At 39.0% G+C, this 288358-nt stretch overlaps 2 protein-coding genes across 2 annotated transcripts in view; both read right to left on the bottom strand.

Annotated features, from left to right (window-relative positions):
• The window catches only part of SH3GL2 (SH3 domain containing GRB2 like 2, endophilin A1), a gene marked incomplete at both ends in the record, with an annotated part of 107455 nt that extends 78090 nt beyond the window's left edge, over positions 1-29365 (bottom strand). Inside the window, one exon of the mRNA XM_081315747.1 lies at positions 29321-29365. Within this exon, the coding sequence (XP_081171873.1) occupies positions 29321-29365 (45 nt within the window). The remainder of the gene's footprint in view (positions 1-29320) is intronic.
• An 18317-nt stretch (positions 29366-47682) lies between these two features.
• On the bottom strand, positions 47683-245753 carry CNTLN (centlein; the record flags this gene model as incomplete). Its single annotated transcript, XM_081318884.1, has 26 exons — positions 47683-47784; positions 59658-59735; positions 61194-61391; positions 76778-76963; positions 78754-78891; positions 80179-80305; positions 81793-81890; positions 95340-95531; positions 116070-116290; positions 118512-118584; positions 119288-119450; positions 127585-128123; positions 130712-130803; positions 132652-132752; positions 141636-141761; positions 146310-146431; positions 159240-159365; positions 163103-163276; positions 174427-174621; positions 178982-179144; positions 181862-181995; positions 188511-188690; positions 189311-189445; positions 205353-205437; positions 229157-229245; positions 245649-245753. 26 exons carry the CDS (start codon positions 245751-245753, stop codon positions 47683-47685), a joined length of 3942 nt encoding a protein of 1313 aa, XP_081175010.1.
• Between the last annotated feature and the right edge of the window lie 42605 nt (positions 245754-288358).

Here is a 288358-nt window from a genome sequence, read left to right as displayed (position 1 = left end):
GCTTCCCCTGGGCAAAATCAAGCGGATAGATATTTTTCATTACCATCACTGACTTAGCAACATAATAAAACAGTAAAACACATGGGGTAGACATTGGAGCAGTAAGATTATACATACTCTGACATTCATCCAATCTTTTGTGCAAGAATCTGGTAATTTTTGGATTTTGATGGAATTTAAAAATGAGAACTAAATATCAACAACGTGTGCCTTTTAACGTATAGCAACAACCTTCTGAGAAGGTAGATAGAACTGTGCAATTCTGTGTGATGTCAAATGAATAAATAGACAAATGCCCCAAATGGTATCTTGTAAGATTTCCTTCCCCTTCATGGATTACTGCCTTGTCGTGGCGAAGGGGCTTGCGTAATTCAATGAAGCTATGAGCTATGCCGTGCAGGGCCACCCAAGACGGACAGGTCATAGCAGAGAGTTCTGACAAAACGTGATCCACTGGAGGAGGAAATGGCAACCCACTCCAGTATCTTTGCCATGAAAACCCTATGGACAGTACCAAAAGGCAAAACGATATGACGCTGGAAGATCAGCCCCTCAGGTCGGAAGGCGTCCAATATGCTACTGGGGAAGAGCAGAGGGCTAGTACTAGTAGCGCCAGAAAGAATGAAGCGACTGGGCCAAAGCCGAAAGGACGCTCAGCTGTGGATGTGTCTGGTGGTGAAAGGAAAGTCCGATGCTGTAAAGATTTTTTCTCCATAGGAACCTGGAATGTAAGATCCATGAATCAAGGAAAACTGGACGTGGTCAAACAAGAGATGACAAGACTGAACATTGACATCTTAGGTATCAGCGAACTAAAATTGACAGGAATGGGTGAATTTAATTCAGATGACCATCAGGTATACTACTGCGGGCAAGAATCCTTCAGAAGAAATGGAGTAGCCTTCATAGTCAATAAAAGAGTAGGAAAAGCAATACTGGGATACAATCCTCAAAATGACAGAATGATCTCAGTTCGAATCCAAGGCAAACCATTCAATATCACAGTAGTCCAAGTCTATGCCCCAACCACCAGTGCTGAAGAGGATGAAATTGACCAGTTCTATGAAGCACTACAGCACCTTATAGAACTAACACCAAAAAATGATGTTCTTATCATCATGGGGGATTGGAATGCTAAAGTAGGAAGCCAAAAGATAACTGGAATAACAGGCAAGTTTGGCCTTGGAGTGCAAAATGAAGCAGGGCACAGGCTGATAGAATTCTGTCAAGAGAATATGATGGTCATAGCAAACACTCTTTTCCAACAACCCAAGAGACGGCTCTACACATGGACATCACCAGATGGTCAACACAGAAATCAGATTGACTATATGCTCTGCAGCCAAAGATGGAGAAGCTCTATACAGTCAGTAAAAACAAGACCAGGAGCTGACTGTGGCTCAGACCATGAGCTTCTCCTTGCAAAGTTTAGGCTTAAACTGAAGAAAGTAGGGAAAAGCACTAGGCCACTCAGGTATGAATTAAATCATATCCCTGTTGAATATACAGTAGAGGTGACAAATAGATTTAAGGAATTAGATCTGATAGACAGAGTGCCTGAAGAACTATGGACAGAGGTTCGCGACATTGTACAAGAGGTAGCAACCAAAACCATCCCAAAGAAAAAGAAATGCAAGAAAGCAAAATGGCTGTCTGAGGAAGCTTTGCAAATAGCTGAGGAAAGGAGGGAAGCGAAAGGCAAGGGAGAAAAAGAAAGATACACCCAATTGAATGCAGAATTCCAGAGAATAGCTAGAAGAGATAAGAATGCCTTCTTAAATGAACAGTGCAAAGAAATAGAAGAAAACAATAGAATAGGGAGGACCAGAGATCTTTTCAAGAAAATTGGAGAAATGAAGGGAATGTTTAATGCAAAATTGGGCATGATAAAGGACCAAAATGGCAGGGACCTAACAGAGGCAGAAGAGATTAAGAAGAGGTGGCAAAATTACACAGAAGAACTATACAAGAATGAGCTTAACGTCCCTGATAATCACAATGAGGTGGTCACTGACCTCGAGCCAGACATCCTAGAATGTGAAGTGAAGTGGGCCTTAGAAAAGCTGAGCAACAACAAAGCTAGTGGAAGTGACAGTATTCCAGCTGAGCTATTCAAAATCTTAAAAGACAATGCAGTAAAAGTGCTACACTCAATTTGCCAGCAAATTTGGAAAACTCAACAATGGCCACAGGATTGGAAAAGATCAGTTTACATTCCAATTCCAAAGAAAGGCAGTGCCAAAGAATGTTCAAACTATCGCACCATTGCACTCATTTCTCATGCTAGTAAAGTCATGCTTAAAATCCTACAAGCTAGACTTCAGCAGTATGTGGATCGAGAACTACCAGAAGTGCAGGCAGGATTTCGAAGAGGCAGAGGAACTAGAGATCAAATTGCCAACATACGTTGGATCATGGAGAAAGCTAGGGAGTTCCAGAAAAACATCTACTTCTGCTTCATTGACTATGCTAAAGCCTTTGATTGTGTGGATCATAACAAACTGTGGCAAGTTCTTAAAGAGATGGGAGTACCAGACCATCTTATTTGTCTCTTGAGAAACCTATATGCGGGCCAAGAAGCAACAGTGAGAACTGGACACGGAACCACTGATTGGTTCAAAATTGGGAAAGGAGTCCGGCAAGGCTGTATACTGTCGCCCTGCCTATTTAACTTATATGCAGAGCACATCATGAGAAAGGCAGGGCTAGATGAATCAAAAGCTGGAATTAAGATTGCCGGAAGAAATATCAACAACCTAAGATACGCAGATGATACCACTCTAATGGCAGAAAGTGAAGAAGAACTAAAGAGCCTCTTGTTGCAGGTGAAGAAGGAGAGTGCAAAACTTGGGTTGAAACTTAACATTAAGAAAACCAAGATCATGGCATCTGGCCCTCTCAATTCCTGGCAAATAGATGGGGAAGAAATGGAGGTAGTGACAGATTTTATTTTACTGGGCTCCAAGATCACTGCAGATGGGGACTGTAGCCAAGAAATTAAAAGACGCTTGCTCCTGGGGAGGAAAGCCATGGCAAATCTAGACAGCACACTAAAAAGCAGAGACATCACCCTGTCAACAAAAGTGCGTATAGTCAAGGCTATGGTCTTCCCAGTTGCAATGTATGGCAGTGAAAGTTGGACCATAAGAAAGGCTGAGCGCCAAAGAATTGAGGCCTTTGAACTGTGGTGCTGGAGAAGACTCCTGCGAGTCCCTTGGACCGCAAGGCGATCAAACCGGTCAGTCCTAGAGGAGATCAATCCTGACTGCTCTTTAGAAGGCCAGATCCTGAAGCTAAAACTCAAGTACTTTGGCCACCTAATGAGAAGGAAGGACTCACTGGAGAAGAGCCTAATGCTGGGAAAGATCGAGGGCAATAGAAGAAGGGGACGACAGAGAATGAGGTGGCTGGATGGAGTCACTGAAGCAGTAGGCGTGAGCTTAAATGGACTCCAGAAGATGGTAGAGGACAGGAAGGCCTGGAGGAATGTTGTCCATAGGGTCGCGATGGGTCGGACACGACTTCGCAGCTAACAACAACAACAAGATTTCCTTACCTTGTAAGATATGAGTTAATTTTATTCTACTTTAATTTTGGAGATCAGTGGGCACTATTTAAGGAACTTGCACTAATGATTCCAACCTGGAGAGATGAAATGCAAAGGAAGTAATGAAGCTTTCCTAGACAACCCATTGCCATACAGGTGGGAGAAAAGGCCATAATAATTTCAGTGTCCCAAGAAGCTGATTAACACCCTGCAGGCAATTCATTTACATTGTTAAATAATACACCTTATACAGGCTAATCCTAGGGCAATGATGACAAACCTTTTAGAGACCGAGTGCCCAAACCGCAACCCAAAACCCACTTACATATCATCGGGTGCCGGGTGGGAGTGGCCCATTGGGTGGGAGTGGCCCATTGGGTGGGCGTGACTGCGGTGGTAACGGCAGACTGGGTGGGACTAAAGTTCTATCAATCAATTCCAACTTTGCGAGATCTTTTTTTCCCCGCGAGAAGTTGAAATTGATTGATTGAACTTTTTTTTTGCACACGCGATGGAGGCCTCAAGTGAAAAGGTTTTATAAAACCCAGCTGAAGACCTGGGGCTGGGGCGACAGTGCGCATGCCCACAGACAGGGCTCTGTGTGCCACCTGTGGCACGCATGCATAGGTTTGCCACTACGATCCTAGGGGACTGACAGTCCTTTCAGGTAGTCCAGACAGGAAACCACAACCCTGAATGTTACCACTGCTTTTATTACAAGGTTATAGTAACAGAATCTTGCAAGTCTGAAAGTGTGTCTCTCCTTCCCCATCTTCACTTTCTAGAGAGGGTCTCTTCTGAGAGACACTTTCTCCATCCCTGTTCCTTCTATTCTCCCAATTGTGGTTCATCATCCTGTCTCCCAAGGTTATTCTCACCGCCCATTACAACAGTTCATGACAACTTTCCACAAAAGCAGAATATAATCCATATAGCCACACGATATCACATAACCCATCATAGTGCCACAACATCCCACCAAATCTATATTTACATCTGTATTTACATTTGGTGAACTCACTTCTATCCTAAGCCAATGCCTGGATAAATCCATTATATTGCGAAGACTGAATTTACATCCTGCATTAAGCCAAAGCTAAATGAACCACATTATGACTTATGTGAACCCAGCCACTGCCACTGGACATGGAAGTAGCTAAAGGAAGCAGACGCCGTTGGATAGGCCTTTTTATTCTGGGATTGAGAACAAAATCTTGTAGTCAGCCAACATTTCATTTTTTATCCTAGAGACATTTTCCCTTCATTAAAACTCTGTAGCTCCTGTTTCTTCTTTGAAGCGGAGAAAAGTCATATATAGCTAAGAGCCAATATGTAACTCACCCTGCTGAAGAGAAAAACAATTAAGTAGATTAACATGACACCCTGTTATTCATGTTTCCATGAGTAACAAAAACTTCCCATTTATGTAAATGTGCAGAACACAAATTACGTTTAGAAATTTCAAAACTGGAACGTTCATATTTTTCATTTCTTAATAGATAAAAAGGAAATGTGAAGCAATATTGCGACTATTTTTCTGAAACAAAATAAACCTTTTCCCCAGTTAGGAAATGTGCAACTGGAATATTTCTTTAAAGAATCTCTCTTCTTAAATCTGGTTAAACAGAGCTATTGTCATATAAAAACCCAGTGTATGGGTTTATTCTCAAAGGAACATCTGAAATCCTTATTACGAAGGACTAGTGAGGAAGGACAAGACATGGTATTTTGTGACTGTGATTGCTTATCTGCAACCAAGAAGAAAGTTCTCCCCACTCATGGGCATCCATGCCTCTTTTTTCATAGGCAATGTTCTGTACCAGCCTGCTACCGGCCCTGCAGAAAAGGCAGGGACAACCCCTTTTACAAGAAGGCAAGAGGCTGGAATTACGCCTGCCAAATTTATTGCAACAAAAACAAACGGAACAAGACAAACCAAGAAACAGGAGCTTTAAGAAACAGGGACTATCCAAGCGGTTGCCTTCAGCAAACCAGCCCTCCCACACATTCCCCTTATATAGAGTTCAGGGTGTGGCTTCTCTCTGCCTCCTTCCGAGGAGCCCCATCACCTTCCTCTGTTTACTCCTAATTGACTGCCTCCTGCGTCGGGCGTCCTTGAACAGGGCCAGCTGTGGGTCATCTTCATCCACGCTGTCAGGCTCACACAGCTGGGTCTCCGTGGTGACCAAGTGGGAGGGGCCTGGCTGAGGGCTCTCATCAGCAAGATCTTCAACCCCCTCAGCAAGGTCTTCAACACCCCCCTCCTCCTCCTCTGAGTCATCCGACCCAACTGCTGAACCCACAGGCTGACCCTGAATCACAACAGGCAAAGAAGGCAAATATTGAAGGCAAAACCATTCATTCGAATGTTTGTTGCATCATAAACATGGCAAAGAAATATTTAGTTATATTACATGCACAGGCATTTGGGCCAATATTTTATTTATTTCTATCTTGCCTTTATTATTTTTATAAATAACTCAAGATAGATAACATACCTAATATTCCTTCCTCTTCCTATTTTTCTCAGAACAACTCTGTGAGATGGATTGAGCTGAGAGAATGACTGGCCCAAATTTAGCCAGCCGGCTTTCATGTCTAAGGTGGGATTAGAACTCATGGTCTCCCAGGTTCAAGCTTGGTGCCTTAACCACTAAACCAAACTGAATTGTGGTGTAAAGCATCAAATGTTTATCCATGTTAGATCCAGAGAAATTATATCTTATGGGATCCTATTAGTCAGGGGGGGAAATGTACAATGTTCCATGGTGGATTCATAATCATTAAATATGTACTATATTTATATCATGTCTGTGTATAAAACCCTAATGTATTTTTAAAAATAAATTAAAAATAGATTTTGGGCACATCTATTCAAATATCTGTTTTTCAAAAATTGATATAAAAGTCTTCAGAGTCATCCTTGTTAGTTTTTGGCCAATATCCTGTAAATAATGTCTGAAGCTGTGTTCTGTCTATCAATAGCATCCAGTGTTCTTACTACTTGAAGGAAGTGACTGCCTTCTTTTTCACTGGAAAACTTTAGAAGGGCAAATGATATTAACAAAATGGCAAATGTCAGCGTTTTGCAGTATCGTATTCACATATAATATTCACACACAAACTAATTAGCCAAAGGGATGCCAGAATATTTTTCTTGCCAAGAGTGAGAATAGCTTATTTTAATGAGCCATTTTCTTGTGTCTAACAGATCACATACAATGTCGTGGTTTTATTTATAGCCTGTGATATGTTGGGTTATTTTAATTATTCATACAAGGACAGACAGAAGGAAGTGCTTAGTGTTTGCTTCTAGTTCTGCGTTCTCACAAGGCAGCCCAACTGAAGTCTATGTTACAGTGAGAACTTCAGAACTTTAGTAAGAACTCTTCAGAGACATCATAATAAACAAATGGCCCATGTAGCAGTGCCAGCATGAGTGGAGGGGTGTGTGTGCACATACAAGTGCATGCACTTGCCAGCCATTCCCGCGGACTGGTGGCCAAGAGGCCACGGCCTAGTACCGGTCTGTGGCCCATAGGTTGGGGACCCCTGTCCTAGACTCAAGAGCGAAACAGAGATACACTCCTGCCTATCAACATCAGACACAAATTTCGGAAGCCCTAGATTAACTGAATGGAAGAAAAGCAATGCACTGGTGTAGAGGATCAGTGGCAATATGGAGGACCTATTGTCAAAGTTTCCACTTATTCATCGAGCTGATTGGGTGATTTGGAGCGAATCGTTGTCTCATCCCAACCTCCCTCACAAGAAGAGTAGTGGGCAAAACGAAAGGGAGACGCTCTTAATGTTGTTTAGAGCTTCCACAGGATATTGAGAGAACTTTGCTGCCCCTTTGCTAAAAAATCTGCTCTGGAGAGCTGCTCCAAAAAAGATCTGAACTTGGAGGGTTTATAATTATGCACCATTTGTTTTGTGCAACATTTGTGCCCTAGTTTTTTATACAACTTTATTGATTAGCCCTTGGGCCATATCAAAGTGCAAAGTTCCAGCACAAATTGTTACTAAAATTTGATAAAAGCAATTTAAAATGGAATTTGATAAAATACAATTTAAAATGGAATTAGAATAAAATACGATTTAAAATGAAATGGTAATAAAATACAATCTAAAATAAAATTGTAATAATGTACAATAATTTAAGATATAAAATATGATAAAATTATATTTCGAAGTCACCCTTGCAATCTACCCCAATTAGCCCCACATATGCAGATCTCAACTGGACCATTTTGTTTAGGTACTGTGCTACGTTAAATGTTATTTTCAAGTTCTGGCCGGACATAAGGTAAGTTGTTTTGATATGGGGATCCCAATGGGTCATTTGTTTGGTATATAGACCAAGATACCTATCTCTCACCCTCTTATACAGGCAACAGTCAAACAGGATGTGAGCCAGGTCTTCTACTTCTGCTGCTCCGCAAATGCAGAGACATTCATTATAGGGTATAGCATGAAATTGTGCCCTAGTTCTCCAGTTAAATTCAATGATATTTAAGAGAATGTTAAAACTTTTGTTGGAACAGTCCCACTTCACCTGCATAACTAGACTTTCCAGAGGTCACTGGATTTATCAAACGTAGCACATGATAACACTGTATCCAGTCAAAATTTTTTGTTCATATTCATCTGCAGAATTTCAATTTTTAACTATCCATGAAGGATTAGGGACAACAGCCCTTTCTATTTTGGCACAACTTCATTACTTAATTAACACTGCTGTGTTGTGTAAGCTTCAGCCTTATAATTGACTGTAGAGGTACACTTCCCAAACTTGTCAGATACACTCATTTGATATATTTTCTCTGACTCCAAGCCAGAAGGTTAATCTTGTATAATTCCCCTGCAAAGAAGCACATTCTGTTAAACAGAGGAAAGAGAAAGCAAAGACAGCTGAAAACTACAATTGCTGGAGGAAACAGAATTACTACTAGTAATTGTCAAATATAAAATCTGGAGGTGGAATGGGAAGAATGGTCTACATTGTCACTTGAACAGCTGAAAAAAATTACTATGCAACTTAAGATTAATTAATAGCTTCCATTTGGGACCATACATCCCTACTTCTTGGTGTTACAAATAAAGGTACCAAAGGTATTAAAATAAAGCTGCCTTCCTATGCTACCTACCTAGAGGTTATAGGAAATGAAGTCCAGCACAGTCACATAGTATCAAGTTGAAGAAGTTGGTAAGAGACAAGCCCACAGTACTCCAATTTTGAATGCTAAATGCCTGAAATGTATACGTTTGAAGAGGAATACTCAGAGACATCTTTCAGATTTTAGGAAGATTTTGAAGGAACAGAAGACAAGTCGATAACATGGCTAAGTCATATTTGTGCATACATTCAAAACTAAATATAAAACAGCAGGGAAAGGCTTAGCAACATTTAGGCACACTTACTACTTGGGTCCTTTTGAAACTTTATAAGTTGCCTTTAGATATATGAGCTGCTGAGAGAAGAGCTCCTGCATAAGTAACATTTTGGATATAAATCCAGTAGGCACACAGTTTGAAGAATACAACCATTTCCCAGATGCATTTTAGATATGCATATGTGACTTCCTTAATTTATGCTCTTAGTCTAACAAGCAGCAGAATCTATCTCATTTATCACAGCATGCAGCCCTTGCTTTCAATACAAATTCCATCTGTTTCGGCCAACCAACAAGTGTATACAGACAGAATCATTCCATATTGTCTTGCATTAGCAAGTAAGAGTAAGAGAAACATTATCTTCTGTAACTGTTTCCAAACTTCATTTTTAACATATTAGAGCCAGTTCAGTCTAGTGGTTAAGGCAATGGACTAGACCAGGGGATAGGCAACCTTGGCTCTTTTATGACTCGCGGACTTCAACTCCCAGAATTCCTGAGCCAGCCATGCTGAGGGGACAGGGAGAGGTTTCCATGCTGAGCCATGCTGGCTCAGGAATTCTGGGAGTTGAAGTCCACAAGTCATAAAAGAGCCAAGGTTGTCAACCCCTGGACTAGGAGCAGGAAGCTTCAGTTCTGAATTAACAGGGTGATTTTTGCAGTCAGACTGATTAGAAGGCAAAAAGCAAAGGAAAAACTATGCCGGCTGCTGTCCATGGTGCTGATCGACTCAGGCTGACGACAATTCTGCAACCTCATAGCATAGAATCACTTTTTTTTTTTGCTTCAGTGTCCGAAACTAAACAGCATACACTAAACTTGCCAAATTTATACGGACGCCCATCTCACACACATGATTCTGGGTGGTTTATGTACAGCCTTAATGCACACAATTGATAAGTATTCTATGTGCCTGTTACTGAACCGCACAATTACCATAGTGCGTGTTACATGGGGGGCGGGGGGGGGGAAATCAGGCTCTTTAGCAAACATAACCTGTTCAAGAATAACTTAATTTACTATGAAAACATTATGTGAAGGCACAGTTTTCTGGAGAAGGCTGGGAACAGCAAAAGAAAAAGATGAAGAGCAACAGCGAGATGGATAGTGGAACTACTGAAGGACCAGGGTTAGGGAGAGATCACCACAGAGAAAATCTATCTTTGTCACTGCTAAGAGCCAACAATGATTTGATGGCATTCATTCAATCAATCAATCAAAAAACATGGGTCAGAAAGTTTCTCTTAGATATTTGTATAAGAATGGATGCTAAATTAAGCATTGGAATAGCATTTTTTATTTCTTAATATAAATTCTTATATTACTTTACAGCTATTGTTTCATATTTGCTGGTTTTATCAGATTGTTGTACACTGCCCAGAATCACTTTTGGAAAAATGGATAGTTATACAAATTAAATAAATAAATAAATGCATACATACATACATACATACATACATAAAAAAATCTGTGGTGGTGAGGCTCTATATTCATGGCACTCCATTAAGGCAGTGGTTTGAAGCAAGATGGAAGGCTAACTGTGTGATCTCATTGTTAAAGTGTTAGTTTTAAAGGGCTTTTTTCATTTATTGGAAGTGTAAGCTGACATAGCATGGAGATCTAGAAGCTGGGGAGTTTTTAAAACGGACTTTTATGGCTAGGAAATGACACAATTTAACAAATGACAAGTGGCTCATTTGGGATTAGCAAGTGTGGTCATGTAGCATATCACTTTGTATTAAAGATAAAAAGTAGTAGATAGCAATAGCACTTAGACTTATATACTGCTTCAGAGTGCTTTACAGCCCTCTCTAAGCAGTTTACAAAGTCAGCATATTACCCTAACAATCTGGGTCCTCGTTTTACTGACCTTGGAAGGATGGAAGAGTGAGTCAAGACTGAGAGGGTGAGAATCACGCTGCTGGCAGTTGGCAAAATTAGCCTGCAATACTGCATTCTAACCACTGTGTCTTACTTAATCTCAGTTAGATGCAATGGAGAATTAAATGCTTCACCCGGGCAAAGCAACACTGGCCTAATCCTTTGTTTACCTGGATAAACTTGCCTATTTCACTGAGAAAAGCTCATGATTACCCTTGACTTTGCAGTCATCAAGTAATGAACATAAACCTGTGATCTAGTTAATATCCACTGCGATTGCACAATTATCTAATGTCTTGTGTAAAGTGTGGCATTTGAGACGGTGGTGCCTGCTTTAGCTTAGTCTATTGTATTGCATTTTGGTAGCTCTACTGCAGATATTAATACAGTTTCTATCATGCAACATTGATGATATACACTCCCAAAGGCTTTCCATTTTAAATATAAAAGTTTAAAATAATTACATTCAGTTTCTTCGGAGTTGCTTCAAGCTGTGTTTCCCTTAATCAAGCAGTGTGCATTGGATGAAAGCATCCATTTCCTGCCCTTCAGAAATCTACAGTATTCTAAAGACTGGTTCCACTGAAGTATGCACTTACTTATTTAGCAGCTGAATTGCTTAACTGGAATGACCTTCCCACTTTCAATCCTTTCAATCCAGCCTATGAATGCCTCCCAACATAGTGCATATGTTTCTCATTATTATACCCTGTACTTTTGGTTTTATTCTTGGATATTTTCCTATCTACTTCTCTCCTCTCAGTGTTCCTTATTTGATTTGCTTTTCTTCCAGGTAGTCCTTGACTTATAACTATTCATTTAACAATTGTCTGAAGTTACAACGGCATTGAAAAAAGTCGCTCACAACTGGCCCTCACATTTCTGAGTGTCGCAGCATCTCCACGGTCACAGGATCAAAAATTGGGCATTTGGCAACCAGCACGTATTTACAATGGCTGCAATATCCCAGGCTCTGTAATCACATCTGCACTTTCCCAGCTGGCTTCCAACCAGCAGTCAATAGGGGAAGCCAGATTCATTTAATGACCTTGTGATTCACTTAATCACTGCAGTGATTTGATTTAACAACTGTGGCAAAGAAGTTGTGTCTCACTTAATTATTTTCCTTAGCAACAGAAATTCCAGTTGCAATTGTGGTCATAGGTTGCGGACTGTATTTTCACAGCTCCATTCCCAAGGTTCCTGCATACTACAACCAGTGTCCTTTGGATCACTTCCGGATACTTAACCAATTGGTTCTTGATTTCCAGTTTCTGACTATTTTTTAATCTCAGGAGGTTTTGTTTAACCTTTTGTAATTTCAAAAGCAGCAGCTACATATCTTTGATTGGAAATTGATTTTTAAAGACTGAAACCAGAATGGAAGCAATTTCATGTCTGCTTAGAATAACTTCCTATTTATTAATGCTGCCTCAGTTCTAAATATAGAACAAAGGCGAACGCAACAGGGGTGGTAACAATGTGACAGATATGCATCATATTTGGAAACATTCATAAATTAGATGGAAAAGCCAAAATAGAGAGAGGGACAGAATTATGAATTGTTCCTTAATATTGCAAACAATTAACAGGCTGACTCTGAAAACTATTGCATTATGGTTCCCAGTAGTTCAACTCAGTTGGGAAAGTTATTCTGTTTCTGGAATAAATCCTCTTCATTGTAAAATATCACACCCAATGACATTGGGTCTGCAGGAATTGATCTAAGGTAGAATGGCTTAGTTGCACTTATTTCATCAAATGTGTCATTAAATGTGAACTTACTGGTGTTAATTAATTTGAAACAGTTGCCTCATCTAATAGATCTATTTGTTTATTTACTACTCAGAATAGACTGTTTCCAGTGTGTCAATTTGCAATCATTGTCACCATATTTACAATGTATTTTTCTACTTAAAAGAATAGCAAACGTACCATACCCATATATTTCGAAAACAGCCACAGAAGTTGAATGCACCTGAATTAACAACAAAATTGTAGGATAACTGTAAATTGTAGCATGGCAAGAAAATGTCAGAAAAAAAATCACACTGTGGTAGTTTTATCATAACATTCGCCCACAGCCTGATGCTTTTAATGAGAGGCAACTGCTGGTGTGCCAACCTGCCATTTAAGAAATTCAATATCATTATCAACTATCCATTTTAAATCAGGCTGCCTTCTTTGTCTGAGAATAATGTATTCATTATGCAGGCTGGAAGCACTCAATAAATAATCATACTCAGAGCTGCGGGAGCAGAGCGTGCGGCATCATTCTACCGCTTGTTAACTCTACAGGTCTGCAACAAAGAGAAACACAGGGAATGCGAGAGGCCCACAGGGAAGTTTTAATTGGATTCCAGCATTCAGAGTATGTCTCCAAACACATGGTGGGGAGGCTGGTGTTGGGGGAAGTTGCCCCAAAACAGCAGAGGAGAGAGCAAACAGCTTATCAAGAGAGGAAAAACAAATTCTCAGAGCCATATTTAGGACAAAATAAATGCAAGGGAAGGGACGCGGTGGCACAGTGGGTTAGGACACTGAGCTTGCCGATCAGGAGGTCGGCAGTTTGGCGGGTCGAATCCCGAGTGCCGCGTAACAGAGTGAGCACCTGTTACTCGTCCCAGCTTCTGCCAACCTAGCAGTTCGAAAGCACGTAAAAATGCAAGTAGAAAAATAGGGACCACTACGGTGGGAAGGTAACAGCGTTCCATGTGCCTTTGGCGTCTAGTCATGCTGGCCACATGACCACAGAGATGTCCTCGGACAAGCGCTGGCACTTCGGCTTTGAAACGGAGATGAGCACGAGTTGGAAATGACTAGCACGCATGTGTGGGGGAACCTTTACCTTTACCTAAATGCAAGGGAAAGTGTTGTATAGATAATGGCTGCCAACTCTAAAGGCAACGTGGTAATGTAAATCCCAAATATGGAAAAAGAATAACTGCACGTCTGTCAAACACAATTCATAGTTTCATGGGAAATTATGGAACAGCAATTTCCATATGTGACTTCTGCTCTGAAAAAAGCAAGCTGCTGAGGCATCTAACCCCACCCCACCCCGGCTGCAAGAAGCGGTTAAAACCCTATAGATTCAAGCATTACTCAAAAGGCAAGGATGCCCTTGAGTGAAGTTCTAAGCTACTTTATACTGGGCTCTGTTCTCCACAGTTTTTGCCATCCAAAGCCTATGTCTCTGACAGTAGACTGGAGGAACCCGAGAGCTTTAGAACTTGATTTGTAATCTGCTCCGGACTGAAGGGTGTCAATGTCTTCATTCAGGTTTGTCTTTTGTTTTTAGCAGGGCACGTAGTGTCTCAAGAGTCTGTGTGGTTGAAAACCTCAGTGAGAGGAACATCTATGGAGATTCTCAGTCATCCAATGTTATGGTTGTCCCAAAGGTGCTTTTTCAAAAGGCAACTGGACTCTGTCTTTTGCTTGAAGACCTTTCGCTTCTCCACCATTTAGTCCAGGGGTGTCAAACTCAATTTCATCGAGGGCCGCATCAGCATTGCGGTTGCCCACAAGGGGCCGGGTGGGTATGGCCAGGGTGGGCGTGGCCTACTGGGTGGGTGTGGCTAGAGTGCGTATGGCCTACTGGGTGGGCATGGCCAGCTCTACATCGTTCGCATCAACGGTGCCTATGGGGGCTTGGGGAGGAGTGGAACAGATCTGAGGGTCTCTGGCAGAAGGAGGGTCTCTAGGCCAGGGCCAAGGCAGTGGGACCCGTTCCCTCACTGTTTCCAGGATGGCTTCGTGGGCCACATGAAACCACTTCGCGGGCCGCATCCGGCCCCCGGGCCTTGTGTTTGATATGTCTGATTTAGTCTTAACTGAAGAAGCTTCTTGGATGAGAAGCTAAATGTCTTCAAGCAAAAAACAAAGTCCAGTTGCCTTTTGAAAAAAAAAACACCTTCAGGGAAAGGAACAAATGCTCTGAAATGTAAGGTAAAGGTAAAGGTTCCCCCGCACATGCATGCTAGTCGTTTCCGACTCTAGGGGCCGGTGCTCATCTCCGTTTCAAAGCCGAAGAGCCAGCGCTTGTCCGAGGACGTCTCTGTGGTCATGTGGCCAGCATGACTAGACGCCAAAGGCGCACGGAACGCTATTACCTTCCCACCGCAGTGGTCCCTATTTTTCTACTTGCATTTTTACGTGCTTTCGAACTGCTAGGTTGGCAGAAGCTGGGACGAGTAACAGGCGCTCACTCTGCTACACGGCGCTTGGGATTCGACCCGCCAAACTGCCAACCTTCAGATCGACAAGCTCAGCGTCCTAACCCACTGAGCCACTGCGTCCCTTTTGAAATGTAAGGTAGGCTGGCCCAAATCAGCCCAGTTTCATGAAGACCTCAAGAAAATGGAATTAAATGAATGGACTGAGCTTGGGTTGGGTATAATTATTTTTTTTCATACCGTTGATATGTAAAATAAAAACCAATCAATGTTGGCTTCTTTTAATTATAATAAGCATTACACTTTGCAATCGTTCTCATAAATTCCCTTTATTTAGCAGTGACTGATTACATGCCATCAAATCGTTTTCGACTCCTAGCGACCACATAGATTTTCTATTTATAAAATAGCAGAAGGACTATTTAGCAGGACTTACATAAACCCCTGACAACAGTCACAAAAATATGTAAAACTTTCTGGATACACCAAAGGGGTTTATACATTTTTAGATACTTGTGCACACCACAAATTATTCAACCCAACTTTAATCTAGATAGCATGCAGTGTGAACCTAATAGTATCCCTAAGATATACTGCATTTACCATAAAAGTCAAATTGCATAACAAGATATCCCTCTGAATAGCAATATACTTAACAGATAAATTAAAGGAATATTTGAAATTTCTTTTTGCTGAATAGCAATCTGAATAAACTGGCATCAAATGATAGTAACTAATCCCATAGCATATTTGTCATAGGAATCAGCTATGATAGAATCAGCTAAGATAGAAATGTACCAAGCTTTCATTAGTTTAACAATACTCTTTTAAGTAACCCACCACTGTAGCATACACAACAGTAAAGTTCAAATACGTATATATGTAAGCCTGCCTATAGCCATAAATAATGATTTAGAGGCCACCATATCAGCACAAGCTTAGAAATTCAAGAACAGATTGACAATACAGAATGACTCATCAGTTAATGCACACTCAAGTTAATCAGTATGGGTCCCATAATTCTAATTCATTAATGTTTTAATCCAACCACTCTCTAACTTTTGTACTGCAAGTAACAGTGTAAGAACTTATCTCTGCATGAAAACGTGTCAGTTCTTTAATGTGAATCCATAATGCACCCATGTTAAATATTTCAGTAACTCCCATGTTTGAAAGGGATAAACAAGGAGATTATTAGTCTGGATGCTTGGATTAGTTTCGTTACAAAGGAAATGTAAAATGCAACTTGTACCAAGACATATGTACAGTAGTCCTTAGAAGAAAAACTTTTACAAGCTCTGGCATATCCAGATTTCCCCTTTTCATCTTCTTAAGAATCATGCACTTAGCAAAATGCTCAAAAACCTGTTCAATTTCATAGTAAACTGGCTAGGGTTTCAGGCATTTGCTAGCATGTCAGATGGAGAAGCATTTGTGTCATACTTAAAGTTTAAACGCAGGATTGGCAGAGACTGAAAGGTTAAGAAGCTTTGTATTTTTGATTACAAACTGTAATCCTGTGAAAAATTAAAATATGTTTCCTCTAGGCAATTTTCACACAATATAATGACAAAAGTAGAAAAACTATAGCATGAAACAGACCCTATGAAAAGCTGATATGGAAGATAAAGCAATTGTTACTAGTTTGAACTCCCAAATCCAACAGATTATATTGTAATAGCAATGTGCACAGACACACATACAGATTCCAGAGTTGAATCAGGAATTTTCAACATCTTTCTACAAGATTATGCAGTTTCCCTGTCATTTTTTTTATTACATTTATATCCCGCCCTTGTCCGAAGACTCAGGGTGGCTTACAAGCTTAGCAGTAGCCTTCATTCTATGTATATGCCTGCTTATTAGGGCTTTCACCCCCCCCCCCAGCGGCATTATTACAAAGTCAGCTTATTGCCCCCAACAATCTGGGTCCTCATTTTACCTACCTCGGAAGGATGGAAGGCTGAGTCAACCTTGAGCCTGGTGGGACGCGAACCTGCGCTAATTGCAGGCAGCTGGTGTTACTTAAGGAGGCATTAGCCCACTGCTCCACCAATTTATACAGTGATGGACTCAGTTTTTCCAATATATATATATATTTTAAAAAGACATGCTTTTTATTTGTTTTAGCAACTATACTAAATAAGGAGGTGTCAGCTGGATCAACCCAATTAGCGTATTTCAGAGGGGTAATCAAAAGCATTTAAGGAATTCACAAATATAGACTCTTCTCCTCCACCAATTCCTACAATTCCAAGATTTGTCATTTGCTTTGAGTGATACTTAACAGCCATCCAACCATTAATAAATTAATCTCTGTTAATTAATTAGGAGATGAATTAATCCTTCTCAAACTATTTAAATGGACAGCTATCAAACCTAATTTCATGGCAATGAACGTCAGAGATAAACTATGCCTTAAGTGAAGAAATGTTTACTTTTAGCCGATTTGAAGCCCCCTGTATTTAATGAAAGATCAGTATTGTTGTTTATGTCCAATTCACTAATTTGCCAAAAGTTACAAAAAACATTAACAGGAATTGATGCTCCTGCATATGCTCATCTGGATAAAGGGAGGTTTGCAAGGCTCTGTCTTTTTCCTCTTATTTCCAGGCTCTCCAACAATATGAGTTTACTTGGAAATGAAACAGGGAACTATCAGAGAACTTGTGATAGATAGAAGCTGTTCACCAACAAGATGCCTGAATTCAACAAGATTTAAGGGGAAACATATTTTCGTATGGAACTTCATATTCTTACATAGTAGCAGGGAGCTCTTGATCAGGTTCAGGGGTCTAGTCTGGAATTGTGGAAATGAACCCATCTATCATTTAAAAACTAGTTAAATCTGACTCAGTGCTCAAACCTGGAATAAGGTTCACAGAACAGAGCTAAGTTCTTGCAGAATTAAGTCACCAGGAAACAAGGAAGTATATAACTTTTTTGCTTTCGTGGTATGAAGTGGAACTTGCATGCCATAGCCTTGAGTGGAAAAGTATGCCAAAACAGATAAAAGATTAGCTCAAGTTCCTTTAAAACCTGTCAGCAAAAATAATAATCTTGAATTTTATTCTTTACAATAGAATGCAGTGAAATCCAAGGTAAACTCCAACATGTACTTTTTTGAATTTCGTGACTCTAAAACCTAGGAGATTAGTAATGAATGATTACATGATTGATTTGCATCATCAACCAATAAGGTAAAGGTTCCCCCACACATGCGTGCTAGTCGTTTCCAACTCTAGGGGCCGGTGCTCATCTCCGTTTCAAAGCTGAAGAGCCAGCGCTTGTCTGAGGACGTCTCCGTGGTCATGTGGCTGACATGACTAGACGCCAAAGGCGCATGGAACGCTGTTACCTTCCCACTGTAGTGGTCCCTATTTTTCTACTTGCATTTTTACGTGCTTTCGAACTGCTAGGTTAGAAGAAGCTGGGACAAGTAACAGGCGCTCACTCTGTTATGTGGCACTCGGGATTCGACCCGCCAAACTGCCGACCTTCTGATCGACAAGCTCAGCGTCCTAATCCACTGAACCACCGCGTCCCTCATCAACCAATACAAAGTATTAAAATAAACCAAGATACTGTGTTGATGAAAAATCACACCAAAGCCAGAAATCCTGAAGATGAATAAGATGAAGCCAGAAATCCTGAAGATGAATAAGATGCAGGAAGAAAAATCAATATCAATGTTGCAGGGCTTTTTTGTCATAGAACGCTCAGAACGGAGTTCTGGCACCTTTTTTTGGATGGAACCTTGTAGGGTAGGCAAGGCGGGTTGTATGACATGTGTGAGTTCTGGCACTTTTTTTTTTACAAAAAAAGCACTGCATATATGGATAAATAAGTGGTGTATAAAAGACCTTTGTTAAAATTCTGTAGATTTTAATCCAGAGGAATTTTTAACAGAGGATCTGAAATTGCAAATGGATTGATGAACATAAGTAGAAACTTTTATAAGTCAATTTTCAGTGCTCAGTGGTATTAGCTGAAAAGTAGAAAGATGTCATGCTTTCATGTTTTATTATATGAATGCTTATCATTTAAAAATCCTTGACCTTGCCAGATGGTTGGTAACTATGGATATAAATCAAACTATGGATATAGATCAGGAACAGGCAATGTTTGAAGGATTTGGGTTCTCACTTTACCTAACCCTCCAGATGGCGGCAGGAGATACTCTGAAGCTTCTAATGATGACACCAGAAAGGGTTGACCCATTTTCCCCAGGTTTCTAGATGGTTATAAATGCAACCTCCATAAGGTAAACAATTTCATCCCAACCCTTAAAATCCTCAAAAAACCAAAACTACACCAATTTATGGTTTTGGGCTGCTGAATTTCAAGTCTGCATTTTGGAGGCTACTGGCTGTCACATATGGCCTCCAGACTGGCCACTCTTTGTCCAGGGCCACGAAGTTAATATTCATATTTAAACATTGCAATGTCAGAAAGATTTCCTTCCATCTTTTTTGCTAAAAAATAAAGGAGAATTATACAAAAAGAAAAAAAACACAGGCCCCTCCAAATAGACACAATCTTTGTGGTGCATCCAATTTGATCATCAAGATAAATGAGCAGTAGGAGTCCCCTGTTTACATGGTTTAGACGTAGATTGATTTTTCTGTTGAAATTCTGAAGTAAGCCATGTTAGTCTTAACATTTCCAAAGATGAATATTCTAACATGGACAATACTTTGAAAGAACTGATAGCTGAAAAATTACACAGAAGAATTATCCAGTAGGTGACAGATGGGAGATACCAACTAAGTGAAAAAGTCAAATAATCAGACAAACACTATAGTAATCGGCTAAACTGATGCATGTGTTCTTACTACACCATAAATGGACAGAACGTGACCTTCCATTGTTATGAAGACTGCAATTTTATCGTTCTTCACTACTGTCCATATTAGTTAGGTTTGATGCAAAGTCACCCTCAGTAGCCTTTATCACATGTCATAATGTTTAAGGACAACACTTTTAGTCTGTGCACTTTATCTTCAGGACCTTTGCAGAAATTTCACATTTTGTCCCATAATTTTCTTCAACCATCTTCACCATGTGACAAAAGCAGCTTCATTAACTTCAACACTTCACAGCTGTGTAAATCTCAAAACCTTTTCCTCTGGACTGTAACTTCAGCGCTTGCTAAATTGATTTACAAACCTTAAATCTTAACTGATTAGGAACTGAATTACCCTTATTCCCAGTAAGGATATTTTAAGCCTCTCTCAAAATTTAAGGGATTAATCTTAACCTGTGACTTGTTCCTTTATCAGCAGAAAAAGCAAAGCAAAAGGAGGAGGAAAACAGGGAGATCAGTAACACCTGTCAGCTTTTCAACTCAGCTACGTCCACATAGACTTGGAAAGCTTTTCAACTATGGGAATGAAAATATGCCATTTAAGAAACCAGGAACAAAAGTGGCACATATAAACCTGCATGGTACCTTTTTACTTACTATGAAATATTTATCAAGTGTTATCTCAGAAATTCTATCTAGTGAAATTTCATCTATTTCTTATAGCAATATAACCCCAAAAAGGATAGTTTCCCATTAGCCAACATAATACAGACAGTCCTCAACTTATGACCACAATTGAGCCTACAATTGTTGCTAAGCAAAATATTTGTTAAGTGAGTTTCGCCTCATTTTACAACCACTCTGGCCACAGTTGTTAAGTTAAATGACTGCAGTTGTTAAGTTAGTAACACGGTTGTTAAGTGAATCTGGCTTCTCCATTGATTTTACTTGTCAGAAGGTCGCAAAAAGTGGTGACATGACCCCGAGACACTGCAACCGTCATAACAAACCCATGTTGGCTTTTAGTAATGACTTTGTCTCTAGGTGCTCGCTGATTTGTTGTTTGCCATTTATTTATTTACTAACTTATTTGTAACATTGTCCACAGACTTCCTTCAGGTGTGTGTGTTTCTAGGTATTCAAGATTTTTGTTTTCGTTTCATAGTAATTTATGAAAGATAGTTTGTAGTCAAGTTTAAGCACAAGGAAAAAACCAACAATCTAAAAAGAGCCTTGGTGGAGCAGTAGGCTAATGCCTCCCTAAGTAACACCAGCTGCCTGCAATTAGTGCAGGTTCGCATCCCACCAGGCTCAAGGTTGACTCAGCCTTCCATCCTTCCGAGGTAGGTAAAATGAGGACCCAGATTGTTGGGGGCAATAAGCTGACTTTGTAATAATGCCGCTTGGGGGGGGGCGCGAAAGCCCTAATAAGCGGGCATATACATAGAATGAAGGCTATTGCTAAGCACATTGATTTGTGCTTCTTAGATTGTAAGCCGCCCTGAGTCTTCGGAGAAGGGCGGGATATAAATGGGATTAAAATAAAATAAAAAAAATAAATAAGGAGGAAAAAAGCTGCATTGATCTCCTTAGATGCAGATAAGTCTTTTGACAATGTGAACTGAGCTTTTCTGTTCAAGGTTTTGGAAGATACAAATTTTGGAGGAAACTTAGAAAATGGGTAAGATCGATTTACACTTCACAAAAAGAACAAATACTTTTAAATGGAGATCTAACAATATTCTGTGAGATACAAAGAAAACCCAAGAATGCCCATTGTCTCCTCTCTTTTTTTTTTTTATTGAAAAGTTTTAACATACAATTTTTCTTTAAAAACCCCCCTCCCCCTCCCTTCTCCCTCCCCCCCTACTTCTCCCCCCTCCCCCCCTCCCCCCCACTTCCCAGAGCTAAATACAAGGTATATATAAAAAAAAACAATCATAAACAACCACATACTAACAACTATAAACTCTAAAATCCATCACTCTCTAGCTTATATAGGATAAAACAAACCTTAGTAATATTAAATATATATAAAGAAACTAAAATAAAAAAAAAGAAAAAAAGAAAGAAGACTTATTCAAATGCTACATAAAACTTCTTAACCCTATACTTGTTCTGGATAAACTCAATCCATTTTCTCCATTCCATAATATAGCGTTCTTGCGAGTGATCTTTCAAATAAGCCGAAATCTTCGCCATCTCTGCCAGGTCGGAAACCTTTAAAGTCCATTCTTCTATGGTCGGCAGTTCCTCTTTTTCCAATACTGACCTATCAAAAGTCTTGCTGCCGTAATAAAATTCAACATCAACTTAGTGTCCACAACTGTAGCATCTGTAATTATTCCCAACAAAAAAAGTTGCGGACAAAACTTTATCCTCTGTTTAAAAATCTTCTGCATGTTCCACCAGACTTTTATCCAAAAAGCCCTAACCTTTTTACAAGTCCACCATATGTGAAAATATGTTGCGTCTTCATCACCACACCTCCAACATTTAGGCTGATAATTCGGATACATACTTGCAAGCTTTTTAGGATCTAGATGCCATCTATAAAACATTTTGTAAAAATTCTCTTAGATTTTGAGCTTGTGTAAATTTTACGTTCCTCACCCAAATCTTTTCCCACGTGTCCATTGTGATAACTTCCTGGATGTTTTGGGCCCATTTTATCATGCAATCCTTAACAAGTTCTGTTTCCGAATCAATCTCTATCAACGCAAGATATATCCGTTTAATATGTGCTGGTCCCTGATTTCTAATTTGCTTTATCAAATTTTCATCAGTCATTGTAAAACCATTTTTCTGATCTTCTTTCCACCTGGCCCGTAACTGAGTATATTGAAACCAGTTTTGAACAACCTTCTCTTCTCGCAAGAGGCTATATGATTTCAAACACCAGACATTTCTTTCCAAACTTAGGATCTCCTTGTACGTAGTCACATCATGTTTGAAACCAGCATGTATATTTTCTATTGCGTGTTTCGGAATTGCCCACAGTGGTATCTTGCAATCTAACTTATGTCTATACTTCTTCCAAACTCTCAGCAATGCCTGTCTTAAAATATGCACTCTAAACACATTGTCTACCTTCTTATCATACAACAAATATGCATGCCAGCCAAACAACAAATCATGGCCCTCAAGATTTAATAATCTCTCTTGTGTCAAATTAATCCAATCACTTATTCCTACTAATGCAGCAGCTTCATAATATAATTTAAAATTGGGCATTTTAAGCCCACCTCTCTCACGAGTATCCTGTATAATCTTAAGTTTAACTCGTGGCTTTTTCCCTGCCCACACAAATTTATTGATACCTCGCTGCCATTCCTCCAAATTAGAATCTTTCTTAAGAATCGGTATCATTTGAAATAAAAATAAAAATTTAGGCAGGACATTCATTTTCACTGCTGCAATCCGTCCCAACAAAGACAATTGCAATTTTTCCCAACTCTCCAATTCTTTTTGAATTTTCCCCCATAGTTTTTCATAATTATTTTTATATAACTTTGTATTAGAGGGTGACAAAAACACCCCCAAATATTTGACCCTTTTAGCAATCTCAAATCCAGTTAATCCTTCTAAAAGAGCCTTTTGCGATACTGTCATATTTTTGGCCAGAATTTTAGTTTTTTGTGCATTAACTTTAAATCCAGAAACCTTCCCATATTGCATTATTATCTCCATCAGGTCCACAACAGAGTTCTCTGGCTGAGTCACTGTAACAACCAGATCATCTGCGAATGCTCTCAATCTATAATCCTGATCTCTAATTTGTATCCCCTTAATTTTTCCCGAATTCCGTATTTTAACCAATAATATCTCTAATGTTAACACAAATAACAAGGGCGATAACGGACACCCTTGCCTTGTGCCCTTCTCAATATTACATGCTTCTGTCAAACTATTATTAACTATAATTCGGGCAGTTTGTTTTTGATATAATGCCCTAATCGGTTGCACAAAATTTTCCCCAAAATCCATTTTGTCTAAAACTTTCAACAAAAATTGCCAATTCAATTGATCAAAAGCTTTTTCAGCATCTAAAAAAATTAGCGCCGCAGAGATCTGGTTGTTCCTTTCCAAAAACTCTAACACATCAACTATATCCCATTGTCTCCTCTCTTATTTTGTTCCTTGAAATACTGAATAGAGATAAAAGATGAAATGATTGCAGGCATAAAGACTGAAAAAAAGAAACTTATAAGTTAAGGGCTGTGGCAGATGACTTGGTCAGATCCTTTAAAGGGAACTGAAACATTAGCAAGCAAATTAAATGAATTTGATCCATTAGCAGGTTTTAACATGAATAAATTGAAGACAAGAATGTTAACAAAAAATGTAAAAATAGAAGGTGGAACAGAACTGATGAATAAGATAAGATTTAAGATTGAGAAGATAACAGCTTGGTATCACTATGGCAAATATGAATTGTATGTTAATTGTACGATCTGTTAGATGGGAGAAAAATGACAATAGAAGGCATTTGGAGTAAGAAAGACATGATCTGAGATTTGGGTGGGATGGATATTTGTGGTATGATAAAAGTGAAGGGTGCTGCAGGTTTTAAAAAATCATTATATTAGATGTGCCATATTGAGAATGCGAAATAGGTGTAAGTGCAAGTTGTGCCTGAAATCACTTTTCTGTTTCCAAAGCACAAAGCACAAGAAGCATTTTGTAGGCAAGAAATAATAGGCAAACACAAATGACTTATTGAAATATTGAAAAGTTTTTCAAGGGGATGTAAAATGTAAAATAAACTCAAAGGAAGAGCTGGTGGCAGAGGAACATAGTGGTCATTGATTCTTATTTACAAGTATTAGAAAAATTTAAAATTAAAAGAAATTATGGTTTTAAACATTATAATACTTTCAAACATAATTTTGTACAAATGATGAATTGCTAAAATTTATAAACTTTTATCGAAATATGAAATGGAAGAATGTGAAAGAATGTATGGGCTAAAATTTTCGGTTATAAATATACAGAGGGAACAATAGGAAAATATGTGGCTGAAAGGACTATGTTATAATGAGGACCCAGATTGTTGGGGGCAATTAAGCTGACTTTGTAATAATGCCGCTTGGGGTGTGTGTGAAAGCCCTAATAAGCAGGCATATACATAGAATGAAGGCTACTGCTAAGCTTGTAAGCTGCCCTGAGTCTTCGGAGAAGGGCGGGATATAAATGGAATTAATAATAATAATAATAATAATCTTAAAGAGAATTTTTATAAAATGATGTAACCACAGAGTAAGAGCTAAATTTATGTTCATAATTATAACTGATAGATCCTCTGATATAGAGCGGAAACTACTTATTTGCATATTTTTTTCTTTCTTTTCTGTTTTGTCTTTACTTTTCCCCACTTTCCTGCACTTTTACCTTTGTGTTTCATTTCTTTTTTTTCCTCATATTAAGTTTGTATTACTTATCTTTTTAAAAAAATCTTCCATAAAAACTATATTAAAAAAGATAGAAAGTACCGACTTCTGAAAATTCTGGAAGCTTCTTTCCAAAGTATGCAGGAAAATAACTTTTAAGTTACATCAAAAGCTACTTCCCATCACAGAGCATTCAGTTTTCATCCTACCTAACATTGCTTACGTAACGGAGAGGACTTATAAAGCACCACCTCTGCAGTAAAATGCTGCAATGGAGCTATTTTCTGATCATGTCCTATATGTGTCCTGAACTGCTCATGTTCTGCTGGTGTCCTGAACCTCTTCAGTTGGAGGGCACCTAAGCTAAAATACTGCTGAAATTGAAAACAAGGGGAATTAGTAACCGAGTACTAAACCCTGGGATTATGTAACTCCTATTAGCAGAATAACAGAGTTGGCAGGGACCTTGGAGGTCTTCTAATCCAACTTCCTGCTCACGCAGGAAATCAAAAAGTACTACCCAATTATTTATCTGCCAATCATTATGAGTTTCTCATTGGGCCCCCAACTCTCTCGTTACACCATTCGTTTAAAAATTGTGGCACTTATGGCAATATTAATATTTGTCAAACGTATCAACACAAGGTATTTTTTAATACCAAAATTCTTGAAGAATGGGTAGTTTTTATCTTATGCAGCTGATGGAAGGTACAAGAAACATATATGGACCTTAGACTTGCCAGATTATGCTATTTCAGAGCCATAATCGACTGAAGGCGTGAACAAAGGACAAGGAATCACCAAACCCATCTGCTCAACTCAAGCTAGAAGCATTTCAAGGAAACTGAACCAATTTCGATGTAAATCAGAAGAAGAAAAAAGGCGTATAGGTTCAAAAAAATATATTTTAGCTAAGATTTCTGAGGATTTTGCATTTAGTTTTGCAAATTTTCTAAAAATATGTTCCTACTGTTCAAAATAATGATAAACACCTTGTTAAGTTTTCTTCAGAACAAGTATTTATGCTTACCTATTAAGGGCCGTAAGACTATAGACTACTCAGGATTGCTTTTTATTCACTGTATTTACAGCATGAATGTAATGGCACATACATGAAATGGAATCAGACGTGGTAAACTTTGTTAGGAGATATATCTTCTCTTCATATAAACCAAGCACATCAACTCACAGAATTTTTGTTACTGATGGAATTACAGGTGGTCCTCAACGTGCGACCATAATTGATCCCAAAATTTCTGTTTCTAGATGAGACATTTGTTAAGTGAGTTTTGCCCCATTTTATGACCTTTCTGGCCACATTTATTAAGGGAATCACTGCACTTGTTCAGTTAGTAACACAGTTGTTAAGTGAATCTGGTTTCCCCATTTATTTTGCTTGTCAGTTGCAAAAAGCGATCATGTGATCCCAGGACATTGCAACTGTCATAAATATGAGTCAGTTGCCAAGCGTCCAAATTTTGATCAGGTGACCTTGGGACTCCTTCAATGGTCGTGTAAAAATCACTCAAACGTCACTTTTTCCAGTGCCGTTGTAACTTCGTTTATTAAATGAACTGTTGTAAATCGAGGACTACCTGAATTATCTCCATACAGATTTGAATCAATAATTAACTGCACCAGAGTCACTGGATGACCACTCAAACATTCCTGCTTGATTCAGGATCTAATACTTCTATCAATGCTAATGACATTAATTCACTTAACTAAGGGAGAATTTTTCTTACCTTTTGAAATACAAAATTTGCAATAGCTTTCCTAACTAGTAGCAAAGTGTCAAAACATCGCTTCCCTCTTCTCAACAAATTAACAGCTTTCACTGAAGACTGATTAGATAGAAATGATAAAGCAAAATATTACAATTAGTGCATCATGCATGCATGTGGATGATTTTCATTCTCTTGTTACCTTCAGAACAAATCAGACAAATCAGAAGGCATAATTGAGGTTTAAGGCACCAACTTCAACTTTTAACACCACAAATGCCCTCCTGTTTCATCCCATAACCTAGTCATACCGTGGACGTCTCTCTTTGATGTATGAAATGAGTCTTGTGTGATCTTCAAACCAATAAAAAAATTCCAAAGAACATACTTTTAGAAATAGAAAATGTGTGAGTAGGACAGTTCCACTAAGTCAGCATAAGTCTATTTCTCCTGCTTATTGGATCAAAGAGTGCACGAGCATGAAGTTTTACAAACCATACAGGCACTAACCATCCTCTAAGATGATCTGTTAGAAGACACTTTAAACAGCTTTATGCTCTCTTTAATGGTTCACAAAAAAGTTGTGGTCTTTACGGTGGGTGCATAGAATTTAGGTCAAAGTTCCCACAATGATGGAATTTACTTAGCTTTCCTACCCTTGGTTTACATCTAAGTAAAGATCAAAAACATCAAAAACAAAGCAAGCTCTGCAGTTCTGCAAATCAATCAATGAGCCAATCCAGTGGAATTAGAATTCACATCTGTGTAACCCAAATCAATCAATGAGCCAATCCAGTGGAATTAGAATTCACATCTGTGTAACCTAAATATCACCGAACATAATCCCTAGATTTTTCTCTCCAAAAATGGCATACATGTGCTTGTCTGTGCGCATTATTTCATCTATTTTTAACCCACCACCAACCAGCGGCAGGTGCAGATCAATGGAGACAAGGTCAATTTTTAAGCACCTTTTCCTCCAAAAAAACCGAAAAGAATAAAGATTGTCCTCTACTCTCACAGACTAACTAATTTAACAGGCTCATCTTTCTCTGGGCAGCAACTGTTCTAGTTATCAAAACTGAGCTCATTGCCCATTATCCACCAAGCAAAAGTAAAATAAAAAAATCAAAACGTCTCCTGCGTGCCTTGAAGCTCCCAGCGCAAATATCACTCCTTGGCGATTTTAAGGTCTTTGAATTCAAAGATCCTGATAGATAGATAGATAGATAGATAGATAGATAGATAGATAGATAGATAGATAGATAGATAGATAGATAGATAGATAGATAGATAGATAGATAGATAGATAGATAGATAGATAGATAGATAGATATAGATAGATATATAGATATCTATATCTATATCTATCTATCTATCTATCTATCTATCTATCCCTGGACCTAATTTTAACTCAGCTCTTCCTCTACCCGAGGAGGCCAAGAGCCAGGCCTAGGGAGGATTCCTCCGCAGGATAAAGAGCTTTACATAAGCGGAGGCCCAGCGAGCCAAGCAGAAAGCAGCGGGAGCGCTAACCGGAGCCCGGCGCGTTGTCACCTCAGCTCGCTCGCCGGACTCCGCTCATCTTCCCTCCGCCAAAGGCTGCAACTGAGCGGAGGCGGGCGGGGGGGAGAAAGGGGGAGGCAGGAACAGGCATCTCCCGCGCTTTGCAGGGGCCAAACTGTCCCTCAGGTGGTGGGGAGAGAGAGAGAGAGAGAGAGAGAGAGAGGAGATCAGGGCTCAGCGCGTTCGGAAGACCATCAAAGCGGGTCAGACGGCCAGCTAGAGGGCGCGCGCTCTGCCATTTCGCCTCCCCGAGGGCGGGCGAGGGGAAGAAAGCGTCTCCAACGGGGAGCCCGCTCTGCGCTGCAGCTTCGGCGTCCCAAATTCTAGCCAAGGCGTGCTGTCGCTCTCTTTCTCTCTCCTCTGCTACCGCAATCCCCGGGGATGGGTTGGGGGCGAGGGAAGGGCGAGAACGGCACAACCTTTCCCGGAGCGCCCAGCCGAAGCGCGCAAAAGAGGCTGCACAAAATCGCGCGTCCCTTTCTCTCTCTCCACCCCCCCTCCCCCCCTCCGCCTTCCTAACCCGAGGCGACATCTGGCGGCTCTCGTCTCCCTTCGGAGGTGGGAAGAGAAGGGAAGGGAAGGGAAGAGGGGGGGAGGGAAAAAAAGAGGCCGATTGCAGCCCCCCCCCCGCTTCCACCCACCCACCTACCCATCCCCATCGGGCCCGGGCGCGGAAGGTAAAGCGCAGCGCCCCCTAGAGGCACCCCCACCCCCACCCCGCGGCTCTTGCTCCAGCCCGGGAAAGCTGATCGGCCGAGAAGAGTCAACACGCGTCCTTCCCCGTCCCCACGAGCCCGGAATCTCCTTCGAGAAGCTCCGGTTCCGACGCCCTACCTGCGTGGCTTTGTGGAACTGCTTCTTCAAGCCCGCCACGGACATGGTCGTTGCTGCTGCGGGGCAGGAGGAACGGCCGTGGGAGCTGCGGGCGGCCGGGCGGGGATGCTTCTTGCCCTCTCCTGGCTCTGCTCGCTCGCCCTGGCTGCCTCTCTCACCCTAACCCGCCCCCCCCCAACCACCACCTTCCCCGACGGGTTATCAGATGCCGGCTGCGGTGCAGAAACACCCTGACGTCAAACCGTGGGAACTCGTCCTCTTAAAGGGAAAGGCGCCCCACTTTCTTCAGCCCTTCTCCGCCAGGCTTTCCCGGTGGGAGAGGAGGAGGAGGAGGAGGAGGAGGAGGAGGGAAAAAAATGTCTTAGTAGGCGTCTTCTTCCTCCTCTCTCTTCCCCGCCCCCCCCCTCGCCCCGTGACTATGGGAGTTGTAGGTCGCTGGTATTTGGAGACCTCCACCCTGGAAGTAGACTTAGGCGAGCGAGCACCTTAGCCTTCCTTTATACGACGGATTGATGGAAGTGGTTGCCCAAGGCCAGAGGTAGGCAACTTTGGCTCTTTTATGACTCGGGGACTTCAACTCCCAGAATTCCTGAGCCAGCGTGAGCTGGCTCAGGAATTCTGGGAGTTGAAGTCCACGAGTCATAAAAGAGCCCAGGTTGCCTTACCACCTGCCCAAGGCCAAGGAAGGTTCGTTTCGGCCCCTGCTGCCCATCGCGGTTGTTTTTTTTTTTGGTGGTTCTTCGCAATCTTGGCTGGTCAGTTGTGAGATGGGGAAAACTTTGCTGTTCTGCACAGCCTCGCTTTGGCTTCCAAGTCGTTGGAAGTTTTTTTTTTCCCCGGAAGAAACCGAAGAGTTAAAAGAGCAGGACTCTGCGACATCCTCAAAGCTGGGGAATTGCGGCGTTGGTTTTGACAGGAGGGTGCGAATAGCAACGGCCGTGATTTTAGTGGGCTTGCAATAATAAATGCTATTTTTTAAAAAAAAACACATGCATCCTGTTTGGTAGCTAAAGGCTTAGTTCTTTCGGTGTTATAATAATAATAAACCTTTATTGTCAAAGTACAACATGTGTACATTGAGATTAGCTGAGCCTGCCCCCCCCCCTCTCTCCCCCCAACACACAGTGACAACAAACCCTCCATCCCACCACACTATGTGAACCAACTACACCACACACGGCCTCCCAAGTCAATTCTGCATAAGATTATGTCCCATTTAAAAGCCTAACAGCCCACGGATAAAAGCTATTTTTCAGCCTGTTGGTACGGCTGGCTATATTCCTATATCTCCTACCGGATGGTAGGAGAGTAAAGAGATACCGTCCAGGGTGTGAGTCATCCCTGAGAATCTTTCTCACTCTTCCAAGGCAACGAGCCCTGGCGATGTCATCCAGTGGTGTCAGGGGACAGCCCACAATGTCTTGTGCTGTGCTCACTACCCTCTGTAATACTTTCCTATCCGCGGCTGTCAGACCAGCATACCAAACCACAATACCATACGAGAGGACGCTCTCTATAGTAGACTGGTAAAAGAGGGTCATTAGCTTATGGACTGCTGATTTGTGGGTAGGCGGCTTTGTGCAAACCCAGCCAGCAAAATTGATCCGAATAGAACCCTATTGATGTTAAGCTACCATTAATATTTGGGACCCTCGAATGGGACACATTTTCACATATATTACCATAGGTTAGCTAGTCTGTGGTTTTCTCAAAAGCAATACAGTTTGAGTTATGGCCTATCCTGCAAACGTATCTTCCCAGGAGGACATATTAATCTTTCCTCCCTGCAATTCCTTCTCATCATCTTTAAACTAACAGGAGATAGTTGGAATCAGAATCAGGTTCATGAATGTCTGAGCATAAAAAATACTGGAGTTTCAATCATACCTTCACAGATACCATTGTGAACTTTTTAACCATACTTTGTTGGGTACCCCTAGTTAAAATGATCGAAAATAAAAAGCAACAGCTGAGCAGAAAATCAAATGACTAATAGACATTAGCAGAGATTTGTTGCATGTCTGGCATGGGCTACCTAGGACTCCTCTTTTCTCTACAACAACTCTCTGAAATAATTCGGGCTGAGAGAGAAGCAACTAGCCCAAAGACATTTAGCCAGCTTTCATGCCTAAGACAAGCCTAGAACACAGTATCTTAACCACTAGACAAAAGTGGTTCTCAGTTACTTTAAAAGGTAAAGGTTCCCCCGCACATGCTTGCTAGTCGATTCCGACTCTAGGGGCCGGTGCTCATCTCCGTTTCAAAGCCGAAGAGCCAGCACTTGTACGAGGACGTCTCCGCGGTCATGTGGCCAGCATGAATAGATGCCAAAGGTGCACGGAACACTGTTACCTTCCCACCGTAGTGGTCCCTATTTTTCTACTTGCATTTTTACGTGCTTTCGAACTGCTAGGTTGGCAGGAGCTGGGACGAGTAACAGGCGCTCGCTCTGTTATGCGGCACTCGGGATTCGACCCGCCAAACTGCCGACCTTCTGATCGACAAGCTTAGTGCCCTAACCCACTGAGCCACCGCATCCCTTCTTCAGTTACTTTAGGCATCCTCAAAACATATAATGCAAGGGTAAAATCTGCCACTTAATAAAGAGGCCATTGGTTGTATGCCCTGCTAACTTCTGGGCCAAAGTCGGGAACTTATTTTCAAGCAGCAGAGAGACTGATGTGTAAATGGAAGAAAAACAATTTAGGTCTTATATTATTAGGTCCATGGAGATTCTCAGTCATCCAGGTCATCATTATCTCAAAGGTGCTTTTTTCAAAAAGCAACTGGACTTTGGTTTTCCTTGAAGACGTTTCCCTTCTCATCCAAGAAGCTTCTTCAGATGCCTTTTCAAACAGCACCTTTGGGACTACCAAAATTAGGTATAACTTCATCTTGGGCATTCTCTTGAAAAAAGCTACATTGCTCAAGAATGGAGATTTTTTTTTTCCTTCTAGCCCTTCATGAAGCAATAGTTTGAAATTGTAAAAAGGGGTCTATGACTGATGACATCTGTGCCAGATGGGTTTTTATTACTTTGATGACATCAGTAATTAAAACTACTAATAAGATCTCATGATAATATGTACTACAACTATTTTTATATGCTCCCTGTGTTCCTGAGTTGGCAGAAGAGAAGACACTACAAACTGACTTTGATTTGGAAGAACTGGAGTGTGTAAACAGCAGTGATTTGAAAATACCTAAGAAGTGTAAAAGACCTGAAAATTTATTTACTTTCCTCCACCAGGTGTCCCGCTCGATTTCAAGGGCTATTAAACAACAAACGGTAAAGGAATTAACTCCTTTCCAGCCAAGTTACAATCAAAGTAGTTTTATCACAACTTACGTATGATCTTCCATGAATGGCTTCCAATCTCTTTTGATTGAACCTTTCCCCCCAAAGCATTTTTCCCTGACTAATCCTCGGGGCATTTTATCTTTATAATAATAAGCTCAACATCTTGGAATTAAATGTTTGGGCTGAGCAGATGCATCCTAAGAATGTTCCCAGATGGGCAGGAATGAAAGAACGAGGCAGAGTTAAGGCATCCACTGAGTTGAAGGCACCAGTTCCCTTTCCAACTTACTTCTCCATATTACTAACAGACTTTCAGGATAATCTTGAGTAGAATCTAGCACAAAATACCAAACTTACCCCAACTCTTTTTCAATAGTTGAAGAATACCTGTTTTCACTACCTGGTTTCCTTGTTACCTTCTGAGGGGAGACTTCGTGGTATCCGAAGCAGAACATCCACATTCAGTCACAGTTTTGTGCTATACAGTATTAACTTGTGAACTCTCAAGCTTCCTCTTTCTGCTATGTATTCAAGATGGATAGTGATTAATATTTATATATATTTATATGTAAGGGTGTGTGTGTGTATGTAGGTATGTGTATATATATATAATGTTTATATGTGTGTTATGTATGCGTACACTTTTGAGAGCAGGCAACAGAATTTCATTTTTAATGTGTGCCAGTGTGGCCACAGTAAAAAATGACAATAAAGGTTATCTCAGCTCAGCTCAGCTTAGTTCAGCTTATCTTAATAATTAATTAATTTGATTATCCATCATGTTTATATGTCCTGATCTTACTAATAAGGAAGAATCTGCCAATCATCCCAGATGGGGAAAACCCAAGTCATTGGAATCATCCAATTCCGTGGATGGACAAAAAGTAAAATTTCCTGTGCAGATGCTGTAACATTTCCTCTACTTTACTGCCATCATGTGTTACAGGGGAAAAAAAAGTCTTAAAAAGAATTCAGGTTGTTATAAATATATGCAGGTAGTCCTCAACTTACAACCACAACTGAGCCCAAAATTTCTGTTGCTAAGTGAGACATTTGTTAACTGACTTTTGTCCCACTTTACGACCTTTCTTGCCACAGTTGTTAAGTGAATCACTGCAGTTGTTAATAACATGGTTGCTAAGTGAATCTAGCTTCCCCACTGCTTGTCAGAAGGTTGCAGAAGTGATCAGATAACCCCAACATTGCAACCCTCATAAATATAGGTTAGTTGCCAAGTATCTGAATTTTAATCACATGATCCTGGGGATGCTGCAATGGTCATAAGTGTGAAAAATGATCATAAGTCATCTTTTTCAATGCTGCTGTTCCTTTGGTTACTAAATGAACCATTGTAAATTGACAACTACCTGTACTATTTTCTATTTGCTTTGTTGTTGTTTTTAAATGAACATTTGAATGTTAAGTATTGATTCTTTATGGCAGGGGTGTCAAACTGCCGGCCTGCGGGCCAGACGCATCACAACGAAACCGCGCCCACCCCATTGCCGGCAATGGGGAAAAAGCTCCGATACGTCGCACAACGTCACGTGACGTCGCGAGTTTGACATGTCTGCTTTATGGTGTTTGAACCACATTCACTGCAACAAGATGAAAGGGAATGTTTTAAATAGCTTTTTTTTCCTATCGCTTGATTTTACAGATACCGTACCAGGTCATCTTAAAAATCCCTGACGATAAAAACATAGGCAACACAAAAAGTAACTAAGACGTTACTAAAGAATAGGTTCCGAAACAGTGAGCCAAAGTTATGCCTTTATTTATATTCTATATTTCTCACTGCGGAACATTAGAGTCCCTTAAGGGTTGTTCTGTTAAGGGGATAATCTGTTGAGGGACTGCAAAAGGACAGAAGCAGGCAGTGTATGGGCACAACCTGTTTTTCGCTGATATAACTTTTTTTTCTATTACTAAAACCTATTTTCCACCCAAGAAGGAAGAGGTCTGAAGTGATCTCCTGCAAAAGGATGTTGATATTAAGCCAAAGGCCACCCTGCCTAGAGCCTTAGAGTTGTCATCATCATTCATTCATCATTCTAGCCATTGTCTCGTTTCCAACCAGTACAGTCCTGAGTTTTCTTTTGCCAATTGGGCCCTCAGCACTTGATGTCGTCGATCCATCATGTTTTAGGTCTCTTTCATGGACTCTTTTTATCAAGCGGGATCCATTCTTTGACTTCTTTGGTCCACCTGCCGTCTGTTCTTCTTGCTATGTGACCAGCCCATTTCCATTTTAATTCTTTCACTCTCTTGATGATATCGTATACTTTCATTTGTTCTCCAATCCATGTGCAGGTCTTTCTATCTTGTCTTGTGATGCCAAGCATGTATCTTTCCATGGCTCTTTGCACTACTGGTGGCTTTCGTATCAATCGTGAGGTTGGTGTCCATGTTTCACTAGCATATGTTAAAACAGGTAATACACACTGATCGAGCATGGTGCGACTTGTAATATATGTCATTGAACTCAACATGACTTACTGCACGGTGGGATTCAAATATGTGAACAACCGGTTCTCTGTGTGGATGCCACTTCCAAAAGTCCATTCTGGGCTTGGGCAACAAAAAATTAGCTACCAGTTCTGCCAAAGTGGTGCGAACTGGCTGAATCCCACCATTGCTCACTGCTAAGAATACATGTGGGATCACAGATGGTGGATTTGTTATTTATATAGACTTTGAGTTGAGGTTTTTTTTTTTCAAGTCACCACATGGCCACGAAGCTCACTGCATGATTTTGGCCAGAAACGCAGCCCAATCTGTCTTATTTTTACGATGATACCATAAAAGAGAAATCGATGGTAAGCTATGTTGAGAAAAGGTGGGGTATAAATACAACAAAAAAATATGTTTTACTATTTCACTACTCTCTATCTGGTTTCTCTTGGATTTAGTCTTTATCTTTAAAAAAATCCTTTCTTACAGCAAGAGCCACTTATATTAGGACAATTAGACATTGACAGAAATTGACAATAAATAATATTGGTGAAGTTATTGATGAATCGTATTTTGAGCAAAGCAGATACAGCTGCTGATCCCTTTGGTAGAAAATAATTTCCTAGCTGGAGATTAAGGGCCTATTAATTCTTACTCTTGCAACTGATCTAATGTGGTAATGGCCATGCAACTGATTATAAGAATTTTTTTTATGAAAGTCTCACCATTTTTTAAAACATAGTCTGCACTTGAAGATTCTCTCCCAGTTTGCACAGAAGCAGCCACTTCATTACTGAAACTCAGGCAAGAGACATCCCAGGCAATGTACATGATATTTTGGCCAATGAGTCGTGGTGGTGCAGTGGTTAGAATGCAGTATTGCAGGCTAATTCAGCTCACTGCCAGGAGTTCGATCCTGACCGGCTCAAGGTTGTTTTAGCCTTCCATCCTTCTGAGGTTGTTAAAATGAGGACCCAGATTGTTGGGGGCAATATGCTGACTCTCTACACCACTGAGAGAGGGCTGTAAAGCACTGTGAAGTGGTCTACAAGTCTTAAGTGCTATTGCTATTGCTATTTTTTACAATCCCCAGTAAACTCCATTAAAGCTTCAACTTCACTATCAACACTTGTATAATTATAAGCATTGCCTACACACATAGAGAAACACCTATATTTTTCTTATTTTCCAGATGTAGAATGTGAAACACCTCCAGTCTGTTCTCCAAGCATCTGGTCAAAGACAAGCAACTTTTATCCATCTTCCCTTTCTTACATTTTGCCCACAACAAACCTCATTCCAACCTCTCAATCATTCTAGGGCAATATTTAGACTAAGATCTCTGAGTTAGCTTGCAAACTGTCAATGTAAACTATTGAATACCAAGTGATTATTTGATTGCTCTATACAGCACAGCCTGCAGAGTATTTAATACATTTGGTGGGTAGGTTATTATAGACTTCTTGAAAGCAGAAGCTTGATTATAATTTTGGTGTAGAGTTCTGACTGATTCGCTATGATGGAAGCCTCCCTTTATACTGATATGTGATATAGTTAATTATTAAAACAGAATATTATTTACGGAAAATGTATAGTACTTTTGAAACAAGATGCTGAATTCAAATCTTGCCTATGAAATTTGTTGACATGGAACAATTGATCTTGAAATTTAGCAAGCAAAAATACTTTTCTCCTCTCTATTAAAATCTTCAATAAGGAAAAATAGCCAACACTTGAAATGATAGATTGCAACAGAAAATGAAGATATGAGGCCACACTATCTGTTCATCTATCCTCAATGAATGATCAGCAAAGAAAGATTTTATAGTAGAAGCAGAAATCTTACCAAGGGTTATTTAATCCATGTGTAAGTTTTCAGCCAATGGTATTGCATTGTTATCCAATACTCTTTGATTAGATTACATTTTCTTCAGCCTCCAAAGGGAGTTGATCTGAATTCTGAGACATTCCAGAATTTTCTGGGGACAGTCCTCAGCACTGAATCTGGAGGTCCAATTGTCCAATTAGCATTGAGTAATTAGTCAAGCTGGTTGTTCAAATTGCTGATCCTCTATTGATTAGTAGGTATGCTTTTATTCCATCGCCTTTGACTCTTCGTGACCTTATGGACCACAGCATCCCAGCCCTCCCCCTTTCTTCCACTGTCTCCCGGAGTTTGCCCAAATTTATCTTCATTCCATTGATGACACTATCTAACCATCTCATCGTCTGCCATCCCCCTCTCCTTTGGCCTTCAAACTTTCCCAACATCAGGGCCTTTTTCAGTGAGTCTTTTCTTCTCGTTTAGTGGCCAAAGTATTTGAGCATCAACTTCAGTGTCTGTCCCTCCAAATAATGCAGAAGAGAGTGGATGGGAACAGCAGACCACTGATGAGAACATTCCATGCCAACTGCTTCTAAAGCTGCAGGATTCTCTCTCTAATAAAATCAGCGGACTTATCAGTAGTCAAGATTCCTGCCTCAGCCAACACTGAAAGAAGACAAATGGAAAAGGTCACTAGTGGCTTTAAAGATCCAGGAAGACTTTAAATGGATGCCCTTCATAAAGAAGGAGGATATTGTTCTGTCCCAGCCTACGTATGTCCTTGTTACTTCACAAGGCAACCCCTCTTTTAACAGTAGACTGGAAAAATAAACCCTTTTTTATTTGAGTTACAGACCTTGCCCACAAACAAAATGGAGCACGAGCCAAAACAGGAAATAACTCACTGGTAAAATAAACAGTCCATCATCTCTTGACATAGAGGTTCTTTGCAAACGGTTGCCTCCAGCAACCAGCCCTGCCCACAGATTCCCTTTTTGTTACGCAGCCCCCAAGGCGTGGCTTCTCATTGTTTTCTCCTTCTCCCCTGGAGTCGCCCCATTGTCTCCCTCTGATTTACTCATCTGACCTGTCTATGTTTCTGAGCGTCTCTGAGGTCTTCCAGCTATGCTTCCTCTGAGTCTGACTCAGCCTCCCAGCCCAGCTGGTTTCAGCTTGACTACGAGCAGAGGGGCCAAGTTCTTCCTCACTTTGTAAGTCTGGTAACTCATCAGAGCCTTCCTCTGACTCTGATGGCTCCCCAGGCCCCTCCTCCTCCTCCTCCTCCTCTGATTCCCTGGACTCAGCTGCTGGGATCACAGGCTGGCACGGAATCACAACAGATATATCAAGTAGAAACACAAGATTCTTAGTTAGAATACCTTAATTAGCAAGACAAGAAAATTATTATTTTTCCCCAAATGCAGATTTACAGTATAAAGCAGCTCCAAATGTGTGCAGGCTTTGATACAACATATGTGTACACTATTCTATTTTTAACCCTACCTACTGTATGTCCTAATTCAAGAAATCAGTTTGACGAGTAGAAACTGGGACACCCATGAGTTTTAGTTCTGCCTTAGGCCACAAAGCCAGCAGGGTGACTTTGGGCCAGTCACTTTCTTTTGGCCCTAGAAAGGAGCCAATGGCAAACTACCTCTGAAACCTTGCCAGGAAAACTGCAGGGAGTTGCCAGAAGTGAACACCTACTCAAAACCATACACAAAGTCTTAATTCTAGAGTTGAGGGAAGACGTGGCAAAAATTACAGCAAGTTTTCTTTTCTCTTTCTCAAGATCATCCGCCCTGAGTCCCTAGGGAGAAGGGCGGTATATAAATTAAATAAAACATAAATAAAACATAAACATCCACTTAACTTTTCTGGCTTAAAATTAATAGCCTATCTTCAACAACCACTTGCTGTCTATTTCCTTTCCAATGCCAACTATTCCAAACTTCCATTCCAGTTTGTCCCTTAGAATTCTGTCTAATATTTTAACGACTTCCCTGTGGATGCCTGGTCATCCCCAAAGCCTTGCCTTTTTGTCATGTGAGACCACGTTTCTTATGAGAATCTAGAATCTAGAATCTAAGATCTACTCTCAACTTCCTGTTAATGGCAAAGCCAGAACGCACTATGTCGAAGCAGGAAAACTTGGCTATGGGATAACCTAGCAGGCACCACAGGAATGTCACCAAAGGGGGGGGGATGCAGCTTGCAAAGGGCTTTGCTTCTAATGACAAAATATCTTCAACATTGACAGAGGCGTAGCAAGGCGTATGAGACTTTTCAGTGGCCCAAAACAGTGACCATTCCTGAAGATGCTTTGGAATGGAGGAAGTCAAATCATGCATTCCTTCTTCAAGTTTCATTCTTTTTGACATCAAGTGCAGACCAAGGAAGCACATACTCTGAACTTTTAAGTTGAGTTGAAAAGTTTGGGAATATCTTTTATCACAGGTTTTCTCCCCCCCCCCATTTTACCCTTCCATCCATGTTTCTGCTTTTACTGCATCTTGGAAATAAGCACACTATTGCATACCAAGCCTAATGGGGGGGGGGGAAACACCCCATCAATTCTAGTTACAGAAAGTTTGCTTTCTTTTGTGCCTCGTCAGCATTTTTCTGCTGAAACAAATGTATGGTGAATTCGTAGCAGTATCCAGGATCAAGAGTAAGCATTATGAAACTGTGCAGAACTACATAGGTGGGGTATATGAAAAACCTTATCACTTTTTCAGTATGTACAAATAATTTCTAATTAAAGTCCGCCCTCTGGTGGGATAGGGAAAAACTGGCAAATATTGGTTAAAAATAAACCTCCACAATACTGGTACAAATACGAAAGTGAATAGATTTTATTCTAAGATCTTTATTTCAAGATTTTAAGGGGGGAGATGTGATGCAATTTAATATCATATTCACTTTGACTCGCTCCTTTCATTAGCAAAAATGGTCTTAGTTGAAATGACAACTGTTCCTTTGTACATCTCTTCACAGGCTACAATGCTTGCATGGAGAACTAGTTAAGTAACAGAATATATATATCACATTTACAAGGGACCTAGTAAACCACAGAGGCAGTCCCCAAAAAGTCTGATTGGAAATAAAATTGCCCATATGAACAGCCATTTGAGGATGTGGCTATAAAATGTGGCTCTATTATTTCATCAAGGTTTTATTTTGACTTAGAATGGGCAAGGAAACTGAATAAGAAGGAAAAAGTGTACCACTGAGAAAGGCTCAAGTAAAAACAAAAACTATTTCTGCCTAGAAAATCTTATCATTCACTCCGTTCCCAAAGGTATGCTGGGGCCCTACCCTGTTGTTTTTCCAAAAGGCCTTAAAAATGTGACTTTGTCAGCAGGCCTGGAGGGACCACAAATGGAGATGAAGCTGATCAAGTGGCTGATTAGATTGTGTTGTTGCTGCCCTGGGAGTTGGGTGTGTGTTTTTTTTAATAGTTTGTTTTGCATGGTGGATTTTAAAAATCTTAATAATGCATAAATAAAAATAAACTTATGAATTATTTGGAAGTGGACCCACAAATAGTCCTCAACGTATGATCACAACTGTGCCCAATATTTCGCTTCCTAAGCAAGACAGTTGTTAAGTGAACTTTGTCCCACTTTATGACCTTCCCTACCACAGTTGTTAAGTGAATCACTGCAGTTGCTAAGTTAGTAACGTGGTCGTTAAGTGAATCTGGCTTTCCCATTGACTTTGGCTTGTCAGGAGCTCGCAAAAGGTGATCACGTGACCCTGGGACACTACAACCATCATAATTATGAGCCAGTTGTCACGCATCCAAATTTTGATCATGTGACCACAAGAAATGGTCATAAACATTCATAAGTCACTTTTTTCAATGTTGTTGTATCACAAAATGAGCTGTTGTGAATCTAGGACTAGAGACGTCACCCTGCCCACAAAAGTGTGTATAGTCAAGGCTATGGTCTTCCCAGCTGCAATGTATGGCTGTGAAAGTTGGACCATAAGAAAGACTGAGCGCCAAAGAATTGAGGCCTTTGAACTATGATGCTGGAGAAGACTCCTGCGAGTCCCTTGGACTGCAAGGCATTCAAACCGGTCAGTCCTAGAGGAGATCAACCCTGACTGCTCTTTAGAAGGCCAGATCCTGAAGTTGAAACTCAAATACTTTGGCCACCTAATGAGAAGGAAGGACTCACTGGAGAAGAGCCTAATGCTGGGAAAGATTGAGGGCAATAGAAGAAGGGGACGACAGAGAATGAGGTGGCTGGATGGAGTCACTGAAGCAGTAGGCGTGATTCTAAATGGACTCCAGAAGATGGTAGAGGACAGGAAGGCCTGGAGGAACATTGCCCATGGGGTCATGATGGGTCGGACACGACTTCGCAACTAACAACAACAAACAAATCTAGGACTACCTGTGCTATCAGGAATTAACTCTGGTATATGCCCTGCACAAGAAAAAATGGGAGGTTAGTGAGAATTGCGCTGATTTTTACAAAATGTACCATGGGGACAATAGAAGAGATGGGACACTTCTACTGTATTTTGATTCAACCTCTTATTACCTTGATATTCTTACAGTGGTATCAAGCTCTTTTCAGATTATCTTATTTTGAAGCACTTTAGTTCCTGTAATACTAGAAAACCAGAATAATAATTTACAACTGTCACTGTTGGAAAGCTGTTCACTTTAATCACGTCTGAGTTGGATATAGTGGAAAATCTTCCCAAAATTTGTTTTTCTGTACTTTCCCTCCTTATTAAAACTGTTGTTAAATGAGAAACATTAGCAAAATAAATGGTTTATCTTAAAACTGGTTTGCAAAGATAATTACTGTAGTACAGTACCATACAGATAAACCCCAATTTACAACTCTTTATTCAGCAACGGGTTGAAGTTGCAATGGCTCTGAATGTACATTTTATTATTTATGTAATAGCAGATTTCGTACCACAAGGTGGCGCATAAAGCTCATTTAATGGGAGAATATGGACCGCACTAGTGAATGCTCCTATTGTCCATATATTTGAAAATTTATAGTCCAACTCCTTGGCCTAGGAAGATGGCCAATGCTACATTGAGAAAATATTCAGAAACAGATGGTACATATCTACTGACTATTCCAAATCTGCTCCAACTCCTAGAGGTTTTATTTATAGTTTTAATTGTCAGAAATAAAGAACAAACAGGAAAAGACATGCTTGCTGATTCAGATAGAGTTATCTTTGCATAGCTATAGCAGTGTGCAAAGAGCCAGTTTGATCTAATGCAGGGTTTTCCAATCTTGGCAATTTTAAGATGTGTGGATTTCAACTCCCAGAATTCGCCAGCCAGAAGTCCACATGTCTTAAAGTCGCCAAGATTGGGAAACCCTAGTCTAGTGGTTAGGATGCTGGAATAGGAATTAGAAGACCTAAATTCCAGTTCTGCTTGGTATGAAAACCAAGTGGGCGACTGTGGGCTAGTCAGTTCCTCTGAGCTGTGGGGAGTCAAAACTAACACACACACACACACACACACAAATATAGATAGCTGTAAGTACAAGAGTAAGATTTATATTCTACATCTTGGAAGAGCCCATTTTGCCAGTCATGAAAAAGAGAGAATAGGAGCCTAAATTCACTTTGTTCTTCTTTCATTCTTTCTGTACAGCAATGTCATATGTTTAAATGCAGCATTCTGCAAGGTCTATAAATGGCTGTCGGGCAGGCAAGATGGCTGTTTGGCAGCACCATCAAAGTCCTGGCCCTTTTCTTAACGCAATGTGATCACATAGGTGCACAAAAAGATATTGCTTCAAGTGTACTGCTGTGACATCCACCCTGATTTTTTTTAAACTTTCTGCCACCACTGGAAACTGTACTCTCTGCTAGCAGTACAGTTCTCTGCCTGTAGGCCTCCACATCCTAGTCCCCTGTATCTGTTATCATTGGCCATACTGGTTAGGACTGCCAAGAGTTTGACAACATCTCAAAATCCCCAAGCCCTCTACCTCAACTCTATCTCATCACCTGGATGGGTTTTTCTGCAGGACACAGAGCACCAAAGGGAAGGATAAGAAACAATGGTTGGAAGCTGATCAAGGAGAGAAGCAACCTGGAATTAAGAAGAAACTTCCTGACAGTGAGGACAATCAACCAGTGGAACAGTTTGCCCCCAGAAATCGTGGGCACTCCATCACTGGAGGTTTTTAAGAAGAGACTGGACAATTATCTGACTGAGATGGTATAGGACCTCCTGCTTGAGCAGGGGGATGGACTAGAAGACCTCCAAGGTCCCTTCCAGCTTCTATTCTATTCTATTCTATTCTATTCTATTCTATTCTATTCTATTCTATTCTATTCTATTCTATTCTATTCTATTCTATTCTATTCTATTCTATTCTATTCTATTCTATTCTATTCTATTCTATTCTATCCTATCTTTGGTCCAGTGGAGAACATATTAACAGAAGGCTTTAATTTGTTGTTATATAAAGAAATTTGATGTAAATGAATCCTCATTACTTCTTTCTTTGGCTGGCATCTTTTTAAAATTTCACAAGGCTACTGCTGCACACAGAACTCTAGAGAGAAAAGTATCAAAGGACACGCAGTTCAGTTGGATAATTGGTCTGATCAACCATGCCAGAATTGGCGTAAAAGCAGTTTATACCTTTTCAAAAAGTTGTGGAATCTTCATTCTTGACGATATTTGAAGGTTGGAAGTTTTTTTTAAAGATGAATGATATCACTGGTATCCTGTTTAAAGTTTGGGAAAAACAGAACATATCAACTATATAGAAAATCACTACTCAGATGCACCATTTAAATTATTCTTGAGACTACAGTTTTTTTTCCGTGAAACTAAGGTTTTTGAAGCTGTGTTGCTGTACATAACTAGCCTTTCATCAAACAGCCTACTAAATTGTAATCTATCTTTGGATTACCTGGAGGACTCAACCCAGTCACTGTGGTTTAGAAGTTGTGAAAACCCAGTCAATTATGGCATATTCAATAAGCCATGGTTAAGTAGACCATCACTTAGGATAACGTATGAATCTAGATAAAGTCTTTTGCTGCAATTCTCATGAATGTATGCTATTTTGGGTTCAATAGCTAAGTTTGAGCAGATACCTACAACTCATCACCAACAATACTTCTGGTTCATTTGGGCTGTACTAGGGATTTTCATTGTATATTTTTTCTTATCTAGTGGCTTTTTTGACATGATGATAATCATGGCAGAGTGGCCCAACAGGTAAGAATTGTGTATAAATTTTTTTTAGTGCAAACAGCAAAATTTAGAGGCTAGCAGGTTGTCTAAAGATAACACAAGATGTAGTGTAGTCTGATATACTTCAAAAATCTAGATTGACAAAATCTAGAAATCTATATCTGAATTCTAAGAGCCAATGCATATGTTCAGCACTCAAAACGTGTTTTGTATGCACATTTCCCCCAACAAAATAAGATTCAGAAATTGGGTCACATAACTTTGTTGTAATTCAGAACTATCCCATTTAAAAAATAATAATTAAACTTTTAAAGATTCTACCAAGAAACTGAATCAGCTATTTTAGTACACATTATGGTTGGCTTGGAAGTATGTATTAATCAAACAAGAATCTTAAAGCTGTGTAGATATTCAGACAGTCTATCTAGACAAGATTATTTTTTTGGCAAGAAAAACAAAGTAGAGCATCATATTGTTACAGAAATTTTAATCCAGGCTAATCTAGAGTTCTCCAGATGTAGTGGACAAGACAAAGAATTTCTGGAGTTGAGCTGGATTCTTGTTGTCTCTCAAGACACAACCATGCCCTTTTCTTATACAGAAACTGAATGTGCTTTTCTCTAACATGACTTTTGACTTCCCCACAGCCCTGTGATTCCCTAGTGTTAGCCAAAAGCAGTTTTTTTTTATCATGGGATCGCTGTCTGTTGTGACTATGTGGGAAGTCAGCAGGGAAGGTTGCAAATCATGATCTCACAAACGTGGGACACAACTGTTGTATTAGCAAGTTGCCAACCACCCAAGCTTGTCATCATGTGGTTGTGGAGTTGCTGGGACAGCTACAAACTTTAATGATCAATTGTAACCACCACTCATTCAATGCCCTTGTGACTTTGAATGGTTGCTGAACAGGTGGTTGTTAGTCAAGGACTACATGTCCTTGTTGATGAACAACTGTGCACAGTTTGTATGTGTTATTAAGTTCTGGTTGGACAACAATGGCAGATGTAGACCTGTGGGAGATCTGTCCTCCCAGATTTCAGGTTCTGTATCATCCATGAGACCAAGATCAGGGAGATGGGATAGCTCCAGTAATTTATGAGACTCCATCAGTTGGAGTAGCTTGTAAGTTCGTGCCTTCCAGGGTGACCATGGACTTGTTGTAAGTAATCACAGCTCCAACATACATGATCAGGTACACTTTGGATCTGTACTTAACTTTGGAGCAGATGAGATATGAAACATATTAATATTTATCTTTACTATGGTCAATATTCTTAATCAAACTGCACATCACACATGTACTGTAGATTTTTGCACAGCGAATCAACCACTTAAGACTGATTAATCCAAAATATCTGGATGAATTCTAGAGGACAGTTGACTTCTGGACTAAGGAAACAACTAGATACTGAACAAAATTGCTCTTGCGAGACCTTTCCCAATCATTCGTTCTAAGCAGCTCCATGGTTCACCAAGGATGTAAGGGAGATGAAACAATCACAAAGGAATTAGTAGGATCAGGCACTAGTATAACTTGTTTGAGCCTATACAGTGATAGTCTGAGTAGCAACCTGTCAATTCTTCTCTTTATTGTACCTGCCAATCAATACTGGTGGCTCTACTCAAGGAACACTAAGAGGGATATTTTGCCCAAAAACATGCCAGATGAATTTGCTGGTGTTTTTCTGGATAAAGTTGCTTGTAACTACTGAGGTACAATAGATTTTAGACAAAGACAGCAATGATAAGCAAGGCAGGGCCTTGAACCCCATCTATGTGTTTGACCCAGACCTTTCCAAGACACAGTATTAACAGTATTGAAGTGTGTGAGCTATTGTTTCAATGGTTCCTGGCTTACATTGAGAAAGGCGTTCATTATATGGAATTCTTACAGGGCTAAGGTTTGCTGGCATTATGGGGTCCAGGATCAGAGCTCTTTGGAATTTTCTGGAAGAGGAAATAGTGCACTGAAGACAACTCCATGAAATGTCACAAAGGTATTTTTTTTTGTCCACCCAAGTTTTCTATTTCAAGGTAAAGAAGACAGATTTGTAATGTCTAAATAGCATTTTCTCTTTTTTCTCCCTGTTTAGTTTCTTTTTTCCTTCATCTGACACACTTTCCTTTTCTCTGCTTCCCTTCCCAATGCATCCTCAGCCCATCTCCAATGTGTGTTCTGCTGGTAGATGAGAGAGGAGAATGGTTGTGTACTTATAGGTTTCTAGGAGAGAGAATAATTTTTGAGTGTGAGCAAGACTACTCGGTATACAGGGGTCAATTATTTTTATAAATACATAATTGATTTGAATCAGTAATTATTAACATTATCACCCCAAAATTTGTGGAAATATGAATAGTTTTGGAAGATGTGTGTGTGTACCTGTCCAAATGTTGAAGTGTGTCAGTTGGACATATTTATTGGGTAGAAGAGAATCTCTCAAACTGGTTTCAGTTGGATTTGGCAACATCTACCTTTCGGCAATCTCTTAATCCTGAAATCTTTCATGCCTACTCTAGGCAAGTTTTTATTGTCATCTTTGATTACTTTTCCTAAAGCAAAGGTAGAGGAGGGAAGTGAACAAAAGCTACAGAAAATGATATAGGTAGTCCTCAACTTATAATCATTCATTTAATGACTGTTCGAATTTGCAATAGCACTGAAAGAAGTGACTTATGGCCAGTTTTCACATGACCATTGCAGCTTCCCCATTGTCACATGATCAAAATTCAGGCACTTGGCAACTGGCATGTATTTATGACTGTTCCAGAGTCATGTGATTACCATCTGTAACCTTCTCAACCAGCTTTCAACAAGCAATCCAGATTCGCTAAACAACTACATGATCCACTTAACAAATGCAATGGTTCATTTAACAACAGTGGCAAACAAGGTTATAAACTAGGGCAAAACTCACTTAACAACTGCCTTGTTTAGCAATGGAAATTTTAGGCTCAATTGTGGTCATAAGTCAAGGACTACCTGTAATGTGTTCCTAACAGCCTATACTATTATTTTATAGGTGTACATAAAAATGACCTCAAAATAAGTTATTTGGAGAATATGTTTCAAAAATACAATTAAATACTTCATTATTTTGTAGTTGAAAAACATAGCCCATATCTGTTGAATAGATCTTAATATTTCTCCAACTATCATTGCTGATATTAACATCACATTTTTCTTTTTTAGTAAAAATACATTTTGAATAAAAAACAAATTAGCGATTACTGATGATCAGGATTTTAAAAATGATACCAGATTAAAATGAATGATGTCAGAATGTTTGTACTGATAATTACAAACCTATATTTATGAATGGGTATACAATACACAAAGAACAGTTTTTAAAAATCCTACTGAGAGTAGTTTTGTATCTTGTCAGACGAACTTGCCAGTTTATTTTGTTCTGTGAATCTATTTTGATTATCTGAATTAGTCTACATAAGGGAAGCAAATCCAGATGCTATTGAATATGATAGATCGTCTATTTTTGTGCACCAATCCCATGAACAGGATCCCAGGGCAAAAGAAAGCCCTCTTCTTTTTTTAAAAGTCAGTTTATTAGCTCTTCCTAAGCTGCTCGTTTCATCAGAGAACTGTATTCTTCTGCCAGCTTCTTTTGTTCATTTAGTTTTTCCAGCACGGCTTCCATTAAATACGAAGCAAAAGGAAACTAGAAGGGAATCAGAGTAAGAAAAATGATTAGTGAAGCCTATACACACACACGCGCACACAAACACACAAACACACACACACATATATATGTGCCAGCTAAAAAACATTTACTAAGTACCTTGAAGCCATTAGATTTCACTTAGTCCTGACAATGGCACTCGTGCCCAGGACAGTGTTTCCCTAAAATGGATCCTTCTGATTCGTGTGTGTAACTGTTCGTTTATCATAAAAATGATAAAAGAGCAGAATAAAATGAAAAAAGATAAACGCCTTATTGAACCATTCATGGTTTACTGACCATGTTAATGATGTAATCTGCAAGACCAGCAGCTCTGTCATTTATCTTCAATCAGCTGATCAATATGAAGTTACAGTAATCTCTAGGGCACTTATAAGTAGAGGCAGCACTACAGGCTGACGGCTCTCGGGAGGGGCAGAGACAATGCTATCAATACAGTTCCAAGCGCTGGGGGCAAAGGCTTTCAGAGGCATCCAGTGAAACTTGTGACTCAAGGCAGAAAATAACGTCCGAGAGATCAAGGCACAATTAAGAGTATTCTAATCAAAACTCCCCCCCCCTCTCTTTTTTAGGAGTGACGAAAATGGAAGAAGACATATGACAAGATCGCTCCCAAACCAGAGATAGAAATATTGGAGGGGAGGTATCTCCACCCTGGCTTTATTTTATTTGAAATTCATGTTCAAGTTAGAGGAAAAATATGATTCGTGAAGGGTTTGTGGCAGAAATAAAAGATTTAACTATGAGACAAGTGACTAGTCTTCGCCTCGCTTCGGTAAATGATCCCTCTATGAACAGCCTGCAAACAGGTCCTCTAAAATTTGTACTACGTTGGCCCAACAATGACTGTAAAGGGCAGAAAACCGACCGGCAATTTCTCAAATGGTCCCTGACCTACGTTTGAGAGAACGTAAAACTGTAACCATAGCAGACAAAAGGAGGGGGGGGGCAAACACATTTTTTCCGCCTGCAGGTTGTGATATGGAAATCTCAAATGTTGTGTGCAGAGGTAACAAGAAGCTGCTTAGCTTGCACATTAAGCAATAATGGAAAATCAATCAGTTGAAAAAATTGGTTGGGCGGAGAGAAATGCAAGACCTTTTGTATAACAGGAATTTGGAATAAACAAGTAACTCGAGATATGCAAGGAGACGGGAGACTGCACAGGGCCCTTTGCTGATACCGCCATCCCAGTATGGCACTGGCAGCAAAGTTTTGCTAACAAGCTACCTTTGCTAACTAGCTAGTAAATCCAGAGAAGGCGTCTGAATGAGAGATGTCTGACTCCTGCTGAGGGGCAAATGGTAGCCATGTTGGATTTTTCTGATTGCATCATTTGATGTCATCTTGACCAAATCACAATGAAGCCACGAGGCACATGTGTCTGTATTTACACTCTGTAATATCACAGTGTTGTCTTGGTATTCCGTATAAGAAAACATAGATATGTAGGGAAATTTGTATTTCTGTGTTATGCCTGGGCTTGGAAAAAATAAATCTGATTTTTCCCCCCTTCTGTATTCTATAGCACTGCTGTAAACTTTAATATAAAAGCCATTGAGTTGGGGGAGCGGTGTTCTGTGTCAAAATCATGCAAATATATTTCTGTTGGAGTTTTTTTAAAACCAACATTTAACTTCTGTTTTGTGATTCTTTTTACTTCCAGGGGGTTGTTTTGTAACGACTTGCCAAATTAAAAATGCACTAGTGAAGCCCCAGAGTTGGGTTTTCTGTCCTAACAAAATCAATTTGATGGAATTTAAATCTCTGTAGGTGTCTTCTGTTAAACTGGAAGAAAAAAAGCCTTGGGTTTAGGGATGGTTTCTGATTTTGATCAACTTTATAATATTCAAGCACAGCTAACTTCAGCAATGCAAGAAAAAAAAACTTATTTTTGCCCTGTATAGTTTTCATATCCAAACATAAAAAAGCCTTATCATAAGGTCAGGTGTTTTAAAAACACTCTTATTTATTTAAAATGCAAAATGTTCTTCTGCATTCAGTCCCCATTCTCTATTCCTCCTTCAGGCTCTGTTTTCTGAAATCTCTCAAACTTGTTTTGCGCTATGTAGGCCTCCATTTATTTTGATAAATCTATTATTTTTAGTGTTTTCTCTTAGATGAATGTATTATTCCACCACTGTCTCGGGCTTGTGATCATTCTATACTTTGCTTGCTGTTCATCACGTTCTAAGGCTGCTTTGTCACTGTAAAATGATTTTTAAAGAGCTGTTTCTATCTTAATCATTCAGTGCAATCAAGGATAACAGGCATTTGAAATGTTGCAGACATCTTATACATTTATCAGCTTCTCTTCTTATATAGTTCACTTTATAGACATACATTTTGCATGGCAACCTTGCAGTCTTCATCTTCCAGTGAAGCCTGTCACATTTTTATTAATAGTCGAGTAATATATTGCCATTTTTCTTCTTTCTTCTGAACACGGTGCCCACTGAATATCTTTGGTTGTCGTGGCTGAGGACTGTTTAAATTGGAATCCGTCTCGAGCATATCCAATTGGGAAAATCTACCCAGACAAACTAAAGTTCGTTGTTCAAATGTTCTCCTTTTCAACACTCATCGGGAGTGTTCCAAGTTGAACCAAACTTGCATTCTGCATGCAGCATGAAAGCATGGGAGCTTGAACATTTCTCGGTTCTCTTTTTTTGCACACGAAATGCATAAATATATGCAGGGTGATAGGCCTTTTTAACTACACCCTCTCCTTTTAAATCCTAAAATAAAACGGTAGAAGCAACAATTTGATGACAAAATTTTTGCCAGCTTGGCTGTACAGATGGAAGGCCAGGAAAAAGCAATAACAGGATAAGTTTTGTTATCGAAGCTTCTCTTTCCAATTAACAAGCACCGTTCATATTTATGTACTTGACAGCAAAACTCAACCAGCCACTAAAGAGACATTCTCTTTGCACTTAGCATGCAACCTGAAAGATCAACAGCAACAAAACCATGCCCAATCACAAGTCAAAGTTCAACAAACAAAATACAATACAACCTTCACATTTTACAATCTGAAACTCATCGGCGCTAGTAGAAACACACGTGCAATTCATGCGATAGCTATCCACATGCAAAATAAAGTATAACAGAAAAAAAGAACAACATACGCAATCCAATCCAGGAAATCCTAACTTCCTCACAACAACCATACCGATGGCAGCAACAAAAGTTATCAGGTATAGGGTGAAGCACAAACAATCTCCGTTTGTTCTAATTTTGGGACTGGCTAATTTAAAGTAACTCTGGATACAGATGCAGCTCCTGCCTCATCCTATAAAATCTGGACTTAAGAACATCATCTGTCTTTGAGCATATTCTTAACAATTGCTACTCCCTCTCCTTATTTTCTCCACCAGCATGACCCCTATCATATTATTACTGCTCTGCAAAACAAAAACCCAGATCCAAACATATTTTTTTAAAAAAGCAAATCAAACACAGGAGTCCAGATTCAAAATAATGCTATTGAAACTGGGTTTTTTTTTCAGAACTCAGAGAAAACTCCCAGAACATAGCTCTTTTCTTTCAAGCACAAAGCATGTTTTATATCTTTATTGGTATCGTTATTGGAATCTGAATTTTAAAAAATACCCTTGTTCCTTAAACTATTGAAATCTGCAGTAGGTACATTTCATTTATTTAAATATTACGCTATAAAATGAAATATTTTAACTAAACAATAACATTTTATCAGCTGAAATATTTGAGAGGTCTTTATAAGCAGTAGTTCTGTGGAATGCACAATTCACATGACATCCTAGTTTCTACCAAAGCAAATGATATGTAAGTGCTATATTCTGATTTGAATGTAAGCAAAAATTAATTGCATGGTGAAATGCTATAAGGCAGTGGTGGCGAACCTATGGCACGCGTGCCAGAGGCGGCACTCAGAGCCCTCTTTGTGGGCACACGTGCCATGGCCCGGAGATGGCAGCCGGCCCTCTTCAACCAGCCGTCCGAGGTCCCATGTGGCCAGATGCATCCCGGCACGGCTGGTTTCCCTCCCCCCGTCCCATCCCTCCTGGCCTCGCATGCTGTCCTTTTCCCAGGCACGACCCACTGCATCACCTCCTCAGTTGTCGGCCATCTGTCCAGCTCAGAGGTGGCTTGTCTGAACTGCTGGCAGTGGGCTACGGAGCCCCAGAGTGCGCCGGTCGAGGAGCCGGCAGGCTGTGGCTGCTGACGAACACCGTCGGCCCCATATGCTCGTTGGCCTCTTTGTGCGGGGGCCGATGGCGTCAGGCAGCAGCTGCCCCTGCCTCACCTTGCCCTGCGACAATGGCACCCCCGCCCTGCCTCGCCTGGCCTCACCCTGCAGGACGAGCCTCCTGACCACTGCCCCTCCTGCCAGAGACCTCCTGGATCTCCCCCAACCCTGCCTGGCCCCCACAGGCCTCCCTCCCCATGAGCAACATCGAGGTGACCACGGCCACCTTGGCCACACCCACCCAGTCTGCCATGACCACCACAGCCACGCCCACCCAGTGGACCACGCCCAGATGGCACCCAGCAATAAATAAGTGGGTTTGGGTTTGCAGTTTCGCCATCACTGCTATAAGGCTTTGATTTTGAAAAAGCACTGAGATGTAACAATTGAACACCTATTTATACAGCTATATGTTTAGGGTTCAAAATAAATGTTAAATATTTTAAATTTTAAATAATATCCATAAAAATAAATTTGCCTGCAGGCTTACTATTAAATGACTTGCACCATGAAACCGATGGGAAGGGGAAGGGAAAAGCTGGTCAGAATCGGAAGACCAAGTGCCAGATGCCAAACCAAAGGCTTGGCTTATAGGCAGCTGTCTGAATGAAGTGACAGTTTGACAACTATGGAGGATCAAGTGGTTATTCGTTTTAAAAACTGTATTCAAGGCTCTTCAAGAAAACAATACAAGGGCTTCTCATGTTAGGAAAGAAAAATATAACAAGATACACAAATAAGTGGCAGAAGAAAGGCATGTCCGGTTTCAGTCTTCCTTTAATAAGATGTTAAGCCGGGGAATAAAAGAAGGGGGAAGTTTTCAATGAAGAGGATAACGCCTACTGCAGATTTTCTTCAGAGAAGGATGGCTGCTGGTTGTTCTGTATTTGGAAATCTGAGATCATTCAGGACAGCAACTGCAGAAGGATGCACTTTCCAATACTTCCTTGAAACACAGAGCAGAGGGAACAGAGCAGGAAGGGAAGGCCTCTCTCTGGTTCTTGCATTTTCCTACCCCTTGCCTTGCAGCTTGACCAGATATCAAGATATGTGACAGATTAATTGGACTGATGACAAGTTGTTTTAAGTCCGTCAAAGATTAGTCTTCAGAGTTTTCCATTTGAATTAAAATCTAAAAGTCAGTAAATATTCCTTTCCTATACTCCGGGTATGGCCATATGGTTTCATGTGAATTTACGTGGTGAGCAATTTGTCACTGCTCTCTGCTTTACACTCAGGTCCTGTTTATTCAGCTAATTTTTTGTGTCATGATGTATAATCCCTTTTCATCAGCCATAGGGATGTATAGATCAGATTACATTACAGTACATTACAAGCCCAAAGCTATGAAAAACAGTTTTACTCAAGTCTGTGACAGCTTTGAAGTTAATGGTGCTTGCATTATGTAATAGATCCTTCACGATCTACCTATCATGGTGGTTTTAAACTTCCTTTAATGTAAGGATGCTGGAAGCTTTCCTCTCTGGAGTTCACAAGAGCAAGACCTCTTGAGAAAAGACACAGACATCAGAAAGGCAACTACTGATGTTTTGCTAGCAAATCTTTTCAGTGACAGCAAAGTCCACTAGGAGATTATTACCGGTAAATCTCCCCTGGCAACTAGAGTGAGATGCAAATAGAAATCAAGCCAAGGGCTAACTATAAGCTCTGCCCAGAGAATTGTGAAAGTCTCTGTCCACCATGTTTCTACTAATTGGAGCTGGCCTTAAGGAGGCAATAGAAAAAATATACAACAATCTTCCAATTGTATGGGTAGCAGCTGAAAGGGAATTCTAGTACAGGGTTAAACTAAGGGACAATTCTTCAGATGGCTGGTCTGCACCTCTGTCTAGCTGCAGTAATTAGCAAAACTGAGCAATTATTTTAACCGTAAAAGAATTTCACAGCCAAAGCCTTTTAATTAGGATCGACATTATTGGGAGGCATTGTGTGGCCAATGTGAAATAGTCAAGAAACACCCACAAATATTAGTAATTTAGATATAAAATAGGACTGAAACATTACAAAAAGAGTATAGAGTGGGTTTTCTCCCAAACCTCATCCATGAGTGAAACCTCAACATAGTTTCACTCAATTTATTTATAAAGGTACGGTACATAAAAAAAAACCTAAGTAAGGAGATGTGTTTAGCTGGTACGGATAACTAGCTTAGTAAAATAAATATATATGTACAGTATTTTGTTGCCTATAAATTTCTAAGGCTGTGTGTCATAGCACAGATCTTCCAATTTTAGAGTTGTGTGTTTCTTTCATTTAGAATTGTTTGCTTCATGTTAGGCCATCATATTCATCAAATTGGTTTTTCTTGCAAAGTACATGAATACTGTCACACAGTCCCAGATTGATGGCAATCGCTGCCATTGCCTTACTCTTTTTCCTATTTATGTGCTTTTATCCTCTTTGGTCACTGCGAGCAAATTTAAATATGGTAACCATTTTGCTGCAGCATTCATGGTCCAGCTAATTCCATTTTATTAATGGATAATGTATGATATGATTGCTCTGTAACGTAATTGAAAGGTCTAGTTATATGTAATAATCACTTATCCAGACAGAACGTTCAGTTCCAAACAAATGCACACTCAGGGCGCCTCCACTGTCTGAGAGGCCTTGTTCCTAGAAGGAGGAACAAGGAAGAAACCAGCCTGATCTCGTTTTTTATTATTGTGATGGGGTTTTAAAAAAAATTATTTATAAAAATGGCGTGGAAGTTGTTTGTTTCTCAGAGGCTACCTGCTTCAATTCCCACCCTTAAGTTGTCAAAACAGACTACAACAAAAAAGGGACAAACATTTTTTTGATTCCAACTTTCTGGTTAAGATGCTGTGTCACCAGATCCCTTTTATGGAAGACCAGGTGGTTGATGGACCTTGACTGTTTACCCTATTCTCAAGAAAGCATGTTTTACCTATTCCCTGCCAGACCGATACCGTAATCATTAGATGAAACTCTTTTACTCCTTTCCTCCTCGCTCCAAATCCTTTTTCTCTTGAACATAATACTCCCGAGAACCTTGTTATTCATCTTTATGACTTGTTCTGGAAATCTCTTTGCGGTGTGTCTGAACAGCAAGCTTAAAAACCACACAAAACATATATATCGATATTGGTATATCTGTTCAGCAATTATCAAATATATTTGCTTCCCAACATATTATTATTATTATTAACAACCGCAATAGGTGGTGAGTTTAATCCCCTTCAGTATCAACAGTACAGAAAATTCAAGTGGAAAGGGAATGTACACCTGAGGTGTGGCTTGTTTTATTATTATCCTCCGGGGGAATCTTTAAATGACAATAAAGAACAACTAGTGTTCACACGAAACTGCTCCCTCCCAAATTCTAACGTAGCACGGAAACGGTGCGTGTCAGCAATAAAAATAAAATGTCTATGACATTTTAAATGTTATCATACTGTCACAGTGGAATAAAATTAGCTTGAAAAATGATCTAAAGGGACGTGATGCGGTTCGTTTATGTACAACAGCAACAGCAGCAGTTTCCCTGTGTTCATAAAGGTTTCTCCATTAAATTTACCTCCAGTCAATAATTAGGAGTCCACAAATAAACCTAGGCAATTAAATCGATACTGTTGGGCAATTATGTTCCAGAGGCCAGGCTTGATGTCACAAGAAGACACTATATCAAACTTCAGAATTAAGTGATCTCATGTACTTTGCTGCAAGGCATTTTGTAAGGAAAAAAGGAAATGGTGGTGGGGGAACAGAGAGGAAGGCCAGCATATCACAAAGCTGATGCAAACGTGTAAATGTTTTGAATAGGTTGTTTTAAAACATAAAGAGAGGCTCTGATTTTTTTCAGCTTCTTAGCTAGTGCGTAGTCCCCACAGAAGTCCTTACTCAGACAGCACTAGCCAGGAACGTAAAATGATTCTGGCTCTCCAGAAAAATGGGCTGATGCATACTGTGAAGCCTCTCAACGTATCATGTCGCCCTTGTTTTCATAAATATAAAAAAAATCCATCTCCCTCAGATTCCTCTTCATGCCATTTTATTCTTATCCAGGGCTGCTTCTTAGGAAATACTTTTCTTTACGTACAGAACTGAACTGTTTTTACTTTCCTTTGGCAAGCCACGATAAGGGCGATTTAAAGGGCTGTAAAACGAAATAAAATGTGAACAGTATTTATTTGCAAAGATTAAAAGCCTAAACAAAGTTAGAAGTCGTCCTTAAAACTCCAAAATCTCTCCAAAATTCGCATTTGTGATTATGGGAAATAAAATCAAATACAATCAAAAACTTAACACACACTTGCTTTGTGGTAAGCTCTGCTGAATTAAGTTGGACAATCTAAATGTTTGACCATCTAAATGTTTTTGCTATGATGGGAAGTTCAACATAATTTGATGGAGAGTGCCCCTTATATCAGAACAAATCCAGATGCCTCATGCTCAAGTACTGGTGCAAATGTAATTCTGGATAATTAAGAACCTTGGCTAAAAGGCAAAGCAAATAAAATGAGAGCATCCTCCTACATATCCCTTTTCTTTCTTATATCATTTCCAAAGCATGGAAACCAGATCACAAGAAATAATTCTCTGCTTTACTCTGAGCTAGTCAGATTCCACTTGAAATGTTGTGACTGGTTCCAGGCACCACAATTCAAAAATGGCCATGCCATAATAGAGCAAGTTCAGAGGGCAGCTACCAAGACGGTGAAGATCTGGAAACCACCCCCTATGGGGGATTCACAGCTAAGGATTTAGCTTTCAAAAACATGGGCTGAGAAGGTAAAACAATCTTCAAATATCTGAAAGGTTGTCACATAGGAGAGGATGTGGATTTTTCTTCTATTGCTCCAGAACAAACAGATTGAAACTGCAAGGAAGTAGAATCATAGTAAACAAGAGGAGGAACTTCCCAACTATATAAATAAAAATATTACCTGACAAAGAGGTAATTTCTCCATTGGAGGTTTCAAAACATAGGGTAAGAAGTAATCCTTCAAAGATATTCTACTTGAGCAGGAGATTGGAGTAGATCATCTTTCCAATGTTAAGGTTCTAATTAAAGATCACTACATCAGCATCAATGTTACCCTTAATAAGTTCTGTCTTGGACCCCAAATCTTATTTAGCATTAGCCATTGTAAACACTGGTGACAACTGAGTAGTAATACAGAGGAAAGTTAGAGCACTGTGACAAATCTGTATGCTAACCAAGTAAGGAGAAGTATTTGCTCCTGACACATTTGCTCCAAATGTATTTGCTCCAAGCATTTGCTCCAAATCTCGACCACAATTCAGAGTAATCAGGTTTACGTGTGAATCAACTATAGAATGCAATTGTACAATTGTTATTTCCAGTTGAAGTCACATTAACAAAATTTGTTGACACTTCTTAAGCAAAAAATATTTTGATACGCTGTAACGTAAGAGTCAACTCTAAAATTTTCAACTAAGTAAACACGTGTTCTATCCTCATCTGGCTGAGTAAAAACAGGTTTTCTGCTAATCGCCACTGGTTATTCATAATTCCTCAGCAGAAACGACGTTGATGCTATCAGCGCACGAAGTATCAGGATGTTTGTTTGTCATGCGCATATTTTAAAAGCACTTGCCTTCCAAAGCCGACCGCCCCATTAACAAAATGAAAATGAAAAAACGCATTACAGTCAACAGAAGTTTGAAAATCCAGTTTATGTGTGTTGTCAGCCATCTTGAAACAAAAGCTGCCTCGCTACGACTAGAAAAGCAGGCTCTCACCTGCCAATAAGCTGCCCTTGATCACTTACAAGAGGGGTGCCTCCCAGCAGACTGTGTGTGTATTAAAAAAAAAGACTTGAAAGAGAAGAAAAAGTATCACACAGGTCACAGCGGCGGTCTCCCTGGACCCCTCAGGGATTTCAACTAGTCTCAGCCTTGTCATCCTCTATGCAGCTTTCCACTCTGCCCAGAAAATGTCGATAGGAAAATGTTTGAGGGGCCTCTGGTGGAAATTTTTTCATTCTTTCTGCATTGACAGGATGCCAAATCAATATTTACTTCCCACTAACAAGCTGCTTGAGGTCTCAGTAGAAAATATTGTAGAGAATGCGGGAAGACATGGTAATAAACAGCTGTCTGGCTGTGAGGAAAACATGAATTGACTGGAAACAAGTCCATAGTAAAAGGTCACTGAAACTCATGAACTCCTCAGGTGTCCATATCAACTACTAACTTTAAAGGCACATAATAAAAAAAAATATCTCTTTTTCCAAAGACGGATGAGAGGATGGATCCTTTTCTCTCCACCAAGGATACAGATGAGCTCAATAATTTAATTAATACATTTGCCAAGATGTATGCCTGTATCCCTCGATGTTTTAGTTTCTATCTGTAAAGTCAGCTCAAACAAATATAGTGCTAACCTGTCCTCCATCTCACTCAAAACCTCTCAGACTATCAGAAAAAAAATGCTTACAAAATAGACTTGAATTTGGAGTATTTTTTAAATTGAAAAACAAAACAAACAAACAAGAAAAAAGCATTTTAATAATTTGAATAAAGATAATTTACAAATTAGTTTAAACAAGTCTGATACTCATTCATCAAATTTGTACCTGCACTTCTCATATTAGTGTGAATTCTTTCGAGGGCTCCAAAACTTTTTTTAACTCATTCTCTTTTTCCCTAGCTTTAGGATGGCTAGCCAATGGATCTTGGGTTGCACCTGATGGGTGTTACTGTTTTTCCAGTTCCTCTCCACTTCAGTTCCTTTGCCTTCCTGGATAAGGAAGGCAAGACGCCCTCGTGGCAAGTATTCTTCTGATTCGCAAACAAGGGGTGATTGAAGAGAAAACTAATGGCTTTTGAGTAGTGCTGTTGGCTTACCCAGGCCATGTCTTTCCCAGACATTTTTTTATTGGAAAATGGCAAACCCATGTCAGAGATTATAGCCTTATTATGGTTTCTGAGCTCCTAGCAAAAGTGGGCACCTGCCAGATGAAATGGAAAATGTTTTCAACTAGGCATCCATCTTTGGAAATGTTTCCTAAACAGATAGGAGCTTCTTCCATCAGAAAATAGTACATCTCTCAAAAGATACTTGCAGTTAACACCCATGTCCTGTGACAATTTTCCATTTCTTAACAAAATGAGAACCTACCAATAGGGAAAGGAGCAGAATGAGAAACTCTCGAACGCCTTGGGCCTGGCCACCATTAAATTCTCTGTTACAAGAGCTCAGGATCTCTTCAACCAACATGAGTCCAACATGAGTGATGATGTCGTTCAGAGTATTCCCCCACCCAAGTAGCTTAATTACAGTGGAGAAAATTATCCCTTCCAACTTTCAAACTGAACAAATGGGCCATCACTGTCATTAATCACAGCCATTTTTATTTTTATTTTTTGACCAAGAGGGAGATAGAGCTTCTTTCATTAAATAATAGGCCTCAGGAGGTTATTTAAGTGAAGGCCTCTCTGATCTACTCCCTAAAGCAGCTGTTCAGTGTAAGGTGCTTCAAAGCCCTTTGTGAAACTTCTAATAGAGTAAGTACTAAATTATTTGCATGGGGTCTATTAAATAAGTACCTGTCAACATGAACGATATAAACCACAGTCAGGGTTATAATTGTTAAAAGTCAATGTTGAGTACCTGTCCTTCCAGAAGTTTTTGTAAATAGCCCAGCCATTCTTTGTCACTTTCATATTCCATTTTCATCTGTTCTGTTTCCTAAAAATTAAAAGAAATCCCTGTAAAAATTGTCTATTATGCTACAGTGAAGTTGGTATTAACACCACTTGACCAGAAGAACCCCCTATGGCTAGCTCAGGAATTCTGGGAGTTGAAGTCCACGAGTCATAAAAGAGCCAAGGTTGCCTACCCCTGCCCTATCTGATAGCAGCAATTCTTAAAAAATGGAGAAAAAGCAGGAAAAGGAAAAATCTCTTTCCCTGAAAATTTCTGGACTGTTTCCCCCCCCCCCAGGGCTGTCCTATAGTCTCAGCTTGATTTTAACTCCCCAACCGATGAAGCTCAACCGTTCTGTATTTTGTTAGCAATTACAAACCAGCAGCCATCTAATTTAATTGCAAAATGAAGGGTGTTCAGAGTTTCGGCACTTTTAACGTATAAAAAACCACGACTTTCTGCAGTGAGGTTGCAGATTCATCCATAGTGTATTCGGTAACAATGCAAAAAGTTGCTAGTGCAGATTTTTAGAACATTTTTTCCAACTTCCTAACCTAGCTTTAAGATTTCCTGGTGATCTCCCTTCCAACCATGCCTGACTCCACTTAGTTTTTAAAGATCAAACTAAAATTAGCTTGTTACTGCCACCTAGCTGGAACTAAAGCACAGGAAAATAGAAGTTAAAATTGCTTAAAGCAGATGTAGGCAGAACGTAGGCTGGATTTATAGATCCATGATTTGTAATGGACGAGTTTTGTTTTCTAATTCATTGCTGTATAACAATAGCAAATCTTTTGACACAGTTTCCTAATTATACTGCTGAAAATGAGGAAACTTAGGGGAAAGCAATTTTTTGTGTGGAAGGACTGTAAGGTCAATTAATTTATTCAGGCACTCAAAACAAATTCCTGGGCTCAAAAGTATTTAATTCTAAGTGTATGTTTTTTGCACCTTTTTCCAGGTCAATGAAACTTGAAGCTGTAGCAAAAAATTCAATAGACTGTGTAAGTCTGAACTGCCTATCCCTGTCTTAAGAGATCAAAATTAGATTTAGTGAGCAGTAGGGCTCACAATAGTATCAAAAAATGCTTCATTGATATCCCACATTTAGATAGCAGTGGAGGCCTGACTGACTTAAGATATGGGGAGTGATTTTTAACGATCCCTATAAAGAGAATTTATCAATAAGAGGCAGATGGCAATAAATACTTATTTTGGCAGCATATGGAACTTTGAAAGTTCAGTGGCTAAAATAACAGGAGAATTAAGATCTAAGAATGGATATTAGCTCAATACTAGCAAGATAAAAAGAAATAAGAAAATGAGATTCTTATTTAAGTAAACTAAGGACATCAGATAAATTGATTGATTACATATAAAAAAGTAAAGCAAGTCTAAAGGAATTTGATATTTCCTAACCCACTGATCTGTAAGAACCTATGGCACTCTGCACAAAAGAAAGATTTGAAATTAATTCTTAGACAAATTAGTATAACTTACCTCATCATTTACAACACCAAGAATCTCATCTAAATCAGTTTTTGAAATATTAAGGATTGATGCTGCCAAGGACTGAGCCCGGTGAATGGATTCTTTGGAAATGTTACCACCAGATTTTTTATCTTCTTGTATTTTTTTAGTACATCTGATTCGGGTTCGCATCTCTTTCACGTTATTCTGTAACTCAGTCGCCAAGCTCTGTGAAGATAAAAATAAGTAAAAGTATTTATGATTAATTACCTACTTTCAACACATTTCAGCCTACACATTTGGGAAAATAAACAATCCAGCAAAATACAGTTATAGTTCAAGTCAAACAAAATAGGCTAGAAATGCTATATCTATATATGCTATATAGACGCTATATCATTTATGTTTGTTTATGTATATATACATGGGATAATCTGAATATATCAAGGCATGTCTAATAATATTTTCTCTTGTTTATCAGTTGATAAACAAATTAATACATTTTAAAATTAAGTAACTAATTGCGAAAAAAACATGTTTTTTTAAAATAAAATATTCCAAACTTCCAATTAAGAATTCTCAGAGGCTGCTACAGTAGTAAATTTGCCACTATTTTAAGACCTGTTTTGATCTAGATCAGTGGTTCTCAATTTTGTTTTCCCCTCTGAGCCACTTAAAGTTTCTGGTCTTAGTAGACACCTAGGATTTTTTTGTTCATTCTCCAAATCAATGGGCATGCATTATTCATACTGTAATAACTTTAGTGTATTAATGAAATTATGGGCCCTAAGTTAGAATGCTAAACAGGTATCTCTAACTGGTCTTTTTAGAGGAAAAATTAGTAGAACACATCAGTGACATACTGTGAAAAATTAGTAGGCCAGGGACTTGTTGGTTAAAGCAGCCCAGCTCTGTATAAAACTACCTCAATTCTCACCATCAGAACTCTTTCCTCAGAAAATCTACAGATCCGTGTGTGTGTGTGTGTGTGTGTGTGTGTGTGTGTGTGTGTGTATGTGTGTGTTTTAACAACCCTATAATCCCTTGCATCGGGGTGGAGTCAGGATGAATGGAGCTTGAATGTTTACTTGCCGCATGCCCTTCCTGACAACTATGCAGAGTTCACAGCAGACACTTTCTCTTTGCGCCCAGAGAGATATTTGGCGATACCTAGGATTGAACTTACAGCCTCCTGATTGTGAGGTGAAAGCTCCACCTTGAGGCCACCATACCACTCTTAGAGCCAAAGATATATATATTCCTGATTATTTCATAAGATATCAGTGGAACATCTGAATAATAGAGATGTTCATTAATCGCGAAACATACACTTTTTGTTTTACAGTTAGAATGTAAGATATCTAACTGGAATATTACAGGTTGGCTGTACTTCAACAGTTACAGTGACTAAATTGTTATGTTGGCAGAAAATATGTAAAATATTGTATATTCTGGTCATATGTAAAAAAATGGGAACTAAGGCCAAGGCTGTTGTTTCCTTATGTTTCATTTCAAAGGTATAAGAGTCGACAGGCATATATCGTAATTTATTCTGACTGCTACCTGTTACCCAAATTGCACATAAACTGATAATTTTAAACACCTTTTGGAAAATATTCTCACCAACTAAAAAAAAAAGCTTGTTCAAGCAGGGTTTTTTTGTTTTTTGTTTTGCCCAAGCCTAACAAACAAGCAACATGCTGTGTCTGATATTTTATTTGCAAACAGAGATGGTTATGGATTGAAAGAAAAAAGGATGCTAATGCATAATGGCATTAAATGCTTAGTGGAATGAATAATAAATAATATTAACTACAATAGCAAACCAACAGTGATAACAATAGCCACAACGTACTGCTAATTATCCAGGCCCTGCAAAAAAAAAAAAGCATTTGACAATGCCAATATCCATGAGTGACTCAAAGTATTAGATTGAGGCAGCATAAGAGAGTAAATAAATAAATAAGTAAATATAAATGACTCTGAAAACAAATCCACAACATATGAATCAAACAATTTTCACTTTTAAATGCAGTCTGAGGTTCATAAAAAAGAAATGAGAGGTCCGTCTCTTGCACAGGCATTGAGAGAGAGCAAAGATTTAACGTTGGGCACTAGTGAACAAATCATTTCATTTCATTTCATTTTATTAAATTTATATGCCGCCCTTCTCCCTGAGGACTCAGGGCATCTCACAACAATAAAAATTAAAAAACATAGAGTAAAAAATTTAAAAGAGAATTAAACAATAAATGCAAAATTACAAAACAATTTAACCCAATAAAAAACCTAATTAAAAATCATAGTCAGTCCAGGCCCGCTTGTTGGAACAACCACATCTTCAGGTCACGGCGGAAGGACCGAAGGTCAGGGGCCGTCCGCAGCTCCAGAAGCAACTCATTCCAGAGGGTTGGCGTGCCCACAGAGAAGGCTCTCCCCCTGGGGGTCACCAGCTGGCACTGCCTGGCCGACGGAACCCTGAGGAGGCCAACTCTGTGGGAGCGAACCAGGCAATGGGAGGTTGACAATGGCAGCTGGTGGTCTCGCAAGTACCGCAGGCCTAAGCCATCTAGGGCTTTAAAGGTTATTACCAGCACCTTGAAGTGCACTCGGAGACCAACCGGAAACCAATGCAGCTCGTGCAGGAGTGGTGTAACATGGGAGTACCGAGATACTCCCATAAGCACCTGCGTGGCCGCATTTTGCACCAGCTGAAGCCTCCGGGTGCTCTTCAAGGGCAGCCCCATGTAAAGAACATTGCAGTAATCCAGGTGAGAAGTGACGAGGGCGTGGGTAACTGTGCATAGGGCATCTCGGTCCAAAAAGGGGTGCAACTGGCGCACTAGGCGAACCTGTGCGAAGGCCCCCCTGGTCACGGCCGTTAGATGATCTTCCAAACTAAGCCGTGAATCCAGGAAGACACCCAAGTTGTGAGCCCTTTCTGAGGGGGGCAATACCTCCCCCCCATCAAAAGAGATGGAACTTGTTGGACAATACGAGATGCCGGTATCCACAGCCACTCAGTCTTGGAGGGGTTAAGCCTGAGCCTGTTCCTTCCCATCCAGACCTGCACCGCCTCCAGGCACTGGGACATCACATCAAGGGCATCACTGGGTTGGCTCGGGGTGGAGATGAACAACTGGGTATCATCTGCATATTGGTGATACCTCACCCCAAAGCCACGGATGATCTCACCCAGCGGCTTCATATAGATGTTAAACAGGAGGGGGGAGAGAACCGACCCCTGAGGCACCCCACAAGTGAGGGGCCTCGGGGTAGATCTCTGTCCCCCTGCCAATACAAATTGCAAGCGGCCCGAGAGGTAGGAGAACCACCGTAAAAGTGCCTCCCACTCCCAACCCCTCGAGCCGTCGCAGCAGGATACCATGGTCGATGGTATCAAAAGCCGCTGAGAGGTCAAGTAGGACCAGGACAGAGGAACAACCCCTGTCCCGGGCCCGCCAGAGATCATCCACCAGTGCGACCAATGCCGTTTCCGTGCTGTAGCCGATTCTGAAACCGGACTGGTACAGGTCCAGATAGTCCGCTTCATCCAGGAATTGCGGGAGCTGACGCACCACAACACTCTCAACAACCTTCGCTACAAAGCGAAGGTTGGAGACAGGACAATAGTTATTCAAGGAGGCCGGGTCCAGAGCAGTCTTCTTGAGAAGGGGCCTCACCACCTCCTCTTTTAAGGTGAAGGGGAAGACACCCTCCATCAAAGAAGCATTGACAACTGCCTGGAGCCAGCCCCCTGTCACCTCCCAGGTGGCCGAAACCAGCCAGGAGGGGCATGGGTCCAGTAAACAAGTTGTAGTGCTCAGTCTACGCATGATCCTGTCCACATCATCCAGAGTCACAGTGTCAAACTCACCCCAAATGGTATGATCAAGACCTGCCCTCTCCACTCTGCCGGATTCCGCTCAGTCAGAGTCCAGGCCAGTCCGGATCTGAGCAATTTTGTCCTGCAGATACTGTACAAATTCCTTAGCCCTACCCTGCAAGGGGTCATCCCTCGGTCCCTGATTAAACAGGGAGCGGGTCACTCTAAACAGGGAGGCTGGGCGGTTATCTGCGGACGCAATGAGAGCGGAAAAGTAAACACGCTTTGCCACTTCCATCGCCACTAGGTAAGACTTAAGATACGTTCTTAGCTGTGTTCAACAGATTTGGATCCGCTGGACCTCCAACAGCTCTCTAGGCGTCTTTTCTGGCACTTCATCTCCCAGAGCTCCTCGGTAAACCAGGGGGCCACCCGGGGTCTGCGCCGCATCAGAGGCCGCAAAGGTACAACTCAATCCAAGGCCCCAGCAGCCGCCCTCTCCCAGGCTTCTACTAGGGCCTCGGCAGAGTCGTGGGCAAGGGAAGCAGGAAATGTCCCAAGCTCCGTCTGGAACCTTTCAGGGTCCATCAGGCACCTGGGGTGGAACCACCTGGTCGGTTCCACCTCCCAGCGGCAGGGGGTGTCATACTGAAAGTCTAGCTGGAGAAGAAAATGATCGGACCATGACAGGGGTTGGATGATTAAATCCCCCCTACCCAGATCATTAATCCACTGCCCAGAGATAAAAACCAGGTCGAGTGTCTGCACTCCATTATGGGTCGGGTCCTGAATTATTTGAGTCAGGTCCATGGCCGTCATGGAAGCCATGAACTCCTGGGCCCATTCAGACGCCTCACCCATGGAAGGCAGATTGAAATCCCCCAGAACTATAAGCCTGGGGAACTCAATCGCCAACCCGGACAAGACGTCGAGAAGCTTGGGCAGGACCGATGACACGCAGCTGGAAGACAGGTACGTAATCAATAGACCCAACTGAACTCCAGGACCCCACTTCAAAAGGAGAGACTCACACCCGCCTATCTGAGGGACAGTGGCCACTCGCGGACAAAGACTCTCCCTAATAACCTCCACCCCCCCACCTCTGCCCTGGGCCTGCGGCTGGTGAAGCACCCAGAAACCTGGTGGGCATAATTCCGACAGAGGGACACCCCCCCTCTTGGCCCAACCAGGTCTCCGTGATGCAAGCCAGGTCCATGTTCTCCTCCTCAATAAGATCCTGTATGAGGGGAGCCTTGTTCACCACGGACCTGGCGTTGATATAGACCAACCTGAGCCCAGGTTCCTGTAATCCTATGCCCCCGGGGGAGTGAGAAGAGCAATGAGAGCAGGAACAGGCCACCGCTTGAAGACAGCGGTGGCCCATTCCCCGATTACGATAAAGCCCTCTGCTCCCACACTCTCTGCCCCTCCCAATCATTGTCGGGATAGAAAGACCCTCCTCACTCGGAGCTGCATCCATTCCCAAACCCCTACTCCCCCCCCCGCGACCATCCGACAGTCTGGACTGTTGTCTGGGTCGAATTCCCCCAAGTTCATTCCGGATCCCTTGGACCGCCCCCTCCTGGATCCCCTTAAAATGTTGTTTAAAAATCTTAGTAAAAATCCTGTCAGGTTCCTCTTTGTGGCATGCCATCTCTCGAGGTCCCACAACCCATCATCAAGGAAGATCTTCCGTAAAACAGATGGACGCTCCTGCGAGAGGGGGGAATCTCACAGCGAGTAAAGTTCTGCTGCAGTGTACGCTGGCATAAAAAAGGGAAACAGTAACATCAGACAATGAAGGGTGCCAGCAGATGGAATCAATAAAAAGTTCAGTCAGCCTGTGGCAGATCCCAAAGCCAAAATCGTGGTAACGATCACCAGCGGCGACAGCGGAAGCCATAATAAAGGTGGCCAGGGGACAGCCCGATGACAGTAACGGCAGCCCATCGCGGCAGACACAAAACAACGGGTTCAGCCACGATGGCAAGAACAGCTGCAGCTGGCAAAAAAGGGGGGAGGAGGCGAGCACAACAGCAGGCACCAAGGCAACAGCAACAGCAGGCACCATAGCCGCAGCAATAGCGCCACCAGGTCCACAGCATCTGTAGAGCCAAGCTCGCTGAGTGGCGGAGAGGGGGGAGCCACGATATCAAAAGCCCCTTTCCCTGACCCCCCCCCCGCCACAGCCCAGGTCCCATAGCAAAATGTACAAGCAGTGTTTGGCTCCGGTTCTAGTTCATTTGACTCAACTCCGTTCGACTCGGCCCAGCAAAGAACAGTCGAGTCGGTCAGCCCCGCCCAGCTGCTGGCGTCTTCTCACCGGTGTGTGTGTTTGGATGGCCAGCTTCTCCTCCTCCGTCCTCTGCCATTTGCAGGCATATCCCGACAGGGGAGGGTGCTAATGCTCCACCGATAGTTCAGCTGACTGGATGGGGACCAAACGATGGTAAAAAAGTCCCATGGCCACCCAACAAAGCCGAAATCCGTTCCTCCCTAGGAACTCAGAAACAGCAGACAGCCATCATGGTCATGCGCAATGCAGATTTCAACAGGTTATTGATTTTTCTTGTGAAAGTGCGGTAGTCTTCTCCCAGACAAGGATGTCAGACTTGGGCCCAAGGAGAATCTTTTGTTACTGTTGAGGACCTGGCTGCTGCTGCTGTTGTACAGATACACTAGATCAGGTGTAGGTAACCTCGGCATAGCTGACTCAGGAATTCTGGGAGTTAAAGTCCATGAGTCATAAAAGAGCCGAGGTTACCTACCCCTGCACTAGACGATCCCATCTCTTTCTGATGGATCTGGTCAGTTTTCCTCTCTTCAATCTGGGCCAATTCCACAATGAGGCATGTCCCTAACAATGTTTGCCTTTACTACTGGGTCATATAAGCTGAGAATCACAAATGGTCATCAGCCAGTTCAGCAGTTACATGGTTTTAGTGTGGAAGGAGGCTACTCAGGCTTCTTGGAACCAAACTTATTCTGCAATTGTCCCAATGCCTTTTCTAGGAAAGAACCAAGAGCATATTCTAGTTTTGTCACAAAGAAAAATGGCAATACCACAGAAAGTATGAGTCTCAGGGGTCTAGAAGTGTATGTTCAATTGTTTGGTCGCATCAGGTTCAACCTCTTGATTCTCAAATATATTTTCTTGCACATGCTCATTAGTTCTGATTTTAGATGGTTAGTCCATTGTAGGAATCCTGTTCCTGTGTCTGGCCGTCAAAACCAGGACTGCTCTCTTATTTAAATGCCTGTTGTTCCATCTCGGCATTCAACTTCTTCCTGTATTATTACTTTATCCAATCAAAACTACCAGCACAACGCAAAATATGTCATGTTCCAACTTCAAAACCAAACTCTAGGAATGCATATGTTCCTTTTGAGCTTGGAATCTTTGAAATGGTTCTAAAGATGAATTGTCTTATACACAATTATGAATAAAGGGAAAGTTCATGGCAGTTTAAACGGTAAAAATTTTACTGTTTGGTTTGAAATTCTGCGGATTTGCAATGTCCTATTTAGGCAACTCTCTGACTATCTGTAGGTGGCCAGAACCTTTATCACACACATATCTGCAGGCAAAGAATCATCAAAGCCCTTGTACAGCATTACAATCAATAAAGCCCCATCCTGAAGAGAAAAGGGACTAAGCCTTCCAGTGGGTTTTTTAAGTCCACACCATCAATGCCATGGTAATTTTCATATCTGAAGTAAAAAAAACTGATTTAGGATTTGCCACACAAGAATAAAGAGATACAGGTAGTCCACGACATACAACCACAACTGAGATCAGAAGTTCTGTTGCTAAGCAAGGGGGTCGTTAAGTAAATCATGTGGCATCCCCAACTGACTTTGCTTGTTGGAAGCCAGCTGAGAAGGTCGTGAACGTTGACACCATGACCATGGGACGTTACAACCATAAAAAATGCCAGTTGCCAAGACCCAGAATTTTGATCATGTGACCATAGGCATGATGCAACAGTCATCAATGTGAGGACTGGTCATAAGTTACTTTTTTCAGTGTTGCTGTAATTTTTACGGTTGCTAAATGAATGGTTTTAAGTCAAGGATTACCTGTACAGAACCCTCTAAATCTTGCTGTATCTATGGCACTAAGGTCTTGTTGCACCCAGCATATTGATTTAAATTTTCTTAAGCACTTCTAACTGACTCTGGCCCATCGATGAACAGAACTATAATTACTCAAAGTCCACTGGTTTCCCCAACCCCTGTACCAGGATTTCATGGTAACTTAAATTTTCCTCAATGCTCTTTACCAATAATAACACAAGAGGACTATTAATAGCCAAAAGTTTGTTAATGTTGGTAACAAAGATTAAATGAAGTTTTTACTATAAAAGCTTACATGTTTTAGATTAGCATAATCAAATTTCTCACCAAAGTACTATGGAAAATAAAATTCCCCTTGTGACTTCCTATGAACCCAATTTTTCTAAAGCATCTAATATGCTCATAGATGAGCATGAAGGAAAATGATCAGCTTCACCCTATTAATTACTATAGATTTATAGAGATTATATCTGAATTACACAGTCATACTTAGTTTGTGACCATTAGGATGCAAGAAAAACAAAGCAGTATCTGTCACATGAAAGCAATGAATTAGCTATAGAGCAAATCATCTGACTAAAAACAAACCAGTCATTAACAAATAATCTGGAACATGAATAACAAGTTAATATGTAGAAAGGCACATTTCATCATCTGACTAAAAGTTAATATGAATTTTACATTGATGAAGATAAAACTTTAAAATAATTTTGCAAAGCTGAAAGACATAACATTTTTGGTTATGGTTTTATTTTTATTTTTTGGAAAGTGTGAAAATTGTAACAGAACGCCTAAGTCTTTACAAGTAATAGATGTAAATTTAAAGTGATAATTTTATGACATGCTAAAGCAAAGATAATTTAAAAGAAGCCACAGCTATGGTGACTTCAAAGATCTTGATTTTGAAAAAGTGGAGGAATTTTTACAGGAATCATAGAATTGGAAAAGTATCACTTAAGCTACTTAATCCAGCTTCTGTTAGTGCAGGAATCCAAACTAAAGAACCTACAACTGTCCAAATTCTGACTGCAAGAAAAGGTAAGCTAATAAACAAATTACACATAAAACTAGCACTGTTTCCAAATAAGAAGGCAGTAAAAATGAAAAGCACCATCATCAATGTATATTTTTCCTACATTTTAATAACAATTTGTTATTCGTATCTAGATGAGGCCCCATTGTATATTTTAACTCTTCAAAATAATCAGACACAGAAAATAGCTATTGGAAATTTGAAAAGTAATTTCTACATAAGCAGATCAGTCATACTTTATTTGTGAAAAACATGGTTTAAATATTAATTGAACTACAAAGAATGATTTGATTTTATAGCAAGGATTTGGTCTTTAAACTATTTACTTTGAAGTTGCTGCCCCAAGGCAAAGTTAAAATTTTTATTGTTATCAGGATCATAAGGTAGCATCTTGGCAGACAAGATTCCAAATCCCCATCAAAGAAAATTATTCTGGTGTACCTGAAGAAATTGAGCACCTGAAGAATCTGAGTGACAGTTTTATGAACAAAATAGATGAACCACAGGGGAGAAAGAAAACAATGCAAATAAATCACAATATATTACTTTAACTGCAAGAGTATTAGAATTGGAACCACTTCTGTGTTCTTCTACTGATAGTCAATTATCTGTTTTAATAAGCTGCTGGGCCATTTATAATGCAAAGTTCAGGCAATCTAGCTCCTCTTTCACATGTGTTTTAACATTATCCAAATGCCTTATTTCAAATTGTCCACTTTGTTCTAGAAAAGGTTGGTTACTCAAGAACAAGTCTTGATTCTTATTTTGATTGTATAATGACTGATGAAGCAAGTGACTAACTTTGGCCAGTGATGGACGATGGCCATCAACCTGAAGTAATATAGTTTCCATATAATACAACCTTGCCTTACAGTCAGTCATTTGGCAAGCTGTTTCCTGTAAAGTTTGATGATTTTAACCCACGAAAGTAAAGCCAAAACCTCTCCTTAAAACCATCAAACTTGTCAACTGCACACAGCTCTTTGAAAAAAAAAAAGAAATGCTAAAGGCAGCCAACACTTTTCTTTTTGGAATTGAGGGTACAGTGGGCAGGTTGTTGTTTTTTTTAACCACAAAGCCAGCTCCAGCCCTCTAGCCTCGTCCAGGAGCATAAGAAAAGAGACATTTTAAGTTGCTGCAGCTGAGTAGCTGTCGAAGAATCCAGTCAAACTCACTTCAATCATTACAATTCAAAATGTATGATTATATTTTCAGTCTAATAGATATTCAGTGTCACCATCCAGACCTCTTGATTCAATTTGCCTAAATCCCACATGTAGAGTGATTCTGATGGAGAATTAATTTAATCAGAAAAATCTACCGTGGCTGTTCCTTAAAAAAAAAGCTTTAGTGTATACTTTGTTTCCAAGGAAGCCGGTGAATAGAATATTCAGTAAAGCTTTTTTTTTTCCTTCTTTTCTTTTCTTTTTTTAAAAAAGCAAGTTTTTCCAACAGCATGGAGAAAAGGGATCGGATGATTCTTTCAATGCAAATTTCTAAAATGAGGGAAGGGTTTACATTTTAAAACATTTAATTTTCTTTCCTAGCTTATGAAAGTCCGCATATAGTAAACTATAGTTATTGTTGTTGTCTTCAAGTCAGTTTCTGGTTCCAGATGACTGCCTACATTAGTTCCTGCAGTTTTCTTAGCAAGGTTTTTGGTTTGCCCTTGCCTCTTTCTAAGGACTGAGAGAGAGTGACTGGCCCAAAGCCGCCCAACTGGCTTTGTGCCTAATACAGGACCAGACTCATGACCTCCTACCTAGTCTGTAGCTTTAACCACTATAAAAATTGGTTCTTGTAATAAACTAACTCATAGTTTAAAAGTGAATGCAAACGGATTTTACAAGATTTACGTGTGTGTGTGTGTGTGTGTGTGTGTGTGTGTGTGTGTGTAAAAGTAGGACAAACTGTTCTATTTTCACTCTGAAATATTTCCTGTTAAAATAAGAAATGGCAGTTCCTGAGAAATCATACAGCAAACTATCTCCAGAAGTCCAACCGTGTCTATTCTTTCAAATGATTACTCTTCACAGAATTCACATAATCCAAAGTTAGGAATTAAACACAGAACTGCATCCCTAAAACTCTTTTGTTTGGTAATTGAAGTAACAGCCATTTGGGTTTTTTTTAGCAACTGTGCTGTACTCTTCAATGTCTCACGTTATTAGAGACAGTTATAGAGGCCTTAAATTTTTTATAAACGCTACAAATAACGGCTGGCATTCGGTGATTTCTAGCAGTAAAATAAAAGCTCCAATGGAAGAGACAAATTTCCCCTCCTCTCTTTGTCTCCCGTTTACTTCAAAATATTTTCCCTAAAAATCAACTATAGTAAACTTTACTTAATACATATATATTTCATTGATACAAATCAAATAAATAAATAAATAAATAAATAAATAAATAAATAAATCCTTAATTATAAACTCTGTCAAAGCTGATATAGGAAAGAAAAGGCAAAGTAAGTGGGACTCAGCTAAAAGCCGATGACCAGAGTGGAACAGCGAGGTGGTGAGTAGACCAGCAATACTTTGCAATTCTTCTTTGGATAAGCAGCACTCACAAGCGCTCCAGACAGTTGCTCTTCACGAAGAGACTCTGATGGGTGTAATGTTCTGGGAGAAGAGGGAATAGCCATCTTGTTCAAACCATGGCCAGATGCCTTCCAAAGGATACTAGATTTTCCTTGCCTCCTTTTCTAACAACAAGTCGGAAAACTTGGATCAGTTTTCTTCAATCCTTAGCAAAAGAAGTTTTAAATACAAATTTAAGCCTTTTTTCCCCTAATAAACAGCACAAAAGTGCTGTTTAAAACACTTAGATTCACTTTCTAACACAGAATGAAGCAACATATTTTAATACTGGACAAACTGAAGGATATTTTTGAAAAAAGAACCCAGAAGTTGCGCGTCTGCTTCTATAAATAGTGTTTATAAGATGCTGTGGAAGAAGATTGACTTTGCATGACAAGATTGAGACTGATCTAAGTGGATTTTAAAATGTCAAGCTACAATTATGATATGGAAAATGTTCTAGTTTATTATTTGAAAGAACTAAAAATTAAAACTGTTAAAAGTAAAAGAAAGGAATATAAAGTTAATTTGGTCAAAGACAAAATAGCTTTGTTGTTATCTCTGATAACCCTTACTGGACTTTTGCTGATCAGGGTTGAAATGATGAGGCATTAAGTACTTGTTTATAGATAACAGATGGAATATGGGATATTATTGTTGTTATTTTAAGAGCAGATGATAAGCTACTAAAATTGTTTATACTTGTGATGAAGGGGAAAGCAATCTTTTTTATATTTCTTTTTCTTACTATATTCTTATTTTTTCTTTCTTATTTTCATTTTCTGTTCCCTTCGTTCCTTTTAATATTTTAAAGTTTGCATTATTTTTTTAACAAAATTACTATTAACACCCACCCACCCCTGATATAATAGGTAGACACATTATGTTCTACTTGTAGCCTCTAGAAAATTTTAAGATTTTTTTTAATAATAAGTAAAATAGATTTCTAATTACTCCAAACAGACTGAACATACTTTTTCTTAAAAAACAAAACAAAATCTGATCAAATAAAAACAAAACAGAAGATAGTCTTCTGGTGAAGTTTTTAACCTGCTTCTGCTGGAAAAATGTTGCCTACTACTGATGTAAATAGATATAATTTATCTGAATGTAGATAATTTTTTAAAAAGCTCATGACAAGAGATCTCTGAATGAAACTTTTATTAAACAGCTCTTGAAAAAGGCTTACTTGAATTATCATCACAAATGTCATTACTTAATGACAAATCCATTTTTTGTTTTTCATTCCAACAATTCTTAACTGTCCTTTTTGTGAAAACATAACCTGACATACGTATAGGTTTTTTTTTGCAGATGTACACAGTACTTAAAAATAACTCAAAGCTGAAGATGTGAAGGTTTGACAGGACAATATTGAAAGGGAGATCAGTCAAAAGAAAGAGAAAGACGAGATGGACAACCCCTTATCTCAGGGGTGTCAAACTTGGCGACCTGCGGGCTGGATGCGTCACACAGAAGCCGCACCACCCCAGCTCCAGCAAGGGGAAAAAGTCATGATATGTCGTGACGCGTCATGTGACACTGAGAGTTTGACACCCCTGTCTTATCTAGTAAGTTGGGAAAAGTCACTTGACTTGGAGGAAGATGGTCAGGTACATGGTGCATAATTACCACACAGAAAAAAATAAGCAGTAAGGACATTGCAAAGAAAATGTATAACTAGGATGCACACACATGTATCCTCTATATGTGTGTGTTCAACCATACAATGCAACATTCAGGCATGTACATATTAAAGTCTGTATCACACAAAGCCTCTCTAGGTCAGCTTTCCAAAACCTAGTGCTCTCCAGAGTAACTGGAAATAATCCCTAGAATTCCCAGTCAGCATGGACAAGTGCTGGTCTAAGTCATTTCTTTTAAATAAAGGTAAAGATAAACGTTTCCCTTATTGAGATATATCCAACACTAGGGGGCAGTGCTCATCTCCATTTCTTAGCCCAGGGAGCCAGCATTGCCCCGTTCCGTGGACATGTGGACAGAATTACTATATGCTGAGGCACATGGAATGCTGTTACTTTCCCAAAGAAGCCGTATCTATTTATCTACTCGCATTTGCATGCTGTCAAACTGCTAGGTTGGCAGGAGCTGGGACAAGGAACGGGAGTTCATCCCGTCATGCGATGCTCTGGTCTTGAACTGGGGTTGTCAGCCTTTCAACTGACAAGCTCCTTTAAATAGTTTCAGCTGAATATTGAGTATTTACGGCATAAGCCCTGAGAGAAGATGGACAGTCATAAGCAAAGTGAAAATAAAAGCCTCCGGAGGAAAGCACACAAGTATAGGAATTCTCCTAGTGAGCAAAAGTATGAAATATAATTAAAGAAAGATGGTATGAATAGAAAGAATACTAGCTGTGCTAACTTAATTTCCCCTGAGTGGCATTTGTAAATATATAAGTAGAGTTTTAACCTGGTTTACTTTGTGCATTCACTGAAATCTGAGAAAGATTTTCAGTTTTTCAGCAACATTCTGTGGGGGAAAAAGGAAAGAGGATTTCAGAGCACCTTTTATACATAAATATTTAGCAACTTGGGGAATGTCAATAGCAACTGCTCTGATCATCATCAATATTTGACTTCCAGACTGTATCTTTATTTTCCCCCAGTTTATCTATTAGGAGCGACAGTTTAATAGCTTTTACCAAAATTATGCTGTGAAATACATACTGATCATTTTGTAACACAAGGCTTAGAACTCTATACATTTTAGGGAAGATTAATATATGATGCCTGGGTAGAAATGAGGGAATTCTTCCAGCTGCTCAAAACACATGAATTGATAATTTAGAGATAAGTAATGAAGTGGCCAGTTTGGAATATGTTGCCAGACTATTTGATATGCTAAAAAATGATTGTAAAAAATTCCAAAAGACTGAAACTGGCTGGGCAGACAATCAAATGGAAAATGAAACATAATACATAATACTGAAGGCAGGACAAGAAGCAACGGATGGAAACTAATCAAGGAGAGAAGCAATCTAGAAGTAAGGAGAAACTTCCTGACAGTTAGAACAATTAACCTGTGGAACGACCTGCCTCCAGAAGTGGTGAATGCTCCAACACTGGAAGTTTTTAGGAAGAGACTGGACAGCCATTTGTCCAAAATGGTATCGGGTTTCCTGCTTGAGCAGGGGGTTGGACTAGATCACAGGTCTGCAACCCGCGGCTCCAGAGCCGCATGCGGCTCTTTCAGCCATCTCCTGAGGCTCCCAGTCCTCTGCCATGTGCAGTCCAAAAAAAAAAAGTGGGACTAAAAAAGTTCAACCAATCAATTCAAATATGCAGGGTAAGTGCATATCTCTCCTTGGCTCCACTCTTCAGTCAAACCCTGTTCTGCGCATGCGCGCATGTACGTGCATGTGCACATTTTGCGGCTCCCAGTTTTTCCTTTTGTGAGGGAACCGGTTCCGAGTGGCCCTTTCACTGTTTCAGGTTGCTGACCCCTGGACTAGATGACCTCCAAGGTCCCTTCCAACTTTTTTATTATTACTATTATTATTACATTTAAATGTAGCATGCTAAACACTGGAGCATTACCCCCACCCCCAATTTCAGTACACTGGTAAAACCTGTGATGTATGTAAGAACCTGAGGTCATAGCAAATAGTGTGGTGAAGATGTTACTTGCATATATCAGTTCTGAAGATTTTCCTAGACTGGAGTATAGTATAGTATTCTGAAAAAAATGACAACCCATTGTTAACCAGTATGGTCCGGGCTGCATATGACTGAAACAAAGAATGCCTGGGACAATGAGCAGTAGCTCTTTCTGGGGAACAGCAGTCAGAACTCTGTTCAGTTCTAATAATCAAAAAGGAAAGAGAAATCTTCAGCCCCCTCCCCTCAAATATTTTTGCAACAGGCTCCAGTGAGTGGACCCTCGGATTTCAATAAAAAACCCTTAGCCCCATTTTAAAGTGAGGCAACCATCCCCAAGGACATAGATATACAGCTCTTAAATAGCTATACCTCACATATAAATTGTTGTACAAAATGTGTTATGTGTATGTGTTTGTGCAAGTATAAATGCAAATATATATTTATATTTACACGTAGCACACATATTTAAAATGCCAAACCTTTACAAAAGTTATGAATTCTTCTACTTTTTCATTGGACATGATCAACTTTTTCTGCACCATTTCAAGGGCCTGTTCACTCTGCCTTGCTAAGCTGTGAAGCTGTTGAGAGGCCGTTGTTTCAAGTTCAGTCATGGTATATTCTGTCTCTGCCATTTTAGCTTCCAGACTGGAAAGATTAAATTCCTGAAATACAATCACAACAGATCAAACTGGTAAATGCTCAGCACATCGTTGAATGTGTTAAGTGTATTTTGGCAAAGGGAAAACTTGATTTGAGCAGACTGAAGATGAGGACACAAATGTCTTCTATTTCTGTTCAATTTTTTTTTAATGAAAAAAGACCTTCTTTTACCGGTCTACTATAGAGAGCGTCCTCTCGCACTGTATTGTGGTTTGGTATGCTGGCCTGACAGCCGCGGATAGGAAAGTATTATAGAGGGTGGTGAGCACAGCACAAGACATCGTGGGCTGTCCTGACACCATTGGATGACATCGCCAGGGCTCGCTGCCTTGGAAGAGTGAGGAAAATTCTCAGGTACAACTCACACCCTGGTCGGTACCTCTTTACTCTCCCACCATCGGGTAGGAGATATAGGAGTATAGCCAGCTGTACCAACAGGCTGAAGAACAGCTTCCATCCATGGGCTGTCAGGCTCTTGAACAGGAAATAACTTTACGTATGATTAACTTGCGAGGCCGGTGTGTTGTGTGCAATTAGCTCACATGGTGTAACAAGACGGTGGGTTTGTTGTCACTGTGAGTTGTGGTGGTGGTGGGGCACAAAGGGAGGCTCAGCCAATCTCAATGTATACATGGTTGTACTTTGACAACAAAGGTTCATTCATTCATGTCTTCTAGCATTTCTGAATTGGAAAGAAATTAGCGCAGTGTCTAGAAGATCCTACAAAAAATTAATCGTAAAGCTCATTGCCATCTCCTACTGTATAGTCTTCTTTCCTGCCCATTGTTCCAGTTAGATATAAAACACACTAAGATCGTCTGTTGTTTAAAACTCAGGGGAAATAATGTCCTGCTTGTCTATCTTGTATAAGTCCAGATGCTGCTTCCTCTGTAAACTGTCCAGTATTGAGTGCTTATTATACCTGAGTATGTTGGCTCTAAAAAGCTCGTGTTTCCTGTATTGAAGCTGTAGGAAAAGCTGAAACAGGTTTATGCTCAACCAGACAGAATGGCTTAGAATCTATGGGAAGAGAATTTGTAAAATCCAGAAAAAGATTTATAATATAGGATTAAAGCCCGTAACAATAGAATGCATCCAAACTTTCTTTCTAGGTGCTTTGTTAGACATAATTCAGTGTGACACTGACATCTCCTTCAAATCTTTGCTTTATCTAGAAACAGGGGAAAAAAATAAAGGAACTCCAAAATGTAGAATCACCTGGCATTATATGAATTCATTCAGAACTTTGCCTAACAAAAAGGGATAGTGGGAGAAGAAAGCAAATTTCATTAGAGCTTTGCTTTCTGGTTTCTCACCTGTTGTAGAAAATATTTGTCTGATAAGGCTACATACATTAAAGTCCAAGGAGAGGGAGAATGCTACTATAAAATAGTATATTTTAGAAAATTATATCTCACCCTAGTTAAAAGCATTCCAACATTCTATTATAATTAATGTAATTCAACTTCAGAAATTTCTTCTGAATTGCAACCATATGTTATATGGCTTGAAATAAAACTCAAGACAAATGCTACTATGGGCAAATTAAAAATGCAAAGGCACCGAACATGGAACTATTTACTTGTAAAAAAAATGTGCACCAGAAAACATAGGGCGGTTTGTTAAATAATTTAATAATTTCATTAGCCTATATTTTAAATTGTTTAACTGTGTTTTCTTTCGTATTTTTTGTACACCTCATTTTTATTGGTACCCTGATGAACTGAAGGCAGGATGTAAGTCTAATAAATCCTCATCATCTTAATCATCCACAATAACTATAATTGTGTACCTTTTTCTCCAAGTCTTCTTTAGTTCTGTGATACATCTGTTCATACTGTGCCCTTTCTTTGGTAGCTACATTAAGCCTTTGCTTTAATGAATCAATGGATATTTTTTTATTTGAACAGTCCTCAGTTAATGCCTTTGCCTGGAACAGTATCCAGAGAAAAACTATTAAGGAAAGCATTTAAATAATTTAGATGGAAAATCAACACTATCAAAATACTACACACATCTAATTGTACATAATCCACTTACCTTCTGAATAGAATGCAGGCTATCTTGGCTACTATTCAAACATGGATACTACCCATTGAAGTCAATAGGATTTATTTGTAGGTTAAGTGGCCATGTGACTGCAACATTATACTATTTATCAAATTCATGGGCAAGAAACCAAATGCTAGTACTTAAAAACTCTGAAACTTGCTAACATGTCAACCTACGGTACTGTTGGGAAAAATTACAAATAATACAGTCCAACAGTTAATAGCTACTTATTATTTGTAAAACAAATCTATATATAAAAAAGGAATCAATTTACAAAGCGTACCTAAAGAGATCGTATTTTTGCAAATGATAGGCTTGACTTTTCCCCCCCCAACTGAATGTTGCCAGCAAATTGCAACATTTTTAATAATTAAAACCCCATCACCACCTCGTTGCATAGCATAACAAAGGTCTCTGAAATGCTTTTTTCATACTGCCTCCAAGAAATTATCCTGATTCAGTTTTATATTGTCTGAGTTTTTTTTTCCTACCCTGCCAATTTTGTCTCTTGGGCTGACAGTATCTAAGTGATGTCTCATATACACAGAGCAAGATAGTTTTGTCTGGAACTGACAATGTATGACTGCCAGCAGAAACTATGTTCACATCGGGGGAAAACTAGCACCTGCTTTAAAAAAGAATCAAAGTAGTGCGTTGTTTTTCATGTTTCTTGGATGTTACGATTTTCAGCCTAAGAGATTCCTACACATGTGACTTGTTCGCTATAAAACAGGGCTAAAATACACTGCAGCGGTACTAAGGGGCATTTTCTCTTCCAATCTGTTTAAGCATCAGAGAAATGCATTAAATATTTATGAAGAAAACAACTTTCAGAAGGGCATAAAATGGAATCATTAAATATATAACAATGGAAGGGATCACATATAACTATTGGTATAAAAATAATTTATAGGTCATCGTTCTTTCCCTTTGTGGTATTTTCTCCTGATTTACACTGCAAGAAGAACCTTCTTTGATGTCTCTTTTCAAGAAACAGAGATGTGACATTCCAGCTGAACAACATACCCAAACTACTGGGAAGCATTTAATTATCACATTAACTTATTCAATGGCTTTAATGAAACGGTAGTAATCATAATGGTGGCTACTACAATCCGATGAAATTCAGTTTCTTGATGTAAAATAAACGCTAAACATTAAAGACCTTTTCTTCCAGACATTGCAATGTTTCGTTAAAGCTTTTCTCCTTTTCCTGATATGTTTTCATACGCAGCCTCCAATCTTCTATTAAATGCCTTTTCATACTTATATCTCTTTCCATTCTAGAAATCCTTGAAATAAAGAGAAAATGAAATATTCATAGAATTATGCGACTAGCATGTCATTATTTTGAATCATTGTTAAAGCACAGTTCCACACTTATCTTTGTACCATTTGTCAAGTGAAAAATGTCAAAATTGAAGCTTTAAAGACAGATTTAATCTCTGTGGGCTTCTGAATCTTAAATTCCAATTTCATAGTAGCAATTCAGAACAATAAAAATACACACTAATTTATAGAAAACCATACTGTGATGATGATTTAATTATAAACAAAAGGGGATTATTCTACTAGTCTACTAGGCATGAAAAGGAAAAATAAATTAAAATTAATTTATTTAAAAGTATCACTGTGTGAATTGGCTGTCATGATTTTGAACTACTATTTAATACGTAAAAAGCTTTGTATCAATATGAGGTAGTTTTAAAAAGTAAAAAGCAGTTATGGTATGGAAAATGAATAGATCAGTTTCAAAGATAAAAATGTGACTTCTCCAAAATGAACAACTTCTAAACAGCAAACCTAGTAGGAAATAGTAGGAAACTAAACTGTTCACTGGGTGACGTATCAGACAGGAATCTACGCTTATGGCGCTTTTGCTCGTTTCTGTTTTCTTGTGACAACAACATGCTATCCCAATAAAATGAAACAACATGATACTTATACATTTTTAAAATTTTTATTAATTTTTATATCTTTAAGGCATCGCATAGATCCAGCAAAAATCACAGTAAAAGCCAATTGAAGGAATTTTCATTTCAATAGACACATCTAGTTGATGGGGGCAATCAAGAATATTGAAGCATATTCATTTATCTACTCTATAATCTAGTGGTTGGACATAGGCATATTCTTTCTCACCTCCAGCTGGATTCCTTAGGTGTTCCTCAAGGCTTTAATCAATAAAAATATGCATTTTGTTAAATCCTTTTGAAGACGAAACATTTTAAGGAAATCATTTTTATTTTGCAAGATTAAACATTATTATTAGGCTCACTCACAATTTGGCATTTTTTAATACTGAACTAAGCAACTAATTTGCAAAAATTGTACATTTTAATAAACTCAAAAATAAATAACAATGCCTTTTTTGCCTTTTTCAGAAATTATAAAATTGGACATGTAATCCAATTTAAGCATCTAAACCTTGATATGCTTCTTAGCCCTTAGGCAAAGAATCACTGCATTTGAAAAATTGCTTTCAAGTATGCTGAGGTATCCATTTAGATGTTGCACACTGCAATCTGATTTTCTTTTTTTAAAAAATGATTTATTAGTTATATGCCATCTTTTTACTGAAAATTACTCAGCAATTTAAAAGGAAAATACGTATTAATACTTTTCTCATAAAAGAGTAAATAATATGAACCATATATAAAAAGCCGAAAGAAAAAAAATATGGAAAGATCATTTTCTGAAAAATGTCCATGAAGTTAAAGCAAATGTATTTTTGCCACAAGGGGGAGTCAAACACAACCAATAGGTAAGTGGAACCTACTTTTCCTGTAGTTCCTGCATCTGTTCTTCTTTTCTTTGGACTTCACATTTCAAAGATTTAATGGTAGATGAATGTTTGGTGATTTCATTATTTGCATTCTGAAATAAATGAAATATTTTATCAAAGTCTCAGCAGTGTTGATGTAGGATTACTCAGAGCTGTAACTGTTCAACACTTGTGTTTCAAAGTGAAACTTTGCTATTAACAGTTTAGTCTATTTTGATTTTAGCATAGCAAAGAATTCCACTAATGTGCTTATACTTAGGTTATTAATGTTTGACTGTGATGCTTTTATACTTATTCAGGACTAGCCTACAGAGAAATAAATTTCACCTTATTTCCAAATGGAACGTCTCTGCCAGAATTCTATCTATGATGTCTAACAATGAGTTTCAGGAGTAAAATATCTATGGCTGAGATTTTCCCAAAACAGGTCCTTTTAGCTGCTGCTGCTAAGTATGAAAACTGTCTACTATGCTAGATTAGAAAAGTTATTATTCATACTTGGTTCTAATTACTTTAATGTAATTATTTTCTTAATTATACATTTGTAAGACTGCATTCGAAAGATTAAAGTTTCCTCTTATTAGTGTCAGTTTCAGGATTTTGTAATACATAAACACAAACCTTAAATTGCTCTAAACTGTAATTTAACATAGTTATTTAATGAGTATGATTAATAAGCTACAGTGTGCTGGATTCATTACTTCATTTCATAAACTATGGTATATAAATTTCACTGGCCAAATTCACATATAATGCCAAGCCCAACATTTAAGAAAGTGGCTTGATATGGCATGCACTCCTAGTTACGATTTAATTATTTGATCTGGTTGTTTGCTGTTTCTTATCATTCCACCTCCATACGCGATCATTTGTAGTACTTTGAGCTCTGTTTATTTCCAACGATACACTTCTAAAGCTTCTACTAGGATCTTCTCATATGTTGAAAATTGAACGGCATGCTGATAAGGCTGTTGTCCTAAAACAAGATCAATTTTTGTAGATACTATTCAGAAAAATAGCATGGCACCAAGTTTCTCAATGGATTATGTGTACTTTAGAAGATATGACAAGAGAGGAGAGAATAATCACAAAAATATTCCTAGTAATTTCAAATAATACGCATTATTAGTTAGCAATAACTAAACAAGTGATGTGAAATTGCATAAATTAAGAGTACATCATTGGACTTCTAAATAAAAGGCCCTGTCTAACTATACTTAGGCGCATTACACATGCACAAATACACACCAGTTTTCAATGCACTGAAAAAATGAGTTTACTATAAGAATAAAGGTAAAGGTAAAGGTTCCCCCGCACATGCGTGCTAGTCGTTTCCAACTCTAGGGAGTGGTGCTCATCTCCGTTTTAAAGCCAAAGAGCCAGCGCTTGTCTGAGGACGTCTCCGTGGTCATGTGGCCGGCATGACTAGACGCCAAAGGCGCACGGAACGCTGTTACCTTCCCACCATAGTGGTCCCTATTTTTCTACTTGCATTTTTACGTGCTTTCGAACTGCTAGGTTGGCAGAAGCTGGGACGAGTAACAGGCGCTCACTCTGTTACGCGGCACTCGGGATTCGACCCGCCTAACTGCCGACCTTCTGATCGACAAGCTCAGCGTCCTAACCCACTGAGCCACCGCGTCCCTTATGCGGTCTATAAGAATAGACCAGCCTTAATCATTTTTGGTTTTAGGGAAGATATATGTTAGATCAAAACTGAGTGAAGAGATCAAAATCTGGGGATGCTCTTTTAGCTTGGTTGTTTACAGATGTTTCCTTGCCTGCCTAGGTAATATCATTAGTGCTAGTGACTGTGGTGTTTGCTCTTTGTTTATATACAGTAGCTTGCCTGGCCAGTGTTGATGGGGGGGGTGTTTCTCATTGGTATGATTATGGTACTACCTAATCATTTTCTGCTTGATTCTTTACCTGGTGTTAATCCCTGTTTATCTGGCTGTTGGATTCTGAAGATGTGTATGGTCTTTTTGTTTCCTTTTTAGTTTGTCTCTTTGGCATGGTCGTAAATGTGGTTTCTCTATGTATCTGTTGGTAACTGATATTTATCTCCGGGTGAGAAACTTCCTGGAATTCTCTAATGGTTTTGGATTCAGCTTGATCTAGCTCCGTGATGGCGAACCTATGTCACATGTGCCACAGGTGGCACGCAGAGCCCTCTTTGGGAGCACGTACGCTGTTGCCCAAGCCCTAGGCCTTCAGCTGGGTTTTATAAAACCTTTTCGCTTTAGGCTCTACCGCCATGTGCAAAAAAAAAAGAAGGTTCAATCAATCAATCAATTTCAACTTCTCGCGGGGAAAAAAAAGTTCTTGCAAAGTTGGAATTGATTGATTGAACTTTTTAGTCCCACCCAGTCTGCCGTTACCACTGCAGCCATGCCCACCCAATGGGCCACACCCACCCAATGGGCCACACCCACCCAGCACCCGACGATACATAAGTGGGTTTTGCGTTGCTGTTTGGGCACTCGGTCTCTAAAAGGTTCGCCATAACTGATCTAGGATGAGCTTTCACTGTGTGTTCTGATTGCTTGTTGGTGTTCATGGATCCACTCTGCTAGTCTTCTTTCTGTCTGTCTTATCACAGCGGCTGTTACAGTCCTTGCACTGTATATTGTAGATGACTCCTGTGTTTTTTTCTTCTTGGGTCTTTCGGTTCATTCAAGGTATTTTAGAGGGCTTTAGTTGGGTTTTTGTGCTACAGTGATGCCAGGTGGTTGTAACAGTGTGTTGGTAGTTTCTAAGATCAAAATCTAAAATATATTAAGAATATTTCCTACTGATAGGCTTCATAATAGCTTTTTATTCCCATTAACATTAGATGGGATGTTGTAGGTAACAATATTTTCTCTATGGAAGTACAAATGTTAATGTGAAGTTTCATGTGTAAAAGATCCTGTTTCTAAATTACTACGCACGTTTCTCTGCAGTGCCATACAATCTTCATTAGAGCTTCAAGATAAAATGTTAACTCACTAATGGTAACTAATGAAATGGTATAATTCTGAATATAATATGCAGCATGTTGAATGTTTTATATTTCCTTTAACATACTTATCACCTTTTAAAAACATACATCCAATGCTGACACACATCACATACAAATTGGCTCACAAAGACCACAAACGCTTGATAAAGTGCAGGAAGAATTTTAATCTGCATGTATTTTCTTTCTTTTGTTTTTAAAAATCTAGTGCATATGTTCAAAAGTTTATGACCACATTCATAATGTAAAGTATGGAAAGTAAAATATACTTTATATTTCTGAGATACAAAAAAGAATACGAGCCATAATTCTTGTGTTGTACTTCAAAAGGAACTTTCTTTGAAAAAAACATAGGGTTTCTCCCCTCCCCCCCCCAACAGAGGAAATGTAACTATTCGTTACAGAATAGAATGAAATGTTTTCATTTGGTCAAAGCAGTTCCTATGATGTCAGAATTATATCAATAATTACATCATCCAGTCTATAAATATATGCAATTTAATAGGAAATTAGTTAAAATGACAAATGATATTATAATCACTGAAGTTTCTAGGTTGGCTTTTGCTGCTGAGTTTTATTAATAGGGAAATGCCAACATCCCATTACTTTATGTAAATATGGACACTTATTTAAAGTGGGCTTCTGCAATAAGTAACCCTGCAGTACTTATACAGTGCTTAATTTTTTATGTTCAATTTTTTAAAAATCACCAGTTCCTACGGAAAATAACATGGCTATGAATGGGAAGGGAAATGAAGGAAATGTCTTCCAGCAATAATTGGGTAAAGGAAGCAGGAAACCTGTTTTCAAAAATGACTTCTAGTGTAGCTAAAATTTGGTAGGAAAAAAAAATCTATTAATATGGTACACAATTTTGGATTATTTATACTTGTACAATTTAATGTCTTACTTAAGTTATTTATGATATTAATCAATGTACAGTTTTAAGGTTACGGTATTAGATTTAGTTCTTTTACCGAGGCGCTTGGACAAAATTTGAGTGAAGATGCTCACAGACATATTGCAAAAATGTTTTGCATCTGTCGATTTCTGAGTAACCGAAATCTGATAATTAAAACAAGTTAAAAACAAAAGCATCATAATTTTGTACTTCCTTTGCTATAGTTACGTAGGACTCTACTAGAAGTGAGGTGAAGATGAAGAAAAGACCAAGGTCTAGTTAACAATTCTTAACTACTGCCCTAATGACTTCCTCCACAGATTGGACCCTTTAATTTCGATAGATCACTCAGTCCAATCTATTTGAACCAAGGAGTCCTGAAGAAAATATTTCAATGTGGAGTTTCATTGCTAATGCCGTCAAGAATGTGATACAAAGAAGCAAAGGCTACATTGAATAGAATAGAACAGAGCTGGAAGGGACCTTGGAGGTCTTATAGTCAGCCCCCAGCTCAAGCAGGAGAACCTTACCATCTCAGACAAGTCACTGCCTAGCCTCTTTTTAAAAATCTCCAGTGATGGAGCGCCCACGATTTCTAGGAGCAAGCTATTCCACTGGTTAATTGTCCTCACTGTCAGGAAGTTTCTCCTTAATTCCAGGTTGCTTCTCTTTTTGATCAGTTTCCAACCATTGTTTCTCGTCCTGCCCTCTGGTGCTTTGGTGAATAACGCCCTCTTCTTTGTGGCAGCCCCTCAAATACTGAAATACAGCTATCATGTCTCCCCTCTTTCTTCTTTTCTTTAGACTAGCCAAACCCAAGTCCTGCAGCTGTTCTTCGTATGTTTTAGTCTCCAGGCCTCTGATCATCGTAGTTGCTCTTCTCTGATTTTTTTCCAAACTCTCAACATCTTTTTTGTGACATGGTGACCAAAATTGGCTGCAGTATTCCAGGTGTGGTCTTACTAGGGTTTTATAAAGCGGTACTAATACCTCATGTGATCTTGATTCTTTGCCTCTGTTTATACAACCCAGGATTGTATTAGCTTTTCTGGCTGCTGCTGCACACTGCTGGTTCATGGTTAAGTGATCGTCCACTAAGACTCCAAGGTCCCTCTCACAGTTACTGTTTTTAAGCCAGATCTTGCCCAATGTGTACTTGTACCTTTGATTTTTCCTACCTAAATGTAAAACTTTGCTTTTCTCCACATTGAAACTCATTTTGTTGGATAGGGCCCGTTGTTCAAGTTTGTTAAGATCTTTTTGGATCCTGAGTTTGTCTTATGGGGTGTTGACTACTGCTGCCAGTTTGGTGTCATCTGCAAATTTGATGAGTTCCCCTTCAATTCCTTCATCTAAGTCATTGATGGAGATATTGAAGAGTACTGGGCCTAAGATGGAACCTTGTGAGATACCCCACTGCTTACGTCTCTCCATGTGGATGTAGTTCTGTTGAGGACTACTCGTTGAGTATGGTTTGCCAGCCAGCTGCAGATCCATCTGGCAGCGATGTTGTCTATTCCACCTTTTTCTAGCTTACCAAGGACTAGGTTGTGGTCTACTTTATCAAATGCCTTACTGAAGTCTAAGTATACTATGTCCACAATATTTTGCTGGTCTATTAGTTTAGTCACTTTGTCAAAGAATGAAATAAGATTGGTTTGGCATGATCTGTTTTAACAAACCCATGCTGGCTACTAGTTATAACTTTGTTGCTTATAGTTGTTCACAGATCTGTTTTTTGATTATCTTTTCTAGGATCTTCCCAGGTATTGATGTTAAACTGATTGATCTGTAGTTTCCTGGGTCCATTCCCCCCCCCCTTTCTTGAAGATGGGAACCACATCAGCCCTTTTCCAATCCTCAGGTACTTCCCCGGTGCTCCAGGGTTTTTGAAAGATGTGGTGCAATGGTTCTGAGATAACATTTGCCAGCTCCTTCAGAACTCTGAGATGTAATCTGACAGATGATTTATATTTGTCAAGGTTGGATAGGTGTTCTCTTACCATTTTCTTGCTTATTTTAATTTTTGTTTCTAATTTGTCTTTTGCAGTGTTTTTGTGTGTATGTGTTGGGCTATAGTTTCTTTTTGTGTGAAGACTGATGCAAGCTATGAGTTAAGCAGCCCTGCTTTCTCCCTGTTGCCTGTTATTTCCTTGCCATCTTCTCTCTTTAGAGGACCTACAGTTTCCTTGACTTTTTTCTTGTTGTTAATATGTTGGAAGAAACTATTTTTATTTTCCATTTCTGTTGCAAGTCTTTGTTTGTTCTGAGCCTTTGCTTTCCTTACTTTATCTTTGCATATTCTGGCTGTTTGCTGATAATCGGCCTTAGTTATGTGTCCCTGTTTCCATTTTTTGTATTTGTCCTTTTTGTCTTTCAGTTTGTCAGAGAGATATTTGTGCAGCCCTACTGGTTTCTTCTTGAATTTCTTGTTTTTCTTTTTCAGTGGTATTGTCCTGGTCTGGGCTTTTATGATCACATTTTTCAGAGTTTCCCATGCTTCTTGGGTTGTGTTCCCCTTTAGGATTTTCATCCATGGGATCTTTCCTAGGTTCTCTCTGAGTTTGTTAGTCAGCTCTTTTGAAGTTCAAGACACTGGTTGGATTGTTTTCTGTTGCTAGTGTTTGTGTTATATTAAATTCCAGCATGATGTGGTTAATTTCACCCAAGGTACCGGCAACTTCAATTCCCTCTATCGCTACTTCTCTATTAGTTAGAATTTAGTCCAGTATGGCTTTACGTCTAGTTCCCTCCTCCACCTTTTGGATGACAAAGTTGACGACTAGGTTGGTTAGGAATCTGTTTGATCTCCTGCTCGCTGCAGAGTTTGTCTCCCAGTTGATATCTGGATAGTTGAAGTCTCCCACTACTACTGTGGTATGCTTCCTACATATATTTGTTAGCTGGTTGGCAAAGAGTTTATCTATTTCTTCTGATTGGTTGGGTGGCCTGTATTATACACCTATGGTAATGTCACTTTTTTCCTCTTTTATATTGACCCATATACATTCTGGAGAGATTTTATCTTGGATTTTGTGCATTTCTGTAGATATGTAGTGTTCTTTTACATATAGTAAAATTCCTCCTCCTGTTTTTGTAGACCTGTTTCTTTTGAGCAATTTGTATCCATCCATCAGCCCATTCCATTCATGGGTTTCGTCCCACCAGGTTTCTGTAATGCCAACTATATCATACCCTCCCTTGTGTACTATTGCTTCTAGTTCGCCCTGTTTGTTCCCCAAGCTCTGATCATTTGTATATAAGCATTTAAGACCTTTATGCCTGTTTGTGGGCATGTTTCCTGAATCTCCTGATTGTTGTTTGGGTTTTTCTTTTTTCTCGTCTCTGCCTACCTCATTGTTTGATTTGTTTTCTTGGGATTTATGATTGGTTTTGGGTCCTAGAGATTCTAAACACTGGTCATCCTCCCCCCTCAATTTTACTTTAAAGTCCTTCTGATAAGTTGGGCCAGTTTTTTTCCAAGTACATTTTCCCCTGTTTTCGTGAGGTGCAGCCCATCCCTTGCTAGGAATCTTTCCCATAGGAAATGTAGTCCCTGTTCTAGGAAACCAGTTTTCTTGGCGACACCAACCCTTTAGCCAATGGTTTATTTCTAGAATTTTTTCCCCCTCAATGGGTGTTGACCTTTTGTTGGGAGTACAGTTGACAACACTACTTGTGCTCCTAGCTTCTTAACTTTATTGCCTAATTATTTGTAATCTCTCACTATTGTACTCAGGTTCTTTGTTGTGTCATTCATCCCAATGTGGAGGAGGAGAAAAGGGTAGTAATCAGTAGGCCTAATTATTTTGGTTAGGTTCTCAGCCACATCTTTGATTTTTTGCTCCAAGAAGACAACATCCCTCCCTGGATTGTATGTCCGGTCTGCAGACAGATGATACCATTCCTTTGAGGATAGAATCTCCGATTACCAACACTTGCCTTCCTTTTGGGGGGGCTGCAGTCTGGGGCGCTTTTCTGTTTATCTCTGGTGTTTGTTGATGTGACTTTTTTAGGGTTATTTGAAGTTGTTTCTTTGCTAGGCATCTGCATGTTTTCTTTGAGGGGGAGGTTGTGGGTCTGTGTGTTTCCATCTAAGGAGAGAAATGGATTGCTCAGTTTTAGTGGGGCTGTTTTTGGTTGAGTTGGATTGGGCAGAAGGGGTTTGTTAGTTGTATGCTGCTTCTTTCTTTGAGCATTGTATTTCCTTTTATGTGTGATATACTTCCACTTGTCTTCCTCCAAGGGTTTATCAGTAGGGTCAAAAACTCTAGGAGTTATGAGAAGGGTGAGGGGTGACATGATAGCAGTGTTCCAATATCTCAGGGGCTACCACAAAGAAGAGGGAGTCAAGCTATTCTCCAAAGCACCTGAAAGCAGGACAAGAAGCAACGGATGGAAACTAGTCAAGGAGAGAAGCAACCTAGAACTAAGGAGAAACTTCCTGACAGTTAGAACAATTAACCAGTGGAACAACCTGCCTCCAGAGGTGGTGAATGCTCCAACACTGGAGGTTTTTAAGAAGAGACTGGACAGCCATTTGCCTGAAATGGTATAGGGTTTCCTGCCTGAGCAGGGGGTTGGACTAGATGACCTCCAAGGTCCCTTCCAACTCTATATTATTATTATTATTATTATTATTATTATTATTATTATTATTATTATTATTATTATTATTATTATTATTGTTTGTTCATTAATTGGTTCGGTTTGGCTATAGCTTTCTTTCATAGATTGGGGCTTGGATAGAGTTGCCTCTAAGTTCCTTACCTTTTCTTCCAGTAGTTTACATAGTTTACATCTAATGCATGTATAATTTGGGTGCTCTTTGGGCATAAGCATGTATGGAACATGTATGGAACATGTATTGCATACCACAATAGTATCAGTCACCTGTTCCATGAGTTTGTTGTTTGAAAATCCCTCTTTTTGGTTTTTGCCGTCTGCAGGCCCTGGTCTACTGCTATCCATAGCACTTGGTCTGTTGCTGTCTGTAGGCCCTGGTCTACCGCCATCTACAGCACCTGGTCTGCTGCTGTCTGTAGGGCCTGGTCTGCCACCGTCTGTAGCACCACCGTCTGTAGCACTTGGCCTGCTGCTGTCTGTAGGGCCTCAGGTACTGCTGTCTGTAGCACTTAGTCTGCTGCCGTCTGTAGGGCCTGGTCTACTGCCACCTGTAGGCCCTGGTTTGCTGCCGTCTGTAGGCCCTGGTCTACCACCATCCATAGCACTTGGTCTGCTGCTATCCTTAGGCCCTGGTCTACTGTGCTGCAGCGTTCCACCATCCCCACCAACAGTTCTACGGCCACGTGGGTCCCATTTGCTGATCCATCGTGCCAGTGTTCTCCTTCCTTCAGCAAACAGGGCTGCCTGGATAGTTCACAGTAACCTCTCTTCTTCTCTCCCTGGCTGGCTCTCCTTCCTTTTCCACTATCTCACCGGCTCTCCTGTTTCTCCTCTCTGCCGGTCGTTGTGGTGCCCTCAGTCGGCTTTCCTCTCCGCCCCATAGCGGATTCTCCTCTCTGCTCTGCAGATCCCTCTTCGCTTTTTCCTCTTCTTCAGTCTTTAATTTTCTCTTATTTTTCTTATTTTACCTTTCCCTCTTTAACCTTTTCTCCTATCGTTTTGTCTTAGTTTAAGATAATTTAGTTTCATAGCAACTTCTCTTCCCATGATGTAACCAAGCTTCCTCTGTGGTCACCATCTTAGAATGAAAAAGGTAAAGGTTTGTTGATAGAGATTGGCAGTTTGGTTGCACACACTTTCTGTAAACGTAACAGCTGAGAATCAGGCCTAATTCATAAGAAAGTGGGAGGATAACAAAAGCTCACTCTTAAATATTGCACAATCTTCAGTCTTGCCTTTTTCAATATTCTTTTGTCAGGAATTCTGGAAGGCTGATACAAGAAAATTCCCCTTTGTAAAACATTGCTCCTGTGAAATAAGAGTGGTGGGCTCCATGCCATGCATTCTTTTATACTTCTGTTTTAGACAGACATATATAAGAACGTGATTATCTCCAAACTTCCTGAAAATTCTGGTCAATTTATGACAGATATTACTTGAGGATTGTTGTTGGCAGTTGGCCAGATAAGGCAGTACTGTACAGAATTGCAATAGATGCTCTCTCTAGATTATTTTAATATTGCAATAGTAGAATGTTTAGTATTTAAATGATTATTTTCAGAACTTAATTACTAAATGTTTGCTTTTTCATTTTTTTCTCAGTATCTCCAAGATTGAGATGAGCAGTATCTAAATTTGATCAAACAAAATCTTAATAGCAATAGCACTTAGACTTATATACCACTTCACAGTGCTTTACAGCCTTCTCTAAGCAGTCAGCCTATTACCCCCAACAATCTGGGTCCTCACTTTACCAACCTCAGAAGGATGGAAGGCTGAGTAAACCCTGAGCAGGTGAGAATTGAACTCCGAACTGCTGGCAGCCGGCAAATAGGGGAAGTAGCCTGCAGTACTGCGTTACTTAATATGGTAACAGGTGCATACATACTATATTCTCATGCTACTGGCTCAATGGTTTTATAATTTAATTAACACAATTTATGTGTTAACAAATGAATAGTTTAGTGTATTAAAATGTAACATATTTTTGTAATAGTTCATTAGTGAGACTAGCTTTATAGACTTATTTTTTTCTTGTTAATAATGTAATGTCTTCATTCCTTTACTTTTTATCACTCATTTATTAATACATTTTTTTCCTCTCCTGTTACCGAGTTTTAAGATTTTTTAAAATTTATATCTATTCGATTGATTCCCTGCCTTTTTATACTGACAAATATCCAAAGCAAATACCAAAATTTAAAAAGCCAAAAAAGAATATAAACATTTTTTTAAAAACACAGATCAAAATTAACAATAAAATAGATGCTAAAATCAATCAGTAATTAAAAGCTGGGCAAAAGAGAGGAAACCTGGCAGAGTGGAAGTCAAGAGAAAACTCCCAAGCATTTCACATCCTGGGAGAAATGCTATAAAAGACCTTCACCTACCTGCCAGAAAGATGAGTTTCTGACAGCAGAGGGATCTTTGAAAGGACCTTTTCTGATGATTTCAGCATCTGAAACTATTTGTAGAAGGATGGTTTGCTTCAATAGTCAGACCCCAAGTCAATACCAACACGTTCATTAGGCCCTGTAAACAACTGGAAACCAAATCCAGAACACAAATAAAAGCAAATATACGTATCCCAGGATAATGTTGCAAGATCCAATCTGGGTCAGTCACCGGGACCAGAGATTTTAATCTTCTGAACTTTTGGTCTCGTGCTGGAGCCTATCCTCAGGGAACTTCTCTCTAACCCAAAGCACAAATTCTGGTAGAGAGAGGTTCTCTGAGGATGGGCTCCAGCACGAGTGTGAAAGCTCGGAAGACCAACCCAGATTGGATCATGCAAATCCAAATCTTTCAGGGTATGTATCATATGCCCCCTTCCATCCTTACTAGTTAGCAGCCTAGCTAATTTGTATCAACTAAAATGTTACAGAAAACTTTCAAGTGCAACTGCCGTAGAAAGTGTTGTACTAATCAGGGCAGAAAGTAACCACAATCTGGATAAGTGTTGCCTCATCTGAACAGCACGGGAAAAGTGGCAACCGGCATGTGCCAAGGCACTCCTTAACAGTCATCATTGTTATCAGTTCTAAAACACAATGAAATCTATTGTCTTACATGAACATGCTTTGTTTGTTCCTTTTGATGTTATCAGCTTTTCCAGTGAGATTAACCAACACATTGGATGTATTTCAAGAAGTAAATGACAAGGAGAACAATCTTATGTTAAGTTGTAATGTCAAGGCCTCCAATAAATCCAAGGTCTTAGCAGTACTGTAACATGGTAGAATAAAAAAAAATGTACTTCCACCTTTCTCCCAGGAACATTTTTGACTGATTTAAATATTCAATCTAAAACTGACCTAGAATAGCTAAAATTTTAACAATAACTCTGGGCATGTTCCCTTAGCTTGACCTTGGCACACCTATTGTTTACTTTTTCTGATATTGGTGTTCTGTTATAGGAGGAGACGGGCTGGTGAAGCTTCGGTACTGTACTTAGATGATATTTCTAGGACCAAATAATACACTCTCAAAGGATGCATTTCTTTCAACTCTTACAACCCTTCTGGGGCACTGCCCTTTGGACCACAGGATTACAATTTAAGTAAATAAAACTACAACGATTTTTACAAGCATTGATTTGATCTGAGAGATTCCTTGAAATTCTAGATATAATTTTGCACACATCTGTTCCAGGAATGATAGTTTCTTGGGAGTGATGTTGGCAAAACAGATGTGGAGAAAATAAAATATAGGGCATCTGTGACAATACTGGATTTATCTGAACAGAAGTAGCATAATTCCTTCCTCCAGCCTGAGGATGATGGATGAGATTTCGTCGAAACATTGCTCTTATACCTTCAATTCTACGTGGGAAACAACCCGAATGACCAAAGATCTACACACACACACACAGACACACACACACAGAGACACACAGACAGACACACACAGACACAGACACAGACACACACACACACACACACACATATATATATATATATATATATATATATATATATATATATATATATATATATATAGAGAGAGAGAGAGAGAGAGAGAGAGAGAGAGAGAGAGAGAGAGAGATTCCCAACAGAAGGAATATATATATATATAAATCTCCTTGCCACCAACCCAAATGATAATAATCTTTATGCTAATGTTATCTATGCACTTTGTCAGCTCTTCTTCTTGTAGCATATAATACCAGGGTTATTGTAGCTGTGTCTCCTTTATTCAGGGATTTACAAATTAATACTTGTTCCTTTTTAAATGAAATTATGTAACCTACAAAAAGTATGGATATAAACGAACTATACTTAGAGGGACGGAACTTTGTGCTTGCTAGGTGATTGTTTATTTTTTTCACAATCCTTACCAGTGTTTTTTTAAGGATTTTATCTGCATGCATGCATGCACAGGTGCGCGCGCACACAAACACACACAAACACACACACACACAAACCACTGATCTTTTCCATTTCCCTGTGTTCTTCTATCCGCTTTTTCCTCTTCAGTGACTATTTTCTTCTTTTGTTTCAGTTTCTTTCTCCAAATTCTCTTAGCTTTCGGGCGTCTGCCTTCCTCACAGGAAGTGACCATTTAACCTTTTACTTGCCTTAAAAGAGCACAAGATGCCATTTCATAGATTTTGAGCAAAAGTTATTTGACAGTAGTCAAAGATAGGAGAAATTTTCTCAGAGCCACCAATAATGAAAAAGTATATATTTCTTCGTTCATAGCACATGCAATAAGTAAAGCGTTATTTTTTACAAAAAGCAATACCTTTGACTATTTATACTGTAAAAACTACTGTAGATTACTGCAACTGATCTTAAAATACTTTCAACAGTCATAAATTTGAAATGTATGACATTATTTTCAATATTAACATTTACTTACTGAATTATGATTGTTAAAAATAATTTAACAGCCAAGTTATCTCTTATCTCAAGATGTGTTTACATTTTTACCCACTTTTCAGTCACTAAATGTCTGATATTCTCTATTATAAATAAGAGGCCTATTTACTATCTCATAGCATAAAACGTTCACCTTCAGTTTACACTGTAGTTGCTTCATTTCCAAATCTACAGTCTTGACAGGAGTAGCTGGTGCCATTCCAGTATGGCCAGATGCTAAAAGAGACAGCCCTTCTCTCCCTTTGGTCGCCTGGATCAGGTGGTCCAATTTTCCTTGCAAATCTGATTTTTCTCGTTGCAATTCAGTCAAGCTGGATGTCAGGGTCTGCTTTCCGGATACAAAATAATAGGAATAGTTGTATTCAATATGGAATTAGGAACACCACTCTATATTATTATAATTTAGCTTTACAAAATACAATATTCATCGTATATTGTCATAAATTGCAATAATGTGGGCTGCGTTTATTGGTTACAAAGTACAAACTTAAAGCTAAAAAGAAATAAGAGATTGGTTTGTGGTATTTATCTTGCAAGGTAAAAGAAAATGGGTGTAATAAACAACGGCAACAATGCTGCATTATCCTGCCCCTATTAATACTACTAGGGCTATATGTAGAAAAATGCCGAGATATGCAGTGTAACCACTTTGTGATTACATTGGATTGGCTATAATGGCTGTCAGAATAAATTTATATACATATTCTACTGAAAAATTCCAGAGAATATCATGTTTTGTCTGGTATCAGTTTTATAAGACTTGTAAAGGTTAAAGCAAAGCATATGCACTGCACAATGTTTGGGTTGTTTTTATGCTATTGTTTCTTCCCTTCCTCGTGTACACAGCCAGGGAACCACAAATTCCATAACCTTGACCCTGAAAGTGATGCACTTTACTTGTAAAAGCCAAGTTGGAGCAGGACAGGGTAACAGATGTTAGTTGTTTATTCCATTGGGTAGGACTTACCACCTTACACTGCAGCCAAAACGCTTCTCATTTAGCAACATAAATGTTAATTCTAATTAGCAGATGAGGCTTGTTAGATATTTAGTTCAAAAAAATAGCATGCACACAAACTCAGGCTTATTGAGTTTGATTGACAATGGACCAGAATAGTTTATTTCACAGAAACAGCTTATCAGAATGGATTAGAAAATGAAATATGTAATATTTGCTTTAATTTTGGAATAGTTACAACAATCTTTTACTAGTTTGAACTCAGCAGAAAGCCACCAAGATTTTAATGATACACCGGTGAAAGAGTCCAAGAAGCCAACAATAACATTATTTTAAAGATGCTTATAATGTATAATTTGACATCAACAATTAGACGAAATGATAGCATACTCAAAGGAGTTAAAAAAATCCTTCTGAAAATTCCCAATTAGATATTGCAAAAGCACAAACTAGGCAGAGAACTATAGGTCAGTATACTTAATAGTGAAATAAGGAGATTAAAATCTCCTGAAAAGTAATATTTGCCTAGCGTTTTACTCGCTTTTTTAGATTTGTTGTTTGACTCTTAGTAGTTTTCATCAATTACAAGTAGTTCTTGACTTATGACTAATTACTTAGTAACAAAAGCTACTTATGACCAAGTTTTGAAGTTTCGAGATCAGGGGCCCTCTGCAGTCATAAGACCACATTTTGGGCACTTGGTAACTGGCCTATGTTTATGGCTATTTGCAGTAACCCATGGTCATGTGGTTATAATTTGTGATGATTTTACCAGAAACTGATGCTTACTTCTGCTCTAGCAAAAACTGACCAATAGTGAACACTGGGTTTGCTTAACAACCAATGCAAAAAGGTCATAAAATCAATTGTAGTTATAAGCACTGTCATAACTTATAGCCACAATTCCCAGGCTCAATTATGATCATAACTCAAGGACTACCTGCACTTCGTCATTCTTGTGATTTTATTGGACTAGTTTATCACAGGTCATGTGGTACACATGCATTCAACCTCTTAACAAAGACAATTCTGCATTCAAGCAGAATAACTTGTACTAAACCAAGTGTTTATATTAAAAGCTGAACAACTAGTATGTTTTATTCAAAGTGGAAAACATTACAATGTTGGAGTAGGACTATTTGCATAATATGTGATCAGTCCAAAGTATATAGACTATGTACTTATTTCTTCTAAGTATATTTCTACATACTTATTATCCATTTAATACTTTATGTAGCATCACATGTATTGATTTGCATGAGAACAGACTTATTCAGTGGTCACTTTAAGCTATTTATAGGGGAAAACAATTTTATAAACAAGATTCTGTGTAACTAACATTTAAAATAAAATTACATTTAGATAATACATGAAATTTGAGAATCAGTTAGATGTAATGATTAAGGCATTAGTTCTAGAAACTGGGAGACCATGAATTCTAGTCCAATCTTGGCCATGAAATCAGCTGGGTGACCCTGGGCAACTCACCTAGGCAGTTTTCTCAGCCCTAGGAAGGAGGTAGTGGCAAACCACTTCTGAAAGCCCTTGCCAATAAAACTGTAGGGACTTCTGGCAGTCTCTAAAAATCAGGCATGATTGAATGAAAGAAAAACGTGAAATTTAACTTTACTAGTGGGGTCTACTGTATATAAAACTCCAATGATGATTCACATGGACTCATGAATTCATACGATTCATTCATATGGATCCACTCCTAATTCATACAGGTGCATGCACATTCGGTGTATGCCTCTTCAGTGAAGACCTAGGTCAATTGAAACCAATGGAAACATAACAAATTTACCATTTTCTTACATCGTTATGTAAACATGCCTACTAGCTAGAAAGACATGAAAGAAAATTCTGCAACTTGCCGTTTTCATAGGATTCTTTTGAAGGCCAAAGGTGCTATTTGATTAAACATTTCCAGTGAAGTTTGGAATAAAAATATTTGGACAGCAGCACAATCTGCTTAAAGGTATATATTAGAAGTAACATATTTACTGGAAATAGCGTTTGGTAAAATAATTTATTTGGATTAAATAGCGAGACTATTAAAGATAATGGCATTTTGGTAGTAAGGCTATTGAACAGGCATTGCTGTATTGAGTATTTTGGTTTTAAACATATTCTTATTCGATAAAAGGTTTTGCCCTGATTTAAATCCTAATACTTTAGTTATGGTTCCTCTATTGCTTCTGGACATGCAAAGAGCATAAACAGGTAATTATAATCTTCTGAGAATCAGTATTAAAATATATCTACAGAAAAGGAATTGGCATTTTCTACACCTACAGCTGCTGTTCTAGCCTGCTGCCAATCATCTAGAGAGGTTTTGGAATAATGCATGCTTAAATTCAGTCAGCTTGCCCATGCATCTGCTGGCTCTTCTATTATCTACTGAATTCCTCAAGAATTATATGTGGACTAAACAAATCTCCTACTATGTTTCCACTATGTTGTTGAATTACAATATCTGTCACAGTCTGTTTAACTTTTTTCCAAAGATATATATGACTATGAAACATATATTTTATTTTTGGTTTAAGTTTGAGTATACTTTTTTTGAAAAAAGTATTCATTTAACAGATTAGGATTTAATTAGAATAAAATGCATTTGATATATGGAGTTTCTTGTATTATATCTCTGAGTAAACCAAACATCTAGGCTTGCGGAGTTGAAAGGGATTGGTCTCTATTTCTATCACCTGTTTTGTAGAAAATGTCCAAAATTATGGTTACATTTAGACATTGTTTGAACTTGCCCTATATTTCTATTATAGAGATAAGAAAAATGGATTCATGTTGTGTCAGATTGAATAAATGATCCCACAACTTCAGATATTTTTGGTAAGTGAGGCTAACGTTTGTTTTCATAGTACTTTCAGAGAAATGACATTTCTGGTTCATGTAAGACCATTAAATAATTTTGTTGGCTAAAATCTATAATTGTAAAATAATACATTATTATTTGTGATACAATTATAATAATTATTATGGTTTGTTGCATAGTCAGCCAGTTTAGATTAGATTAGTCATTTTTATCCACCTATTGAGTTTCTTTCAAAGATCTGGGATAGGCATATGTTGTTGTGTGTTGGTGTTAAAGATATCATTACACGGATGTAAACTACTCCTTAGTAAAGCTGCCGTTTTTGCAATTGACTGAAGGTGATTTTGTTAATGTGCATTGTTTTTCATTGCACAGTAAGCCAGATCTTCAGATTGGATCTGGCATTTTTAACCACCAATCAAATCTTTCCCAAGAACCTGGGAAAGGCAGATGTTGATGTTTAATGGTGTTAGAGGTATCATCATAGGATGTAAGCTGTTCCAAATAAAGCTGCCCTTTGCAACTGACTGAGGGTGAATTTGTCAATGACAATTGTGTTCAAGCAGTGCTCCAGTTGTTTTGGGATTGTACCCGAGGTGCCTATTATTGTTGATATTACCTTTGCTTTCTTTTGCCACACTCAGTCTATTTCTATTTGCAGGTCTTTCTATTTTGTTATCTCCTCCAGTTCTTCCTTTTCTATTCTGCTGCCTCCAGGCACTGCCACGTTCACTATCCAGCCTTTTTCTTTAGCTTTTTAAAAATCTTTTTATCAGCAATTGTTAAGTCTGGGGTATTATGAGCCTATGGGTTTGAATTCCAGAGCACTTTAGCATCTTCATTCTTTATGATATTCTCTATTTTATGGTCCCACCAGTTCTTGCAAATCTTCCAGTGCACCATTGTCGTTACTTTGTCATGCCATTATTTGTAGACAGACTGTGCAATCCTCTTGCAGCACCTAACAAGATGGTCCACTGTTTCAGCTTCTTTGCAGAGGCAGCACTTGCCTCTGTTGCTGTCTTCTTAATTCTAGCTTTGTATAAATTTGTTCTTAAGCTTTGGTCTTATGAAGCCAGAATTAGGCCCCCTCTCTCTTTTTTCAACTTTCCTGCTCTTAGTCATTGCCAGATCTTGTTATTATCTGTTTTCCCCGCTATTTTTTTTTTAATATACTGGTCATGCAATACTTGGTCTTCCCATGTCTTTTTTCTGTTCTCCATTTGGTCTTTCTTGTAGGCCAGTTTGGTCTTTCCAATACACAGTAAGCCTTCCTGTTATACAAACTTCAGTGCATCTTCTGTCCTCTACTGTTCTTCCATGTCCTTTTTTTCCCCTTCTTCAACCATCTGATGTACTTGCAACAGTCCAGGCCCATCTATTTACCTTGCTAAGTGAAGTCTGTCAAGATCACTGAAAGGATAAAGGGTATCATTTATTGTCGTTATTTTTCTGGTTTTCCTATCCAGGGTTTTTAGTTCTGCTTGAGTCTAGCTGTATATCTAATGGCTGGAATTGCCCAGGTGTTAATTGCTTTTATGGTATTTTCTCCACTGAGTTTGTACTCTCTTGATTTCTTCACTTCTAACCTTCTTCTTGACTTCAGTGTGCTTGGTGCTGGCATCTTGAAGGATGCCCAGGTATCTGTATGATCATCTTCATCCAGACTCTTGATGCTATTTCCACAGGGCAAATTGATTCCTTGCTTTTTCACTATTTTTCCCTGTTTGATGATGAACCTGGCACATTTGTTCAGTCCAAACTCCATTGCAGTATACTGCTGTATATAAGGACAATGTTGAGCAGTGGTTCTGTTTCAGGTGGTATTTTTCATACAGCTTCAGATCATCCATGTAAAGGAGTGGGGTAGCCTGGCAGTTGTTTTTGATGTTTGATATCCGTGGCCTAAGTTATTCAATATTGTTGACAGAGGAACCAGTGCCATGACAAACAGTAGTGGTTATAGTGTGTCTCCTTGAAATATTTCTCTTTTGATATTAACTTTTCCCAATCTACTACCATTGACCAGCAACTGTGTCTTCCATTCTTTGCACAATGCTTATTATTATTATTATCATCATCTACAATTTAGAATTTGTTTAATGGCAGAGCACATATTTATAAACTACCACTGGATATTTGCTGGAAGACAATACAGTATATCATGAAATGTCAGGCAAAACAAAGCAATATAGCAGACTTTTTAACAACTAGTTTAGATAGTTATCAGGCTTCATCAGCTTTTGGCCAGATTAATCTTTTATTCCAGAAGCACTGTTCCAAGATTCCTTGAATTCTGTCAAAGTAGTAGCTGACTGACAAAATAATATTGCACATGAATAATAAGCAGAAAAGTTAAATTAACATTTCATATTTCACACACCATACCTGGATGTCAGGGGAAGTAATACTTTATTTTCAAGTGCCTGACATTCAGCTATTTCTTTAAGCAATCCAATGTTGACATCTTATTGAGTTGAATCTCTCTAATTACTGCTAATTGCCTATCATGACCTGGTTCCCCTTGAAGTTCAGTCATCTAGTATAAATGAACATAACTTCAATACATACTGCGCCGACAGCTATGACAATTGAGGTTTGTTATGTTATTATTGAAGTCATTCTAAATATGGTGTGGAATTAACCAAACAGTTTTTAAGAATATTTAAAGGACCAAAAATCCCAAATCTCTAATGAAGTGTTTGATCTAGTAGTTAAACACCAGGATAGAAAGTAGTAGTTTGTGAGTTCTAATCCTGCCTTAAGCATGAAAGCCAGCAGGGTGACCTTGGGCAAGTCATTCTCTCTCAGCCCAACTCACCTCACAAGACCCAATGGCCTTTCCACTGTTTTAAGTAACAAGATATTAAGATTCAATAAGTGGTGGAAACTAAAATTGAGTGTGGAAGTGAAAAAGTAAAGGGCATGATAACTACCGTGTTTCATCGAAAATAAGACCGGATCTTATATTTATTTTTGGTCCAAAAGACCCATTAGGACTTATTTTGGGGGAATGTCTTATTTTTCCAGGAAGCGGCAAGCACACATGGGCTGAAGGTGTCTGGCAGCAGCCACAGCCCCCCGGCCCCTTGGCCAGTGCACTCTGGGGCTGCGAAGCCCGCGCAGCGCAGGTGAGTGGAAGCACTGCTACCACCAGGCCAGCCCCTGCTGGATGTGCTGCACGGTTGGCTACACACTTTATCCCACCACCTGGTTGCTCACGGCCATAACAGCTCACAGGAATTCCCAGGGCAGACACTCAGAGGAGGTGTCAAACTCGCAATGTCATGTTATCGCGACATTTTGGCCTTTGCCAGCAATGGGGTGGGTGCAGTTTTGCCATGATGCATCCGGCCCGCGAGCCGTCAGATTGACACCCCTGCTCTAGAAAATATTTGATCTATGTAATTAATGAGACTTCTAGCAAGAATACCAAAATAATGTCAATTCAATAATTTGGGGCATTTAAAAAATATTACATGAGGGAAGGAAAGACAGCCTTATGTTGTATCTAGCCTGAAAAGGTTGCTGATCCTTATTCTGTCACGACTCCCATGGCTATTAAATTTTTCCTATGTAGAAACAAACCAGCAGTGCTTACAAAAAGTAAGCTATGGATAGTCATACAACAGAAACTCAAATGAAGCTACAATATACAGTATATTTAAAACAAAAATTTCTAGAATCACCTCTGAAAAGCCATTTCTTACAAAGCAGAACTACTCAAGCAACAGCCTATTCAAAAATCTATTTAAAAAAAAAAGATTGTGCACGAACAAAATTAACACTTGGGGCTTACTTCTCACTACCAAGAATGACATCTGCCTAGAGCATTGATCAGGTCTAACACATGGAAATTAACTTTTACACTAATTTCTTTATTCTCTTGATAGAAGGCAAATTATGATTATTTAGTGGGCAGAAACAACACTGACAGAAGAATGATTCTATTATCAATGTCATATTTGAAAAATAAGATATCACTTGAATAAAGTGAGCATATGCTTTGCATATATAAGACTTCACCGTTAGTTTCTGATATCTCAAGGCAGGACTGAGAAAAACTCGTATCTGAAAAATCCAGAACTATAAAGGAAGTTGAAAAAAACTGTTTAGTTAAAAAAATGTAACCTGAAACAAAGCCATGGTAAAGCACTTCTCTATTATTACCACGAAATTTATGTGGACGTCACATGACCATAAAGCCACCAGCAGTTGAGCTGAAGTCAAAGGAAATCTTACTTTTAGCCACTATTTATCATATCTTAGAATTACAAGTCTCATGAAAAACATACTTGGTGCTCAGTCAGGGAATTTTACAATCCCTACAACTCATTACAAATTTAACACCAGCAATCCTAACTATTCATATGCTTCAGATATCAGGCACACAAATATGTTACATTAACATTCAATGGGGGAGAAATGCTACCATCTGTTTTCCATTTAGAAAAATATAACGAAACTGAAATAAAGTTTATGTAGAAAACCTGTCTTTAAAATCTTGTTTATTATTTAAGGTAACTATTTTGTACCAGATGAAGACAGTAATTCATTGCATACATAAAATGCAAGCAGGATTTGTCAAAAATTTATTTTTAGCAATGTATTTTTTCAAAGCAAGGAGAGAGAATTTTCTGTAACTCCTCCTGTGCAATGATTAGAATAGCAGAACAGATGTTACTCTCCACAGAACAAAGGAATTTGTTTTAAACTGGGCCAGATTACTCATATTATTATAATATTATTACTAATACCTGGAAAGCCGCCCTGAGTCTTCGGAGAAGGGCGGGATATAAATGGAATTAAAATAAATAAAATAAATAAATAAATATTGGTAATACAAAGTACCGTATATACTTGAGTATAAGCCGAATTTTTCAGCCCACTTTTTGGGCTGAAAAATTCCACTTCGGCTTATACTCCAGTCAACAAAAAAAACTTACCGAGGACTTGTGCGCGGCCGAGGCTTTGGTGCTTCCGGGATCGCCCGCACCTCTCCCAAGCCACCGCCGTCCGAGACCTGCCGAAGTTTGGGGAGGTTTGGGGAGGTGCGCGCGCACCTCCCCAAACTCCGCGCCTTGCCTGCCTGCTTCTTTCCGCAGCGGAAAGAAGCAGGCAGGCAGGGCGCGGAGGAACGGAGACTTGCCGACGTTTGGGGAGGTTTGGGCGCCTCCCCAAACCTCGGCAGGTCTCCGTTCCTCCGCGCAGACCTGCCGACCTTTGGGGAGGTTTGGGCGCCTCCCCAAACCTCCCCAAACCTCGGCAGGTCTCCGTTCCTCCTGCCGACCTTTGGGGAGGTTTGGGCGCCTCCCCAAACCTCGGCAGGTCTCCGTTCCTCCTGCCGACCTTTGGGGAGGTTTGGGCGCCTCCCCAAACCTCCCCAGGTCTCCGTTCCTCCTGCCGACCTTTGGGGAGGTTTGGGCGCCTCCCCAAACCTCGGCAGGTCTCCGTTCCTCCTGCCGACCTTTGGGGAGGTTTGGGCGCCTCCCCAAACCTCGGCAGGTCTCCGTTCCTCCTGCCGACCTTTGGGGAGGTTTGGGCGCCTCCCCAAACCTCCCCAAACCTCGGCAGGTCTCCGTTCCTCCGCGCAGACCTGCCGACCTTTGGGGAGGTTTGGGCGCCTCCCCAAACGTCCCCAAACCTCGGCAGGTCTCCGTTCCTGTTTGGGGAGGTTTGGGCGCCTCCCCAAACCTCCCCAAACCTCGGCAGGTCTCCGTTCCTCCGCGCAGACCTGCCGACCTTTGGGGAGGTTTGGGCGCCTCCCCAAACCTCGGCAGGTCTCCGTTCCTGTTTGGGGAGGTTTGGGCGCCTCCCCAAACCTCCCCAAACCTCGGCAGGTCTCCGTTCCTCCGCGCAGACCTGCCGACCTTTGGGGAGGTTTGGGCGCCTCCCCAAACCTCGGCAGGTCTCCGTTCCTGTTTGGGGAGGTTTGGGCGCCTCCCCAAACCTCGGCAGGTCTCCGTTCCTCCGCGCAGACCTGCCGACCTTTGGGGAGGTTTGGGCGCCTCCCCAAACCTCCCCAAACGTCGGCAGGTCTGCGCGGAGGAACGGAGACCTGCCGAGGTTTGGGGAGGTTTGGGGAGGCGCCCAAACCTCCCCAAACAGGAACGGAGACCTGCCGAGGTTTGGGGAGGTTTGGGGAGGCGCCCAAACCTCCCCAAAGGTCGGCAGGTCTGCGCGGAGGAACGGAGACCTGCCGAGGTTTGGGGAGGTTTGGGGAGGCGCCCAAACCTCCCCAAACAGGAACGGAGACCTGCCGAGGTTTGGGGACGTTTGGGGAGGCGCCCAAACCTCCCCAAAGGTCGGCAGGTCTGCGCGGAGGAACGGAGACCTGCCGAGGTTTGGGGAGGTTTGGGGAGGCGCCCAAACCTCCCCAAACAGGAACGGAGACCTGCCGAGGTTTGGGGACGTTTGGGGAGGCGCCCAAACCTCCCCAAAGGTCGGCAGGTCTGCGTGGAGGAACGGAGACCTGCCGAGGTTTGGGGAGGTTTGGGGAGGCGCCCAAACCTCCCCAAACAGGAACGGAGACCTGCCGAGGTTTGGGGAGGTTTGGGGAGGCGCCCAAACCTCCCCAAACGTCGGCAGGTCTGCGCGGAGGAACGGAGACCTGCCGAGGTTTGGGGACGTTTGGGGAGGCGCCCAAACCTCCCCAAACAGGAACGGAGACCTGCCGAGGTTTGGGGACGTTTGGGGAGGCGCCCAAACCTCCCCAAAGGTCGGCAGGTCTGCGCGGAGGAACGGAGACCTGCCGAGGTTTGGGGAGGCGCCCAAACCTCCCCAAAGGTCGGCAGGAGGAACGGAGACCTGCCGAGGTTTGGGGAGGTTTGGGGAGGCGCCCAAACCTCCCCAAAGGTCGGCAGGAGGAACGGAGACCTGCCGAGGTTTGGGGAGGTTTGGGGAGGCGCCCAAACCTCCCCAAAGGTCGGCAGGAGGAACGGAGACCTGCCGAGGTTTGGGGAGGCGCCCAAACCTCCCCAAAGGTCGGCAGGAGGAACGGAGACCTGCCGAGGTTTGGGGAGGCGCCCAAACCTCCCCAAAGGTCGGCAGGAGGAACGGAGACCTGCCGAGGTTTGGGGAGGTTTGGGGAGGCGCCCAAACCTCCCCAAAGGTCGGCAGGAGGAACGGAGACCTGCCGAGGTTTGGGGAGGCGCCCAAACCTCCCCAAAGGTCGGCAGGTCTGCGCGGAGGAACGGAGACCTGCAGAGGTTTGGGGAGGCGCCCAAACCTCCCCAAAGGTCGGCAGGAGGAACGGAGACCTGCCGAGGTTTGGGGAGGCGCCCAAACCTCCCCAAAGGTCGGCAGGAGGAACGGAGACCTGCCGAGGTTTGGGGAGGTTTGGGGAGGCGCCCAAACCTCCCCAAAGGTCGGCAGGAGGAACGGAGACCTGCCGAGGTTTGGGGAGGCGCCCAAACCTCCCCAAAGGTCGGCAGGAGGAACGGAGACCTGCCGACGTTTGGGGAGGTTTGGGGAGGCGCCCAAACCTCCCCAAAGGTCGGCAGGAGGAACGGAGACCTGCCGACGAGCCGCGGCCACACAGGGTATTCCTGTGTATTCAGGCTTGCAGAACGGCGGATCGGCTTATACTCGAGTCAATAACTTTTTCCAGTTTTTGGGGGTGAAATTGGGGGTCTCGGCTTATACTCGAGTCGGCTTATACTCAAGTATATACGGTACATTTTACTCCCAGTTATGAGCGTATACCACTTGAATCTACATTTATAAACATAAATATCTAAATCTGCTTCTGAAAAGCAAAACCGCTATCAAGTGTGTTATTAAATGTACTTTTTCTTCTTTTAATCATTGTGTTATACGTTATAGTTCATACGCTTCTGTTTCATGTCCTCAACTAACATTAAAACACTTATCTGAAACTATCTGCAGAATTGTAAGAAGCCCAGTAATCAAGAAACCAATAAAACACAAGCCAAGTCTTCAAATCTTCTTTATGTTTTAGAGAAAAGGATATCTAAAATAATTTGAAAAGTTAACACCTGGGAAAGATCTGAGAATCCAAGTTATTTAGTTTCTAAATAGGCAGGGACTATGCAACAGAGCCAAAAGAAAAACGAAGACAAACAAACCTATTATTTGCAGTGCTGCAAATTTGAAGCTACACACACATACACATCTATTTAGCATATATGCTCATGATTTATGAGACTGCAGAGAATTTACCTCTGCAAATCTTCTGATTTATTTATCTGTTTATGGTCCAAGAGCAAGCCACGGTTTTACATAGGCATTATTCAGCTTAGTCTGAATGACAGAAATTGTAGGCCTGAGCCTGAAGATTCTTCCTGAGCTCGATCCTATCATTTCTCTCTCGTGGGGATGAGTTATTCTGCTCAATAAGTGTATCCTTCATTTTTTTTTGATCACCAATCAGTGATTACATTTGAGAAACTCAAGTAAGATACAGCTGCACAAGTTTTCCATGCAATAGCATTAGGTAAAACGAATAGCTTTGTATATGCAATTATTGTATACGGCTAGTAACAGCCTCCAGTAACTGTCCCAGTGAGACTATCCTAGTTTGGGCTGCTAAACAACCTAGGAGGAAAACTTGAGATTCTTCTACATCATTTAAGTAAAGGGGTCAGATTCCACCATTTTTGAATAATCTTAATGACAAATGCTGCACTGGAGAGCCAGAACATTATAAAGTATTGGACTGATCTAGGTTAACATTGTCAGTCAACCAACAAGCTCAAAAGGTGACTCTGAGTCAGTCACTTTCCCTCGATCCAGCCTACTTGGTAAGTTTCTTGTGGGGATATAATTAAGAGCCTGTTGTAAATCACTTGAACTCTCAGGGAAAAAAGGCAATAAATAAGAATAAGTAATCAATAAATAAGAAAGGCAGTAGTATACTGTGGAAGACAAAAACATTTCAGATGTTTTGCTGATACAGGCACACAGGATCCAAATCAAGATAAAGCTCCAGAAGAAGTCACAAGACCAAGGGAGAAACGTTTGAATACAGGTGTGCGGATCTATTGCTACCTTTTGCTAGTTTTCACATAGCTGAAGTCAGGTAGGAAGCTCTGGTTTCCTTCAGAAACAATCCCTGTTTTTTTCCCCTTATATACAATTATTGACTTGTATTATTCAGATCACAGAATAGAGTTAAACAGAGTTAACATACTCTGATCCCATGCACTCTATTCAAAATAGAGTGGTAAAATGATATGTCATTTCACAGGGTATTTCAAGTGACAATCATACTTCTCTGAATTATCTCAAACTTAATATAAAAACGTAAGCACTGGGTTAACAAATGTCATTTGGCTGAGCTAGAGCTGGACACAGAAAGAAGGCAGTCACGTCCAATTCCACATATACTCTTCGGCTGGATTCTGCTTTTCACAGAGTTTATCTAACAAACATGATCCAAGTGACATTTCACAAATTCCTGGATAAATGTTGCTACACTCTGCCAGCAGAGAGACAGGGTATGTCACGCACAGATCAATAACAGCACTGCGTTTCATCAGCCTCAAAATCAAAAAGGCTTCATCTGGCAAAAGCCATAGCCCTTGAGGATCCAACATACAGGATATGTATGGAGTACTCTACTTGGATTGTCTTCCACACAGGCTACCAAGATACAGTAAAACATCCGAAAAGGCAGCTATTGAAACAAAAGAGTGCAAACGACTTTCATATTATAACTATTAGAACAATAAAATAAAATCCCAAGCTAGCTGGTAATTAAAATATTAACAATATTTGCTAATGGGGGATGAAAATGGCTATATGAATATAGTATCCCTAAATATAATTTTGTCCTACAAATAATAGAAGTCCTAATGGACATCAGCCCCATCCAGAACATGTTAATAGCCCCATCTGGTACACTAATTCCTTGGTTATTGCTCCCCTATCTTTTAATTAGCAATAATAAGTAGCTTCTTAAATATGAATATATATAATGATAATATATGACAGTATGAAAAACTCAAAGTACTTCAATATTTTTCTGAGATTACAATATTTATTGGTTACTAACTTGGATGACTTTAATAAGGGAATAGGAATAAAATCTAAATGCAATATTCTATTTTAATGATTTCATGAAAGCATGCCTGGAAAATTTGCTCCTTTAAGAGAACCATTACAATTTTCCACTGAAATCTGAATCATACATTCTATATAATAAGAATTTTAAAGTGATCTTAGTTTTCCAAAATGTGAATACTGTATGGATTTAATAAAACAGTAGAAGAAACAAAAGCAAAAAAACAATAGTTTCCTTGTTTCAAGAAGTAATTAATTAGCATTCTTATTTTTAAAATTGATGGAGAACTTAATTTTTTCTTAATGTATGATTCTGAGAGGTTTAAATTTTCTGCAGAAGTCTACAATTCATAATTTAGTATTCCTTTCTATATATTTTATTATCTCAAAATGTATATCAGAAGTCAAATATAGTCCTAAGTTGAGAATAGAAAAAGGCAAGCATACAGTAGAGTCTTCTAGTTGGTGCAATAATATTTCATTTCAAAATGCTGTTAAAAACTGTTGGCTAATTGTAAATCGTGTATTCTGATTAGGGCTGCACAAAACAGCCGGAATGAAATATCTGCTTCAAATGTTGTAAACACAGAGCAAATCACACTCAACTCAAGTTCTCTCCCAAAATTGGGACTGTATGAAGTTCTTGAGTCTACAGTGTTCCAATATGCCACAATTGGGTTTTTTTTAATTGAATTCCTACAGCTATGGAGAACTGGAGAGTGCATTAGTCAATAAAACAGCAGGCATAGGTTTCATCCCTGCTGACTGACTGGAGTTAGTAAAGAGGAAGAGGGGGGTAGTTAAAAAAAAGTCAGTTATGCACTTGGTTGGAGACAGAATCATTTTCGACATAGGCAAGTGACTGATGCTTGTTTGGTAGACTTGTTTTTAAATTCTTTGCCTCAAAAATATTGTTCCCTATGGAAATGTTCATAGGTAATGTTCCAAGTAGGGCAGTTGTATATTGAGTTCAGAACATAGCTATGTGCATTTTCCCTGCTATCCTGAATATTTTTGGAAATCTTCAAGCTGCTTGCTGATTACAGTTGACGCAAGAATAATTCTTAAATACTGAATCTCTGCAAATAGTCTCTAGTATAGCCGAACCTAATTTAGTTCATACAACACCAAGAAAATGGCAGAAAATATTTTTAGTGCCAAAAGACTAAAGAGTCAACAATGCAAAGGAACTTAGTGATACAGTCATCGTTACATCTATGTATGATCAAATAGATTTTAACAATGTGTAAACAATTAACTCACAATGGAAATGCTAGAAACTTTAAACTTTTCTCCTGTGAAATTAGATGAACTTAGTATAGTAAATTAGTGAAGGAAAAAACCAGATAGTATTAAATATTCTGGGGAATTACTATTTTACAGTAACAGGATTTTTTCCCCTAGTTACTATCAGATAATTTAAGATTTTTTTAATATTGTAGTTGAAAAGGTACAGTGAATAATGGCTTGCAAACTATTCTCAAGGTTAAAAAGCCCAGTTTGAGAATGTTTGGGTAATAACTAGGTTTTGGTTGCGGGATACTTGGGGGATATTGACCAAAATGTGCCAAAGCAGACTGGTACGGTGCTTAACTTTAACCTCTGCTCTGTCTATACTAGGGGTAGGCAACCTTGGCTCTTTTATGACTCGTGGACTTCAACTCCCAGAATTCCTGAGCCAGCCATGCTGAGGGGAAAGGGAGACGTTTCCAAGCTGAGCCATGCTGGCTCAGGAATTCTGGGAGTTGAAGTCCACGAGTCACAAAAGAGCTAAGGTTGCCTACCCCTGGTCTATACCATTTCTATTTATTAAAAGCATATTGTGTAACCCTCAGTTGATCAAAGCAATGGCCAGCAAGCCCATAGAGTGACAACCTTATCATATGAAAGATTGCAACCTAGACTTCAGATTAAAAAAATCATATGACATATTGCAACTTAGACTACAGATAAAAAGCTTAAATTAATAAAATAGAATTTATGTTATTTATTTATAAAATTTATTGGCCGCCCATCTTATCATAGGGTACCATAGGGCAACTCTGAGAGGCTTACAGTTATATCTAAGTTAAAACAGAGGAAGTTAAAATCAAACCTTAAAACCAATAGAACTAGAACTAGAACTAGAACAGAACAGAAGAGAACAGAACAGAATACTTTATTTGGCCAAGTGTGATTAGACACACAAGGAATTTGTTCCCGGCGCAGAAGCTCTCAATGTCCATGCAGAATAACAGAGTAATAATAATCAGAATAATGATAGTAATAAGAGAAGGTAGTTGAAAATATATTGTTTGTTTGTGAAATTAAGCTTTCCTCCTAGAACAGAATATTTGGGAAGTCTTATTGAAAAAAATCTTTCAACAGAAGTAACGCTTCTTTTCTGTTTTAGCTGGTCTATGGTTATAGCAAAAGCTGATTTACTTCATCCTCATTTAAATTTAGGATTAGAAACTCATTTAAATAGCAGACTACGGATTTAGGAAATGATGCTTCATATGTAAGGTAAAAGAGTTTTACTATTTAAAATTGATTCCTGGTGATTTCAGGAGCATATTCCTGTAACTGTTTTGGCAACAATATAGAAATATTTGATGCTGGATTCTTCTGGAATGATTTGTGAACTTTCCAGTCTAGGTTACTGCCCTGGTATTTCTTGGCGTTGTGTCATCTACTATTATCAAGTTCTGACCTTGCTGAGATTAGTCAAAGCTCAGATACGATGCCTGCTCTATTGTAATTCCATAACCTACAACCTACATTTTAGGGAATTTGGAATTGAACAACAGCAGTTAAAACTGAGTTGATTTGGAAGAATAGTGAAAAAATAAGTCTAATGGCATTTTTATTTTTTTGAGGATGCATTTAAAAAAACACACGAACACATGTATCTTTTTTAAAGTTATGCCAAGTTGAAACAGCGGCTAACTCTAAAATGTTCAGAAGTCTTTCAGTGTAAAATGAAGAAAGCATCAGGTAGCAAAGATTTTCTTTTACAAATTACTAACAACGCTGGAAATGTTCAAGAAGTGCCTGCAGTGGATTTTAAAGTACTATTGCAGGAATTCTTTAGGTTGAAATATGGCAATATCAAACAGAGACTTTAAAAAGAAAGAGAACAGTTACACATCTGGAAGAATGCTCCTGAAGTACTGCTTTCAACTTTTGTGTAGTGCTACCCAAAGGAGCTGCAAACAGTTACCTAGTGGGTTGAAAGTCTGTTCCTTTTTTAAAATCCTGCCCTCTTCAGATGAAGATGGTTTGCTCTGCTACTAAGTCCTTTTCAGATGTCAAAGGCAACCCATAAAACAATACAATCACTCCTAGGGTGCCACTTCCAGAGCACTATGGGAACCATAGCAAAGGATTCTGGGTAACTTTGTAGTTGTGGGGCTTTTATAATTGGGTTGCTACATTTAAAAGACAATAATTACTGATTTAAATTACAATATGGCAGTTTTGCACTGAATTGTACATCCCTTGTGTCTCTATGTGTTTTTGCTGTGCAAATGTTATATCTTACCCATGTATAATTGTCATTACTCTAGTACATACAGCAGAGGATGTTTTAATCTGAGCAGACATCTGGTGATGAAAATTACAGCACTGCCATTAGGCATGGGGAATGCCGGAGAAAGACAACAACTTTAAAAAAAATATTTCCTGGATTGTGCCAATAATGATATTTTTCCAAGGAATCTCAGAAATATCACATTCCTTCACAGCAATATCAAATTTTGAAACACCATTTGCACATTTTATCTCCTTTATTTACATACAAAGTCCTTTAGATCAATATGCATCATGAGTCTTAGGAATGGCAAAGCGTATTTCTTCATTTGCAATAAGCTGTACTGCAACATGTAATGCCACACCGTGCAATATAAAGCTGTGTTAAAAAAAAATTACAGTAAAAGGATTAGGCTGCTCAGAGTCACTTGATTGAGTTAGGCGGCTATAGAAATTGCATATATAAATAAATACAATATAGACTTTTGTAATTCTACTACAAACAATGTAGTTACTGTTAAATGCTTCTATATACAATATACGTGTCTGTAGCTTTTCATCAACATCTACACATCTATATCAATACAGCTACATAGGAATCAAAGGACATCTGCCAATACTCAAGTTGCACATACTATAATATTTCTATCTAAATAAAATCTAGAACATCTGAGTTCTCTTAAATTGAGAACTAATCTTATACTACCAAAGAATACAATACAGCTAATAGAAAGATAGGAACAGCAATCAGAGGGATTTAACAATTTGTGGAAAAGGACAAGAGCAGTATGGATCTCCAGAGAGATAGCATTCCACAGCACAAGAACATACTTCATGGGCCCACAAAGTGATCCTACTTGATTGATGGGATCTGGAGTGTCTCCACTCTAGCTGGTCTCACTAAACCAGTGGAAAAACATGGAAAAAGGCATGGCCTCAAGTAGCTATGGTAACCAGCTCCTTGAATTTCAGCCAGAAGTCAACTGGCAGCTGCTAGAGCTTGCAAAATAGTAGAGGTATAGGCTCGTATCATGACACACTTCCTGAAATGCTATCTTCCTGCAATGCTGCATTGGACCGGTTGTAATTTCCCAATCTTATTCAAGGGCAGCCCCATCTAGAGTGACCAAGGCATGAATGACTGTCTTAAGGATCTCCCTCTCCAACAAGGGTCACAACTGGCATACCAGATGAATCTTGTTGGCCACAGCTGCTATCACAGAAGCTGTGAATCCAAGAGGATCTCTAGATGGTGCCTTATGTTTCACCTGGGGGTAATGCAACCCTATGAAAGACTAAAGATGGAATGTCCCCTGGACTGCAGGGTGGGGGTGGTGGGATCAAACAAGTAACTATTTTCTCATGTCAGGACAGAACCTGAGTCAACGTCTTCCCTTTCAAGCCTGCCTAGCTTCCAGGCACTTGGGCATGACTTTAAAAGCATCAGTTTGTTGGCCGAAGGTCAAAAGGCACAGTTGGATATCATCAGCATATTGATCGTACCTGACCCCAAATTGATGAGGTTACCCAGAGGTTTCAGGTAGATATTAAACAAAAGGAGAGGAAAAGTCAAGCCCTGTAGCACCTCAATTGAAACTGGATAAAACTGAAAAGAAATCAGAACTGGCACATATTTAGATATTTTGCCTGGATTCTCACATCTGTTTTATATTATTTACTTTTTCTTGGACAGCATTAATGTTTCTTATATGTTTCTAGCTTCTCTTTTTATCTATTAGTAATACCAGCAAGAAAAAATATGGTATATTATTTTTGTATCGTGTGTCATATATATGCCAGAATCAATACTCCAGAAAGGGAAGATCCAAGACAAAAAACATAATTAATGAATAACTGCTGACTAAAATTATTTGCCTGTAAAAAGTTACCATATTTATGGAATCAGCTGATCTTGCATCTACATATAGCAATCATTCTCTCTCAGAAGCAAATATTCTCATATATTAACACACAATTACTGTTACAGAGAAATGTACACATTCGGCTTCCTCCAGCCAAACAGCCAAAAAAAGGAGGAATAAAACAGGAGGGAGAAGAGTGTATATGCAAGGGGAAGGAAAGAACAAAAAGAAAAATCTTATTTAGGTGTTAAGCATTAAATAATTAACTAGGCAGATTACTCTAGCTAAGCAATGACTGGTTCTAAAGTGATTCTTCAAAGTTATCCATGTTTTTCAGCAGTAGGAATGTTTGCAAAAAAATTATATCTCTTGCTTATTCCTTTGCCTTCTACAGAATTTTTTTCTATTCTTATCAATTAATATAAAGTTAATCCTTCAGAATCAGTGAATGTAAGATGAATCCTTTAATTCAATTTAGGAGAAAGCACTTCATTCATTATTAGTCTGGTTTTTTTTTACCCAAGTCCTATTTTAGCTAATTGATTAATTGCGTGAATGCCATGGCCCTCTATGGGTATGCAAATTCCTACTCCCATGGAGGGAAGTGTATATCCATTTATTGGGTCCTGGATGATGAATGTAATGTGGACGTCCAACTGCATTTACATTGCCTGTATTATGTAGAAATCAGCTCCTACATAGAAGTCTCCTTGACTGGACTATGGCTTTCTAAACTACTAATAAAAGTGCATTTCAAAAGTGTTTTTATTTCACACGTGCATTTATTGTGTTTCTAAATCTGTCTATGTATTTAAAAAACTAAGGCCATGACACAGTTCAAATTATATTTGAAGGTGGAGATGTATAAATGCACTTGCTGATTCCATCTTATACCACATATATAAAAAGAAAAACGTGTCTTTATGAGTTGTGGGGGTTAACCAGGAAAAAAAATGCAAACTAACCAGGGCACAAAACGCTGATCTTTTGTTTACAAATTCTATTAGTTTAACAAAATATAAAACACAAAGGAAAATAAAAAAAAAGTAATGGAAAACTAGGGGGAAGGAAAAAAGGGAAGAAAAGATATGGGTTAGAAAGGGAAAAAGAACAAAAAAGTTGACTGCTAACTCTTTTTAGCAGAGTAGAAGATAACATAACAACCTCATTTTTTTTACTTTTACACAATAATATATACACTAGCTATTTCTATAAAAATGCTGATCTTTTATGAAAATATGTTCACCTACCAAATTATAAATGCATTCAGACATTTCAGTGGTCCTTCCACAGCAGTTCAGAATTTCTGTAAGTGTGATGTAATTCTTTACATCAATTATCAGGAGAGCTTGTCCTCATGGCTGCCATTTCTATTTTCATAAAACTGATCCATGAAAATAAACCGTTTAGAGCAAAATATGCATTGCTTGAGAAAAGAACCAATTACAGCCTTCTCATTCTTCGTATCTTGCCACTTCATATTCAAAAGCATTATGCATCATCCTGATCTTTTCAGACAGATTTGTGAACCATATGCATGATTTCAGTAAATAATATATCCGGTATGTAATAGGGTGATATTCAACTTTGCTCGGAACTGGTAGGCTTATAATTACAATCCTGTACATTTAATCACTAAACGTTAAATTTTTGTCATATTTTATAATATTTTTTTACCTGAACAGTTTGTTTGCTGGCTTGAAGTTGCTGTTTGGTTAGATGCAACTGGGATGTTAATCTTTTGTTTGCTTCCCTGGACTTCTTGAGAGATAATACCGCTGCTAGTTTTGATTTCTGTACTACAGCTAACTGCTGCTGTAAAGATGTGATACGTCCCCAAAGTGACATGGAGCAGCCAGATTTCTGGACCATGATACTTCTTATCTTCTCTCTGTTAACTAAAAGTTTAATATTGACCAATTATTAATCTGACACTACATTAGCTTCAAAGAAATGATTTTTTTTCTGTTGCAAAGGACTGCTGAATGTCCTTTCCAACATCCAATAGAACCAAACCCAAGTTTCTCCTGCTACAAAACACAATATATACTATACAATTGCCAAGGTATATGTACATATGCCGTGATGCCGAAATTGCAAAAACATATTTTGCTAGCCAAAACAGTAAATTTTCTTCATTTCTATGACTTGCTCCCTCTTCTTTGTGGCAGCCCCTCAAATACTGGAATGCTGCTAGCATGTCTCCCTTATTTCTTCTTTTCTCTAGACTAGCTAAATCCAATTCATATATTTTAGTCTCCAGGCCTTATAATCATCTTAGTTGCTTTTCTCTGCACTTTTTTCCCCCCAAAGTCTCAACATCTTTTTTTGGAATATATTAGCTATGCTTCTAAAGCAGAATCAGAAACAAACTAGTAACTACACTACAAACTATTTTGTTAGTACTCTGTGATTTTTTTGTAATCTCCTAGTGAAAAATCTAACCCAAAAAAGGAAAAAAAATCGATATACTCCTTAGCCTAAGACTGCCAAGCCTTCTAAAAGATGAAGTAGGTTGAAGTAAGACATTAAATTTTTAAGGTGAGTGAAACATGTGCTTTTATTTAATATTATTAAATAATATTATTTAATATTATTTAATATTCCCAGGTCCTTGGGAAGGGTTCAGCAGATGGAGAAAAATGCCAAATCCAGTATAAACATCTGGCTCACTGTACGACCGGTCCCAGAAGTTATCAGTACATCGGATGCCATACCAAAAAATCTTGGACAGCACTTAGAAAACATGAGCATTGACAAAATTTCCATCTATCAATTACACAAGGCTACAGTGCTTGGATCCATAGATATACTATGCCAAATACTTAAGGTATTCTAGTTTTGGGGTAGAATTTGATGCATATAAAGGGCAATACCAGCTAAAAGAATGACCAGCTATGATTTCATATTTTTGTGTCTATAGTAATAATAACTGCAAATATTTTTTTTATAATTTTAAGATTGCAAAACGGTTAGAGTACTTGTTTTGCAGTCTTTAAAAAAAAAATCTGCTTTCTATCCTGAGTGACGAGCATAGCCCATAAAGTCTGGACTGAGGAAGGAAATAGCTTTGAGAATACATAAAGGCAGCAGAGAAAGAAACCTACTTATATTAAGACAAGCTTAAGAAACATAAAAGCAGGTATGCTCTCACAGCAACTAGTCCATCCCACTTTAAGGAAATTCTTTTTACTTATTGATGTATTCAGTTGATATATCCTCTCTGATGCTGTTAGAGAGATTTGAAATACAGTATCCACTATAGGTCTCAATTTGGCATTTTTTAAAGCCACAGTACACTGTCTGTTTTATCCAGCTGGTGTTATGTCAAAACCCCTGCTAGTGCCCATTGAAGAAATTGGTCTCAAAGTCCTGACTACTAGGGATTAGAGAGAAGGAGAAAGATATAAGCAACCTTATATAAGCCTTCTTATAGATTTTTTTTAAGGGACGCATTGGCTCAGTGGGTTAGGATGCTGAGCTTGTCGATCAGAAGGTCGGCAGTTTGGCGGGTCGAATCCTGAGTGCCGCGTAACAGAGTGAGCACCTGTTACTCGTCCCAGCTTCTGCCAACCTAGCAGTTCGAAAGCACGTAAAAATGCAAGTAGAAAAATAGGGACCACTACAGTGGGAAGGTAACAGCGTTCTGTGCGCCTTTGGTGTCTAGTCATGCCAGCCACATGACCACGGAGATGTCATTGGACAAGCGCTGGCTCTTCGGCTTTGAAACGGAGATGAACACTAGCCCCTAGAGTTGGAAACGACTAGCACGCATGTGCGGGGGAACCTTTACCTTTACCTATAGATTTTTTTAAAAAATAAAAAAGAGGGAGGGGGGTACTGACAAATACACCACCTGATGACTCGGACTCTATTATTAAACTGCCTTTTCTTACTATAAGGGAATATGAAATCAAATTACGTTAATGAACAGACATCATTTTGTTGCTCCTGAGGAGAAGTGTAAATTTCTTTTCTTTAAATTATAATGATCCTGCTGCATCTATTTTATTTTAGATATTTGTGAGCTATATTGATGACTACTGTCAATCCAGATGCTATCTATCCACAAATGTAAATATAATTTTGCTACTACAAAAAGATTTTATGTATTCTTACCTTTGTAAGGATTGAATGCCGAATTTAGAATCTTTTTCCTTTGGACAGTTATTACTAATTCACCTTTCCTTTTCTACAAACACAAGAAAAATTATTATATTCATAGGATTTACATGTTTCCACAAATATACACTGTGTGTGTGTGTGTGTGTGTGTTAAAAAAACTCATTTTTGCTTTATTGGTAACCCTAAAATCTTGGAACTAAAACAATAAACAAAAATGCTACCTTTCTCACACTTATGACCTTAACTTATCAATGTTGTGTTGTCATACTGAGGAGCCTCCCAAAATAATTGCCATTCAATTGTTAAACATTATGAAGTCTTTATTTTTGTGTGAAATGAAATGAAATATTCGCTTCATGTGTATTAGCTTCCCCTAGAAAAGAGATTCTTAAATTGTCTGACCAAATTATCCCTTTTTCTAGTCTGGAATAAAGTTGTGACCCTCACCAAACACCAGACAAACCATCACAGCAGTGATAGCCCCAAACTAGATCCTCGACTCACAATTACAAATTGCTCCATTATCCCTAAACCATACCCAAATCACTGGTAGTAGGTAACTAGTGGTGTAAATTTTAACTGTTTTTATATTTATCTTTTTATCATTTCATATTTATCTTTTTATACCATTTTATAAGCCCAGAGTCACTCCAATGGCAATATGAGTGTGTGTGTGTGTGTGTGTGTGTGTGTGTGTGTGTGTGTGTGTATGTATGTATGTATGTATGCATGCAGCACAAGGGAATGCCTTGAAGTAACTCAAACCTTACCTTTTTCTGATGTAATTTGCTTTCAGTTTCTAAACACTTGCTGATTGGGGTTATTTTATTATTCTCGATCTTATTTTGTTCTTGCTGTTCATTTGTTTTTGTCAGTGAAATATGATGTACTGCTTTTGTCTCCAGGTTTTCAGAATTCAGTATTTCAGAGTCACTAAGAAGAATGCATTTTTTTAAAAAAAAAGATTTACTGGTCTTAGATTTAATTGTCCATGGCATGCTGATCAATGGCAGAACAAATAAAGTCATTGCTATAACTTCTGTACATTTAAACTTATATGGAAAGTACTTATCCAGAACCCTCACTTAGAACCTTATATAGTTGAAGACTTTTTTTGCAGGAGATGCATCCTGTACTGTATGTTCCTGGGAATAGCTCCAAACAATACATCAATCCATGCCTAAACATCAAGATAGTACTGAATTGACGTGACAGTGAAACTGTGACCATTTACAAATTATCAAACTGTGACAATGTTTACATGGTGAATAGGGAGATTCATATTGAATAGGAAAAAGTCGTAGAAGTAGCTTCAGTTCGTATAGAACCGTGGTGGCGAACCTATGGCATGCGTACCACAGGTGGCACGCAGAGCCCTCTCTGTGGACATGCACGCTGTCGCCCCAGTCCTAGGCCTTCAGCTGGGTTTTATAAAACCGTTTCGCTGTAGGCCTCTGCCACCATGTGCAAAAAAAAAAAAGGTTCAATCAATCAATCAATTTCAACTTCTCGTGGGGAAAAAGATCTCGCAAAGTTGGAATTGACTGATTGAACTTTTTAGTCCCACCCAGTCTGCCGTTACCACCGCAGCCACACACACCCAATGGGACATGCACACCCAACTGGCCACACCCACCCAATGGGCCACGCCCACCCAGCACCCGACGATACATGTGGGTTTTGGGTTGCAGTTTGGGCACTCGGTCTCTAAAAGGTTCGCCATCACTGGTATAGAATATGCTCTGATGTGCAATTGAATATCTTAGCATAAGTAATGCAAGTCAACTAAGGAAAAATTATAGGGAGACGCCTGGGCCGATTAACTTAAAAATTAGAAAGAAAGAAAAAAGGATCATCAGGTTTCAGCTTATCTTTATGAAGCAGCATATACTGGGATTGGTTGGTGGGAGACGTGAGGGAGGGAGGGCGCAAATACAGCTTAATGTTAGTTCAAGCCTTCTACTATAATTCTCTATGAGGAATGCCAGAGTAATAAGAAGCAAAAAACCTTCAGATTCTGGAGATGCTTGGAATTCTGAAAGCAGGAAAGAAATGAACTCAAGAAAGGAGAACCTGTACAATCTAATCTCCCCATCAGAAAGAGACCACGGAGGTTTGTTTGTTGTTGTTTTTCTGAGGGGAATGGAGGGGAATTGAGAGGTGTCTTGACTCCTGTCTACTGGGCGGACAAATACCTGCTGTTATCTTGGCAAGATTTCAGAAGTGGTTTGCCATTGCCTGCTTCCTAGGGCAGAAAGCAAGTGACTGGCCCAAGGTCACCCAGCTGATTTTGTGCTTAAGGCAGGACTAGAACTCACTAATCTCCCAGTTTCTAGCCTGATGCCTTAGCCGCTATACCAAACTGGTTCTCCCAAGGAACGTTAGTCTTCCCTAATATGTACTATAACAGGCTTTATGATTTGTAGAGGAGGAGATGACACCAATAAATTAAAAATATTGCAGGCCATACAGGAGTACTTGATTCACTGATCAGCTGTTCAGCTAGTGAGGAGCATTGGTGGCACATAAGTGCAAAATTTGGGGACAGCAACAGTGAATTTATTGGCTTCTTTAAAAAAAACACAGATGGACCATGCCTGCAAGTTATATGTTGCACAGAACAATATCCATTGTTAGGACAAATTCAAATTTGGCAATGAGAAATTCAGCAATAAACATATAAACCTAAATCACTGATGGCTCTAAAGAAGAAATTTCACAATAGGCAAATCTGACTGCGAACAATTCATTTTGGAGGAAGTGAGGGTTTAGAATAATTCTTATTTTTTCCTTTTTCTTCAACTACAGAAAGCTGAAGGATACGTTTAGATTGGGTGGATTGATTATAGTAATGACTGCTGAAAAGCTATGCTTGGTACTGAGCTTGCTGAAACAACCATCAGGCCCCTGATCATTAATGATAATTGCTGTGTCAGTCAAGCTGGTAGTGACATATAGACTATAGTCTACAGCATACCCTTGACAATAAGCTTCTAATTTCCTTTATCCCAAAGGAAAATTAGCCGGAGATATTATCAATTACAATTAACCTATTTCATAAAATTTTGGCATTATGGATGACATCTCTCTTCAAGGTACAGAGGATAAAATTGAATATCCAGCTTTAAAGAACATGTCCCAAACTAACATCTCATGACCATAATCTCAAAAGTAAGTGGTAATGCACCACCAATCCGCTACACCAAGGGATGACAAACCTTTCAAATGCATTTACAAGCAGGAGCAAGGATTTGTTAGAGCACGGGTGTCAAACTTGCCACGTCATGTGACGTGTCGTGACTTATCGTGACTTTTTTTATATTGCTGGAGCTGGGGTAGGCGCGGCCTCCGCATGATGCAACTGGCCAATGGGCCTGCAGTTTGACACCCCTGTGTTAGAGCCTCTAAAACACCGAGTAAAATGCCCAACAAGAGGGGACTATATTCTAAGTTTAGTTTTGACCAATGGGGATGGGGTATTAGAAGTTGATAGGGGAAAACCTGGGTTTCAGTGATCACCAATGCCATTGGTTTGTCATTAAAACTAAAGCAGATATAACATACACTAAACTTGAAGTTTAGGCTTCAAGCAGACAAGTTTTACCAAAATGGGGGATTATCTAAAACAGGCATGTCAAACTCGTGATGTCACGTGACGTCGCGCGACGTATCGGAACTTTTTCCCATTGCCGAAAATGGGATGGGCACGGTTTCTCTGTGACACTCCGGCCTGCGGGCCGGCAGTTTGACACCCCTGATCTAAAACATAAACTTGAAGGGTGACAGGAGTTAGTGCTAGGTGGACGCTGATAAAAGCTGCCATCCTGGAGGCAACTAGTCTTCATGTGAGGCCCATTAGTAAAAGCTAGGATTTACTAGGATAGTAAAGGAGAAAACTATCAGCATATAACAGATATAAGAATAGCAGGAATGTAGCTGATAGACAGGTGTATAAGAACCTATAGAGAAAGCCAAACAAGTCATTAATGCTGGTAAAGCACAGAAAGAGGAGGAACTGGCTAAAACTATTAAAAATGTAAACAACGTAAAGTTTACACAGGCTCAAAACTTAAGAGAGAACTTTTATAAAATGTTTTATAGGTGGCACTTAGATCCTAAAAAATTAGCAAGTATGTATCCGAACTGCCAGCCCAAATGTTGGAGGTGTGGCGGTGAAGATGCAACGCATTTTCATATATGGTGGACCTGTAAAAAGGTTAAAGCTTTTTGGATTAAAATTTGGTGGAACATGCAAAAGATATTCAAGAAAAGGATAAAGTTTTGTCCGCAACTGTTTTTACTGGGCATTATTACTGATACTACTGTTGTGGACACTAAGCTGATGTTGAACTTAATTACGGCAACGAGACTTTTAGTAGCGCAATATTGGAAGAAGGAAGAACTGCCGACTATAGAAGAATGGACTTTAAAAGTCTCCAATCTGGCGGAAATGGCAAAGATTTCAGCGTACTTGAAAGATCAAACGCAACAGAGATATATTGTGGAGTGGAAAAGATGGATTGATTATATTCAGAATAAATATGGGACTAAAAAGTTTCATCTAGCATTTGAATAAGTACTGATGTGATATTTATATTGCTTGTAGTTATTTTATTAGAGTTAAAGTGCGATAGATTTAACATTTTATTGTTGTTTGCATAAGGTAGACTATGATTGCTTGTATTTTTATACCCTGTATTGAGCTCTGGGAAGTCAGGGAGGGGGGAAGGGGAAGGGAGGGAGGTGTTGGGGAGGGTTGGGGAGAGGGGAGGGGGTTGGGAGGGGTTTTTTCTTTTTAAAAATGTATTGTAAAACTTTTCAATAAAAAAATGTAAACAACGTTTATGTTAAGGGAGATCTGGCTAAAGCAAATCTTAATAGAAGACTGTTCAGACTACTCAGAAGTAGATGCCGGTAACAAAAACAGGTTGGATAGATCATAGTACCCTTGTAGTGCAGTTTCTTTTCCAGGAGTTTTAGAGGTGGGGGTGGCAGATGAGCTATCCCACTTAAAGCTTAATAAAGCAAAAGGTCCAGATCATATTCACGTCAAAGTTCTGAGGGAAGTTCTAGGTGTGCTTGCTGGACCATTAATTGTTCTGTTTAACCAATCTCTTCTAACAGGTGAAGTTCCCCAGGACTGACAAACAGCTAATATTACATCCATCTACAACAGACATGTCAAACTCGCGACGTCACATGACATCGCACAATGTATCAGGACAGTCTTGTCATTGCCGGCAATGGGGTGGGCGCAGCTTCTGCGTGATGCATCCGGCCTGCAGGCCGGTAGTTTGACACCCCTGATCTACAAGAATGGAGTTAGGGAAGAAGTTGGAAACTATAAGCCATTAAGCTTAAGTCTGGTAGTAGTGAGGTTAATGGAACCACTCCTGAAAAAAAGGATTAAAAAACATTTAAAAGCGCATGTGACTGTTAATGGGGCATTGTCTGAACAGAGACCTGTCACAAGCAATTAACTCTAAGGCTCAGTTCTAGGTCCTATTTGGTTGAATGTGTTTGTAAGTAATATAACAGACAGGTTGCTAGGTAAGATTTCTCTTTTTGCTGATGATACAAAGGTCATAGGGTTGATGTTCCTGGGGGTATTCGTAAATGGAAAATGATTTGACATTGTTGGAAAATAGGTCAAAAATATGGAAACTGCAGCTCAATATTTCTAAATGTACGATCATGTACTTGGGGGAAAAGGATCCTCTGGCAGAGTACAGTATTGGGGATACAGTGTTAGACAGAACAACAGAAGAAAAGGATTTAGGTGTGCTTATAGCAGATTGATTGCTAAATGACTAAACAGAGACCTCACTTTAAAAAAACACACGTATCGATAAGATTGAGCAAGTCCAGAGATGGGTAACAAAATGGTGCAAGGTTTGAGGGACAAAATATTTCTGAATATGTACAGGCTGGAAGACAGAAGGGAAAGAGAGGACATGACTGAAATTTTTAAATAGATTAAGGCTGTGAATAAAGTTCTAGACGGCACTATTTTTCAACATGAAGCAAAAATCAAGAACACGGGTATAATCTCCAGCTGACGGGAGGGAAGCTCAAAAGTAACATTAGAAAGCATTCCTTCACAGAAGTAGTAGCAGAATTTTACAAGCAACTTTCCAACAGAGATTTTTTATTTTTATTTTTATTATTTTAATTCCATTTATATCCCGTCCTTCTCCGAAGACTCAGGGCGGCTTACAAGCTTAGCAGTAGCCTTCATTCTATGTATATGCCTGCTTATTAGGGTTTTTGCTCCCCCCCAAGCTGCATTATTACAAAGTCAGCTTAATTGCCCCCAACAATCTGGGTCCTCATTTTACCTACCTCGGAAGGATGGAAGGCTGAGTCAACCTTGAGCCTGGTGGGATGCGAACCTGCACTAATTGCAGGCAGCTGGTGTTACTTAAGGAGGCATTAGCCCACTGCTCCACCAAGGCTCTTATATCTTATATCACTCCTTAAATAGTTTAGGTTGACTTAACACATTTCAGCATATGAAACTTACAAGAATTCAAGGTATCAAGCTGTACTTGATCTTCATAGATTTAAACTTGATCATACCGTATTTTCCGTTATGATAGTGGGTGAATCATCAGTAACTGACTTTAAAGATGCTTGGGATAAACACATGTCTATCATCCAACAAAAATTAAATAAAAATTAAAAATTAAAAATTAAAAACAATTAATTAAAAAGGAAACAAGCAAAAAACTCAAAGGGCAGACTTAATGAACCACTGGATCTTTTTCTTTCATCAATTTTCTGTGTTTGTATTAATTTTTATTATATTCCGTTTTATTATATAAAGAGCTGCAGTGGCGCAGTGGTTAGAATGCAGTATTGCAGGCTAATTCGGCTGACTGCCAACTGTCAGCAGTTTGGCAGTTCGATTTTGACCGACTCAAAGTTGACTCGGCCTTCCATTCTTCCGAGGTCGATAAAATGAGGACCCAGATTGTTGGAGGCAAAAGGCTGACTCTGTAAACTGCTTAGAGAAGGCTGTAAAGCGGTATATACATCTAAGTGCTACTGCTATTATATTATTTATTGTGAAAAATAACTACAGACATACATTCAAATTTTCTAAATTTCAAAGTCATACATAAATAGCAACCCAGTACCCTTTCTATTTGCATTATATTAATTCTTTTCTTGGTGAGCAATATTAATGTACATGACAGCAACATATTATTAAGTTATTATGATAACATTTTATATAAAGGAGTATCTGTTTGATGTATGACATATCCCATATGCATTTTCCATAAGGAAATTTGAGGTATGAAGAACCACTTCCTCCACTTTTGTTAATATTTAACAGATGTGATAGTTATTTTAAAAAGTCTTCAACATTGAATAATCTTAAATCACAAGTTACCAATGGCTTTAATGGGGGAGTCAAAGCTTAATTAAGCTGACAGAATAAGAACTTAGACTCCAATTGTAAAGTCAGTGATTAAGGTCTTACTTTCATTAACTTGGATTATTTTCATGCTTCTATTTTCTCTAACCACAAATAAGTTGCAATAGCAAAGAAAGAATTTATGGTTGTGGAGCTAGTAATTGATACCTAAACATCTCTTCAAGCAATTGTGTCTGATCTTATATTATTCAGAATGTTTTGTATCTACTCCCCTTCTATAAGCTGGAGCTGTCATGGGAAACCCATTTGAAACCAATTATGGTTTATTCTTGATTGTGCACACTAAGATAACTATGGACCAAATCGTTAGTTTAAAGCAAATATTGTACAAATCAATTTTTCATAAATTTAAATAGCTGAATTTGAGTAATATACAAAATTTAAAGTTCTACAAATGAGAACTAGTAAGATTTCTTTCTATCTTATGTAAAAGCTACACCATATCCAATTTTCTAGAGATTATTAATTAATAGTATTAATTAGCAAATAACACAGTGGACAGTGTCAATAATATACCACACCATTTAGGATGCTGGACTACTACCAGGGAAACCCAGATGAAAGTCCACCGTCCACTGTAGAAGCTCACTGGGGGATTTTGGAAAAACCAGTCATTTTTAGGAAAACCTATCTGCTAGGGTTTTTGCATGAGGCAAAATGGGAAGAAAAGCTATTATTTCAGTTATTTTAATGTACTAGATGAGCTTGTAAACTGTTGAAAGTTATCTGACTTTGGCAGAGTTTTTTTTTTAAAAAAAAAATCCATAAATCTGTATTCATACATACACACTTTGACCCTTGAAGAAAAGGCAGAATATCAATCCAACAATTAAAAAGTTCAGCACAAGGCCTGTCTAAATGATATTTCTGATTGTCTCTGAATTATGTATATACAGTAGAATCAAGCAAAAGGTAAGAAACTTTGCACTCATAGCTTATGGAATCACTATGAAACACCTGATTTCAGGCTGAGAAATAACTTTTGTTATGTTGTGGGATCTAAGGAACCTGTGCAGTTCTACTTACGGTTACAGAACCAATTTTCAACAATCTTTCAATTACACTTAGTACAATGACTATGCATGAAACATACATGAAATAATTAGTGTGGAAGGTCCTTAATTTAAAGGACACAAAACAGCTTGTAGACATCTGGTAGCAAGTTGAAATGGGTCATTCAAAATTTATCTAACCAAATTAAGGGGAAAAGTGTTTCTCCTCCTGGGTCGGCATGTCACAAGATAACTAAACTGACTTCCTGGGTTTGCTTGGGAATCCTTAGCTGTCAGAAGTGAATATGCAAAGGGCCAGCAAATTAAATCAACCTGCCAAACTGTCAATTTCAAGCCTCACGACTGCATGAAAATAGCATCACTAGAAGAAATCAAGCATTGCCTTCTTTTGGGTTTCCTGGCACCTATTCAAATACTTGTGCAGTTGTGGCTAATTCTGCATGCAAATTTCAGTCAATAAACTCAGAACAAGACCTCCCAAGATATTTCAAAGACTCTGACAGTATTTTTTCTGCATACCAAATCGACAGTAGTTGAAATTCAGTTTCTATTTGCTAGTGTTTTACATATGCACAGTGTCCCTTCTACAGAGCTACGTTAATGAGAGCTGTACCTGCTTTCACTCATATCTTCCCAGCCGTCCTTACTGAAGTTCTCAAGTGCACCACTCAGATCCTTGATGGACTGATTGCAAAGAGATTGATGTTCCACTAAGCTCTTTTTCTTTCCTGTTTTCAGTTTAACACTGGCACCTGTATTCTTACACCTGCATTGTCCACAAGCCGCTTCCACTGTGGTTTTGGAGTCAACCATTTTTGTTTTGCTCAGTAAGCTTTGCAGTTGTTTCACTTGACTCAGCAAATCCACATTTTCATTTTTCAATACATTTCCTTCTGCCACTTGCCTCTTCAGAGACATGATCTCTTTTTCCAGTCCATCTATTATTAACTGGAGCTTTGCTTTGTCCTTCTTTGCTTCTGTCATCTTTTCCACAAGTATCTTCAGCTCTTTTTCTCTGTCTTCTGCATCGTCTGTATGCTTTTTAAGCAATAGTTTCAGGTCGCTTTTATCCTTAACTAACCCTTTATTAATTTCCTTCAGCTTCTTGGATTCTTTTTCAAAGCCCATTATTCTTCTTTCCAATTGTGAAATCTGCATACAGTAGGGGGGGGGGGAAATCACTTTTAATGTTTTACGTAGAGGCTGGTCTTTTCCATTATGACTTAATATCCTATATAATCTCTGGAAATAAAATTCTATCCAGCACAACTATTTCAAATAACAAACTGAAAAATAACTTCACAGTAATGGGGAAGAAGGCATTTTTATTGCAATAATACATCTGTTAAAAAGGATATGTAATAAAATAAATTAAAATCCTTATACAGTGACACAAAAGCGATATGAAACAAAACAATGCATATTTATAACTTCAGTGATTTCTCAGTGATTAATCAACTTTTTTTTTTAAAAAAATTATATAGTAGCCCAGACTACAATTTTGGCTTTGATTTTGTACCATGATTTAAAACAAGGTTGCTGTTGACACTCTGTATTTCAGTTTTTTACAATGCAATACTGGTAATCCTTCACTTACAACAGTTCATATAGTGACTGTTCAAAGTTACAACAGCACTGAAAAAAAGTGAATTATGATTGTTATTCACACTTATAACTGTTACAGCAACCTCATGGTCACATGATCAAAATTCAGGCATTTGGCAACTGACTCATATTTATGACGGTTGCAGTGCCCCGGGGTCATGTGATCACCTTTTGCGACCTTCTGACAAGCAAAGTCAATGGGGAAGCCAGATTCATTTAACAACCATGTTACTAATTTAACAACTGCAGTGATTCACTTAACAACTGTGGCAAGAAAGCTCATAAAGTGGGGCAAAACTCACTTAACAATGGTCTCATTTAGCAATAGAAATTTTGGATTCAATTGTTGTATGATGGAAGACTACCTTTACCATTTTGGGGTGGTTGAAAAAAAGAGATATTATACCAAAACATAAATAATGAATACAGTACTAAAATTGGTGATGCAGAAGTTGCCATACCAGGTAAAACTGTTATGCTCACACAGGAACAATATGTAAAGCAGAAGTATTCATTCCTGTTTGCACTAAAACAACTAAGTATTATATCAATGCATCTTTGAGCCTCTATTGTAAGCACATTTTTGAATTTGGGCTTAAGTAACTCCAGCACTGAGATTGATTGCTGTGTAAGAAAAGAAATTTTATACTTTAGGTAGAACATACCATAACTAAAAGTTCTTCACTCCAGAATTTCAATTAGAAATGGCTCTAGAAGGAATTATTAGAGCTATTACTTCCTACTATAATCCAATAGTTTCAGAAAGACATCAGAGATTCCTGTATTATGCCAAACCATTCTTGACAGTTATGTCATTAAAATTATATATCATAAACTCCTTCTATCCCATGGGTGGTAGATACGACATCCTCTATCACTCAATTTGTTTTCCATTACTCACTCTATCTTAAGATAAATGAATGTGAGCATTTCTTGTTCTCAGTTATTACTTTAATATGTTTGTCATTTAGTAATAATGAGATGAGAACCTTCATTACCTAGAAATATGGCAATATATACAATCCCCTGATCTGCTGAAGACTACTTTACTTACAAGCTATTTTACAAATATAAAAATAAATGGACACAGCTAAACTCATTAGCCGGATGAGTGACTTTAAGCCAGTCACTTCCTAAGTGACAGAACAAATAGGAGGCAAGAATACTAGGTTTACTGCCTTGACTTGATGGGTGTGTGTGTGTGTGTGTGTGTGTGTGTGTGTGTGTGTGTGTATCTGTGTATGTGCGTAAAAGTGTATATGTGTGTATGTGTATGTATGTTTGTTATTATGGTTGGTTGCATAGTCAGCCAGATATTTAGACTGGATTTGGCATTTTTTATCCACCTATCGAGATCTCCCAAGGACCTAGGAAAGGCAGATGTTGTTTGATGGTGTTAGAAGTTTCATCAAGTTGTTCAGAGGAAAGCTACCAACTGAATGACAGTGATTTGTCCATGCTGATAGTGTTTACTCTCAAGACTTTTTTGTCTTTCTCATCAAATCTGGGATGTTGTTGTCCTTATTATTTTACCACATAAGATCTTCTCTATTCTATTCTGGCATATTTTTTTAAAAAAAAACTACATTAAATCATTCAAGAAGTAGGGATGATATGCAGAAAGTTTTTTTCAGGATTATTTGTATGTAGGAAATAAAATATAGGTTAAAACACACTATACCTCTTATAGTGATGTGAAAATCTAATAAAAGGGAAGGGAGTGACATGTCTTTTTCTTTCTTCCTTTTCTCCTGGACACTCAGATTTTCAAGACCTGATCCTAATTATTTGTTAATACAGTGCAAAATAAATACAGACCTATGCAATGATTTCCATCTTTAAAGTAAGACACACTTTATATTCATAAAACTGTATTTTTAGAATAAGGGTAAGAATAATCCGACTCTGAGAAAGTGCACATTTGTTTTTCTGCACAAACCATTAGCTTGAATGGAGCCAAATATAGAAAACATTGATTTCTGACACAGTTTTGACAGAATTATTTTGAGTTATGAGTGGTAATTAAAAAAATAACACATGGCTTATATTCATCAATGTTGTCTTTTAATATATGATCCCTTACACTGAAATTGAGATTTAACATGTGGAGCTCAATATCTTACAGATTAGGATACCTTCTGTAATGTCAGTGCTGATATTTCTTTCACATTCTTCTTTGGAGTACTGTGGTTGACCTCGTCTTCTTCACCAAGTTTATAGAGCAGTTCTTGAAGGAAGAATAAATAATACATTGTAATTCCAGTAAATATTCCAGTAAAGCAATACTAAAGCATTTTAAAGAAATGAGTTCATTGACTAAGAATATTGTGGTCTATTTTCTTGTCAAGCCATTTTGTCAGTTTCAAATCAGTGACTTTTTTTTTAAAAAAAATCGTATGCTATGTAATTCTGGTAGCATCATCATGATTTTTCTCCAGCTTTTCTGTGCTACAGAAAGCAAACTTACTACCTTTATATCTACACTGTCAGTTTTGTTCTCTGATTTTTATCCCTTTTAGGAGGAACAGAGTGCCTGGTAAACAGAGCAAAGAAAACTTTATGGACTTATAGTGGGCAAAACTTTAACTTCCTGCTTTTGTAAGATGAAATGTACACTGTACAAAATAAATCACATATGACATTTCACAGAAATGTTCGAGATTAGGGTGACCAATAATTTATACACTGCTTTGAGCACTTAGCAATATCACATCCTATTTCTTCCCCAGACTAGCTCCAAACTTGACACCTCAAAATTGTATAATGGATTAGCCATTATGTACAAAAAAGGATATAATCTGAAATATACTTCTACCAAATGATAATTGCTCGAACACTTAGCTGCTGTAGGAAAATTATTTCTGATATACTTTCTAACGCTTTTCATAAATCATTCCAATTACCTATCTCCTGGAAATTGTCAGGAACAAGTGAAAAGTCATTCACCCACAAATACCTTGCCCTCTGTTTCATTTTTTAATTACTGCACCCTTAAATCAGCAGTCTGCCAAAAACTTGCCCCAATGTTTTCGATGAAGTCAGTTCACATATTCAGCTGACTTTCATAAAACGCTCAACAGCTAAGAATGGCGAAATGGTAAGCAGGTTATATAAAGGAAAATAATTATATCAAAATTGCTTAGAAGTTGTAAATATTCGGAAATAACATTCCTTGTAAAATATACCTAGGAATATGCGGGAAACATTTCCTTTAACCATCCCATTCAGCACTATAAGTAGACAGAGTAGGTCAGGTATGATCTTCAATTTACAAACAAAGCAGAAGTGGAAGAAAAACATGCTACTCTCTGTAGGTTAGCAATCATCTTGGCATAAACAGTGACTAACAAGTTTGTTAGACTGAATTAGCCCTTTCTTTTGTCTTTGGAACTTGTCATGCCCAATTAAAACTTCTGTGTTCATGAAATAAATGGAGCAATACTCTAAAGATAACAGAAGAGGGGGAAAAATGTGCAGCTGGGGATTATGTACCTTTACCTTGATATAAACCTATTTTCACCCATGTTAGTTCCAAGCACAGTCCCTTAGCACAGTGGTACTACATACATTTTCTACTTTTAATCTTTTTCAAAATATTCACTCATTTGAATATCAATTGTAGCTTTTACATCTACATTTACTTTTCAGAGATTTTTTTAGTTTTTAATAATAAACTGATCAAAGCATTCAATGTTGATCTTATGACAGAATTAGATATACGAATTATATATACAGCTACCATATCTTAACAAATACTCTATATTTTAGAGTTTTAGACTAAAAAACTGAAAAGGAATCTGTATTTTTTTAAGATATACGGGACTTTGCTTATTGGAAACTGCAGTGAAGATCGCTAATGACCATCAGATGGTTGAGGATGCTGCAACTATGGTAATTATGAATTGGTTGCTTGAATAGTGATTACTTGACCGCAGGGATGCTGCAATGGTCACATTTTCAAGGACCTGTTTTAAGTACCCCTTATTTGGTCCTGTTGTAATTTCAAACAGTTGCTGAATTGTACATTAAGTACATTAAACGAGGATTACTTGTAGATTGTCTAAATCAAACTTACCTTCTCTTTCTTCCTGTAGACACACATTCAACTCTTGTATTGTAGTTTTATCTCTAGAGGCATGTACTTTCATCTGATCCAATTCCTCCTCCAAATTCAGTCTAGAAATACACATAAAGAATTCATAAAAAGAATGCCAAAAAAAGGTCAAATAAGACACATGCTACAAAAATCGGAGCAGAATCAAAACTGTGGTACTAAGTTTGATCAATGCAATAGATTTATATAATCAGACTTAATATGGAAAATAGATAAAGAAAAGAAAGATATATAGTATCCCAACTTAGTGATACAGAAGAGTCATAAATTGCAAGTATTCTTCATTTAGTGACCACAGTTGGGACAGGTAAATTGGTTGTTAAGTGAAGTTTTTATTAACCATGACTGTGGTTATAATTTTCAACTTCAACTTTCCTTTGCTTCACAGACCTGCGCAGGTCGTAAATTTGAGGACTTGTTGCAAAGTTACTCTTTCATCACCGAGAACAGTTATTAAACGAGGGACTTTTCCTTATGTTTCAGCAGAGAGATGTGAGTATGTTATCAAGAAAAAAAAGACCTACCCCATACTGTATTTTAAGATTATATACTTGAGATTTTCTACATACATTTAATTCTTTGTTTCTTTCATTTTTAAATGAGATATGAGCCATAGTCCTGGGTTTCAGGGTCTATACTCTTACAGATTGTTTTAAGCAATTGGTTTGAATTTAGTATTTGGAATCAAATAAAATGACTGAAGATGCATGCTTATTTCTCTCCAGTGCTTTAATATTGTACTGTAATTAATAATTGTTGCAGAACAGCATTTGGTTTGTTTGATAGTTTTATGGCCATTTTCTCCTCCTGCCCTGTGTTTGATGGTCAATGAATGAAAATTGAGGAATGGGATGAACAGACACTGCAGCAGGTTATAAACAAGATTTTTCCCCCCAAAGTAAATTAATGAATGAGAAATCCAAAAGGGACATGATTTTTCATGGTTCACTGTATGACTATGAGGTAGAATAACAAAAGAATCAAACTGAAATCTGCACAAAACATTGAATCTATTAGCTCTTTAAAGGCTATTGAAATACACTATTCTCTGCATAGTATATGATGAGGGCAGCATGGAAGCAATCATTCTTGAATCAATCGGCTCACCTGATGTCAGAGACAGACATCTCACAGACATCAGAACAATGTGGCTCCAAACTACATTGAAACATCTCCAATATTGCAAAGATAATATCTGAATCAAGCCTCATTGGGTACTAATCAAAACTAAAACCCAAAAGGAAAGTTTACATTTTGTAGTTACTTTAGCATTCAAACTAAGTTCCTTTGGAGTGTATTATTTATAAATTATATGAGTTAGTTCTGAAAATCACAAAGTCTATGTGAAAAATACTACTCAACTTTTTATCAAAAGGGTTACTGCATTATGCCTTAATCCACTGGTGGCCCCCAGGGGGAGGTCCTTCTCTGTGGGCGCCCCGGAGTTATGGAATTGGTTGCCGGTTGAGCTCCGGATGGCGCCCGACCTCCGCTCCTTCTGACGCGATCTGAAAACGCATTTATTTGAACAAGCCGGCTTGGCCTGATGGGGGATGGGTTGGGTTTTTTATTGTTCTTAATATTTGTATTTATTGTTTTTACCTTGGGCATTATGTTTAATTCCTTTTAACTTTTGTATTTTTGTATTTTATACATTTGCCCTGTTCACCGCCCTGAGTCCTTCGGGAGAAGGGCGGTATATAAATAAAATTATTATTATTATTATTATTATTATTATTATTATTATTATTATTATTATTATTATTATTATTATTATTATTATTAAGACCAAGAAGTAGAAAGAAGTACAACTCAAAATATCTTACTGTTTAATGGTATTAGAATGATTATTTAAAAATTAATTTCATACCTCTCTCTTGTAATCTGTATGAACTATTTTGAATTTATATAAGTTTGTATATAAATTCTTTCATAGGAAACTCATACCCACAAGAACGAAAAGCACAGCACAATTACAAAAACAATCAAAGCAACAGCCGTTTTTCTTCTCCAGCCCCAAACATTTCTCATATTGACCATTAGCTAGAAGATCCAATAACAGAAGATCCCTTTCCGTATTGCATTTGCCTCCAAATTAAAATTCCAGGCTCATCATAGCAGCTTTCCTTCAAAATCATGCTTAAATAAAGGGGCGTTGTGTATGCTTTAAGATAAATGAAAGCAATAGTTAACAATAGAAGGGATTTTGGAAGAATTTTAATTTTGACAGTAGAATTGACATAATTATTTAACAATAATGGTTACATTTTTTTTGCTCGGTATTCTTGGAACTGTGATTGGGGGAAACATGATATGGTTGAAGAGAAATAATTAAGGAATGCTTTGTCTCTTTTCATTCGGTAAGCTGATCTTCACTGTCCTTCACAGGCAAAGAAAGAGGCCTCATAAACGAAACCAATCATTTTTTTACTGTTTGCATTTCTCTATCTTGTTACTTAACATCACATTCATTATATCACATATTAATTGGTTTTCTCCTTGCTCCATGATAGGTAGCACTGCTTTAAGACAGGTAGAAAGTATGAAAATGGCCTCAATAGAGAGGATAACTGGGCATATAAGCATGATTCATCAAATAAAAACATTATAATGGTCATATTATTTGTATTTATCACCTCAAATAACGATCTACTAAGAAGATGCTCTTTTTCTCTTTTTACATGCAGGCACAAGCACAAAAGAATATTTCCAGCATTTTTAATAGAAACTATAGAAATTATTATATAAATTACATGAGAATTATTCAGCCAAGTCAGACAAGCAAATAGGAACAGGGCATGGGAAAGAGAGGAAAATTTAAATTTCACAGAAAAATCTATTCAGAATCAGAACTATGAATGTGAACTTTTCAGTGTGTTTACTGAAAGAAAATAGGATTCCTCTTCCTCCATGTTGGGACATGGCATCTTGAGATATGATATTGAGCGATCCTAAAAGGTATTTGTTTTATAGCAAATTTTCCCCAGAATGGGAATTAGAACCACATACCTTTTTAAAGAGCTCAGTAGCTACAAAAAGAATATAAGTACACAGCGGTTTTATTAAAGAATGCTCCCTGACCTTAGCAGTTCTCAAAACAGGCACAATACAGTACAGACTAATGCTTATTTCAGAATATATATGCCAAAGATTTGGCCATTTTAGTTTTGAAGGGATTCTGTACACTGCAAAACATATTTATAATTGCTGTAGTACTGAAGATAGTAGTTCCAAGACACGCCCTAAATAAGCATCTGAGATACTCTTCTCAGAAGTATCTGTGCGCACACAGACACATACAGAATCTAAATTGCTGTTTTAGAGGCAAAGTTGTCAAAGAAGGAACTGTTAATTAGTACAGTAAGAGTACAATATATCCCTGATTTAATGGACTTTATTTACCAGACTTTGGGTGCCTAAAGTAAGCATGAATAAAATCCCATTTAGATATAACTGACATTCTTTTTCATTGTACACATTGGTCTGTTATTCAAAGTTTTAAAATATTTTATTCCAAACTAAAAAGCCGTTTGGAAGAAATCTTAAATTTAGGTTCAGTACATTTAGGTTGTTTTACCCATGTCTGATGGTAAAAATCTTTGAAAAACTTATTAGACATTAGTATCATTTAGCCTTTTCATGCAAAATAGTGATCAAAATTCAAGCTGGATAAAATATGTCTGAGATAATGCATTAACAGGTGCTACTGAAATCTTCAAAGCACTATCAAAAAATATACTCACTAGGTTTTTCAGTAGTGACCACTAATCGTTCAAAATCTTCATGGAAAATATAATCTTTCTAGTAATTTTACGAAATCTGGCCTGCAAAAGGTCAGACAGCAAATACTGTGGATACATCACAAAGACCCAGTAACTCTTAGTCTTTACTATCATCCAAATACTATCATCTGAATTTCTGCAGCCCAAATTTAAAATCAAAATAAATCTGAAGAATGACCAGTGTCCATTTTAGAGATTAGGAATTTATTTCGGATTAATCATAGTACAATTTTTAAAAAATCTCTGAATAAAAGACTAAAGTTTAATTCCTGCTAGAATTACTGAAGCTAGTTGTTAACGTGCTGGTCTAGAAAGTAGGAGACTGAACTTAAGGCCTGCCTTATGAATGAAAGCCAGATACAGGGAGTGCAGAATTATTAGGCAAGTTGTATTTTTGAGGATTAATTTTATTATTGAACAACAACCATGTTCTCAATGAACCCACAAAACTCATTAATATCAAAGCTGAATATTTTTGGAAGTAGTTTTTAGTTTGTTTTTAGTTATAGCTATTTTAGGGGGATATCTGTGTGTGCAGGTGACTATTACTGTGCATAATTATTAGGCAACTTAACAAAAAACAAATATATACCCATTTCAATTATTTATTTTTACCAGTGAAACCAATATAACATCTCAACATTCACAAATATACATTTCTGACATTCAAAAACATAACAAAAACAAATCAGTGACCAATATAGCCACCTTTCTTTGCAAGGACACTCAAAAGCCTGCCATCCATGGATTCTGTCAGTGTTTTGATCTGTTCACCATCAACATTGCGTGCAGCAGCAACCACAGCCTCCTAGACACTGTTCAGAGAGGTGTACTGTTTTCCCTCCTTGTAAATCTCACATTTGATGATGGACCACAGGTTCTCAATGGGGTTCAGATCAGGTGAACAAGGAGGCCATGTCATTAGATTTCCTTCTTTTATACCCTTTCTTGCCAGCCACGCTGTGGAGTACTTGGACGCGTGTGATGGAGCATTGTCCTGCATGAAAATCATGTTTTTCTTGAAGGATGCAGACTTCTTCCTGTACCACTGCTTGAAGAAGGTGTCTTCCAGAAACTGGCAGTAGGACTGGGAGTTGAGCTTGACTCCATCCTCAACCCGAAAAGGCCCCACAAGCTCATCTTTGATGATACCAGCCCAAACCAGTACTCCACCTCCACCTTGCTGGCGTCTGAGTCGGACTGGAGCTCTCTGCCCTTTACCAATCCAGCCACGGGCCCATCCATCTGGCCCATCAAGACTCACTCTCATTTCATCAGTCCATAAAACCTTAGACAAATCAGTCTTGAGATATTTCTTGGCCCAGTCTTGACGTTTCAGCTTGTGTGTCTTGTTCAGTGGTGGTCGTCTTTCAGCCTTTCTTACCTTGGCCATGTCTCTGAGTATTGCACACCTTGTGCTTTTGGGCACTCCAGTGATGTTGCAGCTCTGAAATATGGCCAAACTGGTGGCAAGTGGCATCTTGGCAGCTGCACGCTTGACTTTTCTCAGTTCATGGGCAGTTATTTTGCGCCTTGGTTTCTCCACACGCTTCTTGCGACCCTGTTGACTATTTTGAATGAAACGCTTGATTGTTCGATGATCACGCTTCAGAAGCTTTGCAATTTTAAGAGTGCTGCATCCCTCTGCAAGATATCTCACTATTTTTGACTTTTCTGAGCCTGTCAAGTCCTTCTTTTGACCCATTTTGCCAAAGGAAAGGAAGTTGCCTAATAATTATGCACACCTGATACAGGGTGTTGATGTCATTAGACCACACCCCTTCTCATTACAGAGATGCACATCACCTAATATGCTTAATTGGTAGTAGGCTTTCGAGCCTATACAGCTTGGAGTAAGACAACATGCATAAAGAGGATGATGTGGTCAAAATACTCATTTGCCTAATAATTCTGCACTCCCTGTATGTAACTTTGAGCCAATTTCTGTCTCTCACCTCACAGAGTTGTTGATGTGGGAAAGTAGGAGGAAGGATTATTAGGTATATTCACTGATTTCAGTTAAACTGAGGAGGGGGGAGGGAGAGAGAGAGAGAGATTAAAAAACTCACCATCATCATCAGTAGATAAAAAGGTAGGTGGAGAAAAAACACCAAATTGAGTCTAAACATCTAAACCAGAGGTCCCCAACCTTTTGGGCACCAGGGACCGGTTCCGTGGAGAGAGGTTTTTCCACAGACTGGAGGGTGTGTAGTTTTGTGTGCTGCCTGCATCTCGTGGATGGGACTTTGTTTGTTTGTGCGACCCGGTTGCTGGCATGCCGCGGACCGGTACTGGTCCGCAGACTGGGGGTTGGGGACCCCTGACCTAAACATATGACTGTGTGACCAACCATAATAAATGAAGTTAAGACAAATTGAACTGTGGAAATACCATCAAAGTCATAAATACCCGCAGCATAGCTGTGATACAATACAGCACTGGAATTATGTATACATAAGCTGAATTGGACAGTTTGAATCAGGGGTCTTCAAACTTGGCCCTTTTATGACTTGTGGACTTCCAGCTCCCAGAATTCTTCACCCAGCATGCCTGGCTGAGGAATTCTGGGAGTTGAAGTCCACAAGTCATAAAAAGGCCAAGTTTGAAGACCCCTGGTTTGGATGGGAAAAAAACCCTGATTATTTACAATGCATTACATCCCCCTAGTGATATTGATATATTATACTTGCCCCACAGAAATGAAGGTAGAGGTTAACTTCAAGTCAAAAAACCACTGAAGAACAAAAGCATGCATGGGCTGATGATGTAAAAGACAGCCAAGAACAAGCACTGGAATGTTCCAATAAAAATTGGAATTTATTGAATATATAAAATTACAAAATGTGAATTTTGAAACAATGTAATAAAAACACACTTGGAATACTGCAAGGAAAAGCATTCCTTGCTCAATTTTACAAAATATCCCAGGGGAAAGTGGATACAGATAAAACATGGCAGTGTCTTACAAATGGAACATTAAAAAAAGAAACTGAACGTTTGATTTTGGTTGCTCAAAAGCAAACTGTTCAAACTAACGCAATCAAGGTCAAGATTGAAAAATCATCAAATGATTCAAAGAATAGATTGCGTTAAGAAGCAAAGAATGAGTAAATCATTTTTTTCAGCTCATGCAAGAGGATCATTATATTATAACATCCTACATTCTTGGAAAGAATTCAGTGCTAACACAAGCCAAAGAACTGGCAAGTTTGATTTCACCTTGTTATATTAATACAAATAATAATACAATAGTTTTCATTATAAACTTCCTTGTGCTTCTTCCAACAACTTCAAGATTTCAATCAATCCTGTGTTGTTCAACAGTGCTTTCTTTCTGTGTGTGGTCTCAAAAAGAAATATGAGCATAATATATGGTCCAAAACATATTATCAAAATAGAATATCGATACTGATTGCCATAGCATGACTTTGTGGTTGAAATTATTATTTATTTATTGAATAAATATAATTTCAGTGTCATGATTCCGATCAATGAGACCAGTAAAAACAGAATTCCAAGGCAAGAGGTTTCCTTAAAGTATGGCCACTGTCAAAAGTGAAGCCAAGTCTGGAGTTCCCTCCCAAGTGTTACAATGTTACAAAGTGGAACTTCCCACCCCAGCAATATGTAATTATCTATGTTCCCCAATAGAATACTTTGGCGGACTTTCTCACGGAAAGCTCAGCTCATCAAAAGTCAGACAGCAATGACCTTGATTCCCATGAGAAAATTTATTGTTTAATCTAACCTTAAAACCACTCATCCCCCCTCCCAGCACTGTGGCTACCGAAAAAGAAGCAAAAATGGCTTCAGCCAAGATCGTTGCAGGGTTGACATTCAGAAGTTTGAAAAAAGCACTATATTTTTAACTGTGAGGTCTTCAGAATTTCCATTGAGAGGGTCCCTAATAGCAGCTACATTGTTAAAGATTAGATATACCAATATGATCCTCTCCAGAAATCTTAAGACCAACTTTCAAATTTCCTAAGACAGTTGTGTTTATTGGGAATTCTGAGATTCATGGTCACAATTCTGGGAAACTCCATATTTTCCAACAAAGCTCTTATTGTCATAATAGACGCAAAAGGAAAACATATGATGTTATGAAATTTATTTTATTATGGTAGTTCTAACAGCCAAATGAAGAGCAATCTTTAAAATTCCACTGTTGTGCTAATATTCTGATTGCTTTAAAAATGCAGGCACAAGCCCGAGAATTACACATGGATGTCTCAAAAGAACAGAAGACTGTTCCGAGTTTCAAGCATGCTCATTGTGCTAAATTACAAAATCAACTTGACAAAGGACATTTTAAAACATCATTAAAAGGCTAATTATGCAATGCCAACCAACTTCCTTTTGTCTAGTATGAAAGGGAAAACTTCTTACTTTACCAGGGTGAATATAATCGTCTATGAATTATAAGATCAAAGAAGCAAACTGGATGTTTTCTAAAGTAAGAATTCCTTCACCAAGTTTTACCCTTACCACAGCTAAAAGAGCTGTGAAAGGGATCAGCACTAAACCCGAAGGACAGGCTGTGCACAGCAAGAAAGAGAGCAACTCCCCCGTGCTTTTTGCAGGTCACTCTGAAGGCCCATGTTAGCAGATCTACTCCAGACCCTTAACAGGCGGCTTTGCTGCTACCAGTAATTAGCTTGGACAGCTCAGGCTCCAAGAGTAGCAGCAAGGCTACACCATAATGAGCTCAGCTGGGATTAGTAGGACAGGGCAAGGAACCAAGAGAGCTGAGGCATTCTGCATTGCGTATGTATCAAGGAGATCAAACAAGGATGGCTGGCTAGGTTATCCCCTCACCACCTCATTCCAAAAATGAAGCACGGCAGTGTGTAAAATACAAGCTAATGAAAAGCGACACCTCCAACAGATGAGAGCCATATTAATTAACACAATCCCTAGCTCATGCAATACTGTTTCATTTAGTGCTAGCAAACTTATTGTCACTGATACGGAGGGAGGGGGCACAGGAAGAGGCTAATGTTTTGTCTCCCTATTTCTGGTAGAGAAAGATGATTTAATTTTAGGTATCTGGAAGGAATTCTTTGTTTCGCCCTTAGGACTCTGCAAGGAGAAGCTAAGCACGTACAACCACACGTTTCTAAATGTATATGTATTTTTTTAAAATAAAATAAAAGCACTCACTTTTCAATCAACAGCTTCTTGTGTTCTTTTTTAAAGTATGCCAGTTCATTCCATACTGCATCAGAATTTTCTTGACGCAGATGCTGAGGATCTGAACGCTCTTTTCCATTCTTATTGTTTCCAGGCCTGTAAATTTAATGAAACAATTTTCTATGAAATAAATCACTTTTAAATGCCAAGTTAAAAAAAAGAAAAAAGCAAAGCTTCAGCACTTGATATTGCTATATTTAGTGAAATTATTGAAGCTCCCCTAAACGTTGATCTAAGTAAATAAATCTTAAAGATGATAAACTGGAGATGGGGTGCCACACTTGAGACTTGATATTTTTCTGATAATAGTGTAATCTCTCTGATTTAATTAAATGAGAGAAATAAAAGGTAAAGATGTCAGAGATTCTGTCTTAGAGAAAGGTTTAGCATTATGGATACTAACAATTCTGTTCTGTACCAGCCTGCTACCGGCCTTGCAGAAAGGCAACCCCTGTACAAACGGCAGAGGCTGGAGAGCGTCTGAGGCTGGAAGGCGTCTGCCAAGTTTAATTCACAAGCAAAACAACAGAACAAGAAACAAAACACTGGAACTGTGATCCTCAAACGGAGCGGTTGCTTTCAGCAACCAGCCCTTCCCCAAACACTCCCTTTATTAGAGTTCAGGGCGTGGCCTCCCTGTGCCTCCTTCCGAGGAGTCCCACAGCCTTTCTCTGCTTGTTCCTGCTTGACTGCCTCCTGCGTCGGGCGTCCTTGAACAGGGCCAGCTGTGGGTCATCATCATCCGCACTGTCGGGCTCGCGCAGCTGAGAAGAGGGCCCTGGCTGGGGGCTCTGCGAAGCCTCCAAGCCATCATCAGCAAGTTCGTCTTCAACACCCTCCTCCTCCCCCTCGTCTGAGTCATCCGAGACATCCGAGCCGGCTGCCGGACCCACAGGCTGGCCCTGAATCACAACAAATTCTTTAACTAAAGCAAACTCCTTGTCCTATGTAAACTTCGTCCTATTTCGAAGCAGAAGAATACTGGCTCAGCCAATGTCAATGCATACATGGTTGTACTTTGACAATAAAGGTTCATTCATTCATACTTTAGAATTAAAACAGAGAAACAAGGTGGAAGATGAAGATCGGTATTAGGAAAATGCAAGAAAGTGAATTTTTCTACAGAATTAAGAAAAAATGCCCAAACATCTATTGATCTGCGGATCTGAAAGTTGAGAAAATCAGTGAAAAGGTAAAATCTGAATGATTTAAAAGGCTGCCACTTGGAAAGCCAAATAGTTAAATAGTTACAGACAACTGTGAAAAAAAGATAGAGATTATTTGGATAAAGAAAATTGTTGTAGCAGCAATGGCCAGAAATATTGGAAATCAATAATAAAAAAGGTTATGGTATTAATGGCTCACATGCTTAGAATTTGGATCACACTGAATGAGTCAAGCTAACAGAAATCTGACAATAGAGTTGGGTAAAAGAACTTATAGTGAAGACCCTTAATAATTTCCTCTAGAAACAGACAATACAAATTCAACCCTGTTGACAAAAAGAAAAAAAATAGTGTAGTATCTATAAAGTATTAGGAACAGATGGAGTAGCTCTGCAATCATTATTTACTATGTGTTTGCTCAGAAAACTTCTACTACCTCAAAACAAGGAGCTGTACGTAGGAAGCAAATGCAAAGACAGTGATGTGTTTGAAAAAAACAATTCTGTGAATTTTAAAACTAGCATATTGAAATGGTATCCAACGTTATGAAAACAGATATTAACAGTCATGCATCAACAGTCATGCATCAATTGTTTTAATTATGATATTTAACATTCTATCTGACTGATAATCAAAACAGGGCATCCTAGTTGTGTAACTACAGTAATTAAAATCTTTGCTCATATATGAAATTCTTTGGATGGCATTGAATAAAGTTTTATCTGTCGGTCAATTCTTTCAAGGCTACAGAAATGTTAATGTACAATTACATAAGATCAAGTACATCTTGATTAAAAAAAGATTCTAAGATGGCGGCACCTGGATAGGCTGCAACTACATTGGCTCTCAAAGGTGAAATTTGGGATGGAGGCCACATGATCGGGAAGGCTTTAATGTGTTTGAGCGATGTGGTGGGACTCCCTAGAGACTAAAATGGACGTTCTGAAACTTGAACTGGCCATGAAGAAGGAGTGTATATTGGAGGTGATGACTCTTTGAGAGCTGTATGCAACGAAATTTCATTGGGATGTATGCCGATTGGTGTACATTCAAAGTGACATAAAGATGTTGTTGTTGTTGTTGTCTCCTTGATATCAGTTTTATGCCTGAGAATAGTTCAATTGTTTTAAGTGCTTTTCAGCAGCATGCAGCCACTTCTTGGTTAACAATTTCTTTTTGTTAGTGACCGCTCACAAATATGATTGTAATAATTGGGTTAGGGTTTCCAACCCATATGCTCATTTATGAGCACATTTTGTGCATCTGACAACAAAAGCCTTCAGTGTGAAAATGATTATGGTCTGGTCAGGTTCTGGTAGCAGTGTGAGCGAGCTGGAGGTTCCAATCAACTAAATTAAAGGCAAAAACCGGGTCAGGAATAGGACATCATAAGAAAGAATTTTGTCTGAATGAGATAGCAGCAACCAACGATCTTTGCAGTCTGTCTCTCTCTTCCCCTCTCCTCTGTCACAGACACACATGTTCACTTAGCTACCATTTTGGTTAACAGCAAAACTGTTGGAATGGATCATTAATTACTGCAACAAAATTGTTATATGTACATAGATGGAAAAATTCAACTCTATCCACTGTGTAAGCATGGTGAATTTACAGATCTTGCTGAGATGGATAAACTAACTTTTTGGATTAGAGTAAAGTCATTATCTATATTTACTGGTAAATGGAAACCTTTGATGGACTTTTTGCATAAAAATTTAAAAAAAATGAACTTGTGATTTATGGCTCAGTATCATGATGTAACCTTATAGAAAACTGTACTTACAACTCCTGCAAAGAATATTGAAAGCCACTTTGCACCTTTTCTTTCTTTTCTTGCACTTTTTGCTCCCCCCTTTTTTTCTTCCTTACTTTGTATTGTTTTGTGTTAGTTTTTATCTTTAAATTTTTTAAAGAAAATTATAAAATGAAAAAGTTCTCCATTAGTTATTCATTTATGGTTCTATATCAATCATGAAAGCAAAGTACAATTATAGTAAATTTATATATATATATACATTACATTACATTTAAAAATTGAAATAGTTAATGATATGGGGTTTCTAAAAGCCATGATTATTGGTAAGAATTTTGCAACTTTCTTAGATTTACCCTGTCAGTATAAATCAAAATAGAAATGGAGCTGTGTACAAGAGATGGTTTTTGACTTCCCAAAAATCTCAGTGATGTCATTAATATAAAATGAACCATGGTGGGGTACGTTAACAAGTAGACCTATGTCCAGTTACATCACCTAGCTGGATACCCTTGATTTAGATGGTAGTGCTGTAATGTAGCACTATAATTAGTTTAGGTATATGTCAATCAATAGAAGTGCCAGCTAATTTTCTCTAGAGTCTTTCATGGGACATTGAATCAAAGCCTGCCCTTAAGTCTATAAAGCCAGTGTAAAGAGTATCATTAGCCAAATTATAAATATTTCTCAGTGAGATGATGTAACATAATGCACTAGACCAGGCCTGTCCTAAACACAGCCCACTTGTGACCATGGAGAGTTGGTAATGCAGCAAGATTGTAAACCTGTAACGTTATTATGAGATTTATGTACATTAACTATATTATATATTTTAGATGTGGCCCAATACAATTCCTCTTCACTCAATGTGGCCCAGTCAAGCCCAAAGACTGGACACCTTCTAGACCATGATAAAGCATCTAATCTGGACTGGATTATTTGGAATGTAATTTTGCAATGTACCAGGACATGAGTTGTACATAAGGGAGGAGAATGACAATCTAAGCAGACAGAGATCAAGTGGTGGATTTTGTCCTAAAACTTGTAAAATGTTTTAGGGAGTGTTTCTAAACAGAGATAAAGATTATTCTATTGGGGTGCTAAGACATATGGATCTGCACAGAAGTATCCACAGATTGGTCCACTAAGTCAGAATCAAGATACTGATACAGATTGTTATTGTACAAAAGTCTTCCTTCTAGATAAACAGGGTAGGGAGGGTATCTCCCATCTGGGGAAACGATGTATTGCACTTAAGAAATCATTGGACAAAATAATAATGTTGTCATCATAATTGCCATTGGAGTCAATTTCATATTCATGCTTATCAATGGCAAACTCAGTTCTGCAGGCATGATAGCTATAAGGCCATTTGGGAGTAGATTAACAAATTCTTCCATAGGGTAAAGGAATTTCTAATTTCTTTCTTGGTTATAGTATAAGATAAACACAATGGTAGTTCAGACACATCCTTCCTAATTATTTTTATCGCATACAAAAATGTGAAAAACAGCTGAAAAAAACACACACAGAATGAAAACAATATAAATCATAAGGCAAGATGGGAACAACAGCAATTACATTTCTTATACAATATGTATTTTTCTCCATGAAATTAAAAATAACAGGAAATGTTCATCTTTCAGTTTAACTATTCCATCAAAATGTATCAAGTCATATTTGAATTTAATATATATAATCATTCTAGTGAGGTGTGCAACTTACCTGCCATAAACTTCCTCCAATTCCTTTAATTGATTTTTTACTGCCCTGTAATTGATCTGTAACGTCTGCAGACGTTTCTTACGTTTTTCATGTGCTTGTCTCAGCTCATCATTTTCTTGAATCTGCATTATATCAAAACAAATGACTCAGTAAAACTTAAGATCTTAAAATGACAATTTGCTATTCTTGAATTTCTTATTGATGGCCATCAATTAATCTACAATTTATTATACCTAAATTATAATTCAAAGAATTCAGTCTTAAATAACAAATGTACTTAAGTTAAAAAAAATTGCTTGGCTGGAACCTAAAGAATTGTACAATTGGTTTTGTATGCTCAGCATAAATTTGGATTTGTGCATCTTAAGGAACATTCAAGAGCACAGTAAACTACTTTTGAAACTATGTGAATTTTAAAGCAATATGCAGCATGCATACATACAAAAAAAAATCTCTGGAATCCTAAAATGGCACTTGGAATCTGGGAAATGAAGAATCGATTATTGAACCTGAACAATATATTTATAGCATTTTATATTATACCATATACTTATTTTATCATCAAAGAGTTCCTTTTCCAGTATGGTGAGCATTTGTAATTTAATCTTGTACAACTTTATGAAACATAAAATACAATTGCAAATAATATCACACAAATCTACATCTACATTTGGAGTATCATGTAAAATTATGACCATCACCATGGAAAAGGGATGTTAACACTGATGGAAAAAGTATAGAAGAATGTAACCAAAACCGTAGACTTTGCTGATGAAAAAAGGCTAGAATATTTTGGACACTATAGCCAAACCCCAAGAAATAAATAAATTTAAAAAAAAAACAAAAACCCTGAGGAAGGATATGGTTAAGTTGCACAGGATAATGCATTTATTGAGATGGTTGGCCATGTAAATTGGATGGATGGATGGACAGATACAAGAATGGATGGATGGATGAATAGACAGATAAACACTGTAAATATGATTAATATATAAATAAATGCAGTAACTTTCAAATAGCTGTGACAACATAGTGGTAAAATGCAGTATTGCAGCCTAATTCTGCATTCCCACTGCCAGCAGTTCAATTCTGACCGGCTCAAGGTTGACTTAGCCTTCCATTCTTCTGAGATCGGTAAAATAAGGATCCAGACTGTTGGGGGCAATATGCTGACTCTGTAAAATGCTTAGAGAGAACTGTAAAGCACTACGAAGGGGTATTGTTATGACTCAGGGCCAGCCGGTGGGTCCGGCAGCCGGTTCAGATGTATCGGATGACTCAGATGAGGGGGAGGAGGAGGGTGTGGAAGACGAACCGGCTGATGATGGCTTGGAGGCTTCGCAGAGCCCTCAGCCGGGGCCCTCTTCTCAGCTGCGTGAGCCCGATAGTGCGGAGGATGATGACCCACAGCTGGCCCTGTTCAAGGACGCCCGACGCAGGAGGCAGTCGAGCAGGAACAAACAAAGAAAGGCTGTGGGACTCCTCGGGAGGAAGCACAGGGAGACCACGCCCTGAACTCTAAATAAAAGGAGTGTTTGGGGAGGGGCTGGTTGCTGAAAGCAACCCTTCCGCTTGAGGATTCAAGTTCCTGTGTTTCTTGTTCTGTTGTTTTGCTTGTGAATTAAACTTGGCAGACGCTTTGCAACCTCAGACGCTCTCCAGTCTCTACTGCTTGAACAGGGGTTTGCCTTATTACAAGGCCGGTAGTTGGCTGGTTCAGAACAGTTTGCTTTCAGCCTCCCACCCCTTACTACTACGATGGAGCAAGTTCTTGCCGAGAATGCTCAGCTCACCCAGCAACTCACTTTGCTGGCAGCTCAGGTGGCTCAACTGCAAGCTCAGGTACATGCTGCACCCCCACCCAGGAGGAAATGTCAGATAGCTATGCCGGATAAATTTGCTGGCAATTCAGAACTGTTTCCTGCCTTCCTGGGACAATGCCAGCTTTTTATCAGCGTGAGAGCAGCTGATTTCCCCACTGACCGAGATAAGGTGGGATTCGTGTTGAGCCTTCTGTCGGGGGATGCAGCTCGTTGGGGCACGCCTAGCCCTTTGTTGGATAACTTTGGGGGGTTTTGTGACCATATGCGCCTCATGTACGAGGACCCGATTAAGGCGCAGACTGCCACTCGACGCCTGAAAGCTTTGAGGCAGGGTCAGCGCCCCCTACAGGCCTATATCAGCGATTTCCGGCTGCTTAGCCAGGATTCCGCCTGGAATGAGGCTGCGCTCGTGGATGCCTTCCAGGATGGCTTGTCGGAGGAGATGTTGGATGAGCTGGCCCGCGTGGACATTCCCTCAGACCTGAATGGGCTGATCCATCTTTGTCTGCGGATCGATGCCCGGCTGCAGCAGCGAAAGAGTCGTCGTGCCACCCCACAGACCCCTGCCGCTCCTGTTGAGCGTGTGCCCCCAGTCCAGAGGGAGGAGCCAATGGAGCTGGGTGCCGCCAGGTCCCGTCTGTCGGTGACGGAATTGGACAGGCGACGATCGGGGGGGTTGTGTTTTTACTGTGGGGACCCTGGACATTTGGCTGCTTCTTGTCCAAAGAAGCGTCAGCGGGCATCAGTGACCAAGCCTGCCCCGAGAAAGTCTCCTACTTTGCTGTCGGGAAACGGCCCGAGCCCGATCTAGACGGTGTGATAGATCGGGCGACCCACAACGACCATGCCGAGCGACGCCGTTCCGACGGTGCCTGTGAACCTCCACGGCATTTGATTTTGGAGGCACGTCTGATCCTTCCTGGCAAGCCAGAGGGGATTCCGGTCCATGCCTTAATTGACTCTGGGGCTACCACTAACTTTATGGACTCGGCCTTCGTGGCCAAATGGGCTGTTCCCCAGTGTCCGGTGGATCTGCCCATGCTAGTGGAGACTATCGATGGTCGAGTGCTCCTGTCAGGGCCTATTACGGCCGCCACGCAACCAGTGTGTATGGCCATCAGTTCCCATGTGGAGGCCATTCAGTTCTACATCACTTCGGATCTGCACTTCCCCGTGGTCCTGGGACTGGCGTGGCTCCGGGCGCATGATCCACAGATCTATTGGTCTCAGAACTTGGTCACCTTCCCAAGTTTGCAGTGCGTGGACCACACCCGCCATATCTGTGCCGGCCAGGTGGAGGGTTCCTCAGGGGTTTCCTTGCCTCCCGAACTGTCCGACTTTGCTGATGTGTTCAGCGAGTCAGAGGCGGACCAATTACCCCCGCACAGGCCCTATGACTGTTCCATTGATCTAGTCCCTGATGCGCCTCTCCCAGTGGGGCGTTTGTACTCCATGTCGGAGCCCGAGTTGGCTGCATTGCGGGACTTCCTGACAAAGAATTTGGCTCGTGGTTTCATCCGGCCCTCGTCCTCGCCAGTGTCTGCGCCCGTGCTCTTCGTCAAAAAGAAGTCGGGCGAGTTACGGCTCTGCTGTGACTACCGGAAACTCAACGCCATCACGGTGCGTAACCGCTACCCGCTGCCCCTCATCCCCGAGCTCTTGGACCGACTCCGGGAGGCTAAGATCTTCACGAAACTGGACCTGCGTGGAGCTTACAACCTCGTCAGGGTTCGGCCGGGTGATGAGTGGAAGACGGCGTTTGGTACTCGCTATGGACATTTCGAGTACACGGTGATGCCGTTTGGCCTGACCAACGCCCCCGCTGTGTTTCAGCATTTTATGAACGACATCTTTCGAGATCTGTTGGACCAGTTTGTCGTGATTTACCTGGACGACATCCTGATTTACTCCCCGTCGCGTGAAGCGCATCATCAGCATCTCCGTCAGGTCCTGCAGCGCCTCCGGAAACATCGGCTGTTTGCCAAGTTGGAGAAGTGCCAGTTCTACCAGGTGACCATCGATTTCCTGGGTCACCGCATTTCTCCTGAGGGCATCGCCATGGAACCGAGTAAAGTTGAGTCGTTGCAGAGTTGGCAACCCCCGCGTCGCGTGAAGGATGTTCAGCGACTTCTTGGATTTGCCAACTACTATCGAACATTCATCCCTGGCTTTGCTGCCTTGACAGCCCCCCTCACCCGGCTCCTGCAGAAGAAGACTCGGTTCCAGTGGAACGCCCCCGAACAACAGGCGTTCCAAGCTTTGAAGGACGCCTTCATGAAGGAGCCCATCTTGAAGCATCCTGACCCGCAACGGCCGTTTGTCGTGGAGGCGGACGCCTCCGACATTGCCATTGGGGCCGTGTTACTCCAGGCAGCGACACCCAACGGTACCCTTTTCCCTTGCGCGTATCACTCTCGGAAATTGAATCCCTCGGAGCGCAACTATACCATCTGGGAGAAGGAGCTGCTGGCCATCAAGGCGGCGTTCGAGGCTTGGAGGCATCATCTGGAGGGGGCGCGGCATCAAATCGAGGTCCGGACGGACCACAAGAATCTGGAAAGCCTGCAGACCGCTCGGAATTTGAACCAACGCCAGATCCGGTGGTCCCTCTTCTTTGCGAGGTTTGACTTCCGGGTGCGGTACATACCAAGCGGGCACAACCAGAGAGCGGATGCTCTGTCCAGGAAGCCCGAGTACACCCGAGTGGAAGACAAGCTTCCGCCCAGGACAGTGATCCCCGTCGAGTCTTTTGCTGCGGTGCGGGAGCTGGTGGATATACGGGCTCGGATCCGGGAGGCGCAGCAGCAGGAGGCGTGGGTGGCTCAGCGGAAGGAAGAGGTGGGGCCAGATTCGCCTTGGTCGGTCACGGATGGACTTCTGTATTATCGTGACCGGCTCTATGTTCCGGGAGGGCCACTCAGGGGACTCGTCCTCAGCCAGTGTCATGATAACCCGGCTGCGGGGCATTTTGGCCTGTTCAAGACTCTGAACCTGGTCTCCCGTACCTTCTGGTGGCCCCGAGTCCGACACGACGTCCAGTCTTATGTCATCTCTTGCATCCCATGCAGGCAGGCCAAGTCAGCGACAGGGGCCCCGCCTGGTTTACTGCAGCCTTTGCCAACACCCAAGAGACCCTGGGGGGCTGTGTCCATGGACTTTTTGACGGATCTACCCCCATCCTCCGGCTTCACGACAGTGTTTGTGGTGGTGGACATGTTGACCAAGATGGCGCACTTCATCCCGTCGCGGCTTACCGTCAGCTCGCGCCACTAGTCGCATGTTCATCCAACAGGTGTTCCGGCTGCACGGCCTTCCTGATAGAGTCGTCTCCGATAGGGGGGCCCAGTTTACAGCCCGCTTCTGGCAGGAGTTGATGCGGGCGTTGGACATTAAGGTTTGCCTCTCGTCCGCGCATCATCCTCAGACCGACGGGGGTACCGAGAAGGTCATCGGCATCTTAGAGCAGTATCTGCGCTGCTACGTTAACCTGCAGCAGGACAATTGGGTGGACTATTTGGCCATAGCCGAGTTTGCCTTTAACAACTCGCAGCACACCTCCACGCAGATGACACCGTTCTTGGCCAACGTGGGTTATCACCCCCGGTTTTTCCCCCTTTCTCCCGTGGACTCACCGGAGCCGGCAGCGAACGAATTCATGGCGGAGTTACAGGCGATCCATCGGTTGGTGCGACGGCAGCTGGAGAAGGCCAAGGCCGACTACAAGAGGTTCGCCGATCGGTCGAGAAGGGATACGCCTTCACTATCGGTGGGGGATCGGGTCTGGCTGTCCACCAGGAACCTACCATCCACTCGGCCGGTGAGGAAGCTGGACCACCGTTATCTTGGACCGTTCCCAGTCGAGGCCGTCATCAATCCGGTCGCCTATCGTTTAACTCTGCCATGTTCCCTGCGCGTGCATCCCGTCTTCCATCGGTCCTTGTTGGTCCCCGAACAACCGGCTTGTCCACTTCGCCAAGCGGAACCTCCCCCATCAGGACCTCGTGATGGAGGCAGCACCCCCGAGTACGAGGTCGCCAGCATCCGGGATTCCCGCTGGCTGAAAGGTCGCTTCCAGTACCTGATCGAGTGGAAAGGGTACGGGCCGGAGGACTTCACATGGGAAGACGCGACCGCCGTTCATGCCCCTGCGTTGGTGACAGCGTTTCACGAACAATTCCCATCCCGACCGCATCCGGATCGGCAGCCCCGGGGGAAGGGCCCTGCGGTGCGGGATAGTGTTATGACTCAGGGCCAGCCGGTGGGTCCGGCAGCCGGTTCAGATGTATCGGATGACTCAGATGAGGGGGAGGAGGAGGGTGTGGAAGACGAACCGGCTGATGATGGCTTGGAGGCTTCGCAGAGCCCTCAGCCGGGGCCCTCTTCTCAGAACCGGCTGATGATGGCTTGGAGGCTTCGCAGAGCCCTCAGCCGGGGCCCTCTTCTCAGCTGCGTGAGCCCGATAGTGCGGAGGATGATGACCCACAGCTGGCCCTGTTCAAGGACGCCCGACGCAGGAGGCAGTCGAGCAGGAACAAACAAAGAAAGGCTGTGGGACTCCTCGGGAGGAGGCACAGGGAGACCACGCCCTGAACTCTAAATAAAAGGAGTGTTTGGGGAGGGGCTGGTTGCTGAAAGCAACCCTTCCGCTTGAGGATTCAAGTTCCTGTGTTTCTTGTTCTGTTGTTTTGCTTGTGAATTAAACTTGGCAGACGCTTTGCAACCTCAGACGCTCTCCAGTCTCTACTGCTTGAACAGGGGTTTGCCTTATTACAAGGCCGGTAGTTGGCTGGTTCAGAACAGGTATATAAATCTAAGTGTTGTTGCTATGCTATTGCTAAATACCTAAAGCTAAAAAGAGACTTTCAGAGTTACAAGGTTTGGAAAGCATTGATAAGTATTGTATAAAAAGGTTAAAATTAATGTGGACTTTAAAAATAGTTTTAATAGACATGTCATATTGAGGACATGGAAAAGACATAAGCCCAAGTTGTATCTGGAAAAAAAAACTGTATGGATCAAGCAGCATATCTTAAAAGAGGAAACAGCTGACAAAGACCAATGCTTGATGTAGCAGGAATTATTGGGAATCTATCAAGGGGAAATTAAAAGCAAATCAAGAGAGCAATAGCAGAAGGATATCATTCTTAATGGCTTTCCCATTTACAGTTATCAGAAAGACTCAAAATAGACAAAATGTATAAAGTTTCATTGAAATTTGAAACAAGGAAGACAGGTTATGGATCAGTGGGAAAATATGTAGTTAAAAGTGTTGAAATTTATACTGTGCTATGATCTCAAAAAAAAAATCATATAAAATGTTGTGTTGTTGGCACCAGAGAAATTATTTAGAAGGTATGAAGGCACTTCAAAGTGTATGTTGGAAAAGTGAGCAACATGAATAGACATTCTATCACGCTTGGTGGATATGTAAAAAAGATTGATACAAAGGATTTTCAAGAGTAATATTTTATTTATTTAAAATATTTATGCAGGCACCCATCTTTCAGCCAACTCTGGGTGACTCTCCATCAACGATTAGAAAACACATGCAATCATTTTAAAAACTATAAAGCACAACCAGTTAAAACATAAAAACATTAAAAATAACAAAAACCTAATACTAATCCGTGCTAACAGACCATCTAATCTCCCAACATTTTGGGGGAAAAGTCAAGTCTTTAGGGCCTTATGGAAGGTTAAAGGGATGGGGGTCTGCTGAACATCAAGGGGCAAGACGTTCCATAGGGCAGGGGCTGCCACAGAAAAAGCATGCATCCCATTAGCTTCCATTAGATGACAGAATGTTTCCTTTTATGACTGATGAATAAACCATTAGAAATAAAGCCATTGGCCACGCTAACTTTCAGCCTTCCAAGGTAAGCCAGACAGGCAACAAGACTAGATGAGCTAATTCTACTTTATCATAAGGCTGTATTAACAGAATCTTGCAAAGCTGAAGGCCCAAGCTTTCTGCCACCACCTTTAACTGTCTGATCAATCAGGGTGGATCCTTCCCACGTTTTTCTCTCTGACCACTAAGCTCCTGGAGAGTCTTCCCTCTCATTACCTCTTCCCTTTGTTCCCTAAGATCATTCACATATTCCACTACAGTAACAAGGGTAATTTAAAAGTAAATCAAGAGAGCAATTAATAGCAGAAGGTTATCTCCTAAGATGATGTAACCTGATTGAACACATTAATCTTATGTAGGATGTAGCATGAGAAGTTTCAAAATATGCTGGGAAATTTTTTTTCTTCATGTTGCAATTAAGTGTATGAAATGGTAATCTGTTTGTTCACGTATTTATTCTTGTATAGCTTACATGATTGTCAGTTACATAATATGTCTCATGACAGTTTCTATGTCTTTTAAAATTCAAAGGATTTATGTGACTGAATCCATGATTCCGGGCATTAGGCTGATTATATGAAAAATGTGAAATAATCTACATAAAATGTCAGCGTCTGAAACTTTCAAATTTATATGCACAGATTTGTACAGATGCAAAGTAAGGATATATCGTCATGAAAAAGTAAATATGCCCATGGAGATTTTTTGACTTTTTCAACATATTTCAACATATAATTTGATCTTCATTTCAACTACATTGATAAAGGAGATTTCAGATTACAAATATTCATTTGCATTTTGTAATCCATGGTGTAATTTAAATAAAAGCATAGGTAGATTTTGCATGCAAAAGTAAGTACACTCCCATTTACCAAATACCTCACATTAGAATCACGTTTGCCAAATCTGGGGCAAATGCTTAGAATCTCTCCGGTGAAAATTTGGTAATTTGCCTTATTGAAACTTCAGATATTGGCTCTTTGTTGTTGTAGTGTGAGGTATCACCATACCTAGATCAAAAGAGATCTCTGAGACCTTCAGAAAGAAGGTTAGAAATATCTATGCAAATGGGAAGAGATTTAAAAATATTGCCAAACAAGTAGACATCAATCATTCCACTGTCTGGAAGATCATCAATGAGAGGAAAAGATTTCCAACAACTGCCAGCTTGTCCAGGCCAGGCTGTTCCACCAAATTTAGCCTGAGAGTAGTACACAAGAGGCTGAAAGAAGTTTCTAAGAACCCTAGAATTTCATCATGCAACTGCCAGGTAGTTATCACTATTAACACTATCAAAATGTTTGAATTAATCATCAGAAAGAAGCTGGGACAAATTAAATCTACATAGGACATACGGTATGTCAGGAGGAAAATCTGTTGTGTAGGAAGAATATCAGGGCAAGATTAAACAGCTCAGAAACTATCTAGGCAAAGTCAAGATTTCTGGAACAATGTACTTTGGACAGATGAAGCAAAGATAGTTTATTTGGCCATAATATCAGTACCACGTTTGATGAAAACTAAGGACAGTATTTCGCCAGAAGAATCTGATACCAACTGTAAAGCATGACGGTGGTAATGTTATAGTTTGGGGCTGCTATGCTGCATTAGGACCTGGGCAGCACACACCATCACAGTTTCTCCTAGGAATTCTCTAGAGGGTGCTTGAAGATAATGTGAGACCATCTGTCAGAAGACTGGAGCTCATCCTAAAGTTGAGCTTGAAACGTGACAATGACTTCAAATATCACAGCAAATCAGCCAATATTTGGCTAAAAAAATATAAAAGGAAGGGTTCTGGAATGGCCAAGTCAAAGTCTTGATCGAAATGCCATTGAGATGCTGTGGGTGTATTTAAAATGGGCTGTGCATGCAAAAATCCCTCAAATATTGCACAGCTGAAAAAAAATCTGAATGGAGGAATGGGATAGATTTCTTCAAAATCAATATCAGACACTGGTACACACAGTTATAAAAAATCTATTTATGGTTGTTTTGGCCAAAAGATGTCACCAATAATTACAGAGAAAGATGTACTTCCTTTTCCCCCAGAAGGAAATAGCACATCTGTTAATTTTTTGTTCAGTAAATGAGACTACAAAATCAATTTGTCATATTGTTGTTCAGTGATATCACCTTTATCTTTTCACACTGTTTGAAATGAAGATAAAATGTTATGTACGTATATGTTAAAAACAGTCTTTAACATGGTGAAAAAGTACTTTTTTACATGACTTTATACAGAGACCACAGATTTTGCACTACTGAACTTGAAATAGCTATACATATTGATTCTAGTATCCATGTGGCTAGAAACAGAGATTCAAGGCATAAGCAATCAATGCTATTTAAACTTTACATATGTAATTTATAACACCTGAAACAGAGAAAGAAGTTCTCTTAAGAACAGACTCCAAGGGAAACCATTCAATATCACAGTAGTCCAAGTCTATGCCCCAACCACCAGTGCTGAAGAGGATGAAATTGACCGGTTCTATGAAGCCCTACAGCACCTTATAGAAGTAACACCAAAAAATGATGTCCTTATCATCATGGGGGATTGGAATGCTAAAGTAGGAAGCCAAAAGATAACTGGAATAACAGGCAAGTTTGGCCTTGGAGTACAAAATGAAGCAGGGCACAGGCTGATAGAATTTTGTCAAGAGAATACGATGGTCATAGCAAACACTCTTTTCCAACAACCCAAGAGACGGCTCTACACATGGACATCACCAGATGGTCAACACAGAAATCAGATTGACTATATGCTCTGCAGCCAAAGATGGAGAAGCTCTATACAGTCGGTAAAAACAAGACCAGGAGCTGACTGTGGCTCAGACCATGAGCTTCTCCTTGCAAAGTTTAGGCTTAAACTGAAGAAAGTAGGGAAAAGCACTAGGCCACTCAGGTATGAATTAAATCATATCCCTGTTGAATATACAGTAGAGGTGACAAATAGATTTAAGGAATTAGATCTGATAGACAGACTGCCTGAAGAACTATGGACAGAGGTTCGCGACATTGTACAACAGGTAGCAACCAAAACCATCCCAAAGAAAAAGAAATGCAAGAAAGCAAAATGGCTGTCTGAGGAAGCTTTGCAAATAGCTGAGGAAAGGAGGAAAGCGAAAGGCAAGGGAGAAAAACATAGATATGCCCAATTGAATGCAGAATTCCAGAGAATAGCTAGAAGAGATAAGAATGCCTTCTTAAATGAACAGTGCAAAGAAATAGAAGAAAACAATAGAATAGGGAGGACCAGAGATCTTTTCAAGAAAATTGGAGAGATGAAGGGAACATTCCATGCAAAAATGGGCATGATAAAGGACCAAAATGGCAGGGACCTAACAGAGGCAGAAGAGATTAAGAAGAGGTGGCAAAATTACACAGAAGAACTATACAAGAATGAGCTTAACGTCCCAGATAATCACAATGAGGTGGTCACTGACCTCGAGCCAGACATCCTAGAATGTGAAGTGAAGTGGGCCTTAGAAAAGCTGAGCAACAACAAAGCTAGTGGAGGTGACAGTATTCCAGCTGAGCTATTCAAAATCTTAAAAGACAGTGCAGTAAAAGTGCTACACTCAATTTGCCAGCAAATTTGGAAAACTCAGCAGTGGCCACAGGATTGGAAAAGATCAGTTTACATTCCAATTCCAAAGAAAGGCAGTGCCAAAGAATGTTCAAACTATCGCACCATTGCACTCATTTCTCATGCTAGTAAAGTCATGCTTAAAATCCTACAAGCTAGACTCCAGCAGTATGTGGATCGAGAACTACCAGAAGTACAGGCAGGATTTCGAAGAGGCAGAGGAACTAGAGATCAAATTGCTAACATACGCTGGATCATGGAGAAAGCTAGGGAGTTCCAGAAAAACATCTACTTCTGCTTCATTGACTATGCTAAAGCCTTTGATTGTGTGGATCATAACAAACTGTGGCAAGTTCTTAAAGAGATGGGAGTACCAGACCATCTTATTTGTCTCTTGAGAAACTTATATGCGGGTCAAGAAGCAACAGTGAGAACTGGACACGGAACCACTGATTGGTTCAAAATTGGGAAAGGAGTCCGGCAAGGCTGTATACTGTCGCCCTGCCTATTTAACTTATATGCAGAGCACATCATGAGAAAGGCACGGCTAGATGAATCAAAAGTTGGAATTAAGATTGCCGGAAGAAATATCAACAACCTAAGATACGCAGATGATACCACTCTAATGGCAGAAAGTGAAGAAGAACTAAAGAGCCTGTTGTTGCGGGTGAAGAAGGAGAGTGCAAAACTTGGGTTGAAACTTAATATTAAGAAAACCAAGATCATGGCATCTGGCCCTCTCAATTCATGGCAAATAGATGGGGAAGAAATGGAGGTAGTGACAGATTTTGTTTTCCTGGGCTCCAAGATCACTGCAGATGGGGACTGTAGCCAAGAAATTAAAAGACGCTTGCTCCTGGGAAGGAAAGCCATGGCAAATCTAGACAGCACACTAAAAAGCAGAGACATCACCCTGTCAACAAAAGTGCGTATAGTCAAGGCTATGGTCTTCCCAGTTGCAATGTATGGCAGTGAAAGTTGGACCATAAGAAAGGCTGAGCGCCAAAGAATTGAGGCCTTTGAACTATGGTGCTGGAGAAGACTCCTGCGAGTCCCTTGGACTGCAAGGCGATCAAACCGGTCAGTCCTAGAGGAGATCAACCCTGACTGCTCTTTAGAAGGCCAGATCCTGAAGCTAAAACTCAAGTACTTTGGCCACCTAATGAGAAGGAAGGACTCACTGGAGAAGAGCCTAATGCTGGGAAAGATCGAGGGCAATAGAAGAAGGGGACGACAGAGAATGAGGTGGCTGGATGGAGTCACTGAAGCAGTAGGCGTGAGCTTAAATGAACTCCAGAAGATGGTAGAGGACAGGAAGGCCTGGAGGAATGTTGTCCATAGGGTCGCGATGAGTCGGACACGACTTCGCAGCTAACAACAACAACAACAACAACAAGAACAGACAAATATATTTGCGCAGATCTAGATCCTACAATTATTAATTAAAACATCTCCCGGACTACTTTTCTTACAGTGGCAAAATTTTACACACAGGGAAAAATATATACAAAGAAAACAGATATACCTTTATGTACATAATAAAACATATCTTTCACCTATTTCATTTTCAATTTCAACAGATATTGCAATGTACCGTAAATTGCACAAATTTTGTTGTAGGTCTATTGATGCCGAGGAAAAAAGTTACGTGTTTTCATTTTCACCTTTAGTTGTAGCGTCTTTTCTAAGTTTTCAATCTTTCCTTCAGCTATTCTGAGTTTCCGTAGTTCTTCTGAGTCTTTCAAAAAGCTCTTTGGGGACAGAGACCTTGAACGTTTCACAGGTGGTTTCTGGAGAATAAAACAAGGACATGGTTGAAGTGGTTGGAACGCTGGATTATGAAAGACATGCAAAATTAAAGAACAAGTAATTTTGAATACTAATAATGAATTATAAAAAAAAATCCAGCATGGTATACCAGAGAAATAACAAGCAGAATTACCACAGCGCTACCACTAAAGGTTTCTCTGTGACTCGTTAATGAGAATATTCATTTACATTTACATTGTTTCTTTCAGAATAATGATGTCCCATTAGGGAAGACTAAAGGGTTATAGTCTCAGAAATGCAAGAAACCTCATTACAAAGGAGGGGATAGAGGCTGATCTAATTGCTCTATAAGGGTCCAAGGTTACACTTGATAGGACAACCAGAAACAAGAGGGAAAAAGTTGTTTCCCTCTGAAATAGTTTAACACACTGCGAAGTTGAAGGAACAATATGCTTGAGGAATATAAATAAAACAGACAGTAGATCTTGTACCATAATGACCATATGGTCATTAAATATAATATGTCTAACTAGAGACAAGAATATGTGTTTATATTATGTGCAGTTCACATAGCAATCTGGCGAAAGGATGTGTGAAGCTAGTATTTAAACTGGGCAACCTTCTTGCTTGTACTATGTCAAATGTCCTCGTGTAAAACAAATAAAAGATACAAATTAGTTTTATTGAATTTCTGTGAATAGCTGTGATTAGCATTCGGAGCAACATTCGAATCATAACGCTAATCTTAAAGTTTTAATGATTTAATAGCTGCATGGAATTTTTTTTAGTTAATACAAAAAAAATTAATTCTTCCAAAAGTCATTGCAGTTTGAATAAAACTTTTCTTTTGAATAAAAGAAAAAGGGCTGGGAGAGTTTAGCTTTTAATTTTGAACAGAACAAAGGCAGAAAGTACAGACTTTTGCCCATGACAGAGATTCAGTTTAAAAATATGTTTTCTTTGAAACATGATTTCGTGAGTACAATTTAAAGAAAAGAGGCTAATTTATTTTATCAATTAAAATAAAGCACATTATGAGTCAAAGTACACAGGAATAAGAATTCCCAATATATATATATATATTAAAAACAAAGTAAATCTGCCACATCACCCCTGGATGATACATTTGTGTCTTTTGAGTGAAAAACCAGATACCATTTAGGCAGGTTTGTCCAACAAAACCCCTTCCAGATATGTCGGACCCGTAACTCCTAAGCACCATGGAACATAAATGGAACATATTTGTCAGGCAATAGAATAGACTGAGGAATACCTATATAGATATTAGACAAAATTCACAGTAAATGTATTCTGATAATGATATGCAGGTTAAGGAGCTGGGAGTGAAGATGGGAATATGTGATCAGAGAAATATTAAGATTAGATTTGAGTAAGAGATGTTATTCTTTCACGTGTTTCAGATGTTATTCTGGTCAGGCTGCAAGAACGATCTAGAAAAAGATGATGTGTTGGATATACAAATGAATCAGCTGATGTTTTCATAATTAAAAAGTACAAAGGTGTAATGGTATGTAAGAAAAGTCTTGACGAGATGGGTTGAAAAAAATCCTGCCTAGGAAACTGTCAGATAAGAGAGCGTATAGCGTGCTGCTGCATAATGGCCCAAGAAAGAGACTCAGAAAGCAGCGGCCCCCAACCTTTTCGGCAAAAGGGACCATGGAGAAAGGTTTTTCCGCAGACCAAAGGGGATGTGGTTTTGCATGCTGGCTGCATCTTGTAAACGGGGCTTCGCTTGTTTGCACGGACCAGTTGCTGGCATGCCATGGACTGGTAATGGTCCGTGTACTGGGAGTTGGGGACCCCTGTCATAAAGGACTTTCCCTAGCTTTTCAGGTTGCTAAGGAGAATAGTACTTTCAGACTTGCAAGATGATATTTATGAAGTCTTCAATAAAATAGAATGAGTTTGTCTAGCCGTGTTTCCTGTTTGGTTTACCTGGGAAGACTGACAAACAAATAACAAAACAAAGAAGGGTGACTTGGATAATCTTCTTATACTAAATTACAAAGGAGATCTGTTAAAATTTTGAAAGACTTGCTGATTAGGGTGAATGGAAAAAGGAAAAGAAATCAAGTTCTCTCTAGAATATTATGTGAAGAGTTTAAAAATGAACACTGTTAAAAATAAAGGGAAGGTAAATTTGGTTTATTTGATTAAGGTTAAAATAGTTATTTTATTGTTATACTGTTTATACTATTATTTCTATGTTGTTATATATAATCCTTAATGGACTTTTGCTAACCAGGAGTGAAAGACAAGGATTTGTTTATAGATAAGCGATAGGATATAGGATGAAGAATTTGTTTGTTGTATTTTAAGATAAGATGGTAACTTGTTAACTTGTTAAAATTGTTTGTACTTGTGACTAAGGGCAAAGTCCTTCCTTCCTTCCTTCCTTCCTTCCTTCCTTCCTTCCTTCCTTCCTTCCTTCCTTCCTTCCTTCCTTCCTTCTTTCTTTCCTTCCTTCCTTCCTTCCTTCCTTTCCCTTCCCTTCCCTTCCCTTCCCTGCTATATTCCTTTTTCTTGCACTATTTTGCATTTTTGTCATTTATATTAGTTATTTGTATAACTGTAATGCTTAATAAAATTTCAAGTCTGAAGAGGTGCTTCTTCAAGTGATCTAGACCTCACCCTCAAACTGCTAGGATCACTGCCTGCCTTTTCTCTTATTTGCTGCTCATGCCAATGTTCTTGGGTGATTTACAAACGTACAGAAACAAAATTTCAATTCATTTAAATATTCTAAAAAAAAATCATAAAATAATTGTTTAAAAATCTCTAAAGCACCTGAGCAAAAATTGAGGTTTTTAAGCCCTTTTCTGAGTGTAAATGGATAGGACAGTCTGAAGTCTGTTGGGGGCAATTTACTCCATAATACGGATCCCACAATGGAAAAGGCATGATTTACTGATGTTATATTGGATGCATCCAAAGTGCCTCACTGCGGTCTTAAAAGTATGAGATGAACTATATGGCAATGGGTGATCTTGGCTCTAAACTTTGTGAGTTTTTATGTACCAAAGTGAGCATCTTAAAGTTGACCCAGAAAGCAAGTGGCAGGCAATGGAGCAATCTCAGTGCAGAAAATATACTACTTCTCACAATTATAGCATCTTTTTTTTTATTTGAATTATGTTTGAGTATCAGGTCTCAGCAGATATTTTAATAGTATGTATTGTTGTTTTCTTTGTGTTCTGATTAATGATGCAGTGAAACAAGGCGTGAGCTTTCAAAGCAGAATAAAAGAAAATTTCTAAGAAACAAAATAAATGTAAAATTACTGCCTTTAGAATAGTAATTAATTCTAAAAGTAAAGTAACATTATTTGTATAAACTCCTAACTCAGCATTTTCATTAATTACAAACTTTTAAATCCAAACTTGATTTTTTTTTTAACTTAACCTGTTTCATCTGTTTGGAATGAACAGACAACCGCACAAACACTATCAAGTAATAAATATTCATCTAAGAATTCTACAAAGAATTGAACTTTTAAATAATTTCACTAAATTAACAATCCTTTATCCAGTGTTTAATAAGGTAAAACTTCCTACTCCCCAAAGTTATTTTAACAAGTCTTTGGCAGATAATAAAAACACTCTTCGATAAAGCTTCCAGAATTATAAGTAGCATTGACAGTTATTAAAACTGTTATTATCTGAGTCCCAGAACAAAATGTCAAACTTTGCCAACCTCATTTTGACACAAATACACTAGGCAATAAACGCTTTCCTACCTTGTATTTTTTCCCAGCCCTAGTACTGATGCAATCCAAGAAATCTCTACTGCAAAGACTATGATTTACCAGTGAACGATTTGTTCTTTTCAATTTTTTTTGCAAAAGCTCTATTTCAGTCTTTTGAGACATTACGAGGTATTTTAGCTCTGTTAAAGAATACTGTTGGAATTCCTAGAAAATCAAAATACCATACCTTAGAATACTGTAGGTAAAATCAATATTTGAAGAAGCACTTGCAATGACATCATGTTTACATTATAATTAAGTAAATTTAAATAACAGAAGTCAATTGTTTATACAAAAGGAGGTAAGAGATACAAAATGGAGGAAATTAGTCTACACGCTACATTCAAAGACAGGATTATGGAATTTTCTTTGTATTGTACCTATTAAAATCATGTGGCCTCTGCTCACAACCATTACCCCAGGCATTTCATTTAATTTCATAGTCCTCTTTATCCCAAGATACTTATATACATAGCAATATGCTAATTATAAAACCTTGATATTCATTTGTTATGTCTTACTTTTCCTATCACAGAGGTAGGCAGTTAATTTTTTTTAAAAAAGATTATCCTTTTAATTAAAACATCTGCAAAAAAAAAAGCTAAGGGGCCGCACAACCTTTCTTGTTTTCCTTTGAAGATGTTTTCCTTTTCATCCAAGAAGCTTCTTCAGCTCTGACTGGATGGCCGATAGCTTTGGGACCTGGATGACTGAGAATCTCCACTGACATTTAGGCTGCACAACCATGTACCAGATCCCAGTACCATTTTTTAATTCCAAGAATGTCCCTGGACATAGCACACCTCCCATAGCATTCTTACAAAAAGAGAAAGGATGACTACATCCCCACTCCACTTCAAAAGGTGAGCAGAGAAAAGATTTGGTAAAAGTTTTCAAATGATAGGGAATAGAAGGAAGCAACTCCAACAATATGTCTTCCTCTTCCTCAATATGGCAATGCTGGTAATGACCACATTGTGAATGAGAACATGTTGTGAGCAACAACCATAATCAACCTGCTGATACAGATTACTAATTCTGCCCCTGAGGCTAAAACATATGAAGAACAGTTGCAGGAGCTGGGTGGCAAGGAAACGGGGAGGAAGGGACAACATTCGATATGTTCGCTGCCTTCAGTTGTTTATAAAAATAATAAAGGGGGATACAAATAAAAACCATCATGGCCAGATGAGCTAATTTTATTTTTCGTAAGGGTACATTAACAGAATCTGGCAAGTCTGAAGATACAAATCTCCCATTGCCTCTTCAACCCCCTGATCCATTAGGGTGGGTTTTAAGAAGCCAGTTGCTAAATCTTGGGACTTGGGTAGATTTGAAACCACCTCATCTAGATAGAATCTGCCATGAAACGTTGGATTAGTATTTAGTAAGAGATAATTATTTTTATTGGTTCACCATATTATATACGTTGTTTTGACTGCAGAACATTTAGAATCTCATTCATTCATTTACTCACTCATTCATTCAATTTATACCGTCTCCCCTCTCAAACAATCTGGACAGCAAACAATCATAAAATCAATTAAACCAATTAAAACACAACACAAAAAGAAAAAATTAGTATGTGTTCATTACACTTTATGGAAAACTGCATTTTAACTATCAGATGTAAAATAGATGCCTTCTTCCCATCATTGAGAAATATAAGACAAATGCCACTTTACAGAAATAACTTTGTTGGTATGTAAGCTACTCAGAAAGACCCTTGGATTGACTTTTTTAACCTATGGCTTTCAGTAATAATAACTTATTCATATCAGGTAACAGCATTTCAGATCCTCTATGGTTAACACTCATAGGGGCTGCCAAGCACTTTCTAGCTCTTTGTTCCAGATGGCTCTTGCCTTCTTCAAGAACTTCAACCTTTCTTAAGAATCGAGTGCTTCATCCCGACAAAAGCGCTGACATTAACTGCCCAGAAAGTGCTCCCTAAGCACAGTTTTCTGGTAGATTTTCTCGCTTCCACAAAACTGTTTAAGAGAAGGACGGCAGGTTTATTGGACCGTTCCCTGGAATAGCACAGATCAAACCTATGACTTTTTGTTGGCAGCTTCCAGTCACAGTGAAAATGCATTCGGTTTTCCAACATTCCCTCATTCCCCTCTTTAGCAGTTTTGCCCCACTGCCATCTTGAAGAATGGAAGGAAAATTTTTTTGAGATGGAGCTCATCTGGATTCCTTGTATAGGAGCAACAACAGTCAAATAGGGCTATCTGAATGCCAAGTTTGGTGTACTGACTAAAGTGCTGACTAGCAACAGGGATACCTTCAGTACAAGTCCACCCATAGATATATAAGCAACTTTGGGTCAATCACTCTCAGTCCAACTCAGCTCACAGGGTGGTTATGGTAAAGAAAATAGGAGACAGGAGACTGAATATGTATGCCACCCTGAGTTCACCAAAGACAAAGGCAGAATAAAAATCTAATAAATAAACCAACAAATAAATGTAGCATTTATGGGACATTCTTGCATATTTCTTTAGACAGTTGTGTTCACAGTATTTCCATAAATTCAAGCCACCTAACTGGCTATACAATAGGTCTTCTCTATCTGCTATCCCCCATATTTCCTAGGGGTGGGAGAGGGAAGTTGTTGTACAAGTAATGATTTAGCATATGGTGGTCTTTCCTTGATGATACTTTCTGCCCTTGGCTAAGATAAAACTCTGGCAGACCATATGGAGCTTAAATATTCAAATTGATAGGGTCTCACTCAACTTCTAATATTCAAATATGGTTAAAATTAGGCTGCATCTTCTTTGGGATGCGTTTAATTCTGCCTTTTGGGGAACCCAAAGATGCTTTTTCACGAGGCAACTGGACTTTTGTTTTTCTTTGAAAACGTTTCGCTTCTTATCCAAGAAGCTTCTTCAGCTCTTGGATGAGAAGCGAAACATCTTCAAAGAAAAACAAGAAAGTCCAGTTGCCTCGTGAAAAAGCATCTTTGAGATAACAATGACTTGGATGACTGAGAATCTCCATAAGCCTTTTGGGGAACTTCTTACTTGTTGGACAAGTTTCGGTTCTATGTAAAGATATGCATTAACATTGACTTGGCAGGTTGTAGCCTTACCTTGTTGACACTTTCTAACCTTCGTACTGAGCTATTCAAATTGACAAAGTCAGGTTTCCTATCCTTTTCTATAATATAATTCTATCTCAGTCTTACATCTCAGTCATCTCATGTCCCTCACAGGAGACTTTTTTAAAAAAATTGGCATGCATTGGCTGCTACCCATAAGAATAACCAACGAACATCCCATGTGAAAACCATACTTTCCTGTGCTCAGATATAGAGCCTGAGTGTGCATCACATGTGATATTAAAATGCCCATTATATACCCAATGCTGATATAGTCCCGGTTCTCAGTAATTTTAATTGCTTCTGTGATTATGAGATCACTGCTCTCCTTATGTGTATTCGTTTCTCGGAAACCTCTACGAAGGGAGGCAAGGAAGTAGCCCCCTAAAGAGATACATCTGGTGGGACCCAGAAGGGCCTTTATGGTGACTCCCTCCCTCTGGAACATCATCCCTCAGGAAATTAGACAGGCCCCCACTCTAACCCTCTTTCAGAAGGCCCTAAAGACGGCCCTGGGTAATCCAGAGTACGATGGAGCCCATTAAATGGCTAGTATGAGTGTGTGTCGCCGGGGTGGAGGGGTTATTATTTTATTGTTTTTATTTTTTTTATTGCAAGGGACGCGGTGGCTCAGTGGGTTAGGACGCTGAGCTTGTCGATCAGATGGTCGGCAGTTTGGCGGGTCGAATCCCGAGTGCCACGTAACAGAGTGAGCGCCTGTTACTCATCCCAGCTTCTGCCAACCTAGCAGTTCAAAAGCACGTAAAAATGCAAGTAGAAAAATAGGGACAACTACGGTGGGAAGGTAACAGCGTTCCGTGCGTCTTTGGCGTCTAGTCATGCTGGCCACATGACCACGGAGACGTCCTCGGACAAGCGCTGGCTCTTCAGCTTTGAAACGGAGATGAGCACCGGTCCCTAGAGTTGGAAATGACTAGCACACAAGTGCAGGGGAAACTTTACCTTTACCTTTATGAGTGTGTGTTGCCAGGATGAAGGGGTTATTATTTTAATGATTTTTATTTTTTTATTATTTTTAGTTCTTTTATATTGTGTTCTTTATTTCCTGTAAGCCACCTTGAGTGGCCGGAAGTAGGTGGCAATATAAATTTTCCAAATAAATAAATATTTTTTTATCAATAGTCATGGCTTTTGGAAACCACTGTTTCAGTTCAAACATGAACGAAGGCAGCAGCTCTGCAAACGGGGTGGTGTAGTTTTGGAGAGCTGCGCGCACAGCTCTCCAAACCGCCGCCACCTGTTTGGAGAGCTGGACGAAGGCAGCAGCTCTCCAAACGGGGCGGTGTAGGTTTGGAGAGCTGCACGGGCAGCTCTCCAAACCGCCACCGCCCGTTTGGAGAGCTGCTGCCTTCGTCCCACTTTTTTCCCAGAACGGCGGAGGACTGGGAGCCGCGGGAGATGGCTTAAAGTGCCGCATGCGGCTTCGGAGCCGCGGGTTGCCAACCCGTGTTCTAGGATTATAAAAAAATAATAATTTTTTAAAAGTGAGAAAGCGACAGAGATTGCTCTGTTCAAGGATGAGAGGGAGAGTACTAGAATAGCGGTTCTTCCCAGAAAAGTAAAGGAGTCCTCGCAGGTTTCACTCTGCTTGTTTGTAACCGATTTTAGGGGGCGGTGCTCATCTCCATTTATTTAAGCCATCCCGAAAAGGTAGAAAGGACAAAAATACTGCCTCCTTTCTGATACCGTATGATAAGTCAGAGCTAGGAGGGCGAGGGAGGCCCGCCAGGAGACAGTTCATCAGATACAATCAATAAATAAATGGCAATCAAAGGAGAAACATAGTACCCTACTGCAACCATGACCAGGAAAGTGGAAGAGAAGTTAGTGATACTTTCACACTTGGAGGGCAAAAAAAAAGGCAAAAGTGAAAAAGATAAGGACTGAATTCAATGAGGTAACAACCAGCACTCTCCAGAGCAGAGGAATACATAAATATGTCTTGAGCACAAGGTCAATGAGCAAATTGCCACATTAATTCAGAAAAATAACAAGAAAAGGGATAAAAATTTCTTTTCTCTGAAGAAGACCATTTACATATATATATATATATATATATATATATATATATATATATATATATATATATATATATATATATATATATATATATATATATATATATATATATATATATATATATATATATATATATATATATATATATATATAAAAGTATTTTGAATACCTTGCTAGGCCCCAAACATGGGACAAATCTTATTTCCTGTTTCAGCCTAACCCAAGGCCATCCACAGGCAGTAGTCACAGCAGTGACAGCTTATATTTGTGTAAATTTTTTGGATTGCTAACAGTTTCCCTTTCTTTGTTAGCAATCCAAAAAATTTACACACACACACACACACACACACACACACATATATATATATAAATATGCATATCAGTCTCCCTTAATTCTTTGTTAGCAATTTAAAATTTACACCCACACACACACACATATAGATATAGATATAGATATATAGATATATATGATATAGATATAGATATAGATATATAGATATATAGATATAGATATATAGATATATATGACTTTACTCTTTTATTTATGGATTGACTGCAATAAAGTATCTACCGTATCCAAATGTGTCTGAGAATCTTCTGCTATGTTAGTCAACAGTTGAATAACAGGCTTTGGAGAGCTGAGAATGTCCTGGTATGTCCTGCTGTGAAATCTCAAAAGTAGGAGGTATCATGTAACCATACAAATATTGACAAAGGAAGCAAAGCTGGGAAAGAGTAAATAACAAATTTAAGTGTAGTAAACATGATTTCATAAATATGGGGCACAGTGAAAGACTTGGAAGACTCCAGACACTAACTGCCTTTGAGGCAGCAATTATTCTACTGCCTACAATTAATAATTGCTTCTCTATTGTTGTGATACACAGTCACAATCTAGAGCTTACACTCTAGGAAACTCTGGCTACTTTCTTCACCCTTCTGTCATTAATTTTTTATTTTCGTTTACATTAAGTCTTCAGTTCTTTTGCATATGGCAATCTTTTAACCCTCCTAAGCTCCGCTGAAACAAACTTGCAACACAGATCTAAGAAAATCCTAAGCACTGCTGACTGAACTATCTGAATGAGTAATCGGAAGGCTCTCCAATAATTTTTGCTGAAAGCTTTAAATACTTCATAGTGTGGCAAATTTTTGTCACTCTTTCCATATGCAGCAAATTAAAATCCAACCAGTGCACGCTGAAACAATATAATCTTTGTTTAAGATGTTAGATTGGACAACCTTAACATTTCTTCCAGTGTAATGACTTGTAACATTACTGTAGCATACAGTATTAGTTCAATACTGGCTTCATTACAAAATGTTCCGTTTGTTCTTAGATTTCTTATTTCCTAACCTGTTCGGTTTTACTAGTCAGATACACTGAAGTGTGTAAATTACTCCCGTTGAAATGAAGTCTTGTACAATTTTGGAGTAAACCAGGAATTCTTGTTATGTATTATCATCTCTATACATTAGAAACTCAATCATACTGAAACAAATTCACTAAAGTGTGGTTTTCAATCTGCTAACTATGCATTCCATAATGGCCTGTAATTATTAAAAACTGACAAGAGCGCTACGCCACCTGTGTTTATGTGAAGCCAGGTAATGAAAAAAACAACAACACTGTCATCACCTTTCAATTCCTGATTGCATTATCAAAACTGTAGCTGAGTTTGGCATCTGGGTGTGACCTTGTTAACTGCTAGGGTAATTAAATTTATTCTATTGGGAAAAGGGATGATAAATTATTAGCAAGAAGATTTTGTTCACATTTTATTAAATTGGCCTGTCAAAGGGTTGGCCAAATTATCAAGGGCCTCATTTATTGGAGGCCAGCCATATTGCCACATCTGTTACAATTATTTATAATTTCAGCAGTTGAAAACCAACTGAGTTAGGCATCCGCCATGTAAAGTAATTTACAAATTATCTGATGAGGGTTTTTCGCTACTCCCTCATTTCTCGCCAGCAGAAAGCCGCGCTGTAATTACAGAACACGATTAGGTTCTTTAGGGAACTTATCTTGCACTCAGAGCCCGGGTAAGATGCCGCAAGAACATATGGAGGAACTTGTGCTGCTGCTCCCTGAAGCTCGTGACCCGCCTGCCGCTGAGCCCTTGAGTTGCATTTGAATGAGAGTGCCATGGCTAATGTTCTACACATGCACCATTTATGCCACAAAACAAATCGGATCACTGTTAATTATGAAGCTGCTATAATCAGGCCTTCACATCTGTGTAATGTGAAGCACAGTAGGCTGTATTCCAATAATGTAGGACTACCTTTGGGTCGCAAATTGTGAGCCATATTGCCTCAGTAGTAGTTACCGCATTCAAAGCAACTCCTTTGATAAAAGCTCATCGCGGGCATATTTTTATCCAGAGATGTTTTTTAACACAAGCTTCTCTTTATCGGCTGTTGACCAGAACAGCTAAAGCATATGGCACAAGTTCATTAATGAACGAGAGCACACAGCACTCTAATTTAATGAAACCACTTGAGCCATAAAAATCAGATCTACTTAATTCTGCCCCCTTCTTTTTCCTTCCTCTTTTGCATCTATTCAAAACTCATAATATGGTATTGTCAGTGATCTTATAAAGATATGGATTATATGTCCTTAGCTTTGTAAAAGCAATTATTAAGAGACAACATAATTTGGGTAAAACGGGGGCAAAAAAATTAAGATTTCAAAAAACAAAACAAAAAACCCAATGAATTTTTCCACAAAATTATACGTGCATTTGTAGATACGCATATATGAATTATTAGGACATATCATTTGTGTTTTAAAGATTACGAGTTAGCAGCTGCCTTCTAACACAAAACGCTATTTATTCAGTGAAAGATCTGCCTGTGAAAAGCAGCTAGACAAGCTGTACCCAGATGGCAAAGCAGTTACAGTTTAATTAAGCCACTAAAAGCCATTCAGTTTTCAGTAAGGGGAATGTAATTTTGAATAATTGTAGGGGAAAATTACTACAATGTTCTTAGGTTTTATTATGGTAACATGAATACTGACAGTAGTTAAAGTTGAGTTGCTTGTCCTATTCTAAAGCCTGTACTGTTTCTTCTTTTCTTTCTTTTTTGCCTTTGCTTGGAGGACAGTGTTCCTTGATTACCTAGTTTTCTAAGTGAATAAAATCAGTCAAAACTTTCTGAACAGAAATTTCAGATGCCAGACTTCATATATGATGTGGGATAACATTATACTAAGCAGGAATGTTTTTACGAGCCACATTTACACATTCAAATCATGCGCCTCATCTGAACATACATTTGGGCACCAGAATTGCACTAATTGCCTTCCTTCCTTCCTTCCTTCCTTCCTTCCTTCCTTCCTTCCTTCCTTCCTTCCTTCCTTCCTTCCTTCCTTCCTTCCTTCCTCTTCCCTTCCCTTCCCTTCCCTTCCCATCCCATCCCTTCCTTCCTTTTAAAGATATTTTGGGCTTCTTTCCTTTCAAAAGCTGTTTTAAAAGTCTTAAAATAATGTATCAATTTAGAAAGACCAAAATAAACACAATTTTAGTATACCCCCAAACATCTATATATTAATACTTCAATGGAAAAAGTCATATTTTGCTGATTTATTGCCAAAATGACATACTGAAAATATATATCATGACAAATATTACAAGATGTTGAATGTTAGGTTACTAGTAACAATTAAATATCAAAAAGAGCTCATTAACCAAAAGCTTATTGAAAGCAGTCATGAGCATTTCAAATAAAGGCTGCTAATTATGACATCATTATATCAAAAAAGGAATGTAGTGCTAAAGGCAGTTATATGTTACAGTAATAAACCATTACCTTGCAACATTTCTCATTAATAGATATCCTTATATATAGAATCACTCATTGTTAATATTCACTGAAAATAACCCGCACTGTTCAAACCGGTCTCTGGTATATTATATTTTTATTTATTTACATGATCTAGAAATCACTGACTTAAAACAATCAAAAGCAAGGCTGTTATGAATACACAAAGTTGATATTTACTTGGGGGGGGGAACTGGGAATACTTTTGGATTTGTCCACAAGTTGTTTGAATCAGTCAAAATTTAGTTACATTAATTTTTATGTGTTCAGGTGTAAACCCATCGCAACCAACTTTTGAATCAATACAAAGTTTATGTAAAGTTATTTTTTCTGAATTATTTCTCATCATATGCAGTTTTGTATGCATGTTTTATGTTAAAACTCCCCTGTAATTTCAGCAAAGGACACCGTCTGAGGATGGTAATTATTTATCTATATTATTTCCAAAGTGAAATCTAGATCACTTCACTCTGAAATTCACAAGCAAAGAAATTCCTATCTCAAACAAAAACCCTAAGATTTCTTTTATTTGTATGGAGCTCTCAAAAGAGCAATCAGCAACAATGCAAATTCAATTAACAAATATTCAAATGATAATATCATATGGTTTTACTCGGTAAACTGGCTAATCTTCCACTTAACCTTTTTATAGATCTGTCTACTTTTACAGTATTATAGCATATTTTCTTTTTTCCCCCTGCAATCAATTAAGTTCTAAGTCCGGGCAATTGCTTAGAAAGGTCCCTACCATTTTCTTAGCAACAGTTTGGAAGCAGTTTCCGTTGCCTGTTTCATAGGGATGAGGGAGAAAAGCTGACTCACAGATCTCTTAGTTTCTAATCCAGCACCTTTAACCTCTATACCAACCTGGATCTTGCATATTTCATCAGGCAAAGCTGTATGGAAAGAAGTACATAAAAACACAGTCCTGCTTTCTAAACCTCATATTTCTTTGAGTAAGAACTTCCATAATACCCACCCTCCCCTACTTTTATTTTAGTAACATACTTTTTTTTCAAGTTCAAAACATTTTTAAGCTCAAGAAGAGGTCTGCTGATCTCAGCAGAAATGTCCCAATATCAAAACAGCCTGAGGAACATAACTAGGCCATTTTGAAATCAGAAACTTTTGGGGAGATCTTACAACATCAACATATTCTTATGGTTTCAAAATTGTTTTTTCAACAAGGGTCACAATGTTTTGCACATCTCTATCGCATTTAGTTACTATACGTGAGAGAGATAAGTGGTTCTTAAATACGGTAAATAAATAAATATTTCAGATTTATTACATTATTCTAACCCAGTTATTCATTTTTGTAGCGTATGGCAATGGTACATTGCTGTTTACTATCTTTTAGGTCAGCAGCCCCCAACCTTTTGAGCACCAGCGACCGGTTCCATGGAAAAAGGGTTTTCCGTGGACCAGAGGGGCTGTGGTTTTGTGTGCTGCCTATATCCTGCGGGTGGGACTTCACTTGTCTGCACGGCCCGGTTGCTGGCATGCTGCAGACAAGTGTGGGTCCATGAACTGGGGGTTGGGGACCCCTCTTTTAGGTTATCTAAAATAGGGAAAAAATGGAATGCTAGTTCAGACTGCCACTTTCAAATACTTTGAACCTTTAAGCACATTTGGTGAATTATTCTAAGAAAATAACCATCAAGTAATAGATTTTAAACAATTTTAATATTTCTCCTACGATTAAATAAATGTTTTGAAGGGGAAGTATGGTTGGGCTATTAAAGTGTGAGTTATTTTAAGTCAGGAGGGAATATTGTTTGCCTCAGGAGTTTCAGCCATTGAAGATGATGTCCTGGAAGAGGACCATAACCAAATGTCCCCAACAGGACAGACTATATATTGTCCTTGTTTGCAGTATAGAAAATTGATGATACCTTTTATTAAAAAAATATGCAAACATGAAAGCTGATGTACAATACCTTAGATACATTTTTTTCCTAAAAAAATAAAGCTCTCTGCTCCATTAGCTACAACGGCTGATGTTCTATATATGTCTTAATTATATTTTTTAAAATCTTGCTTGTCAATTATTCTGAAGCATGTTTAATATATCAAAATATGCTTAATCAAAAAATTGGTTGGATGTGATTTCTTTGAATTAAAGTTTCTCTTCCATTTGAAAGTAAAATTTTCTGGCAAATAAAAGTAATTAAATTACAGGAGGAAATAACCAGTTTCATTTTTAATTAATTAATGTTATAGGAAAGCCAGGTTTTGCGTCAGTATTATAATAATACATAGGAATTTCTATAAGCTATCATTTTAAACTCATAAGCTCATTTTTAACCCTTCTTTAAAAATATAAATTTTCTCTTACCCCTTTTTTTGGTTCTGAATAAGTCTGGTAGGGTAATGAAGATAAAGAACAGAGCGCCTCATGAAGTTGCTTTTCCAGTTGACTGATATGTTGTTCTTTTTCAAATAATTTATCTTGGAGAGGAACTTGATTTTGCTGGAGCTGAATTTTACTTGCTTGGAGTTTTTCAAAACATATCGTCAATTCATTATAAAGCTATTGAAAACAAATAGGTGCATTTTATGAAAACGTGTTATCATAAACAAGAGACATGTTGTTAAAATACAACAGTCTTCATCCTGTAAACCAGGGGTCCCCAACCCCCAGTCTGTGGACTGGCACCGGTCCACAGCATGCCAGCAACCGGGCTGCACAAGCAAGCAAAGCCCCATCCGAAGGATGTAGGCAGTATGCAAAACCATACTCCCTCTGGTGTGTGGAAAAGCCTTTCTCCATGGCACCAGTCCCTGGTGCCCAAAAGGTTGGGGACCTCTGCTCTAAATAACTAATAGTTAACAAACTTCAAATTCCCCTAACAAAAAATATGGTATTTGAAGGCAACTATCTCTCTTATATTCATTTTCTAAACTAAACACAGCAAATGGAATCAAGCCTATCAGCATGTATGTACTATGATATATTAACCTTGACAGCAAGACTTGTTACTCAGCACTTTTAAGTCATATGGCAGATATATACTAAACTAAATGCATTAGCATACTATTTAAGTAGTCTAGTTTGGAATAACATTGAGGTATATTGTGAAAGAATGATACAATATTTTTTAAAAATATACAGAGAGAAGCCATAGCTTAAATAAATATGTAATTTTGTTGTCAATTCTACACAGTTCCATTCCAAGATATAATTCAGTGGGGCATAGTTCAATAGGATAGCTCTACAGAATTAGAAAATAGAATAGCTCTACAGAATTAGAAAACAGAATGAATGGAAAATGGGTGTAAGGAAAATTGATGGAGAACTTGCCTGAAACAAAGTGAAAAGAACTGTGTACAACTATGCTAATGGAAGCATGAAAAATAATGGCAGATGGAAAAATGAAGCAAGAGTTGGCAAATAAGTAGACTAAGCAAATGAGTGCATATATCTTGGTAAAATGTTTACTAAGAAAGTGAACAGATAATTTTTAAGACATGTAAATATATAAATTGTATAAAGTAAGCAGTAGGCAGCCTGTTATGAGAAATGAAACTTTATTGAAAGAGGACAAATGTGTCTGTATAAATCTTTACTTCTTGCCCACTGTTATTTGGAGATGAGAGTGGGACATTTTAGAAAAAACATACAGATTAAAAACAATGGAAATCAATGACTTCAGAAGTCCATGTGGTAAACAAATGAAGGAGAGACAAGATCAACAATGAATGAATGAACATTGAATACAATATCAAACAAATAGTGGGAAACAAATGCACTGAGGTGGCTTAGTCATACACAGAAAGTGAATTAGTACAGAATTACAAAACAAATGTATATATTAAAAAGCATGAATATGGGAGAAGGGGTTGTAAAGATTTTTATCCTGCTCTTTATACAATTCAATATGGTAAACATACCAATAACCCTTCCTCCTATTTTTCACACAACACTCTTAGATGAGGCGAGTTTGGCTGAGAGTATGTGACTGCCCCTAAAGTGGGACTAGAACTCACACTCTCCTGGTTTCTAGGCCAATACCTTAACTGCTACACCAAAATGGCTCTCAAATATGTTGAGAGGAAAGGTGAAACTGAAAAAGTCATAGTTAGATGACGTTGATGGGATTTGGGAAAAAAAGAATGGGGAGAAGTTTAAAGAATAAAAGACAGTAAATGTATGTGGTGAAAGCAAGTTTGGCTGGGAAAAAGATACAGAAACCTATCACTATGTGTTATGTATTCAGTATAAAGTAATTACTTCTGTGTTACTATTTTTTCCTCTTCCTCTTCCTTTCTCCTCTCATGCCTTTCATTTCCTTAGCTTACTATTTCTTAGTCTTGTTGTGATTCAGCGTCAGCCTGTGATACTGGCAGCTGAGTCTGATGATTCTGAAGAGGAGGAGGAGAGGTTTGGAGAACCTTTGGTGTCAGAGGGAGGCTCTGATGCACTGCAGGACTCTCAGCCTGGTCCCTCCCGTCATGTTCCTCATCAGACTCAGCCTTGTGAGCACGAGGTATCGGACGTAGATAATTCACAGCTGGATCTATTCAGGGACGCTAGGAGCAGGAGGAAATCCAGCAGAGTAGAACAGAGAAAGGCAATGAGGCAACTCGGTGAGAGGAGGAGAAGGCAATGAGAAGCCACGCCTTGGGACTGCTGATAAAAGGGGAAGGTGTGAGAGGTGCTGGTTGCTGAAGGCAACCGTTTGAAGATCTTCTGCTAGAGTCCTGGTCTGTTATTCCTGTTTAACTCGTTTGAACTTTTGATTTCTTTGTAAATAAATTTGGTTGGGTTTTTCCAGCCTGTTGACTATAAAAATGGGTTGTCCCTGACATTCAAACAGGGCCGGTCATAGGCTGGAACAGAACAAGTCTTTCTCGGCATTCTGAATGTAATTTACACTAAAAGCAAATAAAGTGGTGTGTGTGTGTGTATAATATTTTTAATATGGAAAAAATTGGTCAAAAAGTCTGTATAATAACTTTGTAATTGTTTTAAGACAGACATGTCAAACTCATGACGTCATGTGACGTATTGGGACAGTTTTGCCATTGCCGGCAATGTGGTGGGCGTGGCTTCCAGATGACACGTCCGGCCCATAGGCCGGCAATTTGACACCCCTGTTTTAAGACATTCTTCACTTAAATATGAAATCTACTATAAATGCTAAATATGAATAATATTTCTTCACCTGGATCAGCTGTTAGTTGGGAATTTGGGGGATTTGAAGAGGGAGTATCATGTATGAGAATATTGAGCACTCCAAGAATAGATTAATCATGATGTTAATATAATAATAATATTTTGTGACGTTTCTAAATCTCATCTAGTTCATATAGCTAGAACAGATATGTTGTTGAAAATTTCAGTAATGTTTGGAAATCACATCAATAATCTCCAGAATACTTTATATAAACTATCATTTCAACACTAATATCTAGTTGGAGTTTGTACAACACAACTTCCCCCTTATTCAAAGTAAATATTCTACATTAAAAGAAACTCCTTGACATCTATTTTATATTATATTTACAGTACTCCTACCAGAAAAAGAAATATTTTCTAAAAATATATACCAACTATTTTACTAGTCCCAAGCAGACAAAGTGCTCCTGCAGTGTGTTCATTTTAATGAGACTCAATAGGTTTGTCCTCACCTAAGACTCAAGTTGGTAAATCTTAAATCAATACTAAGGATAATAAGACAAGGAGAGTCTCCAGACTATCTTATCACAGTACTCAGAAATTTACAGTTTAGAAGTTTTGTTTTAAAATAGAAGACTTCCTTTCACTGAAGTCTTGGCTTCTAGAAAGCTATTCATCAGGATGACTGAACATTTCATAAAAGAAGTTATTTCAATGGACTACAAACAAATCTACAAATACTTACATGGGAGCTAACCCACTGAATACAGTTTCCCATTTAGGCAACATATAATTTCCATTCTTTCAAGTTTGAAATTACACTTCCTGCATTTCTTCTAATTGCTGCACAAGTATATTAAGCAGACCACTCTCAAACAGTCTTATGTAATAGAGTAGAATAGTGTAGTAAATTAAAATTAGTCATTTTAGTTTTCCTACTCTAGCAGAGTAGGAAAAATGATTGAAATCTCATTATTTTAAAGAACACTGTTCAGGATAAAACTAGAATGGTCATAATACCCACACTGCAAACATTAATTGAAGAAATACTAGGTAGTATATGTCACAGGTAAGACAAAGTAAGTTTGTACAGTACAATGGCACTATACCATGTTTCATATCTGAAAAAAGTAACATTGCTCTAAATAGGCTACTTCTTCAGCTGCAAAAAACATAGAACACTAGGAATAGTATTGTTATAATGATTCCACGGACACGAAAGTAATGGATGTTCCACCAAAGAGTTATACAGGTAGTCCTTGACTTACAACCATTTGTTTAGTGAATGTTTGAAGTTACAACAGCACTGAAAAAAGTGGCTTATCACCGTTTTTCACATTTACAACTGTTGCAGCATCCCCATGGTCATGAGATCGAAATTCGGGGGCTAGGCAATTGGTATGCATTTATGACAGTGTTGCACTGTCCTGGGGTCATGTCATCACCATTTGTAACCTTCCCAAATGAGTTTTGATAAGCAAAGTCAATGGGGAAAGCCAGATTCACTTAGCAACCACATAATTCACTTAACAACTACAGTGACTTAATAACTGTGGCAAAAAAGATTATAAAATGGCACAAAACTCACTTAACAACTGCCTTACTCAGCAACAGAAATTTTAGGCTCTACTGTGGTTGTAAGTTAAGGACTATCTGTACACCATTACTGCTTGCTCATGGTTGAGAGTACATTTACACCGATAGAGTAAAAATTTAGAGATCGTATAGATGTAGAACAAATATATTTTTAATAATGAGGGAAGCAGCATACTTTTTGGTATGATATTGTTTCAGCTGTGTGAGCATCCTCCTGAGTTCTCAGTACTTTTTGTGTATCTGTATTGAGAGCCTGAAGCTGCTGGATCAGCTTTGCCTGCTGTGCCGCATGTTCAGTGTTCTGTTTGTACAGATTCTGCAGCTCCTGCAATTCCTTCCTGTGCAAAGCAAGCAAGAAACAATGAAGTTGAGCAAAAGAAATACCATGATGATCTCAAATCGTAGTCTTATTAACTATTTTTATGGCACTCTATTATTCTCCAATTTTCTAAAAATACAGTTTTAATCATAATTGGATCAGCTTATAAACATACAAAAATAACATTTTTTTCATGGGCCCTATGTTGCATTAAAATATTTTAAATAAACATATTATTATTATAGGTCTTGAACTTCTTATTTAAAGGTTAAAGTTGCCCAACGGTGAGATGGGTAGCATATAAATTTAATAAATAAAATTAAATTAAAATGTGAAGTGGATTTATTTGTGACAATGATGATATCACCTATTCTTGTTTATGTTTTTCAAACAGATCCTGGTGAGTTGTTCTGAGGTTTGCCAGACAACTGGAAGAAATGTTTAACTCTTAAAGCAAAGAACAAGATTTCAGTTCATAGGAATAATGGCATGCAATATAAGCACTTGCTGTTAGGAAGGAAATATTTCAGAGATACTTTCATTATATTTTGCTAATTAGTAGAAGTAACTTCTATTTACTAAATTCAAAAATAATTTGTAGAACTCTGCAGTGATTCGTTGGGGAACTAGATTAGACCACAGGCATGAAATAGGAAGATTTATTGTACAAAAATGATTCCTTTCAAACAAAATTAAGAATGTCCATGTATTTTTCAATATTTTATCTCTCTCTCTCTCTCTCTCTCTCTCTCTGTGTGTGTGTGTGTGTGTGTGTGTGTGTGTGTGTGTGTGTGTGTATAATGGTTTTCTATCTTTCTATTATTCTATGGTAAGTTGTTTCCTATGTATCTTATAGTTTCTTTGGGTAGTATTTATTATAGATTACACTGGGCTTATTATGCCTTTATCTATAGTCCCTTTATTGCTTCTCCCTCCCTCTTCCTTCTACTTGCTAGCTTAAATTGCCCACTTTTATGTTAATTATCTTGGCTTAGTTAGCCCTGTCTTTAGCCGCTTTCTTAGATCTGTCAAATGGGAAGAAATGGAGGTTCTTTTCTTCTCCTGAAGATTCTAGCCTTACTAGAATCAAATCATTCTCCTTGGCCTTACAGTAGTGATCAATTGCCTCTGGCCTGAACTGCTGCAGGGGCTCTGGTATCTCTTGGATTCCGACTGTGAGGGGAAATGTTTAGTAATGTTGGCTTGATGTTGGCGTGATATAAAAGTTCATGTGGCTGCTAGGCTCTGCCTTTTCTTCTCAGTTTGCAGCTTTCATCAGTTCTGGGGAAAAAAACCCTCTTATTTCTTCCATGCCTCTAGTCACCTGAAGCAAACTGGCTGTGCTCCCATAGACTCACCAAACTAACTTTGTTTTGGATGTTTTGCTTTGCTCAGTTCTTGCCTATATCCTCTCTCTAATGTAATCCACTGTCATGATCCCTCCCAGCACACTCACATCCAAGTCCAAGGGCATCTCCTTTTGTAGCTGGCATGCAGCTGCCTCAAAGGGAGGAAAGAAAAAAGGGTCGAAATGAGTGAAACTCAGTACCCAATAAGATCTAAGACTCCCACCTACAATAGCCGTTAAGAAGTCTTTTACAAGCACATCTTTGAGTTGGCCTATAATGTTTAATTGTTAGATTTAAACTTTTCCCCAAATGATCCTTTAATGCTATGCAAGGCAGCTTCTGTAATTTTATAGTTGTTTAGGATTTCTGATATTTCATTTATTTTTATCTATTTATATTTAATGTTTCCAGGCTGCCCATCTCCCTCAAGGAGTATTTTGTATGCTACCAAGTGATTTCTATAATGGGTCATCTAAAAATTAAATCAGTACATTTTATTCTGGTCACATGACCAGGAGGGAATCCCACAGGACTGGTGGGATTTAAAATGGAAATCAGATGCATTTTGAGACATGCAAACTGCCTTTCTCATAATGATAAATTGGGGAGCATTTTTGAATATATATATGTATATATGTTTGTGTGTGTGTGTGTGTGTGTGTATACATACATACGTATGTAGGTATGTATATATATGTATGTGTATGTATATGTGTATGTGTGTGTGTGTGTGTGTATGTGTATCTATATCTATATCTATATCTATATCTATATCTATATCTATATCTATATCTATATATATATATATATGTTCATCAGTCAAACCTGGACTATTTACAAATGTTATTTCTTTTGCAACCTTCTTCCCCATACGAAATTGATTTTATTCTGTTTTCTGAGAATTGTCCTGCTGATGGGCAGATATTCAAAGCCCTTTTATAACTGTTTTCTGAGAATTGTCCTGCAGATATTCAAAGCCCTTCTATAACTTCTTGCCAACATTTAACTGGATTGGAAAAAAATAACAAGATAGGTACAGGCCAAAGGTTTTATTAATTTATTTATTTTGAAGGGAATGGATAACTTTTCTGTCCTAAATGTGGATGTGTGGGAAATAGAAGAACGGGGGAGTCACAGTGCCCTGTAGTCGTAAATGCAGGCAAGCTGCAAAGCACTTGAATTTTGATCACATGACTGTGGGGTCTCTTCATTGGCCATGACTTCAGATACAGGTCATTAAGTCCCTTTGTTCAGCACCACTGTAACTTCAAATGATCGCTGAGCAAATGGTCATTAGGTCAAGGACTATTTGTAAAGCATTTGAATAAAATATTGCCAATCCAAACAATGTAAGATTATACCACTTTATTTATCATATCAAACATACTTAGCTCTGGCCATATCCAAATCCTTTTGTGTTAATTCAGTTTGCTTAAGCCCCAGCTGAGATGCCAGGTCATCACACTTATTGTGCAGGATTTCCACTTGTCCCCTTGCTTCTTTTAAAGCTGATTCCAAATTCTGGAAGACAATTGCGATAGAACCAATAGCTGGAGAGTTACAGTACAGGATAACAATACTACATTTAAAGTGTAAGCAAAAAGAAGAAGGATTGTTGATTAATCTAAAGTTTAAAAACAAAAAGTTTAATTAAATCTAAGCTTTTATTTCAAGCTAAATTATAAAACAATAAGTAAAATAATGCAAAATAGTTATAGACTACATGAGCATCTTAATTCCTTTATAAGTCCTTGTATGAGTGAATTAGTGCAATGGTTTGTGCAACTTTGCATTGCAGGTAGGAAAACCTAAAGGAAATTATGCTTATTGATTGTAACATATAAATCTGTCTTATAAAATAACTTCAGTACAGCTAATACTATCTCAAAATACATTAAGCGCAACATAACTAATTTAAAACCAATCCAAATTAGTTCATAGAAATCAATAAATTGAATAATATTATTCTGCATACGAAGAGCGAAAAAACATAAAATGCTTTTGAAATCTAAAAGGCTTCTGCCGCTCAGTTGCACAAATAAGAACTGCAAACATTTGAAGGGGGAGGAATTGCAAATGGTTAAGTGAAATACCTCTCTTTCCCCCCCCCTCTAAAATGAGATAAATGGCTCTAGGGTGGGTTATTCCTCCAGCTCCCAAATCCAGGTGACAAAACAAGGCAAGGTTGACAAAAAAAAGAAAGAAAGAAAAAGAAAAGGCTCTCTCTTCACCACAAAACTGAGCTTCGTTCTCCTTTTTTCAACAGAAGGGGAGACATCCTAAAGGAGAACATAATAGAACAATCCCATGGGATAGAACTCTGATAAGTGTAGCTGATTAGCAGGATAGAACCACCTGCTGATATTTTTTGGGGGGGGGAATGAAAGATAACAAAAACAGAGTTAACCCTCAGCTCTTTTCACCTTGAGGTTGAATGTGGGATCTGTATGTAGAGTAGAGTAGACTATGGCAAAATTAACACAAAACTCCTTCCTGCCCAAAAAAAACCCACCCAGCTGTCAATTCCAAAATTCGTTGGAGACATCAGAGACCTTAATGAAAATCTGAAGAAACAGCCAAGGCCTCCTGCTCGATAGCATCAGGATTCAGAAACGTATTGAGAATGGACTGTCCAAACAATACTTGTAACAACAAAGGACAGCAGCAGTAGATTTGCAGCTTTGCAAATCCTTTCTGCTTGCAACATTTGTATATTGTAGCAGGGAAAGATGCAAAGGTTCCCTTCAAACAGTTCCCCTCACTAGCACAACCAGCCCAAAGACAAGACACTAAGCAGGAAGGGTTGAATTCCTGAACATCTGCAGGAATCATGTATAGGTAGTTCACTTAGTAACCATTCAAAGTTACGACGGCACTGGAAAAAGTGACCTATGACTATTTTTTGTATTTATGACCATTGTCATAAATCCCCACGGTCATAGATTCGGATGCTTCACAACTGACTCACATTTATGACGGTTGCAGTGTCCCGGGGTCATGTGATCCCCTTTTGTGACCTTCAGACAAACAAAATCAAAGGGGAAACCAAATTCACTGGTGTTACTAATTTAACAACTGCAGTGATTCACTTAATAAACGTGACAGTTGCAAAATGGGGCAAAACTCCCTTAGCAAATGTCTCACTTAACAACATAAATTTTGGGCTCAATTGTGGTCGTAAGTTGAGGACTATCTCAAGTAGTACCAAAAGGCTGCAGTTAAGAATGAACAGGTGAATGGGAGTAAGCAAAGGGAAGGAATACAATAGTTTTTTTGATATGCCGTTCTCTACAGAATTAAAATCTTCCATGTTTATAAACAGGGGGAATTTTTTTTTTTAATCCCATTTATATCCCGCCCTTCTTCGAAGACTCAGGGCGGCTTACAATTTAAAGCACAAATCAATGTGCTTAGCAATATTAACCCAGGAGCACCAGGTTGTCACACCAATGGAACAGGCAAGAAGGAAGCTTTATTTCTCAGGAATAGGTTAGTTGTGGCTGAATTTATGGCAAAAGCCTGTCAACCTAGACTTCCCCCTATATACTTAAACAAGATACTAATAACTTTATCGTTGACATCTTCAAAATTCATCAGGAGATAAAGCTTGTTCCTTCCTTTGTCCTTCTTACTTCAATACAGTCCAGCATTCACCCATAGTATCTGTGTAGGGTACAAACAATCTTCAGTTCGTATCCAGCTTCAATAACAACAATACTCTCCAGGTCATTAGTAGATGAGGAGACACCTGTGTGTCATGCAATTTAAGACTATTGAATTCTGGATCTTGGCATTACCCAAGATCTATTTTATCCCTCTTGGGTGGCCACAAACACTTCAAATCTAAGAAGAGGAACAAGCACAAATTCAGCAATAAAATACATAATCAGGACGTTTGTTCATCTAGAGCACTTCATTTGTATAGGAGTAGGTGAATCAGGCTTTGATTCAAAGGAAAGCAAGTGTGCAACAAGTACCATGTAGGCAATCAAAAGAAAAATATGCCAGAAGATCCTAAAGTTTGAAAATACAGGATAAATTGGGGGTCAATTCTAATGGATCAAAATAAAAACCCTTCTGTAATATATAATTCACTTCCACATCAACAGACCGCAGTTATGTGTCACTTATTTTGTAAATCCGTAGCTGAAAAGTGAATAAAACAAAACTCTGTCCCAACCTTGGTGATGTCAACATTTTCTTGTAAGTATGATCACTGGTTGAAAAAAATTGCTACCTTTATTTTTAAGCTTGAAATTTGCATTCTTGCACGACAAAGCTTTTGTTAGGACTAAATAGTGGGATGGATAATATGGAAATGGAAAAAAATAAGTCATTTGTCCCTCTTCTTTCTTTTGTTGGTCACTAGGATTTTCCAGTGGAAAAAATTAAAATAGTCCTGTAGACCAAGGAAAGTGCTCTCATGGACTTGCAGTCTTAAGATTCCTGATCTGTCAAGCACACAAACTGCAAACAGATGGAAACATTTAGTCAAACTGAAAGTAAACAAAAGCTAACATAATCCAACGGTACAAAACAAGAATGTGATGGATAACAAAACTCTGGAGAAAACTAATTTTATAGAAATAAAATACAGAAACACAATCTTTTCAACTTGCACTGCCTTTTCACGTAATTTAAAAGATTTCCAAATTACTGTCACAGATCTGTGAGGGGAAAAAAACCCGCACAAAACCCCGAATAGGCATTTGTACAAATACTCAACTTTTTGTAAGAAAAACTTGCCCGTTCAGATTTTTTTTGTAAACAGAAAATCAATCAGCATTTTAAACAGAAACAATGTATACATACTGCGCTGCACAGTATTTATTCAGAAATCTATGCTTTCAAGAAAACTGTTTATCTGATTGTGTGGCTAACATTGCAAATATGCTAGGCCATTTTTGATTAAAACAAGTCTTTTCAGAAACAGGAAACCTTTCTCACATGCCTATGCTGATTCCTTATTCAAAACTAAGATTGCAATTCTCATAGAGTTTACCTACCGGGGGACCATAAGTCAATACTGAGGTGGCAAAGCAAGCAAGTACAGGTAGTCCTCGACTTATGGTCACAATTGAGCTCAACATTTCTGTTGTTAAGTGAGACATTTGTTAAGTGAGTTTTGCCCCATTTTACGACCTTTCTTGCCACAGTTATTAAGAGAATCACTGCAGTTGATAAATTAGTAACACAGAAGTTAAGTGAATCTGACTTCCCCATGGACTTTGCTTATGAGAAGGTTGCAAAAGGTGATCACATGACCTTGGGACACAGCATCGGTCATAAATATGAATAAGTTGCCAAACATCTGAATTTTGATCAAATGATCCATGGGATGCTGCAAAGATCGTAACTGTGAAAAAAGGTCATAAGTCACATTTTTCAGTGCTGTTGTCATGGTTCCAAGAGACAGAGATGAATAAAGCAGAACTTCGAGGCTTGCAAATGCCTCAAAGAACATGTTTATTAGTTACAAAGTATCAGCACGGTCAAGAGTGAAACCAAGTCTGGATACACATGTAATAATTCCTCAATACAAAGTTAAAAATCCCACCCATAAAACAATGCAAGCAACTATGATCCCCAATACAATCATTTGGCGGGCTTTTTCTACAACATCCAGCCTGCAGGCTTGAGAGCAGCCAATGACCTTGGTTCCCACAGAACAAAAGATTATTATGACTAGCAAAGCACCTGGGCAGCCCCCTCCTCCCTCCGTTCTATGTGGCAACCTAGAATAAGCAGGAAAATGGCTGTAGCCACAGTCAGTCGCAGCATGGACAGCTGTTGTAACTTTGAACAGTCACTGAACAAACTGTTGTAAGTTGAGGATTTACCTGTATTCAACCAGAACGAAAACAAGGTGGGAGTCAACAGCTGTCTTTTGCCATTTCTTTTTCTAAGACTCTCTCTTCCCTTTTAATTACCTAGGAATTGCCTGCAGTAAGGGAACTTTCCTATCAAATATCTGAACTGCTTTATTTATTTAAAACGTGTATAGGGTCCCCCATCTTACCAAAAGTCATTCTGGGCATCACACAAGAATCCGAAAGAAACCACATATATAAAAAGAGCAAACAGCTTACTTGTAAAAGGGTTCTGAAATTAGTTCAAGGTTCCACATGAAGTTAGATTTTTATGGTTTTCCCACTCCTAGGTTTCAGAGACGGACTCAAGGGAAGAGTTCAGAATCTAGAAAATAATATACCTCTTTTTCCCTTTTAAGCACACTGATACTTTGAATCTAGTATAGCACTCTTGGAAAAAATAGTAATATATTTGGGGGAAGAAAGGGAAACTTTGTTAGACTAGGATAAAGTAGAATCGACTTGGTTAGACTAAAAGAGAAAACGTACCGAACACATGGGAGGAAATAGGAAATTAGATAAAAAAACATTAAGTGAAGACAACTTTTTTTTCTTCTTAGCATTTTCCTTCAAGTGCAGGATCCACTTTTTTCCAGATCAAACTTTCCTTCTCCTTTCTCACATATACACAAATTATAACCCAAATGACACGTATACAGTCACTTACACTACCACACAAAAATCTGAAATGAACTCAATACTCATGAAAGCTCTAAGAACTGTGGCTGATATGGATTTTTATCCAAAATTATAACATTGTTACCAATTGCCAATCTCCATGATGTTTGGGTTATATCCCAGATCATTATTCATATATAGAAAAATGTAGAACTGTTATAATGACGTTATTGACAATCATGTTAATAGTTGAGACAAAATTTCTGTTAGTGATTATGAGAGAGAGAGAGAGAGAGAGAGAGAGAGAGAGAGAGAGAGAGAGAGAGAGAGACACTACAGAATAGATATACTGATGCAAATTAATATATACATGGGATCTGATTCTTTTTCTTTACTTTTTGCTCTGGAATTTGTTTAAAAACCACAGGTAGTATCTGGGTGAAGAACTTCTATTCTCTATGTTTTTAACCTGAATTTGTATTTACATCGGAGCTCATACTAAAAGATTGCCTATTACTAAAAATGGCAGATAGCATGGTCCTTGCTCAAGCACACAAAGCACTGAAAATGTGCTTTCAGGAACTGCTGATAACAGGCTGAATATTTAAAATGTGCTTCCTGAAAGCTTTGCACAGCTTCAGCACCTCATCAACTCCAGAAAGGACAAGGCCACCTACCATTTAATAGACAGTTTGTATCTAAGAGTTATTTTTAAGTTGGATATTCTTAACCTGCACATGATATCTATTTCATGTCTCAAAATGGTGGCAAAAACTGCTGCCAGTTTTCAGCAATGTTTGAAGATGCTCCAGCTGCCACAAAATTGCCTGAGGCCTCAGGCAGCATTGGGGTTGCAGATTGTTACAAACATACATACCACCCATACATCAGGATATTTTCTACTGCCCAATGAAATGGAAGGGGCAGCTTGTGGAACATAAATTATAACAGAGCAATTAATTGCAAGCCAAGTCAGTCTACTGGAACCTGTGAAGTCTATAACAAAATTTAGGGATAATTATAGCATGCTTTGTTCATAACAGAATATTATTAAATTAAATTAACACTATACACTGTGTGTATTTACCTTAAGAAAATGCTTCAGTGAAACCCTACCAAGCACAAAATACACATGCTGGCTACTACTAGAAACAGAACATTTGACAAGATGGACCTTTGGGTCTGCTTAAGAAATAGTCTTTCCATATTCTCATGCAGAAGATTGTGCTACCAATCACACTGAGAGGGGAAATCCTGGAGCGACAGGAAGATTTCCAATTTTTTTTTTAAAGCATCCTTACATTTGAATGAAATAGCCTTTATTATTTAATGATTACATTTTAGGATGGCTATTTGAAGTCAGTTTCTTGCTTTGAAACATCAATTTTTAAAAAGCTTTGGGTTTTAAGTGAAGGAATGTAAATGAATGTCGGTCCCCACTGGTTGTTATGAATATATAACTTGTTATTTAAAGAAAATAACATGTAGCATAAAGCCTGTGAGTAGCAGATTCCGAAATCATATCCAGGAGCTGATACGTTTTCATACCTTTATTTTTGCATCGATGCCAGACTTTTCTATTCTCCATTGTGATTCCTGCTTCTTCAGTTTCTCCAGGTCATTTAGCAGGTCAGCATAGCGTGTACTTAAACCCTCATTTTCCTCCTCCAGATTTTTTATAACCAGTCTGCTTTGCTCATCCTTTCTCTGCGCACACTCCTTGGTGTCCTGTACAACAGTACCGCAAGGGCCGATAAAAAAGAGAGAAAATATTTTTTTTTAAAAAAACCTGAGAACTAATCAGCAAATATAAACTGTGCAGATTTTACCCTCAGAGCAGCTTCGTCTATATTTGATGGCCAAGGTCACCTGTGTACTTTTATTGGCCTCTTTCATGCAGGTGGAAGGGTCATATTTTTTAGCTGGATGACAGCTTTGATGAGTACACATTTGCAAAGAGCCCATTAATTGATCAAACTGCCTTTGATGCTGTCCCCAGCTATTTTTGAGACCCACACAGACATATCCTCCCAGACCTCGGCTTTATCAATTAATAATGCCAGTCCCATCAGAATCTAATTACACAAAGCCACATCTTCACACTCCTCCTTTCTCTGCTCCATTTCCATCATTAACTATTTATTGGAAAGTTACAAAGGGTGGATTCTTCAGTTTAAGGGATCTTTTCAGAAGTTTGACACGTGTGAGGAAACTGAAAGGTACAATCTAAGGCCTAAGGCTATATTTCCTCTGAGCTTGTCACTTTCCATGCCACAGAGACAGGCCAGCAACTTATAACAGCAACTTCAAAGTTATGGCTACCTTCTACTATGTGCAAGTCAATATACCTTACGTTCCTGCATCACATCTTGAGATTTCTGTCGTAAGATGCAAAGCTCCTTTTTTAAGGCAACATTTTCTTCATCTACAGCAATTTTCCTTTGCACCAGGTTGTTTATCTCCTCTTGTTGTCCACTTGTTCTCTAAGAAAGAGTTAACAATTCTTAAATAAACAGGTAAAGAACATAACGTTCCAAAATAAAAGTTCCAGCTATTTATTTAATAAATCCACCAGTCCCATCTGTTAGATCAGACATGTCAAACACAAGGCCCGGGGGCCAGATCCAGCCCGTGAAATGGTTTCATGCGGCCCACGAAGCCATCCTGGAAACAGTGAGGGAACGGCCCCCACTGTTTTGGCCCTGGCCCAGAGACCCTCCTCCTGCCAGAGACCCTCAGATCTGTCCCACTTCTGCCCAGGCCCCCATAGGCACCCTTGATGCGAACGATGTAGAGCTGGCCATGTCCACCCAATAGGCCATATGCACTTTAGCCACGCCCACCCAGGCCACACCCACCCGGCCCCCTGAGGGCAACCGCAATGCTGATGCGGCCCTCAATGAAATTGAGTTTGACACCCCTGTGTTAGATCAATCAACTGCAGACAACTCTGGGCAGCTAACAATAACAAAAACAATACGAAAAATAACGAGCCAAGGAAAGAATGGATCACCTGGAGGGAAAAACCTCCAACCAAGCTGCCCATGCACCAACCCAAACGGATTCCACTCGCTCTACTAATAGCCAGGTCTTTAGAATTTATTTGAAGGAGAGCGTGGTAGGGATTATTTGACTGAATGAGAAGGCTTGCTTGCAGGGTACCCATCAAAAGAAGGGACCAGGAGCATGCCAACCATGTTGGAACAGACAGAAGGACAAAGGAGTGCCTTCAGAACTTGAATCCTGAAAAACAGCTGTTTCATCTTAACACCTGTACCTGCTTGCAGTTTTAGATTCAGCATGTAAATCTGTTTTGGTGCTGAGCAAATATCAATTTTAATATTAGTTGATTACTGTATTCTCACTGGGCATATTAAAAGTATGAGATAATTGAAAGTGCTGGCAATATTGGACATGTCAAATTTGCACAAATAAGAAACCCTGTAGTTTTACTTTAGCGCTAACTCTTATTATTAGGAGATGCTTCAGAGCCAGTTATATTATAAGATTACTAGGGATATTCAAGGGATATTCCGAAGTGATATGCAGACCCTTTAGCAGTGTGCCCAAATCAGTGGAAGCCAGTGGACAGCTTGCATGAGACTGACTACTTGTGAATCCATAATCTCATTTTAAAATATGAAATATGATGGTTCTCAACAAATGGAATAACTGAGTGGTTGAATCAAATACTACAGAAATATTTAAAGTGCTATATCCTGTGAGTTTGGTCTAGTGATTAAGGCAACTGGCTAGAAACCAGGAGACTTGAGTTTTAGTCCTGTCTTATTCATGAAAGCCAACCGGGTGACTTTGGGCCAGTCACTCTGAGTCCACAACACCTGGCTTGGGTGACAAGCTTATTAGTCAATTCTGACCCTGCTCCTGCGGGAAAATGCCAGGAAGAAAGTAAATTCAAGGTGCTATATCTCTTATCAAGACAATTGGACTAAAATATTGTTAACTTAATACATTCCTCCATTAGCATGTTTTTACTTTGTTATGGGTCAAGACTTAGACAATGAAGAGGCTTCAGCAGGCTCCATGGAATGTCAACCTCAGGAGACACAAAACCAAGAATCATTTCAGGTTGATTAAAAAAACAGGCACTGTCCAAATAGCTGTAGCAGTCAAATGAGCATGACATAAAGCTTTCCAGCCCCCACACCTGGCAGAGCTGTTCTTTGAGGTTCTTGCCAAAAAGGGAGCATATATCTTAATTGGTGACAGCTGACTACGGCTTAATTTGAGAGGCAGCCCTGAACCATGTTCCTCTCCTGGGAAAACAACTAACAATAGTGGCGACTATCTGTAGCTTGGGTGTAGGATGAGGGTGGAGGTTCGTTCTCCAAGCTTGTGGGTTGGTTTCTGAATGTTTCATCACCAGGCTAGGAAACATCTTCAGCGGAATTTAGGGGATGTCATTGTCAGTGTTCTTCTGTTTATAAGGGCTTTGTGTGGTAAGTAGGTCTTGTGATGGAGAGGTCACATCACATCAGGGTCTTGTGATGGGTCAGGTATGGGTGAGTCAATTGAAGGTCTTGTGGTAGATCTTGAGGTAGGGAGGTTACTTCAGATGAGCATCATTGGGAGGTGAAGTGCTGGTTTCCAGAGGTCTAGGAATAGCAATAGCTCACAAACCCACAGCCAAACTCCGCCAGGAATTATCCAAAATCAAAGACAAGAGACAGAAAGATGAAAGAAACAATGTAATTTACAAAATCAACTGTAACAATTGCAATCAATTCTACATGGATCAAACATTAGTCAATTAACACTGGCTGGCTGTCAAACGCCACCATCCCAAATCCCTAATCTCTACCCACACTGACACCAAACAGCATAAATTCGATTGGAGCGATACAAGAATCATCGGCCACGCTACCATCCACCACGATTGTGAGATCATTGAAGCCTGGCACTCCACAAGCAATTCCGTCAACAGACACATCAACCTACAACCTCTGTATATTGATTTATACAGAGAGCTTCCTTCGGAATAATTTAATGGAATTAGGCTTATTTGGGTGGCTTAACATGTTTAAATTCATTGGTTTGTAATAATAAGAATATGCTACTTTTATTGGAGGAAACACATAAATACAGTAATAATCTAAGATAAGAAATCTAGATAAACTGAATTGGAATTTGTATGCAATTGTATCAATGACTAGTAGGCACTTTAATCAAAGTTTTAATACTTTTATTATATTTTAAAAGTTCCTATAATCATCCAGATTTTTGGCAGTTTATAGTACTTAAGAGCAAAAAACACAAAGATTGCAATCAACATTAAAACATCTACAGTAAACATAAACCGAAAAAGCCAGAGTAAAAAATAAAAACTAGACAGTAGTTTTTAGACAGTAAAGATACATTTTTAAGCAATAACAATATCACTGCAGTCAGCCCATGACTCTGTCATACTTATTTTAAACCTTTTTAAATGCTGCATTTCTTACAACTGTACACACTATTATTAATAATATCTAATAACCAGATTCTTTCATTTTAGGAAATAGTCCCAAGTTACTGTAGCATTTTATTGAGACTCCACGTTTCAGAAAATAATGAAATTACTAAACTTTATTTTCAAGGTATGAAAACTGTATAAATAGATTAGATAAAAATTAAAAACAGAGGTATTAATCTTACCCAAAGCTGAAAGCTTCAGTTAACAATGCTTTCAATTTTGCCCATTAACAAAAGCTTTAATATAGATTTGCACAGCAAGCCAAACATTTTCTAGTTTAGAAATAATGAGGCAGCTACTATTATTTTAACCCCTTTGGAGTATAATTGGCTGATAAGGTTTTGAAAGATTGCAAGGTCTAGGACAAAAAGATTACTTTTAGTCTCTTCAGATCAAAACTGGAAGCTAATTAAATAACATTGTTGTGAAAGGGAAGGTCTACTATATTTTTATTCATCCTTAATTTTCCTCTCCTGAGGAAAACAAATAGGTTTTTCTTTCCAGTTATTTGGATATTAATATTAAGGCCACCAAGTACACAAAAGGAATAGAGCAGACAATAGAGCAAACTTGCGACATCACGTGACGTCATGCAACGTATCGGGACAGTTTTGCCATTGCTGGCAATGGGGTGGGTGCGGCTTCCGGATGACGCGTCCCGCCCGTGGGCCGGCAGTTTGACACCCCTGAATTACGGCATATAGCATAATGATGTATCAATTGGAGTTGGACAACCGAAAATTAAATAATTAATTATATCCTGCTTATTTCATGAAATAAGATATTTTAACCATGGTTTGCTGAACAATCCATAATAACTTCATTCACACTAGAAGCAGTACATTGACTAAAACCCTAGTCAGTGCTTGCATTAGGAAATAATTGTCTTCAACCCAACTGCAAAATTGCAATAGCACCCTGGAATTCTGAGCAGAAGTGGTGATAAAATGATAACGTAACAGATAGTACAGGATTCTGTCAGGCGTACAAAACACTCTTTTTCAGTTCTCATCTTGCAGCTGTGCAAGATTCCAAATAACAGGTGTCCAAACACTCTTTAGGTTATCTTTCAGAAGCTACTTTATCTTTACCTATCTGGATTAGAATATTTTCATATTATCTTATTTCAGTTGTTTTACATGTGCCTTACATTTTAAATTGTATTTATTATTACTGTATCTACTTTATAAACAGTTCAGTAGGTTCTAGGCCTCTGCAGAAACTTTCATTTGGAAAAATAAGTGCAACACAGATTTTACAAGTAGTAATATCCTGTATATTATGAAAATACTTGTTCTACCTTCCAAAGCACAAATACGTCAATTAAGTGTATCTGCATTTCTCATTTATATACTCATTTGCATGTCTTAAAATGAGGATATGATAGGAAAATAGGAACTTCCTTAAAATGAAGGCAATGAAAAAAGATTTCGCAAAGGTATAAGCTCCAGCAAGCAGAATGGATGTGTGCGTCAAATGGCATATCATATTCTTTATTTTAGCCTCTGTGCTATTTAAGATACTTATAAACAATTTGGATGAGGACTTAGAAAATACAGTACAATATAAAAAAATTATTTGCAAACAACACAACAGAGAAACAATGAACATCTTAGGACAGTATCGAGATTTAGACACAAAAGCACTTGAGAACAGGATCTAGGTATCTTGAAAGAAAAGTTGAAAAAGCACGAACAGTGTGATGCAGATAAAGACATAGCTAATGTAAACCTGGGCTGCATCAACAGCACTATGTCAAGATAAAGAGAAGACATTGTTTCTCTCCATTCTTCATGGAAAGACCAGTTAGAATACTGTATTGCACCAGCCCCCAACCTTTTGGGCACCATGGAGAGATGTATTTTTCATGGACCGGACGGGGCACGGTTTTGTGTGCTGCCTGCATCCCATGGATGGGGCTTCGTTTGTTTGTGTGGACCGGTTTCTGGCATGCTGTGGACCAGGGCTAGTCTGGGGAGTGGGAACCCCTGCTGAATTGAACCCAGTTCTGTACACCACATTTTAAGAATGACATTGAGAAACTGAAGTGTGGTCAAAGAAGAGCAACAACAACAAAAAAGAAGACTCTAAAGAAAAGGATATGAAAAACCGAAGCACTGGAAAAAAAGAGGACTGTGCAGAGGTATGACACCAATTGCCAAGTAACTTGCAGTAGATACTGCAGAACTGTCCGAGTGGTTCCACAACATATAAGAAGACACAATCAATTAAATTTCAAGGAAATAGACTGTGGTTGGGCATGAAGGGAAATTTCCAAGTGGTAAAAGATGGAAAAGAATATGACAGGAGGCGATAGATGATTTTCAAGATTTCTTCCAACTCTTACTTGAAGAAACTGCACAAAGATAGGTAAAGGTAAAGGTTCCCCCGCACATGTGTGCTAGTCGTTTCCGACTCTAGGGGCCGGTGCTCATCTCCGTTTCAAAGCCGAAGAGCCAGCGCTTGTCCGAGGACGTCTCCGTGGTCATGTGGCCGGCATGACTAGACGCCAAAGGCGCACGGAACGCTGTTACCTTCCCACCGTAGTGGTCCCTATTTTTCTACTTGCATTTTTACGTGCTTTCGAACTGCTAGGTTGCACAAAGATAGCCTTCAGCAATTATCTATTTCCACCTAAACCGGTGGTCCTTTGAGGATGTAATAAGAAAATTCCCTTCAAACAAAAGCAATTTTAAAATATATAGAGCAGTTACTGTAGTCTCAAACCATAAAATATAACTACTTAAAGTTCAAATTTAAAAGATTAAATGGAACATACTTTATTGAATGCAATGGTAAGTTTGAAAAAAACATATACCGTCGATACAAGTATTCATAACTTATCATAAAATGCTAGCTGACAATTGGAACATGTGATAAATCACTGATAATTTTAATACGTTCACTTTATAGTTTGCTAGAGGACCACGAATGCCTTTTTTAAGAGTGAGGTTACATCCAGCCACGATCCTTAAAATTTATGGTAAAAATTACAATAAAGTATTACAGGGATAACAAAAGGAACAAGTAAAAGAGCTTCAATTTCAACTATACATCCAACTTGATACCTGTTCAAAATAGTGGAGATATTTCAACTAAAGTCAAACACTATCAAAAGTCAAGATCACAGAAAGGTGCTATGTGTGTTATAAGAGTATAGATGTTCTCAGATAGAAGGCTCATAGTTCTACCATCAAAAGGTATTGTGCAGCTATAGTTGATTTTTATTCCCCCATCCTTAACAAGATTTTCTTTGCAAAGAAAAATGACAGAAGTGGTGAGAAAAGGTGCATAGGTTACAACTGGAGGAAAATGTCATCTAACCTCTTCATAACATTCTGTGAAAAAAGGCAAGAGTGACTGCACAGTAAAAAAAAAATCTCTCTTGGAAGCATTGTATAAAAGTCTCTCCATTAACAATTGCCCCAAAGTCTATTTTGAGCGCTTCTCAGCTTTTCAAGTTGCATCACTGTGGAATCCAACACATAATTAAAAAAGGTTTCCCAGTTGCTGAACAAGTGTCACATACTGTATAAGCTTTCATGCAGTCCCTCAAGAATATGAAATATCCAACAAAAGGTTCTCTTCAGAGAAATATCATCTAAATCATGCTGCTCTAAGAGATTTTGCCACTATTTTTTTCTGCATTTTCCAGAATATTTAATGAAAACAATCTGACTTAGAAGAAACATTTTAAACTATACAACAAGTTAGTTGACATGTATGAATCCTGAAGCTAATGCAGTTAAATGGGGTTGAACAGGATTATTGGTGATAATAAATTTATTTAAATTTAAATTCCACCTTTTCAATCAGAGCTCAGTGTAATTTATGCAGACATTTTCCACACGTTATATCCTTAATCAGCAGGGTATCCATGGTGGGAGGGAGGATGAACATTGTTTTCCTTTTGGTACACTCAATATATAAGTGGCATGACTTCAATTGCCTAGTGAGGGCTCTCATTTTGATGGTCTTGTGCCCACCAGGTATGTTGGGCCAAAAAGTAATCCAGTGGGTTCGATGATCAAGCAGAGGTTTGAACATAAACTGTCCTCATAATCAACTTTTTAATAAAAATGACAATGAAAATGAAATACTCTAAAAATGAATGCTAGTGTTGAAAAATCAGACTTTTTTAAATACAGAGTTTAAACAGGTCTGAAAAATAAACATGGGAACCATCTGGCAGAACTTTATAGATTCACATCTGATATGGGGATTTTTTTGTTTGTCTTTTGTGAATTATCTTCTGCTACATAAGCAAACTTGCAGCTGCATACCCCTACAGCAATCCTGTTACAAATATATCCAGAGATCCAAAAAGATTGGGAGCCCCTTCTTTATTCATATCTAGGCAATTTTCTGAATAAGAAAACAAAAGACTAGTTTTATTTAGTTCCTCTAAAAGTCAAGATGAAAGTGGTAAGCAAGGAATCAAGGTTATAGAATATACAAAATTATTCTATACCTATAATGTATATTTGATCCTGCTTAGTTTATTACTATGTTCTTTTTCTATAGTTTTAATATGAATCTTCCTATTACTAATTGCAGTTATGTAACATCTGAATAAACTAATATAAAATAAGAAAATGTTCCAAGATACAGATTTTGGTAATATTTATCTTTTGAATTTGATATACTAGCTATTTGTGTTTCTTTCACATTGTCATTTTGAAAGATAAAACATCCGCATATGTATTACATTTTTAAAAACAATCAGCAGAAAAATGTCTGATTTCAGTGAAATAAGATGTTTGAAGCCTCAGTTGAACTACAGGTAGTCCTCATTTAATAACTGCCTTGCTGAGCAACCATTTGAAAATACAACAGCAATAAATGTTAATAAACAAATCATTTTTCAACCAATGTGCATTTTTATACTCAAATTTAGGAACTTGACAACAATGCACACCAAAATGAGAGCAACGCTGGTGATGCTTCATGAAATAACTTTATCTAAATGACAGGGGAACAACTTTGCAGTGTCTCTTTGCAGTGTCTTTGTCTTTCTGTCATATGGTACATTCGGCCACATTTCACCAGAACCATTGTGTTTGCTAAGCAAAACTACCTTTAATTGCATTGTAGAGCTCTTGCTTATGAGGTCAATTCAAAATACCAGAAGCTAATCTTATTAGAATATATAAGATGAGTTTATTCCAATAATTATGTACTTTCCCTGCAATTTCTGCAAATTGAATGAAAATCATTTCAAGGATAATCCAGCAATCCAAAGAAACAAAAAAGTCCATATATCTTTTGATTCTAATATTTAATTTTAATTGGGCCATGTAAAAATAGAAAAAAGCCAATAAAATACTATTATATTTCATCTAGTTACTCAATGATGATTACCAAGCAGTTATTTGTATGAATTAATCTGGCACTACTAAGCACTACTCTTACTATCATTATAAATGTCTCATTTTAGCAACTAGTCAATATATACAGCAAGGCAGGTGTTTCCAATCATAACCACCATCGTGTGTCCTATGAATTACAGCAAGACACCACAAAGAAGCAGTTATCAACTTCTTTTATGTGTTCATTGAAAACAGCCATTCTTTTTATATAAAAAAATATAACAATTGTAATCATTGGATATGCACTGACAAATTTGTTTATGTTACTCTGCTTTATGGAATTCAGCTTTCAAGGGCAAAGATGTTTTTTTCAGAAAACCTGGGTAGTAATGCAATTCTTATTGCTTTGGTAGAAATTCATCTCATATCTTTCTCACATATTAGTCAGGAAAATGTGGATTGTCACATTTCACCATTTATCTCACTAGGACATTAAATCATCTGGGTTGACAAACTGGCAAAGTTATTAAAACCTTCCCTATCCAAAATATTGCAAATATTTTGCTTTTCCAAACAGTAAGGGATTCACCAGCTCGTCCTAATCTATGACATATTGCCATTTCCTTAAAGCTGAAATTGTCTTCAGATACTAACATCATCCTTCTCAATATCTTGCACATCTCACTGGACTCTGGTATAGCAATAGTAGAAAGTGATGAAGGCTAAAACTATCTATATGTATAATCACCAATTATATGGTTAAGAAACTGTCATTTATGTGTAAGATTTTCACTGCTTTCATAAACATGCTTTTAAAGTTTCAAACACATTAAAATCAAGGTAAGAGCCACTTTTAGTACTTTTTTGAGTAGATCCTCTGCTGCATCCAAGTGGCTATGTTTAGCATTAACAGATTTTTTTTAAAAAAAAGATGAATACTGACAATGAACAGTGGTCACATAAAAACTTGAATAGATTAAAAGATAATGATTAATTTCTTTATTTCGGTGCTTTAAATTAAAGTGTCTATGTGCATAAACTACTTGGTAATTGTTTATGAATAATCTAAAGCTGCTATCATAAAGCTCTTTGGGCCTTTATGTAAATCGAGTAACAGAAATTCTGTTCTAAACATGTATTCCCATCCTGACAATGATCTTCTAGGAATAACTGACTGAGAAGAAGAAAATAAAGGGGGGGGGACCCTCAAACTCCCAATAGTGAGACATAAATCAGCTCTCAACCAACCCAGGTTGATAAATCAACATAACTTTCACATAACATTTACATGTTGGACTGAATCCCAAATCCCATTCCATTCCAATAAAGTTAGGTAGGCAATTTCTGTCAATTCCTCCTTTCATTTCTAGCCTGTACAGTAGCACTAATATAACACTGTTCCTAATGCCCTACCGATCCATGATTGCAGAACCAAGTTGTTACATATACTTTTAGCTATTTAAAAGCATACCTGTAAACATAATTCCCGATTGCCTGAAATTCTGAAACAACTGTATCAGATTAATATGCTGGTCAGGAAAGTTGCATTGACATGGCTCTCTGCTAGTTGTGCAATGATAAAGAATATAGTGCATTATAATAGATAAAATAATATTTATAATTAAAGTTATAAAATTTATGCAATAGTGGCAAGTATCCGTAGCTCGGGTGGAGGGTCATTCTCCGAGCTTGTGGGTTGGTTTCCCAACGTTTCGTTACCAGGCTAACCTTCAGAAATGTTCAGGAACCAACCCACAGGCTTGGAGAACCAACCTTCACCCTCATATAAAATTTATAATTACGGTATAATTAAAGATACAGAAGGATCCTGACAGACTTAAACACTGTGCCCTGTCTAACAAAATGAAATTTAATGGTGAGAAAAGGTTCTACATTTAGACAAGAAAAACCAAATTCACAGGTATAGAATAGGTGGTACCTGAATTGACAGTAGCAACTGCGAGAGGGATCTCAGAGTCCTAATGGACAATCCCTTAAATATGAGCCAGCAGTCTGCTGCAGCTGCCAAAAAACCAATGGAGTCCTAGGCTGCATTAACAGAGGGACAGAACCAAGATCATGTCAAGTGTTAATATCATTTTATAATCCCTTGGTAAGACCACACTTGGAATATTGCATCCAGTTTTGGCCACCACGATGTTTAAAAGATGTTGAAACTCTGTAAACAGTGCATAGAAGAGCAACAAAGATGATTAAGAGACTAAAGGCGAAAACATATGAAGAATGGTTGCAGGAATTGGGTATGTCTACTTTAATGAAAAGAAGGATTAGTGGGTGACATGATAGCAATGTTCCAATATCTAAGGGGCTGCTACAAAGAAGCGGGGGTCAGCCTATTCTCCAAATCACCTGAAGGAAAGACAAGAAGCAATGGATGGAAGCTAATCAAGGCGATAAACAACCTAGAACTAAGGAGAAATTTCCTGACAGGTAGATAGAACAATTAACAGAGGAACAGATTGTCTTCAGAAGTTGTGTGTGCTCCATTGCTGAAGGTTTTTAAGAAGAGATGGGACAGCCATTTGTCCAGAATGATATAGGGCAGTAATGGGGAACCTTTTAGAGACTGAGTGCCCAAACTGCAACCCAAAACCCACTTATGACCACTAAAGTAAGGTACAAAAAGAGTGGTGGTGATAGTAGTAATACATATGCTGAATAATGAAGCTATAATTGTTTATGATTGCCATTATGTTGGTATCAACTCTGAGCACCCACATCTTGATTTTCTCCAGGAGGATCTGTCAACTTGATCTTTCAACACTGTACCTATCCTACTGCAATTTAGCCCATCCACCATGCTAGTGGCTGTCTTTTTTTTCTTTCTCCTTCCACCTTTCCTAGCATTACAGACTTCTTAAGACAGCTGTGTCTTTATATGTGTCGGAAAAAGTGATAATTTAAATGCGTCATTTGCTCTTCTAGTGAAAACTCTGAATTGATTTGTTCTTTGATCCATTTGTCTATATTTTCGGCTTGATATTCTCAAGAGTCTTCTCCAAAACCAAAGTTGAAAAGAATCAATGCTCTAGCTTACTTCCTCAAAATCTAACTTCTATTTCCATAGAATGTTAAAGGGAAAACCGTGGCTGCACAATTCTGATCTCTGTTGGAATAAATGCCGGCGTCAACTTCCCTCCGCCCTGTGCGTTCCCACAGAGAGAGCCTCCTCAGGGTGCCACCGGTCAGAGAATGTCGGCTGGTGGCCCCCAGGGGGAGGGCCTTCTCTGTGGGCGCCCCGGCTTTATGGAATCAGCTGCCGGTTGAGCTCCGGATGGCACCTGACCTTCGCTCCTTCCGACGCGGTCTGAAGACCTATCTATTTGAACAAGCCGGCCTGGCCTGATGGGGGATATGTTGGGGTTTTTATTGTGGATTTTTTATTACCATCTATTGTTTTAGCTCGGGCTCCTATTTAATTCTTTTTTAATTTTTGTATTCTGTTTTTTTATATGTGCCCTGTTCACCGCCCTGAGTCCTTCGGGAGAAGGGCGGTATACAAATATAATAAATACTAAATACTAAATACAACACAGCATCTGAATATCTTTTCCAAGGACTTCATCTCTATTTTGCAAAAGTTTATCCTAGTGCGATGTATTTCTTGACTGTTGGTTCCTTTACTACGGCTATCTGAACCTAAAAAGCAGAAACTGTTTTCCACTTCGGTATGTTCAATGACAATTCTAAGCCTGGCTGTTGTAGCTATTGTAATAACTTTGCTCTTCTTTGTATTTGATTAACCACATTTTCCCCTAATAAGTGTTACAGGTAGATTAAAGTGTGAGGAAAGGAAAAAAGCATAATCCAACCTCTAGTCTACTGAATTAACAAATACAGAAGAAATTATTACAATAATTATTAACAAGTCAAAAGAAGGCTGAGAGCCCACAGGGGGAAAGACTGGAGGCTTCAAATCACCCCTCATTGAAATTTGATTCTTCACTCTTGCATGTGCCATGATTTGGGAGAGAAAATTATTCGTAATTGCTGCAATTTTCCAGCATACCATTCACCATCTACCCCATAATCCTGATATATAAAGAGGCATGGGGCTCTCACACTATCTTTCTTGCCTGACAATTTCTATAATGCCAATTCCTGGCCATATAAAATAGCGATTCAGCCCTTCATCCCATTTTTGAGAGACAAACACAATAAAAAGGTATTGGAAAAATAAATATATATCTTTCTCTCCTTTTAAATTAAACATTTAAAATGTGTACATCCCACATTGCAGAATATGAAATACATAACTGTCTAGATCAGGGGTGTCAAACTCAATTTCATTGAAGGCCGCATCAGCATTGCAGTTGCCCTCAATGGGCCAGGTGGGTGTGGCCTGGGTGGGTGTGGCCTAATGGGTAGGCGTGGTTAGAGTGGGTGTGGCCTACTGGGTGGGCGTGGCCAGCTCTACATCGTTCGCATCAAGGGTGCCTATGGGGGCCTGGTTAGGAGTGGGACAGATCTGAGGGTCTCTGGCAGAAGGAGGGTCTCTAGGCCAGGGCCAAGGCAGTGGGGGCCGTTCCCTCACTGTTTCCAGGATGGCTTCGCAGGCCACATGAAACCACTTCGCGGGCCGGATCCGGCCCCCGGGCCTTGTGTTTGACATGTCTGGTCTAGATATTGTAATGCAAACCTGGTATATTAAAAAAAGAAAAATATGAAATGAAAATAAAATGCTCTGATTATACCACAAGATGTCAATAGTCTGCTACATTTTTTAAAAAAATGGTATAAACTATTGGATCAAGATTTACCTTAGTACAGATCACAATAGGATTATAAAGTAAATAAAATTAATATATACATGCCCAACCTAAACAGAGGGTGCTAGTTTGAAGGCTGAAATTACACTCAATTTACTCTCCTAGACAGAGAAATTAAGAACACTTTGAGACGTGACTAAGCAGGACACCAAAAATAAACCTAGTTATTTAGAATATTTTGCATAGTCCTAGTGAAAGAGGTTTTTGAAACAAACCATTCCCCTACTGCAATCATCTAGACTTTTAGAATATTTTCAAAATTCCTAAAATTTCTCAGAGCCTGTGGAAAATAATGTTAATCATAATTTTCTTAGCCTTGGTTAACAGTTGGTGGATGCTGTGAATCCAACTGATTTACAATGAATATTAGATACAGGTAGTTCTTGACTTACATCCACTCAGTTTAGTGATCATTTGAAATTACAACAGCACTGAAAAAAGTGACTTATGACCATTGTTTATCTTGCAGCATCCCCATGGACATGTGATCAAATTCAGACAATTGATAACTGGCTCATATTTATGATGGTCATGTGATTCACTTTTGCAACCTTCGCACAAGCAAAGCCACTGGGCAAGTCAGATTTACTTAACAGCTATGTTGCTAACTTAACAACTGCAGTGAGTCACTGAAAAAATGTGGCAAGAATGTCTGCCTCTTAACTGAGGCAAACTCACTTAACAACTGTATCACTTGACAACAGAAATTTTGGACTCAATTGTGGCTTTAAGGAGTACCTGTAGATTGTATAATGCAACAAGGAATACAGTATGTATATGCTGGCCCTGTGGCAAGATGGGTGGCAAACAAATTTAATACCGTATTTTCCGGCGTATAAGACGACCCGGCGTATAAGACAACCCCCGACTTTTAAAAAGATTTTCAAGGTTTTTCGTCTTATACGCCGGAAAATACTTACATGCCAGTTGCCAAGTGTCCGACACAAGCCCGATTCAGCCCCATCTGATGCAGATGGTGCAAAGCCTCCCTTTTGAAGCCCAAAGGGGCTTTTCCTTCCACCCACCCATTTGAGAGCACATTTGCAGACGGAGCAGCCACGCGTCTGGAGCCAAGCCCCGTCCAGGAGGCGGTCAGCCAGGTGGGCTCGGAAGATGCGCTGGAGAGGCGGGCTTGGGGCGGCCATGCCGAGGCCGGCTGGCGAGGGCCGCTGCGTGGTCTGTGGGCGAGAGGGGCGCCAGGCCCGCCGGAAGTCCCCGGAAGTTCCTGGAACGGGCTGGTAGGCACGCTCTTCCCCGGCCCGCAGGAAGTCCCCGGAAGTTCCCCTAACTTGGAACGGCCTGGCGGCGGGCGGGCGCTCCCTCCCCGATCCACCGGGGAGCGTCTCCCAAAATGCAGCGTCTGACGGCCGGGAGTCCGCCGGCCTGGTCGCTGGCGAGCTGGCCCGCGGCTAGAGCCAGGGCCCAGGAACCGGTGGGTGGGGGGAAGGAAAGCCGGGTGCGGGCTTCTGCGGCTGGTTGCGAGGCCGGATGCGGGCGTCTGCTGGGAGAGATAGCGGGTAGCAGGGCGCGCTCTGCTTATGCTCAGATGCCGCTTGGGTGAGGGTGAGGGGCTTCCTGCCGCTCCTGGGGTCTGGCGTTTGCAAGGGGGAGGGGAAGGGGCTTAGAGGCTCTTGGGGGTGGGAAGGGAGAGTCACGATGGAGGGGGGACTGGACTAAGGAGGCTTGAAGTTGCTTTGCAAGAACGGGGACGCTCGACTGATTTATGTTTTTTTTCCGGCGTATAAGACGACCCGGCGTATAAGACGACCCCCCAACTTTTGAGAAGATTTTCATGGGTTAAAAAGTCGTCTTATACGCCGGAAAATACGGTAAATAAATAAAATCTGAAAATTAATGTACTAAAAAACAAGCTACTTTTGTTTGATAAAAGAAATAGTGAACCATTACAAATTATACATAATAATGAAACTAAAGCTGATAGATTGATGTGCCTTGGTAGAAGGTGTTTTCCAAAAAATGAAAAAAGGGTGATTTTAAGATATGCAAATGCTGGGAGAAAAGTGATAGATAACATTGATATATGATATTTTTTTTGCTGAAAAAGGCAAAAATGATTCCATATAAGAACGTGTTTCTGTTCATGTATGGAACCTAACTATAAAATTGTATATAAATGCGGTTAAAAAGAAGGTACATTTGCCAGAGCAAGAAAGGTAAGATGAACAGTATAAATTAGATTTAGCTGTATTCCATTTTCTTTCTTGTCTTCTGCTTGTGCCTGCTGCAAAAAACTTGGAGACTGAAGCATTTGATCAGATGAAAGTAATAATGGAATAGGACATGGGTGGCAAATTCGCCGCGTCACATGACATGTCATGACATATCACAACTTTTTTCGCATTGCCGGAGCTGGGGTAGGCGTGGCCTCTGCATTATGCAACCGGCTCGTGGGCCGGCAATTTGACACCCCTGGAATAGGAGGTAAAAAGAAAAAAAACCTTACGGCTCAAAGATGAACACAAGTGTTTACCATCTTGTAGAACTAGGCCAATTAAGTAATTGACTACAGAAAATAACTTATTTCTTGACTGGATAAATTTGATCAGCTTACTAGCAAATCAGATCTTACTGAAGAAATATTAAAAGATAAAACTGTAATATCATGAAACCAAATCCCTCCACACTCCATTTTGATTCTGCAAATTAGGAGCAGTAGCTACCAGTGATAAGATTCAGAAAACTGGATCAGACCTGAAACCTCAAGGAGTTATATCAGAAAACAGAGTGCATGTAATACAGCCTCAAGGAAATTAGAGCAACAATATTCTGCCAACTTTAGTTTATATAAAATACTAACCTGCTCCAGTGTCTGAATTTTGTTGTCTTTAACTTGCAAAATCTCTAAAACCTTCCTGTCCTTGACTTCAGCATTCTGCTTTTCTCTAAAAACAAAAATATATTGACACTTATTAGTCATAATTTGCTGCTAATCATCTGAATTTTTCATGTCCCAATAATGAATGTCATTTTAGAGCAATGAAAATTAAATTATCTGTGGCTGACAGCCTTGCAGAATTAATCATGCAACATATGGCAAGTGACAGCAAATTTTATCTGCAAACAATGAAGACAACTTTATTCTAAATGATGTAGTGTTTATCAAAGCAAAACTAGATATGCATACTTACAATATACATGGGATACCTTTCAGATGAAGTATTTCTGAAGAACTGTTCCCTTCCTGCTTTTACATTATTGATAGCAAAGGAATCCTAATTTCATGTTAGCAATATAGTAAGGGTAGCATATTAACAAGCATTATTATTTTTCTTTTGGTATACTGTAAAGATATACTCTATTAAAAAGATCAACAACTGTGAAGAAACTGGGGAGGGAGCTTCTGTTCCCAAATGATTCTTACTCTGTATATCCTCAATCAAGTTCCAGATGTGGCAAAAATAAAAAACCAGTATACCATAACTTACACTAAAAAAATAATAATGCAGCAATAGAAAGGAAAAACAAATAGTGCTAATTACAAAGCAACACTTATCAGGTTCGCTACATTATTTATACTGTTCCACTCCTGCACAAATCAGAAACTTCAGTATTATTAACATTATACAATTGTATATTGCTGGATTTTTGTTACAATGATTATCTTGTTTGCATACAATATCTGGATATAATATTTTCTAAATACATTTATTCATACTGCACCAACTTCTCCCTGCCTAATTCCATATAAATCATCACTTCTCATCTAGAAAAAAAAACTGTGCTAACCAGAAATCTTGTGAAAATGGATATTGGTAAGACATACTAGCAACTGCATCTGAGAAGAACTGGAAAACAGTTCTTTATATTGGGATTACACAAATCCTCCCCAATTAACCAAGATACAAAAATCATAACTGAAAGTGTAAGAACCCAAAACAACTTGTTTGTTGAAACATCAATATACCAAGTTGTAAAACACAGGAAATCAACTTGTGATTTCTTATCTGTTACTGAAGAACAATGCCAAGCATGTCTCTTTATTGGCCACGTGACACTCTCACTTTGGGTTCTGTCTAGACCCGAGACGAACCTCTGCTTTTATGACTCTGGTGCTTGGTGACTCTTCTTGTGTTGTGCCTCAATGCTGTCTTTTATCAGCCTTTTCAAGTCACTGATAAGTTTTCCCAATGTCAGCCACATTGGGCTAGATGTGAATGGTACATTGCATGCAGGGTATTGTATTGCCACGGCACTTCCTCTGCTTGATTTTTCTCCTATGTCTATTGTTGCCTTAAGCATTTCCTCAGCAACTCATCTATGGATGCCATCTTACTGAAGTACTCCTGGATGATCTGAGTTTCATCCAGGACAATGACTTTGATGCTCACCGGACCCTGCCCATTCCCTTTCTGGCTTCTGTACCAACTTGAGGTAGAAAGCTCTGTGCGTTGTGAGGAGCTTCTGAATCTTCACATTGGCAGCCTACTGTGCTGTCTGGATATCTGATGACTTTGGCCAGCTCACTGTACTGTCAAGGTATCTGGTGACTTGCCTCGTCATCATGGTTTCCACATGATTGTGGAATATCAAGGTACTTGTAGCCAGTCTGTATGTCTGCCATGGGGTCTTTTGGTAGTTCCACTCATACCTTCCCACGCCTGAGTACCATTCAGACACGTGTCTCCAATCCAAACAACATCCCAATGTCTTCACTGTAGATCAATGTCAGGTGGATCTGCAAATCATATCTTGTTCACTTTTAGCATACAGCTTAATGTCATCCATGTAGAGAAGGTGGCTGATGGTAGTTCTACTCTTGAACTTGTATCTGTATCCAGTCCTACCTGGCTAAGGAGTTCAAACCTATGCAGGATAGCAGTGTGGAAAGTGCATCACATTGGTGTATGCTACACTTGATGGCCACTTGTGTGAACTGTCTTCAGTTGACTCCCAGTGTTGTCTTCCACAATCCCACGGTGTTCTTGAGGAACTTCCCAGGAAAGTATGGTTTGTTGATCTAATTAAATTCCAAAGCACTTTCACAAAATAATAATTTTTTTTCAAAATACCTGTCCCTTTTTATCTGTTTTAAACTTTCTTACATCAACTCACTGTTAAGCTTCTTCCAAAAGCTTTTAAATCTTTAAAATATTTTTTTCTTTACAATGTCCTTTATAACCCAGGAAAAAAACTAATTCACAAATTGAATTTTTATTCTACCGCTCAGAAAGATAGCTTTTTGGTTATAAATTAATTACCTATGAAAGCAGTGAAAAAAATGAGACTCAATTTTGCGCTTATACCCATGATACAAGGAGATGAAATAAAAAAGAGAACAGTGTGAGAAAGTTTTCTCTGTGGAGAAAGTTTTCTCTATCTCTCTTTCTGTATTAAATATCAAGATAATTTTTCTCTTAAAATGGATATTGTGGCTAAAAACTACAGGTAAATCTGCTACAGCAACATTTAAATGCTTTAAATCCATATGATAAGCATCTCACCATTTGTGGCAGTGAATTCCTTAATAGCCAAGTCAATTTTAGTTCTACCAAGAGACCCTATTCAAGTGAGAGAAAAGAGGTATTTGCTGGCATGATTCTAGCCCATATTTTTCCATCTTTGTAATCCTGGAATTTCTAGTGTGAGTTAATCCAATTAAAGTTGAGTGAAAGAATGCATTAATGTATCAATATCCAAGTAATTATAACATGAAATGATATAATAAACAGGGTTAAATATAATAAACAGGGTTAAATTTTCTATTAGTTATTTATAGTATGCTTTTTAAAAATTTACCTTACATGGTTACATAATTAGAATTTTAAGAATATAATCTCTTAGATTCTGCTTAACAAATGGGAGAGTTGTTTTATTTTGGATGAACTCAATATAATTTTTCTTTTGTTTTACAGGTAACGGATGTAAAACAAATACTAAATACACACAGAAAATGGAATCAGTTAACACTATAACACATAATAGTCATCTAAATCTTACGACCAAATTTGCATATAGTGAATGTGAACAAAGGCCTTTAGCATAAATTAAAATCTGGTACAGAATTTTATCAGCATCTCCTCCTGGTGGCGTAGGATAACTTCCAACACTCATTACAGGGAGGCTCCCAAAAGGGATGCAAAATAACATTGTTCTGTGCTTCAAGCTTCTAAAATACCATTAAACCTACAGCTTCATTTTAAGTATGATAAAGAGAAAAAGAGGGGGGAAAGCAGATTTAAGGCTTGGTTTTAAAGGTAAATTGCACTGTTGGAAAATTGTGGTTGATTCAATTAATATACACTATGCATGCCTATCATACATTAAAAAGTGTTTACACAAATCAGAAAAAATATATGCATGCACTGTCAAAGAGTTGATGATGATCAATGACCGAGACAAACTCCAGTTTAGCTAATTAGAACCACTGATGAGCAATAATGATGTGCGTTAAGAATATTTGCAGACTTCTTTAGGATGAAAAATGGAGTGAAGAGAGGCTGTCAATTTATACAAGCTTAAGCTCCAATCACTTTTCCCATAAGTACCGCCTATTTTAAATGTTTAACAGAGCTGTATTTAATCCATGGATTTTTCACAGTCACTTTTCAACAGCTACTGAAACCTAAAAAAAAAAAAATCCAAGAAATTATTCTAAACCATTAAGTAACCATTTTCTTTTGCATATGGCCCACACTATATATTATACGACATGACAGAATCATATTTTCTGGGACTTGGCCCATTTTTAATGAGTTGTCAAAAATGAAATATTGGAGACGATGAGGAAGCATTTAACAATGAATGAGATGAGAAAACAGAACCTGCCGATTCTAATACACCACAAATATTTTCAAAGGTATTTTGCACTCCTAACATATTATCCTTCCTTTAATATATATGCAAAGCAATAGTGTTGAAGACAAATTATGTATATAAACATAAATTGGGGTCTGTTGTGAAAATTAATTAGATTTATTTTTACACAAAGCAACATGAATCAAGACAAAAATTGCATTATACCAGCTTCCCCAGTTTAACTGGTAAAAAGTAGTGATGGCAATCCAATGAGGCACCCTGTGTAGACATATCTTTTATTTCTCATCAAGATCTTGCATTTTGAACTGGTATATAAGTTAAACATTTAATTCTAATGAAATGAGTTTATGATATAGTTTTCCTGAAAGAAAAAGTATCTGATTCTGAACAATCCCTAAATATAAATTGGCTAAGCCTATAGAAGACAAGAAGCTACCTCGTGCCAAGCTAGAGCAGTGGTCCATCTTTCTTATTTCTGCTGACAAAGGTAAGATATTCAGACAATGTTTTGCAGCTCTGTCTGGAAATGACAAACACTGAACCTGGTTCTTCTGCATTCAAAGCTTATATTTTACGCCGATTATCGTAACAGGTACAATTTCTTCTGTATGAGAATATAAAAGAATAAAATCTAGGAAATCCTCCCCAAAGGCATTTCATCACAGGTCAATGAAGGAGGAGGAGTTTGGCAAGAGGAAATCAAAAGCAGAGGTGTTTGCAGATTCTGATGCTTTCATAAAAAGGGCACCTGCAATACCATGCATGTACAAGAGGTGGAGGCTTGTATAGAAGCATCACTAGTTTTTCAGATGGATAGCTCCTTTCTTTTTTGTATATGGTTTTCACATTTATTGCATAACTTTTTATTGAATTTGAAAATGGAAGACGAACAAGTGAAAGAAACAATGATAATATGGGCAAATTTTTTTGGATATATTTATATATTATATTTATTAAATTTTTATACCGCCCTTCTCCCGAAGGACTCAGGGCGGTGTACAGGGCAATAAATATTAAAAACGAAGTACAAAAGTTAAAAAACAATTAAATATTATGCCCGATATAAACAGTAATTAAAACCATGTTAAAAACCCAGCCCTTAACCCATCAAACCAGGCCGGATTGCTCAAATAAATAAGTTTTTAGATCCCACCGGAAGGAGCGAAGGTCGGGGGCCATCCGGAGCTCGACCGGCAAGCGATTCCACAGGTCTGGCGTGCCCACAGAGAACGCCCTCCCCCTAGGGGCCACCAATAGACATTCTTTGATCGGAGGCACCCTGAGGAGGCCCTCTCTGTGGGAGTGCACTGGACAGAGGGAGGTTGACACCGGCCGCAGGTGTTGCCGTAGGTAATCCGGACCCATGCCATGTAGGGCTTTGTAAGTCATTACAATATAGAATTAGAGAAATGGCAAAATCTTTGGGAAAGAAACTATAAATTGACAATGGCAACTTTGTATAAAGAAAACTTATATAAAATGTTCTAAAGATAGCATCTTCCACCTGTCAGATTAGCAAAAATGTTTAAAAATATGTCTAGTAAATGCTGGAAATGTAATCAAAATCTGGTACATATTATCACTTGTGGTTGACATGGGTTAAAGCAAAAAAAGTTTGGACAAAAATACATACTTGGTTAGAAAAGATGTTAGGGAAACACATAGGTTTTAAAACTTAACTTTTTTTATTAGGTATAATTCCAGAAAAATTTGATAAACAAAATGTATATTTAACATTACATGTATTAACAGCAGCGAGGATTGCATTTGCTCAGCACTGGAAAAATGAAAAAACATAATTGGATGAAGAGATAATCAAGAAAATACTGAACTGTGCTGAAATGGATAGACTTACATTGAGAATCAAAGAAAAAGAAGACACAGAATACTTTCAAACATGGAACTTATTTTATCAATGGCTGGAAAAAAGAGATAGAGAATAAGAACTTAACTTGTATTATTTAGCAAAAATCAACCCAGACAACACGTTGTTCATTAAGCACTAATGAAATGTAATAATAGAATATTAATAAAATACTTTTAAAAAACCTACAGCAGCCTGAGATGGATATTTTGTATATAACCTCTTAGAAACCTACGGTATATAAACTACTATAGAAGTGAAATACCCTGTTATATGGAAGACCAGTTATTGTGATATATTTATTTTCTTGCAAATCCCCCTTTTTTTCTAAAACACACAAACAGATCTGTGTACTCACAACAGTTTAGGCCAGCATTTTTCACTTCAATAAGATGCAATTACAAATTTTAAATTTATTAATTTAACAGAAGTGTACATCAGTATTCAAAAACACCAGAGATTTTAACTATCCCTCTCTCAAGCACAAGATTCAGACAAACTTCACGCTAACTCATAATGGCCAACTGGTAGGCTACCTTAGTGTATAGTATGTGTAGTTTGCAAAACTTAATTTATGACTATTTGTGAAAATCACACCATTTCATGGTCAAAACAGCCATCTGGCCCACAACATGCCTGACATCACTATCGTGGAAAAGAAAAAAGTCTGGTTCCTTGATATTGCAATACCAGATGATGCATGAATTGAAGAGAAACAATTAGAAAATATAACAAAGTATCATGATTTGGAAATTGAAGATGAGCGATTGTGGAGGAAGAAATCAATGCTTCTACCAATAATAATAGGAGCAATACCCAAAGGGCTCCCTAGATACATGGAAATTTTGAACCTATTAGACATGAATATCTGACTTTGTGAAAAACCACCCTACTTGGAAATGCCAATATACTCAGACTCTATCTTAATAGCTCTTAGGTCGTCCTTGGTTAGGACTTGAACTGTTAAGTTTTTACCAGTCCCTACCTGGAAAACAAGATTGAGTTTCATTTAGTATTTTCTAAAATGAAAGGATCTAATTATATTCTCCCCATTACACACTTGTAAATATCTATGATAGGAGATCTTCTGTCACAGCAAAATACTCTAGTTTCTCAGCTAATGAATCTTTAAGCATAAAATTTAACTTTAAAAATCTTAGTATTGTAAGAATTTGAAAAATAAGTGTTTTTAAAAAATGCAGATACTGCTAATACCACTAAATATAATTGACAGAGACACAAATACTGTACACACACATAAACACTTATATATTTGTGTCTAAATATTATTTCTTTTGATACTGTTAATATTTTAAAGACATATGATGACTACAAATTGTGTTTTCACTTTTTATTAAAATAAAATATTTGGTTGCACCATTATAAACTTGCTCTGCGTTATATATTTCACCACATATTGTTTTATGTTTAGTAGCAAAGAAGCTTAATTGAAGAAAATTGGTTGTGTTTTTACACTTAGAAGCCAAGTGTCTAAAATTATGGTTTTACAGCTCTGCACATGTTTTACATTGTAGAGATTATGGTTACAATTACTAGCATGAACTCTTTAAGCCTCATATTTTCTTCTTAATTTGGAAAGCACTTTTTCAATATAAAATACACAAGTTTCTTACAGTGTTCAAAATATCGGTGCTTCAGAACAGACTGTTTTAACATCTGCACATCACCAGGGTTTCCCCCAAGGATTTTTAAATGATGCCTGCTTGTGCTGAATAAAATGCTAACTTGCACCTTGCATTTCAAACTGTGTCCTAAGCAGCCATCCAGTTGGTACAACACCAGCTGAATTCCCTTAGGCCACTGTTCAGTCAAGCTTGACTGCAATTATCATGTCAATATTTTGTGCTCCGATATGCAGATATGAACACATACAAGCTGCGTAATATTTCCTTCTCCATGGAATGTTGACTTATGTTCCATGTTCTGAGAATTTTTAATGAAACAGGGTATTAAATGCTCATCAGTTGTGAACTATCACAATTCTTTGACCTTGGATGCAATGCCATGTTTCTCTATTTAGGATGCTAAGCAGTGACTATATGATGTGACCAAAAAACATATTTTATGATCTATATTAAGATGTACTTACGTACGTTTTGGAAAGTAAAAAAAACTAGGCATTTATTATTATTAGGTTTACTAAGATTCATGTCCTCTAGTTTAATCCCATATTTTAATCCAGTGACAATATGGTAATCAGTCTGTATGACAGTGTGCTATATATTTTGATTAACTGAAGAAGAAATTTGATACATGACAAACTCGCATTGATTAAATTACTCCATGTACAGCAGCCTAATCAATGAGCATTGCTAAATGATTTAATACAAATAGATTCATTTGATATGCTGCCAGAAGATCTGAAATAATTCACATAAAGTTTAAATTCTGTCCTGTCATTGTATTCTGCTCCTCTCCTGCCTCAAAAGGATGCAGTAGTTTGTTCAGATCACATAACACTCAGCCACAACTAAAAAGAAAGAGCAAATTGCACTCTTCGCTCAGTCTTCCAAGGCAAAATCGTTTCTAGACCTTACTAGGCATAATCCAACTTCTCTAGAGAATAGGACATTTAAAACTAACAAAGATCTTCTGCTCATGAATATAAACATTCAGCTGCAAAACAGGCAGTTATTCACATACTGAAAATCCAGTATACCGAGTAGTTTGAAGAATTTATTTTATTTTAATCCCATTTATATCCCGCCCTTCTCCGAAGACTCAGGGCGGCTTACAATCTAAGCACAAATCAAATGTGCTTAGCAATAGCCTTCATTCTATGTATATGCCCGCTTATTAGGGCTTTCGCGCCCCCCCCAAGCGGCATTATTACAAAGTCAGCTTATTGCCCCCAACAATCTGGGTCCTCATTTTACCTACCTTGGAAGGATGGAAGGCTGAGTCAACCTTGAGCCTGGTGGGATGTGAACCTGCACTAATTGCAGGCAGCTGGTGTTACTTAGGGAGGCATTAGCCCACTGCTCCACCAAGGCTCTTTTTAGATTGTTGGTTTTTTCCTTGTGCTTAAACTTGACTACAAACTATCTTTCATAAATTACTATGAAACGAAAACAAAAATCTTGAATACCTAGAAACACACACACCTGAAGGAAGTCTATGGACAATGTTACAAATAAGTTAGTAAATAAATAAATGGCAAACAACAAATCAGCGAGCACCTAGAGACAAAGTCATTACTAAAAGCCAACATGGGTTTGTCAAAAACAGATCATGCCAGATAAATCTTATTGCATTCTTTGACCAAGTGACAAAATTAGTGGATCAGAGGAATGCTGTGGATATAATTTACTTGGACTTCAGCAAGGGATTTGATAAAGTAGATCACAAACTACTACTTGATAAGATAGAAAAATGTGGATTAGACAGCATCATCACGAAATGGATTCGTAGTTGGCTGACTGGCCGTACTCAGCGTGTGGTCCTCAATGGAACCGTATCTACATGGAGGGAAGTGTGTAGTGGGGTGCCCCAGGGCTCTGTTCTGGGCCCAGTGCTCTTCAACATCTTCATCAACGATTTGGATGAGGGGATAGATGGGGAACTCATCAAATTTGCAGACAACACCAAGCTGGCAGGAATAGCCAACACTCCAGAAGACAGGCTTAAGATACAGGAGGATCTGGACAGACTTGGACACTGGACGCTATCTAACAAAATGAAATTCAGTGGTGAAAAAAGTAAGGTTCTACATTTAGGCAAGAAAAATCAAATGTACAGGTATAGCATAGGGGTTACCTTGCTCAATAGTAGTAACTGTGAGAGGGATCTTGGAGTCCTAGTGGACAATTACTTAAATATGAGGCAGCAGTGTGCTGCAGCTGCCAAAAAAGCCAACACAGTGCTAGGTTGCATTAACAGAGGGATAGAATCAAGACCACGTGAAGTACTAATACCACTTTACAATGCCTTGGTAAGGCCACACCTGGAATACTGCATCCAGTTTTGTTCACCACGATGTAAAAAAGATGTTGAGACTCTAGAAAGAGTACAGAGAAGAGCAACAAAGATGATTAGAGGTCTGGAGGCTAACACATATAAGGAACAGCTGCTGGAATTGGGTATGTCTAGTTTAATGAAGAGAAGGATGAGTGGGGACATGATAGCAGTGTTCCAATATCTCAGGGGCTACCACAGAGAAGAGGGAGTCAAACTATTCTCCAAAGCGCCCGAAGGCAGGACAAGAAGCAATGGATGGAAACTAATCAAGGAGATAAGCCACCTAGAACTAAGGAGCAACTTCCTGATAGTTAGAACAATTAACCAGTGGAACAACCTGCCTCCAGAAGCTGTGAATGCTCCAACACTGGAAGTTTTTAAGAAGAGACTGGACAGCCATTTGTCTGAAATGGTGTAGGCTTTCCTGCCTGAGCAGGGGGTTGGACTAGATGACCTCCAAGGTCCCTTCCAACTTTACTATTATGATTATGATTAATGCTATAAGCCAGGCATGTCAAACTCGTGACGTCACACGACTTTTTCCTCATTGCCGGCAATGGGGTGGGCGCAGTTTTAATATGATGCATCTGGCCCACGGGCCGGCAGTTTGACATGCCTGCTATAAGCTATTGATAAAAAAACAAACACTAGTGTTTCATTATCAACTTTTTGTTAAGGCTATTTTTCTAATATTTAAGTGAGCATCTTACCATCTTCAAATCTTTTCACCTCATAATTAAGGAACACTCCATTCTGCTTCAATAGCTATTAGTTGATATAAATATCTCAAACACAAATGAAAACCCAAATAACCAAGGAAAAAATCCAATTATTAAGAAGACTTAGAAATATTAGAAATTCTATAAATAAGAGTATGAAATCCCTGTACATCTTCCAAGACTGGATCTGCTAGGCAACAAATAACCATGGACCATAGATACCTTCTGCATCTGAGAAGAAAAAGCATTGTTTAATGAGGCTGGTATTGAGCAAAAGATATAAAAAGTGGTTCAAATTGAGTAAGATTGAGAAAAAGATAATCAGCTAAATTAATATCCAAACAGTAGCGCTTTCTCCTATTTGGTCACTGGACCAGGGAAGTGTGATTTCCCACGCTCTTCCAAAAGAAAGCAAAACTATATCTCTTTTACCAAACTTTTAATAATTAGTTGCTTTTTTAATTAATTTTAAATGTTGCCTTGTTTTTGGGAGAAAATTTGTTTATCAAATTTATAGGCTGCTCCTCTTACCATAGGGTAGCTCATATAAGCTAAAACATAAAAAGTTAAAAACAAACATTAAAACCAAAGACACACAGGGAGGGGGGATAAAGTGGGGGGGGGAGTTGGGATCTGTTATTACTCAATCAACCACCTCCATTGCGCTGTTCCCTCACCGGGGCCCCAAGCTAGCCGGCAAAGCCACATCTTTAGGCCCTTACGAAAAGTTGGTAGGATTGGAGCCAACCTCACTTGTAGCTTTTGCACTGATTGTGAGGTTAGTGTCCCATGTTTTGTTGACATATGTTACAACAGACAACACACACTGATCTTTTCAGGCATAGCAGGTTGTTCTTGAAAATTATGCTTAGGGCAGTTCTTTCCTAAAATTCTTTCTCTGACCATTAAGCAACTGCCAATGTTCAATGGCCATCTTGGAATTTTTTTGTTCCTTTGAAATTTTTATATTGTAATAATCCCATAATTTTAAATTTTTAAATCAGAAATGAATTTTAATGTTCTAATATTAATTCATATGCTGTTTTATATGCCAGTTATACTGTCATATAAGTGCCCCTCCTTGTGAGAGATTGCTACTCTAGAAATATAAAATATAAATAAATTAAATATTCAAGCTTCCCTACAATCTGAAACGTTTTCTGACTTATTCCAAAACACTGCCTAGTTATAATATCTAATTTTCTCCCAAAAAGGGGATTTTTTTATTTCCATTTTGTGGCTCCAGGGTTCTTTAATAGAGTAATTGGTGGGATTTGTGATATGAAAAGTTGAAAATGTCTATGCCTTAGCAGTTATTACTCTGCCCAATCATAGATTTAGCAATGCAAACTTTCTTTAAGAAACGTCTACCATAGCTGGTGTAATGTGGTGGGTCCGACGCAAGGAAGAGACGCCAGCCGGAGTACGTGTTCAGCTCTTTATTGGGGGGGTAGCGTACTGAGGAACGAGGGTTACCTGGCCTCCTTAAATACCTAGCCAGGTAGGCATCCAGCCAATGGGGTTGGCCCTAGGTTTCCCACCAAAACTAGGGTTCCCGCCAAAACCGTCCAGGCCAACACCCCCTAGTGGCTGTTGCTATGCAGATACCTGCACTGGATACATAACACCCCTCCCCCCTTAGAGAAGAACCACATGACAACTATATACATAACTATATACAAAGTGTGCTAATACATATGCAGCTGTTGGGTGGTCACTTGCACACATAGTCCCCTAAGTATGCCAGTGCCCTGTGGGGCCACCGTCTGGGTGTGGCTTGGCCCTGGACTTGGACAGCGGGCTCGTGATGCCTTTGTGCTGGGTTGAGCAGGGTTGGTTGCAGGAGGCCATCCTCCTCTAGTTCTGGTTCCGAGTCGTTTCCGGTTGGTCTGACCTCCCTTGGAATGTGGCTATCCCGTTGGCCGTGGGTGGTGTACTCAGGGACCCTTCCTCTGAGCTGGTCGATGTGTCACCTTATGTGTCGATCCCCCTCCACCCCCACGATGTAAGAGAGAGGCCCAGTTTTTTCAACCACAGTCCCCAGAATCCATGGATGCCCTGCCCCGTAGTTCCTTGCCCAAACCAGGTCCCCCACGTTGAGAACCCTGTGTGATGATGATGAGGGCCTATCCGTCTCTGCTGCCACTCGGTCGGGGTGCAAACGGTTAAGCTTGGTGATGAGGCGCCGTCCCCATCGTAGTTCTGCTGGGCTCTTTCTGGTGGCAACGCATGGTGTAGTGTGTTGGGCAAGCAGAAATTTTGCCAGTCTGTGGTGCCAGTCCCCACTGATGATGCGCCGGAGTGCGTCCTTGGTCGTCCTTACTATCTGTTCAGCTTGCCCGTTAGTTGATGGGTGGAAGGGCGCAGAGGTGGTGTGTCTAATCCAATTCGCCTTCAAGAACACCTGGAAATCATTAGCGGTAAACTGAGGCCCGTTATCAGACACAATTACGTCAGGGAGGCCGTGTGTGGCAAAGAGGGCTCTGAGCACCTGGATTGTCCTTGCTGAGGTTATGTTGGGGACAGGGACTACTTCCAGCCACTTAGAGTGGCTGTCCACTACGACTAAGAACAGTTGGCCCTGGAACGGCCCCGCATAGACGATGTGAATGCAGGACCAGGGTGTGTGTGTGGCTTCCCACCTGTGTACTGGGGCCTAGATCTGGCATGTATAACAGGCCTTGACCCGTTCCTCAATATCCTTGTCCAGCCCTGGCCACCAGAGGTAGCTTCTGGCCAGTGTCTTCATCCTAACCACCCCCGGATGTCCCTCATGTAAGGATTCCAAGACCCTGCCCCGGACTGCGGTGGGGATGATGACCCTGCTTCCCCAAAGGAGGCAACCCCGGTGCGTGGAGAGCTCGTGTCACCTGGTGAGATAGGCCTGGAACTCAGGCCCCGGAGACTTGTCCTGCCACCCCGTGCAAACCCATGAGTGTACCCTGCTCATGATGTTGTCAGTGGCTGTGCTGCTTGCAATGTCCTTGGCATGTACTGGGCATTCTGGTAGTTCCTGCAGAACTAGGATCTGTGTTGCTGGTGCCGGGTCTGGTTCAGTGGTGTCAATGGGTAGCCTACTTAGGCTGTCTGCGTGGGCCATCTCCTTCCCTGGCTTGTGCACCAGCTTGCAATTGTAAGCTGCAAGGAAGATGGACCACCGGAGCATTCTGGGGGACAGTATTTGGGGGGGGGGTCTGCTTGTCTGTTGTGAACAGGCCTAGCAGGGTTTTGTGGTCTGTGTAGACAGTGAACTCCCTGCCATACAGATAATCATGGAACTTCTTGATTCCTGCCACGATTGCCAGGGCTTCCCTACCTATTTGGGCGTAGTTCCTCTCTGCTCCAGATAGCGTCCTGGAATAGTAGGCTATAGGGATTTGAGCCCCATTAGGCTCGAGGTGACTTAGTACCGCGCCCACACCATAAGGGGATGCATCACACGCGATGCATATGGGCTTTGTTTCAATGAAATGGGTTACTGTGGACTTATCAGACAGTAGTGCCTTTAAGGCTCTGAAACTTTGGTCGTGGACGGAAATCCAGACCCATGCTGCCTTCTTGTCCAGTAACCTGTGAAGTGGCTCTGCAATGGCTGCCTTGTGGGGAAGGAATGTGTGATAGAAGTTAAGCAGGCCCAGGAATGCCTGTAGCTCTGCCTTGTTCTTAGGTGTAGGTGCCAGTTTGATTGCCCTCACCTTGGACTCTGTGGGGTGGATTCCCTTGGCATCTACCCTGAATCCCAGAAATTCAGTGGATTGGACACCAATGCTGCACTTCTCCCTCTTCAGTTTGAGTCCAGCAGTGCGCAGCCTGGTTAGTACCTCCCTCAGCCTACCTGCCAGTTCTTCAGCTGATGCTCCTGCGATCAGGACGTCATCAAAATAAGGGCAAACCCCTGGAATGTTGAGCATCTATTCCACAATCTCCTGAAAAATGCCAGGAGCTACGCTGATCCCAAACTGCAGCCTGTTTACCCTGTGCGTCACTATCGTCTGAGCGTCCGCCGTTGCCCGGGTAACCGTGAGTTGCTGGTACGCCTGTGCAAGATCGAGCCTTGCAAAGATGGCACCGCCTTGGAGGGAAGCGAGAATGTGGCTGACCGTGGGGACCGGCTAAGCGTGCAAGTTTAGGGTGCGGTTCACCGAACACTTGTAGTCGGTGCAGATCCTTACTTCCACGTTGGCTTTTAGTGGGGTGACTATCGAGGTCTCCCACTCCCCCCATCTACGGGCTCTAAGATTCCCTGGGCCACCAGCTTATCCAGTTCGCACTCGATCTTGTGCTTGAGCGCGAAGGGAACTCGCCGCGGCCTGACCCTAATGAGGGGAACGTTCGGGTTAAGCTTGAATGAGATGGGGGGCCCTGTGTACCTGCCCAGCGTCCCATCGAAGACCTCTGCGAACTCTCTGCAGACGGCCTCAATGGATTCTCCCTGGATCCGGTGAATCCCGGAGACGGTGATTCCCAGGGCCTCAAGTCAGTCTAGGCCGACTAGGCTGGCTCTCCGGCCCTCTACCACTACAACCTCCAGGTGCTCTTCGCGACTCTTATACCCCACGGAAACGGTGGCCTCCCCCTTTACCTTGACCAGCGAGTTTTGGAAGTCAGTCAGGGCTAAATTTGAAGGCCGTAATTTAATCCGCTGCTTGCTCCGGCCGTTGATATAGTTAAGGGTCTTGTCCGAAATGACGGAGACCGCTGATCCGGAGTCAAGCTCCATGCTGCAAGGAATGCCTTGGAAGCGGATTGTTAAATTTTTGGTTTGAGCAGCCGGCGGCTACCCGTGTGGTGGATGGCCAGCCGGCTCTCAACATAGCCAATTTTTAATTTGGTTCGGGTCCCAGGACCTTCGAACGGCGATTCCTCTGGGCACAGCTCGTGGATCTCTTCTCGGGGGCGACGGCTACGACAGACCGCGGCTATGTGGCCTGTTTTCTTACAGGCCCACACGTGGCCGACCAGAACTTGCAGAGGCTGCACACATGGTTTCCACCACAGCCTGCGCACTTCTGCAAATTGTTGTTGTTGCTTGTTGGCCTGGGCTTGTCCAGGCGACCGCCTCAATGGTTGGGGGTCGACTTCCGCCAGAGGAGGTCGATGCTCTGTCCGTCCTCCTCGTCCTCAGCTGAGGCGACCTGCTGGTGGATGCTGGCCGCCTGGCTGCTGGTTTTGGACTCCTGGACCGCCTGGATAGCCCCGCAGGCCGCTTTGTGGGCCAGGATGGCATCCTGGGCTTCCTGGAGCAAAACCTCCTTCTTTTCGAACAGGCCCTCCTGCAGCCTTGTGTCCCGTAGGCCGCAAACCAGCCTGTCTCATAGCCGCTCCTCCAAGTTTGAAAACTTGCAGGCAACGGTGGCTTCTCGCAAGGCGGCGATGAATTCGGCCCCGGACTCGTCGGGATGCTGGTCCCTCTTCTCGAACTGGGATCTCGCAGCCAGTTTGGACCTGCGGGGTCAGAAATTGGCATTCAGCTTTGCGACGAGGTCCCGGTACGAGATGGTATCAATGGCCTCCGGGGCGAACAGGTTGGCGGCGACCTCGAGGAGTGCGGGTCCGCCTATGCAGAGCAGAGCTGCCGCTTTTGAGCTGTCTTCCGAGATTTGGTTAAACCTCATGTACAGCTCGGCGTGTGACAGGTACCGGGCCCATTTCTCCAGGTGGCGGGTGTCGAACTCACGGGGTTGCCCAGCTCGTGCCATTTTCCCGTCGGTCATCATGGCGTGTGGTTCCGTTGCTTGCGCGGCGGCCTGAGCCGGTGTCTCGCGGTGGCCGGTTGCGGTGGCTGGCGGTCGCGTTGGGGAGAAAGGAAGATTCCTCTTTTCCTTCAGCGTGCAATGCGTTCCCCTAGTGACTTCAGCTCTTCTGTCGGCAGGATCCCACCTTCGTCGCCACTGTAATGTAGTCGGTCCGACGCAAGAGACGCCAGCCGGAGTACGTGTTCAGCTCTTTATTGGGGGGTAGCGTACTGAGGAACGAGGGTTACCTGGCCTCCTTAAATACCTAGCCAGGTAGGCGTCCAGCCAATGGGGTTGGCCCTAGGTTTCCCGCCAAAACTAGGGTTCCCGCCAAAACCGTCCAGGCCAACGCCCACTAGTGGCTGTTGCTATGCAGATACCTGCACTGGATACATAACAGCTGGAATAGAGGTTTTGTCTCCCAGGCTCATGTCGATTAGACAAGAGAGGATTTCCCAACTGGTGAAGTTAATTTCAAATCTGTATGTTGTTAGGTCTCGTCTTCTAGAAGCAATTTTTGTATTACAGAAATGTCTCAAGTTTTTTATTGCTAAATACAAGTGTTCAGAATTAATTATTAAAAATTTATTTGTGCTGAACTGTTGAAAAAAGTTTCAAAGGCAAATGAGGTAGAAATAGAATACTGTTTGTTACATAATTCAAAGATCAATAGTATTTACAGTAGTTGGAAAGTATACTAGCATGGATATATAGTGGCTTGTTTAAAAATACCTAGAGGGTTTAGCATATTCCCAAAGGCTTTTCTTATTTGCACACTAAAGGTATTTTTTGTTTGTACCTGAAAATTAAGCCAAAGAATGTAGCTTTAGCAACGAATGCAGAAAAGTGAGATCTGTTCTGTATATCTCGTGAATCAACATTACACGCAATAATGATCCTGTTTCATTTTGAAATTTTTAGGGCAGTTCAGTCCCAGTCTGGGAACATAAAAGTATTCTGAATAGGAAAAGTTACTTTTCTTTGTGTGATATTAAGTAGTCTGACATCAGACCAGTACAAAGGTGTATTTTCCCAAAAGATTCTCAAGTACCACACCTTAATTATAATCTCTCAGATAAAAAGATACTTTAAAAGCACCGCAAATAAAAGTGCACCGCAGCATTAATTGATTTCACATCATGATTAGACTAAGTGACTGTATTCATCAAATATTTCTCTTTAAAGTTTCTTAGCTCTGCATATTTACAGTAATAAACAATTAAGAACACTACTGGGACAGAGTTTTTAACTGTCAACTTATATATCAGTCCAGGCATTATATCCAGTGGGGTATATAACTTCTTTGCTCTTCATTTCCCTTAACATCACATGTGCAATACACAGGATACAAAGTTCAAACTAAAAAAAATCATAAAATCAATACAAAGAAAAGATATAGTTCATTATAATGCTACAAATGCAAGTAGTAAAATACTTACATAAAAACTAATAGAATTCTAAACTAATTTAAAAATCTTACAAAACAATGGATTAGCGAAGTGTACATTAAATTATATATTGGTGGCATCCTAAGGATTAAGAGTGATTTCCTACATAAAGCAAAAGTAGCTGAAAGAAATATTGCCTCTATAAGTGGGGGTGGGGTTACTTGAGGAAGACGTTAGGGTACTAGTTCCACAATGGGAAGCAAATTAAATTGTTCTCAAAACAAACAAAATTGCTATTAGCAAGGATTTATGATGGTAGGCACAAGTTGCTGTAAAAAGGACATCAGATGAATAGGTGGGTTAGGGTTTCATTGGAAATGCAGTTGCATGTTCATTCTGCAAAAAGGGTACAAAACTGAAGAGGCAAAACATTAAAGAAAGGTAAAGAAAAAGTTCCAGTATGTTGAGCAAGTATTAAATAGAACATTTAAATACCCCCCGTAGATAGGGCTCGCAACTTGGGTGTCCTCCTTGACTCACAGCTCAGTTTAGAAGATCATATAGGAGCTGTGACCAGGGGGGCTTTTGCCCAGGTTCGCCTGGTGCGTCAGTTGCGGCCCTATTTGGACCGAGATGCCCTACGCACAGTCACTCATGCGCACGTGACCTCTCGGATAGACTACTGCAATGCTCTCTACATGGGGCTGCCCTTGAATACCACTCGGAGGCTCCAGCTGGTGCAGAATGCGGCCGTGCGAGTTGTGATGGGGGTCTCCCGATACTCCCATGTAACACCTCTACTCCGCGAGCTGCATTGGCTTCCAGTTGTCTTCCGGGTGAGATTCAAGGTGCTGGTGATGACCTATAAAGCCCTAAATGGCATGTGTCCGGATTATTTACGGGAGTACCTTTTGCCGGCGTTAACTTCCCATCGTCCTGTGCGCTCCCACAGAGAGGGCCTCCTCAGGGTGCCATTGGTCAGGGAATGTCGACTGGTGGCCCCCAGGCATAGAGCATTCTCTGTGGGCGCGCCTGCCCTCTGGAATCAGCTCCCTGTTGAGCTCCGGATGGCTCCCGACCTTCGCTCTTTCCGCCGCGACCTGAAGACTTGGCTATTTGAACTTGCCGGCCTGGACTGAGGGACTGGGATTTTAGATTTTACATTTTAGAACGTGTTTTATTGTTTAGGGCTACTTGGTTTAATTTATTTTAATTTTTGTATATTATGTGTTGTATATAGTGTTTTAATTGCCCTGTACTTCGGGAGAGGGGCGGTATATAAATCCAAATAATAAATAAATAAATAAATAAATAAATAAATAAATAAATAAATTTCCTAGCATAAAATATGTCTTATTCATATTTTGCCAATATCAAGGACCTACCTCATCTCTGCTAGTGGCTAACCTCCTAGCCAGGAGGGCTTTACTTGAGAAGCCATGAATTATAGCTTTCCAGGAAGAGGAAAACTTATCAAAAAGGATTGTGCCAATTGCTAGAGAAGGAAATTGCCAGAGAAGTGGAAGTTGAGCCAGAAATAGTCAGCGTACACAGATTCTGGATTCGAGGGGGGATCATTTTATTTTATTATTATTAGATTTGTGTGCCATGCATGTTGTTTTGAGATGGTTTCTAAACGACCGTAGCAAGCTACTTTGAACAGCACTCTTAGAAGTCTAAGTTTGTTAAACGTTTGTATCCACATACAATATGTGAGAATCAAACAACATCTTAGAAATGAATTTAGCTTTAAAGATTTAGCTTTATGCAGCAGATAGGTTCTTGCCACCTTTGGTTTGAAAGAAGTTCAATATGTCCGTTTTTTGCAGGTATTAACTTTATCAAAAAAATAGATTAAATTTGTTCCCACAGATTTCCAAGGACTGGAATACTACACCAAGATACTTGGAAGATGAAATCTGTCTAAGATATTATCTCCATTGATATTTGTGGTATCTCAATCCTTTGGGAAACAACATAATTTGTAAGCCTCTTTTCACTACAATAATCCATTAAGAGCTGGTAGATTTCTTCTGAAGCCAATCCAGGTTAGAAGGTGAGTAGCTATGTCATCAATATAGTCTATTGTTCAGTTTAAGGGGGTGGATTTTATCTTGGTTAAAGTGGAAACCATTCTGGATTGAGATATCTGCTACCACACCTAACTTGTATAATTATTTTTTTTGCAACATCGTAATTAGACTGATCTAAAAAAGAATGAAACCGCTTCCATTAAAGTCTTTCCCTAGGAATAGTGTCAAAGGCTAATTTAAATTAAAACAAAAGACAAAGTCAAGGGAACAGGTATAAACGTGCTAGAAACTGTAAAACAGCACACTGATCTATTGTTCACCTGTCCTCCCTAAAGCCTGCTTGGAGTAGAAATTTCTCCTAGGCAGGAGATATACAACAGAAAGCATACATATACTTTACATAGAACATTTAGGAAATTAATTGGACAATAAGCTTAGGGATCCATGTTGTTGCCTTCCCTAGAAAGTAAGACAATGACAAAATTCCAGTCTTGAGCATTTGTACTGTGTTATTAAGTTTTGAAAAAAACTAATTGAAGAGTCCACCTATTCACACTACTTTTTAACATTTTAGCACATATCAGGTTACTCCAATTGGTTTCCCATTTTTTAATTGATTTGGCCACTCTTTGGAAATGTAGGTTACACAGATCCTCATTTTTTAAACCAAAATATTATGAAAAATGTGCTGCCCACAGATATCACATATTTCATGGTATTTTGGTTAAAAAAAATGAGGTCTGCTTACCCCCAGATGGGCTTATCCGAACTACATTAGGAAATACTTTTAAAAATACTTTTAATGCACAAATTCATGGTTAAGTTCATCCATGGAAAAGCTGAACCCAAATTTTAGGTACATGTTGGTACCAAAAGTCCCTGGCTTACCTGAGTATATATGGTATGTCTTTCATTTTTATGTTAAAAAAGCAACTCAAAAGGGAGAGAATAGAAATTTATAATTAAAATATCACATCCAGTTAAGCTCACCCCAGAGCAGTGTTTCTCAACCTTGGCAACAAAGTCTGCACATCTTAAAGTTGCCTCGGTTGAGAAACACTGCCCAGAGGTTACCACGAAGGACTCACATGATTCCATGAATGTACGATTGGGGACAGCAGGTTATTTGATTTCGACCTATCCCAGACCTTACATACACACTGGGATGTAACTGCAAAGAGCCTGACTTAGATCTTAGTAAATACAGGCAAGAGATGTGTGAAAGTGAGACCCAGCTTGGTGTAGTGGTTCAAGCATCAGGCTACAAACCGGGAGACCATGAATTCTAGACCCACCTTCAGCCCAAAGTCAGCTGGGTGACCTTGGACCAATCACTCACTCTCAGCCCTAGGATGCAGGCAGCGGCCAACCACTTCTCAATTCTTGCCAAGAAAATTGCAGGGATTTCCCCAGGCAGTTGCCAGGAGCCAACACTGACTTGAAGGTGAGCGCGCACGCGCGCGCGCGCGCACACACACACACACACACACTGCTTGTATTGAGTTTCAAGCAGCCAGAAGTCAGGTCATCGTGCAGAAGTCCAAAAGTACATTGTCAGATGGCATAGGTTCCAACGAGCATAGTTCTTACAGGCCACAAGGTCAGGAGACAAGCTGTCAGTACCAACATGTACCATAGATTAGATCAAGAAATCAACTCCACATTTAAGACTAAAATTACTTCTAGGCATGGTTATGGTTATTTGAATCCTGCAAATCTGATTATGGTTTATCTCCTCCCTTTCTTATACTCACTCGAATTAGGGGGACATTGTCCGAGAATATCCTTTATGCTTTCACTGTTTAGGCTTAAGCAATGTTTTCCTCCTAATGTCCTTGGTAATTGAACTCCCCTTTCTCTGTCAGAACTATCCTCTTCACTCTTTACATAAATGGCAAGCAGAGTGACTGTTCCCAGTGGGCAACTGCTGGGCAGCAAGAGCTCTTAAATACAGTTTGCACCAAATGCAAGCATTCAACGGTGAGAACACTCTTGCCATGTAAGAAGCCATTCAAATCTCCCCATTTCTGCTCTGTACTCAGCCCTATGTGCTCTAGAGCTACAAGGAACTCACTGTCAGCACCCCCAAGTAAACTAGACAAGAAACCTAACAAGATAAGCCAATTTTACTTTAGTGTAAGGCTACTTTAACAGAAACTTGCAAGTCTGAAACTACAAATCTCCCCAATCACCTCTAACAGACTGATCAATCAAGTAGCCCTCAGGGTGATTCCCATACATCGCTACATTCCTAGATCCAGCCTCTCATCTTGTGCTGCCTCCAGCTGGCTTGAATGTACCTCAGCCATGTCAGTCTCCTGTACCTCATTGGTAGGCTCAACCTGAGGCTGGAATTTCTCCAGACCACGCTGAGAAGCTTCCTCCGTCTCAGACTCTTTTCAGTTTAAGCTGGCCATCAGATTGAAATGTACAGATGCCTCCTTGTGCATAAGCTCTAGAACCAAGTCTGCTGTCACTGAATAATATCTTATCTATGACTGCCTCCGTCTCCCCAAATTTATATTGGAAGTTATAACATAAAATATCTGTACTGCTTAACAAATAAGTCATTTATTAAAATGTATATGTCTCAGCAAAAAAATAATTAAAACAGTTGAAAAAAGTAATGCTACTACATACAGTATGTTCTCAAGTATGTGAGTAACCTTAAGAGAAGGGAAGAGAGGATACTTGGAATTGATTAGAGAGGAGACAGGGGAGTCTACAATACCTTAATGGTCAAGTGAACAAACTTAGAAAGGACCTGCTCTAATTTGCTCTAACCTTCAGACTTGCTTCGCCATTAACTGTTTATCCATTAATCCTAAACAGAAAAGTTCTGACTTCAACTGAATATTAATTTTTAAACTCCCGTGTAGCAAATTATCTATCTGAATTCAAATTATTTAGCTTTTTTAGGAGTTCTCCAAGCATGATAAAATGTCTGTTTATGTTGTTCACATTTCCAAATGAAGGGAAGTAATATATATTTATATATTTCTCTTTTTTTTTCCTTTACTGTAAACTTTTTTTTCTTTTCCATTTTTTTCTTTTCTTTCTTTTTCTGCACCTTCTATCTTTTTGTTTTTCGGTTTTTAGTTTGTCTTAGTTTTTTATTGCAAAGAAAAATTTAGTAAAATTATTCTAAAAAAAAAAGATGAACTTGACCAAACATGAGTGAGAATGTTATTAAGCCCTACCTTGTGACAGACAGTAAGAGTAACCAAGCTTCAATACTACTATACTGATGGTTTGGACCTTTAAACTTAAAGCTCTACATGGGGGGTTACTTGAGGAAATTTCTCTCTCCCCAATTACATCTGCCTGTCCTACAAGATGTCGCAAAGTTTATTTAGGTAAAGATATGTATCACTTATTTAATCTAAAAATAAACGTAAAAAGTATTTGTAGAACTATTGCTTACCTTGTATAATTTTAATTCATATATGCATCAACTAACAAGACAACATAGTCCCAATTGTGTCCCAAGCACATGCAGGGAGAGAAAGAAAGCCTGAAGATGTTCTTGCAGAACGATTACTCATATCTAGCGTTTGAAAATTTAATTCTGGGTAGAGGAGAAAACAGAAGGCAGACTTTCTTCTTTTTTCTCATCATGGGACAAATAAGATATAACAATTCCCAGAGTGGAAATTGTCATAGTTAGAACAGTTATAGGATGGCTGAATTAAGAAAGCCGTGTGGCTTTGAATGAATATCTATGCCAAATCCTGATAAACCTCCACTTCACAGGTGGAACATAGCCAAGGAAAAATCTACACCAGGAGAATGGTCTGCCAACACTGGAGTCTACCCAGGAAAGCAGTGTCAATTTCACTGATATCTCTATTTCCATTTACACTAAAACATATCAGATTAATTTAGAACTAAATTTACTATGATTTTTTTAAACTGAATGTCTTAAGACTGCAATCTTCTAACAAATAGAATGTGTTGGCCATTTGAATAAATTAGAAAACATAGCTTTCTACCTAGCTATTTTCGATTTCTAGATATCTAGAATATATCTTAGGGAAATACATCTTAATTTCAGGAATAGCACTGCTAAAGGTTTTTTTACTTATATAGTGGAACATGAAATGCATAGTTAAAAAAAATCCTACTTACCTTTCCACAACCAAACTGATTGCTTGAGTAACATCTGGGTTTGCAACCTGGAGACGTTTCCATAAAGACCATACAAATTCTTTATCAGCCTTAATAAAACAAAACATGAAAAAGATTAAAGATGGCAACACACCAGTTTTAGCTGGCATTCACTATTACTGATTATACTGTAAATCTCTGGACTGGCTCTGTCACTGGTAAAGCTGGGGTAGTAATAGTAAGTAGAATTGTCTTCTCTTGAGATACTTAGCTGCTCAAAATATGAAAAAACTATTTGGATGTTTCAAGGTTGAATCTTGTTCTAATACTTCCTAATATCCACATACATATGTTGGATAATATCATCTGGAGACGTGTTTAAAGCTTCAGAGTTAATTACTAAACAATCACTGAACAATATCCAAAGGGTTTTAACGAAACAAAAATGCTAGAATAAATATTCTATTAAATATTATTTTGGTTATCAAAATATGATTTATTGGTATCTGATTAAGAAGCTCTGAAGGATTTTATTTTTTTCCCCACACAAACATTTTATAAAATGTTTCATCCTATTAAGTCTTGATAACATAGTCTTGAAACTTGTTCTTAGGTTCTACTAATATCATCTGAAATAAAATTGCACTTCTAGTCTGAAATTGGCAGAGCAACCCAATTCTACAGCTGTCAAAGCCTAGGATGTATCAATCTTCAAAATACCCAAGGACTACTCAGCCTACCAAGTGTATGTTAACAGAACCGAAAGGTCATCGGAAGTCTGTCTTGAGCAGTTAAAAATATATCTGTACAGATGTCATTTGGAAGTTCCCCCAAATTTTCTTATTAAAAATAAAATTACGTACTCACTCTACCACTGCATGTCAAAAACAGAATCTGCTCACTGTGGGAATGTGCATGAAAGATGGACAAAGACAGGTATAAAACATAAAATTTAGAGTGTTTTGAGAACTATATTGAAAATGAGATGCTCTTCCCGCTACTGCACAGCGAAGCATCTGCAGTGATTGCAGGTCAAGTTTCATACTGAAAAAGAGACAATTTTGAAAGAGAGAAACATTGGAATTGTGTTTCAGTCAACAATGAAAATAACTATACCTCATCACAATCATGTTGACATGTGGCAATAAAGTACAACTAAGCATCTCTGTCTTGCTAATACTGAATATGGTTATGTCATCACTATGGGAAGATAGTAAATTCTCTGTGTCTTATTAAAAGGTATGATCCCTCAAAATAATCTAAATATCTTTTTCATAATGTGTAGACACTAATTTTGTAATAACAAGGCATTCAGACATAAGCGGTTGAGCTTTTCCTATGAAAGTTTTTAGCAGATTCTCAACATAGACTATTTCTGATGGCTCACTCTATAAAACAATATTGAAGATAACCATTATTTTCTCAGTTTAAAAGATTTATAGTCTTTTAAGTATTAGAATGATCAACTGACACAAACACACATTTGAATGTTTATAGGAATCCTAGTTTGAGTGTGTTTCCTTTGGGAGCAGAGTAATTCTGCTACATATAATCATGCCAGATATAAAGATACTACAGATTGATTATTGACCATAAAGATAAAAGACCAGGGGAAGGAAATGGGACAAAGATATTTCTTTTTTAAGGTGTATATTAAATTCACACAATCTTTTTATTCTTCATGCATGCCTCTACCTCTGCACATTGTTTTGGGACTATTAGTCAAGACCAGCTAAAAAGTGAAACCCTACACTACAAGAGGGTGGGGGTAATCTGATTCATAAAGGATTTGCTGCAAAAGATCCAGCCAATGGTAGGTGCATAAAATGTGATTAAAAATATGTATTCACAGTTCTGGACTTGTGTTAAGGATAACATTTGACAAACAGAAGCAAATATATAACATAACTACCGGTATTGCTAATCAGAGGGTACAAACATGACCATGAAGAGAGGCCTTGAAGAATATCATACATGAAGTGGGACACACTGTGTTTACATGTTCACACACATAGAGGTAATAGATTTCTAAAACTGAGTGCGGATCAAAAGTACACAATAAATATGCATATTACTAATTTTCTGCAAAGAGACACTAGAAAAATGTGAAGCATTTATTTGATGCTCTTCTAGTTCTGTTTCTAGATGAGCTGTTGGATCAGGAAAAATGGAATGCTGATACTTCTTTCTAAACTCAGGGCCAGAAGAGATTATTTAAGTTTCTCTCCTGCTTGGTCTGATAATCGTAATGCCTCATGAGGCCATTCACATACAAAAACACCTGCTACTACTTGTCCAGTTTTCTTAAGAGTTCAAAACATACTTCTACCTTAATCTTCTTTAAATCGTAACTGACGAAAACCTTCTTAAGAACAGAGTAACAGCGTAGAGGCCTTAGGCAAAAACACACTGCCTAGTTCCAAGGCAAATCCCAGGCACACCCAAACTATATTAAAGCAGTATCGCCAAGTGATATCCAAGGAACTCTAAGAATATAAGCCAAGGATTGAACCCTATGAAATCCAGATATAATTTCATGTCTTCAAGAAAGCAAACAAGTAGGGAATCTTTGGGATAGATCCCAATGAAGAAAATACTACAGTAGGAGAACTTACCAAGGTTTGGTCAAATAGGTTTCTCACTCAGCTACTGATTGAATAGTATGCCATGTACTGTAGATTGATTGAAAAGTATGGTATAGATGTTGTAAAAAATTAAACCAGTTCTTAAAGCAGAAGTTTGTACATTTTCAAATCCATGCTTACAAAATAACAAATTGTTAAAGAGTCCATAATTTATCTGCTAACTAACCCTTCAGATTTTAATAAACTAAAAACAACTATATATGTATGCATATAAGTATATATTCATTCTACCAAAGTAGAAGATATTGATATCTGCCTTTCTGCCTAATTGGCTAAACTATATGGTGAGGTACGGTACGTATATTTGTAAACAAAGGAAAAAGTGAAGGACATACTAGACTAAAGTGAACTGGTCTATGTTAAATATGTTACTTTTAATCAGTGCTTTTTTTGTAAAAGAAAAAGGTGCCGGAACTCACACATCATACAACCTGCCTTGCCTACCCTACAAGGTTCCATCCAAAAACGGTGCCGGAACTCCGTTCTGAGCGTTCTATGAGAAAAAAAGCCCTGCTTTTAATAGAATACTATGAGCATGTAAGAAGGAGGCGTGGTGGCTCAATGGCTTAATGATGCTGGAGAAGGTCTTAGCTCTGTTGGTTCAAGCCCTAGCTCTGCATGAATGAGCTCTCATCATTTCCCTTAGCTTCTGCCCACCTTCCAGTTCCACAGCATGTTCTATGTGAGTAGATAAAAAAGGTAGCACTTCAGTGGGAAAACGAGCTGCGCTCTGTGCAGGCAGTCAGATTCCTCATGACTCTGAACTTTCCTGATTGCCACGCCCGCTTGCGAGGCAGTTCCAAGAAGCGAGGGGGCTTTGGGTGACACTGCAGGAAGAGCCACTTGCCTTTCTCTCTGGTGCGAAGCCAGCTCACCCTCCTGTGGCGCACCTTAGGAAGCGCACAAGCGTTTCCTATAACAGGGATGGTACCTTTGCAAGCCAAACTACTACTCTGTAATAACATTGTGGTCTCCTGGCTACTATTACAATGCCATTTGCTAAAAATGATGATGATGATGATGATGATGATGATGATGATGATGATGAAAGAACACTGGACTTCAGTCGTGTTTGTGGCAAAATGAACATGTGTCAAAATTGAACAACCTATACAATATCTTCTCAATCTTACTAGAAATTATGTGAAAGCCTTGACTCACCAAAACCATAAAGGTAGTCCTCAACTTACAACCATAATTGAGCCCATAATTAAGGTTGCAAGTTATTGAGGTTAAAGGTCAAGGCATCATATAACTGAACCTGATATTTTTTTTCCCGGTGTCACTTTGCTGTAAATTTATGTGAAAGTAGGAATCCATTGGTTAGCTATTGCTCCACTGAAGATTAATAGGAAATGCACCAGCGAGGTATTGGGGGGAAAAATGCAGCATGTTCTCATTCAGATATCCAGAAATCAATGAGAATGATTGCCTAGTGAAAATCTTAGAAAAAGGCCTGCTTGTTTCAAACATACGGTTTAAGCATAAATTTATTCATGTGTACACAGACAGGACAGGAATGAAAGTCTAAAAGCACAGCTGACTGGATCGTTTATGATGAAAGATCAAAATAAATTAGTGGATATACGAGTAAGAGTAATAACAAGTTCTGAATGAGGGATGGACCATTGTTTAGTAGTGTTAAGAGTAGATCTTGGGGAAATATGAACCTAAAAGAAGAATAAGAGTGAAAATACAATAAAGAATGAAAGAACATAGGCAGCCAAAAAGAAAAGAATATGAGTTCTATATAAAAAGGTATTAAAATACATTAATTTCACAAAAGAATTAATGGAAAGTGACTGAAAGGAAAGACGATATAAAGTTGCTTGAATCACAGTGAAAGGAATTGTGTTACAAAGTGCAACAGAAATCTGGAGAGTTAAATGGGAAATATGAAAAAGGATGCTTGGTAGAATGATGAAGTGAAAGAGGCTGTAGATGGGGGAAATGCATCTAAGGGGATAATTGCTGCAAAAAGTGAGGAAGTATATTGTACATTCAGTATAGAAAAGAACAAAGGCTGCAACTAGTGTAATGATAGAAAGAAAAATGTTTTCAAATTGGATGAAAAAGACTAAGCACAAGAGCCTCCAACTGAAGGAATGCAATTAAGAATAAATTATTTGGGTTACTTTAGATGAAATTGAAGTGAAGGAATGCTGAAAGGATTGACACAGACACTCCCTAAACTCTGCTGAAGAGGTCACCTCGCCTGGTAACAAAACGTTTGGAAACCAACCCACAAGCTCAGAGAACAAACCTTCACCCTCATCCTACACCCAAACTACAGATATTCACCATAAGGGATAGTATCAATTAAGTATATTGAACTGAAGATATTCTAACAACCTTGGTAATAGCAATGTGGATAAGGAAACTGCTTTAAAACAAATTAGTATTTATTTCTTTGAATGTGTTTGTAAATGACAAATTACAATTAATCTTAACTACATTTAATTTTTGAAATAGGGATATGTTGCTATTTGGATCTGAAACAGGCAAGTTTTTTTAGAGGTCGGCAGTTTGGCGGGTCGAATCCCGAGTGCCGCCTAACAGAGTAAACGCCTGTTACTCGTCCCAGCTTCTGCCAACCTAGCAGTTCGAAAGCACGTAAAAATACAAGTAGACAAATAGGGACCACTACGGTGGGAAGGTAACAGCGCTCCGTGCGCCTTTGGCATCTAGTCATGCCGGCCACATGACCACGGAGATGTCCTTGGACAAGCGCTGGCTCTTTGGCTTTGAAACGGAGATGAGCACCGGCCCCTAGAGTTGGAAACGACTAGCACACATGTGCGGGGGAACCTTTACCTTTACATTTATTACACCTGTCACCTTCGCCCTTTTCCGCTTCACATAGAATATGAATATAATATATAAATATAATAATATTCACACAAATAGTAGGGTCTACTTTATTTGAAATGCTCAAAAATTCAAGATGAAACAAACGAAAAATAAACTCAAAAAAAGAAGAAAGAAATACGTATTGTAAATAAATAAGGGTAAAGGTTTCCTCTGCCTAGTCATGACCAACCCTAGGGGATGCTGCTCATTTCTGCTTACAAGAGTGGTACCTATTTATCTACATGCTTTCAAATTGCTAGGTGGGCAGGACCTGGGGCAGGTATCAGGAGCTCACCCTGTCCCATGGTGCTCAGGTCTCAAACTCGGGCTGCTAGCTTTCCAGCTGACAATTCAGTGTCTTTAACTACTGAACCATTGGGTCCCCTTATTATAAATACGTATATTTTAACTTAAGCTGTAGGACTGTAAAACTATTAAAATCTCATATACATAGTGCATAGATAAAATCTCATATACATAGTGCATTCACACACATGCACGCACGCGCACGCACACAAACACCCCGAAGAAGCTACAGTATAGTATCACTGTACTGAGGTCATTCTTGTTTGCATCTGATTTGTACCATGTCCTTTAAAGCCTCCAAATGCAATTATGGAGTGTCAAAGACTAGAAAACCCCTAAGATGGAGAAAGAGAGGAGAGGAGAGGAGAGGAGAGGAGAGGAGAGGAGAGGAGAGGAGAGGAGAGGAGAGGAGAGGAGAGGAGAGGAGAGGAGAGGAGAGGAGAGGGAGAAAATAGTCTATTAAAAGGTTCATGCTTTTACATTTTACTCTGATCTGACTTGGCATTGAAAGGCAGAATACACTATGTTAAACTGTCTGAATATGTAGATTAAATTATATGAGTGAAAAACCTGGCAGCCTCAACTTTGTGCAGAAATAAAATGTGTTCAGAATGAGCAGACTGAATCAAGTGAATGAAGAAATTGGCAGACTGTATTTGACTGAGATTTTGCTAATCATTAGTACAGAAGGAATTCAAAAGTACTGTGCTATGCAGGGTGGATGTACAAAATTTTGGCTCTTGGAGTTTCACTGTTTATAATTGCTTGTTTTGATCAACCACTTTGGTAGGATAGAAGCATAGTGATATCATCAATGTTTCAAACATCCAACTCAGGGGCATCTAGAGGGAAGATTGTTTTGAGAGTATTAGAACTAAACAATTCTTATACAAAACAGTATTGGGTGTTTGGTAGAGATCTGATACTGTGAATTGTCTACCCTTGCTAAATAGGAAGCCTAGTTCAAAAAAATATATCTACCGATTCACTGATAATATGAATGCAAAAATGTTAAATTATGCCTATCCCCTGAATGTTCTGTAAAGAGAAATGAATTCTCTAAATCGGAGTGCCTCTTTAGATGCTATTACGTGCTACTGTTCCAACATAAATATGGAGGAGGCATGAGTCTTAAGTCTTTTGGATTATCTAGTATACTTGAATTTCAATAAAGCATTTGACAAAGTAGACCACAAACTACTACTTAGTAAGCTAGAAAAATGTGGGCTAGATAGCAACACCACCAGATGGATTCACCAGATGGCTGACAAACCGAACTCAATATTTAGTTTTTAACAGAACTACCTCTACATGGAGTGAAGTAAGCAGTATGGCACCCCAAGGTTCTGTTTTAGGTCCAGTACTCTTCAATATCTTCATAAATGATTTAGATGAGGGAATAGAAGGGTAATTCATCAAATTTGTAAATGACACCAAACTGGCAGGAATAGCCAATACCTGAGAAGATAGGCTCAAGATCCAGAAGGATCACAACAGACTTAAAAACTGGGTCCTATCTAACAAAATGAAATTCATCATAGATAAAAGTAAGGTTTTACACTTAGGCAAGAAAAAACAACAACAACTGTATAGGTACAGACAATGTGAAACTTGGCTTAATGCCAATAACTATGAGAGGGATCCTGGAGTCTTAGTAGACAATCGCTTAAATATGAGCTAGCAATGTGCTGCAACTACCAAAACAGCCAATAAATCCTAGGTTGCATTAACAGAGTGACAGAATCAAGATCGCCTAAAGCATTAGTACTGCTTTATAATGCTTTGGTAAGAACACACTTGGAATACTGCATCGAGTTTTGATTGCCACAATATAAAAAAGATGTTGGGACTCTGGAAAGAGTGCAGAAAAGAGCAACAAAGATGATTGGGGGCTGGAGGCTAAAACATATGAAGAATGGTCTAGTCTAGTGAAAAGAAGGACTAGGAGTGACATGATAGCAGTATTCAAATACCTAAGGGGCTGCCACAAAGAAGAGAGGTTCAAGCTATTCTCCAAAGCACTTGAAGACAGAACAAGAAGCAATAGATGGAAACTAATCCAGGAGAAAACCAACCTTGAACTAAGGAGAAATTTCCTGACAGTGAGAACAATTAACCAGTGGAATGGGCTGCCTTCAGAAGTTGTGGGTGCTTCATCATTGAAGGTTTTTAAGAAAAGACTGGATAGCCACTTGTCTGAAATGGTATAGGGACTCCCGCTAGAGCAAAGAGTTGGACTAGAAGACCTCCAAGGTCCCTTCCAGCTCTATTCTGATTGATTGATTGATTGATTGATTGATTATGTAGACCAGACATGTCAAACACAAGGCCCGGGGGCCGGATCCGGCCCGCGAAGTGGTTTCATGTGGCCCACGAAGCCATCCTGGAAACAGTGAGGGAACGGCCCCCACTGCCTTGGCCCTGGCCCAGAGACCCTCCTTCTGCCAGAGACCCTCAGATCTGTCCCACTCCTGCCCAGGCCCCCATAGGCACCCTTGATGCCAACGATGTAGAGCTGGCCACGCCCACCCAGTAGGCCATACGCACTCTAGCCATGCCCACCCAGTAGGCCACGCCCACCCTAGCCACACCCACCCGGCCCCTTGAGAGCAACTGCAATGCTGATGCGTCCCTCAATGAAATTGAGTTTGACACCCCTGATGTAGACCAGCGATCACCAATCTTTCTGCCTCTGATTTTTGAAAGATATGGTACAATGGTTCTGACATAACATCCACCAGCTCCTTCAGAACTCTGAGATGTAACCCATCAGGTCCCGGTGATTTATATTCATTAAGATCAGACAGGTGTTCTTTTACCATTTTCTTGCTTATTTTATTTTTATTTCTAGTCTTTCTTTTACAGGTGTTTTTTTTGGGGGGGGGATTTAAATGAATTCCTGTGTACCATAGGTAGGAAAACAATGGTGTACACCCATAAATACAACATGTAAGCTTTAGGACTGTTCCAACTATATGTATTTACAAAGCAATTGGACTATCAAATATTTATTTTTAGGATTGGAAATTAAATTAAGCACATCAAAAGAATGTGATCTTTTAAATGTTACTATTCAGACATTATCTAATCCAGCATTTGTTTATTCCAGTTTTCCCCATACTAGTGCTCATATATCTAGTGTGATATCTGCAGCTCTCATAATTCTAGTTATAATGCTCACTACTTTTCTGATCAAGAATCTATATTACTTTTCTGTGTCTCTCTTCCACAATACCAATGAAAGAGACAGTACACTTTAAAACATAACAGGTGTTATGAGAAAACTAAATCATTAGCATTCACTAATATGCTTGTGAGGAAACAGGACCAATTCCAGACATATTCCTTTTCTCAAATAGGGAAGAATTTTCTGCAGTCAGCTGTCATGAACAACCAATGTAACTTACACGAGGGAGGCAGCCTACCAAAAACATTTGTGAGCTGATGTCATCTGTGGATGTATTCACAATTTTGTGCTGAATTGTCTCCATCAATATTTCCTGAAGGTAATATTGGAAAATATTCAGTCTCAAAATAGTATCTTGTGGAAGAACCGCTGATAAACTACATTACAATGAAGGGACAAAGGATATGGTTTTATAATTATAAATTTAATCATGAGAGCTGGATAGCATTCAACTGTGTTCCTAAAATGCTCATATAGTATATGAAATTGCTGATCTCTTAATAAAAATATGCAACTTATCACTAAAATAAATCTTCCTAGCAAAGGTCTGGAAGGTAGCCAATGCAGCATCGTTTAATTTTTTTTAACGAAAGAGATCCAGAGGGATCTACATAATTACAGACCAGTCAGTCTAACATCTGTCCCGGATAAATTCATGGAAAACAGGGGATCCCCTAAGGATCTATATTGGTACTGGTGAGATTTAACTTATTCATAAATGATCTGGAGTCAGGAAACAAATGGGTTTGCAGATGACAGGAATTATTCAGAATAATACAAGCATCCTTTCAAAAGGATCTCACCAAACTAAGATTGAACATTAAGAGATGCAAAGTTATATTAAGTATTAAAATATTGATTAAATTGATTGTGGATTATGGATACTAAAAATATTACTGAAAGAGGAAAGTTAGGTGTTAGGAATGATTAGATGATTAGGAAAAAAACTACAAATAAATATCATTAACACTGCCTAGTGCTGGCAGGATAAAAGTGTTGCATCAGAAATATTTGTTTAAAAATGAATATAATTTTGGTACGTAATCAATATCAATTTTGTTAGGTAAACAAAACTATTCTTTAATAGTACTAAATTTCTAAATCAATTTAATTGGCAGAATGGCAGCAGATTCAAAACAGGTAAAAAATACACTTATACAATCATTGAAACATGATGACTTTAATTTTTTTGAAAAATCAAATATGATATATTATTGACTTTTGGTCTTAGAACCTCTAAGGTCAAAAGCAGTTTTTGGTCTGTTTTTCATTATTAGCCCAGGCATTAAACTTAACTATCTATACTGTAGTTATATCCTCTGTATCAATATATCTTCTCTATATCTATAAAAAGTTTTCCACCTTGAGTTACTTATAAAATAATATAGGTAGAATATAAATAAAATGTGTGTTTGCATCTGTATGGATATATACAAAGGACAATTGCATCTGTCTGACCACTGACATAATATTGCACAAATAGGTTTTTGCCTAGATTCAGCTAAGCACATTTTATAACTTCATATTACCAGACAGCCAAATATCAGACAGCAGACATTACTGAAGTTAAGCATGAGATACCTGGTCATCATGGCTGTTTTAAACCTTGGTCTCCAAGGTCATTGTCAGGCACATTGAACATTTTCTTCTCAAATCAGGCCAACACATAAAAAATGTAGCTGATATACCAAACATAAATGTGCAAACATATTTCTGTGACCAGTTGTCAGAATCCATTTATATCACATTCATAAATGTATGTTTAAAACATTATCCCCCCCCTCCTGGATTCTGCCATCTCCGGAGGAAGGAGGAGCGAATGTGGATTCAGCCTGCCTTAGGTTATTTCAAAGACCAAGGGAAACCTTTTGAACTGGAGGAACAAAGGGGAGGGTTAGGGAAGGAGGCATCTGGCCTGTGTCTCCATTTGAATCTGTAAAGGAAGAAGGCAATAACCGTAAAAGATCCAAAGATCCCTTTTTCCCACGAAAGGGATGACACGAAGTAAATGATGGGGGGCTGACCAAATGGGGTTGAGGGAAGGGGGGTTGAACCGGGAACTCCTTATAAAGTCTCAATCTGTAAAACAATACCAGGTCCCGTCTTGTATTTCCACAACCAAACATGTCCTAGTAAAAATTCCTTTTGGACTAGAACTGACTCCAAGAGTTTTTGTTTTCCTAAGACGTGGATTGGGGTGGGTCCTGACACCAGTATCATCTTCAAATCCAAAGAAAGCATAGAATTAAAGAGCATACATTTGATCTTCCTGGAAGAACAGATCTTTCATCTTAGATTTGAAGATTAAATCTTCATTCCAAAATCAATTATTATATTGGGCAATCATTGATATTGAGATTTCTCCATGTCAGCTGTCAAACACCTGACTGAAAAATATGGGGGAGGAGAGGTGTTCAATTTAAGATTTTAAACAAACCTGGGCAACATTTTTTTAGCATTTAACACTTTTTTTAGCTTATCTTTATACTCTGAGAGTAGCAGACCTGTGGCTAGTGATAGTGTGACTTCAATCGAGCATACAGGTCCAAAATTCAGCCCTTTGTGGCATTCTGCACTTTAATCAACCCAAACAATAAAAATTGGCCTCGTCTGAAGAAAGCAAATTCTACTTTAAACCTACGCAAGGTTTTTCATCTCTTAAAATCACTCCACAAAATAAATTATTAATTTTATAATTATATGAAAGGTCAGAACCTGCCCTCCCAATATGTTTGTATTCCATACACGCACACCAACAAAATGATTTCCAAAAACAAACTCGGTATTCACACATTCTAGGCTAAAATATTATTGGCTAGTAAGAGCCAACTGCAACTAATTAATTTGGCTGGCTCAGGAATTCTGGGAGTTGAAATCCACAAGTCATAAAAGGACCATAGTTTCCCCACCCTTGGGATTAGGGATTGCTAACATGCTTGAGTTAACCACGGATTAAAATGTTACGCAAACATTGAACACAAATACAGGTAGCCCTCAATTTAAAACAATTAGTTTAATGATCAGTTACCATGGCACTGAAAAAAGTGCCATGGCTGATTTTCACATGCCTGTTGTAGCATCCCCACTGACCTTCTGACAAGCAAAGTCAATGGGGAAGCCAGATTTACTTAACCACCATGCTGCTAATTCAATAGTTGCACTGATTGACTTAACTGTGGCAAGAAAGGTCATAAAATGGGGCAAAACTTGCTTAACTGTCTTGCTTAGCAGTGGACATTTTGGGCTGAACTGGGTCGAGGACTATCTGTATTAAAAAAGCAAGATGGCTTTCTACCTGAAATTATTACAAGTTCTGTGGTGAGAAAAAGTACTTGTGTGCGAGATACATTTGTGCCGTTTTCAGAAGAGAGCAAAGGTTTCAGTGTTTTCTTTGATTACTAGACTCCTTCAGCTGGCAGACCTGTGTTTGACCAGTCTTGTTAACTGGCAGGACACTGACCAGTCTTTAACTTGCAGGCCATTTCTTGACCACTCTTTAACCCTCAATGGCCTAGGAATACAGTAGATTGGGCCAGAATCCATTTGCCTTTATCTAGGGCAACTTGTCCAGTGGAAAGTTTTACAACTGGAAGAATTTTATCTAGGGCAACTTATCCACTTGAAATTTTTACAACTGGAAGAATTTTTTTTTAGTGCTTTGTGAATCTCCCGCCCTAGAACCCCCCCAATAATATCAAAATCTTTTTAGAATGAATTCTATGTTCAAGACTTTATTTCTGAAAAGTGGCAATGTATGAGCTAGCCACCAACCATGATATTAGGAGCAAGTCAAAAGTTATACAAAATATTCCTGACGTAACAAAATGCAGCGTTGCTTTCTAAAATATCGGGATTTTATATATATAAAAAGAGAGAGAGGCAGCAATATTGACTAACCAGCATCACGACCACTACTTGCATATGTTTAAGCCTCAGTTTAAGCGTCACCTTCTTTGGACTAGAAGACCTCCAAAGTCCCTTCCAGCTCTATTCTATAATATTCTTTGATTCTGGCTTGTGTATGTATTCCTTTTTCTAAAAGTTTTGGGAAAAATGCATCCAGTGTCCTATTTGCCAAAAGGAAAGAGTGGACTATTTTCCTGCACAATAGGGAAATATCCCTCCTTCTGGAACATCTTGCCTCCTGAGATGTGCACCCACCCTTTGGGCCTTCCAAAAGGGCCTGAAGACCTGACTCTTCCAATTGTCCTGGCATCCTGATGGGACATGTCAATGATTAACGGACTAAAAGAAGATTCTACCTCTATCCCATGTGTACCTTGCTTCCTTCCTCATCATCTTGGTAAATTTTAAAGGTTAATTTTAATGCTAATATTTATTATTGTGATCTTTTTAATGTTTTATTCTGTTCTTGTTATAAGCATCGAGAGTTGCCTCTTGGCAAGATGGATTGTATGTACATTTCATAGCAAATAATTAAATTTCATTTTTTATTACACTGTAACTATGTGCTAGAAACACATTATTGTTTGTATTATCTTAATTTGTTGAATAAGCCACAATTTACCACTTTACATAACACATTGAGCCAAAACCCACGCATATAATTTATTCAATTAATATCCTACTTTTATTATTTTTATAAATAACTCAAGGCGGTGAACATATCTCATAGTCCTTCCTCTTATTTTCCCCACAACAACCCTATACTGCGAGTTGGTATGAGAGTTTAATTAACCTGATGCATAAACTGAAGATTAAACATATGCAAACTAGCAATGTAACCTATTTTTAATTGTTTTGGGATTTCAGCATGACATTCCCTTGGATTAACCTTGGGCCGATCAATTGTTACAGTAATTCTATTGTAATTTGTCTCATAGTATTCTAAAATGTGCAAGAAAGCGCGATATCAAATGTACTTCTTTGAATTTCTTGGAAAAGGGGACAATATAAAAAGAGATATAAATGTTCCTAACCGTTATTCTGAAGTATATTTACTATTTTAAAATTATCCTGTTCCCACAAGTATGATGCAATTTCACCATTATCACGATCGGGTGATGTCCCTCTATCAATTATTGAGCATCATAGAGGTGGCCATTTCCAAGCTGTGGAATTCACTTCCTGAGGAGTTGCATTAGCCACTATTTCTCTCTGTCTTTAGAAGAGCTTTTTTTTATCAAGCTTTTATCCTGTTAATGAATTCCAACATTAATTTTAATTTATTATTCAAACTCACTGTATATTAGTTATTGTCAGTTTTATATCATATTTGAAAGGAAAGGAGGGGCACTGATGGAATAAATAAATATGAATTGAACTCCTTATTTGTGTTTGCCAAGCCTCAATGGTGCCAACCTAAATACCCCTTAAATTTTTTTTCTTCAAATGAAACCTATTGGATCTAAGATAGAAAGTACAAATTAGAATTGTATCATTTCACTGCTTATGGTGAGAGCGTGCACATACTTTTGGAGTTCATCTTTCCATCTGGTAGAGCTCAGCAACCAGTTTTGCTGGCAGATGCTTAAAGTGGGGGGCATAATTTCCCCACTTGGAGAACGGTATCTGAGGCTGAGCAGCACAGTTCCAAAAGCGTACATACAAGACGGAATGAATTCAGAGAAGGCCTATCAAGATGGTCAGGGATCTAGAAACCAGGCCATATGAAGAAAAGCTAAAGGACCTATACCAGGGGTAGGCAACCTCAGCTCTTTTATGACTCATGGACTTCAACTCCCAGAATTCCTGAGTCATAAAACGGCTGAGGTTGCCTACCCCTGACCTATATGCTTAGCTTTCAAAAAAAATACCATAGTAATCTTCAAATATCTAAATCACAGGAATGGATCTATAGTTTAAAGCCAGAGGGCAGGACCAGAACCAGGAGATTAAATGACCAGCTAGGTGATTCAATTACTGCTAAGCTTGTAAGCCACCCTGAGTCTTCGGAGAAGGGCGGGATATAAATGGAATTTTAAAAAAATTTAACTCTAAAATTATTTGTTTAGGTATTGACTTCCTCACTCTAGTCAATATTTCAACAATGAAGCAAAAATTTGTAATTGCTATTTAGAAGGCTCTAGGTTGGATTCTTATGCCGGTCTATTTACCTATCTCCTTACATTTTTTTAAAAAAAATCTGATCCTAATCCTAATTTTTTTTAAAAAAAAATCTTTATAGAGAGCAGATAGAACACCATCACTAACCTTCTGTCAACCGCTTGCTCTTTTTATTTCATTTATTAAATTATTTTATTAAAGGGTACGGCAGCCCCTTTCACAAAAAGTGACTCTGAGGAGCATCACAACTGAAGTTAAAAGCCAGGACAACGACTACTACCTGAAAAAAATAGGGCTTTCTCTTCAGAAGCCGGATGGCTCTATATCAGAGATGGTTCTTTTGGAGCTTGGCTGGCTTGCTTGAGCAACCTAAAACTAAACCGACTCTTTTTAAAGGGGTTCACCATTGTGTGCCTGGCGGAGAACCATAGTAGCTCTCAATGCTAAAATTGTCAAAACAAGCAGCTCCCCCGCCCCCCCGGTCTGGAATTGGAATATTAATAGTAATATTAATATATTAATATACTATAACAGTAAAGGTTCCCCCGCACTAGTCGTTTCCAACTCTAGGGGCTGGTGCTCATCTCCGTTTCAAAGCCGAAGAGCCAGCGCTTGTCCAAGGACATCTCCGTGGTCATGTGGCCGGCATGACTAGATGCCAAAGGCGCACGGAACGCTGTTACCTTCCCGCCGTAGTGGTCCCTATTTTTCTACTTGCATTTTTACGTGCTTTCGAACTACTAGGTTGGCAGAAGCTGGGATGAGTAACAGGCGCTCACTCTGTTACGCGGCACTCGGGATTCCACCCGCCAAACTGCTGACCTTCTGATCAACAAGCTCAGCGTCCTAACCCACTGAGCCACCGCGTCCCTTTAATATACTATAGGTAAAGGTTCCCCCGCACATGTGTGCTAGTCATTTCCGACTCTAGGGGCCGGTGCTCATCTCCGTTTCAAAGCCGAAGAGCCAGCGCTTGTCCGAGGACATCTCCATGGTCATGTGGCCGGCATGACTAGACGCCAAAGGCGCACGGAACGCTGTTACCTTCCCACCGGAGCGGTCCGTATTTTTCTACTTGCATTTTTACGTGCTTTCAAACTGCTAGGTTGGCAGAAGCTGGGACGCATAACAGGCGCTCACTCTGTTACGGGGCACTCGGGATTCCACCCGCCAAACTGCTGACCTTCTGATCAACAAGCTCAGCGTCCTAACCCACTGAGCCACCGAGTCCCTTTTTAATATACTATATATTGATACAATTGGCAATATTAATATACTAAGCAATTGTGATATAATACTAAGGAGCCTAGGAAGATGAAGCCACAAGGTGAGGCACTGACAGGGGAAGCCCTTTTGTATTTCTCTGGAGTTTCGTAACTGGAAGCCAGGCTGATAAAGGTCTCCCCCTTCTTCCCCACAGTCCGCCGAGGGCCGTGAGTAGCCAAGTGTCTGGTCCTCTCGGAGAGGATCTCCATCCTTCCCCCTGGTCGGTACCAACCTGGCACTGGTTCAGCTCCTCAGTCAGGCTCCTGACTTCTTCCTCCAGCACAAAGATCCGGGATGCTGCTGCAGAAGCCGGATCCTTGCGTTTGGAAGAAGCCATGCTAAGTTGGACCGCGCTTGGATACTCTAAAGATCACTTTTCACGCGCGTGTTTTACTGACTTTCTGTGGGAACCGTGAGGGAAGCGACTGAGGTAACTAACAACAGAAAGAAAGAAAAGGAAAAAAAAATCACCGCAGACCGCCCGACTTAGGCGCCATAAGAAGATTACAAACGCTCCCGTGAACCAATGAAACGAAAGCTTTCTCCGGGGAACCGCCTTCTTCTTCTTCTGATACCCACCCCAACGTCCTCCTCCTTTTTTTTTCTTAAAAAAAATTCAAGTAAGAGCATGCGGGTGGCGCTACGAACCACAGAAAAAAGGACGCAATGTCAGCTTGTCGGGTTTAAACGGATGAGCGGCAAAAGGCGGAAGTCGAAAGGAAGAGCGTGTTTTCTTAGTGAACGTACAGGGCATGCGCAAAGCTTTCCCGCCGCGGCTGTTTTGCCGGTTTGGGTTTCGGACCTGGTTGCGTGAGTTCGTTTCGGGGACCTCTGGTAGTTTGCAATTGATTTGCTTGCGAACCCAACTCCTCTCATCCTGGAGTGGTCTCCACCAAGCGTCAGTTAGTTCAGCAAACCATCGTTGCCTAAGCAAACTTATGAGTTGGCATGTGGCGTCCACAGCTTTCAGGAGTTGAATTGTAATTCTGTTTTTTACAATACAGGTAGTCCTTGACTTATAACAGTTCATTTAGTGAGTATTCAAAATTACAACGGCACTGAAAGAAGGGACTTATGTCCATTTTCCACACTTACAACCGTTGCAGCATCCCCTTGGTCACTTGATAAAAATTCAGATGCTTGGCAACTGGTATTTATGACGGTTTCAGTGTCCTGGGGTCATGTGATCCTGTTTTGCAACCTGATTTTTGCATCCAGATTCACTTCACTGTGTCACTAACATAAATGCAACGATTCACTTAACTGTGACAAGAAAGGTCATGAAATGGGGCAAACTCAATAAATGCTTCACTTAGCAACATAATTTTTTGGCTCAATTGTCATAATTTGAGGACTACCTGTAGGTATTAGGCTTCCCAGAGCACTGACCCTTCCATTGATTGTCCCATTCAAAAGTCAGGTTAGTTTGCTGCACTTCTACATTTTTTAAGAATAACTGAGGGAGGAGTTTCAGTGAAGTTGCTGAAGCTACACTTTTGGTACTTTAGGGCAGATACTGTCATGGTAACTGAAAATTGTGTGATTTTTATTGAAATGGTTGGGTCCACCTACTGATCCTACAATTCATTCATTCATTCATTCACAAAATGTATTCATTTTGTGCCTTTGAGACAATCACTCATGGTGATTGAACAAATCCCTGCAGTTTTGACATTTCAGAACTGATTTGCCATTGCCTTCATCCTAGGGCTGAGAGGGAATGATTGGCCCAAGGTACCTAGATGACTTAATGGCTAAGGTGCAACTAAAGCTCACTGTCTCCCAGTTTCTAGCCCAGTGCTTTAGCCACAGCACCAAACTGGTTGCCATCCCTACAACATTGGACAATAAAACTGGAGTGTTAGTTTTATCTGAAGGCAAAATCTATGTGCCATGGTTCCTGAATGAGGTTTATATGTGTACTAGATTATCTGCTGAACCCAGATGGATTTATTCAATAAAGTTTAATTAATATCATTTAAACTTGATATGTGAACATGACTGTACCAAATATGAAAGTGATCAGTAGAAAAATAGTGCTGAAAGAACTTAACCAGTTATCTGTCATAACCCTTGTTTTTTTTATTTTAAGGATGCTACTGTACCAATTTCTCTAGTATCAAATTCATACAGAATGCAAGTAATAGTTGGTTTTATTTTATTGTGTGAAACTATTGTGGACTGTAAACTATGACTTATGACAAAAGCAATATACAACAAACAGTGATTTAGACAGTCATCTAGCTAATAGATGGTATAATACTGTACAGGTAATCCTCAACTTACAATAGTTCGAAGTTACAGCACCACTGAAAAAAGTGACTTATGCCTTTTTCACACTTATGACCATTGCAACTTCCCCATGGTCATGTGATCAAAATTCACATACTTGGCAACTGACATATTTATGACGATTGCAGTATCCCAAGGTCATGTGATTACCTTTTGCGATCTGACAAGCGAAGTCAATGGGGAAGTCAGATTCATTTAACAACTATGTTACTAGCTTAACAGCTGCAATGATTCACTTAACAACTGGCAAGAAATGGCATAAAATGGAGCAAATTCACATCACAAATGTCTCACTTAGCAACAGAAATTTTGGGCTCAGTTGTGTTAGTACCTGTACTAGAGTTTTCACACGTTCTACAACATTCTGTTTGTTGGATCGCACTAGCGTCATTGAAGCTTGCAGATAAATCCTTTACATTAATTTCAAACTAAATTATCTTATTACAAAGAAGAATGTAAAATACTATAAGATTTCAGTCAGAAGATAATTAATAATTGGGCCATGTTTTATGGACCACCCTCAGCCCTGAAACAAATCTTACAGGAGAAGCCAGCCAGATTCCACATATGCACAATACAATACTACTTTGTAATTTTTATGGACCTTCATGAAATTAAATTGCACATCCTTGTGTATGACATAGTTCAGGAAATGAATTAGACAAGATTATCACCATGTTTGATAGTATAATTACTTTCAAAATGGCTGGAACCTGAGATTCGTTTTAGTAAAGCTCACTGCTTCAAGTTACAGCCCCAATCTTCAATAAGGGTTTGTAATCTAGTCTGAAAAATTTGATAATTATAAAAAAAAATATGCAAACTTATCTAATGTGCAGTGATGATAACCACCTTAAATTTCAGATTTTAGATGTAGGGAGAGAGGTAAATGTCATGAAATAGTCAATAAATCAAGTAGCTGGACTAGGAAAATAGAAGTTGGTACTTCTTCATCCTACATATACGGTATGTCATAGTACCAATCCTGGAGGGAGATAGTCAGCTGGAGATAATTAAATAAAAGAAACAGTATTCAGAATTCAACTATGCTGGCAAAAACATTTCTTCAAATTATCAGGGGAAGAAATCAGGACAGTTTGGAATGTTTGTTTGCTTTTTTTCAAATAGTCAAGCTAGAAGTAGGGTGAGGTTTGACCTTGCACAGTGTGTGTAGGCTAGGCTGTCACAGAATTATTATTTTTTTAAAAAAATGAGAACATTACTGATATAATGGGGATTGGTTGGAAAGTGGAACAAGTTAGAATTCATTCTCTCAGAGAGTGAAAAGTGTATGGCCACCCAAAAGAAAAGAACAATGCTTTTAAACTTAGGTGTGGACTTGGAAGGGACAGCTAAGTCCACGGCCACCCAAGCTTCAAGCATTATCCAGAGGACATCAACAATGAGATGAGGCCTTTGGGGATAGCAGCTGGGAATGTACACCCACGCACCACACCATTCAGGGGCCTCGATACAATTCACGAAACATACGCTTGCCCTATTCTCTAGTTTTGGGGGCCAGAAGAGTCTTATTCACTGCAAACTATTTCTCTGTAAAGCACTAAAACAGATGAAGTGAAAGCCCAATTCTTATACTAGAGAAAGCGCCATTTTATCACAAAAGGGCAGAGCTTTAAGGCTATGAAAAAATCTGCCAAGAAATGTATTAAAGGGCCCACTATATGAATCTAAGTAGGAAGAAAAATGGTAGGTTTCCTATGTACAGCTAGACACCAAGCTTTTTTGGTTATGTGTGGTTTCCTGATTTCATTAGTACAGTTGCTCACCTAATCTTGTATTTGCTTGGGAATGTCGAGCTGAGAAAATGAGTGTTTTCTGGACATCCCTGTTTTGAAATCTTGACAGCCTCTCCCTAAATACTGGACTCCATAGCACATTTGTTTTGTATTCCCCTCTACTTTCTTCAAAATAGTAGCTAATGATAAAATTCCGAGTTCTAGTTAACACTTTGACATTTAATAACTGAAAACTCATGTTAAAAAAACTTACATTTATACAAAAAAAAAACACCCACAGTACGAAAATCTTATTCTGTAACAAATCAGTTTTAAGAGCGGAACTAAAAAACATCGTTACCTGCCTGTAGGATTTCCACAGAGAGAAATTTAGTGGCCTTAGAAATTTACAGAACCTAGAAGCAACCATCAAAAGATCCATTTTCAGATTTCTGACAAACATGCTTTGAACTATGATGAGGCACCGAAAAAACCCTAAAGCTTCTACTTCTTTCTATGGTTGAGTACAGTCTTTCAAAGTACAGGGCTTTTTGTATTATAAGCACTGCCCAGAATTATATTTGTACTGAACAAACTTGTTCCATCAAGGAAATTTCATATTTTGGTAATTGGTCCTAGTCAAGAATCTGCAGCATTCTAGACCAGCTGAAAATTTGCAGTCCTCAGTAACAATCTCCATTCTACTTCTGTGACTTATGTTCTGGCTTGCCACTGAAATGTGGCATCTGGGTTTGAGGCATACAAGACATGTCCAACAGATCCATTTATTAAATGCTTTGACTTTACTTTTGACTTTTTCCCCTTTCCAAATATCATTAGCCAGTGGGATACCATCACTATGACGGGTGGATGGTTTTGACAGTTTAGCCTTCTCTCAAAGCCCACTACTCCCTAAACCCCTCCAGAAAGCTAATCAAAAGAGGTCTGCCCGATAAAGCAGGAGGGGGGGTTACTATTTGTTAGACAACATTTATCCCTGCCAATCAGATGTTCAACAGCTGGAAGAGCTGCCAATACTGCACCAACTATATTCTATTCCTTCCTCACCCTCCATCCCAAAAAGATGGGTCAGGATAGATGGTTTTGGATCAAAACCGAAGGGGGCAAATACAGTCCAAACCTGAAGTGATCAACAGATGGTAAGAAATCACCCTTCCCCCCCAACCCCCCTCCCCCCAGTTTAAATGGGTTTTAGTATTCCAAACAGACTGGCAGCAGGGCCAATCCAAGAATACATGAATCTAGGAATAAATCCAAGAGTTCCTTTCCCAGATGCAAATGAAAAGATTCTAGGGAGTAAGTAATACGGCACAGATTCAATTCCAGGGCCTTGGTCTACTTAGTCATGACCAAGAACACCTGGAATGAGTTACTCTTCAATTATGTTTCCCTCATCCAATCCATTTGTAATATCAGAGAATAATTTAGAACTTTAACAGCTTCCGTAGGTTTAGATAGAGACAAAATTGTATTTGATCAACATAGACGTGACATAAAATCTGAGAACTTCAAAAAAATACTAATATTCAAACACATCTCACTTCAGAAAATGCTGCAGCGTTTTGAAACTGGTACCATATTAAACAAGATCTCTCCAAATGATAATTTAAAGGCTGTTGGGCAACGACTGTGATTCTGTGATTTTATATGAGATTGAAAAACAAATTGTGTCCCAGTTAATAAAAACTAATTCCCAAAGTACAAAGGGAGTGGGTGGGATGTAGGAAGTATTTGAAATGGGGAAAAAAATGTTCTTACTGTCTTCTCAGTAGAGTCATTATCTATACGTCGCTGAAATAGGCAAAAGTCTTTGGTGTTAGGCAAAAATAGGCAAAAGGCAAAAGTCTTTGGTGTTAAATTTACAGTAAGTTGTAATGTGGCTTGATTCTGGTTCAGAACAAGCCCTTGGAATTTGTCAGCAGCAATTTATGGCTTAGCCTAATGTGTGAACCAAGCCACTACAACTTCCTCAAAGCAGAACTTAGTGCTATGTGTGACCATATGTAGAATAACAATTATATATTGTAAGGCAATTGACAGAATGATGCAGTGTATTAAATATATATCTGGAGTTTAATGAGCAGGTCCAGAGCAGCATTCCTTTTATGCCTCAATTGCAGATACCACATATTTTCTCTTTGGAATTGGTTATATAGATTGTCCTTAGTAATTGTTTCCTTGGCTTACCAAGGCTGCAGAAGAGAGTTGAGCCCTCTTCTCCAAACCACATTGCTTCCGTTGTGGAAATTTTACTTCTTACCTAACCTTCCAGCTTATCCCAGTGGCTGAAGAAAAGAGGAAAAGTCATTAGAGAAAAAGAAAAGGGGGGGTCAATCAGGTGGGCACAGTAGCTGTGTTGAACATTTGCTGAAGGATTCCAATCTAATTTCCTTCAGCGGATTTAGGATCCAGCCAGCATCAGCATAGAACAGGAGCAGGTGAAAGCTATACTAGAATGGAACTGCCCCAGAGGTGAAAACAGGCCTTTCTGTCACTTTCTGAATTGCTTTTATATATTGTTTTAAACTTTAATTTTTCTGACTTCCTTTCTACAGATCTTAACTATTTGTTAGCGTGCTTAACTGTTCCTTGTACAATTTATGTCCTGCAGGCCCCTTATCTTGTTTTTCTCTTCACTCTTTCTAGGGTCTCATCTTCTTTGGTATCGTAGTGGCCAGATTTTACTTCCAGTATTTGATTTCTGAGTTTCCAAATCTTGTTTTTCACCTAAGGATGTTACACTATGTCTATTTGTACCAATGGAATACCTTCTACATCTTTTCACACTACTTTTAACTCGTTTAACAGATGCTAAAAAGCACAGGCCCTTGGCCAAAGCTCTGTAGGTCTTCCATGCACTCAAAAGGCCCCCAGATATAATTAAGCTGGTTTGGAGTTAGTTTCTCCATCTATATTTTTAATGGTGCTTCTCCACATTTGAATCCTATTGTGAGCCTTCTTAATTATAACGGGCCAGTAAAGTGCTCTTCAATGGACCAACAAAGATTACTTTTGTTTTCCTATCATTGTGCTACTCTTACCTAAGAACGACTGGAAAACTACTTTAAAATTGCTGTTTCTCATTTGTTAACAGTTCTCAGCTTGGGGAATATATAAAAGGGATCGTGTACATTGCATTCCTGGGTGGTACTGTGCTGTCAGCCCAACTTGAACTCTGTGTGGAGCCTGAACTCCATCATCACAGTGGGACTTGCATGACTCAGTCCAGTGAGGTAGGGCTAGTTTTTATTGGCAGACATGTAAAGGAGAACTGTTTCAACTTTCCTGTCCTACTGTGTGGCTGAGCTTAGATAGAGTTAACGAAATGAGAGCCATGCAACTGTTGACTCAAGTGTTTAAGCTACTCTGGACTGCTTCAAAAATACAGTATGTGTTATACATGTACTTATTAGGGTGTCAACACTTCAAAAGGAATCTTAAAACTCCGGTCACACCAAACATGTGTAAATAACTTGACATACAGGACTTCCATAAATATACCACAGTAGAGTTCAAGTAGAATGGATAATTTGAGGGAGGGTGATATTTAGCCCTCCCAGCTACAGATGCTAAAAAGCACGGGCCCTTGGCCAAAGCATTGGTAGGTCTTCCATACACTCAAAAGGCCCCCATGGTTGTTATGTTGATATTGTTGATTGAAATGAAGCTGCAGCGCTAATCTATTTAGTTTGGAAGCACCTCTTAATTGTCAGTTCAACAGCAGATTAAGCAAAGTTTGACTTTATGAATATGGGTAGAGATTTGGTTAAAATGTCAAAATTGAGTTAGGCAACTTTCATTCACAAACAGTTTGCTAAAATAGTGTGTAGAGTCTGTCAAACTAATTAGGCTTTTGCAAAGGCTGAAGTAATATTTCCACACAGTTTTAGATCTCTAATTGAAGTCTTTCTTACATTGAATTTTCTGTTCTGGCGCATGACCCAAATAAAGAATTCCTGATCATGGTAATAAAGAAGTAGGTTGGATAAATAATACTAGAAATCACTGGTTTATTTTAAAACCTGCTTGATAGAAAAATGATACAAATACCTTCAAATGAAATAAAAGTACAATTATATGATCATATCATAAATTATGTAATGTCCTTTGCTATTATGTGATAGGTAATAAAGAGCAACCTCTTTATCGCAGGCAATTTGGTTCATGACAAATATTTATTTTATTTATTTATTTTTATTACATTTATATCCCGCCCTTCTCCGAAGACTCAGGGCGGCTTACAAGCTTAGCAGTAGCCTTCATTCTATGTATATGCCTGCTTATTAGGGCTTTCACACACACCCCAAGCGGCATTATTACAAAGTCAGCTTAATTGCCCCCAACAATCTGGGTCCTCATTTTACCCACCTCGGAAGGATGGAAGGCTGAGTCAACCTATGGGGAAGCCAGATTCACTTAACAACCGTGTTACTAACATAAAAACTGCAGTGATTTACTTAACAGCTGTAGCAAGAAAGGTAATAAAATGGGACAAAATTCACTTAACAACTATCTTGCTTGGCAACAGAAATTTTGGGCTCAGTTGTGGTCATAAATTGAGGACTACCTGTATTAGGCTGAAACCAAGTGTTACAGTTAGCATGAATCAACCTCCATGTAGTTGCAGTAGAATAATTAGAGATAATTCTTCATTGTGCCTTTCTATATAGCTCAATGCTTGGATTTGTTTTCTTCTAATCTAATGGCTACTAGGATATCCAGAGCAATGACTCATATAAAAAAATGTTATATGAGCACAGATTAAATATCCCCCTGGGATTTGGCTAAAGGACCACCTACCTTTCCATGAATCTTTCCACTTGTTAAACTACTCAAGTTGCCTCTGTAGATTAGATTAAAATTGTGATTAAAAGTTGGTCTTTTCATTGGGCTGCCCTGCTTATAGAATCACAAGAGAGGATTACTTCGTGTATTTTTTTTTGGTCCTAATTTCTTTATTCACACAACTTATTTAAAATATTGACATGGTTGCAATTTACTGTCAGGTTTTTTTTAAAAAAAACTATTCTTTAGCTTAATTTGCATTAATTATACTATAAAGACAGAAAAATAGTTATTTCAAAGAAAGGGATATATGTCTGAATAAATTTAAAACAAAATCATAGGAGTTAAACTTTAAGAATTAATTCAAAGGTGTGCCTCAGTTTATCTGAAGTTTAGAAAATATTATAAATACACCAGACTTTAAAAGTTGGAGGCAAAAGATTCATATTTTCTTAGAAAACAAGAATGAGGGAGTGTGAAATAAAGCTTATAAATACAGATAGTAATATTTTCCCCACAGACCATTTCCAGCAACTCAGTGCAAATCACAATTTCTTAAAATCATTGGTGTTTCCAGTTATATTCTGCTGGATTCTGAGATTCTACTTGGACTTGATGAGGTTCCACACAAGACTAAAAGAAAAAAAAAATGTCTTGAATGCAAAGCCACCATCCCAGGGGAGAAGGGAGGGTTTGTTCTCATGACAACTTGTCAAACGTTGTATGTCTGAGGGGTAGATTGCAGAAATTCTGGGAGCTGTTTTTTTTTTTAAACTAACAGTTTCCACAGCCTGAAAAAGTTTGAAACCTATTGCCTTAGGTGATAACATTTAGAAGAATGCTAATTCGGTGGTAAAAGACCTCATCCCAACAATAGTAGGTTAAATGGATCCCTAGTACAGTTCTATATAGTTCTATTTTAATATTTGTTTAATATTTTGCCTAGACAAATGACTGAGTGTTCTGTATGGAGTCTGTATCCATAGTGTAACACTACGGCTTAAGACAAAACAAATCGTAGATGAAAAGGGAATCTTCATTTCTATTAAACAACTGATAACTGAATGGAAAACCTTGTGCTTCTCTGTGGCAGCTTAAGTGAATAATTCAAAATACTGGATAATTCACAATGGATTTTGAATATAACATTGAATATAATTTAAAAATTAGCAATGTGCTGAATTATGCTGCCCAATTCTGGAACTTATCACACCGAAATATGTTCCACTGAGTCCTCAAAATGCCTTCTGAGTAAGCTTATAGTTGTAGAGCAGGGCTTTTCAACCAGTGGTACGGGTATCACCTGTGGTACATTGGCACCTGGCAGGTGGTACGTGACCATCCTAGAAAAGTAGTGGGGGAGGGGAATGAGCTGAACCAGTGGCATCAGCTCACAAGCCTGAGCAAGAGATGGCTGGAGCTGCAGGGCTGTCAGGGCTCAGCGGAAGCGCCAGGACCAGCGCCAGGCTCCACCTGGAGCTCGGCGCTGATCCTGGCACATCTGCTGAGCCCAGAAGAAGTGCCGATCATCTGGAATGTTGCAGCATCTCCAGGTTCTTGTGATTTACATTCAGATGCTTGGCAACTGATTCATATTTATGATGGTCACAGTGTCTCAGGGTCATGTGAAGTGACCAAAACCTGCTGCAACCACCCAGCAGATGGGGGGGGAATAAAAACCAAACACCCACCCACCCAACCCCCACTGCCAATCCTCAACAGAAATGCTCACAACAATGAAAACCTTGGACAGGAGGAAGAGCGCTGCTGGGCGGGCAGGTGTCTTGCTCAGCTGTGGCTTGGGGGGGTACTTTTTTCAGTGCCATTGTAACTTCGAACAGTCACTAAGCGAACTCTTGTAGGTTGAGGACTGCCTGTAGTTCATCACTTTTTTCCTTTTTTTTGGTCATCAAGTTTTTGACACCTTGCTAGGCGACTGATGGTACTCGGATGTTGCCATATCCTAAAAGTGGTACAATGGGTGAAAAGGTTGAAAAGCTCTGTTGTAGAGAGTGCTATTTCTATGTATAAGGCCAAATTGGATAATAATGAATGACTGCTTGTAATACTTGCTGCCCATATTAGAAAAAAAAATGTCGTACCAGAGCTGCAGACAAGATCATAACTGGAATGCAGGAATTATTTCCTAAAAAATATTTTCACCTTGCAATAAAATTCTTGGGATGCTTCTTTCTTCAGAAATTGATACTGTTCCTGAGACAAAAACTGTAATTGTTAGGAGCAATTATTCCAATGCTGACAAAATAAAAAGATCAATGAAACACAGAATGAATGAGTACATTTTTAAGGTTTTTTTCTTTATTTGAGTTAACATTCATTTATCAGCTGTTGCAACTTGACACTCTGGCAAGACCCACAATTAATACCTTTCTTCCGGATCCACTTAAAGCAGGGATCTTCAAACTTGGCCCTTTTATGGCTGGTGGACTTCAACTCCCAGAATTCCTCAGCCAGGCACGCTGGCTGAGGAATTCTGGGGGTTGAATTGCACAAGTCATAAAAGGGCCAAGTTTGAAGACCCCTGACTTAAAAAATGTAGCCTGTTTCTCTGAGCAGTATGCGAGGCTGGTCTAACAACATTTAAATTTGTCACAATGCTGAGCACTATGGGAAATTACAATGCAGCAAATGAACAGAGGCTTAATATTGATTAATATGTTGCACTTTGCAATCCCAAAATAAGCATTTTAAGATATAGTGGTAGATGACTTCCGGTTTTGTGCCCGTAGCGCATGGCCATGCAAGAGCGGACCTCCGCTCCCCATGGCTAGTTTCATCCTGCCAGGGGGACCCTAGATGGATCTGAAGTCACCCCAAAGAGGTAACCATGAGAAAGGGTGTCCCGCTGATCATGAAGCGACAGCAATCGCTTCGTTTGATCCCGGGAAAGCCCTCTGAACCCAAGAGGAGAAAGGCTAGCGTGAGATCAGCGTCTAGCCCAAGCTACTTGCAGCTGAAGTCCCAGAGCACAAACCTGAATATCAGTGAACAGCATGGTTGGAATTGGTGAGAGTACTGATCTTCTTTCTTCTATCTACTAATTGAATCCTTGAAAAACTCCCCAAAGCAAGAAAACCTCCAGAAGTGAAGGGAGGGGACTATATCCCCATTCCCTTACAGACAGAAGCAGCAAATTAATATTAAAGGAGGAAAGAGATATATTAAAATTTGATTTAAAATACTACAGTCTGGACAAATTTAGGAACTAAAAAAACTGTCAAGATTTTACCCTAAAGAATTTTTGATGGATTTATAAAAATATATAACAAAAATAACTTTTTGATTGAAAAAAACTGAAAAAAGAAATAACTGCTGACATCTAGTGGAGAATCAGAGAATAGAACACTAACAATAAGGACTCAGAAATTGGCAGAATGCCTAGAAAGAAAGAAAAAACTGTTCCTTTGAATTGCAAATAACCTTGAAGACAGGCTGGGAACAAAGGAAGAGCCAGCTATAAGATTAAAAAGTGTCTGAAAGGAAAAAAACACCTGGACTGTTGTTTAAATTTAAGAACTGTTTATGGAAAAGGAAAACCTTGGCTTTTTGGCTAATCTTTTAGAGGAGAATCTACAGGAAGGATTTAAAGTGGTTTAACACAATGAACTGTAATTTTGACTGACTGATAAATTAACTTTTGAATTAAAACATTGATGAAAGATTATTTGAAGAGGGGAGACAACATGGATATCACATATGTATCAAAAAATAACAACACGCCACATTCAATATTTTCTCCTGAAGGAATTAGCCTGGAAAATCAAGGGCCTCCAGAAGCAGTATTTCAAGGCAATATAAATACTTTCCAGGAGGAAATATGTGAAATGTTAGGACAAATACAAATGACAATAGACTCAAACCACAAGGAAATTCGAAACAACTTTGATGATTTAAATAAGCATATTTCCAATCTAAAGCTACAATTAAAAACATTCAGGAAATAACAACAAATAAACAAATAAATCAGATAGCAGTCTACAAATTAGAAGAGTATGATCAAATTGATGTAATAACAAAGGAAAAGAATTACAATTTGACACAAACAGGAAAAAAATATACAAGGTTCTGATACAACAAGAAAAATGGAATGGACTATAGAATTATCAGGAGAACCATCAAAATTTGGGAGACAAAAAGTATTCATCTTTCTTACTTCATCTTTTGCATTCACAACAACGTTTGTAAAAATACAGGAACTGCCAGGTAAGCAGATTACATCAACTTGGAAAATTAGTCGGCAAAAGAAGACGACCAGAGACAGATACAAGAGACTTTATTCGCCCTACCAGATGGATTGTTATGTGAATAAACATTAGTTTGAATATGGCTAAAAGAATAGAGAATTTCGAACATAAAGGGGCCCTATAACAAGAAGGATAAGAGATTTAAATAATATAGTATGTTCTATAATATATGAAATATTAAAATAGCAGGTTGATGTAACTTTTATTAATATAAGTGAAATATAAACTGATTAAAAGGGATGTTATATCTAGAGACTATAAGATAGATAAAAAGTATAATATTTTTATAATGCATGACATAAAATATTGGGATGATGTACCTAAAATTTGGACAGTTAGATGACTAATATGAAGAAATTATGACTGATAAGAATTGGATTGAATATATAGGAAATTTAAGCGTAAACAAAAAATATGCTGAACTAATGAGATGATGGTTATGAAAATATAAGCTGGAAAAAATGTTATATAGAGAGATTATTATTTGTATAAATATAAAAATGCCTGTATCTAATCATTTATATATTGAAAATAATAAGAACTATATTATGGCTAAGGTTGAAGGAGAATACATATGGGAAAAAGGAAGATCAAAGAAATATATCATTAATTAATATATTAATTATGGAATTATCTAATTTAATCATTACTGATTGTTAATTAATTATTATCTTTTTTGTTAAAATATAAACCAAGACAACATGCTGTATATCAGGCATTGGAGATTTTTATAGTTAAAAAACAATAAAATATTTATATATATATGTATGTATGTATGTATATATAAAGATATAGTGGTAGATGAAGGATAAGGGGGCCATTAGAAGACCCTTTGCCAAAAAACACCAGGTCAATAACAGATAACAGTGCACAATGTGAACACATGGCTGAAATCATACATCTAGGGAAATCCCCTTTCCCCCCCCCCCCCAATATTTGACTTTGCAGGACTACTACCCATGTTTTGCCTTTCAGAAAATGAGGAAACATCTTACTTTTCTTTAGTACACATAAAGGTAAAGGTTCCCCCGCACATGCGTGCTAGTCGTTTCCGACTCTAGGGGCCGGTGCTCATCTCCGTTTCAAAGCCGAAGAGCCAGCGCTTGTCCAAGGACGTCTCCGTGGTCATGTGGCCGGCATGACTAGACGCCAAAGGCGCACGGAACGCTGTTACCTTCCCACCGTAGCGGTCCCTATTTTTCTACTTGCATTTTTACGTGCTTTCGAACTGCTAGGTTGGCAGAAGCTGGGACGAGTAACAGGCGCTCACTCTGCTACGCGGCACTCAGGATTCGACCCGCCAAACTGCCGACCATCTGATCGACAAGCTCAGCGTCCTAACCCACTGAGCCACCGCGTCCCTTAGTACACATACATGTCCATTTAACATCATTTAGGCATTTACGGTAGATTCCTAGCAAATTAAAGCTAAGCTTCCTTTGGTCTAATGCAGGCATGTCAAACTCGTGATGTTGCGCGACATATTGTGACTTTTTCCCCATTGCTGGCAGTGGGGTGGTTTCAGCATGACGCATCCGGCCCATGGGCTGGCAGTTTGACATGCCTGGTCTAATGCATCTGTACACTAATAGAGACATGTCAAACTGCGACGTCACATGACATCACATAATGTATTGGAGCTTTTCCCCATTGCCGGCAATGGGGTGGGTGTGGTTTTCTCGTGACACGTCCAGCCCGCAGGCCGGCAATTTGACACCCCTGCAGTAATACATTACAAGAGCAAAATGCTGTGTGCAATGGTGCAGTGTTTTAGACTAGATTCCAAAATGGTGCTTTGGAGTATGAGGATGTGAATGTAGCAGATGTTTGCAACTCTATAAGATAACTTACGTTATTTTCAGAGATCAACAGTCCTGGGAATTATGTTGGTAGTCCCCTGCACCAATGCAGTACTTTAGTTTGTGCCCTTGCAGGTTCTGAAACACCTTTTTGAAATTTAATCTAAACCATACAGGGAATTATTTCTTCCATCACCATTCCCTAAATAACTCATTCACGATAACGTGTCTTGAGTTGCAATCGTACCATAATAAATACATATTATTACTGACTTCGGTGTTTTCTTAAAACATTACAAATTAATTGTCCTACTTCAGAACACATTACTGTAGACTAAAAAGCGAAAACTATGCAGAACAAAGTAACCTATGTCTTTAACAATGTCATGAGACAGACCAATCAAAATTCATTTTGAATCATACCTGGAATTGTGGAAGGGACAAAAATTATTACCCAATGCCTTGACTTTTTTGAAGTCCTGCTATAGATGCCCTTGTCCATATCCAAGGTGACCGTTAAAAAGTTCTCTGTTTTGTTCATAAACCAAGAAGCCCTCAAAAGGAGGGCAACAAAAGAAACCAAACTTCAGTTCCTGATGTCTAGGGTTATTCTCAATCATCCAGGTCATAGTTGTCCCAAAGATGCTTTTTCACAAGGCAACTAGACTTTCTTGTTTTTCTTTGGAGACGTTTAGCTTCTCATCCAAGAAGCTTCTTCAGCTCCTGATCTTCAAGATCAGGTAAGATGATATGAGTGAAAAATGATTCAGATAACTTGATCCTAAACAGTTAAAGGGAGAAAGGTGGAGAAGCACATTGAAATGGACTTTAAAATGAACCTAGTAGTCACTGCAACTATGATAGTGAGGGTGTCACTCCCATCAACACTTAGGCAACATTTAGGCAGATTACTTCCATAATCTGAATCAGTCAGCCCAAATCAGATAGACTTGGGCTGTGGAAATCCAAGACTACCATAGATGGTAACAAGGAGATCCAGAAAATAAATTCTTTCCTTCCATCGCGTGATCATCCAGAGTTTGGCAGCTGGGACATGGTAGCTGGTCCTGAGTGTCACACTGGAACTTATTACTTAACCCATTAATTGAAGACAAACTATGAGCCTGATATCCCAAGAGAAGTCTGATTTTTTTCAGGAAACTGATAAAATTACTTTAGGCTATAATCTTTTATATTTAGTCTTGGAAATGTACTTTTAAGAAAAGTATAATTCATGCCATTATATATGTTTGACACAATTTGTATGAGTTTAGGGTAGACTATCAACATAAGCCTTAAATAGATTGCCATCTGTTGCTTTAAATCAGGGTTCTTCACATTATTTAAACAAAGTGTCTATTTAATATTCAGAACATCAAAATAAATAATGTTAGGATTAGAACAAATATAATTCATCCTTCAAACCTTAAAATACTCAATCGTAATTTTATTTTGTATATGGGCACAAATACATTCTCTAAATCCAGATTATTTTAATATATCAGCGAGGTTCATAATTCTATAATTGTTTAGTCCCTGTCTTATTTATATGATTTATTTATACTTTTATTAAGAGTCCTATTAAAATACAGAGGCCAGATCTCTATGGTTTTGATTTTTTATATTATGACAGACTACAACTCACATTAACATAATTATCCATAACTCAATTAATTATTTTTCTTAAATGCAGAAATTAAGGAAAATAAGTACCGTATTTTCCGGCGTATAAGATGACCCCCTACATTTCCTGTTAAATTATAGGGTTTGGGCTATACTTGCCATATAAGACTACCCCTCTTCCAACGCACACCAAATAAAAATTAAAAAACATCAGATTTGATTTTAATATGGTAATTTTAATTCAAATGCTTATGACATGCAGGTACTTAGTAGGAAAACTGTCACTTATAAACATAAGGCTGTTTGTCATCAAACATGTAAACATAAAATAGTGCAAGTGGATTAAACTTTTCCTAATTCACTCTAAAGCTTTCCCTGCGCAGAGCCTTAAGTAACACCAGCTGCCTGCAGTTAGTGCAGGTTCACATCCCACCAGGCTCAAGGTTGACTCAGCCTTCCATCCTTCCGAGGTAGGTAAAATGAGGACCTAGATTGTTGGGGGCAATAAGCTGACTTTGTAATAATGCTGCTGGGGGTGTGTGTGGCAAAAGCCCTAATAAGCAGGCATATACATAGAATGAAGGCTAATGCTAAGCACATTGATTTATGCTTTAAATTGTAAGCCGCCCTGAGTCTTCGGACAAGGGTGGGATATAAATGGGATTTTAAAAAAAAAGACCAAATGGGAGATCCGCTCCAGGTTTTCCAGCCAGCCCGCCCAGTTCCTGAGTCAAATGTGTCCTTAGAGCTAAGCAGCTGCTCTGACTGCTGCCTTCCCCACCTGCCTTTCAAGTTGGGATAGACTACAGCTGCTCTTCAACTTTAGAAGGAAAAATGCCCAGACCCCAGCCTGTAAAAAATCACAGACTGCAGCTTCTTCTCCAATTGGTCCCGCTTTCCCTGTGTAGACAAAATGGGAGATCCGCTCCAGGTTTTCCAGCCAGCCCTGTCCCTAAAGTTTCAGCACCCGGCATATAAGACGACCCCTGACTTTTGAGAAGATTTTCATGGGTTAAAAAGTAGTCTTATACGCCGGGAAATATATGGATTTATGAACATTGCAACACTTATTAATCATTGTTTTGAGTTTTAGTCAGACTATGCTTCTTGTATAAGGGACGCGGTGGCTCAGTGGGTTAGGACGCTGAGCTTGTCGATCAGAAGGTCGGCAGTTTGGCGGGTCGAATCCCGAGTGCCGCGTAACAGAGTGAGCGCCTGTTACTCGTCCCAGCTTCTGCCAACCTAGCAGTTCGAAAGCACGTAAAAATGCAAGTAGAAAAATAGGGACCACTCCGGTGGGAAGGTAACAGCGCTCTGTGCGCCTTTGGCGTCTAGTCATGCCGGCCACATGACCACGGAGACGTCCTCGGACAAGCGCTGGCTCTTCGGCTTTGAAACAGAGATGAGCACCGGCCCCTAGAGTCGGAAACGACTAGCATGCATGTGCGGGGGAACCTTTACCTTTACCTTTACCTTTTATGCTTCTTGTAGCAATGTAACAAAGTTAAGAGAACTGCCCAAAGAGTAATGAATACATAAACTATCCATTCAATCAGTGGTGGGATTCAGCTGGTTTGCACCACTTCGGCAGAACCGGTAGCTAATTTTTTGTTGCCCAGGCCCAGAATGGACTTCCGGAAGTGGCATCCACACAGAGAACCGGTTGTTCATATATTTGAATCCCACCACTGGATTCAATTCAAACCTGTGGTTTTTAAAAATTATTTTAAAGAAGTCCATCCTTATCAGTTAATATCAGTCATCCTAAAATCTTCACACATAACTCCAGATACAGTTAAGCCATAACATGAACTTTATTACATAAATAAAAATGTGAAGTGCATCTATAATGTACCCCTTTGAGACAGTAAGACTTTTAAGTAAATATGCCAAGTATCTTGTTATATAGAGTATAATAACTACAATGTACTAACTGCATATTATACAAAATATGATGAGCTGTTAAAAACCTTGAAGTCATAGTAATTATATTATAAAAAAAGGGATCAAGATGTAAGACAGCAACCATTTTATATAGCTTCTGATATGCGGAGGAGAGTTACCTGAAGCTATATAGCCAAAATGGAAACATTTTGTCATGCCATTCTACCATATCACGTAATTATTCCAACCCTGTTTATATGTTAATTAATCAGTTTCTTCTAGGATATGTTGCATGTTCAGATCATATTACAGTTTACATAGTAATGACCATAAATGGATTATAAAGCCATATTTTGGATTATAGCCAGCCATCATGTCAGTTTTTATTTATATCACCATTTTTGAAAAATACCAAACCAGCTAACCTGCCTACATGCGCACAAATGAATATAATTTTCAAGGTCACATGTCATTGTAATCACAAGCTAGAGAACCTTCTTGTAAACCAACAGTACTAAGATACTTTGTTTATTCCACAGGTACAAATTAAGATTAAAAACTTGCTTCATCGAATATTATGGAAAGGGAGGGAGATTATTTTGTCAGAAATAATGCAAGAACCTATCTAGGCAAAGAGGGATGAAACATTTTTTAAGTCCCAAACTTAAAAACCATGCTCAGGAACAGCTGGGGCAAATACTTCACCCATTCATGTAGTATAAAAAGAAAGGGAGGTACAGTACTGATATATAGCAATAATAAAGGCCACTTTCGTGATTATGAAAATGAAATTTACGCTTTGTGCAAATGGCATGGCTGGGAACAACTAACTCACCTCAATCTAAATGAACGAATCAACCAAGTGCCTCTGGAGATTCTCAGTCATCCAAGTTATGGTTGTCCAAAAGGCGCAACTGAACTTTGTTTTTCCTTGAAGACGTTTCACTTCTCATCCAAGAAACTTCTTCAGTTCTGACAGAATTGAAAAAGCTTCTTGGATGAGAAGTGAAACGTCTTCAAGGAAAAAAGCATCTTTGGGAGAATCAACCAAGGTTGGGCCATGTTATTCTCCCTGTACTTCCACAAAGGAGCCTAGGCCTAATCTGCATGCTCCACTTGCCCACCATATCATTAGGACTACCTAGTAGCTTTTTTTTTTTCTTCCTTAGGACAGGAATGCACAATGTCCTCAATTCAACTCCAGCTGAGTGCAAAGGTAACCTTTGTTGATATTTTCTCTCCGCATCAAAAGTAGTTTTTCCCCCCCAACTTCTGCCAGCACAAGCAGTGCTGTGCGGTCTGTCTGCTATGCTGCGTTTGGTTGTAGCATCAATTGGCTGCTGTGTACTTTGGTAGAAACACAGCATTTCTTCTAGTTAGTAGTTATCGCCCTGCATGGGTTTCATCCTGGACTGCCATCTCCTTCTGGGAAGGTAGAGCAGTGAAATACTGCATATATATATTTTTAAATAAACCTGGGTCACTGGGTATGGTGAAATGCTGAATTCTGCTTTCTCCAAGTTCACTTACAGATCTGCCTGTGGAATAGTAACTCTTCTTCCTTCAAGTTGAAATATTGATCTATGTACAATTAATCTGATGTGCTTTTTAAAATGTAAGCCCTGCTAACTCATTTTTTAAAATATTTTCCAAGGAAAGGGAAAGGAAGGGACTCTGAAATAGTATGAAACCATCCATCCTCCCAGAATGTTTTTGTTTTGGAATATTATAATAGATGGTATAAAGCTTCCTGCCCAAACATACTTTCTTTCTTTCTTTCTTTCTTTCTTTCTTTCTTTCTTTCTTTCTTTCTTTCTTTCTTTCTTTCTTTCTTTCTTTCTTTCTTTCTTCTTTCTTTCTTTCTTTCTTTCTTTCTTTCTCTTTTCTTTCTTTCTTTCTTTCTCTCTTTCTTTCTCTCTCTCTCTCTTTCTCCCTTCCCTTCTCTTCTCTTTTCCCTCCCATTACCTCTTACAATGTCTGAGCATCATGATTTCATTCCAGGGTTCAAATTGTGACAGTTAAATGACAAAAGTAGTAGTTATTTCTCCTGATCAAAGACCGCTTCATACATTTTTACTTTAAAATGTTCCACATTATTCTATTGTCCTATTATAAACAGATGTTTATACATCTGCCTTGGTACAAGCCTTGGTACAAATCAAACTCTGATTGATACTGATGAGTTTATTGCTCTCAGACTTACGCTATTTGCATAACAGCTGTAAAATAATGTTGTAATGAAAATACCATCATTCCATTTCTCAGTGGAATGCCGGGACAGCCAAGGGAGAAGAAAACATACCCACTCATATCACTTCTGTAAAGAACATAAAGAGTTTTCATATTCCTGGTGTTGGATTTTCAAATATCCAAAAGCAGAGGCAGACTAAACCTGATCTTTCAGTTTAATATAAGATGACTGAGGGGCATAAAAGTAACATTTTTTTTCTATTTTCTGTTAATTTAGGTAGTAACCTAGACTGAAACTTGAAGTTCTGGTAGGTTTATTCATGAGCTTTTATAATTTATTGTCAAATGTTCTTTGAGTCTCGGAGCTGACTATTCTGTACTGATCTCAGTGACATTTTTGCTCTGTAATAGATAAGAATAAATCAGGTAAGTTGAGAAGTTGCATACATGGAAAATCCCCTGACAAACTGCTGGAAGTTGTCAATAACACTTTTAAAAGTCATACTGCTAATATACCGTGTTTCCCTGAAAATAAGACCAGGTTTTTTTTTTCCTCCAAAAGAGGCACCAGGTCTTATTTTCAGGGTGGTGGTGTCTTTTCCACTCACCTCTGGCACTGACAGACCCGCCCAGCCAGCCCACTTCTTCTGCGGCCAAAGGACCAGATTCATTTCACAGCTCACAATGGAGCTGGAGCCTGTATTTCACAGTTAGGCCTTTCCTGAAGGCCTCTGCAGCTGATAACCGAGCTGCAGAGGCCTTGCAGAAGCGAGCTATGGATTCAATCCATAGCTTGGTGCTCGGCTGCAGAGGCCTTCCATGGATGCTGGAGAAGAAGTGGACCGGCAAGGAGAGGCCTAGCTGCAAGGTAAGTGGGTGCGGGGCATGTGGGTAAGCTCCTCACCCCCACCTCAGCTTGATTTTTAGGTGTGTGCCTCACCCCAAACTAGGGCTTATTTTTGGGTAGGGCTTATATTAGGCCTACCTCCCAAAATCAAGCTAGGGCTTATTGTTGGGGTAGGTCTTACTTTGCGGGAAAACACGGTAGGTAGGTGATTCATCAACCAAGGTTCAAACCTATCAAAAAATGGGACTGTTTGGCAGAGGTTTCTCATGTGTATTCCTAATGTTTCTTTTTGTTGTTGTTCAGTAAGCAATTATTCATATTTATCACAAACTGTAGTAGAAATAAAGTATTCCCCGTAATAACTAAAATAAAATAAAAAACTATGCCCTAGACTGTAGAATAACTGATCTGAAAATGTCAGACTGGAACATCATGTGTTTTTAAATTAATTGCTACAAAGCCAATGTGAAAGCAGATTGAGTTTTGCTTTGGAATAGGTTCTATTAAGATCAGCATGATTTTTTTTTTAGAATAAAGATACAGTATGTGAAACTTCTTTTGGTCAGCATACCGTATTAGGACATTTGCTTCAAAAAATTAAAATACATTATAAAGCATGGGAATTAAAATTGGAAAAATCAGTGGAGAAATTATAATAGAGATGAAACAAAAGGTCATCATAGAGACTAGAATTATTTTTTGTATCCAACCATGTGTTCCACTTAAAATAGCACATCTTCCTTCTAAATAAAACAGGATTAATTGTAACAATCTGGATATATAAATTATTTCATAATATTTGGATTAGTAGTAATATTTTTCATGGATTTATGCACCAGGAGAATATAGCATGTATACATGTGTAAATCCTAATAAACAACAAACAAATCCCTATGCAAATATACATGGGCTGTCTTTGGAATCGTAATTAAGTTACTTTTCCTCTTAGAATTTAATTTCTGTGTGAAGAAATAGCTGGTAACATTGACATTAAATTCAGTTGTCAAATGCCCTCCATCTCAATAAAGACATCAAATAGATTGAGGCTTGTGTTGTTGTTGTTTCTTTTTAAAAAATAATAATAATAATCCTATGGTTCCAAGCATTATTATGTGTTCAGAACTCTGAAGGCCACAGATTTTTCCCACAACATCTGCAATTGGAATGCGGATTGAATACAACTTAGTGAAAGTTATCATTTGCAAGCACATTGCCTAACTACTGTGGAAAATGCAGGATTAAACGCTTTCCCTTCCTCAATGGGTAAACAGCAACACCCTAGTCTGGCATGCTAAGACACAGAGTCCAGTCACATGTCCCAGCTGCAGATGCTAACTCTGCCAAAAGTTTATTCAATAATCTCTTTGCAACAGTAGGAAGCTCTGACCTGACCGTATGATTTCGCTTCTCATTTCACCTCATCCATTAATACTACTTAGTTATTAGCTTGATAGTAGTACTTTCTTGCAGAGATTATATGGATTAGGAGAGTGTTACAATAGTAACTGAATCAAGAAGTCAAAAAAGTATGCTATAGGGTGGGAAGTTTGCTGGCTTTCTAAAGTATCTCTGAAATTCTGATGTTCAAATAATAGTCTTGATATACAGATAGTCTTCAACTTACGACTACAATTGAGCCCCAAATCTCTGTTGCTAAGTGAGGCAGTTGTTAAGTAATTTTGCCCCATTTTACGATCTTCCTTGCCAAAGTTGTGAAGTGAATCATTGCAGTTGTTAAAATTAGTAACGCGGTTGTTAAGTGAATCTGTCTTTCCCATTGACTTTGCTTGTCAGAAGGTCGCAAAAGGGGATCACATGACCCTGGGACACTGCAACAGCCGTAAATATGAACCAGTTGTCAAGCATTGGAATTTTGATCACATGACCATGGGGATGCTGCAACGGTCGTAAGTGTGAAAAATGGCCATAAGTCACTTTTTCCCAGTGCCGTTCTACAACAGGAACTGCTGTAAGTCTAGGTCTACCTATAGATCAACCTTTCAGGGCCTGAGTTTGAACGATGAGGAATGACACACACCTACTGAAAGGGCAAAACCACATATTAACATTCTAATCCTTAACTGTAAGAGTAAGAGCACCCGCCTACACACGTCTTTTTAGAAGTAAGCCACTACTGAGCTCGGTTGTGCTTTCTCCCAGATCAGTCGGGATACAATTCTGACATTAAACCCACGGATTTCGTAGGGACAAACTCCAGTGGTTCTGTTTAAATACACCATAATCAAATGTACGCGGCTGATTCTCCTCTTTTATGACAGATGGGCATGTACTAGAAAATGCTTGCTCGGTTCCATAACACATCTTTCTCAAAAAACAAATAAGCAATACACAGTTCTTGTATTTGCTTAAAGAATACACTTGTGGACTGCTCTTCACCATTTGTTACAAAATAAGCACAGTGGATGTATAATTACTTTCTCCAGCTCTCTCAGACTCCAGGAAGCAGGAATGAAAACAGTGAAAGCATACCTTTAAAAAAAAAAGTAACTGCAAGCATCAAAAGGTCTTGTTTATCAAAGTTAATCCCCTACATTTCATTGAAAATGAAATTAAACTCTATGCTAATATGTTTCTTTTAATTACTTTGCAGATCCTTATCAGCAGCAGGTATTGTGTCCCTAAAGAACAATGATGTTGAGAAGTCAAACAGGAAGACTTCTTTAATTCTTTCTGTTTTTGCCATTCCTGATTGATTACATGTAGATTATGTTTGGCTTCCACTAATGTAATTTTTAACATACCATCGTATGGAGATCTACCGATGAAATTCCCACAAGCACGGTCTTAAAAGTAAGTTCCTATGAAATCAGTTAGACCAGGGCTTTTCAATCTTTTCACCCATTGTACCACTTTTAGGATATGGCAACATCCGAGTACCACCAGTTGCCTAGCAAGGTGTCAAAAACTTGATGAACTCCCCCCCCAAAAAGGAAAAAAGTGATGAAGTACAGGTAGTCCTTGTCTTACAACAGTTTGCTTAGTGACTGTTCGAAGTTACAATGGCACTGAAAAAGTGCCCCCCAAGCCACAGCCGAGCAAGACACCTGCCCGCCCACCCGGAGGCGCTCTTCCTCCTGTCCGAGGTTTTCATTGTTGTGAGCATTTCTGTTGAGGATTGGCAGCGGGGGGGTGGAGGGGGGGTGTTTGGTTTTTATTCCCCCTGTCTGCTGGGTGGTTGCAGCAGGTTTTGGTCACTTCACATGACCCTGGACACTGTGACCATCATAAATATGAATCAGTTGCCAAGCATCTGAATGTAAATCACAAGACCCTGGAGATGCTGCAACATTCCAGCTGATTGGCGCTTCTTCTGGGCTCAGAAGCACCAGGATCAGCGCGGAGCTCCAGCTGGAGCCTGGTGCTGATCCTGCTGCTTCTGCTGAGCCCTGCAGCTCCAGCCGTCTCTTGCTCAGGCTTGTGCGGTGCTGCCACCGGTTCAGCTCATTCCCCTCCCCCGCTACTTTTCTAGGATGGTCGCGTACCACCTGCCATGTGCCAATGTACCACAGGTGGTACCCGTACCACTGGTTGAAAAGCCCTGAGTTAGTCTATATTTCATGTGAACAAGTTTCCTATTTAGAGCCAGAGTAATGTTGGACTTGATTTGTTGGATCAGGATCAGAGAAAGTTGGTTTTTCATATCTCTACTAAGCCATAAGACTTGTATTATTCTCAATTAGCCACCATCTCTCAAGGAAATTTACCTTACAAGATTGTGCTAAGAAAAACATGGGATAAGCTTATATATGCCCTTCTGAGCTGTTTAGAAACTTGTGTCTCAAAAGGTTTTGCTCTTTTTAAAAACTAGTTTATACACAATTCTGCTCAGCCCAAAAGCTTCAATCAGCTAATCGGCAGATTTTATAAGTAAATCTTTTAATTGTTCTGACTCCATATGCCAGAATTATGCCACTGATACTATTTTTGTAAAGAGAATATATCTCGCAAGACATTTAGGCTGATTTTTCAGAAATCTGTTCTGTGTTTTGTTAAAATCTCAGTGCAAGAATTGGAACAACTATTAGATGGTAGCAAAGAGTTAATGCTTTATTTGATTTATTTCTCTGCTGCTATCAAGTGTTCATTTGGATTTTTGTAGCCCAAACCAAGTAGCCCTGGTTAAAAAAGTTACTACGTTATATATATTTCTAAAAAAAATGTTAAAATTATTTAAATTTCTGATTTTTTAAAGCATTTTCTATAATTAAAAAAGAAATAATTTTGATCTTAGGCCTGGACTTGCACATCTTCTACATTGTGATTACTCCCACAGGACTATAGGTTGGAGGTTAGTTACTTTATCTCAAAGATATTCCATTTGGAAGAACAAAAGTACATTTATTTATAGAGGAGAAACCAAGCCAAAACAAGGCAAAAATACACACTCCCAAACCAATCAGCAAAAAAATAAAATAAAGGCTGAACCATAATGGTTCATTTTCAGGCCACACACAGAGTTAACACTGTTTTTTTTCTCTCATTTGAGAGGATTGTGCATTGAACTGGAGATTAAAAAATAAAGGCAGCTTGAAACTGAACATTGAGGCTACCTTTCAAAGTAACTAGAAAATTGCTCCAATTATCACTTTGAAAGTCTTGGATAGTGATTCTACTATTTAATTTCATATGTTTAGTTCAAATTAGGGCTCATCTAGAACCATGACTTGAAGTATATGTTTGTTTGTTTATGTTTATATTCCACATTTCTTCCAAGGAGCTTAGGATTCTTCTTCCCCTTTCTGTTTTATCTTCACACAATAAAGTTAGACTAAAAAAATTGCACTTGGCTCAGAATAGAAAGGAAATTACATGCTCAGTTTCCCAATCTTGTGTCCCTTTCACGCACAGATCTCCTATGGAAAAGAATAGAGTAAAACAAATATCATAGCATCATGCTAGCTAACTTGTAAATAATGTAGTACTTTGAGTAAAGTTAAAATGTCTCAATTTCTGTAGCAAAAATGGATTAAAATATAGCATAGAATATTCTACTCTGTGTGACTGCTGTATTTTACAAATCCACACCCTCCTATGATACAATTCAAAACTATACTTTTTTATCATTCAGAATTGAAACTCAACCTGCAAATTACAGTATTTATATAAAGTGCTTGTTCTGTCAGGTCAGGGGATGTTGACAAGAGCTGTAGCTAAATATGTAGGAGCAAATTGCCAGGCTGACTTAACAAGGAGGTTAAGGATTGTGCTAATAGACAACTTCTTGTTCATTTGTAATTGTAGCTAATTCTACACAGTCTGCTTGAGTATGAGCACATCCCTGAATGCATATTATATTACAAGGACAAATCATACTGAGAGTTTATCAAAACTGTGTTGTGTATCAAAATTAATCCAGGCAGTACCAACATATTTCAATGTTGAAAAAAAGGGATGTATTGTCTGGGCCAAATATATACCAAGTGGTCTGAAACCAGTTTTGTTTGAAGATCCCAAAGATTTGTCTCCTTTATTCTCAAAAGCTTCAATTAACAATCTCAGATGTTTGAGAAATATTCAGTTTATGGGGACTCAGTAGCTGGTTCTAAGCAGCCAACCAAATTAAACTTTCTAGTATCCTAGGGTAATTATAAGGTAAAATGAGATTTAAAGAAGCCAATACAGAAATATAAAGTTTTGTACCTTTCATACAGCTTTGAGCTTTGCCCAAACTCAATTGCAGTTTAGTGATCTCAAATAAAAATAAGATTTCTCTATTTTTAGCATAACTGGAAGAGTCATAAGTTGGGAAAATACTGTATAATATTTTGAAATGATGATCCTGATAGATAATGAATAGATCAGCCCATAAATCAAGTAGCCTTATTAAAATAGTATAATTGTTATGACTGTTCTACAAATTCAAAGGAGAAATCAGCCTACAGAGCATTCAGGAATATTTGTGGAGCATCTGTAGAAATTTTTTAAAGCAGCATCCTCTTTCCCTGAAATCACACAGTTGCTGTGTCATCCTGGCAAAAGCCACATTTAGTTTAAGGAACTGCTGTTGGATACTATGAACGTGCCTATGCAAACTATGCAATATGCAATATGACGCGGTGGCTCAGCGGGTTAGGACGCTGAGCTTGTCGATCAGAAGGTCGGCAGTTTGGTGGGTCGAATCCCGAGTGCCGCGTAACAGAGTGAGCGCCTGTTACTCGTCCCAGCTTCTGCCAACCTAGCAGTTCGAAAGCACGTAAAAATGCAAGTAGAAAAATAGGTACCACTACGGTGGGAAGGTAACAGTGTTCCATGCGCCTTTGGCGTCTAGTCATGCCGGCCACATGACCACGGAGACGTCCTCGGACAAGCGTTGGCTCTTCAGCTTTGAAACGGAGATGAGCACCGGCCCCTAGAGTTGGAAACGACTAGCACGCATGTGCGGGGAAACCTTTACCTTTACTTTTTACTATGAACATGCCTATGCAAACTATGCAATATGACTTTTCCCTTGCGCTCTAGAGAGAGAGGTTCAGTCATAATAACGGTCTCAAACGATAAAAGGATTGAGTTCACATATTAATGGGGAACTGTGGTTTGTTTTATTATGATTTGTTAAACAATAGCCTGATTTTTATTAACCATAAATCCTAGTTCATTCGCAGTAGCTGTGTTCACAGATTGAATAAAACACCAAGTGCATTAAATCTTCCAGCTCTGTGTGAAGTCAGACAAATATATTTAAGCACTTTGTCAATTACTGTGGTTTGCTTTGGATTCGTTACCTAAAACAGTAGAGAGCTGAACAGGATAGACATTGCCTAGCTCCAGAACTAAAAGGACCAGAAACTTTCTAAAAATAATGCCTGAAAAATTGAGGTGAGGATTTGAACTATCTCCAAGGAGCTAGAGCTCCTCGGTCCATACTGTTATGACAATATAAATAATGAACTTTTGTTATACTTTCCTGTGATATTAGCTACAACCCCAATTAAAAATGAAAGAGTAATAGCAAAGAGAACAATTAAATGTAGAAAGGACGGAGGATGACTTTGATGGGGACATGCAAGTTTTGCTGCCAAGGGACAAGGTAAAACAGGTTTTGAGTCCACAACAGCCGGATAACATTGAGAAGCAGCTCAGACAGACACCTTATTAATTCACAAATCTATAAGAAGGAGTTACAACACAACTAGACTGGCAAGAGTTGGTTATCATAACCAACCTCAATAAAGGTAATTTTAGTCTTTCTGTGGAATTGATTTCTTGGTTTGGTCTGCCTAAGGGGGCTGACAAACAGGTACATTTATTGACCAATCAGTCAGAGATGTATATCCACTTAAAATGAAAATAAACTATTGAGAAATGTTTGGCCATAGTGTATTCAGTAAAGTGTATTCAGTGTATTTAGCAGCAACAGGTTCTACTGTCTATCATAGTTGGGGTAATCATTAGAGTACTGGGCCTGAAACTAAAACAGCATGTTCTAGTCCCACCTTAGCACAAATCATTTGGGTGATTATAAGCTTGATTTTCTTTATACTTTGTATACATAAACACCTTAAGCCGATGTTGCTAAGCAAAGGATCTGTACCAAGATTGCATTGCATATAAATATTCTATGCAGTACCTGGCTCCTTATCAGTTTCAAAGTCTTTTTTTTCCCTATAAAGGCTCAAATGCTTGATCCGAGAGAAGACATAATGCCTTGGGAACAGCAGAAAGGCTGGACTGAGTAAGAGAGACATCAGGTAGCCCTCTACTTACCACAGGTCATTTAGTGACCGTTCAAGGTTACATCGGCACTGGAAAAAGTGACTTTAAGAACATTTTTCACACTTAAGACTGTTATAGCATCCCCATGATCATGTGATCAAAATTTAGATGTTTATGATGGCTGCAGTGTTCCAGGATCATCTGATAAACTTTTACGACCTTCTAACAAGCAAAGCCAGACTCTCTTAACAATCATGTTACTAACTTAACAACTGCAGCGATTCACTTAGCAAATGTGGCAAGAAAGGTCATAAAATTCACTTAACAGCTGTCTTGCTTAGCAACATAAATTTTGGGCTCAATTGTGGTCATAATTTGAGGACTATCTGTATAACATCAAGCAATGATCGCAATCATTTTTCTCTGTAGCATGAAATTGTTGTATTTAACACACATTTTCTGCTTAACCGTGCATTCCTACACCAGACTTCTCCTATTGCCTGCAGAAACCATAACGTTATTAGTGGAGGCTAATAGGAGGGCATTAATGAAATATAATATGAGATCATTTAAACCAGTGTCTTCATTTTATTTTAGTGCTGTGCAGCATGGAGCCTTATGTAGCTTCCTGCTGAGAAGCAGATTTGAATCATTTATTTCATGAAATGTATGAACTAGCTAAACTACTTCCCAACTCTTGGCAGATTTTAAGGAATAGATAAATAACAACCTGCACCTTCCTGCTGAGGGAAATTGGAGGAGAAGAGGGAATAACCAAGGAATTGAGCCTCAATAGAGTGATAAAAATGCCACAACCATTGGTAATAATACAAGGAGTCCTGGAAGAGATAATTAAAAGTCTGAAGAGGAAGCTGTCACACTGATGAGTAGAAGGAAAAAGAAGGAGCACCAGGGGACAAAGATCAAATAAAAGAAAACAATATTTTACCCTAATCCATTAAAATCAACAATTAAAAACCAATACATTCTTCCCTATAGACACATAACTCAGCATGGTTTACTTATGCATGCAATACACATTGTGCTTATGTAGCACTTTTTCCAATGGGATTTCACAGATACTAATGATACTGTTCAATCCATCTATTTTAAGCTAAAAAGGACAGCAGGTGTTGTATAGAATAAATATATATATTACAAATGAGTATAATAATTGCATTTAGAAACAGCAAATGAAACTCTGAGGCCATAGGTTCAGCAGTGTCTGCTTATCGGACAGAGATCCCCAGGAATCCAGAAAAGCTTGATAGTGGTTATTGTTAGTGGTTAATGTTGGGACAATTTGCATGCAGACGATATAGTGAGCCCCTGGGTCTTTCCTCTGACTCCCACCCAGCTCCATCATTATAAACTAAAGCTGAAACATTAGATTGTTAAGGAGCTTCAGCTCACATGAAGCGTTTGTCACTGCATTACATATAAGTTGCGTCTGTACCCTGGAGTTTCTGTTTAGGGATGCAAAGCCTGAACCTTGCCATCAGCTGTGCAAAAAAATGGCTTATATCTACCAAATTGGAAGTGAGACTTTTTAAAATGATATTTGAACAGCCAGTAACTGTTTCTAATGCCGGAGCTAAATAGGATTTATATATTTCCCAGGCTATTCTTCTGTAGTGAAGTTCTGGTGAAAGAAGATACTAGGCGATATATCTTAATTTTCATTCAAAGTCAAGGCTGTTTCTACTGAGCATCCTAACCCACTGACGCACAGTGTAACTTCCTAAAAGAAATGATGGATTAGATATTAGAAAGAGGCATTTGCAGTATTAGGAGAAACACTTGTTCTGTCATTTGTTCTTGACAGGAATATTACTGTATGTGCACAAGACTGCCACCAACCCAGATGGCAATAGAATTTTAAGCATGTACTTTGATTTGTACCTAAAATTAAACCATAATGAGTACATGCACACATTATACTGAGACCGAATAAGGAGCAATATTGTGATCTAATCTTTTTATTTATTAAATGTTACCAGGCTAGGTAACATCTTCAGCGGCATTTAGGGGATGTCCGTGTCTGCTCTGTTTATCAGGGCTTCAGGTGTGGGTGTGTCAAGTGAGGATCTTGTGATGGGTCAGGTGTGAGTCATCAGAGAGAGGCTTGTGATGGGTCTTGTGATGGAGAGGTTACTTCAGGTAACGTTATTTGATAATGTTTGCAAATTATTAAATTGAAAAATTTTAAAATCAATGCAGTATAACCATTTTGAATACCAGAAGGTGGAGTTCCACCAGAGTGGTTTTTTTACAAGGGAGACCAGCCAAGAAATAAAAATTTCTAGGCAGTACCTGGATGACCATGTAGCCAGATCCAGACTGAGAGGTTGATGTTGTTAACTCAAGGTATCTACCTATTCTGTCAGCCATATTGGACTTAAAGAGCAGCAGTTGAATAAGAACTTTCTAATATAATTAGCAAGCACTCTGTTTGAGAACAACCTATGATTAAAAGTAACATCTACTGTGTGTGAATCTTCCTGACCTCCAACAGATTTCCCTGTTGTATCTACTCAGTGTTGCTCCTCCTTTGAAAGTTCAGTTAAGATGTAGAGTAGGTTTTGTTATTGATTCCTGAATTAATATTGCCTATGCTTCTTTGTGCATCTCTAGGTTTTGGAAAATATTTTTGCAGTCCTGATCCCTAACCCTGACCTAGAACAGTATAGATAATGGTATAGAGAAGGTTTCAAACACTATACGACAGAGTTTCCCAACCTTTCCAGTTTTGTCAACTGGCGGTGGGGGGGAAAGGGGATGGTTCCATGTGAGCAGCTGGCGAGCGTGTGTGAACATGCTCACCCACTGCTCGTACAATTGAGGATACACGCGCATGCTCACCCACCGCTTCCACGGCCTGGTTCCAAACGACTCACAGCCCAGTAGTGGGCCATAGCCCGGGCCATACAATAAAGGCAGTTCTTATCAATTTTGCAAATCCATCTGTTGGGCTGAATAATCACACACTGAGAAAATTATCTGAATTGTCATATTGTACATAAGGTACTATTACTTTCTGAATAGCTCATACTTTTAATCATCATGTAATCAATTGTTGATATAAACCTTAATTACCGGTAGTCTGACCATCTAGCTCTTTTGCTTCTAACACACCAATTCAGATAGAGAGTAGAAGGCTTTGTATTTAGGATGACACCATAGTCATCTTAGCAGTAGTGGAGGGCCGACTGCTATGCATGCTATGAAACCAGATGTCCACACTGATTTTGTATTCCCTCTTCTGGTTTCTCGAGTAAGCTGGGAAGATGACTAGTAATTCTAATGCAGGTTAAAGTTCAACAAAAAAGGCCCAGTAGAGGGACGATGTAAACAGACAACTATGCCAATCTACATACACTTCATCTATATTTGAGTAGTAGGAAAAACAGTCATTTAGATTGATATATCCTGATGTCCCACTGCATCCTGGCAATGCTGCACAATTTTCTGCATGATCTGAGCCAAAACCACTGGTTTTGAAGCATGAGAAATAGAGAAACTGAAAGCATAGATGTTATTCCCCAATTCATAATTACAGAAAATATTTCAATCATAACAAAAGAACAGAAGCATCAGGCTTTCTTCTCTCTGCTCAGTAAGCTACATCTAACCAATAGCAGGTGGCCAAGTCCCACTTTCTTGAAGACAGTCAATAGTTTAGAAGTTCAGGGACTGAGATGTCAAGACATATTGCAGACGATCAGGTCCTATTAGCCTCATGGGACATAAGAATTCTGCTAAGAGAGGATTTATAATTATTTATATTTTCCATAAAAGTTGCTATGGCCAGCAACAGAAATTCTGGTTCTAGTTGTGGTCTGCTGTACTTTTAAGCATAAAAATAATTTTGACAGTATGCAAGATCAAGTTGCATTCAATGGCAATTCCAAAATGCAGCGCTAATTCACATACTGCGTTACAGGGTGTATGAATTAGCTTTAGTGGGGCTAAAGAAAGATTGTGTATCCTGTGCATAGCATGTGGTATAGAAAATACAGGACTGAGGTATGAGTAACCAAAGAAATTATATACAGTAGCTCTTTTGTAGGTAAATGATGCCACCTGTATCAGTTTAGGTATGTGCAATAAAATCCAATAATGATATCTGTTGCCAAAATTCAGAGTGTCGACAATTCCCATTAATTTTGCCACTGATGTCATTTATGATTCCAATTCTTTCTTTTTCTCTCCATTCTGTTGATTTCAGTTGAACACTGCCTTATATGGTATGCTAGAAATTTCAAAAGAATGAAATATAGACAGTCCTCGACTTAAAACAGTTTGATTTGTGAGCAAAGTTACAACAGCACTGAAATAAATGACATGACTATTTTTTAACACTTGTGATCATTGTGCCATCCCAATGGTCACATGATCAAAATTTAGAAAGTTGGCAACAGACTCATATTCATGATGGTTGCAGTGTCCCGGGCTTGTGCGATCACCTTTTGCAATCTTCTGACAAGCAATGTCAATGGGGGAAGTTAGATTCACTGAACAACCGTGTTGCTAACTTAACAATAGCAGCAATTCACATAACAACTGTGGCAACAAAGGTCATAAAATGTATGCATGTATAAATGTATATAACTGAGTTTTAATGTCACATGCGGCTACATAAACAAGACCCAGGTTGATCTGATATCACTACAGTATATTGGTCAAAACCTCTGGTCAGCCAAAGTAACTGCATTGTTAGAGCTCCCAACTTTTATGTACATATTAAATAAAAATTGGGATGCCCAAATTAAAGTATGTTGATACTGAGAATTAAATTTGCCCGTTAATTTCATCATAGCTATTTCCTTTTTGGTGATTGGCAGTTTGCATAGATTGATGGATAGAGTATAGATTGAGAATTTTTTTTCTAATCAAGTTTACAACTATCTGTATTTTCATGTAATCAAATCATTGGAGCATGCAAAAGAAAAAGTCTCAGTAGTCATTAGTAAAAATAGTAGTATGTGAGTATGCATGCATAATGTATTTTTTTTTCAAGATCCAAGAGTATTGTGTATATTGTTCTAAAATATTTATGCATTTTCTTAGGAAATGGGATTGAGGCTGAAGACCCTGAGGAACAAATAAGAACGCAGGGAGACCAAGTTATAATCCAGCACATTAACTGAAGTTGTAAAATACTTTTACTACTTACATAGTGGAAGAGGAAAGCAGAAACCATAAATCCTTCTCCCAACATTCATCAGTGTGTTTTTGCTAAAAATTATTTCTGTCTTATTGACAGACATAGCTTGCTAGAATTCAGTTATTACTTGTAAAAAAATGAAAAGGAAATATGCCATGGGCTATTTTTTTAAGTGATTGTAGGAACAAACTCCTGTCTGTCATACAGTATATGGGCCAAACCATTAGACAAAATGATGCCAAGTGCACTTGGCAGCGCATGTAACCATATCAGCTCAGCTATTCCTTCCCACTTCCCATAGTAGTTAAGATACTTGCCTAAGTTTTCCAAGAATCTCTCTGAAGAACAGAGCCATTCAGAGATAACAAAGAGGAAGCCAGCTTAGTCTACAGGGTTCTTGCGGCTTAACATATTAATACCTTGACTGCTTTTCTGATATGTAGTGCAGTGTAGTGTAGTGGAACAGAACAGAACAGAACAGAACAGAACAGGTTTATTGACCAAGTTTTTAAACAACTTTCGTCCTGTCTCCAACCTTTGCTTTTTTGCGAAAGTCGTTGAGAGCGTGGTGGCACGGCAACTCCCTTTGGTCCTGGAGGAAACTGAGTATCTGGATCCGTACCAATTGGGTTTCAGGCCCGGATATAGCACGGAGACGGCTTTGGTCGCGCTGGTGAATGATCTCTGGTGGGCCCGAGATAGGGGTTACTCCTCTATCCTGGTCTTATTAGATCTCTCAGCGGCTTTTGATACCATCGACCATGGTATCTTGCTGCGTCGTCTTGAGGGGTTGGGAGTGGGAGGCACCATTCTACGATGGTTCTCCTCCTACCTCTCGGGCCGTTCGCAGACAGTGTTGGCAGGAGGGCAGGGGTCAACCCCAAGGCCCCTTAGTTGTGGAGTGCCTCAGGGATCGGTGCTCTCGCCCCTCCTGTTCAACATCTATATGAAGCCGCTGGGTGAAATCATTCGTGGTTTTGGGGTGAGGTATCACCAATATGCGGATGATACCCAGTTGTTCATCTCCACCCCAAACCAACCCAGTGATGCCCTCAATGTGATGTCCCATTGCCTGGAAGCGGTACAGATTTGGATGGGAAAGAACAGGCTTTGGCTCAACCCGGCCAAAATTGAGTGGCTTTACGTACCGACATCTCATTTAGTTCAAGAGGTTCCATCTTTGATTATAGGAGGAGAGATATTACCTCCCGTTGATAGAGCACGCAACCTGGGCGTCCTCCTGGATTCACGACTCAGTTTTGAAGATCATATTGGAGTTGTGGCTAGGGGGGCATTTGCCCAGATTCGCCTGGTACACCAGTTGCGCCCCTTTCTAGACCAAGATGCCCTACGTACAGTCACCCACGCACTCATTACCTCCCGTATAGACTACTGTAATGCTCTCTACATGGGGCTGCCCTTGAAGACCACCCGGAGGCTTCAACTGGTGCAGAGTGCAGCTGCACGGGTAGTGATGGGAGCACCACGATACTCCCATATTACACCCCTCCTGCATGAGCTGCATTGGCTACCGGTTGCCCTCCGGGTGAGATTTAAGGTGCTGGTTCTTACCTTTAAAGCCCTACATGGCTTAGGCCCAGGATACTTGCAGGACCATCTGCTGCCGGGAACGAATTCCCATCACCCAGTACGCTCACACAGAGAAGGCCTCCTCAGGGTACCGTCGGTTAGACAATGTCGCTTGCGACCCCCAGGGGAAGAGCCTTCTCTGTGGGAGCGCCAGCCCTGTGGAACCAGCTCCCCCCTGAGCTTCGGATGGCCCAAGATCTCCAGTCCTTTCGCCGCGGCCTCAAAACACTCCTTTTCCACCTGGCTGACCTAGACTGACAGGGATTTTAATTATATTTACAATTCTAACTTTATTCTTTAATTTATTTTAATTTATTTCAAATTTTATTTTTTAATTTACTGTACAGAGACCTTTAAGTTTTGATGTTGTTAGCCGCCCTGAGTCCCTCGGGAGATAGGGCGGGATATAAATCCCATTAATAAATAAATAAATAAATAAAGTGTGATTGGACACACAAGGAATTTGTCTCTGGTGCATAAGCTCTCACTGTACATACAAAACAGCAAAGTTATATAATCATAAGATATCAATAGGACAAGGTAGTAGAAAAGATGAGAAAGATAATAGTAATACAGCCATGCTACTTGGGTAAATATCCATATATACACACCAATACACCAATAGCATGGCATCATTGCTTGAATGGATAGTGTGTAATCAGCAGAAGGATTAAGGAGTAATAAACCGATACTAAATACAGGATCTTTTGGTCCTGTATGTGAGAACACAAACACACACACACAGAAAACACACACACACACCATACAAATGATTTTGGCTTAGCATGTTGTGTGATCTCATCTAAATTCTAACGCTTGGAGAGTTACTATCTATCAAAGGGTATAATAATTCTGTTATCCACAGTTGAATGCCAAGGCTTCTTAATAAAATTAGAGTATGTGGATCAAGGGATATATTTACAACAGCAATAAGATGCTCATCATTTAGTAGCTGAATTTACATATTGCATTAAGCTATAATGTGATTTATTTGCTTTTGCCTTGGTCTTCATGAATCCAGTTGTTATGATTTAGAAATTACGGTTTAAGGCTTATAACAGTGTGTGCACTGTATCAGCTAGTTCCTGCTTATTCACCAAACCATGGCTCAGCATGTTAGGAGAAAATCAATGAGAAGAATTTTATTGGCATTGGCAAAAACTTTGAGCAAAAACTTCCCAAGTACAGTCATGCGGAATTTGGAATTCTTAGTCCTCTGAGATATTTTTTCTGATTCTGACAATTCATTGAGAGCAATTTCTTAGGGCAAAGATGTCAGTTATGTCAACAACCCTGAACTGTCAGCTTGACAGCCAAAACACCCAGGACAAGTAATGATTTTTAAAAAACGCTAAATAAAAACGGTAAGAGAAAGAAATCGTGGAATTAAACTGAAGTAAGTAGTCAAATACGAGCACAGAACCTAGTCAAGCTGTGCAAAATTGGAGGAATTCTGGGAAAGAAATGGCAAACAAGACAACTGAGCCAACAATCACACTGAAGAATTGAACAAGGACTTGAGATTACACACTTCTTCATTTAGGAAGAACTTAATTGAAATTAGCGTGATAAAAGATTAACTATTTCCAATTGTGGGCAATAAGGGTGAACCACTAGGTTTACCATTGCTCACCTCTTCCCAATCTTCAACTAAAATGCTGTTCACATGCTGCAGTTCATTCAATAAATTAGATATTCATCTAATTTATTTTTAATAATTTATCAAATGTATATGTCTGCCCATCTCACACAGAAGTGATTCTGGGAGGTGTACAACAATTAAACAATAAATATTTAAAAACAATCATTAGAGGCAGCCATAATTAAAATACAGGAGAGAGTAAACACAATGATAAGGTTATCCTAGAATAAGCCGGGCACCCTGGAATGACAAAGCTGGATATCGGGAGATTTAGGGAACATTAAAAGGGAAGCTAATCTCACTTTGGTGTAAAACAGGAGAATATTCCATATGAAGACAAGGTTGCCTTCTCTCAACCATCTTCTTTGCAATGAATTCTAAATATGTTTTAAAGCTATATTAATGCAAATAGGCTTTGTAGAAAGAAATTAGATACAATCAGAGTTAGCAATGAATCAACACAGAGTAATTTAGTATCAGTGCAGAATCAGATTCTCGAGGCCTCACAATCAGGGCAGATAAGAAGGCAAAGTACACCCAAATAATTGGAGTCCAGGTAATAAAATACACAGCAATACAGAGTTGAAGTTCAAAAGCATATCAGAAGAGCAGTTCAAAATCCCAAGAGCTGAGAAATAAAAATTTCAAAGCAGGAGCTGCATCAGATTTTTATGATAGCGTTTCCTACAAAATGATCGTATCTCAGTGGGAAGATTTTATAATCCAAATATCTCTGGCCACTCCTCATTCTAGCTGGTTCCTTGACAAACAATAGCTTTTGCACATTTTCAACTATTTCATTTTGTCCTCTGGGGTGAAAGAGGGAATGCTAATTCATAAAATCACAAGACAAAGATTCAAAAGACAGTCCATACCAATTTGTTGGGTTATTTTAAAATAGTTATTTTAGAAATTACTGTGGATGGTGTTAATTAGGAAAAAATACTGTCCTGCTCTATTGTTTACCTATTTTAGTAATCACTATGAGAATCAGAATATATCTCCCAGTTATATTGTGTTATGCTGTTGGTTTTGGATTGCTTCTGATTTAATCAATGAACACTCTGGTTAGATTATTTCCATTAAGTTCTTAAGTCTGTTGATGGATGATAGTTGTTATGCCACTTGCATGTTGAGCACTCAGTGCACAAACACACTCCTGAAGTTAGTGGCAACAACTTTAATGGATCAGATTTATTTTTTTTGTAAGAGCCATAACACTAGACTAGAGAAGATTAGGGGGCTATAGATGGATGGTCAGTCCTTTCTACAACATTTTCATCTGTCCTGTATATTTACCTGGGACTCAACCAGGTTTTTTTCATCTTCAATGTGATACATTTCAACTTCTGCAAATTCTAGCAACATAGTGCAAATTAATTGGAATTGAAGTCAAACTCATCTAGACTTGAATAAAGGTAGTTTATAAAGTGCCTGTCAGGTGCAAACAACTAGATCCACACTTGAAGAGTTTAATTTGCTGTTTTATCGCACAAGCCTAAACATAGCAATCTTTTCAGACTGACAGTTTGCACCTGGGGAAGACTAGATAAGATTCAATTGCATTCAAGAGGGATTTTGTACCCATGAAGGGATTCTAAATTAAGTCCTGGTTTGACTCCTCCCCTTGGCTTGGCAGTCTCTCTCTTACATCACCTGATATAACAGTGTTCTTGGTCCTAAAATAATCAAATATTATCTGACTGCTTATTTATTTTAGTCTTCATAGCTCACATGGGGTGTATTTTGTGTGTATGTTAAAATATGAGGGAAGGTAGGAGCATCATTCTCCCGTGGAATTGTGTGTGATGTCGGATTATATATAAAAGGGGCAAGGCTTGCATCATAATGCTCCATCTGCTGTTGTTAATTTTGACCATCAACCCATGGCTGTTACTGAACCCAATTAACTCAGAAGGACTTGAGTTATTAAGTAAATTAAAATGATTAAAAATAACAGTAACTATAAATGCCAATGCCTTCCAACCCCAGTTTTGGATGTCAATAAAATTTAGGATTAAAGTCCTGGTGAAATTAAACCATCTTTGAAGATCATTCAGAAACATTCTGAACTGTGGGACCATCACCCAGAAAATCTGTTATTTCATCCACGTCCATCTTACTTCAGAGAGAAGGGGGGACTCTTACAGGCCTTTCAAGATGTTTGTCACTGGAAGGACAGATTCAGTTCATTTAGATTCAGAAGATGGTGCTGAGATAATGGGCGAATAGCTGGGTTTGTTGTCAGAACTCAAAATGTCAATATAATGATAAAACACACACATTGAAAACACGCATGAATACTCTTGTAGCTCCTCAATTAATTGTTTCATATACTTCAGAATCAGAATCGAGCTGGAAGGGACCTTGGAGGTCTTCTCGTCCACCCCCTGTAGAAATGTACTATACTGTTGGTCAAAGAACATGTACCGTCTCTTGAGTGGCGAAATTTGGATACCTGTTGACTTACATTTGCCTTTTTGGTCTTGTACTTTAATGTATCTACAAGGCTTTATCAGTCAATGAGCAGATGTGTAAACATTCTCTCCGTTCTGTATCAAGCCAGCTGCATGTGCAAAATAAGGTTTTAAAATGCTTACCTCATGCCTTCTTGTTCTCACAAGTAACAACTGATGATTAATAATTGGAATTCATTGAAACTGGGTGGCTAATAAATTCAAATGAATAAAATTGTATGCATTTCTGCATGCGCAAATAGCCATCTAAGGAGAGGAGATATGAAGCAAAAGGCATTGACAGAATACCATTTAGGCCAAACAGATATAATTTTTGCGGCACGTACATGTGTATTTCTTTTTTGCTGTTATCAATAATAATTTGATCCTCCTTGGTTCAATGTTTGAGAAATGAAGTAACTGTAAATTCATATTTTCTGAACCCAGAAAGCTTTACAAAATTTGGAAAATCCAGCTTTTCAAATTTCAAAAAGTAAACAGGGCAAGTGAAAGACTTTTAAATTCGGTTGGCATGAGCATTTATTGAATTTCAAGAACTTGATCAGCACCTGTGTACAGCAAAAAGTTTCGAGGAATATCTTGGAAGCTGAATGTGTGCATAGAAACTTGTTGGAATGCCTGGAAGACAAAAATGGAAAATACCTTCAAACTCAGTTACACCAATACTAGGTAATTAGTTTTTTTAATCACCCTGGAGATTGAAGATATGCTTATTTCTTTCCATCCAGGACATTTTAGCGTGTCTTCTTTTCTTAATATTTTTCATCCTCTTCTAATATAATGCTTACTTTATTTTCTCAGTGCCCTATTTTGGGTTGCAATTTTTTTATGTGCAAATAACATTACAGAATCTGGGGAAATGCAGATTTGAACATGAAAAACTATGCAGTAGCATATAATAGTATTCTGGTCTGCAAAAAAAAAAAAAAGAAAGATTGAGGGCAATAGAAGGGGACGACAGAGAATGAGGTGGCTGGACGGAGTCACTGAAGCAGTAGGTGTGAGCTTAAATGGACTCCAGAAGATGGTAGAGGACAGGAAGGCCTGGAGGAACGTTGTCCATGGGGGTCGCGATGGGTCAGACATGACTTCGCAGCTAACAACTGTAAAAAAAGCTTAATATAGCTGAACATTAAATTTGCCTTAAAATGTGAGCTATGTGAACTCTCCCTTTTCACTCTGTAGTAATAAGAGACTGAATCCCAGATAAGGTCTATGACATAGAATGAATTTCTTTCTGAAAAATGAAAAGTTAATGAACAGTACTAGAATTTTTGCCTCTGACTCCATCTTTTCACAGATGTGAGAACAGAATGTGCTACAGTTAGTCCTCAACTTACAACCATTCCTTTAATGACCAAAGTTACAACAGCACTGAAAAAAGGGATTTATGACCAATTATCACCCTTATGACTACTGCAAGATCCTCATGGTCATGTTATCCAAAGTCAGAGGCTTGGCAATTAGTTCACATTTATGACACTTGCAGTAGGTCCTGGGGCCATGTGATCACCTTTTGCGACACTCTGACAAGCAAAATCAATGGGGAAGCCAGGTTCACTTAGCAACCATGTTACTGACAACTGCAGTGATTCACTTAACAACTGGCAAGAAAGGTCGTAAAAAGGAGCAAAACTCACTGCCTCACTTAGCTGCAGAAATGTTGGGCTCTATTGTGGTCGTAAGTAATTTAATTTAATTTAATAATTTAATTTGTATACCGCCCTTTTCCCGAAGGACTCAGGGCGGTGAACAGGGCAATACATAATAAAAAACAGGATACAAAAATTAAAAAGTAATTAAACAGCAATGCCCGTAAATAAATTAGTACACATTAAAAAGTTAAAACCGAGTAACCAGTCTCATAAAATACATCCCATCAGCCCAGAGACATTTTTCACAAAGGGGTTTTGAGTATTCTTCCTGGATTTTGAGAATTAGAGTAGAGAATTACCTGTAATTTGCTAGTCTTGAGGAATTCAAAATCCAGGAAAAATACTCAAAACCCCTTTGTGAAAAATGTCTCTGGGCTGATGGGATGTATTTTATGAGACTGGTTACTCGTAAGTTAGTTACAGCCAAGATCGGCTTTCTTACAGTGGCAGAACAACTTTGTTGCCTGATAGGTAGTCATCCTTTATTAACCCAAGATTCAGCAATGTTCAGTGCTTTTTTTGTAAAAAAAAAAAAAAAGGTGCCGGAACTCACACATGTCATACAACCCACCTTGCCTACCCTACAAGGTTCCATCCAAAAAAGGTGCCGGAACTCCGTTCTGGGCATTCTATGAGAAAAAAAGCCCTGGCAATGTTTCATTCTTAAAGGAGGTTTTGTGCATTGTGTGTTTCATGTATGAAATATATAAACTTTTAGCCTTTGAGTTGGCTTCATATTGATGAAAAGATTGTGTAATATGATTCTACAGTCTAACTAGTTTAAAAATTAATTTGTATTATCCTATGTTGAGCTGCATTGTTATTTTTCTATTTTATTTTTCATTTTTCTATTTATATTTTGCAAGAATCTATGTTACTCCATATGATTTTCGTGATTTTGCGGTTTTGTGTAGGCTACTTGAACTGTACATACAAGTCTTGTTTTTCTGTATTACCTATACTATTAAGAAAACTTTGTTGCCTGATAGGTAGTCATCCTTTATTAACCCAAGATTCAGCAATGTTCAGTGCTTTTTTTGTAAAAAAAAAAAAAAAGGTGCCGGAACTCACACATGTCATACAACCCACCTTGCCTACCCTACAAGGTTCCATCCAAAAAAGGTGCCGGAACTCCGTTCTGGGCATTCTATGAGAAAAAAAGCCCTGGCAATGTTTCATTCTTAAAGGAGGTTTTGTGCATTGTGTGTTTCATGTATGAAATATATAAACTTTTAGCCTTTGAGTTGGCTTCATATTGATGAAAAGATTGTGTAATATGATTCTACAGTCTAACT

Source organism: Vipera berus (genome assembly GCF_964194415.1).
Source record: "Vipera berus genome assembly, chromosome: 2".
Taxonomy (NCBI): domain Eukaryota; kingdom Metazoa; phylum Chordata; class Lepidosauria; order Squamata; family Viperidae; genus Vipera; species Vipera berus.
Note: the sequence above shows the minus strand (reverse complement) of the source record. Positions and strands in the feature narration are given on the sequence as shown.